The sequence below is a fragment of the Pan troglodytes genome, chromosome 11 (assembly GCF_028858775.2).
Source record: "Pan troglodytes isolate AG18354 chromosome 11, NHGRI_mPanTro3-v2.0_pri, whole genome shotgun sequence".
In the NCBI taxonomy this organism is placed as follows: domain Eukaryota; kingdom Metazoa; phylum Chordata; class Mammalia; order Primates; family Hominidae; genus Pan; species Pan troglodytes.
The window spans coordinates 113,728,148-113,995,644 of NC_072409.2; the positions used below are offsets into that span (position 1 = coordinate 113,728,148).

At 40.4% G+C, this 267,497-nt stretch overlaps 1 protein-coding gene, 1 long non-coding RNA gene and 1 other non-coding gene across 16 annotated transcripts; 1 reads left to right on the forward strand and 2 right to left on the reverse strand.

Annotated features, from left to right (window-relative positions):
* Positions 1-15,179: 15,179 nt before the first annotated feature.
* SMARCA2 (SWI/SNF related, matrix associated, actin dependent regulator of chromatin, subfamily a, member 2) lies at positions 15,180-193,276 on the reverse strand. Of its 13 annotated transcripts, none has more exons than XM_016960529.4 (34): positions 193,145-193,276; positions 179,295-179,555; positions 175,472-175,601; positions 168,684-169,097; positions 161,142-161,397; positions 153,897-154,023; positions 151,778-151,951; positions 150,155-150,328; positions 147,641-147,811; positions 138,156-138,209; positions 135,289-135,419; positions 135,008-135,065; positions 132,303-132,403; positions 130,856-131,003; positions 126,643-126,806; positions 125,229-125,295; positions 124,447-124,557; positions 121,579-121,821; positions 120,036-120,149; positions 111,877-111,984; positions 111,175-111,261; positions 107,050-107,096; positions 104,497-104,663; positions 98,257-98,420; positions 92,606-92,833; positions 89,084-89,161; positions 84,680-84,898; positions 46,854-47,071; positions 38,257-38,310; positions 27,016-27,121; positions 26,433-26,534; positions 22,474-22,606; positions 17,346-17,488; positions 15,180-16,030 (listed from the first exon to the last, which is right to left on the reverse strand). In XM_016960529.4, exons 2-34 carry the CDS (start codon positions 179,517-179,519, stop codon positions 15,995-15,997), a joined length of 4,752 nt encoding a protein of 1,583 aa, XP_016816018.3. In that variant the 5' UTR covers positions 179,520-179,555; positions 193,145-193,276; the 3' UTR covers positions 15,180-15,994. The 13 variants fall into 13 exon arrangements, with proteins under 13 accessions (XP_016816018.3, XP_054513870.1, XP_054513869.1 ...); XM_054657895.2 differs by lacking the exon at positions 193,145-193,276 and adding an exon at positions 192,407-192,597; XM_054657894.2 differs by lacking the exon at positions 193,145-193,276 and adding an exon at positions 191,343-191,469.
* On the forward strand, positions 45,804-45,994 carry LOC112204499 (U2 spliceosomal RNA). Its single transcript, XR_002938138.1, has one exon. It is a non-coding gene; the product is annotated as a U2 spliceosomal RNA (small nuclear RNA).
* A 7,820-nt stretch (positions 193,277-201,096) lies between the features above and the next one.
* On the reverse strand, positions 201,097-227,997 carry LOC104007805 (uncharacterized). 2 transcript variants are annotated; one of them, XR_682117.5, is made up of 4 exons: positions 227,779-227,997; positions 226,918-227,023; positions 223,456-223,622; positions 201,097-213,413 (listed from the first exon to the last, which is right to left on the reverse strand). It is a non-coding gene; the product is annotated as an uncharacterized LOC104007805 (long non-coding RNA). The 2 variants fall into 2 exon arrangements; XR_682116.5 differs by lacking the exon at positions 226,918-227,023.
* Between the last annotated feature and the right edge of the window lie 39,500 nt (positions 227,998-267,497).

Here is a 267,497-nt window from a genome sequence, read left to right on the forward strand (position 1 = left end):
ATCCCTCTGTAAGCTGCTGACGGGAGCCTGCAGGGTAGTGTGTCACAAGCTGGTATCTTTGCCTGGGGTGCTGATGTACTAGTATCCTTATCTGGTCTACAACCTTTATACTGCTTGCTTGCTTGCTTGGAAGTTAACAGAGGTGAAACAACTTTGAACCAAATCCAAGTTGTGATTATCATCCGTTCTGTAACCAAGGCCAGACGCTGTGGTTTACACTTGCTCAGCTTTATAAAGCAGGTAAAAGAGTTTGGTACTCATTGAGTAATGAGACACCACTGCAGGGGTCTTAAGCTAGGTAGTTACCACATCAGATTTTCCTTTTAATAAGAATGTTGAGACCAGGCACGGTGGCTCATGCCTGTAATCCCAGCACTTTGGGAGGTCAAGGCAGGCAGATTGCTTGAGCTTAGGAGTTCAAGACCAACCTGGGCAACATAGTGAGACCCCATTCTCTAAAAAATACAAAAAAATATTAGCCAAGAGTGGTGGCATACACCTGTAGTCCCCCTACATGGGAGGCTGAGATGGGAGGATCACCTTTTTGGCCCAGGGAGGTCAAGATTGCAGTGAGCTGTGATAGCACCACTGCACTCCACTCTGGGTGACAGAGTGAGACCCTGTCTCCAAAAAAAAAAAAAGTTGGCTTTGGCTTTGGAGAGGAGTGTATTGGAATGGGCAGGGAAGGGTTTTTTGTGATTCTGCACAGGAGATGCAGCTACTGAGTTTACTAGCCTTGGTCGTTTCCGCAGTTTTGAGCAAAGGACATGGTATGGGGTACCCTCAATATGTTTTTAAAAAGAAGATCATTAAAGGAGAGAGACAGGCTGAAAGTTGGGAATAGACTTTGAAAGTAGTGGAAACTGGTATTCGACGTTAGGGAAACTGTCCCTATTTTGGTATTGATTAAAAACTTGGATTCCCAGTGATGTTTCCAGTAAGTCTGTAGAAATTCTGCTAGGTTGGTCGGGCGTAGTGGCTCACGCCTGTAATCCCCGCACTTTGAGAAGCCGAGGTGGATGGATCACCTGAGGTCAGGAGTTCAAGACCAGTCTTGGCAACATGGTGAAATCCCATCTCTACTAAAAATATAAGAATTAGCCCATGTGGTGGCGCATGCCTGTAATCCCGTTACTTGGAGGCTGAGGCACGAGAATTGCTTGAACCCAGGAAGCAGAGGTTGCAGTGAGCCGAGATCATGCCATTGCACTCCAGCCTGGGCAACAGAGCAAAACTCTGTTCCAAAAAAAAAAAAAAATTCTGCTAGGTTGGCTGATTCAAATGCCCACTGATGAAAGTGTGTTCAGAATTACACACCTGGAATGCATTGTGGTGTGCAAATATAGTGCAATCCCTTTCTAATACTCTCATAGGACAAAGAAACTGCATTGTGTTTTCTGACAGTCCATTAGTGTGGTCCTTTCCTGAAAGCAGTAGTTATTTATATATGGCGCTCATGCTTGAATCTGTAATATTGAATGCTCTTAAATAGAGCCTACATTTCCAAATCAACCAGCTTAAAAATTTTATAATGTGTATACATTATCTGGACTTTTAAAATATACATTATTACTATCAGGCTGTCCCTCTCCAGAGACACATTCACTAGCAGTCACACTCCAAATATTCTACGTGCCAAACCTACTCAAAATGAGTGAAATAATGATATTTCTATTAAACCTTACCAAACAGCAAACTAGTCTCCTCACCACAGAGAGGTAATTTAAACTGGTATCACCTTTTTGCTCCAGTTTTCCCAAGAGCTACCAGCCTGAGGAAATTTCTCCAGAAGCCTAGGGGTAAAGAAAAAGCTTGTACTTTTTCTTGAGATTCTTCCTGTCAGCTCAGGGAGCTGGCAGAGAACTAGGCTCAAGGCCCTGCTATTTGAAAACTTTGCTTTCCAGAAGCACACTGAGCATTTTACAAAGTTGAATGGTAGGGAAAATATGGGTTGTTTGCTTTCTGAAGAAACCCTTTCTATGTGCAACTAAATTAAGGAGGAGAAGCAGCTGAGAGAAAACTCAGCATCTCCTTCACCAAATAAGAGGCTTAAAGGAAAAGAAGACAAGGAATGTAATTTTGCAGGTCCTCTTTAAAAGAAGAGGAAAATGGACTTTTTAAGAAAATAAGTATCTGGAAGCTTTAACTAAGCATAAACATGATTGAGGAGAAAAAGCAGTCATTGTTAGTTTTTTTTTTTATTTTAATCCACTGTAATTGGAAATACAATGTTTCCAGCAATGATATAAAGGTAAACCGGGGCCAGATGGGGTGGCTTATGGCTGTAATCCCAACACTTTGGGAGGCTGAGGCGGGCGGATCACTTGAGGCCAGGAGTTTGAGACCAGCCTGGCCAACATGGTGAAACCCTGACTCTACTAAAAATATAAAATTTAGCCAGGCATAGTGGTACATGCCTGTAAACCCAGCTACTCGGGAGGCTGTGGCATGAGAATCACTTGTACCCAGGAGGTGGAGGTTGCAGTGAACCAAGATCCTGACACTGAACTCCAGCCTGGGCAACACAGTGAGACTCTGCCTCAAAAAAAAAAAAAAAAAAAAAAAAAGAAAGAAAGAAAATTGGCTTATTGTTTTAAAAACTAGAGACAAAAATTGTAGCAAGAATGGGTTTCACTTATTTGTGAGAATTATTTATAATGGAGGAGAAGAACCCCAACTGGTGTCACCCCAAATCTCTGTTAGAAGAGCAAAGGTTATCTAAACATGACACACTTACACACTGGAATATCATACAGCTATTAAAAACAATGAGTTTCAAAGTGATTATACCCTTTTGCCCAATGTATAAATTCCAGTTGCTCCATTCTTGTTAATGCTCCCTACTGTCAATCTTTTTACCTGTAGCCATTCTAGTAGGTGTGTAGTGGTATTTCATTGTGGCTTTATTTTGCTTTTCTCTGATGAGAGATGTTGAACTTCTTTACTTGTGCTTATTGGCCATTCATACCTCTTCCTTTGTGAAGTATCTGTTCAGATCTTTTGCCCATGGTTTTATTGCGTAGCTTGTTTGTTTGTTGAATTGTAAGAGATCTTTACATATAAAAATTCAAGGGACAAGCTCTTTTTCAGATGTATGCTGTGAATGTTTTTTCCTAGTCTGTGGCTTGCCTTGTCATTTTCTTAACCGTCTGCTTCAAAGAGCAAAGGTTTTTAATTTTGAAGAAGTACATTTTATCAACATTTTCTTTATTGGTTCATGTTTTTGTGTCCTGTTTAAGAAATCTTTATGTAATTCAATACCACAAAAATTTTCTTTTTTTTCCTGGAAATGTAATCTTTTATCTCTTAATTTTATGATCCATTTTTATTCATTTTGAGTTAGCTTTTGTGCATGGTATGAGGTAAGTAAAGGTTGAGGTTCATTTTTATTCTCATACAGATATTCAGTTGCTATCATCGTATAAAGCTAAATCCTTACCATATATAGCAATCTCATTTCTCAGTGTTTGCCTAAGAGGATTGAAAACATGTTCACACAAAGATCTGTGTGTCAACGTTCACAGCAGCCTTATTTTTAATAGCCAAGAGCTGGAAACAACATTTAGAAAAGGTACAAAAATACCGTAACATAAATGAATTTCAAAAACTTTATGTTAATTGAAAGAAATCAGACACAAAAGACTACATAATGTGTGATTCCATTTATATGAGATCCTAGAAAAAGCAATAGTATAGTGACAGAAAGCAGATCAGTAGTTACCTGAGGTTGGGGGTGAGGGAAAGAGACTGACTGCAAAGGGGATGAGTATACCTTTTAGGGTGTTGAAATGCTCTATATCTTATGTTACTGTACACAAGTACCATAACTCTACTTTTACAATAAACAAATTTTATTGTTTGGGAATTATATCTTAACCTGGGGCAAAGGTACATAACCAGGAGAAAATGGAAATGAAATAAATATTAAAGAGTGATTCTTTCTGGAGAATTAATTCTTTTTGCATTATGTAATGCACCTCTTTATCCCTGATAATTTTCTTTGTTCTGAAGTCTGGTTTGTCTGATATTAATACAGCTACTCCAGCTTTCTTTTGATTAATGTTAGCTTGGTAGATCATTCACCATCCTTTTGCTTTTAATCTGTGTATGTCTTTATATTTAAGGTGAGTTTCTTATAGTCAACACAGAGCTGAGTCCTGTTTTTTGGTATACTTTGACAGTTTGTGTCTTTTAAGTTTGTATATTTAAAGTAATGTTTTACGTCAGTGCAGTGGCTCATCCCTGTAATCCTAGCACTTTGGGAGGCTGAGGCCGGTGGATTGCTTGAGCCCAACAATTCGAGACCAGCCTGGGAAACAAAATGAGACTTTGTCTCCACAAAAGGTTTTAAAAATTAGCTCAGTATGGTGGCCTACGCCTGTAGTCCTAGCTACTCAGGAGGCTGAGGTGGGAGGATCACTTGAGTCCAGGAGGTCGAGGCTACAGTGAGCCATGATCGCACCGCTTTACCCCAACCTGGGTGACAGAGTGAGACCCTGTCTCAAAAAATTAAATAAATAAATAAAAATGATGTTTCAGTGATTATTGATACAGTTGGATTAATACCTACCATATTTGTTACTATTTTCCAGTTGTTGCTCTTGTTTTTTTTTTTTTGTCTTCCAATTTTCTGCCTCCTCTGGTTTTGAGTATTTTGTATGATTCTATTTTTTCTCCTCTCTTAGCATGTGCATCATATATTTTTTATTATTACTTTTTTAGTGGTTCGTCTAGAATTTTCAATATACATTTACAACTATTCCAACTTCACTTTCAAATAATACTAGACAACTACACGGGCAGTTTAAGTACCTTATAATAAGGTGCTCCCATCTGCCCCTGTCCATCCCTTATAACATTGTTGTCATTCATTTCATTTACCCATAAGCTGTAATCGTGGAATACATTATTGCTATTATTATGTTGAACAAACTGTTGCCTGTCTCTTAGGAATAAGAGAAATAAACGGTTTTATTTTACTGTATTTCTTCTCTAATACTTCCTTTCTTTACCTAGACCCAAGTTTTTGACCTATAGCATTTTCCTGCTTTCTAAAGGAAACTTTTAACATTTCTTGCAAGGCAGGTTTACTGGTGATAAATTCCCTCAATTTTTGTTTGAGAAAGTTTTTATTTCTCCTTCATTTTGGAAGGATAACTTCTCTGGGTACAGAATTCTTGGTTGGTGATTCTTTCAACACTAAGTGTTTTATTCCACTCTCTTCTTGCTTGCATGGTTTCTGAAGAGAAGTCTAATGTAATTCTTACACTTGCTGCTCTACAGGCAAGGCATTTCCCCCCTTTGGCTTCTTTCAATATTTTTTCTGTTTCTTTGATTTTCTGCAGTTTGATTATGATATGCCTAGATGTAGATTTTTTTTGGCATTTATCTTACTTGGTGTTCTCTGAGCTTTGTGCATCTGTAGTTTGGTACTTATCTTTAGTATGGGAAACTCTCAGACACTAGCGCTTCACATATTCTGTTCCTTTTTCTCTTTCTTTCTCCTGGTATTTCCATTATGCATATGCTGTCCCTTTTATACTTGTGCTACTGTTCTTGGTTGTTCTGTTACGTTTTTTTGGTTTTTGGAGGGTTTTTTTTGTTTTTTTCCTTTTTTGGATTTCAGTTTTGGGAGTTCCTATGGACATTTCTTTTAAGCTCACTAATTCTTTCCTTGACTGTGTCCAGTCTACTAATGAGCTCAGCGGAGACATTCTTTATTTTTGTTACAGTAATTTTGATTTCTAGCATTTCCTTTTGATTCTTAGAGTCTTCATTTACCTGTTTACATTACCCATTTGTTCTTTCATGTTTTCATTAGAACACTTAGCATATTAATTATAAATTTATGTTGTTTTAAATTTATGGCGATAATTTAACATCTCTGCCATATCTGAGTCTGGTTCTGATGCTTGCTCTGTCTCTTCAAAATATGTTTTTTTAAAAAAAAATTTTAGTGTAATTTTTTGTTTCAAGCCACACAGGATGTACAGGGTAGAAAGAACTGAGATAAACAGGCCTTAGTGTGAGGTTTTATGTTTATCTGGCTAGGGGTTAAGCTGTTTTTACTGTTTGCTGTAGCTATAAGTATCTGAAGCTAAACTTTCCTCTGGTGTCCTTGTTTTTGTCTTTCTTGTTGCTTTTGAGTTTCCTTAGAGATTTTAAAAATATCACCTGCTATGTATAGTCCTTTCCATTGTATTGCCCTGTTATTATACAGAAGCCCTATTGATGTGGTGATGAGGTATTAGGAGGAGAAAAAGCAGTCGATCGTCTTATAATTAGGTCTGAGTCTCTTAGTGAGCCTGTGCACCTGGGTTGTGACCTTCATGAGTGCTTCTGTTTTGGTTTTTCATTTTGCCCCCGTAAGAGACACAGGAAGGCTAGAGAATACTCTAGTTGGGATTTCCCTTCTTCCACATGAGTTAGGCTCTGGTACAACAGTTTCTCTTGAAGGCAGGCCTATTAAGAAGAACAGAGTATTCTGGTGTATGTTTAAATGTTTGCTTTTCCCTTCCCACTGCTGGAAATACAAAGTGATACTGTTCTAATCTTCTGTGAGAATCTAATAAGGCTCCCAGGGGTAAAATTCACAAAGGGTGGGCCCCTTAAGACTGGGTCCCCTGGAGTTTTTTACTCTCGAACTGTCCACACTGAACCTCCAGCAATTCATTAGTTATAGATTAAGTTTTCTTCCTCTGGTACTGGTGAGTTTGCTACTCTTGGACTTCCACTCCTGTAGGTCATGATTCTCTGTATCCACCTGATACGGTTTGGGTTTGTGTCCAAATCTCACATCAAATTGTAATCCCCAATGTTGGAGGAGGGGCCTGGTGGGAGGTGGCTTGATCTTGGGGGTGGATTTCCTCCTTGCAGTTCTCATGATAGTGAGTGAGTTCTCACAAGATTAGGATGTTTAAAAGTGTGTAGCACCACCCCACTGGCTCTCTTTCTCCTGCTTCTGCCATGTGAGACATGCCTGCTTCCCCTTCACCATCTGCCATAATTGTTTCCTGAGGCTTCCTCAGCCATGCTTCCTGTGCAGCCTGTGGAATCATGAGCCAATTAAACCCCTTTTCTTTATAAATAACCCAGTCTTAGATAGTTCTCAATAGCAGTGTGAGAACAAACTAATACAGAAAATTGGTACAGAGAGTGGGGTGTTGCTATAAAGATACATGAAAATGTGGAGGTGACCTTGGAACTGGGTAATGGGCAGATGTTGGAACAGCTTGGAGGGCTCAGAAGACAGGAAGATGAAGAAAAGTATGGAACTTCCTAGAGACTTGTTAAATTTTTGTAACAAAAATGCTAATAGTGATATGGACAACAAAGTCCAGGCTGCCGGGCGCCGTGGCTCACGCCTGTAATCCCAGCACTTTGGGAGGCCAAGGCGGGCGGATCACGAGGTCAGGAGATCGAGACCATCCTGGCTAACATGGTGAAACCCCGTCTTTACTAAAAACAAAAAAAAATCAGCCAGGTGTGGTGGCACGCACCTGTAGTCCCAGCTACTCAGGAGGGCGAGACAGGACAATAACTTGAACCCAGCAGGCGGAGGTTGCAGTGAGCCAAGATCGTGCCACTGCACTCCAGCTTGGGTGACAGAGCATGACTCGGTCTCAGAAATAAAAAATAAAAATAAAAATAAAAAAAATAAAGTCCAGGCTGAGGTGGTCTCAAAGGAAGCCTCTGAGGAACATATTGGGAACTGAAGTAAAGGTCACTCTTGCCACACTGTAGCAAAAAGACTAGTGGCTTGGGCCCCTGATCTGGGGATCTGTGGAACTTTGAACTTGAGAGAAATGATTTAGGGTATCTGGCAGAAGACATTTCTAAGCAGCAAGGCATTCAAGAAGTGCCTTGGCTGCTTCTGACAGCATATGTGCATATGTGTGTACAAAGAGATGATCTGAAACTGGAACTTATATTTAAAAGGGAAGCAGAGCATAAAAGTTTAGAAAAGTTGCAGCGGGACCGTGTAGTAGAAAAGAAAAGCCCATTTTCTGGGGAGGAATTCAAACCAGCTGCAGAAATTTGCATAAGTAAAGAGGAGTTAGTTGAATGTTAATAGCCAAGACAATGGAGAAAATATCTTGAAGGCATTTCAGAGACCTTTGTGGCAGCCAAGAGGCCTAGGAGGGAAGAACGATTTCACAGGCCAGGCCCAGGGCCCTGATTCCCTGCCCCACATCAGGATACTGCTGACTACATCCCAGGGGCTCCATCTCCAGCCATGGCTAAAAGGGCACCAGATACGTCTCAGGCTGGTGCTCCAGAGGGTGCAAGCCATAAGCCTTGGTGGCTTTCACGTGGTGTTAAGCCTGCAGGTACACAGAGGGCAAGAGTTGAGGCTTGGGGGCCTCTGCCTAGATTTCAGAGGATATATGAAAATGTCTGGATGTTCAGGCAGAAGTTTGCTGCAGGAGCAGAGCCCTTATGGACAACCTCTACTAGGGCAGTGCAGAGGGGAGATGTGGGATTGGAACCCCCACTTGGAGTCCCCACTGGGGTGCTGCCTAGTGGAGCGGTGAGAAGAGGGCAACTGTTCTACAGACCCCAGGAACCTGGAAAAGCCACAGGTACTCAATGGCAGCTCTTGAGAGCAACCATGGGAGCTGAGCCCTGCAGAGCCACGGGGTAGGGCTGCCCAAGGCCTTAAGAGCCTATCCCTTGCATTGGTGTGGCCTGGATGTAAGACATGAAGTCAAAGGAAATTATTTTGGAGCTTTAAGATTTAATGACTATCCTGCTGGGTTTTGGATTTGCATGGGTCCTGTAACCCCTTTGATTTGGCCAATTTCTCCTATTTGGAATGGGAGTATTAAGTAAGTAACTTGTTTTTTGTTTTGCTTGTCTTAGAGAGACTTTGGACTGTGGACTTTTGAGTTAATGCTGAAATGAGTTAAGACTTTAGGGGACTGTTGAGAAATGAGGATTATATTTTGCAATGTGAGGAGGACATGAGATTTGGGAGGGCTTGGGGGTGGACTTATATGGTTTGGATTTGTTTCCCTGCCCAAATCTCATGTCAAATTTTAATTCCCAATTTTCAAGGAGAACCCTGGTGGGGGGTGATTGAATCATGGGGGCAGATTTCCCCCTTGCTATTCTCATGATAGTGAGTTCTCACAAGATCTGGTTGTTTAAAAGAGTATGGGAAGGTAGCACCTTCCCCTTTGCTCTCTTCCTCCTGTTTCTGCCATGTAAGATGTGCCTGTTTCCCCTTCCCTGTCCACCATGATTATACATTTCCTGAGGCCTCCTCAGAAATGCTTCCTGTACAGCCTGTGAAACTGTGAGTCAATTTCAACCCCTTTTCTTTATAAATTACCCCGTTCCAGGTAGTTCTTCATAGCACTGCAGGAATGGACTAATATACTGCCTGGCTGTCTCTTCTGCTTTGGGGGCAGTGGTTTGCCCTATGAACTCAGTTCTTTGATAAATCTCACAAGAGTTGTTAATTTTCAGTTCGTTCAGCTTTTTTCTGGTTGTACTTGTTGTTTGTGAGAGATAACTTCCAAGTTCCATATAAGCTGTACCAAAAACTGGAAGTCCCCAGTGATTCTCTCTGAGTGGTAATATTATGAGTATTTTTTTCCTTTGTACTTTTCTTACTTTCAATCTCTTCTCTCTGAGTGGTAGTATGAATGATTCTGAGTGGTAATATTATGAGTAAATTTTTTTTCTTTGTACTTTCCTTACTTTCCATCTTTTCTACAATCCATTTTATAATTAAAAAGTTAAAGTGTTCTTTAAAATAGAGAAAAATAAAAACAATGAGTTCAATCTCTGTTGACTTGGAGGAAAATACTCAATGTACTGTTAAGCGAGAAAGGCAAGTTGCAGAGAATAGTATAGCGCCTAAAAAAAAAAGAATAAAACCTTGAAACATCCTTAAAGTAGAGCTGAGAGCTAAAGCCACCTACCCTTCGCAAAGCTTACCGGCTACATTAAAATGGCTTTCCTATTCCATTGTCTTTATTATCATTTTACTATTCCAGGAGACTCTTACTTAGGCAAGTTGTTGTCAAAATTCTCACCTTGCTATTTCCACAATTTTTAAACTGTGTCATGACCTGCCCTAGCCAAATCCTTGTATTGACACACTTTAAATTTCAATAAAATCTGATCTTGACCTCCTTCAAAGAAACTACCAAACTCCATCAAGGTGGTGGCCTCCCTTACCACAGCAACAATAAATTCAACTTAATCTTATTATCAGGTTATATGTTGTTGGTTTTTTTTGTTGAGATGGAGTCTCGCTGTGTCCCCAAGGCTGGAGTACAGTGGTATGATCTTGGCTCACCGCAACCTCTGCATCCTGGGTTCGAGCAATTCTTGTGCCTCAGCCTCTCAAGTAGCTGGGATTACAGGCATGCACCATCATGCCTAGCTAATTTTTGTATTTTTAGTAGAGATGGGGGTTTCACCGTGTTGGCCAGGCTGCTCTTTAACTCTTGACCTCAAGTGATCCACCTGCCTTGGCGTCCCAAAATGCTGGGATTACAGGCATGAGCCACTGCACCAGTCTCAGGTTGTATTGAGATAATTGGGGAAGTGGCATTTGATAGCCTCTATGCTTGTATGTGTTAATGTGTGCAAGAAGAAAGGTGCAGAAGTAACCACATCAGACTATTAAAGGTGATTGCCTGGTGGGGGAGGTGAATGCTAAATTAATTTTCTTTGTATTATTTCGCTGGTTGTGGTGGATACATGTCCATTTTATAATCCTAGAAGAGGAATTTAATTAAAATTTTTACAAGAGAATTAAGAAATACATGTATTTGCTTGAGGGACTATGAGTCTGTTCACTTTGAGGTTTATAATCCCACAGTGAGCCTTGCTTCATAACTGCGTTTGGGTTCACAAAGAGGCCTCGTTCCTGTGTATAGCAAAATCAGTGTTTAGAAACAGAAAACTTGCTTCCCTGTAGTTGCCAGACTTAGTTGCCTTGTATTATTCAACTTAGCCCTTACGGAAAGTGACGCAGAACACAAACACCTTCTTGAATAAAGCGGCTCAGGCATTTGGAACACGTCACTTTCCTTCTATGAAGCTCAATGTCCTAAACAACACCAGGGATGAATACAGTTCACCTGGACCAAGGTTTAGCAATTCTAGCCCTATCAGTCATTATTCCTCACCCTATGCTCTATCATTTTTCATTACTCCTCCCCAAGCAAAACAGATTCACACACTATATGACAGTATATACAAATAAGAACAGAAATTGTACTTTATCTAGTTTGATGCAGGCTCTTACTCAGTAAATTTTAAGAAAAGGATTAGATGTGCCCATTTCTTCAAGAATAAGGTTGACTCCTAAAATTCTTGTGGGAAAAACATTTTTTCATAAAGGGAGAGTACGTCTCTACCTTTCTGCTAAGTAAACCAAAGATATTTCCCCCAAGTATTACACCACATCACTCTCAATGAAGGTTAAGTCAAGCACAAATGAAGATTGCTGCCTTGTAATGTACGAGACAGAAAAGCCGTTTCAGAGAGAGAAAGAAAAATATTCAGCTTTTCCTGTTATTCCCATTGATGGTGACTTTCTTTTTAGAAGAATGACAATTGCGTGCTGGGTGTATATGCCTGTACCGATGATCTAAATCAAGACCAGTATGGCCTCATATTGTTCCTCAGGAATGAAATAATAGAGATTATTAAAAGCCTAATAGAGTAGTGGTTCTCAAACTTGAGTATATATCAGAATCATCTGGAGCGTATGTTCTATTAGGGGGCCCCACCCTCATCCCAGCAGGTCTGGGATGAGGCATCAGAATGTGCATTTCCAATGTTTCCAAGTCATGCTGATGCTGCTAGTTTGGGGACCACACTTTGAGAAACACTGGTTTCAAAACTGTCAATGACTGAAGGGCCCTTAAAAGCCATCTCCAGTCTATTTCTTGACTTTGAGAATCTTTCTGGATGTTTTAATGACATTTAATTTACAAGCAATTTTTTCTAACATACTGCAAACCTTTGACAACACAACAGTATGTCTCAACTACACAGCTTGCAATTACAGGACGACTCACTTATTCTTCACGTTTTATAGAGGAAATCAAAACTCAAATAAGGCTGTGGCAAAATCCAGAATAATCCACACATTTGACTCCCAATTAAGGGCCATGATCCTAATTTCTCATCTGAATAATTATACTTAAAGATAAATAAGCAGCCTTAGAGGGAAAAAGGTCTTTTAAAACCTTTATATTCCTGCTACAGTACATCTGGTTCCAGTATATTCTGGCTATATAATATCTCTAATGGGAAATTTAGAGGTTCATATTTAAAACACCCCATTTTAAGGGTCTGACCTATGAAAATAGTCTGAGAATCATGTTTCTGGTGGCATAACTCAGGCAGATCCAGCTGTGATGTGTGCCAACTCGGGTCCACGTAGCAGACTGACGCTAGAGTAAGAGGCCAGGCTGGGATAGGGGGCAGTCAGGCGTCTGTTCCTTCAGGTGGCACTGGTGGTGGCTCTAGACTCTCCACATGGGAAGTGCTTAGGAATTCCAGTCTGGTGGGATATGGAACTGGAGGACTTGAAGATATAATTGCACGCTAAGCATACTCTGTCCAGCACCTATGGAGATGATGGGGTGTAAAAACCTCTCTCTCAGAAAACACTTGGTCTTATCAATGTGTGGGGCAAACATGAACTTGGTCACTACGTATACATATGGCATTATATCTGATGGGTGGATGATGGCAGTAGTGATATCTAAGTCAGTAGCCTTTAGGAACCATCAGTAGCTGGGACCTAAGGACCCCATTCTGGCCCTTGCAGAGGACTGTGAAGGAAGAGCCAGAGTAGCAGGGCCCAGCCAAGAAAACTGGGTCTCAGTGGAAAGGCTCACGGGAACTAGAAACTTGAGCCAGGACTGCTCTGGAAGCCCAATTGTGTCAGCAGGTGCCAGGTAAATGGGTGCCTGAAGCTTATCATCAACAAGATCAGTTCCAGGCCTCACTCACTGAGGGGAGGTGGGGAAGCTCCAAGGAATATGGGGTCTGGAATCAAACAAATCTAACTTCCAAATCCAACTTTTGGTGCACAGCCCTTTGCTCTTCAATCTCTTCTTTGCATTATCTTTATTTGTAAAATGGGAACAAGAACTATGCCTTCCTCACGTTCTTGTAATTGAATAAAATAACGCAATCAGTACATAGCCTGATACTCTTAGATTCCTTCCTCTGTTCCTAAAACACCTTTGACCTTGGAAAGAACTACACTGATGGGCTCAGCAACTAGAGCTGAACAAGATGGCTGCCACAACGTGGTAAACAGGTCCACATATGCACATGCTCGGGATGGCCCGCCCCATCCTTAGCAGAAGCTCGCGATGGCCTGTCTTCTTGTTAGTGCATGCTCATTCTGCTGCCACCTCAATTATCACCTGGACTGTTTACCACCAGTCCCACCCGAAGGAGAAGAGACTCCTGTCCTCAATGATCATCCCTGGCTCTCATTTCCATTATAGCCAAAGAGAATAACACATTCTCCTTGAAGGATTGGAGAACATTCTTCACACAATAGAAATCCTGAACGATGAGGACAGTGGTTTTGAGGGCGTTAGAAACAGCAATGCTTCTGAAGCCAAGGAGAGATTGCAAAGAGCACAAAAAATATAGAAAATACAGAAATAGAAGCAAGCAAAGATGATTGTTTTCTTTGAACTCATACCAAATCATCTCAGTAAGAGAAACTAATATGGGTATACTGTTTCATGGAGGTCTCCAATCCTATTGCAGTTAGCAAATCCGAGAAAGCAACCGAGAAGGGAAACTTCTGAACGCTCAGACTACTGGAAATTAACACACGAGTTGACATTTAGAGAGACAAAGAAGTTTCTCAGGACCGTACTCTGTGTGGATCAAATTTCCTTCAAGATTCACAGCAGTATGCGGCATCGGCAAATCCTCATATGTAAAAGCAAGGATCCTGGAGTTCTCCTTAGATCATTCTAAAAAAGGAAGCTTTCACCAACCCAGCAGTGTTGAAGGAAAACTCTCCCATTTTGATCCTATCAATCAATCAATCATCATCACATCACCAGTTCCTTAAGAAAGAATCGGCCAGGCACGGTGGCTCACGCCTGTAATCCCAGCACTTTGGGAGGCCGAGACAGGCAGATCACGAGGTCAGGAGATCGAGACCATCCTGGCTAACAGTGAAACCTTGTATCTACTAAAAATACAATAAATTAGCCGGGCATGGTGGCGGGCACCTGTAGTCCCAGCTACTTGGGAGGTTGAGGCAGGAGAGTGGCGTGAAACGGGTGGCGGGGGAGGGGGGTGGGCCGAGCTTGCAGTGAGCTGAGATCGCGCCACTGCACTCCAGCCTGGGCAATAGTGTGAGACTCCGTCTCAAAAAAAAAAATTGCCCATCTTTGTGCTATTTTTTTGAGAACTTTAAAAAAGATATTGAGACACATGTTATAATCAAACACAAAGTGTGAGCCTTGAAAAGATCCTGGCTAAAACTAAACAAATACAAGATGATGTTAGGACAATTGGGAAAATGTGACTATGGCTTGTTTCTTAGATATCAGGGAACTATTGTTAATTCCTTTTGGTATGATATAGGACTGTGGTTGGCTACAAGATACGCTTATTCTTAGATTTGTGCTGAAATACTAGGTGCGAAGTATTGTGATGACTGACTGCAACTTATTTATTTTTTTCCAATGGTTTGGTAAAATAAAACAGGGTAGGGATGAACTATTAATCATTGTTGAATCTCAGGTGGAGGGTATATAGGTGTTCACTGAACCAGTCTTTCGATGGAATATTTTTGAAATCTTTCAAAATCAAAAGGCATAAATAGCAATACAGATTTTCCAACTAAGAAACAGAATTTAAGGCTGAGCAGGGACTTCATATGGCTTGTCCCATGGCAGCATCTCTTCTGCTGTTTGTTTAATAAAGTCATGGGTGCAACAGGCTCCCCTGGTGGACACAGCTGGACCACTTCGAGGAGACTGGCTCTCTCAACCTCTGTCTTTTTTTCCCTATCAAGTGTTCAGTAGCAAGAGCCTGCGCAGCCCTCTGCAGAAAACTGCCACTTCAGGCACAAGGGTTTCAATCCTCTAGAATTAGAATTCAAAGAAAGAGGCTGCATTTGTCAAGCTAAATTATTTCTTTATTAGGAAAGCACCAACACCACATTCTTCGAAATTACTGGAATTTTATTTGCCTCAGGCTTATGACTTGCAACCAAAGACATTGTGCAAAGAAAGCAAAGATTAAGTACACTTTAGGGAGAAGGAGACGATACACATTGGTAACACAGGAGATCAGGGTGACAAAAGAAGCCATCCAATACACTATATAGATTGCAATATTCAATAGCGCTTTCAACAAAACTTTTTTTTAAATCAAGAGCAAAAAAATTAAGCAATGTTTACAGTAGACATAAATCTTATACAATTCAAAAAGCTTTTGTTCAGATCATAGAGCATAAAATGGAAAAATGTATATGCAGGTGAAATCTAACTACTGTACATTTATCACCTATTAAAGTTGCTTATATGTACCACAGTGTAAAAAAACAATACCGAACAAATAAAAACCTCGAAAATTGCCTGATGAAAAATAAAATAACCAGTGACTTTTCAAAAGACAAAAAAAATCTTCTCATCTGAACAGGTGATAAAACCAGGCACAATCAAACCGTTACCAAATTAGACCCACCCATAGAAATATACTATCCACCCACATATTTTCCATCAAAAGCTTTTTGTTTGTTTCAATCTGAATCTTTGAGGCCCATTTGGTCACAATATGTTACAAATATTTGTGTATGTGTGTGTTTTTTACACCATGATATCATATGTTTGTCTGGCACTATCCTAAAGCTAGTTTATAAGACGATGATGATATAGAAACAACCCAGTGCCTATATGACAAATGAACTCACTGGGTAGAAATGAGACAGGGGAGGAAGGAATTCAGTTCTACCAAGGAAAAAGGTCCATACTGATCACTCATCATCCGTCCCACTTCCTTCTGACTGTTCCTAAAAGTAAAAATAATAAGATAAAATGAAGTAACATCACATGCAAGAAAAAGAAGATATAACAACAAACCATCAAGAGGCCAGTAGGAAAAAATGACATTTTGGAAACAACCCGCCAAATCTCTTTCCGTGGCAGGACAGAAACACATTAAAGAGGCATCGACAGTCTCTAAGCTGAGAAGTTTTTCTTACTGAAAACCCCAAAGCAAAAAGCCCACCCTCTAAGCTATTGTTTGTGCCCTTTCACTTTGGCTTGAAAGGTTTATGGCTAATATTTTCTCTTTTTCAGCCCCAGGTTTTAGAAAATTCATGGGAGAAAAAAAATTAACCTGCATTTGACATCTCCTAAAGAAAATACAGTATTTTAAATGTATTTGAAAATGCTTGCATCAAGGGTTAAGGCTGGGGTGAGATCATAATTCTGAAATTTTACCAACATGGTAATGTGTTGAAGGAAAATCAAACTAGGAAAAGGGAAATTTATCTTTATCTTTCCAGAAAGAAAATAATGTGGGTGCCAGGAAACCATCCTCTGGAAAGTGAATGGATGAAATGATGGGTATTTCAAAAGGCAAGGTATTAGGAGCTTCTGCCCACTCTTCTACCTTGCTGCCCAGTCAGACAGAGCACACTAGACTGAGTTATGCTACTCGGGTCCGAATTCCACCTCTGCTACGCGATCTGTAGCAAAACACACATAACCTAACCATTTGCATAACATGTTATTTGAGAGTGACATCTATCTCATGATGCCGACATCAGTATTTAATATGCTACCACACAGGGAGGTACCTATTACAAGGCCTGGCTCAACAGATGCTCATTGAATTTTTCAAATATGAAAAATAACACCCCTAGGTACTTAAAAAGTCCTTTGAGTTTTTACATGGTCCCTTAAGTAGCAACTCGAGCCAATAACTCTGACGTCATAACAGTTTTTCTCATTCTTCCATCTAATCTACTGTTATGTACCAGGCACCATGCTGGGTGTGATGCAGATAAAATATTAACTGGCTACGGGGAAAACCATATTTATAAGAAAGCATGTGGGAAGATTAAAAAGGGGGAAAGGGAAGCTTGATTTGGTAGTTTTTCATTTTTGAAGACTATTAAAAAAGCAATAAACAAAGCCCCCAGTCCTTTGTTCTAAATCATACAGCTCTGTTCACATCCCTCAATAGTGAAATCTCACTAAATCCTGACATTTCCAGTCCTGGGTAATAAAGTGAAAAGGCTGAAGGGGCATGGAAATGCAAGAGGCCGGCAAGCAGGGGAGAGGGCGTCTCCGCCTTCAGTCCCAGTCTGCTACACTTACACGTTCATCCTGCTCCTCATCGCTGTCAAAATCGCTCACTACAGGTTTGGCTTTTCCTCGATTTGGCCTTTTCTTGCCTTTTCCTTTGTCCCGGCCTTTCTCATCTTTTTTATTGAGCTTAATTTTCACCTTGACTGATTTTGCTAAAACCAAAGCAAATGAAATAGACACCAGTGAGTAATCACAAGGAGATCTTTGTATAGGTGGTAAGACTATCACCAACCTACAGACAACACAAACATCCCAGAGTGCCCAGAACATTCCCGGTTTATGCCTGTTCGGTGTGGTTCTGTCTAGTCAGTGACCCCTTTCACTTGCCAACCTGTCTCCTTTTGGAAGATAAATGATATAGTCACGCTAAACAGGCAACAAGAGGGACCGAGGTCTCATGGAGGACAGTGGGGCTGGATCCTTTACCTGTCTCCCAATGGCTGACCAAGGATAATGAGGGGAAGTGTTTCCTACTTGTGGAGGTGTTGGGCAATCATTTAATAGAACTTTTACATTAAAAATATAAATAAATGTAAAGAGTTTAAAGGCCAATAATTTTACTATGTAGATAACTCCATTGACTTAAAAAGAAAATTCAAATAGTTCAATAATATTTTTAACATAAAGGTACAAAATGGAAAGTAAAAAGAAAACACTTTTGAATGCTTCCTTTCCCCCATTCCTAGTCTCTTTCCCTATAACTATCTTTCTGGTAGTTATTTCCAGGAAAAAAAATGTTTATGTCCATACCTGCAAGTACATCCATTTCTCTGTGTGTGTGTGTGTGTGTGTCATTCTACATATTCTATAAAAGTCTCTCTATGGAATATAAAGAATTCAAGTAAGTATATATACACACATACATACTTGAATTCTTTATATAGTTATCCCAAAGGGATCTTTATACATGTCCATATTCTACACTTGGCTGTTTACTCACATATGTGGGATATTTATAGGTCAAGCCTCATACATACCTGCCTAATTCTTTTAAATACCTGAAAATTTTCCATCGTATGGTATACTATAATTTATTTAATCAGTCTCATATGATGAGGGCTGAAGTTTGCTGCTTTTTTTGCTAGTATAAACAAAGCTGCTGTGAACCTATTTCAATGTATCTTGGCAGAACTTGAGGGAGGTATGGTGGACATGTCCATATGGTAAATTTCTAACAGTGCTCTGTCAGATTAGCCTTCAGAAAGACTGCACTCATTTCCACCTTCACAGGACTATTCTGGGGATACCAATGGAAACACTTGGAAGAGTTCAAGGTACAATATCACAAATATAGGTACATGTCCCAAGGAACAAAGACAATCTGCTCCATGGTAGTTATTTGGGATAGGTATCCACAGAATACCATTTTTGGTATTTGATGATGAAGGCACTGAAAATGTGGGTCTCTCATTCAAGCCAGCTTTGCTAGACTACCATGTTTGGTGGGTCTCAAGGCATCTAGAAATAGATGTTGTCATAGAGGGAATCCTAGCTCCAGAAGGAATCTTAGAGATGAGGGTGTTTGTTTCAGACTTCTTTTGCGAAGTAGAGGGACCCACAAAATATTTCCAAAACTAAAATCTCCCACAGAAACATAAGCTAACAGAAGAGATGAGAGCTGTGCTGTTATGAACTCAAGTGTGGTGGTAGCATTTGCCTTTCCTCCATCCCAAATCCTAGTACACAAAATAGTACTCCTAGCCAAGGCTTCTATCTATTATACCCACTGTTTGCTGCTTAACAAGCTATAAGGTGGGGCCCTTTGCTTTGGGTGGAGTAACTTAGGAGAAGAAGAGGAGACTGGAGATGAAAAGGCCTACCTACTAATGAAAATGGGAAGATGTAGGACGTCTAAAGAAATAGATGAAAGAAGCCAGTCATAATGGGCATTTCTAAACAGTGTGGAAAGACAAAGTGAAATATGTCCATTTATACAGGTGTGGGCTCTCCCTGACACAGGAGTATGGGAAATGAATGGGCAGAAGACAGGCAGTAGGGGTAAGAAAATGTATCCTTGAGAGCATAATCTAAATGTGCCTTGGAGTGTGGCGCACTCTAATGCTGTCAGGCATGCGTCAGTGGATATGTCTCTCCAAAAAACCCACCTGACAGACTATGGACAAGCAGGCTAATAAACTGGACCATTAGGTGAGCCCTATAAACAGCTCCCTAAGGTTTTATGATACAACCATATGCACCTATGAAAAGTTCTAGCTACCAAGTGTGGACAGAATATCATCTCCTCACAAGATGTCCATATCCTAATCCAAGAACCTCTGAATGTGTTGTATTACATGGCAAAAGGGATTTTAGACTGTTAATTGTCTGACCTTGAGATGGGGAAATTATAGTGGATTATCCAGGTGGGCCCAATCTAATCATCTGCATCCTTAAAAGTGGAAGAGGAAGAGGCAAAAGAGAGATTCATGGAGACACAACATGAGAAGGACTGTACCTGTCATTGCTGGCTTTAAAGTTGGAACAAGGGGTAGGGGTGGGGAGGCAATGAGCCAAAGAACACTGTTGGGAACAGCCTTCCACTGGCAGCCAGCAAGAAAGTGGGAACTTTGTTTCTACAAACACAAGAAATTGAACTCTGCTAAGAACCAGGATGAACAAGGAAATGGGATTCCCATCTAGAGCATCCAGAAAGGAATGCAGGCTGCTGACACATTGATCTTAGTCCAGGGAGACTCATGCTGAATCTGTGACCCACAAGAGGTAATAAGTTTGTGTTGTATTAACGTCACTAAATTTGTGGTAATTTGTTATAGCAGCAATAGAAAATTAATATACCAAGGCTTGAGAAATTAAACTAAATTGATGGATGGGGTAAGAGAGCAGCTCTTTGAAAACAGATTAGAAATCTGGCTCTAAAATAATGAAATATATAGCTAAAATAGATGATGCAGATGTATTCAAATGCTAGAACAAAGGAATAACTACATGAATTTGGGACAGTTTAAATTCATAACAAATAAAAGGCAGAATCACTAACTAGAATATAGATAATAGAAAATGATGTTGGGAAAGAGTCGCTTATGTATGTTGAGGGCAAGAATGGAAACTCCATTCTCTGTGGCAATGTGTATACATCACATACATTTTACATCTTTTCAATAATCTATGGGTAAAATGCTCAGGACAGCATTATTGGGAAACAAACAGCCTGATTAACAGAGTATAATTAACACGTTACAGTACATTCACATTCATTAATGAATGTTAATATATATTATACATATTAATATATGTTGCTGTAGAAAAACCCTCATTGCCATGGAAAGTGTTCATAATAAGTACAAAAATCATTACATTTTCCAAATCATCTGTATTAACATGTCATTAGAAACCTAATAATTTTATAAAAGCATGTCTATACTTTTAATATATTTTAAAAGGTAAAAAACGTGTAATTCTATATCTCTACATACATGTAATATTTTGAGACGTTACCTTTTTTTCTACACATAAATTTGTTTATAAAAACATAGCACACTGTTTTGTGGCATGATTTTTGTACTTATTATGAATATATTGATCAGGCTTGTCTCAAACTGGTGACTTCAAGTGATCCAGCCACCTCAGCTTCCCAAAGTGCTGGGATTACAGGCATGAGCCACCAGGCTCGGCTTATACTGTAAAACATAGGTTTTAGTACTTTGAGAGGTATAGGGTGAAGACACACATAGGAAAGAAGAAATTTTATGTTTTAAAATATTTATTATATTTAAAAATTTTTTTTTAGATAGAGTTTTGTTCTGTTGCCCAGGCTGGAGGGCAGCGGTATGATCATAGCTCACTGCAGCCTTGAACACCTAGACTAAGCAATCCTCCTGCCTCAGCTTCCTGAGCAGCTGGGACTATAGACACGTGCCACCACACTTGGCTATTTCTTTTTACAAAAATTTTTGTAGAGATGGGGTCTTGCTATGTTATCCAGGCTGGTCTTGAACTCCTAGCCTCAAGCTATCCTTCTGCCTCAGCCTCCCAGAGTGCTCGGATTATAGTTGTGAGCCAACACGCCTCACTAAGAAGAAATTTTCAACTTCTGACGGCACCCTTAACCTTTGGAATATTTGGGTTATCAGTCAGGGCTGGAACTAGGGTAAAACAATGGAGGCACTCACCTTGGGTGTAAAATTTAAGGGGGCATCAACTAATATCCTAAAAGGTAATATTTTAAAAACCCAAATTAATGCCCCCCAAATCCATGATAAACAAAATATCAACATTTTAAATAAAGACAGTACCCTGTCATCACCCCTCTTCCCCTGGCAAAAAAAAAAAAAAAATTCTATGCAAAATGCACAGTTCCAACTCAGTTTGACAATTATTTTCTAAAGCTGTGATTCTCAAGGTGTGGTCCTTGGCCCAACATCATCAGTTCCCCCTGGGAATTTGCCAGAAATATGGATTCTACTGGATCAAACACTGGCATATTCTTCAAGCCCTCCAGGTCTGAGAACCACCATGGTAAAGAATAGAAGACAGGTGGCATTAGCAGCAGTGTTGTAGAAAACGTGTAGTAGGCTAATATTCAAAGGCAACATTCAGAAAGTGTTTGCAGGTCAGGTGTGGCGGCTTGTGCCTATAATCCCAGCACTTTGGGAGGCCGAGGCGGGTGGATCACGTGAGGCCAGGAGTTTGAGACCAGCCTTGCCAACATGGTGACACTCCATCTCTACTAAAAATATAAAAATTAGCCGGGCGTGGTGGCACATGCCTGTAATTCCAGCTACTCGGGAGGCTGAGGCAGGTGAATCACTTGAACCTGGGAGGCGGAGGTTGCAGTGAGCTAAGATCATGCCACTGCACTCCGGCCTGGGTGGCAGAGTGAGACCCTGTCTCAAAAATAAATAAATAAAAGAAATAAAACAGTGTTTGCTAGGAGCCCGGCCTATGCTAAACATTTTACATGCTTGGAGGTCATTTTTATGACCTCAGTTTTATAGATGAGAAAACTGAGCATGAGCAGGGATAAGGACATGGCCACCGGTTGCCCAGCAAGGACGAAGTGGAATAAGGGCTCCAATCCAGATCTGCCCCACTCTAAAGTCTTCTGTGAACATCTGTGGAGACAGCTATGCAGGTGAGGAGGGGCAAAGATGTAGAGGACCCGAATGTCTGGGCTTACCCTCGGACTCTGACTCTTCTTCATCTTCCTCTTCCTCCTCTTCATTGCTTTCATCCTCACTCTCTTCCTCTTTGGCAATTTTCTGCCGGGCACTCTTAAACACTGACTGTAAGACGATGGAGTCTTCATAGATCTAAATGGTCAAAGGAGCATCTGTTAAAACTGCAAGCTGAGGGCCTAAGATTTACCATGGCAGTGAACTCTTCCTTATGCAATACACCAGCTTAATTTATATGAATTTTAGTAGAAATGTCACCGTTAGCTTTTATGCCCACATGAAAACCCAGTAGCAAAACGCCAAGCCCAAATACAGACATATACCTTCATAGAGAAAGTCCAAATGCAGCTGAAATTATTTCAAAGTGCATGGATGCTTGGAGAATAGTAGATAAAATATCCTCATATTGGACAACGAAAATGGTATTTTTTAAAACCACGTTTCTTATTTGAATTGTTCTACCAAATGCTGTAGTAAGACTGTGGTAAAGCAATCTTCTTTAAAATGCAGTGCCCCTAGCAAGCGGGGGCTACTCCTTATTACTGAGTTTATCAGTAGCAGCCGATACTTATCCCATCAACACTCTATTTTTAATGGATACACATGTCTGAGCATGGCCCTGGGTAGGTGCTGAGAAAGAGATAAGTTCAAAAATGGTCCTCTTCCTCAAAAAATTGAAAATAGAACTACTATATGATCCAGCAGCCCCACTTCTGGGTATATAAAGAATCACAAGAGGCGTCTTGAAAAGACATTGGCACACCCATGTTCCTAGCGGCATTATTCACAATAGCCAAGAGGTGGAAGCAACCCAAGGGTCCATCGACAAATGAGTGGATAAGCAAGTATAGTCTATACATTTAATGGAATATTATTCAGTCTTAAAAAGGAAGGAAATCCTGTAACTGGAGGATATTATGCTAAGTCCATAAGTGCATGAGCCAGTCACAAAAAGACAAGTACTCTATGATTCTACTTATACGAAGTATCTAAAATAGGCAAATTCATAGAAACAGAAAGTGCCATGGTGGTTGCCAGGGGCTGGGGGAAGGAGGAGATGAGAGTTATTCACAGGCACACCGTTTCAGAGTTGCAAGATAAAAAAGTTCTAAAGAACTGTTGCCCATCAATGTGAATATACTTAACACTACTGAACTGTATACTGAAAAATTATGATAAATTTTGTTATGTCTATCAATCACAATGTTTTAAAAATTTAAAGGAAAATAAAACAACCCCTGCTCTTTAGGAACATATTCCTTCTATTGTAAAGAAGACCTACCCGTTCAAAAAAGTGACTGGGCAAATTGCAGTTTGCACCAAATGAACAATATAGGCAGTGAGTATGAGCGTGACAGAACAAAGGACCCGCGCGCGAGAGAGAGGATGGGACCATCAGGGCAGAATTTTCCAGAGACATCAGAGTTGAGCTGGATCTTAAAGGTGAGAAGAATTCCTTCAGCGGTGAGCAATGAGGGGCTTTTTAGAAAGGAAAACAAATGAGAAAGATGAGGAGGCAAGAATAAAAGAGATGCATCTGGGATTGTATTGATGTCAATTTTCTGCTTAAGATATTGTCTTGGGCCAGGTGTGGTACTCACGCCTGTAATCCTAGCACTTTAGGAGGCTGAGGTGGGTAGATCACGAGGTCAGGAGTTCGAGACCAGCCTGGCCAACATGGTGAAACCCCCATCTCTACTAAAAAAAATACAAAAATTAGCCGGGCGTGGTGGTGCACGCCTTAATCCCAGCTACTCGGGAGGCTGAGGCAGAAGAATTGCTTGAACCCAGGAGGCAGAGGTTGCAGCGAGCCGAGATGGCACCACTGCACTCCAGCCTGGGCAACAGAGTGAGACTCCATCTCAAAAAAAAAAGATATTATCCTATGTTTTGCAAGATGTTTCCATCTTGAGAAGTAAAAGGTACACAGAATCTCTCTGTACTGTATCTTACAACTGCATGTGAGTCTAGAATGATCTTAAAGAGTAAAAGAAATGTAACTGGGGAAGCAGGTGATCACAGTATCAGTCTGAATGGACTATGGGCTGTTTAGATTGAGGAGTAGCAGATGAAGCTAAAGACTTACGTTAGACCTCAGCAAGCAGTCTACAGAGATGAAATTCATTCTAGACAGTGCAGGGGAACCTCAAAGGTTGGGAAGAGAGGCAGTAAATGAACAGGATAGGAAGGTGGCTAGAGAAAGACAAATTAGTGTCCAGATGGCCTGGGGGAGAAACCAGTCAAGAGGCCACTTAACACCTTATTTCAGTTGTGAGACAGTCAGAGTGAAAACAGACAGGAAGGTTGTAGAAAAAAGGACAGGATGTATATCATAATAATGCCATATTGACATAAAGAATCCAAATATCTATCCAGAGACTAAAACAAACTGTCATTCACAAAACCTTCTTTGTTGATTCTTCTATTTTCTATGTCCTGGCTTCAAGCTTAACTTTTTCCTTGGAGAGTGTCTTGAGTAACAGAAGGCTTGCTTTCAAGACCTCCTGTTTTGGTCAAGATACTACTAATATTAACTTGGAAATGTTTAAGTCTGAAGATTTCTCTATTCTCCTGTTTGATGACTGAAATTGATGTGCAGGCACAAGGGTATGATCAGGAAACAGGCTTAAGGAATTTAAAGGTGGTTTGACACTGCATTGGTTGAGGGGTACATCTTTGTCTTTTTCTTTCTTCTTCATGGGTCTGAAGGCATCAGGCCAGAAATACAGACAGGAAAAAAAATCCTACATAAGGTGACAGTAATTGAGGTGTAATTAAAATGAAAGTGCCCTCCCCTTGGTTATTTTAATAAATTCAGTTCATTTATATACTCTTAGAATTGTTGACTGTGGAGAAGGGGAGTAAAGAGAATTGCAACTGGGCTGATAAAAAGGATTAAAAAGCAATTAGAGGCAGTGTTTCTTTTTTTCCTATAGTTTGTTTTGTCTTAAATTCTAGTAGTTTCAGCTCCTGATTCAAGAGTACAATCAGAAAAATAAAGGTAAACATAATCAAATATACAATCTCCAAAAAAGCAAAAATGGTACTGCCAGCCTTTCAGCATTACCTTCAATGATTTACTTGAATCCCTCCTCTAATTAGAATATAAGCTTTGAGGCCTGGCACAGTGGTGCACACCTGTAATCCCAGCACTTTGGGAGGCCGAGGTGGGCAGATCACCTGAAGTCAGGAGTTCAAGACCAGCCTGGCCAACATGGTGAAACCCCGTCTCTACTAAAAATACAAAAATTTGCCTGGCGTGGTGGCACATGCCTGTAATCCCAGCTACTCAGGAGGCTAAGGCAGGAGAATCCCTTGAACCAGGGAGGTGGAAGTTGCAGTGAGCCGAGATCATGCCACTGCACTCCAGCCTGGGCGAGACTCCATCTCGAAAAAAAAAAATATATGCTTTGAGGCTGGGTGTGGTGGCTCACGCCTGTAATCCCAACACTTTGGGAGGCCGAGGCAGGCGGATCACCTGAGGTCAGGAGTTGAAGACCAGCCTGGCCAACATGGTGAAACTCCATCTGTACTAAAAATACAAAAATCAGCCAGGCATGGTGGTGGGTGCCTGTAATCCCAGGTACTTGGGAGGCTGAGAGCAGAAGAATGGCTTGAACCTGGGAGGCGGAGGTTGCCATGAGCCGAGAAGGCACCACTGCACTCCAGCCTGGGAGACAGTGAAATTCTGCCTCAAAAAAGGAAAAAAAAAAAAAAAAAAAAAAAAAGAATATAAGCTTTGAAAAGAAGTGTGAGTAGGCGCTAGCACAGCTGTGGTACAAAGGTAATTTGAAGATGCCAAAGCCTCTATTTTCTTACACAGGTAGCAAGGAACATAGGCTTTTAGTTATTTTTCTTCTGCCAGTAGCAATGATTCAAAAGGTAGAAAATGAAATATTTTACTTAAAAAGAACAATGGGCACATTTACAGTTAAGAACTTTTAGACAACTTAAGACAGACCTGGGATCCCTCCAGGTTGAACGTCTGAGCGTTGTGACAGAGAAGCATGACATCCTTCTCCAGGTCGCCTAGGCTCCGGTACTTATGATTACGGATCCTTTCCTGATGGAAATTTTGGAGAAAATGGAGAAAAAAAAAATAAGAGGGAGAGGAAAATTCAGCGATCATTACTTAGTTAACAAAGCCTGCTTTTCCCTTTGTCTTCACAGCATAAAGCCCTGCCAGGGATCTGGGACTGCATAACCCCAGGGGGCGCCATTCACCAAGTCCACCCTCCCACTCCCACTGTCATTCCTTTTGCCAAGGAGGAGCATATGATGGGAAACGAGAAGAGCAATAATGTGGGCAGGGGGAGCAGGGAGCAGGGAGCCTGAAAGCTCTTCAATAAAATGCAACATAACATGAGCTCTCAACATGATTAAGTAACACTCACGGAAAAGCACAAGGACATCCCAACCTTTCCTGTGGCGAGCCCTGGGTACGCATCAGTGGCGGTCAGCTCCAACTACAACCATTTCAATGACTTTACACTGCTCCTTTATTTACTTGAAGAATAAAGTTAGTTGGTAAACAAAATATCTACCTTTATTTTTTTGAAATCCACTGGCTTCCTAATTAATTCATAGTATTCTGGTAATTCTTTCCTTGAAGGTAACTGAATGAAGACTTCACTGAGCTGTCGCCCCGAACTGTAGGATGGGTGAAACAAACAAAAACAAGCCACATCAAACATTACTGAGGAAAGGTTTTATTTTTATTTATTTCAGAAAATGTCAACAAAGTAAATTATATTCCACGCATATAGATATGGAGCTTTTTAAGTCAGGAAAAAATCCCACAACTCTACTGGAGATTAATGTCCCTTGTGATAATTTTAAAATCACAGTAAAATACAATTTGGTCCCCACTTCTGTCACACATACGATATGGGAAATACACTGTGGATTTCCCTTTCAGAGCAAATATATCTCTTTATTTTGATAGAAATATTTAAAATATCCTTGTTAGCTAAAAATTTCATTTTTAAATGAATTGGTAAATATATATGTATATATATACACATACATATATATAAAAATATACATATTTAAACATTTTATTGCCCTACTCCTTTGTTTTCAAATTCACATTGTATTTAGAAAGTAACTCAAAATAATATGTTAGAATATACTCTGGAAACTCAAGTGAAAAGCCTTCGTACGTACCTACTGGCTGACTATTTTCTTGGTCTTATTCCTTTAGGGTATTTTCCATACTGTAAACCACACATACCTTTATTATTCCTTGCCAGAGGAACCCCTTCATCTTGCCTAACTGCCATTGTGTGTGTGTAAAGCAATTTGGGTGAAAGAAGAACATGTTTCACAAGTTTAAGTGTGGATGCTTCACATTTCTGGGATTAGTGCTGTACCCTCCCCCAAATTCATGGTAGGTTTATTTGAAAGCAGGTTTAATAGCAACAAATGCTTAGCATTTTTGTAATTTTCAAACACAGGCTACAAAGCATATGAGCTTTTAACATCACTTACTGTTGGAAGCAGACGTGGTTAAAGGCACAAAGAAATTCACAATTTAGGTTCAAGATCCTAATATCTGATTTGGTCTACTCAGATCAGTAACAGCTTGTGGTGTGTGATACAGTCATTTTTCACAAAAGTCTCACTCCCCTTATGATGCCGTCTCTACTTCCTTTGTGAAGCCAGAAGTATCAAAAATTAATCATAAATCGCTGCCATAAAAATTTCAGAAGGTGATTCTAGGAGCTTGTGAGAATACTAGAAGGCAGTGGCAAAGCATGAGTGACAATATGCTGTTTTAATCCACAGTCCCAGTTGTATAATTAAAAAGTAATCATAATGACAGTTATCATAAAAAAGGCATGCGCAGTAACTCAAACAGTTGCTTGGCAACCAGTGGAAAAAATGCTGAAGTGCAAAGAGGCCTGCATAAATTAACCGAAAATCCTCTGTCAAAGAGATGGGCTAGTTTTTCTGCTACACTGGGTCATCGTTTTTGTTTTATTTTTTTAATGCACATACGGGCCTCACGAATACGAAAATCAGGGGTGAACACAAGAGGTTTAAGAAGACTGCATTTTACTCAGGAATTGGATTTTTGGATCACTGTAGCAAGAAGCAAGGTGTTCTCTCACCCTCTCAACCACCCCTACCCCTCACGTCTCTTCGAGAAATGCGTCCGTACTTCCCTAACTTATGCCACATAGTGTATGACAAGAACTATTTTATTTACCATCACCTTCAACACAGGGCCACCATTTCTGGTCTGTTCTTTTCCTACCATTCAGAGATTTATACACCCAGACATTTTATCTGTTTGAAAAGGTGCCTATGAAATGCAATGAGAGTAATTTGTAGAGAGCAACTTGCTTAAACTTAGCATTCTTTATCACCTAGCGGCAACCCAAAAGTCAGACCTCTCTGTAATCGCGGATTTAACACCTGACCCTCCCGCAGTGACACATCTTCATGGTGTCATCTTCTACACTGCCAACAGATGGTGTCATTTTTCTATTGATGGATTACAGGCACATCTCTGTACACCTGTGATGGACATACTCTTAATTTTAACTGTGCTACTGGTGAAATAAGAAATAAGCAGTTTGTGACCAATAGTGCAACAAAGCTCTAAGGGGTAAGGCTAAAACAATCTAGGTATGACCTCTCTGTCTTCAGTAAGACCCTAAAAATTCTAAACCCCATAAGGAGACAAGTCCAGAGTTCTCTATGCTCATAAAGAAGAGAGCTGAATGCTCTGAGACTTGGGGCCAATACTGCAAAATGAGAAACAAACACATTTATTCTGTTTAAAAAAATAAAGGCTCACTGGACTTAATATGCCTACCCCACTTTCTTTTTTCCTCTCCTAAGAATAAAGGACAAAGGCAAAAGCAGGACCTGGAAGTTACCTATGGAAGACTTCTTGGGATATGTTGTTTCCAGCATCACTGAAATATCTCAGAGTCTGGCTTCCAAAGCCCTCCAGGATATGTCCTCATTCTCTAAAAACCCAACTGGTACCACCAACACCCTTCTCTTCTAGTCAGGAGAGTCTCTACTGTGTACCCCCAACCTTCATGGGCAATCCCCTCTTTATGACCCATTCCAGGTCTCCAGGCCTGACCTATCTCTCACTCCATAGCTGGAAAGGTCTCTGTGGTTTTTTCCCCTCTCCAAGTATTTCCTTATCCATCCAGGACCAAGAACCCATTGTCCATAAAAATGGAGGAAATTCTCCTAAATATCAACTACACTTACTCTCAGTCCCCTCATTGCTCAGAACCTAATTCTTCCATGTGTGTTATTGTTTCTCTCCTCCCTACAGGGTGGGGTTCTCTTACAGACATCAAACTCATCCCCCTCCCTCCCAGAGCAAGGGATTGGATGGCCAGCTTCGGCAGACAAAGCCAGGAGGTCCTGGGCAGTACCTAGCTTCCACATTACCTATAGAATACATTGAGGTAGCACGAACACTTGCTGGAGTAATTTATTTTTTTTCCTAAATTACAGGTTAAAAGAAAAGTAGACAAACAAAAAAGGAAGTGAAGCAGCCTGACAGTTTTGAATTCTTGTCATTTCTTTCTCTAATTTGAGCGGAGCGAGGGCTTTTTTTTAATACACCTTTTGAAATGTGGTGGTTTTCTATGCACCACCCTGCCCCCGGCCAGAAAGTTGCTTTTTTCCTTTTTAAGTACAGAACAATAGTCTAATTGTACAATGTTGTTTACAGAAGGTGTTCTGTTTCTGTTGAAATGCTTATCCTATCCCAAGGTGTTTTCCATTATGTCATTTTACACAATTTAAGGCCTAAATATAAATTGCTACTTGGAAAGTACACTACTTCCCAGACAAAAATGAGACCCCCTCCCCAAGACCACTGATGGCCTGTGACATCGGATGGATTTTACATAATGATCTACCTCAGGCTAGAAAGTATGGCTCTGATGAGACATGGGGTAAGTGGGGGGAGGGGTACAACTTGAAATACAAGTTTAAAGGCACTCACTGGTCTTACAGTTCACAGGCGTTGGTGGACAAGAACCTCTCCTCTTCATGGAAGTGAAAAGACACCGCGACGTGGCCATGAGACCATAGAGTACGAGATGGAAAAGAGCCACATACCACTGTGCAAGTGGTAGTTTGAACTCCTGCGTGCATGGCTTATATACACACACTACTGAGATTTAATTTGTTATGCTTCATCTGGGAACCGTTTTTTTTTTTTTTTTCCTCATTACCTCCACAAACCAAAGGGCATTTTTCTCATTACCTCCACAAACCAAAAGTATAATTCCACATCTATACTATGACTCTAAACTGGTGACTGCATACATTATAAACTTTACATAAATGTCAGCTTTAGCTTTGATTATATTTTAGGCTTAGAGACATGCTGAAGGCTGATATGCTAGTTAAGAAATCTACTTCTGGCTGGGCACGGTGGCTCATGCCTGTAATCCCAGCACTTTGGGAGGCAGAGGCGGGTGGATCACCTGAGGTCAGGAGTTCGAGACCAGCCTGACCAACATGGAGAAACCCCCTCTCTACTAAAAACACAAAATTAGCTGTGCGTGGTGGCGCATGCCTGTAATCCCGGCTACTAGGGAGGCTGAGGCAAGAGAATTGCTTGAACCCAGGAGGCGGAGGTTGTGGTGAGCTGAGATCGCGCCACTGCACTCCAGCCTGGGCAACGAGAGCGAAACTCAGTTTCAAAAAAAAAGAAATCTACTTCTAGAATACTGGTTACGTCTTTTAATGATTTTTTTTTTCCAGGACCAGGCGAAAATTGATAATTAGTGAGGGTCTTTTGTTTTATGGTTTTTCTTTTTTACCTGCTCAAGCTGATCTGTTGACCAGAATACCTAATAGATACTGCTGAGAAAGAAATCGTAACCATAGCTGAAATAAATTGTTTATATTAATAAGGGTAAAAATGTGACTATCTTACTTCAATTAGAAAATGACGTCATGATTTAGAATACTCACTTGAGTTGGAAGGATTTTACAGAAAAGCTATCACAATCCTAAAGGAATCAAACATAGCAAAATCGTTTGGGAAGAAAACTTTAAAAATTGGGTCAACACTGCAGGGCAGTAGGTGAAGTGTGCTGCTTCTTTTCAGGTTCAGGTTCCTATGAAGTTTAATATCAATCATTGAAGAACTTACTAGACCACATTAGTGCCCCTCCTTATCAAGAGAGCCTGCAGAAACCTGAGCCAGTCGTGAAGCAGGTGTTACAAGCATCTGCACTCCATATCTGCTACTGAGATCTCTCCTCTCAGCCTTATTGAGTATTGATTGGTGATAATTCCTAACAAGTTTGGAAATATAATCACCTAGACCCTTGAAGCAAGAGCAAAACAGGGTGGGATGGGAGTAGACTTGTTTTGGTCATGGAATTAGTAGCTGTTAAAATCACCCCAATGTTGGGGCACAGTGGCTCACACCTGCAATCCCCGCACTATGGGAGGCTGAAGCAGGCTGATCACTTGAGCTCACGAATTCAAGACCAGCACAGACAACATGGAGAAACCTCATCTCTACAAAAAAAAAAAAAATACAAAACTTAGCCAGGCGTGGTGGCATGTGCCTGTAGGCCCAAGCTACTTGGGAGGCTGAGGTGAGAGGATTGCTTGAGCCCAGGAGGCAGAGGTTGCAGCAAGCTGAGATCATGCCCCTGCAGTCCAGCCTGGTCAACAGAGCTGGCTTTGTCTCAACACCACCAAAAAAATCACCCTAACAGTCATAAAGGACTATAGATAAATAATGTCCCTGAGTTACCAAGACAAACAAAGTTCCCTGTTAGGAGACTGAAAAGGGTTCACTCAGCTCAATAAGAAAGGCACCAAGACTTTGTCTAGAGTCTTAAAAACAATCACACTCTGATGCATGATTTTACTTTTGTTAATCTACTCTGGGCTGAAACAGATAATCATCAAGATGTTCATGACAGGATTACTTAAAATAAATAACTCAAAGCAGCCAAAACGTTTAACAGTTGTGGAAAGAACAAGAAATAGAATGCAAGAGAGTCTAAAATTATGTATTTTAAAGAAAAAAATGCTTGTTACGTCATTATAAAAAAAAAAAAAACAAACAACAGGCCGGGCGCGGTGGCTCACGCCTGTAATCCCAGCACTTTGGGAGGCCGAGGCAGGTGGATCACCTGAGGTCAGGAGTTCAAGACCAGCCTGACCAACATGGAGAAACCTCATCTTTACCAAAAATTTAAAAATTAGCCGAGTATGGTGGCGCATGGCTATAATCCCAGCTACTCAGGAGGCTGAGGCAGGAGAATCACTTGAACCCAGGAGGCGGACGTTGCAGAGAGCCGAGATTGTGCCATTTGCACTCTAGCTTGGGCAACAAGAGCGAAACTTCATCTCAAAAAACAAACAAAAAACCCCCCAAAAACAGAGGATATCAAATTGTAGTGCAGTACAACTTCAACCTCAACAAGGATTTTAAAAAGGCATTGAAAAACGACCAGAAGGAGATATGCCAAAGCATAATGAAAAATAATAATGTATTCTTATTCACCAAAATGAAGATTTATGATTGAATATAATTTAGAACCATTTTATCCATAAATAAAGTAGGTCCCAACAAACACTTTAATTGGGTTACCTTCATTGAAAACATGCCATAAGTCAAATGTCTAATTTTATTTTTCCAAAGAAATGATGTTTAAGGATCATAGGACCAACCTTTATTTTTATCACCATAAACAGCACGTTTTACCAACCGGCACTTTTTAACTATCACATGAAGCCAAACAAATAGAAGAATACAATTATTACACAAAAGTTTTAATATGTTATATGTTGCAACCATCAGAATCTTCTGTTCAGTTTCTATGCATTTCTTCAGGATTCTCCCATTGCATTTATTACTACAAAGCAAAGGTGCTTGAAACAGGACATAAGATCCAGAGAGTGTTTTTGTGTGTGTATTGTCGGGGGTAGGGGGGACAAGCATTTTGAAAAAATGTTTTTGAGATTTGTCAGCTATCACTCAGCTTTTGGAAATACTGTCTTTGGATGGCTACTTTTCTACCCTCTTTCTCACTTGACGTTTCATAATAGTGGGTGCAGGTACAGAACTCCACTGCCCATCTGACTAAATGTGATGACAGACAGACACTGGATGACCTGCAGCTTCCTTAGCCAGCCATTTCTAGTTTTTCCCACCCCACCTTGTAGACGTTACACGCGCTCATGACTCAAGGCGTCCCTGTCTTTCAAAATGTAAGAACCCACGTTCCCTTCTATCATGTCCTATGATCCTTTCCTGCCTCTCCATTTCCTTTGTTTTTTTTTTTTTTTTTTTTTGAGAGAGGGTCTCACTCTGTCCCCCAGGCTGGACTGCAGTAGCACGATCAGGGCTCACTGTAGCCTCGACCTCCCAGGCTCAAGCGATCCTCCCATCTCAGCCTCCTAAGTAGCCGGGACTGCTGGAGTATGCCACCACACCCAGCTAATTTTTGCATTTTTGTGGAGACAGGGTTCCGTCATCTTGCCTAGGGTGGTCTCGGACTCCTGAGCTGAAGCAATCCGCTTGCCTCGGCCTCCCAAAGTGCTGGGAATTACAGGTGTGAGCCACTGTGCCTGGCCTTTGCTTCCCCATTTCTTAACGGTAAAATGCTTTAAAGCTTTTGGCTGAATTGCGACCAAATTAAAAAGCACAAAGCTTCTGCAGACAAAATCAAATGCCTCTCCATCTGTGCCCAAGTCCCACACGTTGCTTTGTTAAATGGGTGGGTCGTGGCAGGCACCGGAGTGCTGCTTTTTCCTACAATGGCTGTTTTAATAAATTCTCAAGGAAGACATATCAGCTGTGATTCTAAAGGAATGAGACAGATTTTTTTCCCCCATTAATATACAAGGACATATATATATATATATATATATATATATATATATATATATCCAAATAACTGTGATCTCTCAAAGCAATCCATTTTTAATCAAAACGTTTATAGAGTGGTTTGGAAAACAGTGTGTCAGCCCTGTAAGAAAATCCATTTTGTTATTTCCAGCTGAGCCTCCTTCCCTTCCTTCAGAGACGGGTCCTTTATGCTGGTGTTGGCCTGGAGCTTGAGAGGCAGAGACCCTGGAAAGAGGGGCTTCAGGGCCAGGCTAATGCTGGAAGATAAGGGGAAGCATTCTGTGTCTCGGAAAACAGACGGACTAAGTTTATTTGTGGGCTGCCCACCTGCTGTACGTGGGCATAACTGGCTGAGCACCATAAATAAGTATCGAGTCACCAAGAGTCAAAGCAGCCTGTTTCAGTAAACATTTAAAGTATCAATATTTGTAATGAGGGCAAAATAAAGCACTGGAGTCCACATCTCCGAGCAGATTCTCTCTGCACTAAATGTAATATTTGGGCTCTAATTCAGCATTTCCCAAAGTGTGCTCCACAGAACACTAGCTTAATGGATTAGTAACAGTGTCCCGTGAAAAGGGGGTTCTTTGGTCAAATAAGTTTGGGAGATGCTGGGTTAAGCAGTTGAACAGCTGACTTTATAGCAAGACTTCCCAGGGCCTCTGGCTGTACTGGAAATCTCCAAGAAGGAGTAGCAAGGCTAGAGTTGGAAGAACTCACTCTGGGAAGCATCATGAAATGCTCATGCACCAGACAATGCATGAGGCGCTGACCTCAGGAGGCTGCTACTCTACACGATAAACTGTCACTTGATTCTGGGCCCAAACTATCAGAAACAGAGAATGAATGAAAAAAAAAGGTGCTTCACCTACACCTAAAATTTCCTAAAAGTGTATCTAATTGGTCACAGTGCTATTTCATGGTAATTTCTCTATAATGAAATTAGAGCCACTAAATGCACAGGTGCTTGGGCTTGAGAGCTATCATTACAGCCTCTCGCTCTTATTTAAAGTAATACAAGATGTCTGGTACTAAAAATAAATTTTGCCTAAAAGAGCCTGTTGGCTGGTGCTGAAAGAGCAGTCAATACTAACAACATAATCACAACATCAAGGGCTGCTAATGGCCAAGTAGAGAGTTCAGCTGTCCTGTGATGGTGTATGCAGGGCCAGGTAACTACATACATGCACATGTGCACACACACATACACACAAGTGCCTTCACACACACCAATTTTCCTGCCACCTTCATTTCTGTAAATGGCACCGCTGTTCACTGATCACTCAGGACAGAGATTCAAGAGCTATGTGAGTTCTCTTCCTCCTCCTCCTCTTCCTCCTCTCCTTACACATCCAGACTGCCCCTAAGTCTTGTCAATCCTACCTCTGAGTATTCCCTTGTCTTCCTACCTACTGCCACTTCCTTATTTGAAGGACTATCTTCCTCCACGACCAGACAACATTCTCCTAATGTATATGCCTCCTTCGCTCCATCCTTCACAGACTATCAGTGACATTTCCCAACACAAATCTCACTGTATCCCCATGATCCTCTCTTGGCTATCTACTTTCCACTGCAGGGCTGATGTCGGCTCCCTGGGTGTCGCCTCCCCTCTCCCACATGACAGACATCACACACTGGTCCCTGCACGCTCACGCCCAGAACTCAGGTGTGCTCTCCGTTGGTCTCCTTGAAACAGTGCTCCTAACAGTGACTGCGATGACTACAGGTTGCCCTCAAGACCCCACTCCTAGAAGGGTACATCAAAATTCCTCCTCAGCTTGGTGTTCAAGGCCCTCCGGGATCTGTTCTCAGGCTTCTCCAGCCTCATCCAGGCTGTCCTAGTCTTCCTTTGTCTCCAATGAGCTGGTCACACTGAGATGGTGTAGTCTTTCCCAGCCTCCATGACTGCATCCCCCATTCCCGCACACACCACCACAAGCTCTGCCCCCCGACCCATCCTCCCTTCACCCGTCTGTTTGAGAAACTCCCACTCTGCTCACAGCCAGTTAGAAGCGCTCTCCACTCCTGCCCCATCCCTTCCCATCCCGCCCTGTGTATATGTGTCATTCATACCAGGTACTTGCATTATTTGTTGACATAGCTCTTTCCAATTGTGCTTTAAATAACTCCATTTAATTCATTTTTCTTTTCCATTTTCAGTACTTACAAAGAGCCTCTTTTGACCACTGAAGCAAAGATTTTTTGAAAACTCTTCTGAAGAAAGGGTTAATTCATCATAATACAATCTCCAAACACCACGTTGTCAGCTGAGGCTTATGGGAAAAGGAAGTGTGTGTGACAGACAGCAAGGGACAAGACAGACTCCAGAGTGCCCTGAGGAAGCAAACACCAAGCCCATTGCTATATCTCTGGAAATTACAGTTTAAATGTGTCTTTAGTGAAAATGAATTTATCTAGTTCCTAACCATATACCGTCATGTCATCTCCCCTCAAAAAGCCTGGGCATGGCACTGGGGACTTGCAATAAATAGCCTTTAAAGTTACTGATCTACTTTTCATGGTCACATGACCATCTTGATGGAAGAGGGGAAAGAGGGAAAGGAGCTCCTGCCTGTCCCTGTTTCCTGGGCGGGGCATTTCGCTTCCATCATGCCATTTAGCCATAAGGCCTCCTTTCTAGGTATTAGGGGTGGAAATATTTACCCAAGTTGGTTGATTATTTAAACTGCCCAAACTTATGAAGTCAACTATTTGTTGTTTCAATCTCCAAGTCAGAATCCAGACTGAGTTCTTTCTCATAATGGCAAATACAGAACAAAATTCCTGACGTTTCTCAATGGACATTATAGTTTACGTGCCTGGTTTCCAGGATGAGTCATTGTTTACTGGACTGCAATAAGAAATATCAAAAATTGACAATCTTGCCCGACAGTTTCATCTCCACACAAAAATGGATAAGTATAAGTATAAATCACCGCTAGTTTTTAATCTCCTTATATAAAGAAGAATACCACAACCAGTGATCTGTGTTCATTCTGAAGTACACGATACATCCTCAATTCTCTCTCTCCAGTCTTACACTGGATCCTATGCTGGTGGAAAAAATGTTGTAAAGGATGTTATTGGGTCAGCTGAAAAAACTGAAATATGGATGGTAAAGCACTGTATCAACTTTTTTTTTAAGTACAGGTTGACTGAAATGGAGAAAGAAATGTTATCTCTCTTATATTAATAAGAGCTCCTAGCCTTGGCGTATCATGCACATCCATCTCTCCAGCTCAACCAATGTCATCTAATATTCACACTATCTCTAGGAGAAAAGCATTTCTGCTTTCTACCCAACAGAAGCAAAGGCACACAGAGGTTGAAAGAGACTGGCTTTAGATGCTTGGGACTACACACAACAGGCAGGCCCAGGAGTCACACCCTGAAACCCAACCCATCACACAAACAAGAGACAACTCAGCAATTGCCCTCTGCATGCCATGATCAACTCTGGAATGCAGACACAGCGTGAACATGCACGCTTCTTCATGTCTCGCAGGAGATCAAGTCACTACAGGTGCTTTGCATTAAGCTTCTAAACCAAGACAGCACAGAGTTAAAGAGGCCCAAGGAACACACAACAGAAGCTGCGCTGGAAGGGAGGGGGAAGCAACAGAAACCCATCTCCAAGATGCTGCAGTTAGGGCGGGCTTTCCAGGAGATCCCAATACCCTTGTAAGGAGTGCATGTATAGAATTGACACAGCCAGATTAAAATACAGCACCAACAACTTCAGAAGCCATGACAGCTGTTTAAGAGTATCTGTGCCTCTATCCCACACTCCAAGTAGGGGTGATCAGGAGGTGACCGAAGAAATTTGCTTCCAAAGGCCGATCCTATGATTCAATCTGTTTCACGTAACGAGGGATACCTGTATTTAGAGATAGGGGAATACAAGACAGATCCTGACCTGTTTCCTTCTATTTCCAACTGAGAATTACTGGGCACCTTCTCCACGTTACACCTGCGGTAGAGTAGAAAGAACACTAGAGTCAGAAGACCTGGGTTGTCATCCCCGCCCGGATCCTTCTTCCTAGGCTGGGTGACCTGGCCTAAGTCATTTTACTCTCCAAGCCTCAGTCTCCTCACCAACCTGCCTTGTTAGGAAGATTACACGGGGTTATGTTTGGAACCTCATTCGGAAAAATAACATAGTTCTCTAAAAATGGTGGGGGAAGTGGATTTCCTAACCTTTCTGGGATTTTCCTACTTCCGTCACACACAGAAATTCCTGTTACCCTGTTCCCTCTATACATGTTCCATTCACTGTTCCAGAAGGTGGAAGACAGGCAGCCACTGGCTAGAGGTGCGTGTGATCTTGGGAAGGTAGTGCTAGTCTATCTGAGTTTAGCCCCTCATTTGTAAAATGGGGGAAATACTTACCTCAGAAAGTTATAAAAATTAAATAGGATAAAGTGCTTTCTTACAGTAGCCTGCACAAAGAAGGTATTCCAAGCATCAGCCAATTTGGGTCTGAACACCATCTAACTAGTCAGCTCTGCTTCCAAGAGCTCTATTCCTTTTCGATAGATCACTGAATTCATGATCTTTAGTGGGAAATGAAAATAAACCACCACCTGGCGTCTTGGGCACTTCTACAAGCCTCTAGAAAAGCCTCTTCAGTTGAGGATTTTTGAAACTGCTAGGTTGGTGTCCCTTTTTGTGGTGGCAGGGAAGCAGCTGCCAGGTTTCACAGATCCTGGGAAGACCCTCCATACCCTCTAGATCTCCCTCCAGGTGTAGACAGCACCCTTTGGCATTCACAGCCTATGCCTGTCCACGTATAAATCCCTTCTCGGAGTTACTGCCCCATTGTGCTTTAGAGTCAGTGGGGGGTCGGGGTGTTGCAGGAAAAGCATAAACCCATAAACAAATCAACAGAGGGGTGGAAGCGCATGTGCTCTCTTCAAAATATACAGAATTCTTTGGAATGTCTGAAATGTAAGGAGAGCTGGGAGGGGTGCATTGGAAAAAAAAGTTGGGAAGATCCGAAGGTTCAGACTGTGGAAGATAACAATTCTCCTACGCTAAGAAGTCTGGTCATCATCGGGTAGGCAGCGGGCCGCTGTGAAGAGCTCTAAAGTTACAACATGAAATGACAAGTTAGATGCCTCAGAAAGAAGCCAGGACAGGAAGAGACTGGAGGCAGGGCACGCAGTCCACCCTGCAGCTTGCCAGGCCAGGCCAGCAGTGCAAGGGCCTCAGGAAGACACAGTGTGAGGAGGCAGATGAACGGGTGTCTTGTAGGGACAATTAGGAGCAGGTTGAGGGGACTCTGAGTGTCAGCAATAAGGCACAGAATTGGGAAAGTGTTTATTATTTCACTTTTAGGACCTTGGGCTAATGATGGTGCTGACCAAGGAGACACAGAAGCTTAAGTAGACCATGTCATCTCCGAATGTGCACGAGTGACGGGAGGAAAACCTGAAAACAACAAGTACTACCTTAGAACGCTTTACAGAGTAGATTGTAACTAACTCAGAGAAGCTAGGTATGGCTCTGTCATCTAAGACTGACGCAGATTACAACTCAGTGGGTTCTGAACAACCAAAGATCCCAGCAGAATAATTTCAAATCATTCTGATAAGGAGTCCATGCAGGTCGGCCATCTGATTGGCTTGGGGAAAAAAAAATACAAATTTTTAAAACCCTAAAACAAAGCAACAAAAAATAATAACTACACAATGACATAGATTTGGTTTAAAATGTTTGTTACGAAAACTTATTTTAGAAAGACAGTATGAATGCCAGTGTAAAGATCCATTGGTTTGATGAAGCCTTGAGATGATAATCAGTGTGGGAAAGCCTTCGACACAGTAAATACCTAACGCACTTCAAATAAAGAACTTCCGAGACAGAGAAAGCCTTGGAACAAGGCAATATTTTTACATAAGAGCCCTGCCCTTCTGGAGAATGGGCTGATTATATGTAGGCCTTCAACAGAGTTTCAGCCGTACTCAAAATGAGAAAAATGCTGCAAATTACTTTTCAGTGTGTATAGGAATTAAGTACAATTAGTCCACAGGTTTGTAGTTTACCAAATTCTTGGAAAGCTGCTATAATGTAATAAAATATCAGATCATTTGCCGGGCATGGTGGCTCACGCCTGTAATCCCAGCACTTTGGGAGGCTGAGAAAGGCAGATCACCTGAGGTCAGGACTTCGAGACCAGCCTGACCCACATGGCAAAACCCTGTCTCTACCAAAAATACAAAATTAGTAAGGCATGGTGGTGCACACCCATAATCCCAGCAACTCTGGAGGCTGACGCAGGAGAATTGCTTGAACGCGGGAGGCAGATGTTGCCACTGCACTCCAGCTGGGCAACAAGAGCAAAACTGTCTCAAAAAAAAAAAAAAAAAGAAAGAAAGAAAAAAGAAAAAAGCTCATTTTCCCAGGTAAATATTATGATAATGTCCTGAATTGATTATAAGTACCAGGTAATGTCATTGTATCCTCAGATAATGGGGCTCATATGACCCCTACTTCCCTGAATTCCCCAGGCCAGCTACCTCTTCAGTAATATCCCATAGGAAAGCTATCTCTTCCACTGCATGATGAGCTAGTGGGGGTAAGTATCTGGAATTTTTTACCCTATAATTATATTCAAGAGTACAGTCCTGGAAATAAGCAAACAATGAAGGAAATATTTCTAAAAAGAATGAATGATTTTCTCCAATGTGAGAACTAAAAATTCAGGACAAGCTGAGTCTTACCACAATTCCCAGAGATACCACAAAGGCTTATTAAATTTAGGGACAAGAAGAACACATTCCCAGCTAGGGGAAGACAGCAGAGACTGAAGAGTGTCAGGGAGGCAGGAGCCATGTGGCTGCCACCCCTCTGTGCACCGGAGCTGTGTTCACCAATTGGACTGACCAGGCACTGACCAGGCAGGTATCTCCTGCCTCCTCCATCACTTTGCTGCATCCATCTTCAAGGCTAGACCTGATGTCCAAACCCTTTTACAGACAGCAGGGCTGGTCTTCCTGTGGACTGCTTCGGAAAGAATTGTCTTCGAGCAATTGATAGAGAGGGAGGAGGTGATGACACCCTACTCACTTTCTGTTTCCAGATTCTTCAGGAATGAGAACAATGCTCAGATTTGAAAAGCAAGGCATAATAAATGGTGAACAAAAACTCCTGATAAGAGAGTTGATAGAAAGAGCATATCAAGCCACTTCAAGTAAGTTCAAGTGTCCAGTTGCAAACTAATTAAATCCTGGAAAAGCATGTAGATTGCTTCTGCTAATAACATTTAGGAAATCACAGAGCATAAAAATGGAATCAGAACACTAGAGATAAGCAAATGTCCCAATTTCAATATGAGAAAGAAAATTTGAGACTGTTACACTTGATGTTGACCCTTGGTAAAAATTTAGAAGAAATTATTCAGATGCCACAGGGCTATTTAGAAAAGATAAATAGCATCATTAAGTGCCAGCAGGAGGTCTCTTAGAAAAAGCCATGGCAAGCTAACCTCATTTCACTTTTTCGGCAGGGTTTCTAGGTTGATAGATTGGAAAGGCTAGCCATGGTGTATCATGGTTTTAGCCTTTCTTGATCATGCTGAGAAAGGATAAATGTGGGTGACATGAGAGCATGGCTATATGAGTTCACTGATGGGTAGCCAACCTTAAGGAATACTGGTTAATATATTCATGTCAACCTGAAGTGATTTTCAGGGGTATGTCACAGAGACCTGTCCTTTGTCTAAGTTTCTAAGCAATAGCTTATATCAAATCTTTGGATGAAAAAACTTAGATACATAAACATAGTAAACATAATTTTTACGTAGATAAAAACTTAGAGGTACAGCATCATGCAAGGATGATGGGGTGAAAAGTAGTAAGGCTGGAACTACACAGGGATAAGAATACAATCAGTAGGTATAGGTTCAAAAAAATTATGCTTAGCTGAAAGCTAACCTTGGCAGTATTCATGTGAAATCAGAGCAGTGTATGTGTGTTTTGGGGTGGGGAGTGGGGGTTATTTCAACAAGTCACATATTCAATGAGTTAACTCTGTGTCAAGGTTGCTGGAAAAAGTAAACACACCCTTGAGTTATGCTAACAGAATTCTGGTGTCCAGAATAAGGAAGCTAACCACCCTGTAATTAATGATCAGAATACCCCATTGGCGTTCTGGGCGCCATGTTTTAAATGGGACACTAGGAGACTGGAATGTGGCCAATGTCTAGGCATCACTCAGAGAGCAAAGTGAAGGGTTCCTACCTGAAGAAGAATGTCCTGAGGTAGATATGCTTGTTGATACATTTTAAAGGATATTTCTCAGAATGAGAGCACATTTATTCTCTGAGGTTCCAAGTGGAACAAACAGCTAGGGGTCAGATGGCTGCATCCCTTTTAATGTAGGAAACGGTGATGTGTTTAGAACTGTCCTTTGGTGTCAAGAACTACTCTGAAGCAGGGAGCTCACTCTGAAGCAGGGAGCTCACACTGCAGTGTCCACATGGAGGCGGATGACCACATGCCAGAGGTGGTACAGGGGACTTACTTGTACTGTGCGAAGTTGGGCCAGGCAGAGCTGAACATCCCTTCCAACGTTAATAATGTCTCTAGGAATCTCTCTCTCTCTCTTCTTGATCCAAGTAACCGAAAGCCATGTCTCTAGAGTTGGAATAGCTCCACAGACTATACTCTTTACCATCTAACTCTACATCTCATCCCAGGGGCAATTTTCAAGGGTACAAATGCAAACAGGATGAATCCCTTCTCAAAGAACAGTCTTAGGTTAAATATTACATAAATTGAGAATATGAGTTTTTAAAAGCTTCTAAATAAGCAGAAAACAAAGCATGCTTAACAAGTCAAAACAAAGCCTTCTAGTACTACTTGATATAAAGTTTTCTATTTGTGCAAATAAAATGATGGGGGCCAGTAGCAACAGACCAGTACTACCTCTGAATAGATAGCAGTTACTGCAGAAGGATTTTACACTTACGAATCACACAATATCTGGCTCTTAAGGGTCAGATTTTTAGAAGCACCCTCCTTTTTAAAAAACAAGTCCTATGACTGACTAAAAAGCAATGAACACACACATAAATGATCTTAGTTCTTTATGAAAATATGAAGATACATCTGCCCCAGAATCATGCATGAACTTTTAAACAACTGTCTCATGAGAGCTAATTAATTCTTCCTATATATCAGTTAAATATAAATGGCTGTTCTTATTTAATATGCTGTTAATCTACATGACTGTCAGAGCCCTAACATTTGACCAAAGTGATGGGAAGGAGGTATTTCTTTCACAGGTGGGTTGAGTTACTATTTAAATAACTGACTTTAATGGTGCAAAAATCTCAACACAGTGAAATGTACATCTCCCAGCAGCATTTTCTAAAACCAACCAAAAATATGATACTGTATCTAATTAAGGCTCTCCTAATTTGAGTGCCTCCTACTTGAGTACCAAGTTAAAGAGAAATACAAAATATAAATAGTTAGTGCTTTTTCTAGAGGATTACCAACATGAAATGTATATGAAACATTCAGTGGTGGGAAATTTAGTACATACTCCCCAGAAAGCATCTCAATGTGGGAGCTAATAGAATGTGTCTTACCAGGACACTTTTTAAGGAAAAGTAAGCAAGCAAATAAAACAAGGAAAAGTTAAAAAGAAAAAGCTACTCAATATCTGCATGCTGAAATATTCAAATACCCTTTACCTACAGTACAACTAAAGACATACTCAATAAACAGTACCACTGAAACTGCATTTTCTGTTTCTAGAAACAAAACCATGGAAATCAGCATCAGCAAGGACACTTTCTTTCTGGTGCTCAGAGGTCCATTCACCTACCTGATTAGCCTCAAAGTCTGAAAGGCTGATTATTAATAATGAAACTGTTCAGAGAACCTGAGTTACATTAAATCCCTGATGACACATAAGGACTCTAGAGGCAGGCGCAGTAATGAATCCCATTTCTGGGATTCTGGGATGGGGAAACTGAGGCTCAGGGAGATTAAGTAAATTACTCCACTGTCCCATAGCTGGTGAATGTCAGAGTCAGGATTCAAATGCAGGTGGTTAAATCAAGACAAGAGTCTGTACTCTAAACCACTGTGCAATGCTTAGCTGAGGTTTAAGGCATATAATCTCCTACCAATCTGTATTTCTGGATGGTTTCTAGGAAAGTGGTCAGCCCACAGCCATGTATACCAGGAAGTCATAAACTCAAAGGCTATGGAGCCAGCAGGTAATAAAAATGAATGAATTGAGTCGGGCGTAAAAAGCGTGACGGTAAATGGCGACCCACTCCATACTGAAGAGATGACAGAGAGTGACGGGGATTGTGACAACCTAGAGCGCGATGCTGCCAATGAAAGGATGGCCACTTCTTCATGCCTACTGATTGCTACCTTAGGGAGAGCTGGGCAAAGTGCTGCCAGAGTTTCTGGTTTTTCAAAAGGGTGGGGGATGGGAGGGAAATTTTTGCAAGAAATCTCTCCAGGTTTATGTATTTGCTGACCCCCACCCCTCAAAAAAAAAACATAAAACCAAATGAATCTGTTGGCAGTATGTCATCCACCTGTTGGTGACTTCTTTTATGTCACTAGAGAAAGACACAGCCATCATCTTAGAATGAAAGGCCTAGCTTCTCAACCTCCAAGGACTTTCCTGGCCCTTCTCAGTGTTATAACAGCCCTTGACTCACTCAGCAAGTAATGAACAAAATGCCTGTCACACATCACAGCCCATCTGGTCAGAGAAACAGATGTTACACTCTCCTGAGACAAAGGCAAAAAAGTTTGATGTATATACAGAGTGATGCTCTCTACTTAGTAATATTTTGTTTTAAGCCAGGGACTGAGAAAATAAGGGATAATAATCCAAGCTGGCTTCTGGAATACTGTCCCTTTCTATGGCAAATATACAAGGGGAGCTAGGGGGTGAATAAAAACGTAAGAGTTACTGATTCATGGTTTACAAGGAAGTTTTCATGTTCACTCTGGACAAAGCATGGACTTGTGGTCAAGATTTCCTTCCTGGATTGCTGTCTTTCCCCTTCATTAATGAACCGTTGGTCCAAACCCAAGAGAATGGGGTTGCCCTTCTGGCCACTTCAGAAGCCTTAAAGGGGATGAACTTAATTTATTTTTTGAAAAAAGGAAAACAGCACAAAATCTGAGAGACCTGGTGGGCAAAATGGAGCAAGAAATTCTGGCCTTTTCACAAACATCTCCACCTACTCCTCTTTCCCCATTTCTGAAAACTCCTTGCAGATAAGAAAGGCTTAACAGCAAAACCCCATGGTGGAAAGTTTCTTGCTTTTTATACCACTTAATTTTTATAATAATTTTTCCTTCCTGCTATGATGTATTCAGCAAAGCCATAATGAAAAACTAAAAACACAACGTAGTTATTCATGTGAAACACTTACAGGTGCACAGAGCAACACTAGTTAATGTCAAACATTTCTGGTAACTAACTGCTTCTCAGCCTTTTCGCTAAGACCAAGTGTAGTATCTGTTGTTACATGCTTAATATCTGATTCCTCCTCTATCCGAGGACAATATGTTAAGGGGATTTTGGAAGCAGGGAGCTAGAACAGGAGCTTGCTTCATCCACTCCACACATCGACCTGGTACTGCAGTACCTCCAGGAATGATGCACCTCCTTAAGAAAAAATTTTTTTCAGTTGGTAATTTAAAACTGATTAATACCACTATGCAACTGAGAGAGTGAAAATGTCTGTTTCCTGTCAATTTTTCAACTGAAACGAGAAGCCATCTTCAAATAAAAACATTACCACGTGATAATAAAGTGGAAACCAAGTCAACCAACCAAAACGTAGCCTAACTAGTTCATCTACTGTATGGATCTGACTGACACCCTACAGTGTCTTTGGTTTTCAAATAATTATTCATTGTTTAAAATGGCCTGGGAGGAGTGTCCCACACAGCTTTCTCAAAGTCTGTATCCAAAAATCCCATAAAAAAGGTAAATTTGCTGAAAGACCATGCTATGTGGTATTAGGAAGAAAGAGATAATTCAAGTGCTCAGCAATTCAAGTGTTGGAAGGAAAGAAGAAACTGTATTTACTATGAAGCATCTATTTTGCTTTAAACAGTCTTAACATGAAATATTTACCTTAAATATATTAGGATTCTTCTTTCTCTAACAATTCAATTAAAAAAAATAATATTACTCCATCATTCCAATCCCTTTCATCTGAAATATCTTCATTTTCAGATGGTATTTCAGAGGTCCTTAAGAATCCTTTTCTAATTGAGATATTTTAAAAATTTTGTAATCTAAACTAAATTTTCAACTATCTTAAATAATACCTGATGAAACATCATACAAAATAGCAACAGTGGCCGTTTTAAACAGGTACAAAGAGAGAAAGCCATAAAACCCAAAGTACAAAGAACCTTAATAAAACCTAAGTGCACAACTTAACAACTCCTGCTCCTCACGGAGCGCCACTCAGCGTCTTGGTGAGAGACGATCAAGGTGAAGGAACCAAACACTCACCTGTCTTTGTAGTTTATCACAGTATCGATGATAGCGTTCATCTGCTTTGTCAGTTTGGGGGGATTTGGTGACAGTTTCTCGGCGGGAGGGCGGCCTCTTCTCTTCTTAGCTTTTTCCACATCTTCTTTTGCAGGATCTTTGTCCACATTTCTTCGTCTTTTTCGCTTCTTGAGCCGCACTTCCTCTTCCATTTCCTCCAAATTGCCGTCTTCAATGGCCTGTTCATTGGAAACAAAGGAGAAAAATTCAAGACAAGAAAATAACCAAGACAAAAAAAGTATGTGTATATTTATATATATAGCTCCAACAATTAGAATAAAATGAAAGAAATTAACCAAAAAAAAGTAAAAGTTAACAGTAATCAGTGGAGGAAGCAGAAAAAAAGGAATGCCACCATATTGGATAAATGCATCTTTAACTCAAGTCTGTTTCATGAGCAAAACACACTGAAGGCCCAAAACACTCACAGTAAAGAAGAATATGACAAATATTAAAAGATCTATCAATTCAAGTGTTTGATGATAACTGAATCCAGATGAAATTTTAGCTCAGTTTAAGAACAAGACCCTAATTTTCTCATTACTGCAAGGGAAGGAAAAGGTAAACAAAACGAGGGGTGGGTTATGAAAAAAAAATCTCTAAGAATACATCCACACGATCATATAAGCTTTGACCTTTTCTTCAGGTTTTGCATCAATTTATTCATGATTAACAATATAAATCAAAATTCCATCTAGATTTTTGTTCTAACGTGGCAATTAGTAAACAAGGAAACGGGAAAGTACAAAGCCACATTCCTTGGTAAACGCACTTAAATCATTCGATAAAGAACACACACACTCACAAACAATAAACACTTTTTTCCAATTACCTGCAAACGCTTGCTTTAAACCAGAGCCAGCAGCACTAATGCAGAGAGATAATAAAATAGCTATAAAAACAACCAGGTATAAAAGAAACCTGTTCATAAAGGGCTAAAAGATCCATGTGACAGACCCAGAAGTTTAAACTTTTTTTTTTTCCTGGTAAATCTCAAAACTCAAAAGAAGAAAAATAAAGGGGAAAAATACTGCAAAGAAAGAAAAAAAAAGAACATAAAATTTGAACATAGAAAAGAAATTTTCTAAAAAAAAGATCTTTAAATTACATTTTGAGATTGCTCTCTCACACAAAATAACTAATGTTGTTATTTGTTCCTCCTGCCTCTCAATATTGCCTCCAGTATGCAAATGATAATCAATCCTTTCTCGTAGCTGAAAGAGCTCTAATCATAAGGCAATTACCTTCATTTCTCCACAGCACCAAACATGGCTAATATTTATGATCATGTGAGTATAACAATCAATATAAAGAGTGATTACAGCTCAGACATAATTTCTTTCACTTATGTACAACGCTTCCTGAAAAAGAAAGGTTTTGTGAAGAAAACCTGGTGCAGAACACAAAACAACCTGGCATGTTAAAAATGCCAGTGGGATTTTAAAAAAAAAATGTTTTCTATGCATCCTCCAATGTGCAAATCCATAGAAGCAACATGCACACAGACAGATTCCTAAGGGACAGTCTGAGCCTAGGCCTTAATAATCAAAAGACAATTTCCATCACGATCCTACAGTGTTCAGATAACCACTATGAAGGAGGCGAGATCTGATGAGTTATGAGGAAAAAGGAAAAGGAAAAAAAAAAAAAAGCTTCACATTATTGCATTAATATTCATTTGCCTAAAAGCAGGACACCCACTATACAGCTAAACACACTGCAGCTAAGCGAAGATTAAGAGAAGGAAATTGTCCCGCATATCTTGGAGGCTGAACATGCTAATAATAAATACAGCATGCAAGGCTGTCAACAGTTAATGGTATTGCTCTCCTCAAGCACCCAGTTGCACACAGAAATACGGAGAACACCGGCTTTTGATGTGTTACACACCTACACATGCCTGGTATGTAGTTCTACTGAATCTTCAAGACGGCAACGAAAAAGGATATTTACCTTACCACTATCAGCAGGCCGGCTATCGGAAATCACAGTTAGTGGGGATAAAATTAACAAGCCAGCAAAGCAGCGAGCTGCTAGTCTCTTCATCAGCTGATCAGGAAAAAAAAGAGAGCTGGGGAAAGGCTATGTTTTCATATACAAGTAATTTTATTTTACTGAAAATTTAATACTGAAAGGATTGTGGATACTCAAATCTGCTGTTTCATTCTACCTACTACAAGGCCCGAAGGCTTCCTCCTTCAGCCTGTTTTAATATTGACAACTACTTATCATATTTTTTTCCCCTTATTATTCCAGGCAGCAGAATTAGAGATTTTAGCTCAGGTGGTTTCTGATTCTTGCTCGCATTTTAACAATTAAGCCAGTGAGAAAACAAATTAATATTCAAATTTATTTTAAAAAATTAAAACAAGGTATGCTTTTTTGGTATTTTATACCTTATTTTTTAAAAAATAGCAGCATGGTTTGGAGCAGTCTAAATGATTTTTGAAATAGAAGACAATTTTTAAAAAAAATTAAATGCATGTAAATAAAAGCAATGTACATGTTCTAAGATTCAAATATTTTAACATAATATGTTATTCTGCTCTTTAAGGAAAATTCAGAACAACTGTAACACTTCACTTTCAGTTTCATGCTGTAAAATTTTTCATTGTTTTTCTTCTCACTGAGATAAATGAAGTTGGGGGGAGTTGTAAAAAGGATATTTCTACTCTCACCCCCCTTAATTTTGAAAAGAGGGAAAAAGCATAAGCTTGTGATATTTGGACTTTTAAATCTCTAAATCTGTGAGTAGCTAAGAAGCGAAAACAAATTAAATTGCAAACAGAACAACTGAAACAATTTTTATTACAATTGCTAATACGTGCAGATTCTTATTAAATTTAGGTTTTGGAATTACAAGGAAACACACAAAGTACTGACCATTATTCCCCTCAAACTAAGGTTTTATGCAGGAATGCAGAGAGCTACAAAACATCTTCCCTCCTCCCCAAAGACCCCAAACACATCCATATGCAGTGCTTTATGTTCTGTGATTTCTAAGGGTCTTTTTCTAATGGAAATCAATTCACTAAACACTTCCCAATGCTTTTCGCACATAAAGAGTAGAGTAAGATTACTCCTGCATGTAAGTAAAATTATTCATGGAGATTTTAAACTGTTCTTTTATTTTAAAAAATTATTTATTAAACTGGCTCAACTGACTCAAACTCAGCGCTGGGGGTTGGGGGGGCACACACAAAAAAAAAACCCCAAAACTTGCTACACAATGCTAAAGTACTACCCCCAGAAAGAATTCCCTTCCAAACCTTTTACCAGCACAATAATGAAATAAATCACAGAAGCAAACCCCCAGTTTCCGACTGGTGACGTGTTGCGCAAGAGTGCGAGCCCTAATTCAACATACAGACGGCTCCCATGCTGAACTGCCTCTAGATTTAATGAAGTGAATAGGAAGGAAGTCGGGGAAAAAAGTGTACAAATAAGAAATTAACACTTTCCTTCCCTACCGAAACGGTGAAACACAACTACAGCGAAGTTTAGTGAGGCACCTCTTTTCTTAAAGGCACACTGCACCCGTTTGGCTCCGGATGTCACGAAAAAAAAAACCCATACGGTGGTAAAAATCCCCAGTCAAGTTAAAACAGTTAAGCATATTTCAGCCTGCGTTTTTCCTGAATGAAGCTGGGAATTACTCCTTCCTCCACTGGATGGCAACCTTTTTTTTTTTTTTTTTTTTTTGGCCCTCTTTCTCTCTTTTCTTTCTTTCAATTTTGCTTAAAAGAAAATGTTTTTCATGACTCAGGGGGTGCAAGAACGAGATGCAAACTAGCTCCCTCTTCAATTAGTTCTTATGAAAGCAGCGTGCACGTTCTGACAGCAAAATGCAGGAGACAGTCATGCAGGATTAGCTGTTCTAGAGGAAACACTTTGCAGCTAGCAAAGCACATGGCAGACCCGGGAAGCGGCCACACGTGGGTCCAGTCGTGGCCCTCTCATCCTGACACACACCAACCACATCTTTACTGCGTGACGGAAGGTCCAGAAAGTCAGCCTCAGGCGCCTTCTTCTCAACCCGGTGGTGTAAAGAATTGCTGTTATGCGTGGTTCACAATATCACAAAGCAGAGGGGATCCATGATTATGAATAGGTAAACAGGGACACGCAAACAAAAAGCCCCACGCCAACTCCTGCGCATTGTTTCCACCTCCGCCTCTCCAAGTCCACCAAGCCATGTGGCACAGTCCTTACAGTGGAACAAACCATCTTAACACTGAAAGGAGCAATTCTAAAGATACCCAGACAAGGCATGGAAATTTCTTCCATGTGAAACGGGAAAGTCAGTACTCAAACACTAACTCTGCTATTTCAGTATCATATTTCTGTCCACTGACACTTTCTCTTTCTCCCTCTGGGGATCCTCCTGCCTTAGGAACTCTCGTTGGATTCCAGAAGAGGACCCTGGGATGCTGCTGGGCATGGGGGTGGGGTTATAGAGCCCAGGGCTAAGCATTAAAGAATGCAGGTTAAGACCACTACATTATACTGGTGCTTTCTGGGGACAGCTCACACATCACCAAACTTGATTCCAAAATTCAGACAGGCTAAACCTCCCTCGTGCCCTGCTGAGATCCTGGAAGCCAATAATACAGTAATGATCCCCCAAACAAGAAAAGCAATGGCAACAAAATAGTGGAATTTTACATTTACATTTTCATATATGAGAGATTTTCTTACAATACAAATATTAAACAACAACAAAGTTGAACATAGAGCTCGTCCTCAAAGATGCTACATTATTTTAATCGGTTTAATGCATACTGCAGCACTTTTGGATGCAGAATTTCAGACTCAGGGCTTTGGACAGTAAGTTTTTGATTATTACTGTCTCCAAAAGCAACCTGTTAGAAAAACTGACATAAAATCAAATTCCCTAAAGTGAAATAATCTAGACGCAAAAAAGCAAATACTGTATGATTTCAGAGATGAGAAAAGAGAACAGTGGTTACCAGGGGCTGAGGGAAGACGGCTGGGGAGTTAGTGCTTAATGAGGTCAGAATTTCAGTTTGAGATAACGGAAAAGTTCTGAAGATGGGATGTTGGTGATGGTTGCACAACAAGGTAAATGTACTTAATGTTACTGAAATGTACACTTGACATGGCTACAATGGGCCAGGTACGGTGGCTCATGCCTGTAATCCCAGCACTTTGGGAGGCCAAGGCAGGTCAATCACCTGAGGTAGGGAGTTTGAGACCAGCCTAACCAACATGGAGAAGCCCCATCTCTACTAAAAATACAAAATTAGCCGGGCATGGTGGCGCATGCCCTGTAATCCCACCTACTCAGGAGGCTGAGGCAGGAGAATTGCTTGAACCCCGGGAGGCTGAGGTTGCAATTAGCCAAGATTGTGCCATTGCACTCCAGCCTGGGTAACAAGAGCAAAACTCTGCCCCCCCCCCCCAAAAAAAAGTCTAAAATGGTAAATTTTATGGTATTTTCCCATAAGAAAAAAAAGTCCCTGAAAAGAAACCAAATTATCTAAATTAAGGAACAACTTAACCCCAATTAAACCCCAACAACTGCAGGTTCATACATGTTCTTACCACCTCGACACACAGCACATAATATTAGCGAAATCTTGCTAGCTTTCCTTCAGAATTCAACCCTTTTAACATTTCAACAGATAACACGTTCAGTCTTGCCCTGGCCAATGGCTAGAACTTTTCGAAAATCCCCATTTATTCTTTCAAAGGTTATTAAGGGAATATCCATGATGTAAGAAAATAACTGTGTATAGGACATAACTATTCACAAACTTTATACTTTTGTTAACAAATGCTTCCCATATTCAAGAGATGAGTTGGTCTGAAGGGTAAGGACTTTTTTGGATATAGTTTTTTTCCTCCGACTGTGGTTCAATAAACTGATGACATTAACTCAACAGACTCCGTTTCGTATTTCATTCGTCGGGCAACTGGGATGCCAACTGCACTCCCAGTTCTCCCTGATTTGGGACTGAAATGTACAAAGCTGACCATAAAGGGGAAGAAAATTGAGCCTCAGCTTAACTGAATTTCTGGTACAGTGGGTTTTCCAGTTTACTGATCAATAACTTCAGATCACTTTTGGAAAAAAAAAAAAAAAAAAAAGGTTTTCTCTTTCCCCATATGCCATAAGCACACGGAGGTGGGTGACGAAGGGAAAAGGGGAGCTACGGCTTACACATCTGAGACAAGGTCAATTAATACACTATTTTAGTTAAAAGCAATTTGGTTGGAAAAAGGAAAATGCCCCTGCGCAGTGGCTCACGCCTGTAATCCCAGCACTTTGGGAGTCCAAGGCGGGTGGATCACAAGGTCAGGAGTTCGAGACCAGCCTGGCCAATATGGTGAAACACCATCTCTACTAAAAATACAAACATTAGCCAGGTGTGGTGGCACGTGCCTGTAGTCCCAGCTACTCGGGAGGCTGAGGCAGGAGAATCGCTTGAACCCGGGAGGCGGAGGCTGCAGTGAGCCGAGATTGCCCCACTGTACTCCAGCCTGGGCAACAGAGCAAGACTCAGTCTCAAAAAAATAAAAAGAAAAATGAGTTTAAAAATTATTTTAGCCATAAGTTCAACTAAGAACCCATGTGACTGATACCTTTTAAGCAGTATTAAACACAATATACTCTATTTGGAGAATGACTTTTAGATGTAGTAGAGGTTGGCCCACAAAACATCTGGCCCTGAAGACCCTACCAAATTATAAATGTGAAGTATTTACACCTTTGTTCTTACAAGTTAGGCACATGCTATGCTCAGCTCCCTGGGGTAGAATCAAAAAACCTGAGAGATTTTGAGACCCTGCAAGAGACTTAGAGAAACAATGGAGAACTGCAAGAAATACAGTTCTGCTTTCCTATTCCGAGATCATCAATCAAGTTACTATCTACTCTTAACACAGTCAGGAACTCCATCTGCTTGTCTGTTGAGCAGGGCTCCTCAGAAGGGCCTGGGCCACTTCTGTACTTCGAGGTTCTCAGTATATTAAAAATGAAATGCCAAAAGAGGGTAACAAACTAATATAGTTTTAATGCTCACAAAGAATAACTTAATGCTTTTAAGACAGATAAAATACAACTATTAAGAGCATAACCTTATTTGGAGATAGTGTCAAATGGCAACTTGGAGGCACGTTCATGAATGTGTGAGGCCTGAGCAAAATAAATGGTTCTTTCCTGGGCTTCCCTGGGATAGGCCGTCCATGAGGAACTGAGCCACAACCCAGGGTTCCACGCTACTGCAACAAGTCAGACTTTCAGAAGGTCATTACACCCATCGTGGTTAAGAACATCAAATTAATAAGATACTGATGAGAATAAGGTAGTTGTTCTGCTTGAGTCCAATGCAAAGAATGTCCATTAATAGCCCAACAATGAGAGAGGAAAACACGTAAATAAAGCAACAGAAGAAATCAAAAGCATAGTAGTTTGAGGCTGTCTAATACAGAAAAAAATAGCCTCAACTTTTAATAAATGTTCAGATACACAGCATCATTAATACTTCTACTACTACTGATGCAGCTACTACTACTACCACCATTGTCCCTGCCAGCAGCAGCAGCAAAATTGGCTAACGCATGTTTGCTGTGTTGACAGCCACTCAGTGCTTTGGGTACATTTAGTCATTTAAACCTCACAATAACCCTAAAAAGGCAGCCACTCTTACTCTCTGCATTTTGCAGATGAGGAAACTGAGGCACAGAGAGATATAGCATCTTGTTCCAGATCATAGAATAGTAAGAAGATGACTCAGTATTTGAACTCAAAGTCTGGCTGCATAAACCACACCCTTAACTACCAGATTATTCTACGTTATAGCAGAAAACAATAACTTATTATTAATGATGACTGCACCATCAGGAAAAGGCTAAGTTATACTTGCCAGGCTTAGGTGAATAATTCAAGTAAAAACATAACATGATACATCTTAGGAAGACTTTCAACAAATATCACACACAGATAAACACACTTCCAGCAAAGATCTCTCTCTCTCACACACACACACACACAGCTTTCCATAGACGTGTGGAACCATAAAAGTAACCATGCAAGTTCAAAGTGCACAGTCATTTTAATAGTCAATGGGATTATTGTTCCACAACTTTAAAAAATTTATGTGTAAACATTAAAAACTCATACATGTAGAGGGGAAGGAAAAAACTAGTAAAATAAGCATTTGCTTAGTACACTAATTTAAAATATTAGAAACATTGAGCATTAAAATGTTTCATTTCTCTATTTAAAAAACTCTATCCAGAGTATTTTGCTTTGCTTTGCTTTGTTCGAGACAGGGCCTCATTCTGTTGCCCAGGCCGGAGTGCAGTGGTGTAATCAATCACAGCTCACTACAGCCTCAACCTTGTGGGCTCAAGCAATCCTCCCACCTCACCCTCCTGAGAGCTGGGACTACAGGCGCACACCACCATGCCTGGCTATTTTCTTTTTTGTAGAGACAGGGTCAGGCTATGTTGCTTACACTTGTCTTGAACTCCTGGGCGCAAGTGATCTTCCTGCTTTGGCCTCCCAAAGTGTTGGGATTACAGGAGCGAGCGATCCCATCTGGCCTATCGAGGGCATTTTGAACAGTGCTTGTTTTCTTCTTGTCAAACAACTTACGATATAGAATACACGTCTTTTCTATGCCTTGGAAAACTGCCATACTCCTAAATTTGGGTTGGCTTCCAACGTTTTATCCTTTGCCATTTCCATGTCGTGAATTAGCTGAGTTCCTTTACTGTGACTTTGTTTTTTTGTTTGTTTGATTGTTTTTGCCATTATCACTTCCTCTGGGTCATCTTCATCGTTTTCTTGATAGCCACATCCCTCATTTATGTGGGTAAGTTCACCTTCACCATGTTCCCTAGCTGAATATCTAGAATCTCTCCTGTATGGCCACTTTGTGATCCTACATCTTTCTTCACATAAATTATTTTTATTTTTTATAAATTCTTTTATTTTTATTTTTTGAGACAGTCTTGCTCACTCTGTTGCCCAGGCTGGAGTGCAGTGGCGTGATCTTGGCTCACTGAAACCTCTGCCTCCCAGGTTCAAGTGATTCTCCTGCCTCAGACTCTCAAGCAGCTGGGACTACAGGTGTGCACCACCACGCCTGGCTAATTTTTATATTTTTAGTAGAGATGGGGTTTTGCCATGTTGGCCAGGCTGGTCTTGAACTTCTGACCTCAGGTGATCCGCCCACCTCAGCCTCCCAAAGTGCTGGGATTACAGGTGTGAGCCAATGCACCCGACCTTATTTTTTAAATTTTTGAGATGGAGTCTCGCTCTGTTGCCCAGGCTGGAGTGCAGCGGTACAATCTCAGCTCACTGCAGCCTCTGCCTCCCAGGTTCAATTCTCCTGCTTCAGCCTTCCAAGTAGCTGGGATTACAGGCATGAGCCACGAGCCACCACACCTGGCTAATCTTGTATTTCCAGTAAAGATGGGCTTTCATCATGTTGGCCAGACTGGTCTCAAACTCTCTTGACCTCAGGTGATCCACCTGCCCCGGCCACCCAAAGTGCTGGGATTACAGGCATGAGCCATGGCACCCAGCCTTTCTTCACTTAAGTTCTTGATAGGGTTGTCTTCCAAAAGATCTATCTCATCAGCATGAAATATTCCAGGATCATCATAAACCTGCCTCCATCTTGGGATTCGGGGTGAAATTTCACGGAAGCATCCTTATTTACACTAGTGGTGTCATCAGACCATTTAACATTCATCAGTTCATGCTGACTTCTGAGACAATGAAACCAGCCTTTACTGGCAGTCAAAAGTCCTCCTATAGTCTCCATGTAATTACCATTTTCTTTTAATACAGAAACTAACTTCTTTGGCCCGAATACTAGTCACACTAGGCAGGATTTTTAAACACTGGCCTGAATACTAGTCAAACTAAGCAGGATTTTTAAAAATCATTATGGTCTTCCAACTAAAGTAAAATACTCAATTTCAATCATAAGTGGTTTTCTGTTCCTAGCGCAATTTAAATTAAAATATATTGAGATGACTTTACTGTGTTTTTTTTTTATATTCATTGGACATTTTCAGTGTGGTTTACATATTTTTTAATTCATTTATTTTTTATTTTTGATACGAAGTCTTGCTCTGTCACCCAGGCTGGAATGCAGTGGTACAATCTTGGCTCACTGCAACCTCCACCTCCTGGGTTCAAGAGATTCTCATGTCTCAGCCTCCCAATAGCTGGGATTACAGGCATGCACCACTGGGCCCAGCCAATTTTTTTGTATTTTTAGTAAAGACGGGGTTTCACTGTGTTGACCAGGCTGGTCTCAAATTCGTGGCCTCAAGTGATCCACCTGCCTCATCCTCCCAAAGTGGTGGGATTACAGGCATGAGCCACTGTGCCCAGCCTCAATCTGGTTCGTACTGTAGCTTCATGCTGGCCTGGGTCTTGTACTGTCTTCATTATCCTGTTGCCATTTTCACATCTCATCACAACAAATTTCACTTCCTTCATTACTACTACCTGTTTCTTTGCAGCACTTTCATCTTTGGTGGCCAATTCCCTCTCCTGATGAACTATTTTTTTAAATGTCATGTTTTCACTGAGAAAGAAGGCAGCAACACAGCTACATACTTTGCTGTCTGTGCATGAACTGAACAGACGCTCACTGACAAATCACCACCAGATTCTGAGAAGTGATATGATTAGTTATTGATCAAAATGTACATGTGTCATGTACATAGTGATTTGTGAAGTTAGCCCCAAAGTCTGTGTTTTATGTGCAGTGACTCACAATTGCTATACTATAGCGTTATGGGCTGAACTGCATCCCTCTAAAATTCATACGTTGAGGTCCTAATCCCCAAGACTTTAGATTGTGACTGTATTTTGAGATAGGGCTTTTAAAGAGTTAAAATGGGCCTAGGCCTATATGACTGCTGTCTTTCTAAGAAAAGGCTGTTAAGACACAGATGCACATAGAGGAACAGCCCCGTATACATACACCAAGGAGGTAGCCATTTACAAGCCAAGGGGAGAAGTCTCAGAAGAAACCAAACCTGCTGACACCTTGATCTCAGACTTCCAGCCTCCACACAGTGAGATAATAAATCTCTGTTGTTTAAGCCACCAATCTGTGGTATTTTATAATGGTAGTCCTAGCAAACTATTACATAGGGTAACTAAAATTTGTCATTGAGGGATTGGTGTTTAACTATATCCAGTGATGGGAATGTGTACATATGGAATGGTGCAAAGCAACGCTGCTCGTAGGCACATATAACACACCCCTCGGAGTAAACGATGGCAGCCTTTATCTTTCCTGCCATCCTATAATCTAAGGGAAACTGCCCCACGCACAGCATCTGCTGCCTGCGCTGCCATCTTCTGTATCAGGCAGCTGCTATCTGTCCTAGTCTCACCTGATGGAGATGGGAATGGTCCCCTGTTCTCAGAGTACCCTGTCTCTAAGCTTGTGTGGGGCCTGGCATGAGGGTCTCTGCACAAGCACAGCCAGAGTGATTGGCTGAGCCAGTCAGTTCACTTCTATTAAGAATTTGAGCTGCAGGTGTGAAAGAACATGTCCAGTTCGTATGGCAGTAGAAGTTGAATATAGGTCATAAGGTAGCATTATGCTAGGGATGTTATGAGTAGAAGCCATGAATAAGCAGAGGCCAACAGGAGATATGCAAAAAGTATACTGTGTGAAGGAGATGACTAGCTCGTCCCAGGGAGATTCTAATTCCTTGCACTCACACACAAGTATTTGGTTAGCAATAGATACATACGCATGTACTCACATACATGTATGTACACATACATAAATACACATAGATGCACATACACATATTATTAGAGTGTCAGTAGAGGAGTGTCTGGTTCTAGTTAAATTTGAGAAGCCAACTTGAAATGTACAGTCATTTCAGATCTAGTCTGTATGCTGTTGCTAAGTATATAAAAGGTTATTTGTCAAGTATGTCTATCCCACTTTATTTAATAAAGCTAAAATGCAAAACAAAATTTTGAGTTTTGGTTAGCTAAGAGCTACATATATGTGGCAAACACAATTTGCTATGCAATAAACTTTAAAATGAATCTCTAACTTTAAAGCGCAAAAAAATAAGAACAAAGGTGAATATGGCCAGTGATACGGTTTGGCTCTGTGTCCCCACCCAAATCTCATCTTGAATTGTACTCCCATAATTCCCACATGTTGTGCGAAGGACCCGGTGGGAGATAATTTGAATCATGGGAGCGGTTTCCCTCACACTGTTCTCATGGTAGTGAATAAATCTTACGAGATTTTATAGTTTTATAAGAGGTTTCCATTTTTTTTGTTGTTGTTTTTTTGAGAAGGAGTCTCACTCTGTCACCCAGGCTGAAGTGCAATGGCATGTTCATGGCTCACTGCAACCTCTGCTTCCCGGGTTCAAGCAATTCTCCTGCCTCAGCCTCCCGAGTAGCTTGGATTACGGGCAGCCGCCATCATGCCTGGCTAATTTTTTTTTTATATTTTTGTAGAGATGGGGTTTCACCATGCTGGCAAGGCTGGTCTTGAACTCCTGACCTCAGGTGATCCACCCGCCTCAGCCTCCCAAAGTGCTTGGATTACAGGTGTGAGCCACCACACCCAGCCAGGGGTTTCCACTTTTGCATCTCTCATTTTTTCTTGCCACCACCATGTAAGAAGTGCCTTTTGCCTCCCGCCATGATTCTGAGGCCTCCCCAGCCATGTGGAACTGTAAGTCCAATTAAACCTCCTTTTCTTCCCAGTCTCAGGTATGTCTTTATCAGCAGTGTGAAAACAGACTAATACAGGCAGGTTTTACTAATAAACACACTTAGCTGTATTCTGGCCTTGCATGGCTTCCATAGCTTTTTGGTATTCCAAGCCAGGACTAGCTGTTTTGCTGGTAATACATGGCTGAAATCAACATGAACAGAGTTGGTGGCAGAGAAGGAGACACCAGGAGACCAGGTTAACTGAAGCACAGTCAAGGATTTGCACAGGAGAGACAAACACAAAGTGCTCTAATGGGCAATGGCAAGATCTATAGAAAACAAGCTGGGCACCGTGGCTCACACGTGTAATCTCAGTGCTTTGGGAGGCTGAGGCAGGAGGATTACTAGAGGCCATGAGTTAGAGACCAGCCTAGGCAACATGGCAAAACTCTGTCTCTACAAAAAATAAAAAAATTAGTTGGGTGTGGTGGCATGTGCGTATGTCTCAGAAAAAAGAAAGAAAACATCTCCTTATACCTAATGCTAAATGACGAGTTAATGGGTGCAGCACACCAACATGGCACATGTATAGATATGTAACAAACCTGCACATTGTGCACATGTACCCTAAAACTTAAAGTATAATAATAATAAAATAATAAAAAATAAAGAAAACATCTCCTAAAATGTGTTCCAGAAATGGAGTATCTAGAGAAAATCTTAGAGGGTATACAACTGATAGTCAATAAATCTGAAGGAAATTAAAAGGCTCACTCAACTGACCTCTACTTATGACTCTGCCTACTGCATAGACCCTCCTTGTCTAGGCCACTCTGCTCTTGCCATTTGGCTCAAATACCAGTGATCAGCTGTGTTCCCAAACATGTTGATGTTAGTTATACTTATTACTGGAGCTACATTAATTCAATTAGATATTACTTACATAAACGAATATAATGTAACTGTGAGAAGAAATTGGGTTCTTAGTTCTATAAAGAGCATGAACAATAGAAGACTCCAAAAAGGTGAGTTTCTTTAAAAACAGCAGCAGCAACAAAAATGCTGTTGAATTTGGTGAGGGCTAGACTGTTACAACTGGGAGGCAAGTGTACACTCAGCATGCTTTGTTAATATTAGGATTCTCATTCATGACTGGGTATAGTGGCTCACACCTGTAATCCCAGCACTTTGGGAGGCTGAGGTGCAAGAATCACTTGAGGCCAGGAGTTTGAGGGAGGCTGCAATGAGCTGTGATCATGCCACTGCACTACAGCCTGGGTGAGGCCCTACTTTTTTTTTTTGAGACGGAGTCTGGCTCTGTCACCCAGGCTGGAGTGCAATGGTGCGAATTCAGCTCACTGCAACCTCTGCCTCCCGGGTTCAAGCAATTTTCCCTGCCTCAGCCTCCCAAGTAGCTGGGATTACAAGTGCCCGCCCACCACGCCCCGCTAATTTTCGTATTTTTAGTAGAGACGGGGTTTTGCCGTGTTGGCCAGGCTGGTCTCGAACTTCTGACCTCAGCTGATACTCCCGCCTTGGCCTCCCAAAGTGCTAGGATTACAGGCGTGAGCCACCACGCCCAGAACACCAAAACTGGAAATCCTAAGTGAAACATTACAGGTGTTATTTCTGTGAGAAAGATTATGTGTGATTTATGTGTTCTAGCCAGTTTACTCAAAGAGGCAATCTCAGCCTTACAATGAAAGATGTGGCAAACAGATATATGCTTTTAATTAAAAATTACATGTACATATAAGTGACATATTATTTTCTCACCCTAATGAATGTTTCCTTGACCAATGCACCACTGGTTCTGATTATTTAAGAAGGCATCTGCTCTTCCATCTTTTTGGAATGGGGGTCATAAAGAAGGTCATAGTACCTTGCTTTTTTTTTTTTTTTTTTGGTCACTCAGTACATTTTTTCCCTGTAATAATACTTAATAGCTCGATTCTGTACTTTTTCTAAATAGTTATGAGCTGTATCCTATTGCTCAGATCTTAAACACTTCTGTCATGAGGCTACTGCACTACTCAGTTTCTTAAATTATCCTCAGTCTATCAATTCCAAGCCTGCCTGTATGGAACTGTCAGAGATGTTTGAAGCAGAGCAACTCCATCTTGAATAGGGGCTATGTAAAATAAAGCTGAAACCTACTGGGCTGCATTCTCAGACAGTTAAGGCATTCTCAGTCACAGGATGAGATGGGAGGTCAGCACAAGATACAGGTCATAAAGACCTTGCTGATAAAACAGCTTGCAGTACAGAAGCCGGCCAAAACCCACCAAAACCAAGATGGTGATGAGAGTGACCTCTGGTGGCCCTCACTGCTACACTCCCACCAGAGCCATGACAGTTTACAAATGCCATGGCAACATCAGGAAGTTACCCTATGTGCTCTAAAAAGGGGAGGCATGAAAAATCCACTCTTTATTTAGCATATCATCAAAAAACCACCACAAAAATGGGCAAGCAGCAGCCCTCGAAGCTGCTCTGCCTATGGAGTAGCCATTCTTTAACCCTTTACTTTCCTAATAAACTTGCTCTCTCTTTACTGTATGGATTTTCCTCAAATTCTTTCTTGTGCGAGATTCAAGAACCCTCTCTTGGGATCTGGATCCGGACCCCTTTTCAGCAACATCTTTCTGGTGACCACAAAGCCACAATACCTAGGAAACCCCCGATCCAAAGGCTAACTTTGAGTAAGTGGTGGGATCCAGTAACAGAATCTGGAGATCTCTATGATCTGATCCTACCCATCCTGATTTCCCATATTTCTTATTGCTGTGGACTAAATGATTGTGTCCTCCCAGAATTCCTGTCTTGAAATCCTAGCCCACAAGGTGATGGTATTAGGAGGTGGGGCCTTTGGGAGGTGATTAGGTCATGATTGGGATTAGTGCCCTTATTAAAAAAGACCCCAGAGAGCTCCCATGTCCCTTCTACCATGTGAGGACACAGCAAAAAGGCACTGTCTATGAACCAGGAAACAGAATCACCAGACATGGAATCTGCTGGTGCCTTCATCTTGGACTTGCCAGCTTCTAGAACTGCTTATAAACCAATCTATGGTATTTTGGTATAGCATCCCAGACTAAGACACCCAGCTAGGCAAACATTCTGCAAATAATAGGAACACAAACCCCATGCCACACCGTAGCATGCCATATTTATTCCCACCTTTGTGATTACTCTTACTTCTCACCTGGGATGTCTTTCCCAATCCCCTGTGCCTATGCACATTGCATACATGTTCAGTGATCAACTCCCATTCCACTACCCCTCCAGGTGTGCCAGATCATCTTGATTTTTTCTTCTTACAAAGATAATGCCTTCGTTTTTCTCAATTCCCCTAGAGTACATAGCACAGTAATGAGGGAGGGAAACTAGATACTGTAAAAACAGTTGAGAACGAATTCAACTATTAGATAGGGTTCCCTGGGAAAACTGCTCTTAGATATATATCCATTTATGGAACACTAAGTCCAAATGTATTTGTTCTAGGTATTTTAATGTCAATCTTCAAGTACTAAAGGATAAACTCTAGCATCAAACTCTCTGCATCTTCCCTACTTCACCCATTCCTCACCTCCCCTTTATTGTCAAGTGTCTAGGGTCACCTTTACGGATGATTCTGCCGCCTGACCACACAATAAAATTCCTTGGCACCCAGAAGGACATTAATAATTTTTTAAAAATTGCCAAAAGCTTTCTAATTCCCACATCTTAGTCTTGTCTAAACTATTTTATTTACTTTCCCCTCCATTGCTCCTTACTTAAAATGTCTCTCCTTTCTATGGTGTTTGGGTTTCTCTCTCTTTTTTTTTTTTTTTTTTTTTGAGACAAGAGTCTTCACTCTGTCACCCAGGCTAAAGTGCAGTGTTGCAGTCTCGGCTCACTGCAACCTCCGCCTCCCGAGTTTGGATGATTCTCTTGCCTCAGCCTCCCAAGTAGCTCAGAGAGACTACAGACATGCACCACCATGCCCGGCTAATTTTTGTATTGTTAGTGGAGATGGGTTTCACCATTTTGGCCAGACTGGTTTCGAACTCCTGACCTCAAGTGATCCGTCCGCCTAGGCCTCCCAAAATGCTGGCATTACAGGCATGAGCCACCATAACCAGCGCATTTCTCTAAGTTTACTAGCCACATTTTTCTCTCCTTAAATGCAGATTCCCCAACTTTTCTTTTGGCTTTTTGTTTTCATTCACAGATTGTGAATATGCAGTCAAATGTGGGCAATTACCCTTTCTGAGTACACACCAGGCACCACTAAGTCTGGATGTCCTCAGCAGCAACAGGTGAGGTGAGTTGTGATCAGCAACAGGTGAGTCTCTTAATGACCTCCGGAGGCCTCGCTGCTAGAGAACTTCACTACTGCCCCCCTGGAGGGGACATAAGGCATAATTCAGGAGGGCTGTTAATTTTACTGTTCCTGGAGACGGAGCTCTTTTGTGGAGTCCTGCTGAGCAGCCTGGATCATAGACTCCAATCCTCCATATGGTGAGTGCTTTCTGAGCAGCCCCTAACTACTGATGAGAGACTCCTGAGAGGAATCTAAGCCCTCCTCCTCCTGGGTGTAAAATCTGCCATCGGGGTCCTACTTGCCTCTATGGCTTCAAATATGACCTTGTCGGGACTCAGAAAGTGATACCCCAAAGACTGGTGCCTTGACATGCTTAGAGGCCTTAGAAGCTGCCTCAGAATCAAGGTCCGTCTAACCTGGTCTTGTCCCACCCCCATCCAGCGCAGGACACAAGAACGGACTTGCTCTGGAATTTCCTCATCTGGCCAAGAAAGTTTAACAGTCACAGTACGCAGGGGTCACCAACAGAAACACAACTGTTTCCCTCTCCTCCCTGAAATTTCATTATCTCAGAAAAGAAGACTGAGGAATGCCACCACATCTGAGAAGACTCCTTCACAAGATAATACCTGCCTCTTGGGCTCATTCAAATTTCAAGAAAAAAATCATTTCCAAGCTGACTTCTGTCCATTCATTTCCTCTAATGATTGACTGCCCCCTCAAAAGAAATGCCTACATCCCCCCCATCTCCCCGCTCCCCTATGAAAAGGGTATGTACGATTCTGTATTGCACTAGGTTATTGGGTAATCATCCTCCTGTGAGTTCCCCGTGCTATGCCTGTTAACATTTTGTATGTCTTTTCTCCTATTAATCTGCCTTTGTCAGTTGATTCTCGACGAACCTTCAGAGGGGAAAGGGGGAAGTTCTCCCTTGGCCCCTACAACCTCAATGCATATGGCTTCAAAAATTCTCTCTCTAGCCTGCGCTTCTTTTTGGAGTCACCAATTGGGAATTCCACTGTCCTACCAAACATCACAAATCAAGTTTATCACTTTTCCTTCAACCAAGCAAATATTTCTCTTTGTGGATCCTGTCCGTCTCATATAAAGGTAGCATCATTTCCCAGTTCTCTCTCCTGGAAATCTTTAAAATGATCAGTTTCCCTTATCACATCCCTGCAGTCCTATTTGTCATCATATAGTTTACCTCTGAAATAGTTCATAAGCAATCTTTTCCCCCTGGTCTCCCTGCTGTCAGACGGGTCTCCTCTCTCACAGGGTCACATTTAAATGACCTCCCTTATGGGTTTTCCCTGCCCTTTCTTTGACCTCTTCAATTAATCTTTTTCAATGCAAATGGTATCTTCTCTCTGCTTAAACAGAGGGACACATCACTCATTCTCTCATTTCAAATACGCTCAGGCTTTGAACTCTTTCTATGAAATAGAATAAAGCCCAGATTCTTTGGTCATGCATAGCCTCCAGGGTCTGGCCCTGGCCTCATTTTTCCTCCCCACGTCTACTGCTGTTAAAAACTCTGTTCCAAACACACAGTCACAGTAAGCAGGGGTCACGTATTTCCAAGCCTTCATATGCTTCCCTTGGCCTGGAACCCTCCTGATCCCTCTTTCCTACCCAAAGCATTCTCATCTTTTAAGAAAAGGCTAAAATACCATTTCTTTTATAACATCCTACGCAGTTCCCTCCTTCCCCTGTACTAGCACAATACATTACAGGTACTTTTCTCCAGGTTGTTTAATTCTGCTTGTATAAGTTTGTTTTGTTTTAAAATATGTCCGAATCTCCTATCATCCCGAAATCTGTTTAAGAACTTAAAAAAAATCATTTTAATCAAAATTGCTTCCAAAGGCACTTAAATTGATGCCTTACTCACCAATGGGACCCAAAAATGTTGGTGAGATACAATTAAGTCTTTATTGTTTACCCCTCTGCTTTCTCAGGATGACAGAGCTTGCTAGGGAAACGCGTTCTAACAACTGGCTTGGATGATTACTGCTCAAGGGAGGACCACACAACTACACAGTGAATAAAAAGAAGCCAGAGAAATGGGGCAAAATGAAGATCTTTGTCCTCAGTTTGCCCTACTCCAGCCTCACCTCTTTAAACTGCCTTTATTTTAACTAGTAACTACACAATCTTCTTCTTTTAGCTTTGAGAGTTAAACGGCTTGAAGACGTTCAACTCTACAGGCTATTAAATAACATTTATAGGAGGCCATTGGTTTGGACTGAGCTCCTGCACTAGACTCAACAGGCCAAACCAAAATGGAATCACCCTTGCTGAAGTTACACACCACTGAAACCAAGCTGTTTAATAACTGACCTTCTGAGAAATCAGGAGAGAGAGAGAATACCAAATCCCCAAACAGGCCAGTTTAAGCAAGCATAAGGAAGTTCCCTCTGCTTTAACCTTTACAAGGAAAATTAACTTTGAAACAACCAATATGCTTTTTGTTCTATTTCTGCTTTCCTCTACCCTTTCTATTAAGCCAACTTCCTTTGCTTGACGTTGTCTGATTCTAGAACAGCAAAAGCCAATTAAAAACTTTAAATTTGATGTCATTTTGTCTTTTGACAAAGTAAAAAAGATTGTCCAGTGTCACCCGAGACGAGGAGCAGTGAAGACCAACACCCATTAGCCCAAAGGTAGAGCATCTGCAACTTGACTGATGGAGGTAAGGGCCCCACCTTCTCGAGAAACAGAGACAACCAAGGAGAGGGAAACTAACCTGTAGGTCCTAACTGCTTGGCAGAAGGAAGTCCACTAAGGGGCCCCTACTGTAGGAGCAGCCAGGTTAACAGCCTTCACGGGCAGGTCTCATCACCTCCCCCCAGGAGGCTGTCTTCAATTCTGCGTAAGTCCTCCCCGGGCCAGCTAGACCACCTGTTGCTGATCTGACGCGCTCCTGCACCTTTTCAAGAAGAGGCCAGAATTCACAAGCCAGGAGATCAGCTCAGTGGGCAAAGGGGCTGTAAACCAAAATGTGATTGCCTTTCACTAAACTCCCATAGTCCCATAGTTTTTTTTTAACATATTGAAGAGGCGCATCTATGCACAGACTTGCATAGATGGCTTGGATGATTACTGCTCAAGGGAGGGCCACACAACTACATAGTGAATAAAAATAGGCCAGAGAAATGGGGCAAAATGAAGATCTTTGTTCTCAGTTTGCCCTACTCCAGCCCCATCTCTTTAAACTGCCTTTATTTTAACTAGTAACTATACAATCTTCTTATTTTAGCTTTGAGAGTTAAAAGGCTTGAAGACGTTCAATGCTACAGGCTATTAAATAAAATTTATAGGATACCATTGGTGCCATTACATTGTGCCATTACATTATGCACAGACTTGCATAGATGTGCATCTTCAGTATATGAAAGAAGGTAAAACTCTACATTCAACATTCACTAAACAAATACACCTGTCATCAACTAAATGCTAAATCCAAAAACCATACTCCCTACCTGTGAGGCTTAGTTCCTCACCTGTAGAATGGGAGAAATAATACCTACTCCAAATCTTTGAAGGAATTAAAAGGTGCTGTCTATTTATAGCTTCCAGTCTAGCACTGGCCAATACAGGGAAAGGAGGAGATAGTAGATATACTGAGAGAAAGAGTCTAATTTGGCTCAGGAAAAGTCCTGAAAATCCTATGGGAATAAATTTGGATTAAGAATTCTCTCCCCTGGGGAGAGGAATGGCATGACACTTGCCAACTTGGTGGCAGTAAGAAAGCATTGACTACATGAGAGGTGACAGGTCACTTAAAAAGAGAAGGGTTCAGCCTGTGAAATACCAAAGGCCTGTTCAGAGAGGAAGCAAAAATCACTGCGTCCGTGTGAGAATGCAGGTCTCCATGTATCCCTTAATGGCCCTTAAAAAAAAAAAGTCCTCTGGCACCAAGTGCCCAGTACAGCAAGGTGTCCTCAACCAAATGGAAAGACATGCACATTACCACTAACAGGCAGGGGCTCGGTGTGCATCATGGGTTAGGATTTACTGAAGCTACTACAAATGAGCTGAGCCTCACAACAGGTTAAAAATAATTCTGAATGTAATGGCACCAAAATAACTCTGTCCATGATTTTTCTTGGCTCCTTCTCCAACCTTGGATACCTGAAGGTCAATGAGATTATAGGTGATTCTAGTTTCTTTCTTCACTCTTCTGTATTTTTCATTAGCTTTTATGACAGGGAGCTGGTTCCAAATAAATTCTACTTTACGGTTTACATAAAAACCCAAAGCTTCAGGCGTTTGGGGGTTGTGATTACAAAAATGCAGAAAGATAGAACAGAACAGTCAATCATCAGATAAAATGGTGGCAAATAAAAATATATACCAGTGAACCCCTATGCTGGGCTTATTAATTCTCTTTGAGAACAAATGTTCATTTTGGTGATCTCCCTGGAATGTTGACACCGTAGTCTGCTGGACTTCACAATATCCTTCCCTGTGCCTTCAAATGATATACCATGACATCAGTGTATTGATATTTTAAAATTAAATGCAAATGAATATGGTCTTGAAAATGTGGAGAAAACTTGATATATTTCAATGAACAAATTGGATCCTGTTAGCATCTGTTATATATTCTTCTAGATAGTATGCAGGGGATTTAAAATGGGACGAGAGTAGGTGACTTCTTGATGAGAGTACTAGAAAACTCTTGGTCTTGGTCTATGCAGAATTGCTGAAGTCCCCAACTAATTTGCAAGGAAAGTAGCAAAACCGCCTTTGCAAATTACGACAGTAAGAGAAATCTGACATAGTTCACTCCATTTTGCTTCTGACTGCCAAGCTGTCCTTAGTCATTCCTGGGAATAGGTCAAGCTAACTTTGGGAGAAATTTAGTTTGTAGTTTAACCTTCATGCAAGGATGATAATAGCCCTTCCCAAAACTAAACCACCTTTGTAAAACTAATGAAAGCCCACAGGTTAGGATTATGAGAGGGGCCTGAATTCTGCTAAGATGTATGTAAGTGAAACAATAACCAGGTATTTTTCCCTGATGTTACAAGATTTGTGACTTCCCCAGTTACTCCTGTAGACAATATTACTATCGTAGAACCTAAGATTGGTGTCTTGAGATGTCTTTTCAGACTTTTGCATTTCTGACGACCAGCTGACTCCACCTGGAGTAGCGATTATATTGGGGGTAGTGATTATAAAAATGGAGAAAAATAGAACAAAACAGTCAATCATCAGATAAAATGGCAGCAAATAAAAATATATACCAGTAACCCCTATGCTGGACTTATTAATTCTCTTGCAGAACAAATGTTCATTTTAGTGATCTTCCTGGAATGCTGACACTCTAGCGTGCTGGACTTCACAATATCACACCAGTGTTGGTGACTCGACCAGTCTTGCGGCTCCCAACCCAGAGGCTAACTTAGCACATGAGAACCATTTTCCACACTTCTATAACTGCATCCCCAACCAATCAGCATTCCCCATTCCCTACCCCCCTGCCCACCAGACAATCCTTGAAAAACCCAAACCTACACGTCTTAGGGGAGACTGATTTGAGTACTAACTCCATCTCCCACATGGTGTGGCTGGCCTCACGTCAATTAAACTCTTTCTTTACCGCAATGCCATGGTCTCAGTGGCCTGGCTTTGTGCAGCCAGAAGGAAGACCTGTTGGGTGATTACAGTAAACCCCTGTGGCAAGCAGGTGCTCCCTTTACTGACTCCACCATGTTGGTGTCCTGTCCATCACATCCTGTCAGCACACAAGACTCATCTCAACTCTTCAGATGCTACAGGTGAGTCCCCAAAAGCTCTACACATATGACCAGTTACTACGCTACAGATATGCTAGGGAACCCTTAGTTGTCAAGCCTGCATTTTTGAAAGAAACTCCGGCTAAGAACAGGGAGAAAAATCTCTCACCCACACCCCTCTGAGTTTCAGTTCCTAAGAGCTGAGTTCTCGGAGATGGAGCCAGGCCAGGGCAAACCCACATCGTTCTTTCTAGGGCTGCCAAAGGCAAAGCTGGAGAATGACAGGGCAGGAGAGATGGTGCTCTCTTCCCCACCTCTTTCCCCATTTCATGACTCCAATGTAGAGACAGGGAAACTGAAGCTCTGAGACGTAAAGTGATTTATCCAAGATGTTGCAGAGCAAATCAGTGACAAATCTGCAAGCAGAACCTGATCATCTGACACCTGAGCCCATCTTTCATAAGTTATCAGAGGCAGCTGTGGAAGAGAAGAACAGACTATGGGAAGCCTTCGTAAAGCTCAACTTTTGAGGATGATATTGAAAATAATCTTTGGGAAAAGGTTCTACAAAGGTCCAAGGGAAAGATATTCTTCCAAATAGCATAATACGTTAGGAACATGCTTTCCTAAGAGCATAGTGACCTTAAATCCTTATTTCAATAGGAGTGACAGAACAAGAATCAAGTTTTGCCTCAAGGAAAGGGTCATGGTGTCATCCACAATTTTCCATGATTCTGACAATTCACTCTTTAACATAAAAGAAGGGAAGCCATCTAAAAAGGCATATAGCATCACATTTTAAATACGGAAAACACACAAAACTAAAAATCCAATTAATACTTTCTTTTTGTCTTAATTTTAAGTTAGATGTATTTATCTGTTTTTTTTTTTTTTTTCTGAAGAAATTAGAAGGCTCAAGCTAGAAGACAGCTGTTATAAAATCAATGAGAATTTCTGAGAAATAGCTGGGTTGAAGCAATGCTTGTACTTTTTAATGCATATTTAAATCTTCATTAATATGTTCTGAAATTAGAATGGAGGCCTCAAATTCTTAAAGCTCAAAAGCACTGTTATATCAAAAATGTGTGCCTTTAGAATTATTTTAAGAAATCTTTACATGAAGTTACAGATCACTGGAATCTAACAGGAGAGAATGACAATTTCTACCTTGACTCATCTTAGTTACAAAAACATGATTCTACTGTCTTTGCCAAAAGGATATGGGGCTGCAACCAAATCTCTCCTAGCCCTCATTTCTGCCTAGTATATTCACTTATCCACACCTATTTAAAGAGGGCTTACCATGCATAAAGTCCTGCTGCAGGTACCAGGACATAGCAGTGAAGAAGACAGGCAACGGCCCTGGCTTTCTCGGAGCTTTATACCAGTGGAGAGGAACAGTAAGATAACTTTTAGATAGTGGCAAATGCCATGAAGAAAGTTAACATAGGTGATATGACTTGTTGCCAGGGGCTATCTATTTCAGCTAGGTTGGCCAGGAAGGGTCTCTCTGGAAGGAGATCACTGGGACAAGGAGGAGACAGCCACATGACGATCTGGGAGAAAGGCTTCTAGAAGTGCCAAGGACTAGAAGGAGAGTTCAGTGGAGCAGCCACCCAGAGATGAAGGCAAGGAGGTGGGAATCCAGCACCAGGCAAAGGCCTGGGGATTGTGGCCTTACAGACCATGTTCAAGTGTTTAGATTTAATTACACTTACAATGGAAGGCCACTGGAGAACCTGATGCAGGAGTGGTCATCAGGGCTGATTTTTGTTAAGTTCCCACTGACGTCTCTGGGTAGCCACCTGAACTGTTGTGAACAAAGAGGAAAGGTATCCTCCAAAATGCCAAAAACCTGCAAATGTTACACACTCCAGATCCTTATTACCTTGGCACCTAAAGCCCTGAATCTTTCTTTTCTCAAAGGTGAATGAATGGGCCGTGCTGTATATTTTTTTCATTTTGGGCCAAGTAGGGTTGGTAGAAACCACACGAGCACTGGCGGTGTTAAGAAGGCTTGAGTCTCCTAGCAGTAGCCAGGAAGATAAACCCAGTTGCCTGCTGTGTCTGGAGGCCAGACTGCTTGGCCAAAGAGGCAGTGGCCCTTTCCTCCTCTGGGAGTTTGAGGATGGTGGAAGGGAAAATTGCAAATAACATCCAGAGGGATGACACTAAAATTCTAGCATTAAGTAAAATATGTGTTGTTTAAACTCTGATTTCCTGAACAGTTTAAAACCCTACAAGTCAGAGCATCTCATGGTTTATTTTAATCTCTATTAATTTCCATCTGTGTCTACTTGGAGACCTGCTCTTGACAAGCTCTTCAAGGTGGCTAACTGTGCAATATTACCTCTATTAATAGTCTCTCTCAAACCTGGCTCCTAATTGCACTAATAAGGTGGGCCTGCCATGACTGTAAGGAATCCAAACAGTACTGCTTTCCCCAGGCCAATCACAGTGTATTGCTCAACCTAATCAATGTTTGACAAATGGATGTTGAATTGAATTTGCTTTTAAATAGTCTCCATAAATGTACTCACAGTACATTTATGTAACATAAGAAAGCAGGGAATAGGCCAGGCACAGTGTTCACGCCTGTAATCCCAGCATTTTGGGAGGCTGAGGTGGGCAGATCACTTGAGGTCAGGAGTTCGAGACCAGATTGGCCAACATGGCAAAACCCCGTCTCTACCAATAATATAAAAATTAGCCAGGGGTGGTGGCACGTGCCTGTAATCCCAGCTACTCAGGAGGCTAAGGCACAAGAACTGTTTGAACCCGAGAAGCGCAGGTTGCAGTGAGCCAAGAACGTGCCACTGCACTCCAGCCGGGGCAACAGATTGAAACCGTATCTTAAAAAAAAAAAAAAAAGAAGAAGCAGGGGATAATTATCATTAAAAACCACAATAAAAAGTAAAAGTTGCCAGGCACGATGGCTCATGCCTGTAATCTCAGCACTTTGGGAGGCTGAGGCAGGCGGATCACGAGATCAGGAGTTCGAGACCAGCCTGGTCAATATGGTGAAACCCCATGTCTACTAAAAACACAAAAATTAGCCAGGCGTGGTGGCACTCGCCTGTAGTCCCAGCTACTCGGGAGACGGAGGCAGAAGAATTACTTGAACCTGGGAGGCGGAGGTAGCAATGAGCCAAGATTGCACCATTGCACTCCAACCTGGGCGACAGAGCAAAACTCTGTCTCAAAAAAAAAGTAAAAGTTGCTGGGTGCTGTGGCTCACACCTGTAATCCCAGCACTATGGGAGGCCAAGGCAGGCAGATCACCTGAGGTCAGGAGTTCAAGACCAGGCTGACCAACATGGCGAAACCCCATCTCTACTAAAAATACAAAAAAGTAGCCAGGCATTGTGGCACACACCTTTAATCCCAGCTACTTGGGAGGCTGAAGTAGGATAATTGCTTGAACCCAGGAGGCAGAGGTTGCAGTAAGCCAAGATTGCACCACTGTACTCCATAATAGCTGCTTCAGGTGACTTTAGAGGTTACTGTTAGATAGGTGGAAGGGATCCTGCAAATTAAAGATAATATAACTCAACGCATGTCTTAGTTCAGGCTGCCATAACAAAATACCATTAACTGGGTGACTGATGTGATGGTTAATTTTGGTGTCAACTTGACTGGGCTAAGGGATGCCCAGATAGTTGGTAAAATATTATTTTGCGATGTGTCTGTAAGGTTGTTTCTGGAAGAGATTAGCATTTTAATTTACATACTGAGCAAAGAAGATTCACCCTCACCCACATAGGTAGGAATCATCCAATCCATTGAGGGCTGGACTTGAACAAAAAGGCAAAGGAAAGGGGAATTCCTTCTCTTCTTGAGCTGTGTCATCCATCTTCTCCTGCCCTCAGACACTGGAGCTCCTAGTTCTCAGGTCTTCGTAATCCGGGATTTATACCAGCAGTGGTCCCTGCTCTGGTTCTCAGTCCTTCAGACTTGGACTCAATTATACCATTGGCTTTCCTGGGTCTCCAACTTGCAGGTGGCATCTCATGGGATTTCTTGCACGAGTCAAGGCCCATAATATATGTCCTCTTATACATGTCTCCACATATCCCATTGGTTCTGTTTCTGTGGATAACCCTAATATAGCTTATAAATAACATACACTTATTTCTCAGTTTCGGAGGCTGGAAGTCTGAGGATAGGGTATAGCATGGTTGGCTTCTGTGAGAGCCCTCTTACAGCTTGCAGATTGCTGACCTCCTGTTGTAGAAAGAGCTAGGGGGCTCTCTAGGGTCCCCTTTATAAGAGTACTAATTCCATTCATGAGGGCTCTCATGATATAATAACATTCCAAAGGGCCCACCTCCTAATATCACATTGGGGGTTAGGATTTCAACATATCCATTTTGCAGGGACATAAACATCAGTCCATAACAACCCAGGAAGGTCAGGAGACCTGTCCAAGATCACATTATTTATCTGGTAGCAGTGTCAGAACTCACATTCCAGGCTCCTGACTGCTAGCCCCATTGTTCTTCCTGCAGGCACGCAGGGTTACAGAGACAACCAGAGTAAAGACAGTTAATAGCCATGTGAGTATAGGTTGGCAGGCGGCTAGGTAGAAAGTCAGGGGAAAGAGAGTTAATAACCAAGTGAGTATAGGTTGGTGTACAGCTAGGGAGAAAACCAGGGTAAAGAGAGTTAATGGCTGAATGAGTACAAGCTGGAGTGCTGGAGATGAATAAACCTGTGGTCCTGTAACACATTCAGCAAGTAAACACATTGTTCTCTCTTAATTCCATTAGTGAGTAAGCGAAAGGAGCTTCTTGATTCCCAATTTTACCTTTCTCTTTGTCACCCCGAGTCTTGTCATCAAGACACAAAAGAGAACGTATTTTCTTCTTTTTCTATTATCCATTAGGTCTTCTTCGAAATAACTGGAAACTTTTTCTTAATAGCTAATATGTATTTCTGAATCCTTCTTATATGCCAGATTCTATGTTACACACCTTTAATCCTCAGAATACCCTATCAAGTAGGTTCTATGATTTTCCCTGAGAGGAAAGCAAAGCTATGAGAGGTGACACAAGGTCCCCAAGGTCACAGAGCTAATTAGGTGGAACTGGAATCCGAACCTCTTGGTTCATCAGGTTTCAAGGCATGTACTCTTAATCACTATCCTAAATTCTCCATATAGAGAGCCATCAAAAGTCACAGTTATTTTTCTGATGCTTACCCGAACCCTGAGGCATAATGATGATGAAGCCACCCTGCCCTGTCTCTGCTTCCTCAACTGTACTCTTCCCCACCTCCACCTCTTGATGAAGAATTACATTTCTTTATTAAGAAAATTAATGAAGATTTTCTTCATGTAGCCTTTTTTTCTTTTTTTAAATCCTGACACTGACTGAAACATGCAGCCTTATTGATTAAAAAAACTAAACAAAACAAAAACTGGCCAGGCGCGGTGGCTCATTCCTGTAACCCCAACACTTTGCAGGGCTGAGGCAGGAGGATCACTTAGGGGCAGGAGTTCAAGACCAGCCTAAGCAATTGAGTGACATCCTGTCTGTACAAAAAAATACAAAAATTAGCTGGGTGTGGCGGTGCGTACCCGTAGCCTCAGCTACTCAAAAGGCTGAGGCAGGAAGATTGCTTGAGCCGAGGAGTTTGAGGCTGCAGTAAGCCTGGGTGACAGAGTGAGACCCTGTCTCTTAAAAAAAAAAAGTAAAAAAGCAGAAAACGTCAAAAACCAAATCTTGATTCAGATAGACATATTCCTAAAATATTATTTCTAAAATATAATACAAATTCCTAAAATATTATTTCTCTGATTTCTCTGTAATAGTTTGCTCCATTAAAAGATAATGTGAAATTATTGGGGCTCCTTAGTATCTGTAGGCCAAATTCAGTTTCCCATGGTTACTTTCGATGAGTGAGTTTGATTTCAGAGCTGAATCCTGATTTCAGAGGACAAAACTCAAGACCAGAAATTCCAAGCATCAAAGTTTTCAAAATCAAAACAATTCCCTCTCACTCCTCAACCTTTATTATTTATTTTAGTATATTTCCGTCGGACCTCTGAGGACTATTCTATTAAATTTATTCTCCCGGATTATATAAAATGGGAAACATTAAGTCCAATGGGCTGTTAAAGCAATCTAGTCACTGGATTTCAGAAAAAAATAAAAATTATACAAAGTTCTTAAAATTATTTTATTACTATCCAGTATTTTTCCAAACAATTCACAACTGTTACCGCTCTTAATTAGTTCAGTACTTCCACCCTAAAGTATTGAAGGACTTGGAATTTGGCAAAACCCAAATCTATTTTCTAGGGCCTTAGCTCTCCCTTGTGTATAAAAACGGAAATGCAGCTTGCTAGAAAATTTTGCCCCAGTAAATCTGATGACCCAATTTTAAAAGTTAAAATGCCATTTGATAAAAGAAAAAAAGGTCCATGTTTACGAAGCTTCTCACATCTTACAGAAAAAGCAAGAAAAGATTTTAAATGACAAAACAAATGCAGCCAAATATTACAAACATGATGCACATTATGCTTTAGAAAAAGGATCCCCCCAACAAAAAAATCTTGCCAGTGTAAAATAAAATATTTTAGGGGAAAAGTACATCTACGAGAATCACTAATGCTGTCAGGTGAAACAGAACTGAGTGATTCCAGCCCCTGTCTGTGATTTCAGGCTGGATCATACTTAATCTAGCCCAGAGGAGGCATTAGCTTGTTTGCAAGATTTCTAGGCAGAGAAAAATCCACAGCCCACCTCTTTATACCTGTGAGGAAATATTTTATTTATCATTGTGTATTTCCATAGAATTTCAAATATCTTGTTCTTTAACCTTTCTTCATATTTTCCCCAGTTTTTTGTGACTAATTCACCATGGATTTGTCTGCCTTTTCCTGTGTAGAGCTTAGCAGTTTGGCTTCCTGTGATGAGAGGCCAACTCAGAGAGCTTATTGCAGCTTGGTATTACATAGCTTTTTAAAGACACTAAATTCTCTTGAGATGTATCACATTTTACCTTACTGATTAGCACCTGGTATTATAAATGTCATTTTTTCTTCTTTTTTTTTTTTTTGAGATGGAGTTTTGCTCTGTCGCCAGGCTGCAGTGCAGTGGTGTGATCTTGGCTCACTGCAGGCTCCACCTCCAGGTTCAAGTGATTCTCCTGCCTCGGGCCTTCTGAGTAGCTGGGATTACAGGCACCCGCCACCACGCCCAGCTAGTTTTTGCATTTTTAGTAGAGACGGGGTTTCGCCATGCCGGCCTCGACCTCCCAAAGTGCTGGGATTACAGGCGTGAGCCACCGCCCCCGGCCTCATTTTGTTTTTTCTACTTTGTTAAACTTTGGGAAGAAGAAAACCCCAAAATTATTTTAGTAGTCAGCAGACATGATGATGGGAACCCCATTTAGGCACGTTCACCATGGGAAGCTCAGGCTGTCACCTGGTGACAGACTGGTCAAGGAAAAGGAGGGCGTTCTGTCTTTCTCCAAAGCTCCTCTTGAAATTCTATGGCTTCTAAAACTTGCTGTTTCTATCGCCCAATTTAGCTAAAGAAATAAGTCTCATCACCGTCATTTCCGTAGCGTTTATTGGGGCCCAGCTGCACAGGACATCACAAAACAAAGCGGTGTCTTCCCTCATCGCCAGGAGCTTATTCAGTATACCAAAAGAAGTGTCTACACATTCAGACATAAGGACCCCATGGTAGATATATGATGCCGCAAGAAAGGTAACAAGAGACAACAGCAAATAGGAGAAACTTTTTAAAATTACAAGACATTGTGAGACAAAGGCATACTACTCTCCAGCTGGCTGGTAATTGCATATTATCCAGAGCACGTAAGCTGGAATGCATTCCAATTATCTTCAAGTGCTGTGGGGCAAAAATCACTCACGTAGCAATTAAATAAATTCAGGGATATCACTAAATGTTTTAAGGAAAGGAAGGATTCTGAAGTTGGCAGAAAGAGCAAAGGAACAGGAAGAATAGTAAAACAGGCATTCCAGAAACCACCCTCCAGCCCGCTTTTTGGCTCTGCAATCACCCCAATTTTGCACAGCCCCTGGCTCAATAATGATGACTGCCTTATGGTGCTAGAAACAGCACAGCCAGTGTACACAGGGCTGACATTAAACCAGAAAACCCTGGCCCACTGGGCTTGTCAGAATTTAGGTAGATGGAATGCCTGCTCTTACACATAAAGAAGCAAATATATGTTTCCAAATTATCAAGATGGGCCATTTCTTGTGCATGCACAATTATACATATATATATGTGTGTGTGTGTATATATATGTATGTATATATATGTATAATTGCGCATGCAAATATACATATATGTAATCTGTAATATAGCACTGTTATCACCTTGGGCACACACCATAGGAAAGTTACAAAATTGTAATGGATGGAATATTTGTTAACCATGTTAATATTCTCTTTCACACTTTCTAAAAGAACCATCCCTTGTTCGGGAGAGTTACTCATTGCCTTGAGCAGAATTAGGATAAAGTTGGTATGCAAAGACAAAAATGACAACATCTTTGACTTCCAAAATAGGGTAGTGAATTCCCTTCACCACCTTTACAATCAAGAGCCAAACCTAGCGGACTGGGATTCTCATCTATCGCCTTAACCACTCGGCCACGACAAGGCCGAGGACCGGGATTCTCAGAATGGCACAAGAAGCCACAGCACATGGTGCTATCACTCGGGAACAGGAAGTTGCCACATGACAGGAAGGCAAGGAGGAGAGCCTTCTTCCATGGAGGAAACAGGAGTCAAGAGGAAGAGAAGTAAGGTCAGGATTGAATATATTACTACCTATTATATAATAAAGAATCTGTCAGGCTGGGCATGGTGGCTCATGCCTGTAATCTCAACACTTTGGGAGACGGAAGCAGGTGGATCACTTGAGCTCAGGAGTTCAAGACCAGCCTGGCAAATGGGGCAAAACCCCGACTCTACAAAACATACAATAATTAGCCGGGCATGGTGGCATGTACCTGTAGTCCTAGGTACTCAGGAGGCTGAGGTAGGAGGATTGCCTGAGTCTGGGAGGTCAAGGCTGCCGTGAGCCAAGATTACACCACTATACTCCAGCCTAGATAACAGAGTGAGATCCTGCCTCAAAAAAAAGAATTTGTCTGGTCTTTGTCCTGGGTTCCTGGCATGGAGTTTCTATGTTTGACATCTCCGTAGTGACAGGAATAACTTTGTTCTGATAATGAAGTGTCATGTGTGATAGGTCCCTAAATGGCTTCAGTGGGCACTGGTCACCAGAAAGACCAACCACATGACTACAGGGTTGGGGATGTGAGCCAGTCTGACCTCCAGGGAGGGCAGAGAGTCTGGGGAATGAGTTCAAGCATGTGGCCGAGAATCTAATCAATCATGCCTATACATTGTGAAACCCCATTGAAAACTCTGGACATCAAGGCCCAGTAGCACTCCCTGGTTAGTGAACACACTGATGAGCTGGAGGACTGATGGACGCTGACTCCACGAGGAGCAGGCAGAGCAGCCCAGGTTTCCTCCCAGGCTGCATGCTGTGCTTCCATTCATTTGGCTAGTCCCCTTTTTTCGAGATGGAGTCTCGCTGTGTCGCCCAGGCAGGAGTGCAATGGCACGATCTCGGCTCACTGTAACCTCTGCCTCCTGGGTTCAAGCGATTCCCCTGCCTCAGCCTCCCGAGCAGCTGGGACTACAGGCGCGTGCCACCACGCCCGGCTGATTTTTTGTATGTTTAGTAGAGATGGGGTTTCACCGTGTTAGCCAGGATGGTCTCGATCTCCTGACCTCATGTTCCACCCGCCTCGCCCTCCCAAACTGCTGGGATTACAGGCATGAGCCACAGTGCCTGGCCTAGTTCTCTTGATTTGTATACTTCATAATGAATCTGAATCCGTTGCTAATGGCACTTTCCTGAGTTCTGTGAGTTGTTCTAGCAAATTATCAAGCCTAAAGGGTTCACGAGCCCCTGAATTTGTAGTCAGTCAAAAGTGTGGGGGGCCTCGGGACCCCCAAAGTGTGGCTGGTGTCTGAAGTCAGGGCAGTGTTGTTGGGGGCTATGCCCTTTAACTTATGGAGTCTGTGCCAAGTCTGGCTAGTTTGTGCCAGCACTGAATTGCAGCTGGGTTGAAATGCAATACTCCCCCTTCAGAATCCAAGCCTGGGGTGTTTGGAGGCAGAGATTGAGTGGAAAGGAAGATAATGAGGCACTACAACTGCTAAAGGTGGATTTATTGGAAAGCTAATGAAGCTTAGGCTTTAGGCCTCTCACTCACAAGCTCCTTCCAAAGCTCTGGGAGGATCCCTCACTATGTGATCCCAAATACAGTTACATACTTTTATACAATTTGCAAACTTAAGACATTTTTGAATTGCTTTCTTTAAAAAGCTCCAGGACCCACCCAACCATCAGATTCTAGAAGCTTCGGGTTTGACAACCCCTGGTGCTGACTTAGCAACTGCTGAGGAAGGGGCCAGTTTCACTGCACCCTGCATGTTCTAGCACAGTGTGGAGAAATCAGTCAAGGAGAGTTTGCAGACTTCCAAACAGAACACAAAAGAGCTAAGAGCACCATGAGGCCAAAGAGGCCAGGGGTCTTATGAGATGTGAGAATGCAGGACAGCTTCTAACTAGTGCCTGTGGCCAGGCTCCAGATTTCAACAGCACATGTCATCAAGGTCTCTAAAAGAATGAGATGAAACCAGCTGCATGTAAAGACCTCCCAGGACAGGAGCAGACCAGCAGCTATATGCTGAGATCAGTGGAGACCCATGGGGAGCAAGAGAACCAGGATGCTCGCCCCCAATGTCATGCTTAAACACCACATCTTTATCCAGATGCCATCTTGGAGAAGAAGATGGGATGGGAGCCCCCGGGGAAGAGAGAAACAGCCCAGAATGCGAATGTTGAACTGACTACCACAAAAAGATGACATTAACTTGAGACCAGCAAACACTAAGGACATTTAAGTTTCCTCAGTGGAAATAGGAATTTCAAAACAATGTAAAATACCTTTAAAAAAAAACTGAACTGTGTTTGAAATTGTGATCCTCCTGATTAAAAACAACATTATGAATGCAGAAAAAAATTCTAAATTCCACCAACTAAACAGATTCTCTAAAGGACACTGTAGGAATTTTTAGCATGCCATGATTACAAAATAAAACCTGTCTTCAATGAAACCAAAACACCATTTGCAAAGAAAGTGACCATAACACTTAAATTTAACCTAAGTGTGCTGAGGCAGGGATGGCTAAATATTCACCAAAATTTTGTTTTCCTGGGCTCACAGCCAGACCACATTTCCATCTCTTTTGCAGCTGGAGTGGCCACATAACCAAGTTCTAGCCAATGGAATTATAACCATTTAGGCAGGGCCCATCAGACTTCCATACCCACTACTCCATGTTGTTTTCCCCACTTCCAGCTCAAGTGGATGGGGATGACCAAGCTGGCAGAGGCTCTGTCAGCCTGGAGCCCTGAATGACCCTATGGAGAACAGCTGTCCCCACCAATCAGGAATACCTACCACGGACTTTCATGGAAGGGAGAAATCAACTTCTGTTTATTTTTCTGGATAGGTCCACGGACAGGGCATGTTGAGGTCCATCTGTGGCAGCAGTGAACATTACCCACATCTATCTATACCCTTATCTGTCAATCCAGTGCTACTTCAATTTGGCAACTGATGGGCACTTAGTATTTGTACACAGAAGTCCTAAATTCTAACAAGATACAGAGCCAGCTTATCAACTAGTCAGGAAAGCAGGCAGGTTGGCAACTACCGAGAATACTAGGAAACTGTGACTGAAGGACAAGCAAAGAAATGTTAAGAGGACAATTAAAAGTGCAATTAATATTTATCTGTGAAGGTGCCACAGAGTGGGTAGCAATTGAATTGGGCCTTGAAGGAGGAGGAAAGTTCAAGAGAAAGAGGAAGGTAGAAAAGTTCAATCCAGACTGAACATGAGTTTGCAAACATTTTATCCATGGGGCTGTGATACTAAAGACAGAAAAAAAGATTGTTCTGTTCACCCCAGGGAAAAGAATCAAGGCCTGTGAGGAGAAGCTACAAGGAAAGAAGATTCTATTCAAAGGGAGGAAGAACTATCAATCAGAGCTGACCACGAACTGGAGGGGCTACACAGACAAAAAGGTAGTTTTTCCTTTTAGGGATGGCCAGCCTCCTGGCACAGAGATTGCAGAGAATGTGATTTAAGCAAGGGAGGGGAAGCTGTTCCATTCAACTGCCTTGCAGCTCTGCGATGCTATGCATCTTGGATGTCTCTGCCAAGCAGGCTTTGTACAACATTGCCAGGAAGAAGAAGGATTATTTTAGCCCTGTTACAGCATTTCTTACACAACGGTCCTTGCCAAACTCCCTTTCAAGGCCATGTTGGCTGGGTTCATGCAACGTGTTAAATCATAAGCCAGGAGAGAACATCTCTTCACATCCAGGCCCATGAGAACCCCTTCAATATCATTTCATCATCAAAAAAGCTTAACAGGCTGATATTAAATAGGATTGCTGCTGGTGAACACCAAAGACAGGAAGCATCTACTTTGAATGCTTAGGCCATGGGGCATGTTGCATCCATTGCATGTCCTGATTAATAGCAAGTTGCCAGTTTCATACCAAATACGGGCATGCAGTTTTCAAAAGATTAGATTACAAAAAGATACGTTACAATAAAGCTGTTTTGAGAACAGTTTCGTCCTTCTTGGATGACTTAGTATGTTGCATGGCATTTTAGGATTACAATTATAAAAACCAATTTTCACAGTGCAGTTTTGTAAAACAAACTAATTTTCCATTTTTAAATGTGCATGTTGTAGATAAAAGGAAGTCTACTACATGCGCTAAAAAGAGAAATGCTCTCCTGACACTGCTGATAAGTTAGTCACTTTCCCTTTCCTCTTAAGGCTGTACTTTCATTTTCACAAACATTCACTGAGTCTCTACGCTAGGCACTGTGCTACTCATCAGGGATAGAAACTGAATGAAAAAGAGAAAACAAAACAGATATCTTAAACTGGAAAACTTCCTGAGATTCACAATGTTGTTTTTCTTAAGGGCAATTCCCAATGATTATTTTTAAGAAGTTAAGTTCAGCTACATTCTTGCCCAATAAACAAGGTTATTTTGCTTTTAATGTCTGGAGAGTAAACATATCAAAGCTTAGCTTTAAAAATTTCGCCCAGCCAGGCACGGTGGCTCACGCCTGTAATCCCAGCACTTTGGGAGGCCAAGGCAGGTGGATCACCTGAGCTCGGGAGTTTGAGACCAGCCTGACCAACATGGTGAAACCCCGTCTCTACTAAAAATATAAAAATTGGCCGGGCATGGTGGTGTGCTCCTGTAATCCCAGCTACTGGGGAGGCTGAAGCAGGAGAATCACTTGAACCCGGTAGGCAGAGGTTGCACTGAGCTGAGACCACACCATTGCACTATAGCCTCAGTGACAGAGAGAGACTCTGTCTCAAAAAAAAAAAAAAAAAAAAGGTTGGCCCAGATTATTATTGTCCCATCTGCTGTAATAATACTCCAGGTACTCAATTTATTGCTTAAATAAAATTTTCCCAAGCTCAGAAATATATATTAACCAAAAAACTCTTCATATTACAGAATGAATCCTAATTACATAACTATCACCTCAATAGTGAAACAAAGAAAATTCATAGAATCATATTCTGAGGTCACTGGAATATTTGACTGGATACGACAAACTAATCACACAGATGTTCTATTTTATACACAACTGTTCAACCACAAATAATGAGCAGTGCTTTTCAGAATCACAGGCTCCCATGTTTTCGAAATTCAGGTCACGTCCCTCTCATCATACAACATCCTGAGTAAATCACATCTCAAGTGGTGACAAGACCTGTTCGTTCGCCTTCGGTATCTAATCTCAAAATTCTGCCCACTGCCTTTCTACCCACCTACCTACTTAAAACCTGGGTCCTAAAATCCACGTTTCACAAAGCTTGGGAACTGTACTCCCTTTGGATAAAACGAACAACTCCCCAAAGCTTTTGTTTTGCTTGGTTTTTACCCAACTACACTTACTATTTCCAGCATGCATTTACTGGCTGTGTCTGGAATGCACGTCCCAGGTTGCTGTGCCTTTCTAGGTACTAAGTCTACTCCCAAAAATGGGAAGTAGAGCTAACCCTTCGAATGGAACAGTCACCCGGGCCTCAGTGTTCACACACGCGACTCCTAAGAGCATTTTGATATTTCTGTGCTGCCCAAGGAACATTCTGAGATTTCAGTCCTCAGTCAAAATGAGAAATCACCATTTTCCAAAGGGAAAACAACATAAACAAACTCCCGAATAACATTTCCAAGCATCGGTGACCCGAGTCCCAGGCTCTAATCTGTGTTTGTGAGGGACAGATCAGATCAAGCCGAAATCGAGCATGCAGACACATAAGCACCCACCGATTCTGTGCTTTCTAACCAGCTGTGTGTCCTGCATAGCCAAGTCACCTCTCTGGGCCTCAGTTTCTTCATCAAACCAAGCAGGTACAAAGGTACCTTCCAGCTCTAAAAGTACTATAGGTCTACAAAATGACAACACAGTTGGAAAACTCTGCTGTCCCTGAAAGATCTGTGCAGACCTTGCAGAAGTAAAACCTCGATTAAAGACCATGAAATGAGGGGGAACAATTACAAAGCTCTCTAAGGTGCCCTTCCACACTTTGATTCTCAGTTGGAGACGGTGAGGCATGACCAGGCAATTGGTCATAAAACATTAGTGGGTCTCATAGCTCTCATAATCCTGTGCTTCCAATGGCCAATTCTGCATATTTTTTTCCAAGCACTGCCTTGAAATGCAGAACGCCTTTATCTTTTCATGCAACAGCACAATGACTTTATGCAACAGCAGAATGACTTTATCTTCTGTGTTCAAGAGCCCCTTCCCTTTGATTGCGAACTCAGCCTCCTCAGAAAATTCCAGCTCTAGGCCCCTGGTTTCTCCAAGCCACCAAAAACACTCCACCGAGTGAGAACAGGTTAGAAAAGCGAGGCTTACCCTCAGCCACTGCTTCTCCGTGAGGGCGTCACTGTAGTCCACGTCACGGCGCTGGCGAGACCCCCTCCCAAATATCTTCTCCTCCTCCTCTTCACAGGTGAGCCTTTCTACTTCAGCGTCATCCTTGATGATCCAGGAGGGCAGCTCATCCTCCTCCATTAAACGGGGCTTCCGTTTCGGGTTCCGGGCATCTTCCCTCCGCCGGTCCATGTCCATCCGCTGGAGACATTAATAAGAGGGTCACCGAAAGTCAGGGCTTCTGTATGGTACAGACTTGACAGTACTACACAACTTCCCCAAGTCACTTCCTATGGCTGCAGGGTCCCTTTCAACCTCTCTCATCCTGGGTGACTTGTTCTAGCTCATCCCTAAATATCTAGGGAGAGATTCCATTAAGTAAAATCCCTTCCCTTTCTCTGTACCCATCTTTTGAAACTTATTCATACCTTTAAAAAGTACTTTTAAAGAATCTCCTCTTCTTAGTCTGTGTGTATACAGAGCTTCCTCTTTAAAGTAATAGTGGAAACATTCAAATTGGGAATGCATTTTAAAAATATGACCTCTTGGCTATACAACTCATTGCTTCCCTGGAAGAAACTTATTCTTTGAGTAAAGAAAAGAAAGATCTTTAAGAAAGTTTCCTTTTATTCAATAGGGCTTGTGCTTTGAATTGAACAATCAGCAATAAAAAAAAAAGGGGGACCCAAGGTATCAGTACAGAATAGCTACCCACAGTTGGACACGTGGAACAGACATAAATGGTTTCACCGGTCCACTGGCCATGAATATACTAAACTTTCAATACCTCATGGCACTGTGGGAGGAATGCTCTTGAATTCCTTACATTTTAAACTTTGTGCTCTTATGAATATATTATACCACAGACAGACAGAGCTCAGAGGTAATCGCATCCCAACTGATCTAGTTGTAAGTGAAATGGATTCCTTTCAGAGCCTTCAAAATGCCTACTTCGCCACCTTCTCTCTTTTTAATAATCCAGTTCACTTGTAAATAAACTAAGAGCCACACACTTGGCTTTAATCTATAACTAAACAATACGATGGATTTTTAAAAAATAAACTGCCACTATATATCCACAGACGTTAGTTATGTATAAATATAAACACTAGCGAGATGTGTCATTTCCACAATGAAATGGACCATCAATCATTGTTATTTACCTTTTCCTTCTTCCTTTGGTTCTACCATACTGAAATTGGGATTCAATATTATGTTTTCTTAAAAGCTAAAACTGATAACATGTAAATGAAATATCTACGCAAACCCAAATACGACCTCTAGAACCTATTTTAAAATTAGTGGTCAAAGCTCTTTCTACTTCTTCCACATTTTTGGAAGTCATTACGTTTCCAGAATCTGGTAGGCTTGGGAGACAGGTGAAGTCCCATTGGTTGATAAATGTGGGCACCTTGCTCTGTCATGTGCTATAATTAGCTCACGATGCTTAATCCTGTCTTCTAACGCTTTGGTATGAGAAATGGATCCACCAAACCTTCACAACTGGCACCCAGAGGTTCCTTCCTTACAGCAGTTCTAAAGAGGGGCTTCGTGAGGCAACCTCCTAATAGTTATTAGAGAGCTAATAAGAAAAAAAAAATTTTGTTAATGTCCTATACTGAGATGACAAAATATTGCCATTTCAATCTTCGGTTTTACTGCTACTATTATCTACAGCAAAAAAAATAGCCTTTGAGGTCTGTTTAATCAATACATTTCTATGGACATTATTATTGCTAATATATTTGTCCACAATTGAGAAAATAAATCTTTTCTGATAGAAAAGTAAATTATGCACTTGTTTCTTTTTTCTTTTAGGAAAGGTAGATTCGATTACATAAGATAAGCTTAAAGTCTTAATAACTGCATCTCTCCCTAGAGATTTCTACCCACAAAATACCAATATAATTAATTCAACATTATGGCAAAAGTCAAACTTACTATTTAGTTACTTTGTGAATAATTGGTCTTGCGATCTGATTATAAACCTTATGCTTACAAGTACAATTAGTTTTAAAAGTGCTTTTTCCCTTTGTAGAGAACATAGCATCTAAAAGCTTAATGTTTGTATGTTAGCAAAATGTCTCAGATACTTATCTTGAGCTGCCAAAGATCTTTTTGGTAAAATTCCTAAGTAATTGGTATAAAAGATACTTTTTCTGAAGTTACATTTTTAGAAAGAGAAAGCAAGACATGCTTTTTTAAAAAGACGTTATTTTAAATAAACTATCTGCTTATCATGTGTAAACCAGTGTCTATGATACAAAATCAAATAATAAGTTTGCATTAATTTTATAGAGAACTCATTCGTTTCTAATAATGGATAAAGAGTTTAAATATTTAAAATCCAAAGATTTATTCTAGCTCACATTCCATTCTTGTTTCTCACCAAACTTTTTAATCTGTAGCTGGCAGAGATTCAAATTTTATTTCCTGCCCCCAAGTGGAGGTGCTAAGGAATAGTGAATTGGCCAAAGGCGGCCGGTGGATTAGAAGAAAGTAAAGCAAACCTAAAATCTGTCTAATCCTCAAAATAGACGCCAGCCTTTAAGAAACAAGCAGAAAATCCACACAAGTGCCTACAAAAAGTGTTCCCTAGCCAGCCTCACCTGTGTTACAAGCCTGTTCTTTGAGTGGTAAAATAGTCCCAAATTAAAAGAAGGCTGTGCCTTCCAAGATATTCAGGTTGTTTCTGAGGCTTTCAATTTCTACAAATAGCCCCAAAGTAAGGCAGGAAAGTACACTTACCCCCTTACTTCAGGGCTGCTGAAAGAATTCTCCATTTCTGGGCCTAATCTAATTTGTACAATGGCAAGCAGCTTGTCCTCTCCAGTGTCTTGAGAGTATCTGAGGCTTTAGCAGGGCTGAATTATTGCCTAACAGTGATGAGCTGAGGGTCTCTTGCTTGGGTGTTCCCCAGTAATCTGCCTTTTAATTAGTTCTTCAAGGACAGAGGGGATGTCTAGTTCTGATGGGTATCTTTAACCTCCCTAAATAGAGAATATTGTAATCTTTGATTATGCTGACCAGTGTGAGTTAAGAAATCTAGAATTTATGAATGCCCTACATTGACCATGCTGTTAAGTCTTTCTTACTACCATTCCTCTCTGAAATAGCTTTACTTGGGAAGGGTGGTTCATTTCGGGGACGGAGGGAGAAAGGGAAATGCATATTCCAGTTTAGTAGTTATTCCCACAGCTACCGGAATTTTCCTGAGAAAGAAAATTTTATTGTGGATCATTATATACAATCAATGTTCCCAGAAAAAAGCCACACACACAAAACCCCAAAATAACATAAGCCTCTCCAAACAGGTAGAGTTCCATTCTGTCTAGGCTAAAAAGGTGGAGATTGCAAACCCTGTGGATCATATTTGGCCCACAGCTGTATTTTGTTTGGCATGCAGTGTTATATAATAACTTAAAAAGTTGGATTTAGTTGCAGTGTTTTAAAATCTAGAGATCACATATAAACACCTAGACTTCAAGCTCCCCTTGAAAATTTGTCATTTCTGGCGACATAGGTCTCACATTTCTACCTTGCAGCTCTTTCCCCCGTAGACAAAGCATCTCCAGTACACCTACCTCTGCCCACTTGCTTCACACATGCAAATTACTCATGTAAGATCTCATGGCACTCAAATTTGGGACCTCTAACTTTAGGGTTCTGCAGCATTCAACCACCAAAGTTGTGGTTTATATTTACTCGCTCTGTAATCAGTCTTTGATGAAGATGAAAATGATTGAAGACACTGGAGGGAAATCCAACTGATTTTGATCCTTAAATGAAGGCTACACCTTTATGCACACCTTGAAGGTTCCCATTCATTTAAGCAGGCTCTCGTCAACAATTTGAAAAGGCACACCTGTGTGTTGTTTAAGCTGTTGTCCACCTATCTCCCTAAGGAGCATGTTGCTTTGATCCTGTAAGGGCACTGTTGTAAGTTCCAATGCCTATAGGAGCCAGGTAGGCTTCCTGAATGACATTGGCCTGGGATTAGAAACGAACTGGGAACAGGAGGGGGTCTATGGTAAGCTGTAGACCGCGAGGCCTGTCCAGAGAGTGCAGCTGCTACTCAGCCCTGGCCAACTGTTTCCACACAAAGATGTGGGCCTGGTACTGCCCGATCTCATTTTTCAAGAGAAGCCAGAAATCAGGATTCTTTTTTATGTTGGCAATGAATGGGAAATTTTAAAAAACGCTGCGTGGGCCAAACAAAATATGTCTGCAGGCTAACTCCAGCCAGTTTGCAGCCTCTGAACTGAAGGAAAGGCATAGGCTTTACGTATGAAGTTCTGCCAGGCACGCAGGCTCCAGACATTCTGCTTAACAGAAAAAGGGGCAGAGGAATAAAGCATTTGTGTTCATGATTTTCTGTAACATTACCATAAAAAGGTCAAATTCTTCTTCTCGTCGAGCAATCATTTGGTTCAGAGTCTCATCATCCGGTACTTCATCTTCTTCCTGGGGTTAAAAACAGAGTGATTTTAACCAGTGGACAGCTGGGGCAAGTGATTTTAATCTTGCCCCAGTGGACAGCTGGGGCAAGGTACAAACAAGTAAGTGATCTGTCCTCCAGACCAGAGGGGTCCCATTTCTCGAGCCAGAAAGAAAAGGGAAGGGGTTGCTGGATTTAGTACTTGACGTTATTATTTTACAAGCTATTAAAACCATCTTCCCAGAGCAAAATCCGTTCAGGGAGCAAACTGTGGTGCACTATAAGAAATATGAGTTCTCCTGGGTGTGTATCTTGATTCTGTTACTTTAAAAACAAGTTACTTAATGTCTCCCCGCTTCAGTGACCTCATTGGTCATATGGATATGACATCTATTTCACATGGGGATGTAAGATTTTAATAAGGAAATCCATATGAAAAAGTACCTAACATTAATTCTTTTAGTTCCATTTACCTTATGCCAAATATAAATGCTTATTTTCAAATCCTTACAAAAAACATAAGTATGTGAAACCTTGTTACTAGGCACTAAGACAATAAAAATCACATATATGTGCCAAATATATAGCCTTTGAAGTGTGCTTAATATATTTCTATGGGTATTATTGTTAATGATTGGAGCTATGGATGGGATAACTAAAAAGGTATCAGTAGCAAAAAAACCTCAAAATTATACTTAATTAAAATAATTTAAATGAAGCAGAGAAAGCAATTACATATGGGCTAAAATTTTCATTTTATATCACGTCAAACAAAGGTACATTATCTCTCTGCTAATTCCTCAGAAACCAACAGTTCTCAGGATTTTTAGCAATGTTACAGGATGACTTCCACACTTAAAAAATGATTCTAAAAGTTCGGCATATGCTTCAGGATTTATCTTCCCAAATTATTTTTATCATACGCTGAGTGGGCTTGTTAAAAATCAAACGGGGAATTTCAGTGTATCAGTCGAGGGAAGAAAGAGGAAAACACAGAACTTCAGACATCCAATTTCACAAACTGTATGTTCAAAAAGAGGCAACTTGTTTTAGAGAAAGAGTATGAGTGTACTAGCGGCTCAAATGAGATGACTGTGTCGGCTCCCAAGATAACGTCTTTCGCACTGCAGGAACTTAATAAGTGTTAGAAATGAATGCAATCCAATAAAGTAAAAAATCTACAATTCAAGATAATAATTATTTCTGAAAAACCTTCTATTCTAGTTTGCCTCCAGATTGATTAAAGTCCATTTGTCTAAATATTACATTTCATCTGACAAGGACACAGACTAGCTGGGAGTGGGTTCAGACTTCACAGTACAAAATATCTGGTAATGTCTCCTCTGGTGAACAGATGTCCCGCTTCGCCTACTTTCTTCCTAGAACCACACATTACCCTCTCATCACCTGGACCATGAGGGGCTCAGACAACCCCATGCCCAAGATGAAAAGATTCTCTTGTAAAGTGCCTGTTTATGACCTTCATGGAAAACCAAATAGCTGGAAGTGCACAATGCATCTTCCTGGGTTCTCTGCCCCAGCACTTCATGGTCGCATCAACCATGGTGATGCCAGCCTATGTTGTCCTGATCTTTCAGAACCAGAGTCTTTGACTGCAGTCTCTCAGTGTTTTCAAACATCTTTACATCAGGACACAAGCCCCCCTGAAAATGGTAACATTTTTCTGACACACTGGCAGCCAAGAAGGGACAGGAGCCTCAGCAAGGCTGCTCACAGCTAGCCTTGATGGCAGGACAACTGGGAGGGGAGTGCACGTCAGGCCCCACCTGGCAGCCCTCGGGCCCAGGGGAGATCAGCATCTCCCTGCGGCTTAGGAAGGCTGGAAAACTCCAGGCTTCCCTGATTCTCAACCAGATCAGGTACTATTTTCACAAGGCCTACACAAAACAAATAAGCAAAAATGTAGTGGAGACGACTGGCTAAGTGTCAGCTCTGCTCATATCTGCTTTGTCACAGTATAGATCATTCGCCATATTGTTTTTTTGGAAATGTCCAAGTGTATAAACAACAAAAAAATCACCTGACAATTTGACTCCATATCTGTATCAAATATTCAATTTCTAGAATCAGAAACTATAAATTATTTGAGATAAAAATTTTTCAAATGTGTGTGGATAGTGAGTGCATGTGCATATGTATTTTTTATCATTTTCATGAAACTCAGTGGATAGCTAATCAAAAATATAAGACCGACAAATTAGGAGGCATAATACAAAAGTGCTCTTCAATTTGCAAATGGGTTCATTTCAGGATACCTTTAAATATCAAGCTTTACTTCACATTTAGATTCATTTTAGAAAAAAAAAATATACAGACAGTCTCTGGCTTAACAACGGCTGGACTTAGGATTTTTCGACTTTATAATGGTGCAGAAGGGATGCACATTCAGTACTCCACTAGACTTAAGATGGGGCCATGTCCTGATATTTTCAATTTATGATGGGTTTGTCGGGAATGTAACACCATTGTAAGTTGAGGAGTATTTGTTTATAAGACTTTTAAAAGACTCAGGTTCATAATTTATAGAAGAATGCAAAAACACATATCCTATTTAAGGCAAAAATCAAATTATATCTAATATATGCAATGAAAACAGTATTCCACATGAATATGTAAGGTAGACTTACTCTTCAATTTGTAAGTATGGGCACACACAAAAAATATGTTCAGCCAGTTTTATGATAAGGACTTCTGCTGATATTCTGTAGTTTGCTACACTATATACATACGTTTAAAAATCTACTTCAAATCCATTTTGGAATGAATATTTATAAAATTACTAACGTTGGCAATCTAAAAATAATACAAACGACAACTCAACATTCCCCTAATAAAAACCTAATCAATGCATTCTTCATACAATCCTGACAAATAAAGGCTGTTTAACCAGAATTTTTCCCAACCTTCAGACAGCTCTTAAAGAAAAATTTAAAGTGGAGGTTAAGGTCATGCTTTCCAAGAGCAAGTATAGCTAAATGGGCGGAAGATGGCTGTGAAGGTTTGTCCTACAAACATGTTGAAGCTCTGTGATCCCTGATCAAAAGGCAAAAGAGAGAGAGGGCTCTGGAGGATGAGAGAAAGAGGCCCCCTTCCATTTATGTCTTGTCTCGTCCGGCTGATTTTGTCCCTAAAGTATCCTCTGCAGTTCTGCATCTGCCCTCCAGAAGGCAGCACTGATGGTACAATAAAGCAGCTGGTTTTGCCACCCTGGGAAAAAGGAGGGAGCACCCACAGGCCAAGCCTTGAGGTTCCTCCAGCAATAGCTCTTAAGACACTCATTCTGGATAACTTTCACAGGCTTTCTATGGTTGGGATCTAAAACAGCAGTTTATTTCTCCATTTTCAATAACGCCAGCCCAGGAAGTTTTTTAAACAAAGGGATTATTCTTCGTCCTTCAGAGACAAAAGGCCACTGTTTGATTTCATAAACTTGGGGTTTTCTCTAATACCTCATTTTCCTCTTCATGCTCCAGGATGGCCTGCAGGAATGCCCTCCGCTCGTGGCTTGAAGACTTTTGGTCAAACATGCCCGCCTGGATCACTTTCTGATCCACGTTCAGCTTGTACTTCGCGGCCGCCAGGATCTTCTCCTCCACGCTGTTCACGGTACAGAGCCTCAGGACCCGGACCTCGTTCTGCTGCCCGATGCGGTGAGCTCGGTCTTGGGCCTGCAGATCCTGTTTGGGGGGTCAATATGCTATGAGGACTGAGATGCCTGGCATCGGCATCCAAAACCGGACCCCACCCCAGAGGGAAACATGGAAGGGTTCTGTATGTCACCTTCACTAAGGTAGGATTTTGCTTACGTTTTAAAAATACACAAGCTACGTTTGGAAAAATTCAATGTCATTCCTAGTTCAAGAAACCTGGGTTTAAATGAACCAAGCCAACTGAAATACATCTCAGGTTTTGAAATCCAGGTATCATATTGTTTTTATCTGTCTCTAGCTTCCCCATCAGATGGAGTCCATATCTAAAACATTAAACAAGACACCAATGTCCAATGTCAGAATTATGACTTACATAACACCTACAACTAACCTTAAGTTGCAAGAAACGCCTTTTCTTTGGTGTGATGTGTTGAAGATTATTTTAAAAATATCACTGAGTTGTACATTCAGGTATTGTACATACATACATCTTACCACACACACACATACACACACACTGACTGCTCAGGTAGTCAACTTCCTAGAACCTAACCTTATCAAAGACTCGGTCTTCAATTTGGGAAATCAAAAGGATTGCTAGTTGGGTAGTCAACTGGTGAACTTTTGGGGACAGAAATTTGTCACTACCTATTAGAAGTGTTAAAACTGTCTATGTCTCTGACTTAGAAATATTACTTCTGGAAATGTATCCTAAACAAATAATCATAGATATGCACAAAGATTTAGAAATAAGGATGTACCTTCTCAGAATAATTTACTCTCTCAATGGCTTTTTTTTTTTAAAAAAAGAAACATTCAACAATACTGAATTAGTTAAATGAATTATAGTATCCTACTATATGTATGTATCAACAAAGTATCATAAAAATTATATTGTAGGAGATTTAATGACATAAGTGAAAACAAGTTAAAAAGAACCATGTGCATTCTGATCTTACATGTGCAAATTTATCTATATAAAGAAAAAGGTAGGAGGACAAACACCAACATGCCAACAACATAAATCTCCAGGTGATAAGATTATAGGTGTTATTTCACTTTCTTCACTTTGCTTACATTTTGCTTTTTTTCTGCTTTAAATGTTACTCATATATTAATAAGAAGAAAAAAGCTTTAATGAAATTTTTAAATAAAAACCTTCATGAGCCCATGAAACAGAATTACCTAATTTTACAGCTACATAATAAAAACTTCTTGGCATGTGGCTTTTATTCATTGTGGTCCAGGTGATGTTATCTGGGCTGATGCTAATTAGTTGTTTACACATGTCTCCCATTAGACTCTATAGATTTTTAGGGCAAAAGTCTGTTTTCTGTATCCCACATCCCTGGCACCATAGTTTGCAGAGAGCTGATGCTCAACAGCTGTAAACCCGTCTTCTTGACCAGACAAGTCTCCTGGTCACCTGTTGTAGCACAAGAAGGCAGCAGACAAAAGGCTGCCCTGGAGATTTGTTTTTGCTGCAGGGACCTTTAAAATTAAGTAGCCAATTAGGCAAAACTTCTTCCTCAGCAGATATTTGAATAAGTTAATATAAATATCATAGTGCTGAGCCATGAAAACAGCTGGGACCCATCTATATTAGATTATTTTCTAAAGAGGAGAATGTAAGGTGGATCATTCAAATCCAAAGGGGACAAAAAGCTCTAGAACACCCTGAAGTTCCTTTTTAACCTTTTAGTTCAACCGTCCCTCTCCACATATCTTCACCAGACCTGCTAACAGCAGTCAAGATGACAAGGTCTGTGTCATGAGGCTTTTCACTATCTCCTGGAACAGAGGCCAACAGTCTCTAAAATGGGCGCAATACTAAACATTCTATGCTGTCTGGTCCAGAAGCAAAAATTGAACAACTGTTCTCACCAGAAGGCTGATACTCTTTTCCCCACCATTTTCTAATTTATACTTTAAAAAGTGAAAACCATTCTTCACCTGTGGGGGTGCAAAAACAAGTGGCAGGTCAGACCGAGCCCGCGAGTAGTAGATTGCTGACCCTTGTCCAAGAAGATGCTGACAAAACCACAAAAATACTAATTGCAGGGGGCAGCAGAATATGAATAGAACAGGTGAGGAAGCAGGGCACATGGACAACATAGGAACAAGGGCAGACATTACAGAATCCTTGGGAATTTGCTGCAGTTAAGTTTTGTTTGGTGGTGGTAGCAGTGATGTGTGTTTGTGTGTTTCAGATCACCCATCTAATTGGAAGGTCACAAAAGCTAATATTTCTAGGCTGGAGAAGTTTAACGAAATGTAAGCTTGAGTCTCTAAGCCAAAATGTGGGGGGCGGAATATTGTGACCAAGAAGTGCTGTAATTATTGGATGGATTCCTCGGTATTTCTGAAGTCTCAGTTAGGTGGTCTGAAACTTCATCACACTGCCTTAGGTCTGATAACACTTGAAGCTAAGAGCCTGGTCTGAGAAGAGGGTCTGCAAGCTAAATGTGGTTGACCATTCTGTAATAGCAACACAGCTGCAGCTCCGTGGGTAAAAAACACAAGTACCAACCCGTGTTTCTAATCAACAGTTTGGAAATGAGAGTCTTGGCAACCTGGTGGGATTTTTTTTGTTCATTCCACAATCATGAGTTCTATCTTTGCTTCTAGGTAGGGTCCTCAATTAGCAACATTAAGGCCTCTATCTGCCAACCTATGTCAAATCCCCTATTTTCACCAATGTGCCTTAATTTTGATTCAACATGATAATGCATACTTATAGAAATTTTTCTTCAATGCATGCTAAAATTAACCTGATACAAAGACCTTCACAATTTTCATTTTGGGGGCTATACAATCTATATGCAAGGGTGCAAGGTAGAAAGAGCTCAAACCCAGTATTCAAACTGAAACCTAAACAGACATGGGTGTGAATGATCCCGGTGGGGTGCTCATGAGCAAGCTAACATTGACTGGTTTCCTTATGTAGAAGATATTTTGAGGATTACTTGAGGTGAGGTATGCAAAGTGCCTAACAGTATTTAGTAGAGTTCTGTACCTTTTAAATGAAAACTCAGATGGATCTTTATCACTATAAAATCACTGATTCCTGAAAAAGAAAAATTTGACCAAACTAATGGTCATGTTCAGTGACAGATGAAAAATCTGGTCAGCTCAGTTTATTCAATCGGGTGGAAGTGAATCTACCTATGGCAGCTAGAAATACTTGCAGAGGCCCAGTGTGAGGAACCTGTTGTAAATTCCACCAGAGAAAATCTGGGATCCTGTGTTTTGCTGCCGAAGCTTTAGTTCACATGTAGTTAAGACGGGACTATTTCATGTTACTGCAATTTACTTTGATTCTAGAGTTCAAAGTTTTTAACAGAGCTAGAGAGAAAGTACGAAAAAAAAATGAGAGGCGGGGTGGGGTGGAACATCATACAGATGTCCCAGAGTTATTTTCCATGTTAAATTAGCATTTCCTGGAAGAGTGGCTTTTAGAATTTATACTGTATACTGTGCCAGTGAAGGTAAACATCTAAGAGTCAGTGGAAATGCTTACCTCCGAAGACAGAACACAAGCAAACTCTCCATTCACCTATAGATCGTCCTCAATACTTAGGTACCAGCAAGGATAATCTAAACATCCAATCACATTGAGCACACCAGGAGGACAGGAGTCACATCACGTCTTCCTTCCTCCCCCTTAGATACCCAGCCTAGCTCAGTGCCTGCTGCATAACAGACACTCACTCAATAAATGTTTGTGGAACAAATACTGAATCCATAATGCTAAAAAGGAAAACTGCAGATTTCTCACATCAATATGAATTCTACCTGAGCCTTGGAATGGAACACTTTTATGTATTTATAAAAATACGTAACCATATTTCCTGAAGACTTAGAACTAATATATTCTGTGCTGGTGGCTCCCAATCCTTTTCAAGATCAGAAAATTTTAATAGTCGCTTTAATTTATTCACCTACAGAGAATGGTAAGTACACGCAGTGGCCCAGTGTTGGTGGTTTGGGCCCACCGTTGAGTCTTTAAATCAGTGCTCCTCATCTGTATGAGAATCTATTTCAGAATCTCCTGGGAGCGCTCAGAGGAAGCACCTAGCTCCACTGAGTAAGAAAACTGGGGTGGGGTGGTAGGGAACAGAAAGCAGGCATGCATATTTTTTAAAAGCTCCCTTAGAATTCTAATGTACTCCTGAATGTGATTTCCTGCCAAAAGTGACGCTATATGGCACTGCCACTCAATCTTCGCAACCCAGTGAGATAGTGTTACTGTTGAGAAAACCAGGGCTCAATGAGGAGCCTAGGAAAAGCTGATGTAGAATTCATACTCCTACGTGAGAGTTGCCATTTTCTTTTTGCTTTTTTTTTTTTTTTTTTTGAGACACGGTCTTGCTTTGTCGCCCGGGCTGGAGAGCAGTGGTACGATCATGGCTCACTACAGCCTCTGCCTCCCAGACTCAAACAATCCTCCCACCTCAGCCTGCTGAGGAACTTGGGACTACAGGTATAAGTGCCACTGTGCCCAGCTAATTTTTGTATTTTTTTGCAGAGACGGGGTTTCACCATGTTGCCCAGGCTGGTCTCAAATTCCTGGGCTCAAAGCAATCCTCCTGCCTCAACCTCCCAAAGTCCTGGGATTACAGGCATGAGCCACCACACCTGGTCTTCATTTTTACTGTTTTGAATTCAACATTTGCTCCAGTATGAATCAAATCTTGACCAATATCACCCTACCCAATATCCTACAGGCAGATGCCTCACCTCCCAGAGTAACTTAGAAAACCAGTGCCATAAGAGACCCGCTCAATTTAAAAAAAAAAAAAAAAAAAAAAAAATCAAAGTACTGCTTTAAAAGGATAGCCCTGAACTTACCTGGCTAAAAGAGCTTTACAACAATAAATGCTCATTAGAATATGTTTTGATGATGACTTTAAACAAAACACAAAATAAAAGGTTAACTACTGTAATACTATTTGGCCTTGGGGAAGTTACTTACCCTGCCTAGGATTCAGTTTCCTTGACTGCAAAGATTCGAATCATATTAACCGTCTGACAGGGTTGTCGTAAAACTGAATGAAAAAATGCCCAAGAGGCTGACACAGATGAAGGGTCCCATAGATGATGGCTGCTATTGTTCTTACTGCTATGATTTTGCAACAGTTTTGATTTCTCCCTCATTAAACATACTTTGTTCAATGGCAATCCCAAGAGATGGGATGAAAACTCAGCAGAAACTAAGTTTTTCTACCTCAAACTTCAGCTCTTCAAAGGCATATGTGGGACCTCGCATCTATGCTCTAAGGGAGATAAGAAAACAGCCAGAAGAATTGGCTCCAAGAAAGCAACAGCCCGCTAGTTTAGATATTTGCTCTGTCCTGTAAATGTGAGTAATGAAACTGATCATCTTTTAGTTGCTCTCCAGAGGGAGGCCTGGGCACCTGATCATGGGACATGCAGTGGGACATGCAGACCTGATGAGGATTCCAGTCGCTGTCAAAGATGACCACTGTATCAGCTGCCTGAAGATTTAAGCCCAGGCCACCAGCTCTTGTGCTCAGCAAGAAAATGAAATACTGGGATCCAGGTTCATTGAATTTCTTCAGCAAAGCAGCACGATCTTCAGACTTGGTGGTGCCTGAGGGGATCAGAAAAATTAATTTGCCAATTAACTCTTGTCTGAAAATGGCACAGAACGAGACAAAAAGGCTTGCTTCCTTCGAGAAATATACCCAGACTCCTCCTAACACTGGTGAGGTAATTTCCAGGGCTTTGTACTTCTGGACAAAAAACTTTGAACATTTTGCAATTACAAAAAAAAAGAAAGAAACAGCTTAAACATTTCTGATGAGGCATCTTCGCAACTTCACAAATTTTACAAAATCCTTACTCTCACCTAAAACAATGAAAACATTTTTTGGATTTATTTCTGTGATTTATAACAACAAATAATTTTAAGAACACACACACTCCCTCTCTCGCCCTGTCTCTCGCTCTCACACACACACACGTGCACTTAAAACTGTAATAATGGCTTAAAGAAACTTTGCCAATAGGCATTAAAGCAAGGACTTTTTTTATGCCAAGAAAATAGAAAAAAAAGGAAAGTTCTTTTCTACTACTTTACCGTTTGGATTACTACTAAGTATGGTCTGGTTGGTAAAAACATAAATTATGAATGTAATTTTTTTTTGCAAATGGAATAATTTTATCCTTGTTAGCAAGACTTAAAGCCACAATAATCCCCACCCCCCCCACAAGAAATCTCTTAGTCTGTTTCTCACGTTATCATCCTGCTCTGTTGAGTTCAAAGCATGCTAAATCAAAACCAACTAAACAGAGCAGCATGTTAAATACTTGGGGGTGGTTTGCCCCACGGGGTCTGAAGAGGATCCAAAATAGTGAATAAGCAGAGAGTACCAAACCTCAGAGTCTGGTGCTCACTTTTGGGGCATTCTTGCATTTCAGATGAGCCACTCGATCACATATTATGTATGTGTAATGTATTTACCCAGCCATTTCATGAAATGCATTGTGGAAGGGGAGAAAAAAAAAACACCAGTATTCCATCTGAACATATTTCACCAGAAAAGCTTAGATGCTGAATTTTGAAAAAAGGCTTTAGGCTGTTGGGAAATACGTATGCATGTTACATGACAGTCTCTGACCAGCTGCTATTCAAATATTATTCCTACATGCTGTTCATTTTTTAAGGATGAAAACATACCAGCAATTTATTTCAGAGGATTAAAACATTTAAGTGACTATAGCTAATGAAATCAAGTTACTATGAGGGCCAAGTTCTCAAACATGGGGACGATCTGTTTTTCACGTTTAATAAAAATAACAAATGCCCTCCTGAAGAGGGAGAAAACAAATCACTTCCCTGCATACAGCAAACAGGGATTAGGAATGAGGGGTCTGGGGGCTCTCATTGAGTCACATGGAGTCACATTCTTTTGACCCAATTTACTGTCTCCATTAGGTTTCGAGTTTAGTGAACTGGTGAGGTCCGACACGATCAACTGTCCGAGTTCAGATTTTGGAGGAGGGGCACTAAACATGCTTTGATGAGTGAGCTTTCAAATGTGGGGCTCTTTTTTCTTTTATTTTCAGAATTGGCTTTCTGAGAGCATGGTGAACTATCTGTTCACGACGCTAATGGAAGATATTTCTGCTGTGAAACCTTCTCTATCATCTTTCCAGCTACAAGGATTTTTTTAAAAATTATATGTATTAATGGTTCACATATTTCTCCTCTGCCTTAAACTGAATGAAAAGCCACAGAAACCAAAAATTTCTTCTAAAATGGGGAAAGAAGAGATCATGGCATCTGTGTTTCTGAAAACTGGGTACAAAACTATACATCTATCCTCTCAGGATAGAAGTTCAACAGTTTTGATTAACTGAAAATGAACCAGCTGATAATCACACGGATTAATGAAACCAAACAGTTAATCTCATCAGGTCTGCCTGCCCTGCATGCTTCTGGTTTCTTGCTTTTTGTTATTTTTGTTTTCTCTTTTTCCATGAAGCTGAAGGCTGCAGTAGCTGAAGGTCTTGCTGCTGAATGCTCAAACTTGACCTTCACTGGCTACTTTACAGATAACATGCATACGTCACCATGGTAATGGTTACTTCAGTTGTTTTTCAGGAACTTTGGCCAGCTCTGTCCAGTTCAAACCCGTTGACACCACTGGCCCTTAAACTGGGCCTGAGCACAAGTGCCCAAGAGATGGCCTTTTGATGTTGGAGAGCCAAAAACTCCACCATCAGATCATGCTGACTCTGCCTTTTTTTTTATGTATGTCCTAGGAAATGCCATGAACCCTGGCTATGCTTGTGTAGAATGAACCTGTGACTTCATTTTTCCCCACTGCCAATCACCTTTCCCTGTGCCTTACACCACCCCACTTCCTTACCCCATAAATATCCTTAAACCTTATCTTCAGGGAGGTAGAGTTGAGGGCTGTTCTTCCATCTTTATGCTTGGGGCCCTTGTGAATAAATCTTTTCTCTTTTGCAAAACCTGTGTCACAGTGATTGATTTACTGCACGTGGGCAGAACAGACGTGGATCTGGCCAGTAACATAAGATATAAATACAACCAATGCCTACTGAGATGAAATAACCTTACATGCAAAATAAAGCACTGAAAAACAAAAGGAATATCCAAATAAAATTATTTGGTCAAAGGAGTTTTCAGACCCTATACCAGATACCTCAAGCAAACAGGCCAACCATATATCTGGTGTGTATTTAAACTGTGTAGGCCAGGCATGGTGGCTCACACCTGTAATCCCAGCACTTTGGGAGGCCAAGGTGGGCGGATCACCTGAGGTCAGGGGTTCGAGATCAGCCTGGCCAACATGGTAAAACCCCATCTCTACTAAAAATATAAAAGTTAGCTGGGCATGGTGGCACACATCTGTAATCCCAGCTACTTGGAAGGGTGGGGCACAAGAATTGCTTGAACCCAGGAGGCGGAGGTTGCAGTGAGCCGAGATGCACTCCAGCCTGGGGGACAGAGCGAGACTCCGTCTCAATAAAATAAAATAAAATAAAATAAACTGTATAAATAGCTGGGAACTTGACAAATTATAAAAAACAAAAAAGATTAAGTCGTTTTTCATACAAAGCTATGGCATTTCTTATCACAAGGTTTGCAATTTGCTAGAAAACCATTTCTGTCACAGATTTCCAAGTCAAGATCTTTGCTGATCATCAGCAATCTTTTTAACAAATTTTTTTTAATTTAACAAATTTTTTTTGTTAAATTTAACAAAATTTTTAATATTGTTCAGGGAGATTCAAACTACCATGTAACAGTCTATCCAAAGGCAGACACTCCTTGCAAGTGGCACAAGATTTAACGTGCTCAATACTAACATCAGTTTCATGGTCTTTCAGACTTTCATACATCACCAATTATAAGCATACAATTAATAGGGCAACTGTGTTGAAAATTACAGAATTTACCAGAAGGAACACACTGTCAGACTTTCATGATGACTAATTTTAACTCAGTTTCACCTGCTTTTGGAAAATGTTGTCTTCTGGGATAAAACCTCACCACTTGCTCTCACTCAAAAATCATTTCCAGTAAAAACAAAAACTATATGGAGTATTAGCTAAATCTATTCATGCAACCATAATCTTTGCAGAAAATTTCTGCTTAGCTCTCATCAAGTGATTTTTTTTCCCCTAAAGTCAAAATCTGAGACATCAAATTCAGCAATGAAAATCTGAAGTCATTTTAATAATTGGGTGGTGGGATGGGGGACAGAAGGGGGTTCAGCTGGAAGTGTGTGTACTAACTTATCTGTGTGTATATTGATTGTTTGTCCATTAGTTCTGTCCACCCTTAAAAGGAACAGCTGCTGTTTCTTACGGAAAGGTGCCTTTTCAATTCCATCTGTAACATGTTAGGCAATTTGCTTGTCTGTCTCCTTCCACCTAATGGTAAGGACTCTGAGAGCAGCAACAGTGAATAGTTCATCCATCCTGTATCTCTAGTGCATGGTGGTTTGCAATTAGTCAACTGAAAATTTTAAATAAGTTCAAAATCATTCTTAAAATGTTGTAGCTAGAGAAGAAGCCTGTATTTTCAGAGATGGGGTATACCTCTCTGGATCTGCTAAAACTGAGCTAATTTGGAATCAAAGAGATCCAAGTTAGAACCTGGTTTCACCATATGCCTTTGTTTTCTCATCCTTAAATGGGCATCATAATGGCACACTGGTTGACAGGGATAACGGTAGCTTATTTATTGAGAAAATCAAATTAATAATGCACATGAAATGCTTGGCCCAGAGTCCCACAGAGCCGTGTTCCATACATGTTAGCTGTTGTGACTATTACTAACAAAAGGACAGCAGCCAATAAACTATTAAAGAGAACCTCTCAGGCTGACAAGAAAACATGAAAGCAATTTGTTTCCAGGAAGTCACTTCTTACCAGTTTGATAGATGCAAATATTCCAAAGAAGCAGTCCTCAGAGACCTGAGATTGGAAATGAAATGCCACAAAGTAGCAAGTGATAGTTACGCAGGACACCTGTGTGGGGCTGTCAGTTCAGGGGAAAATACAGCCCCACAACCCCACAGCCCCTCACTTGAGCAGCAGGTAAAGGACAGTTTGTCTTTTGAAAGAAGAGTGCTGAATTTTCCACTTTCCGGAGGCAGGGATCCAGTCAAAGGAGAAGAGACAATAAAGGAAATTTGCCAACAGAGAAAAACTGTGCCTAATAGGACTGTATTTGTGAACTAAAAATTGACATTTACGTAACCATTCATTCGTTATGTAATTTGGAGGGGAGAGGTAAAGGGGTTTAAATAATCAAGTTTCATGCCTGTAATCCCAGCACTCTGGGAGGCCGAGGCAGGTGGATCACTTGAGGTCAGGAGTTCAAGACCAGCCTGGGCAACATGGTGAAACGCCATCTTTACTAAAAAATACAAAAAAAAAAAAAATTAGCCGGGCGTGGTGGCACATGCCTGTAATCCCAGCTACTCGGGAGGCTGAGGCAGGAGAATCACCTGAACCCGGGTGGCAGAAGTTGCAGTAAGCTGAGATCATGCCACTGCATTCCAGCCTGGGTGACAGAGTGAGACTCTGTCTCAATAAAAACAAAATAAAATAAAAAAAAAATCAAGTTTGTCAAATGGTATAATTAATTTGAAAATTAATTAATAATACCCTAAGAGGCAGACCATAAAGAGAATTCACCTAAAACCTTAAGTCAGAGAACATACGGCACGTCTGAGTTTGGTATCTATCCAATTACGTTCAATTAAGGGAAAAAGTGAAACAAAATGTTGGATTGAAAATAAAGTCTTTTAATGAAACATAAACCTTAAGTTTCCCATTTAACAATGGTAATACTGCATTAGATAAATACTGGTATTAGCAGTATCCTCTTTTCTACCCAGGGATTAAATAGCATCCTGACTGTAAATTAACTTCTATTCCTACTTACCACTCTTTGAATGCCATATTTATGCCCTTCCATTGTGTATAAATGCTGATACTTTCAACCTCTAGTATATTATGGCTGATATCCAAATCGTAAAATAATTTAGGGATTATCCCTAAAATCATATTTGCTTCCATTAATATTTTTTCTTACTAATTTTTAGGACATGGTATTTAAATTTCACTCTTAAAACCAGGCAAATATTTTACATAGCTTGCAAAATCCAGGAAACAATGAAGTCATGTCTCTTAACAATATAACATGTGGATACGTCTTATTTAGGAAGAGGGGGGCTTTAATGATAAATATAATCTTAAATGAATGATTGTATTGTTACAAAGAAAAGTGACATAGCCTTTATCCCCTTAAAATATGCCTTAACTGAAAAAGTTAAAGGTGTGTCAATGCATTCTATATCTTTGGCACATAGGTAACAATTTTAAGAGCAAGGAAGATTTTAAAATTTTAATTTACTTTAATTTTATTTTATTTAGGTACTCATAAGTGACTCTAAACTCATTTGTGTTGGTTTATTTGTGGGCTATGCAGCTGCACAAATGAGGTCAGCTTATTTAAAGCTTAAGGATGCAAAAAATTGCTATCTAGAAAAACTGCTCCCAATGCTTCTAGTCAATTCTTCAATTTTACCCCTTCTTTTTGGCTGAGATTGGATCTAAGTGCCCATTATCCCTTCATTTTCAGTAGTATGGCTTCTGAGCCTAATGCCTTATGCACTTACCATCAAGGCGTAGGTAAAGGAAGTTCCGAAAAGCAAAATAATCCTCCATGATGGTCATGAGAGATGTCATCTGGCAGAAAAGCAGCACTCGGTGATTAGTCGCTCTCAATTTTGGCAGAATACGATCAAGTAGCTCAAACTTTCCTGAGGCCCGATACAGTTCAGCCCTGAACCCAAAAAAATGCAAAAACAAGAAGACAGTATTACTTCTGTCTTCTTGAAAAATCCAGCATTGCTTTGCTTTTCATATAGTCCTTTGTACACTGTAAACATTCAATAAGTAACTGTGAAATGAATGAATGAATGAATATGAACTCCAAAGCAATGAGAATATTTAGCAGAAAAAGAAAATATATTCATATAAAACCCATGAAAAGTGCATTGCATATACTAGGTATGACGACAGGTTCTAGAAAGAAAAGGAACCACTTTCATGTTCTTAATACTTTCAATCTTTCTCTCAACTTATTCTTTCTCCTCGCCCTCTCTCTCTCTCTCTCTCTCTCTCTCTCTCACACACACACACACACACGTACACACACACGTATATGCCATGTTTCTGTAAATTTCTCCTTATTCAGTATATAACTTTTTAAATTTTTAATTCAGGGCACTTAAGATTCATCTAAATACTTATTGATCACCTACTATGTACCAAGCACAGTGCTAGCCATATATATAATAAGAAGCAAAACAGAGTCTCATTTTACTAAATGGATAATTACAAATTGTAATAAATACTATTAAAATAACAAGTTCCAGTGAGAAAACTCACAGCAACATGTGATGCCTTCTTTAGATTGGAGCAGAGTTTGGCAACCTTTGGCCCAGTCTGCTGTCTGTTTTTACAAACAAGGTTTTATCAGAACACAGCCACACTCACTCATCTCTATTGTCTGGCTGCTTTCATGCTACAGAGGCTACGCTGAGCAGGTGTGGCAGACACTTTATGGCCCACAAAGCTGAAAATATTTACAATCTGGATCTTTACAGAAAAAGTTTGCCAACCACTGGTTTAGAGTGTCAGAGGTGACCTCCCTGAAGAGATAACATTTTAGCTAAAACCTGAAATAATGAGTAAAAAGGCATCCAGGTGAAGAATGGGGGCACTGGGGTGGAGAGGAGGAGACTCCAGGGAGAGGAAAGAGCATGCATAAAGGTCCTGAGGGGTAAAGGAGACAGAAGGATTTGAGAAATTAAAAAAAAACAAAACAAAACAGTGAGCATGGCTTCAACAGAAGTGAGGAGAGAATACTGGGAGATGAAGACAGAGAGGTGGAGGATGGGACTAGGAACAGACCGTGCGGGGCTCTATGAGCTACACTCAACGTTTTCATTTTCAGTGCAACGAAAAGTCATCAGTGGGTTTTAGGCAGGGGAGCGATGAGGTCTGGCGTGCCTTTTTATAAGATCACTATGGACGCCATGTAAGAATGGCCTGGGGTAGGACACGAGTCTTGGATTACTATACAAGTACAAGTCAAAAACACGTTGGGCGTATGAGATGCAGAAGACGCTGTGATATGGAGAAAGGCTAAAGCAGGGCCTTTTCCCTCTACTGTTCACCCATTTTTTTCTTTTATCAACAGGGCTGTGTTATACAATTAAAACTGAATTGTAGGTGATACTGTTTGGAAAACTCGCCAGGGCACGTGTAATCTATGGTACTGAAACGTCTCATCTGGTAGTTGATTTTATGACACAGGATACGTTATTTCTAACAGACACATTTTCAAATGTATGTCTTCCGGACATTCATGCTCCACTCCGAGAACTGTTCTCCAAATACCCTACAGCTGTGTTTTCACCATGCAACCCTGGCCAAGCTGATGGGAGCAGGAGTAACCACAGAACCCACAGAAGAGAGAGGCAAGGAGAGGTGGGGAAAGCTTAGCAGCACTGCTTCAGGATAGGCTATAGTTCCCGGTTCTTAGCCCAGTGAAACTGTCTGCCCTTGGGATCCAAAAATGATGACTACATCCTAATAATACATTTTTCAAATTTGCAACACACACACACACACAGACACACACACACTTTCTGTTAATGCAGTGTTCATTTTTGTTGCTGCAAGTCAAGATTCTCTTTAACATCCATTGCTAATGAAAAACATTTCTTACACAGACCACACTCTAACAAATGACTATAAAACTGTAAACATTTACAGCAGATGAGAGATTTCTTCTCATGTACATTAATGTCAAATGTCAATGTGAAATTTAATAAGATAAATTCTCTTCAAGCCCAAGCTATACTTTTGGTTATAAATAACAAACCTTTGAAGCTTCAACAACATTTTTAGAACACTAGGATACTATTAAGTCTATTAAATAAGATCTATGTCCTTTGAATAGCCACTTGCTTAAGGCAAGTAATAATTTATGCCAGTAAAGTAAAAGAGAATGCTGATACCGTTTTGGTTAACTTCTCCACTGAAGAGCACTTAGAGGGCTGGAAGTAAGTATTTGCACAAGAGGAAACACTGTAGAGAGGAGGAGTTTATGTAAGGCCAACAACATTTTTTTTAAAAGAAAAAAAAAATTTGAGATTTACCCATTGATGACCCCATTTGAATAGCCTAGGTGTTCAGCAAAGGATTCCTTTAAAAGAGAGAGATAGAAAGAACGATTTTAAAAAATGTAATTATTAACTTAATGATTACTCTTTTAGTGAGGTTATCCTACCTATTTCTATAGTTAAAATAATTAATGAATAAGCAAAAAACTTACATACATAATGAACCAGAAATTCAGTATATTGCATGCAGACTTTTGTTCCACCAGAAAAGTATCCTGTGAGTTTCTTCTAGTCTCTAGACTCTCAGATAACAGGGTTACTTTACCCATCACACAGTCACTGAGCACCCACTGGCCCATAGTGGAGCCAATAGTTATTTCTGGAGATCCACCCTCTAGGGTGGATCTGAACTCAAGGAATACAGAGTCTAGACTAGAAGAGCACAAAAACAAGCAAATCAGAATTAATATGTATATATAAATATATGTGATAGGGTTTGGCTGTGTCCCTACTCAAATCTCATCTTGAATTGTAGCTCCTATAATTCCCAGGTGTTGTGGGTGGGACCCTGGGGGAGACAACTGAATCATGAGGAAGGTTTCCCGCATGCCGTTCTCATGGTTGTGAATAAGTCTCACGCGATCTCGTGGCTTTGTAAGGGGTTTCCCTTTTCACTTGGCTCACATTCTCTCTTGTATGCCACCATGTAAGACGTTCCTTTCACCTTCTGCCATGATTGTGAGGCCTCCCCAGCCATGTGGAACTGTGAGTCCATTAAACGTCTTTTTCTTTACAAATTACCCAGTCTCAGGTATGTCTTTATCAGCAGCATGAAACTGGACTAATACAATATGTATTGTGGAAAAATTTAGCAATAAAAATAATTGTGATTATATAATATATTATAATTCTTAGTTGGGTGAAATCTTTTCTTTTTTTTTTTTTTGAGACAGAGTCTCACTCTGTTGCCCAGGCTGGAGTGCAGTGGCGCAGTCTCAGCTCATTGCAAACCTCTGCCTCCCAGGTTCAAGCGATTCTCCTGCCTCAGACTCCTGAATAGCTGGGACTACAGCATGTGCCACTATGCCTGGCTAATTTTCTGTATTTTTAGTAGAAACAGGGTTTCGCCACATTGGCCAGGCTGGTCTTGAACTCTTTACCTCAAGTGACCTGCTTGCCTTTTCCTCCCAAAGTGCTAGGCTTACTGGATGAGCCACCACACCTGGCCAGTTAGGTGAAATCCTAATGTCTCTTCTATACTGTGCTTTCCTCTATTACAAATAAGGTCCTAGGTGTACAGCACCCCTCCAGTGTCCAGCTTCTGTTTTCAGAATACAGAATGTAATCACACAACTCCGTCCTTTCTGATTCACAGAAAGAAATACTGTTTTCCACGCATTTCTCCATTCTGACTTTATGAGAAATGACTGTTCTCCATGCATTTCTCCATTCTGACTTTATGGGAATGGCAACCATCTGTGGGAATGGAGAGCAGGTTACACCTTCACATCAGCCACCGGCTGTCTCCCTTTTCTGCTTTCCCTCCTCCCTGGATCCCTGCAGCTTTTCCTCCAAGGGGACCAGATCTTTCCCTCTGGGCTCAACAGTACTCTCAAATATGCTCATGATCTATGGTAGGCTCCAGCCCTGTGGCAAAATTAACAGGATGGACTGTGGCCAATACCTCAACTCCATCCCCTAGAACCAAGCCCATGGTCTCCATTAGGCTCCATCCCTGTCTCCAAGCAGGATTGTCAAAACCAAAGAGAGGGGTCAATGGATGCTGTTGGAGATTAGGTAACAGCATCATGTTAAAAATACTGTTTCCATTTCTTGAGTTTAAGGTCCCCAGGGAGGCAGTGAGACCCATTTTGAGGCTCAGCATCTGGCAGGATTTAGTATGAACAAAGGGTGTGTGGCAAACGAAACACAACAAAGGCAAATTCACACACCATCTCTGTTCCATAGTTGTCAATAGATTTGCCAATAACTGTGGATCTCTTGTTTCTAGGAAAAAAAAATTGCAAATCAGAGTCTGCCTTTCTACCAACTGCTACTTAAAATGTCAATAGGTAGGTACTGAAGGGCATGCACCTTAAACTTCGCTTCCTTCATGATTCCCCCTCCTCCTCTATCCTTTCCCACCCTCCAAACTGAAGCTGGAGGACAGAAGGCATCATCTCCCTTCCTTCCCTACTTAGCCCAGCATGGCTCAAGGGGTCATTTCTTTTATGATAACCAAAACGAAGTAAGATTGATGCTTAATCTTCAAAATTCCTAAGTCCCCAAAGGCCCCCATAGATTACCATACGTGTCTTAAAATTGTTTTCAGAAAAAATGGGACAGTGGGTAACAGGTTAGACTAACAAAATCCCAGACAGTTTCATCATTCGACTTTTTTCCCAGCTCCTCTGAACCCAACATACACCCACCACCAATTCATGGGTACCTTAAATCTGATATAACATGCCATCAGTTTACAAGATGCTTCACATGTTATTGTTTAAAAGCTGGTCCTCCTGCCAGTATTATAATCTATTATTACCCCTGTTTACACATCAAGCACATTACAACATGAAGAATCTGAGGGACTTACCCCAGTTCACAGTTACAAAGTGACCTGGTGGATATGAACTCATTATTGGCCATTGCATTCCCCTTCAACAATACATGTAAATAACTGTGACTTTTTTTTTTTTTTTTTTGAGACTGAGTTTCGCTGTTGTCACTCAGGCTGGAGTACAACGGCGCGATCTCGGCTCACTGCAACCTCCACCTCCCGGGTTCAAGCAATTCTCTTTCCTAAGCCTCCTGAATAGCTAGGATTACAGGTGCCTGCAACGACACCCAGCTAATTTTTGTAGTTTTGTAATTTTGTAGTTTTAGACGGGGTTTCACCATGTTGGCCAGGCTGGTCTCGAACTCCTGCCTCGGCCTCCCAAATTACAGGGGTGAGCCACTGCACCCAGCCATGAGATTTTTAAAGTGTTGTTGCTGTTGTCATTTTACTCCAGTATGTAGGTACTTTCCCCTGTGTCTATGGATATTCTCCTCTACGCCCACACACTCTCTCCTATGTCTATGGCTACACTTCCCAGTGTCTATGGATACTTTCTCCTATGGACTCCTGGAATAGCAGTGTCAGAAATCTTTCCAATTATCCAGCACAGCTAGCAAAGAACTCTGACATGTGGATATGGTGTGCAATGAATACTCTGACCTGACATGTACAACTGCCAAAAATAAGGGACAAAAAAGAATATTCGAAAAGAAGAGTGCTCCAAGTCCATTTTTATACTGCGATTAAGTTTTAACTTTCCAGAAGTTTCTATGTATTTTTTAAAATAAATTGGTGCAGACACTGGAGCCCTGCAGTGATGTTCTCTAGGTCTCCTGCCCATTTTGCAGTAGCAAGTAGGCACTACCCTGGCAAATAATTGCCACCAGGACCATTTGCCTCAGCAGCAGCAATGACAAATGGGGAATACAATTGTGGCTCCTTTTTATTCCTGCTCCAGTCAATTGTGCCGACTGGGGTGAAACACTGTCAATTTAGGAAACTTATTCACATGGAGTGAACATGGCAGAAAATGTCCTCTCCCTGCAAAATAGCTTTCTAGAGACCTAAGCATCAGGATGAAAGCCTGGATTTACATCATCATGACAGAAACAAGAAAGGAAAAATATAAATCAAAGTAACAGACTAAAGCCAGTGTCTTTTACAAAGAAAATATTTAAAGAAAATCTTTCTCTTTAGAAGTCATAAATACATTATTTTAATATTTTTCACAGGATTCTTTTGAAGAAGCTGAATGTATTTATCATTATCTTCAATTTCAGAGCTCCCAGTATAACAAGGTAATTCACAGTACTTACCCAAACCCACACAAGTGAGCCACTGCTTATAGCATTTTCTCTCCACTTTAAACTCTTGGTTATAAAATTCCAGATGCTCAAATGCTTGGTGCCAATGAGAACCCATAACCAGAATACTCATGTTTGTTAATTCTGCTTGTCGAGCTATCAGATCATGTCATCTCAACTTCCACCAACATGTTTTAAATCTATTTTGGTTTTTTTTTTTTTCTGTTTGTTTGTTTTTTTTAACTAGCATTAGTATGATTAGCACAATCAGGCTCAAAACACACAATACAGACTTACCTCAATGTGCTGAAACATATATGGGTGGTTGCAGATTTTTCTCAGCTGCATAATAGTGTTCATAAGTGTCTTAGCACCTCCTTTCCCCTAAGAATCAGTGGAAAGGGAAAAATAGAATTAATTATTAACTGGTCAGACATTTCAGATCCTTCACACTGGGCTTCTTATACAAAGGACAAAGGACCATAGGTTTTTTCAGTCACCTACACACCTTGTGGTTCAAAGCTTCTTTAATTATATAGCAGTTCCTGAGTTAGACATAATGTCTTTCTTGTGATTAACTTATGCTACAAAAAAAGTGAACCTTGAAGGATGATGTCCAGTCGATGGCTTTGCAACATGACTGTCTATTCCGTAGGACTCCGGAACACAGAAGCACAGAACAGATGCCCAGGGAGTGAAACTGGATTTTAAAACCTTCTAAAATGCCACCCCACACTTAGGCAGAATATATTTGCTGCAAAATTGACATAAGCAGAGCTAACTATTTTGGTAATATGAACATATTCCTTCTTTCTTCCTGCCCCAATGCAGCTAAGAGGTGAAGAGATTATCTTTGGCAGCTATAATAGCTCAAAGGAGGTCCAGTGATTTACTTTAACAAATCAGCATTAGCAGGGATGCTTCCTGTGAATATTCAATGTCACAGCCATGAGAAGACATACCACAGCACCTGGAGTTGCATCATCTTTCGCAACGTACCTTCTTATCTTTCTCAGAACCATCTGTGAGAAGGATCCCCTTGGCTTGCATATGGCGATACAGAATCTTCTGCAGAGCTGACATGTCACACTTGATCACATATTCCACCTGCAGAAAAGAGAACAGTAAGTAGGCAAGAGCAGGAAGGAGAAGGCGCCTGTTCTAAGAAGTCTGCTGAGTCAGTGTCACTCCTGGAAGCACAAAGGTGTCTCTCTTTCTCTTTCTTGGATTCACGGGGTGCGGGGTGAGATGGGGGTGTCAGAAGAGATCAGAGTCATCATTGTTAAAGGTGCCATTATGATGGGGGGGCCCTTCTAAAGGTTATATGTAATTGATGCTAGGGTCATGTTTTCTGAAATTTCTTGACTTGGTTCCAAATTTGAGAGAGAGAATGGCTTACAAACTGTTTAAATTCAAAAATGTTCAATATGGGATTTTTTAGCATTTCCTTCACTTCCCAATTATACTTCCTTTCCTATGAGCAGAACGGTTTTAGGAAAAGCAGTGACTGGCAAATATCCTGTGATTTTCTTTGTGAAACATTTTTAAATGGTCACATGTGGTATCTCTAATACTAGTCTTAAAGTGAGATTTATAACATCCCTAGGGTGATTACCGTTACCTTCTACTCTTGAGAAATGGCAGGATACAACATAGTGAGAACAGGTGGAAGAGAGAAATTAATCCACAATTGGACACTACTTTATGGTCATCTAAAGGAGGACAAGGCCCCCTGTGCTTCCAGTTGAAATACCATCAAAATCCAATTTTAAAAAGGTAAGCGGAATTCACATGCTCATGGTTTATCACACACCTGCATACTTTATCATACTCCTAATACATAAAATCTGCCTTATTTCCTACCATTGTTTTTCTTTATTTAAAAAAGAATCCCAATAATACAAATGTGCAATTCTCATAATAAACATCAGATTAATGCCTAGAAATATGCAGAATGTGATTAAAAATAAATCAGCAAGCTGACTAATGTGTAATAAACTGATGTAAAATGATCACATTATTTGCAGCTCTGAGGGCCAGGGAGAAGAGGTCACAGAGAACTTGAATATTCATTCAACTGTTGCTTTAGAAGGAATCTGTCAGACCAAATGGAACCACAATTAATAGTTTCTGGCCACACATTTTGATGCATCAAATGAGATTAGAGAAAAGCCTGCTCTTTTACAGAAAAGGTGAGAAGTGTAAGTAACCCCCCAAAAACATGCTTTAGTTTTTAATGACCTTCTTGGCCAGGTGAAAGAAAAATCTCCAAGATTAATAAATAAGTATGCATTTAATACAGGCTTTGTGTTTTAGATAACTGATCATGTTGTATGTTTAAAGTACTTCTCCTTTTTTTTTTTATGAAAATTTTCTATAATTTGGCCAGGTGTGGTGGCTCATGCCTGCAGTCCCAGCACTTTGGGAGGCTGAGGCGGGCGAATCACGAGGTCAGGAGTTCCAGACTAGCCTGACCAACATAATGAAACCCCAGCTCTACTAAAAATACAAAAATTAGCCAGGCATGGTGGTGTGTGCCTGTAATCCCAGCTACTCAGGAGGCTGAGGCAGGAGAATCGCTGGAACCCGGGAGGCGGAGGTTGCAGTGAGCTGAGATCACGCCACTGCACTCCAGCCTGGGTGACGGAGCAAGACTCTGTCTCAAAAAAAAAAAAAAAAAAAAAATTCTAATTTTTTCAGCTGTATTGAGGTATAATTGTATCAAGGTATAATATTTTATAAAGGTATAATATATACAAGTACATATTGTATATATTTAAGGTATGTCTGTGATATTTTGATATACATCAACATTGTGAAATGATTACCCCAGGCTTCTACTTTTTCAAGAGCTGTTAACTCACAATGACATTTGATATGGGTAAAGAAAAACGCTGAACAACTTTAGACTTTAACAAGTATAATGGTAAAATGACATCAAGGACTAATATTACTGGGCTCTTTCCATAGGAAAGGCCCCGTGCAAAGTGCTTTCTGTGCCTTCTCTCATTTAACACACAAAAGAGCTCTACTGGGATAGCCACATTTAGCCTTCTCATTTTATAGATTAGGAATCTGAGCACCACAGAGGTTTAGCTACAGGCCCAAAGATATAGCTATTGAATGGCACAGTTAGGATTTGAAATAGAATCCACTCTCTTAAGCTCCATGTTAGGACGACTAAGGAGATTTTCAGGCTTCCTAGCTCTGCCTGAGGTTCACCTTCACCTGCACCTCCCTGCTGGCTTGATCAAACCTTCCTGAATGTGGAAGGCATGGCTGATGCTTGTGAATTTGGGGAAGGCAGATCCAGAATTCAGGAAAGAACACTCAAGCACCTTCCTCTCAGTCAGCCACTGCTAAGGGCTGGAGGTGAAGGAGTTTGGAAAGCAGGAGGCAGGCATGGTGATACCATGGAGACAGGGATGCCAAGCATTCTCAACGAGGTCAAGTCAGCAGAGAGGCAAGCAGCTCTCAAGGACCTGATGGCTGCTCTTAGAAGACAGAGTCTCTTTCCTCACACAATTAGGGGATTTAATACACGTGATCAAAAATCACATAAGCTTCACAACTGTATTTTATGTTTGCTCCCAGAGCCTTCTCAAACAACTCCATGCCACTTGGTTTGTTTGTGTACTTTTCTCCAGGCCTGGGATGTCCTTACTTAGTCTTAAGGCTCCTTTCTAACTCTACTCTACCTTGAGGGCCCATTTTAAGATCTTTCCCAATCACACTATCAGCCAAAGCCAATTTCCCTTTCATTTCTCTCAAAGAAGTTTGTCAGTAAGCTTCTTTGATAATGGAGAAGAAAAACAAGAAGACATGCTAAAGCTCATTTTCCCAATATATATCTACATATTTATTTATGAATTACTATATGCATGCACTAATATTAATGTCTCAAGATATGAGTTACTTTCAGGGCACGGGTCAATGTTAAAGGAAGTTGATTTATATCCCTATTTAAAGCTGCCAATTTGATGATATCTAATATTTTTGGTCAACTCCAGCCCATGTACCATGATGTGGCTGTTGAAAACCAATACTAGGAATGGGAAAAGAGACAGGATGGCCTTTTTCCCGTTGTTCATCTATGCTTATGTGATTTCAACCTGCACTCCTTTGCAGAATCCCTTTAAGCCCTTCTGGGGACCAGGGGTGTTAGTTTAGTTAAAATCAGATCATACTAAATCTCCTTATCTGGGCACGGGGAAACCCATAATGCCTCACCATTGGCAGAAAGTAAATGAACCAGGCAGCAAGGATGAAAGGACTATCAGATGCTCCCAGTGGTGGAAACCCACTCTCACGCTTCCCCTGGGATAACCTACACAGTGTACTCCCCCAGCACATGACTCGCTTTCAGACACACATACGTACCTACCACATAAGTACCAGTGTCAATCTGCATGTTAAATATCAGTGAAGATTTTTTAAGAGAAAGATCAATATATATGATTGTTCTAACATCTTTCTCCACCCAATGGATTACTAATAAGCATTTCCCAACACATACACCCATGTGTACATACTGGGTACCCCGTCCTAAACCACCTGAATGCCTGGATCATTCATTCTGATTGGTGGGATGATGCTGCCTTGCATTGCCACACTATTATTCAGTGTGAGTAGCCCTCATGTCCACAGCCAAGTCTGTTGACTTCTCACACCATGCCTCCCATTTCTGGTATATTGTGCCTCCCACCTGGCCTGAGTGCAGTATAACGTACAGAGCAGGCAATCAACAGGTTTGTATCAAGAAAAGGGATGGACTGAACAATTATAAAGCCACCACACTGAATCACAGTGATGAGAGAAGTTTTTATAATAATCGTGCCAACTCCAACTCGGTTGAGTCTGAGTTCATCCCCCAAAAAATGTGATGGCATCTGTTTAGAGCATGCATGTGAAAGCTCCTCAAAATATACTGGTGCTATAGCAAATGAAACTTGTGACTTCTTCACGGGGGTGATTCTCCCAGTAAGTTAGGTTTGTGAGAGCCACTGGAGCTATTTTTGTTTAAATCATATGTAAAACTGAGGTGCTGACCTCATGTATCCGGTAATTATCTCCTAAGCATTCTTATGTTAGTAAATGGCCTTACTGGTCCCTAAAAGTAGGCAAATCAGGTCATTATACTGGCTCAGCATTTCTTCTTATATACCCCTGTAGAAGTATTTGAACTTTGTTCATAGCTTCTGCCTGAATACTATTCTTCATTTATAATTCCCCTTCCTAAAGGATGTTTTACTGGAATAATAAACCTAAACTACATGCGATATATCACCACTTTGTGAACTGAGATTTGTAAACAATATGATTCAATTTATGAAAAGTCTCAGGTTCTAAACGCTATGGCATGAGAGAGGAACAAAGTAATGATTAATTATGCTAAGCATTCCAAAATTTGATATAATGAATACACAAATTGCCAATGTAAGCAAAGCTTTGTTGGTGTTTTTCAAAAATTATATCAGAATCAGGATTGACTTTAGGTAGGTCAACCTCTAGTTAACCTCAGATATTATATACATATTTTAGCATATTTAGACATAAAGAAATACCCAGCCAATTGCAAGTATCGTTGGTTCTTGATGATATGAATTAACAAAAGAGTCAGCACAGACAACCTTAAATGTGAGCTAAATAGAAAAATCAATTTTTATTTAGCTTAAGTTGTTCTTATATAATCCCTTTTCTATTTGGCATTCTTTCCCATGCATAAGAAATGGATTTTATGCCAACAGCTTAGCGGTGTTGGTGGTTGGGCGGTGGGTATATTCCCTTGCTCATTAAGTGTTCCATTAGACTAATATTAAAGCTAATTTTCCTATGCGGTTGACCTGCATTTACAAAACTGTGGCCTTTATATACCTGCTTTAGTTTCACCTGAGAAAGCACATGAAAAGATGCTCAACAGTATTAGACATTAGAGAATGCAAATCAAAGTTACAAGACGCCACTATGCACCTATTGAATGGCTAAAAATCTTGAAAAACTGACAATAGCAAGCACTAATGAGAATGTGGAGGAAGTGGAATGGTCATATATTTCTGGTGGGACTACCCAGTGCTTCAGACAGTCTAAGAAACAATGCAGAAGTTTCTTACAAATCTATGTATACACTGACCATTCGATCAACCAGTCATACACCTAAGGCGTTTACTCAAGTGAAATGAAAACCTATGTTCACACAAAAACCTGTACATGAAAGTTTATAGCAGCTCTATTCATAATTGTCAAAAACTAGAAATTACCCAAATGTCAAACAAACTGCGCTGCATCCATGTAATGGAATATTATTCAACAATAAAAATGAACCAACTATTGATACATGCAACAACATGGATGAATCTGAAACACATTTTGCCAAATTAAAAAAAAACATGCAAAAGGTTATATATTGTCTTATTCTACTCATACGACATTTTGGAAAAGATAAAGCTATAGACAGGGATGGAGAACAGATTAGTGGCTGCATGAGGCTAAGAGCCGAGGGAGGGTTTGACTGAAAAGAAGTAGTACCAGGAAATACCAGGGAATTTTTTTTGGAGCGGTGGATGATTACATTGTTTTGAATTTTTGTTGTGGGCATGGTTAACACAACTCTTCATTTGTCAAAACTCATAAAACTATACACCAAAAGAAGCAAATTTTACTACACATAAATTAAAAAATAAAAGTAAAAGCCTCTTTCCTATATGGCTCTTTTTTCATAAAAACATTTGAGAATTACTGCTGTGAAAGTATTTAGCCTTTTCCTCCATGTGCCATAGTTCCTTTCTGGATTCTTTATTCAGGCTAAGTAAGACATACGCATTGTTTGTGGCTGTAAGCAGTGGTGGTAGAAGAAACTTCTTTACCCCCTAAGATGGCAATGAAATTTCCAACTTTCCCCAGGCTAAAAAAAAAAATCCTAACAAGGCTGAAAAAGTAGAAAATGAACATCAGCCCAGCCATAACAACAACAACCACATACACACACAAAGTGCTTGAAAAGTTTATGGAGAGAGATGTGGGGGGGCTACCGGAAGGATAGCAAAGACAAGAGAACAGTGAGAAAGAGCTTGAAGAATAGGAAAATGGAACTCCCATTAATAACAGAGACAGCAACATGAGTAGAAAATAAGGAATATGGTAGAAGCAGCTGTCATTGGTTGGGTGCCTACCATGTGCCTGGCATGGTATTAGGAGCCCTACATCATTTAATCCTCACAACTCCATAAGACAGAGTCATTTATCTTCCAGTTCACTGATGAGAACACTAAGACCCATTTAGGTTAGATGACTTGCCCAAGTTCACATAGTAAGATATGGAGAATGTGGTGAAACCCATGCCTACTCTGACAGGCAGAGCCCATGATTTCCACTCCACCAAAGGAAAAGATAACATGGCTGCCTTTAAAGGTACAGATACCTCTAAAGGTAGATAATACCACACACTGAGTATTTTACATACCTCAAATATAATACTCTGGGTGTTAATAAATACATGTATACTTTATGCAAGAGACATACTCTTGATCATTTGAGGGTAAATACATTTCTTAAAAATTTTATCATCCTTCAAGTATACTCAGGAACTTCTCTTGTAGAAAGAACCATAAAATAAATATTTTTGCAAAGCAAAGAATTCCTTTGTGATATAATTAATCGCCTCATAATTCTTAGGCTGCAAAAATTTCAATTTTTCTCTAGTGGATTTTCTTACAACATAACATACTTTCAACTTGCAATATATTTTTAAAAATCTATCTGTATTAGCCAGTCTTAGAAGTGAATGAACAAGATTAAGAAGTCTTATGGAATGAATAAATGAAGGGCTTCAGTTAATTGCCTTTTATTTTATACCTCTTCTAAAGAAAAAAAAAGAAATTATGGGATAAATTAAAATGTTTAACATTCCATCTCTATCACTTGCAGAATCACCGTAACTGTATGCTAGGAAGTAATTCAAGGCACCCACATGGCCACTATACCCATTCATCAATTTATCTACTCAGTAACTAAACTCCATGTTGAACAGAAAGGGAGCTACCCAGAGGCCAAGACCACAGGAAGTCCAAGGGAATATCAATAGCATTCTACATCCAAGATGCATTCACCAGCAGAATAAAATACTTAAATACTTAGACTTTCACTGAGATATGCATGGTATAAAAGTCATTTTTAATTTTTTTTTCTGGCAATGCATAAAGGATTAGGGAATAAAATTCTCTCGTAACAAAGTGATCAACTTTGTACACCATCTTGAAAACTCCCACTTAAAAATGAACAGGATGAACCAATCTGTCCAAAAATAGAGTCGTTACCCAGAAAAACCACAATCATGCAAAAATAAGACATTTCAGAATTGGCTCTTCTAAAGAAAAAACTCAAATCAAAATACCTCATGCAACAAATAGTATACAATGCTAAACTATCTTTAAGAGAATGAAACTTAGAATTCAAATATGCATGGTTCCAAAATATGATCAGAAACCTATTAAACTAATACTCACACCAACCCCAAAACATGGAGCTAAGGGCTCAAAAAGTGTTCTAAAGTACTGCAGACTAAGTTTCCAAAAGTTAGTCTGAAAAATACTGGCTTAAAATGTTCACAGGAACTTATTTTTATGGCACAGAACAAAAATAATGTCCCCGAATAATTAGATGATGTGTCTGTAATTTGCAGGAACTCTGTTTTTTCACTTACTGTCAGAATGGTGACATCACAAACATCAAATGTTAAATAAATTTCTAGAAAACCTGTAAATGTTTACCACCCCCTTCAATGATGATACAAGTCCCCAACGCCAAATCTTCCATTCACTTATAAGCAGAACAATTCTACAGTGCCTGCAACAGTGAACTCAATGAGGTCCGTAACTTAAAAAAAAAAAAAAAAAATCTAAAATTAAAATGTAAATGAGACTCAGTGAATTTGATAATTTTATAAAATCTGCTCGAACGCTTTTGGAAAACAGGCTGCAAATGCTATAATTTCCCTGCTCTCTCTAGCCCTATCAAACAAAAAAACAATTTAAGATATTTTCAAGATACTATTAACTACAATATGAGTCTGCTGTTTCAGAAACACAATTTCAGAGGCAGGTACTTCAAATATATTTGCTGGAGGAAAAAAAAAACCCACAACTTCTGGTTGTGCAACATACTTTTTCGGGAAGCTGGGATTCAACTTCTTTCTTCAGTCTCCTTAGTAAAAATGGTCTTAACACCTTATGTAGACGCCTGATGATCAATATAGTTTCTTCTTCATTTAAGTCCACCTGTAAGAGAGGCTTATTATGAATTTGATTTTTTAAAGAAAAGGATGTTTCATACAATAAAGCTTTATGTTACATATATGTGGTTCAATACATGATTGACATTTTACATGCATTAAAGCCAAGTTTAAGCCTGTCATATCTACCTCTGAATTATCTTCCCACCTGCCTACCAAGTGGTAACAAAATGACCTCTAAATAGGTGTCTTTGTCTTAACGCTGAGTTCTATGGAAAAGAGCCCGGAAGCCACCAGTTTTTTATCAGTAGTGTCAACAGCCTCAAATTGTATGGGATATGACTGTCAATGAAGACAGACTGAAGATTGAGATAGAATGGGAGAAGGGGGGCAATAGTTAATATGTTCCCTATTTAAAGTGGCAGCCTTAAGTTAGGCCCTTCGTCTTGGTTGTCTCAGACACAGAAACAAACTAAAGGAACAGGGGCTTGAACATATAAAGAAGAGGAACAAGAGTTGATCCAGTTTGTGCTGGTGAACCTCTAAGTCCCTCTAACTTCCCTCCTTTCCTTTTCTCAGCCCTATCTAGTTCAAGTTTAGTCCATCTTATAAATTTCCCGGCTTTCTCTTTCACCCTTCTGCTATTAACCTCTAGGGGGCAGAGTTGATTGACACTACTTTCTACAAATGGGCAAGCCAGTGAGTTAACTACTGAGGATGGGCCCACGTGCCTCAACATCAAAGGGCCAAATAATTCAAACCGAAATTTTACTAAAGCATTTTTAGTGGCTTTTCATTCCTATGAATGAGGAACCACTATGAAACTGACGTGTGCCCATTTCTTTTCTTGCAATGGCCCATTGTCTACCTTTCATAAATGAGCTCTTAAGAGAAGACAGTGGAAGGAACAATAAGAAATTGGAAAATAAATGGCTACTCCAGGAAGACTATTTATGTACACACAAAACTGAAAATCACATTAAAACCTAAAAAGAAAAAAAAAAGGTCTGCAGAAAATTTGTGAAAACTAGTTCTGTTTTACACACAAAATCTTTATGTGGAAATATTTTAAAGGGAACTCCAAGTTTATAACAAGGAAAGATTTGTTTAAAGCTTGTATTTAGTTGGTTAATTTGGTCTGGTTAAATTACTTCAGCAAAATATCTCCATGTTCATCCTCCCTGTGGCCCACTGCAGTTAAGCATTCCACCGGTTGGGACCCTTTTCTGGTAGCCTGGTAAACATGCTGGCAAAAGACAAAGGGGTTAGATGCCCCATGTACCACTAGATCCATTTTCCTAGGAGGGGAAAATAACCCCACCACAAGACCATGTCCACCCACCGATGGGTTTCATAAAATAAACAACAGTGGAAACCACCCTGCGGGTGTTCTGTGGCTCTAATGTTCTCAGCTTTAGGGCCTTTCATTTCATGTCATTGTCATGCAGTGGAAAAAACAAAAGTCAGACCAGTACCCTTTCACCAGTCATGGCAAATGGAGCATTGAACCATTGTTCAAATGTGCTGCAGCTCTTAAAAATTGTTGGGAGGAGGAAGTTGAGGAGGGCCCAGAGTTCAGGGAGCTTATTCTGCAGCGGGGTCCCAGTCAAGAGGATCCTTCTGGGGGCCACATAGTGAGTGTTCAAGACCTGAGTCAGCTTGCAGTGGTGATTCTTCATTCGGTGGCCTTCGTCCACTATCATGTATTTCCACCGAATCTATAACACAAGAGGAAGGACGGACGTGTAGTAAACAAGGGAAAATACAACTATTTCCAACAAGCAAGTGGTGGTGCGGAAAACCAAAGAACCCATCCTTGGTATATGATATGCTGTGATTACCTTTGAGACAAGGGAATCTCAACAATGTCTCATGCCTGATAGGCCGCATAAGACATCCTATAATAATAGAATGTTAAAGGAACAATGTTCCTTACAGACCACGTAATTCCAAATCAACTTTTTACAAAGAAGGAAATTTGGGTCCAGAATGACATGGTTGTTTCCACGTGTGGATCCTGCCTCTCCCCATCCAATGCCCCTTCTATTAATACGTATCATGACAGCTATCCCAGATTTCATGGTCATGCTATTTCAGCTCATGACAGGCATAGAATATAGGTACCCACCTGAAGCAGAGGTTAATGACTGATTTTTCCAAGATGGCCCTAGCAGGTTCTACAGCTGAGATATTCTTGGCTCCATGCCTTCTTTTCTATTAGCCTGGCTGGTTACTACCTTTAGGGCTTGGCTCGGAAGTGTGTTTTGTTTTGTTTGGACTGGTTGCTAACATTTAAAAGTTGGACTATTTCACATTAAATTTGTACATACGGCTTTTCAAAAATTAGGTCTGACAACGAAGCTCCCTCAATACACGCACATTCCTTACCTGCCAGATCTAGGACCCCTGTTTTATCAAAAATAAAACAATATACTCACTGGCAGAAAGCGCACTGCAAAAATATCATTCCTGTATTTATGCCAAAACTGCAGAATTAAATACAGCATACTTCCCCAAGATGACGATTGCGTAAAACGTCCAGAATGCTTATATGGCCCAGTCCTCCTTCCTGCCTACACAGTACGTTCCCTCTCTCATACCTTACCCTTCAGTCCTCTTAAGAGCACTGTTCAGTTTCTTAAAGTGAGAACAATGAGGAATGTTCCACTAAGCCTATCCATTCTCTACACAACAGTGGCAATGGCCAAGAAAAACATCTGGTGCTCAGATGTCCCCAGATCCTGCTGCAAAGCTCCTAGAGAGAGAAGCGAGATGAGGAAAGTATTCTATACAGTCCTTGCCTTCCTCATTAGAAGCATCAGACGTGCCAGGGGAAAAGGAATAAAATCATCAGTCAGGCTGGGATGTACAGGTAAGAAAAAAACAAAAAAAAAAACTACCTCGATTTTTTTTCCTTCCTCCACCACCACTAAGAAAACTGTTTAAGGATAATTAAAGCTGCACAATCAACTGCCTCAGACTTACCAATAGCATGAAAAGAGGCAAGCAGACAAATATTTAAATAAATATCCTAAATCTACTTTCCTGCCTAATTTAGCTTATGAAATAATAAAGAATCAGAGGCCTTTGATTTTGCTATTGGGTCTACTACTAATGAGGTCTTCCACTTGGACAAAATTACTACCTCTTTCTATAGTTCCATTTCTCCAGTAACAAATAAAAGCAGTGCATCTCATTACCAGGCGTCTCCAATGAATCTTGAAATACATATGCAGAAGACACAAGATGAATTTTTTTAAAAGGATCTCAAATGTACAAACACATTCCCATAGTAATATTGAAAACACATCATTTTTGACACTGCCAAATTCATCTCTGAGTGTGAGGAGGTGGAACACAGCATTGTTGCCAGTGCCATCTCAATTATTAAACCTCCCCTGGGAACACATTTCCTTTTTGTTATTTCCTATGATGCCATGAAGGGAACTCTCAGTTCCCAGAGCAAGAGTTTAATGCAGAGGTAGAATAGACCCCAGAAATAGAGATTCTATTCAATTTTGGACATAACTTAGTTTCAGATTATAGTGCTTTCAAAACTTCATGGGGTAAAAAAAATTACTAAAGAGAAAAAAAAGAGTTTTCATTATTTGTTCCACGAAAGAGAGTACTTCCATCTTTCCACATGAACATATTAGAAGACAAGATGATATAAATGGGAGTAAAAATTTCTACTTTGTGGCTAAGGAACAATTTAGGACATAAAAATTAGGAGACATGTAAGTCACAGAAACACCTCTTTCTCAGTTTCAAATAAATAGTCACAGAAACAACCTTAAGTAATTCCAACAATGATAGTCTATTATTTCACCAGGAAAAACCTGAAACAAGACTACCACAAAAGCCACTGCTTGGATAAATGTTCATATGGTGGAGACCATATGGAGAGGTGTCTGGCTCATCTTTGGAGAAACAAAGGCACAAGAAGAATGAAGGTACACTGACAATATCTCAGGGCAACAAAAACAATTATTTCTTTCCCCAGAATGTTCAAAGCTGTTAGAGAGAAAAGAGTTGCAGAAGCAACCAGGTGAATTTTTTTAAGAGATGTAAACTCATCAACTCTGAGGGGATAGACAAGAGCCGCCCCAGGATCAATCATAAACACACACACACACACACACACACACACACACACACACACACAAACAGCATGCATGAAATCAAATCCATGACCAAAACATATCAAACTCTGAAAAAATTTTTAAAAAATAAAGAAAAGGACAAGCCATCTAAGGATCCAATTACACTACTGACTTGGGCAATACTTCACATTCCAGTGCAATGGTCCTAATTAGAGAGAAAATTATTTTTTAAAAACATACCTTTGCAAGAATGTGCTTGTCTTTTATAATATACTCATAAGTAGTCAAGAGGACATTGAATTTGCCACTCCGTAGCTGGGGGACAAGGGAGCGACGCATGGCAGGAGTACCCTGAATGGAAAGAAAAAAATACATGCATGATCCTATGGACATATATGTGCATTATTTCTCACTTTTCATAGCTTAATGATGCCCAGACATGTGACTGAAGAATGCACAGACACACATTCTCATAGACTGATCTATTATACACGAGGAAGTTTTGGCTAAATTACACGTCTTGACCCTTTTCAGATCTTTTTTTAGAAAGGTTTTCCCACCAAAGACAGTGGGAGGGCAAAGGGAAATGGAAATGACAGTGAATTTGTGGTAGTAGAGAACCCACCGCTCTGCTGAAAGCCTCCAATTCTGTTGAGAAAGTACAGCAGGCAGCCCGGGCATCCGGGTAATTGCCTGACTTTGCAGGAACAGTGGGCACGGTAGCAGCCCACAGCGAGCCAGTCAGCAGCACGCAGAATGTGTGATATTTGTCATTTGTATTACTCTCATCAGAAACCTTGCAATATGATAATTAACAATTTTCTTCTGGATTTCACTATCTGAAAGTAATTATGGTTTATTACAGTAATCTTCTTGGGATGATTAACTCTCACGGTTTAGTACATGATGTACATGACAAAACTTTACAACCAAATACAGTTCACAGATGTGCATATGGAATGAAGAAAATAGGGTCTATTTTTTGCTTTTCCACATTTATATATAAATACAGCATTCCAAACCTTGTAAGAAATCTTCACCACAGAAGGAGCCCATTTGTCAAATTCATATGTCCAGTTAGATAGAGTCCTACGAACAACAACAACAAAAAAAAACAGAAAAAAGACATTTGTATAAAAATCAATGGTTAAAAAGATGTTCTTATTCATTTTCAGGCCTCACCTTGAAAGGGGCTACAGAATATAACATATCTCAACAAGATATTTATTTTAAAGGTGTGGAAATAAGAGTTCAAAACAAACTGTCACAAAACATGACAAGTTTGTGGTTCATAAAAAAATCTTGTAAGAAAAAAACTAAAGAATACATAAATATAGAGAGCAAAAAACTAAACTGTAATATGATATTAAAAAAGAGCAATTGCCAGAATGATTTTAGGAATCTTCATAAACAGCCATATAGGTTCAGAAAAAAGATGAGTCAGGAAAAAGAAATTATAAAACCACATGAAAACATAAAATAAATCTGTCAAGAGGGAACAGGGAAAGAAATATTGAATGACGTTTTTTAAAGCCCTGAAAGTGTCACTGTACATATGATTCAGAACATGCAAAATATAGATCAAATGCAAAAGATGCCTAAATATTATAGATACAGATAATTCATACAAAAAGGGCTGCAAATAGTCTTCATTAGAAAAAATTCAAAGAAAACACAATAATATTAATAGAATCCTTCTTCTTACTGAAGGTCCAAGTTCATATCAGCATTGAGATCTATAACAAGACCTTGGTGAACAAAGCTGCAACCTAACACCCACAGGCAGACACACTGAACTCCCAGGGAGGGTGCTTGTGAATCACTGTGCCCTCACTCAGTAGTGCCCACTTAGGACCTTCTAAGAACCACCTAGCAGGTGAGGCACTGGGAACGTAATGGCGAACAGCAAAGGCCTGTCCTTACTAAGCAGCAAACTCATTGAAACATAACCTCAGGGCACATACTAAGGTTATTTTAATGCAAAACTCCTAGTTATGATTTTGATTTATGTTCTGCTTTTAAAAGGAAGATTTAAGAATATATCATCTTTTGGAAATGGAATAAGGAAAATATCAAGGAAATCACACACACACACACACACACACACACACACACACACACACCCCTTTCCCCTTTGTGAGCCACTTAAGGAATAATGATGAGCAAGACTCACTATGCAGTGTTCAGGCTGTGCAGGCCTGTAATGCTGATGGCTGATAAAATCACTCGGTCCCGTGCTTAAATAGCCAATCAAACAGGCTAGGATGGGGAGGGGTGGGAAATTAAAACCTAAATCCAGATTACATGCTCTTGGTAATCTGGATTTAGGTTAGTACATGCTACAATTCTGTCTTAAGTAAAAAACAAGGACAAGCTACTAATCGGGCACTCTACAACATACAGAACAATGACTGTGGAATAAATGACTTTACTTACGAAAGGGGAACAATGATGAGATAGGGGCCATTGAGTCTTTTGTGCTCCATCAGATAAGTGATGAGTGCAATGGTCTGTATGGTCTTTCCTAGCCCCATTTCATCGGCTAAGATTCCGTTCAAGTTGTTATTATACAGGGAAACCATCCATTCCAGGCCCTGGAGCTGAAATGAAGAGTAATTGCTTCAATTATCCAAGATCTGCACAGGTAATTAATACTAATACAACTCAAGTGAGGCTGTGACTTCTTAACTCCTCAGTGCTATATGTTGGGTTTCCCGCAGTAGGAAAATGGGGGAAGCACCAATGCAAAAAGAATGTAAAATATGAGCCTGAGCATTCTCTCCATGAGTAAGCTTTCTATCTTCTTGCTTCTTGACAGGTGAGTTTTAAAGCAGTTTTGCCGCTCATCCACACTTAGTATTTCACAGTATATGACATTCTAGAATTATTATAAATGAAAAAAGCCCAAACCAAAATCTAATCCAACCACTCCAAGAATAAAAAGCCAATGTGAAGGCAGATTTGGCACACAGATCACAGATTATTAAAAACAGCCTTTTTGGTAATATGGGTGAGGTCCCCTCAGTGAAAAGGCGGAGTGACCAGGGAGCCAGGGATACTCTGCTGGGACCACAGGAGGACATTTCTCTTCCTGGCAGAGAGAAAGTTCCCAGGCAGCACATGGAAACTTTGTAATGTGGGTACTCCCCAGAGGCTGCACACTGGAAGCTGATGACTGGAAACATGCTCAACGTATTTCTGAAGTACAAAAACACTGTACCAGAGATTCCCCACGTTAAGTACAAAAGTAAGGTTGGGTGAAAATACAAAATTGTTAAACCTCCATCCCCCAACCAACAATTCCCTTCCACCATCATACCACAGATGCTGGATTTAAATGATAGGATCAATTATATATATATTTGCGAAAGTCAATTTAGCTTGCTAATGATGTTATGCTTAGGGAAATGTTAATTTTTTATGTAAGAACAAAGCAAGCAATTAGTTTATTTAAAATATTTATTAAATGACTATTCTGCTCAAGGGGCCATGCAAGGAGCTGTAGCAGATAGACACGAAGGTCTGTAAGATGCATGCCTCCCTTCAGAAGCTCAAATAAAAGAGAAAACAATGAATGAGGCACATATACACATATACCAAGAAGTGGTTGACAGTGCCAATGTATATGTATACATATAAAACTGTATTGACAAGAATTTTTCTTAGGGAGACACTACATTGGTTTGAAGCAATACTTCCATAAGCCACTTGAGATACTTTGTACCATGCAAGATTCCAAAGTCATCCTAAAGGTTTCTGCAGAACTAGAGCAACAACAAGAGATAAGTAGAGAAACAGGAAGAACCTCCAAGAGAATGGGCAAAAGATAGAGGGAAAGAGGTGAAATTATTATAAAACAAACAGTGGTAGACAGGAGAAGCTGTCAGCCTGCAACGTGACCCTGAGACCACGAGAGCTTCAGAAAAGTCAACTAAATACAAGAAACATTTTGGATACTCTGTAGGATGAATTTTTGTTTCTGTTTTTTTTAGTGAAAATTGGTAAAGGGGCTGAATTTTGCGTTTGTGCTAATTCAATACAAAACAGAAGCAGAAACTAGCAGCAGAGGAGACTAGAAATTCACAAAAATTGTGGGAAGTAATTTGGATTTTCTCAGGCTGGAAACTGGCAGAATTGGCCAGGGGGAGGATTAGATATTGAACCAAGCTTATGTGGCTCTCTAGGAGTAGCAGGAAGACCTCAGCCATGTCAAGGTTAAGTAAATATTAATGACACAAAAACCTGTCAAGAAGCAAGAAGATAGAAAGCTTACTCATGGAGAGAATGATCAGGGAAGGCTTTGAGCCACAACTTGAACTGGTTTATGAGAAATGATCAGGGAAGGTTTGAGCCACAACTTGAACTGGTTTGTGAGATCTCATCAGGCAGACATGGCTAGTCAAGATTCCAGGAAGAAGGCACTTCATAAGGTATAAACCCAGAGAGACACTGCAAGGCATGTTCAGGGAATCTACAGCAGCTCAGCAACACACAGGCATAAAACTCACATATGGAAGTCGAAGGAGCTAGGTTTGAAAAGAGAGTGATGAAGACTGCTTAGAAGGGTGTTGGATGACAGAAGAAAACCCATGTGGCATTACAAGTTATTTACAAATAATTCAAAAGATGGATCTCCCATATGCAGATATATAAAAGTTTATTAGAGCATGCTATGAGTTAACATCTATGTCAGGTAGGCCAAACAAGATGAAACCTGCTTTGGATCTCAGGACTATGACATGGTCTTTGGAGAAAACATGATCTTACTAAGGCCAGAGCAGTGGTCCTCAGAATGTGCTCCAGGGATTCTCAGGGGCCCCCAAGATCTTGGAAGGAGATCCATGAGGTCAAAATGATTAGCATGACAATACTAAGGCATGACTTGTCATTTTTACTGTGTTGACATCTGCACTGATGATGCAAAAGCAATGGTAGGTAAAAACTGCTAGTGCTTTAGCACAATCAAGGCAGTACTGTACTGGCCGTCGTTGTATTCTGCACTCCTATGCAAGGGCAGCAGACACAGTACCAAGTGTTAAGAGTAGAGAGGACCCGATGCCAACAAGTACACTTCCTAAAGTGTATTCTAGAAGACGCTAGTCTTACAGGATGTTAATTGGTGATATAAAAATAGGGTTTGGTAGTCAAAGAAATTTGGGAAATATGAAGTTAAACAATGTTAAAGAAGTGATTTTACTGCAGGATGCTGATGCGCATTATGGTTACATGTTGATTTCCGCAGAGTCCTAAGTGTGCTGACGGGCATGTGAATTAACAAGAGGGGTCACTGCCAGAGTGACCATATCTGGTTGTTGTCGAGGGACAGTCCAGGGTTATGCCTATTATCAATAATAAGGCGCTCGACTCACGTTCACAAGTATTCAAGTTAGAAATAGTAATTTATATGGTAATCTTAGTTACAGTATTTGGCCACAAACCTCTTTTTTTATTTATCTATTTTTATTTTTATTTTTATTTTTTTTTTGATAGAGTCTCACTCTGTTGCCGAGGCTGGAGTGCAGTGGTGCTATCTCGGCTCACTGCAAGCTCCGCCTCCTGGGTTCACGCCATTCTCCCGCCTCAGCTTCCCGAGTAGCTGGGACTACAGGTGCCCGCCACCACACCCAGCTAATTTTTTTGTGTTTTTAGTACAGACAGGGTTTCACTGTGTTAGCAAGGATGGTCTCAATCTCCTGACCTTGTGATCTGCCCGCATCAGCCTCCCAAAGTGCTGGGATTACAGGCGTGAGCCACCGCACCTGGCCTTCTTTTTTAATTTTTAAGGAACAATTCATAGAACAAATGTCTCATGGAACACAATTTGGGAAACGTCACTAAGTGGTAGAAGGTAGAACACAGGAATTAGCCTCAATCCAGACAGGTCAAATAAAACATTGGCCTAATTTTTAATCAAAGCACAGATGCTCACAATTTTATTGTATCTTTTTTTTTTGTAGATGGAGTTTCACTTTGTCACCCAGGCTGGAGTGCGGTGCTAAGATCTTGGCTCACTGCAACCTCCACCTCCCGAGCTCAAGCGATTCTCCTGCCTCAGCCTCCGGAGTAGCCGGGATTACAGGCATGTGCCACCACACCCAGCTAATTTTTGTATCTTTAGTAGAGAGAGGGTTTCACCATGTTGGCCAGGCTGGTCTCGAGCTCCTGACCTCAAGTGATCCACCCACCTCAGCCTCCCAAAGTGATAGGATTACAAGAGTGAGCCACCATGCCTGGCCTATTGTGTCTTAAGGAAAAGCATAAATGTAGTAGACAGCTACTCCTAGGTGGGTTGAATCCATGGCATAAAACCACAGCCACACCTAAAAATTTTAAAGAAATACTTCAAGATGAGGCGTGGATGTTCTCCAGTTTAATAGAATGTGGCTGGGTTTTCCATTTTGCAGAGATCACTTAAAATACATCCCAAAAGCATAAAAGAGAAAATGGGTATGGCATGCCCTAGTAAAGATGGTAACATGGAGTACTCTAAAAGAAGAATCATAGGCACAATGAAAGGAATCTCAGTATTATAAGTGATGTGGCCTAAAATGTCATCAAAAGCCCTTAGTCAACATGTGCACGACATACTTCAATCAAAATTAGGTAAATGGTTACAACTTGCCAAGGAAACTCAAACCATGCCAATTACCTGGTAATGCTTTAGGGTCCCGTTAATGAGGAGGGCAGACTGTTTCTCCACCCTCTCCGAGATGGCATGAGCCACGGTGTAGTAGGACTGGGAGCCCCTGGCACTGTACTGCATGCTGTATTCATCATCCACGTCTTGCTTAGCTGTCCTGGAAAAGGAAAAAGTGGAGAATCACACACAGACATGTGTGTGCATGTGTTGTTTTACTTCACTCAATAAATGATTTGAGAACCTAAAATAGCTGCAATAAGTGTGTTTTATTTATCAACCACTACTTGCCATGCAGTTAATATACACTATCTGTAATCCTCTCAAAAAGCAAGCACAAAAGGCGTTATGATGATCATCCCCATTTTATGCAGGTGGAGAACCTGAGGCTTAGAGAGGTTACTTCATTTGTTTGGATCACATAAAAGGTAGTGAAACCAGGATTCGAATACAGGTCCCCTTGACCCAAAATACAGATAGGAGCCTGAACCCTACACCTGCAGATGAATACTTTGCCGATGAAGCTGTCCTAGACTGTTAAATACAAAGATAAATCCTATTCACAGAACACTGGCTAAAGCTGGGAGGGCAGGGGGAGAGGGCAACCCAACATTCAAGGGGTAGGAAAGAGGAAAGGTAGGCTTCTATCTTCTGTGCCTTGTTCATGAGCTACTCTGCTATTCTATAGGCAATGAGGAACCACTGAGGGGGATTCTTAACACCTTCAGTGAAGGATCAGGGCAGACTGTTACCAGGAAGGGTCCCTAAAGTGGGGCACACAACCATGGAATAAAAGGGAGAAATATGAGGATGTCTATTTCTGGTTTTTAAAATACCTCATCTTTTATATTGTTTCACAACAGTTTTCTTTTAATAGTACAGCTATACAAGCAAAGAAATGTGCAAACCCTTGATGTAGAGGGCCCACAGGAATGGATGAGACACACAGCCAGGGCACTCGGAGGGTTGGAGAGGGTTCAGGGACTGGGCGAGAGTTGGTGGTCAACTTGGCTAAGGCAGCAGGAGTAAGACAGGAATGGTGTCTCTCACTTGGGTTTCAGGGAGACTGCTGATATCATTAAGGGAGGCAGGAAAGGCAGCGAAGCAGCCAGTTAGGGAGATAAGTTTCATTAGTTCAATCTGGGATTGAGGTGCAGGCGACAGGTGTGAGGCTCAGGAGTGAGCCTGAGCTGGAGGCGGGGATTAAGGAGAGAGAAGGGTAAGGAAGTGAGAAAGAAAGGGAAGAAAGGGAAGGAAGGAAGGGAGGGAGGGATGGAGAATCAACATGAAACCCCGAGACCTGGGAACCCAGAACTCAGTGGTGACCTCTAGCAGCACAGTTTCAAGCAGAGTGTAGGCGTGAAGTTAGTTGCCTTCCTTGAACAAAATTTCCTAAAAGAAAATTCATTAAGCATCATCCTCATGCAATGCATTTCCAAGGGAAAAATTCAGTACATACTCAATGATCTGCTTAGCATCCTTCTCAGAAACTTCTTCACTATTTGGATCCAGGAGTATTTTCTCTTCGGTTTCCTGCCTACTGGACTCTTCTTCCTCATCCTGGAGAAGGAACAAAGATAGGGAGGAAATTATATTTTAACAAGGAAATCTCTATGATTGACATTTTCTGAAAAGTCATAAACTAGTATTGAACTTCACAAATGAAGTAAGATCATAAAATTCCGGGAGGAAGTAAAGGTAACATCTCCTTAAGTAAGGTAACACCCCCATTCAACTGCTGTTGACAGCATGAATGAGACAATGAAGGGAACTCGCTGAGGAGCCCCTAGAACCCTTGCTCCCAAGAATGAGTATGTAAATATCATGCCAGAAACATAAATATTTATCATTATTTGGTTATCAGAGTCCTGTAGAGCATATCTGCTCTCACTCAGTAGCACTCTCTCCAAAGCCAGATTGTAGAGCTCTTAGGATCCTCCTTCTCATAAAAACACTCTCTCTGATGGCTGGGTGCAGTGGCTCATGCCTGTAATCCCAGCTACTCGGGGGGCTGAGGCAGGAGAATCGCTTGAACCCAGGAGGCAGAGGTTCCAGTGAGCCAAGATCACACCACTGCACTCCAGCCTGGGCAACAAGGGCGAAACTCTGTCTCAAAACAAAACACAAAACAAAACAAAAAAAATCCACTCTCTCTGATAATGCCCATGGGACTTGGATGGCCCCATATATGTCCACTGTAGAGGACCTGGATCTTGTAAACACACTGCTTTCTGTGGCTGATTCACATCACACATTGCAGAGTACTGAGATTAAAAACTCTCAATAACTTGGCAAAGGATTCATTACCTCTCCCTTCTCAACTGAGTGCTACATCCAGCTGACCCATTTGAAAGCATCACTAAGTAAGTGTCCATTCTGTCCACTACTAACCTGGTGTAGAAGGCTAAATCTTTCCAGACAATCCAGTAGAATTTCCTTGAAAAGCAGGTTTAAAGAGAACCATGCTTTTCCGTAACTCTTAAATGACAAAGTATGAATTGACAGACTATCAAGGAGAAAAATCAAACCTTATGATAGCAGATCATTTAGAAGCAGGGAGTCAGCTAAGGCCTTGGCACAACTCCTTCATTTTCCAGGCCAGGAAATAAAACACTGAGAGGGGACATGACTCTCCACATGTCACTCAGGCTCACCTGCAGCAGACCCATGTGATGGGCCCAGGGACAAGGGCTGTCTGTGCTTGTCATTCTCAGGATGGCACCTGCTGGCTAGGCGGCCTACTTCATCTTATCTCTGCCCTCTCTGGCTCTCTTATTCAAAGAGAAGCTTCTTCCAGTAGGTCACTTATAAGCCCATTCATCCAAGTAAACAAGACACCTTTAAATATCTTAGAGATAGAGTAGCTGGGGGAAACAAATAGCATCCCCCAAAAAGTATTTGCTTTTAAAAAACAAAACACAACAAAACAGGATCTTGCTCTGTCACCCAGGCTGGAGTGCAGTGGCACGACCTCAGCTCACTGCAGTCTCTGCCCAGGGCTCAAGCCATCCTCCTACCTCAGCCTCCCGAGTAGCTGGAACTGTGGGCATGCGTCACCACGCCCTGCTGATTTTTGTATTTTTTGTAGAAATGGGGTTTCACCATGTTGCCCAGGCTGGTCTCGAACTCCTGGACTCAAGCAATTCTCCTGCGTCAGCTTCCCAAAATGCTGGGATTATAGGCATGAGTCACCATGCCCAACCATGTTTGCTTTTTAATGATTATGCTTTTTTGTAATGTAACTTTTAGTATTCTTTCTCTTTACAAAAGCATTAAGTGCTCATGGAAGACTAATTTGGAAAACACAGGTCCACAAATAGAAGGAAAACAGCCATAGTCTTGAGACCCTGGTAAGCTATTATGGGTAAGGATGTTTTACCTTGTCCTCAGCACCTATACTACGGCACTCTCAAAAATATCAGATCTAATGACTATATATTAACAATGCTCTAATAAAGGAGAGGAAATCTTCTTTTAATCCTTCTATTTGTAATTATTAAATTAAACATTTTGTAGCCGATTTAACAAATATTTTATTATTTCTCAATTTCTATTAAAAATACCCAAGATTCCCATTTTAGGTTCTAGTTATACTAAGTATTCCTTCCAAGAGACTGAGCGCTTCTCTTTGGATAACAAGTATATCTAAGGAATTCAAACAAGAATCACATTTGGAGAGAAATCAAGAGGATCAATAAACTCATTAAACCAAGCCCATGTTGCCCTTTTTGTCAAAGTTTCCAGACTCAGAATTGCAAATAGACTCTAAGGTCTGAAGGACTTCAGAACTTTTTGGCAGTTAATTCTCAATGTGAACCACTTAGAGGTATGGTCTGGCCTTTCCCAAGGTAATCCATCTCCAATTCTCCCCCAAAAGACCACTTCACCATCTCCCAAGTTAATGCCAGCTTCTCTTCTCTTGGTTTCAAGTGAATTTAGAATGTGCCAAGTTTCCCCATTAGCCAGGGCCTTCCAAGAGATCACTGTACCACTAGGCATACACCATCAAAGCATTTGTAAATCCTTAGCCCCAGCTGTCACCCAAAGGCCAATCCTGGAGGAAGAAATGACAGAAGGACACAAGGCCCGGGCTTACATTCAGGAAGAATTTCTTCCTCTGATAACTTTCAAACCAATAAACCCCAAACAGAGATACATACATACCTCTTCCTCATAATCAGAATCACTCTCTTCACTGTCAGATCTAGGGGCAACTTCATAACTAAGGAAAAAGAGTGAGGAAGAGGAGGGGGCTTAGTTTTTTAAATTATAAAACAATAAAGACACACATGACTTAATAGCACATTCTATGTATAAAAGACAAATCCAAGTAACAACTTCAACCATCTCAGCAAAGGCTGTGTAGTTTTAGTTTCGAGATCGTACAAGATTACCAAAATCTAAAAAGCTAAAAGAACACCATGAACGCTGCTTTCATGCCTTACCCAGGATTCATTTCCAGCCAGGCGTCCAGCTGACTTGCTTTGGGTGCTTCTGGTCCGAACAGAACCTTGCCGGTTTCTGTGTGAGTCACTTTGACAGGGAGGTCACTCATCTGGCTGCTCTCATCTATGGGCTACAAAGGAGGGAAAATCATGTCACGGCTTGATGTTAAGACCTTCTCCCAGTTCTGTACTGGACGTTTCTCAGCATTTTTTGCTGCCCAGCATGTGAAACCTTATTCTGTGTTTGGAAATTTCACTACCTAATGAGTTTTGGTGGGAGGTGAGAGGCTACCTCCCACTGAAGAAACTGAAAATGCTGCCTCCCTGGTAGCTAAGATACAGGCACAAACCTCAGCTCCAGCAACCAGATACATCACCAAGGTTGTGAGTTAAGAGCTAGAAGTGCAAGGGTGTGGAAACCAACAGGTGCACTGGTGCAGGGCAGACCACAGTGGCAACAATGCCAGGAAAGCGGTAATGGCTCTGTCAAACTTCTGCCTGCTCCCAACCACAGCCTGTCCTCACTAGACCAGTTGTAGAGCATAATATTGGGGATAGCCCTGAGTCAGGTTCTTCAGAAACCCTGGAGATCTGATGAGTTGCCCAGTATCCTATCAATACATTCCCTTTTTATTTAAATCAGGCAGAGTTGATTTTGGTCATTTGTAACTAACAATCCCCATTCCTCAACTAATACTTCCCAGATAACAACTATTGCAAAGTCATGGTTTCAGAGAGAATGAAAAACAGAAAAGGTATTATAACTTATGTCATCTCATGAGTGGCTGGTTTGGTCTCTGCAGAACCGGTGTCCTTTTTCCAAAACTAACCCCCCAGGTGTCTAACCCAACTATTGGTATCTTCGAGTGTGATAAAGAGAAAAGCTCTGCTCCTCTGAAATCTGGCAAACTGACCAAAAATTAAGCTAAAGTTCATTACTAGACTACTATATCCAAGGAACACAAGAATCACACTTGAATACAATCAGTAACGAATGACTGCTCCTGATTGCAGGGTGATCTGTACTTCTAGGAACAGATCCCTAAGTAAAATGTTTGTTTGGAAATGCTTGATCTGTGAGTGGTTCAAGTTATCTATTTCCTGAAAAGTGATAAAATTGAATTTTTAGACAATTCATGAATTCCAACATTTTTGCTAGATTCCTTTCCATTGGAATTAAGCAGAAATGATAGGATAACCTACAGTATGCTATAGTTTATCTTCTATATCTTATAGGAGATGACCAAAAAACAAAACAAAATGAAAAACACATACCCAATGGTTCTTTCCCCTTACACCCTCAACAAAGCACTGTCAGCATAAGAAACAATGTATTAGCAATTATCCACAAAAATAACCTTAAAAAGAGAAAAGGCTTACTCCAGATTGTCGTTTTTTTCTTTTGTGTGTGCTAAAGCAATGGTTTTGAACATCATTACTTTGCACGCCAACATGACACTTCTTCCTCATTAATGTAAAAGGTCATCTATATACTCAAGAGATAAAGAAGGAAATCTACAATTTGCTATCATTTCCCTTGGAAAAATCATATTCTGTTATCATGAACCATTATAATACAGCTTGTTTTCGTGCTAATGTCATGCCTCTAAGAAAACTGGAAATCACTGTAGTTGGAATTAGAACCTTGGCAAAAGCGCTGAATGAGAACAGAAGAACATTATTTCAAAATAGAGCAAGATGTCCACGTTGCAAGCCTTAGCAAACAGGACACGTGTGTTAAGATTAAAAGAAAAAAAAGATGTATGTCACAAGCCCAAGATCAGCAGCTAATTTTCCCAACAGAGAATAAGATATAAGAACACTATTACGCTAACATGTTAAATCTCTCCCTGTGTGCTTGTTAATTATAGACCAATGGGAGGCATTCTTAGGTAAGGCTGGGCTTTTGCAAATTAGAGTTGTTTCTAAGTGCTCTAATATATAGTATTCTTATCCCGTAACAGCCCACGGAGTTTCTCACACATCAGATATTTACCCTGATCCTTTCTTTCCTTGTGATAGATTATAGTGGTTAAGTAACATTTATTGTTCAAGAGGTTTCTGCATAGAACAGTGGTTCACCCTTTTTTTTCTGCATCTCCACTGTTTTGCGTTCACAATACAACTGTGTGCAGAGTGATACCAGAATGGGAAGTGGCAACCTCCCACCCACTCTGATCCTCCAAGTAGGTTTATCAGAATTTATGAGACAAAATGAAGATAATTTGAAACAAACTCCCTTCCCATCCTGCTCTGGGAGTGTGCCTCCTCACTGTGAATCGCTGGCAGGGAACCTTAAATTCTTCAGAAAAAAATCCAATAAATAAATTGTATCCTCATAACTCAGGAGAATACTGGAACTACTAGGAAATGAATTTTAGGACTAGGCTGATGAACATACACATAGACGCTATATGGCAAACCCATTAAAAATTTCAAAAATAAGTTAACCAAATATGTGACTTCTTTAGTTTATGTATTTTTATAATTTCAAATTAATAATAAACTAGAGAAACTGTCATATTTTATGCTTCTGTATCATACTGGGCAATATAATTATAGAATCATTTAAGATTCTTACACATCCTATATATTTGTAAATATATGATTATATGTGCACAGAAAATTCTGAAATACTATGCAAGACATTTAATATCAGTTGATTGACAGTCTGACATGTAAGTAGATTATTTTTCACTGTATCCCTTTTGTATCATTCTAATTTTCTACTATGCTAATGTATTACTATTTTTACTTAAAATAAATAGCACAGTAAGAATAAAATAGTATGCATGAAGAATGGTGCTGCCAGGTATGGCACAGACTCCATTCAGCAGAACACACTGGAAAGGATGACAATCCCTTACCTCTCCATCCGGTCCCAGGGCAGACTCCCCACCCTCTGCATTCTCTTCAGCCTTCTGCAAAACAACAATGTCGAATGTTATATGTAACCAACATGATGGGGTACAGGACTTCCTGGTAACTCTCCGGTATGTAATAGAATTTCATTGTTACCCCATTATTATCTAACACAGCTTAAGTGTTAATGCCTTTTATGTTCATTTGTCTTTGCTAAGACAAAACATGTATTTTATTAGCAACTTGTAGAGAGTCACTTAAAGCCAGATGTGATCTGAGGACAGCACACTAGAGATTTGTAGATTGTGTCTTCAGGGACCCAAAGAGCTTAAGACAGGGCAGTATCAAGACAGTGGTCAGAATCTGAAATGTTCTTCTCGTGTTTGGGAGTGGGAAGATATATCCTGACATAATTAGCTCAACTTTCCTATCCCCTAAGCAAGTTTTCTTCAGCAATGAAGAACAACATTCTAAAACTGTCCATCAAGAATAAGCTCTGATGGCAACAATAGACACTGGGGACTACTGGGGGGGAAGGAGGGAGTGGGGCAAGAGTTGAAAAACTAATTATTGGGTACGATGATCTCCACCTGGGTGACAGGATCAATTGTAACACAAACCTCAGCATCATGCAATATACCCAGGTAATAAACTTGTACATGTATCCCCTGAATCTAAAATAAAAGTTGAAATAATAAAAATAAAATTGCATCCTCAAAAAAAAGAATAAGCTATGACCCACTCCATGGGCATAAAAACATAATATAAAACTTTATGAGTTCCCTGGATGTTTTTAATTCCACCTAAATTTCTTTCATAACATATAGTATTTCTACCATGTGTAAATGGGAAAATTTTATGCAGATATTGTTATCTGATGAAGAATTCTGTTATCTACCTTTTTTTTTTTTTTTTTTTTTTTTTGAGACAGAGTCTTGCTGTGTCGCCCAGGCTGGAGTGCAGTGGCCCGATCTCGGCTCACTGCAAGCTCCACCTCCTGTGTTCACGCCATTCTCCTGCCTCAGCCGCCCAAGTAGCTGGGACTACAGGCGACCGCCACCACGCCCGGCTAATTTTTTTGTGTTTTTTTAGTGGAGACGGGGTTTCACAGTGTTAGCCAGGATGGTCTCAATCTCCTGACCTCGTGATCCGCCTGCCTCGGCCTCCCAGCCTATCTACCATTTCTTACATATCCCAATATCTTAGTCCATTAACTTCTATGTGCCTCAAAAACAACCTAAATGAAAAGTTAAGATTATGTCATATCGGCCGGGTGCAGTGGCTCAGGCCTGTAATCCCAGCACTTTGAGAGGCCGAGGCGGGCAGATCACAAGGTCAGGAGATCGAGACCATCCTGGCTAACACGGTGAAACACTGTCTCTACTAAAAACACAAAAAATTAGCCGGGTGTGGTGGTGGGTACCTGTAGTCCCAGCTACTCAGGAGGCTGAGGCGGGAGAATGGCATGAACCCAGGAGGCGGAGCTTGCAGTGAGCCGAGATGGTGCCACTGCACTCCAGCCTGGGTGACAGAGAGAGACTGTGTCTCAAAAAAAAAAAAAAGGTTATGTCATATCTTGTACATATCCAAGAAAGTCTCATCTGTAATATACACAAAATAATCTAAAATTTCTTCCACTTACGATAACCTCTCTGACAAGTGAAATGTTTAAAATCACCTCTATAGAATCACTATTTTAAAGTTACTGCTGAAAGCTATACTATTTCTGCATAGTATAATGAGAGAAAAAAAAAAACTTTATTCATTTGTTTTGCCAAGATGCTTGAGAAAATGAGCTTTCCTCCCTTGGGCTCTTTAGTTAATTAAAAATAAAAAATGACGATACAGAATCAATATGAACTCAACTTTGTTTACTTAAGATATTGATTATATAATACGTTTTGCCTTCTATGAAAATAACTCAACTGTCTTTTGACAAAATAGCTTTTACGAAAACACTTAAAGTTTAAAATCAACCTTTTATTCATAGTGAAGAAAGGCAGTTCCATCAACATTTGAAATTTCTGAAGTTCCTTTACAATGCAATTTTTACCAAAAATACATGTATGTATGTATGCCAAAGCACAAGGCATAAAAAAAATGCAGCTTCCACCAAACAGTAGGAAATAAAATGCTCCCTTTGGTTATGATTTTCCAAGGAATTAAATTTCTATGTATGTCACCCCAGAGCAAAAACATTTATAAGCTCAAAAGAAATGATCAGCTTCAAAGAGCATCAGGCTCTACATCTAAGCTAGTGACACAGAGAACAATAACAGAACCCTTGAATTCAAAAAAGAAACCATCCCTGCTACCAGTCACTGAAGGTTCCATTTTTGGAATTCTCAGAATCTATACTCAGGGGACTGTTTTAATTAACGGGGGAAAGTCAATTAAACCCACCATTCTTTCCATACAAATCAGAAAGAAGCTACAAATTTGGCCAACAAAGAAAATCAAATGAGACAATGAATAAGCCAATTTCAAATATCTAGCAAGTGGAATTGGATCACCATTTCAATGAATAGTACATTAAAAAGCTTGAAGCATCATATATTAATATAATCAAAACTATTCTGAAGGATACTTTCCTATGAATCTACTATAGACTAGCTAGATTGTTATCTAAAAACTGCCTCACAGTCAGGCCCTTCCATTACTTAAAATCCCCCAAACTATTTTTTAAAATTCTATTAGGTATCAAATCTGAGAGACAGAGTAATATTAGATTTAAGACAGTTGGTTCTGCAATTAGACAAACTGTGTTTCAATCTTAGCTCTCTGTAATTAAGTGCAAGAGATCTTAGCTGTATGATCTTGAGCAAATCATTTTCTCTTGTGTCTTAGTTCCCTCTTGCATAAAACAGGAATGGTAACAAACGGTGCCTGCTTCCTAGGGCTTCCGCAGGACTGGGTCACTATTTCGACATGTACAATCCAGTGTCACAAGTAATATATATGCTGCCAGCCTCAATCTCCACATTGTACAAGGGTCAACGATAGTCCGAGGACTATTCTTTTATGTCTATAATTAAGACTGGCTGTCGCATTTCCTGAAAACTGCTTCATAGGGCTATGAGGTCAGGGATTTCTGTCTGTTTTGTTCACTGATGCATTCCCACACCTACAAGGGCATCAGGCACTTAAAAGGCGCTAAACAAATATTTGGTGATTGAAGGAATGAATGAAAGCACAAAGAACAATGCTTTCCACTTAGCATATGCTCATTAAATTATTATTATCATAAATAGATGCCAATACATTTGCAAGTCATAAAATAGTTAAAAGCACGCACACATTTAGCCACTGAATTGGTGCTCTATGTGACTTTCCTCGCAAGCATGCCCTGTCCTTGGACCTAATTCTGCCATGTTATTCTAAGAGACAGAGGCCAGGGGGCAGTCTACTCTATGACAAGAGATATCAACTCCTCCCATCATTCTTTGGATTCCTTCAGTTTGATGACATTGCTGGTTGGTGCGCACATGTACTCACATCAACCTCATGCTGTGTCTCAAAACTTAAAAAAACAAAGCAAAACAAACACAACTGTCCCTTTTTTTGGTTCAAAATTAACACCCAAGAGCTTGTGATTGGTCTACTGTTTGAGCTGACTTCGGACAGTCTCTAAGCACCTAATGAAATGTCCTGGTGTGAATGCAGCAGCTGCTACAGCGTCTCCTGCCACCTGAGAAATTTTCATATGTAGTTATCTGCATCGTTTAATTGCAGACACATGCTATCAATATTAAGGGCTGATGCCTGCACTTATTTCCATTGATTGAAAACAAAACAAAACACTGAACAAGAAACTTTGTACTGGCTTCTTCCTACATGCAAAAGAGTTTAGAACTAATTATGCTTATGTAGGAAGGGAGGAGTATAATTAACCTAATCATGTAAGGGGACACGATAGGAATTATTCATAACTAAAGATTACTCATAACTAAAAATTACTCAAACTAAAGACAGTGTGTGTTCCCAATTTCCAAGGCCAACATCAATTCATATCTTCCATTTAGCAATGTTCACAAGCAAAGGTATGTGCATGGCTACCCATCTTCCTTGCAGAAGGTATGAAAAGTAATCAACAACAGGGCTGAGGAGGGAAAGAAATCTCTAAATATGAAAATCCCGTGTAAGCTGAACTCAAAAGAAGACTTCACTAGGCCATTTTATTTAGATTACTTTAACCTAGGCTATAAACAGCCTCATTACATAAAGTTTTAAATCAAATATTTTACAATCTATATTATAAAATGAATGTACTTTATCCCCCAGTGGGTGTTATTATAATATACTGAAACAACATTCAAATGTGCTGGTATCTGAAGGATCCATTCTGTTTTGCTGGAAACCTAAGCTTTCAAAAACCACTTGAGTTATTTTTACTGTCATTTAAGGGGACCTTTGAGCATTAAGATAGGTAATCGGGTAATTTTTAAAAATGCCCAGGGATATGAAATTAACAGGCATTTGCAAATTACTTGGGTTGTTTCTCATAGAGAAAATCAATTCAAACATTTTGACTCAAGTAACTGGTCAATCCAGTTAAACAGGACTTTTCTCCAAACTTCTGGTCTCACCCATTTTGACACTCAACTAATCAAATAAATCTAATCACTGTGGCATTGTGTTCGCCTATCCTTACAATAGTTCCTACACTCAAATGTCCAGAATTACATTAGAACCTTTCTTTCATCTATGAAAATCTTGTAGAGGAAAGCTGTAATAAAGTATATAATCTTTGGGGAAACTGTAAGAGATAAAAAAAAAATGAGAAGAATCAGGGAGTAGCTTGTATTTAAAATAAATGTCTCAATATTACTGCTTTGCTTTTCAAGCTCTTTTTACTGAAAATTGTGCCAACGGCAGGCTATTCTGACATTCTGGTATCTAAACAGGATAAAAACACATTTCCTACCACTATGTTGGCCAATACATTATGCCAGGAAGGTTCAACCTGCAAAATATCACAGTCCTGAGATTTACTTATAATAGTGGTTGGTAAGGAGAAAGAGAGAGAGAGAGAGAGAGAGACAGGATAAAAGAACTTTTAGAAAGAAAATCGAACACTCCAATGAAGACTATATCTGGTCTAGTGTTGCCTCAGAGATTCTGAGTATGTGCCCATTAGTATCATATGTTTCCAAAAAATGTCACAAATAAATAACCCAAGAATAGTTCTGCTGGTATACATCCCACTGAAAGATGTGGAAGGGAGAATTAAATATTTAGTTTTGGCTGATGTCAACGGCTCTGGAAACTGAATCTCTGAAATGGCTAGACTTTTTTTTTTTTTGAGACAGAGTCTCGCTCTGTCACCCAGGCTGGAGTGCAGTGGCACCGTCTCGGCTCACTGCAACCTCTGCCTCCTGGGTTCACACCATTCTCTCACCTCAGCCTCCTGAGTAGCTGGGACTACAGGTGCCTGCCACCACGCCCGGCTAATTTTTTGTATTTTTTAGTAGAGATGGGGTTTCAACATGTTAGCCAGGATGGTCTCGATCTCCTGACTTTGTGATCCGCCCGCCTCGGCCTCCCAAAGTGCTGGGATTACAGGCGTGAGCCACCGCACCCAGCTGATGGCTAAACTTTTAAGCAATAGGCAGGGCTGCTCCTGGTATGGGCTCCTAACCACAGCTTAAGGAAAAATGTACCCTAAAGTACTGTGAGAGATGCCTCATAATCGCCAGGAACCCTAGTAAAGTAGAGGCCATGTAATTAGAAAATTCTCTTTGTAGGAGTTGGGGGAACAGGGTGATAGGCAGAGTTTATCACCTGTGATAAAGCCTCATTTTTCTTCTGCATGCCTCAGTATTTAAAGAATCTGTCACTGTCCTCAAAGATATCCTACACACTAATATTCAACTGATTTCCAACTAGAAAAAAAGTGGTGACCAATTATTATTGATTCAACATCACAAAGAATATGCAGTAAAGGTTTAAAAAAACATTTGTTTTCAGAAAAACATAACCGTATTATAATCATGATTCCACTTTCGTATCATAGAATTGCTTGATGAAATAATGTTTACTGAGCACTTACTATATGTTAGGGTGTATTCTACATGCTTTAGATAAACTCTCCCGTGTAATCCTCACTACAAATCTATGGGGTAGACAACATTCCTATTGCCTTCTTACAGATCATGAGACTGAAGCACTACGGTAATAGATCTTTTAATGAAATAGCCTACAAGAGAATAATAGCAAATTAGTATAAATATTTTCTTATGTAGTTTTGATTTTAAAAGATTACCTGCTAACACGACTCAGACAGTGGTCCAATTTTCTAATTCAGCCATGTTCAATCCTAGTTTTACAGGCCCTGGTGGCTTTATCTAGCCCCATTCTCTTTTGTACCCTGTAGGAAACCTCAAGGTCACGCTAAACGCACATAATAGCACATTCATCTTGTAACATCAAAGAAATTAGTTTCATATAACTAGGTTTTCAATACTTTAAAAATTATTCCTCCTCTGACACTTAAGGAGATACATGTAGTTCACTTCTTCTTCCATTTCAAGGGCTTTAATGGAAGACCAGGCTGAAAATGAGAAGTTTCAAAATGATTTATAAATGTGTACTTCCTAAAAATGTCTGTAATGATGAGAAAATTAAACAAGGTCATAACATGTTAAAGGAAACCTACCTTATTATTCACAAGCAACAAGTCAACACAATAAACTCCCAAAGAAAGACAGAGGCCTCTGTCCTTCTAGGGAATTAAAAAAAAAACTGCACACTAGTTTAATGCTGAAAATAAAAGGTAATCTTTTTCAGATTAAATTAAGTGAAAAAGTCAACCATATTCATCTTTAATAGCAGATTCCTTAGAGTAATCAGTAGCTTAGTTGTCCTTCAAGTGTTGCTACCAGCTCAGTGCTATTAACTACTAGCTCACTGAGTAAAGTAGGTTTTCTCAAAACAAAGGTTTATTGAAGTATTTGTTAATTTTAAAAATATTGATAGGTACAGCATAATACTTAATACTATGGAAAAGTGCTAAAAAGGATAGCAGAGATTTTTATGCTCATAGACACAGAAGTTTTCCTCCACTACAGAGAAGCTAGAAGAAGCAAGTCCCAATCATTCACTGCAATGGAGGGAAGAAGAACTACAGATAATCCAAAGTGTCAAATCAGCTTTTTAAAGCATCCCCTTCCTTTGCACTTGAATAAAAGTGCATCTGGAACTGGATAATTCGCTCTGAACTAAGTCTTAAAGCCCCGCAAAAGAGACAGGTACCAGGAAGGGCTAAGGGCCTCAGTTTCTTTTCTTTTTTTTTTCCCCCTTCTTTGTCCCACTTCTCCCAGTAAGATACCCTGGAAGGAAATAGAGCCCCTCCGGCTTAGTCCTGCTGAGGGCACAAATGCTAGGCACCCAAGAGCATGCAAGGAAGGGTAGATGGCTGACCATAAAGTAAAAATTCTGCACATTGATCATGTGAGATAATCAATGGGAGATACTCAAAGATGTCTGTAAGGTAGACAATAGCTGCTTTGACAACTATTACTCGTTTGCCAAGAAATCAGGCCCCACCTCCAACCGCAAACAGTTTCCCTCCACAACATTCATCCCAGCTCGTCACTGTATATTTGGATGCATGTTGGATTAAAATCTGTCTAGCCTCTCTTTCTCTCTCTGATTAATATCTGTCTAGCCTCTCTTTTTCTCTCTCTGATTAAACTGTGAGAGAAGGCAGGATGCTTTTCCTCACCATCGTACCCCTCCTTCTCCCAGCATTCTAGCACACGACCTAGCTCATAGTAAGTGTTCAGTTAACATATGTTGAGTGAAAGCATAAGACACAAAGAATAAGTGCTATTACCAAATTGAAGGCAAGGGTTTGAAAGGGGCGTGCCAACTTACAGATCATGCAGAATAACACCATGAAAAACAATTGTGACAAGTCCCTGTTCTGTACAGATGAACACAAAAATATAGGCATAATCATCAACACTCAATTGTGTATCTTTCTCTGCCTACGATGATGCAACTATCTAACACCACGGCAGAAATCTATTAATGGTAAGCCACAATCTCAAATCTGGGTCATTAGCTTTTAATCACAAAGAAATGTAAAATACAAATTTTAATACTAAAAACACTAACAGTGACAACCTCTGCAGAACACATGGCTGAATTAGGAAAAACTAAAACTGCCATTTAATGGGGTCCACTTATAGAATATTGCAGAATTCCATCTCTCTCTCTGCTATCAATATGTCAGTAATTCCTTTTTAATTTTTAAAAATTTTTTATGGAAGTCATTAGACATATAAAATGTACCATCTTTACCATTCTTAAGTCTACAGTTCAGTGGTAATAACTACATTTATATGATTTATTTCCCCATCATTCTTCCCTCCCCCTTACCTATATGTTCCTCACTAACTCTGAAAACATCTTTTTAAGGTAGGAATTGGAGCTGGAGTTTTGCACAGTCTATAACGCTACATTGACAAGAAAATGAGGTATTCCTCACCAACAAAATGTCTCAACACAAGCCCTGAGTCATCCCTCGTTCATCTTCACAATGAGGTAAGCTATCTTATACTAAAGAAATCAGTGCAAGAAGGTGCCTTCTTAATCATTTATTCCTCCTCCTTAATTATGAAACAGGTATGAGGATTCAGGAGCCATGAAATTAATTGTTTTTTGAAAAGCATTTTGTTCAGGTATTCAGTGTACAGAATGAATGATTAAATGCTACCAATCCTCAACCTTTACAATTCTGACTTCCTGTTGATGTTTGTACCTGGCCTAAACAGAATTTATCATGAAAACACAGTATCAGCCACTAACTAGACGACTGGATGACTTAAGCTTGAAAGAGGATCATATTCACAGGCCTATCCTCAGCAGGTTACTCTTGAATTGAGATATAATAGCTGCAGAGATTCTAAATCTTACCCTTCATTTCTCATGATAATTAGGAGATATTTCACATAGGACTCTTTTTTTATGTAATTACCTGAAACCCCAATGTGCACACGCACCTCACTGCGACACAGGGACAGCAGAACTGAATGAACAGCTTTGGCACTGCCATCTGTCCAAGTAACTATTGCTTATATCTTCCTCGGGCTTCTTCCAACCTGTACACTGCATTTTCTTCTTAAATTTCATTCTTAACTGAGTAATCCCCTGCCATCCTAGCATTAAACTTAAGCGAACACTTATTTGTGTCTGTTTTTCCTTTCCCAATTGACTGTATGTACTTAATTTAAAATCTTCTATTAAACAATGATTTATGAACAACACTGTTTTAGTTTAGTACACCCTATTATTATGCCCTTACCTCCAATAGTTGTCTAGTATACCTAATCAACACCTCCATGCCACACCCATTCATGCAATTTTCACAATTCAATCATCTAAACCTTCCACCAGTGTAAGAAGTAGTACTTAAAGAGCAATACTCGCCTTAAACTTATCCCTGCCCATACACCCTGGACTCAGCCACCACCACTAGGATACGCACCTTCTTCCTCCTCCTTCTCTTCTTCTTCTCTTTGGCTGCCTGGGCTTGCTTGTGCTCCCAAACCAGATTGGTCAGATTGGCTACATACTCATCGGTCTGCTGCAAAAGGTAAGCTAAACGCCTGTCTTTCTTTTGATCAATCAGTTTTCTATAACCCTCCTCATCTTCAGCCTATTAAGGAAAGAAGAGCAGGATGAGAGCATAACATAAGCATGCAGACAACTCCACTCTCCACTCTGTCCTCCCCTTGACAGTCTGCACTTTGACTGGTAGGAGTGTAGCAAACTGGATGAGTTGGGCTGTTCAAGCCATTGCACAGAGTCTGAAGCGGGACAAACACACGGAAGTGTGACGCCTACATCCCAGGACACTGGAGTTTACAGCAAAGTCCGGGCACAAAGCCACACTGTACGTGTGGTGTGATTAAGCACTGTGAGCCAGCTCTTCGTTGTCTGTGTTGCTTTAACTGTACAAAAAGATTTTAGAATTTGACAATTCATGATCTAAACTTTATCTTTAACTCTATATTTTAGACATTTTCAAATACAATCAAAAGCAGAGAGAATAGTTTAATTTCTCCTATAACCAACCCCAAACAACAAAAATTCACTTGTGATGACTCCTGTTTCATTGCTACTCTTCTTCTAAACCCAAACTGAATTGTCTTGAAGCAAATTCCAGATATAATATCCTTTCATTCATAAATATTTCAAAAAGTACTACTAAAGGCAAGGAATCAAATGGGCTTTTAACAAATAATGTCTTATATTTTAAAAAGTCTTTCTTTTTGGTATTACAAACTTTGTGGTTAACAGGAAAGATCAAATTTGGGGGATTTTTTTTTTTTTTTTTTTTTTTTTTTGGCCACAGATCTGCACTGAGTAATGGGCCCAGGTGACTGGAGACAAGTCATTTAGCACCTGAAGTCTGGTACTGCTGAGCAATAAAACAGATACAGTAATTCCCACCTCCACCTCCCATTAAGCAACATGATGAGGTTAAACAGAATAAAACTCTGATGTACTCTAAGCCATTTTGAGAGAAATCTCTTTGTGTATCCCAATAAAAGGACACTCCAAATTATTTTTATCATGTAATGCCACGAGAAAAGGAGCAAGCTGCAAAATCTTTAAGAGGCAACTCCATTGCAAAAACAAAAACAAAAACTTGGGATCTTTTGTCCAGGGGTGTCACTCTAGCATCTGCCTGAGTGACAGCAGCTTCATCACTCAGTCTAGCTGCCGTCTGCCCTGTGGATGAGCAAGAGCCTCAAATGCTATTATAACTCTAATTGCTTTTGGTTATGGTTGAACTCACTTGAAGAAAGAGTGATAAAAAACTTCAGTTTCTCTATTATCTGTATATTCCATCACTTAATTGCAAAAATTAATGATTTGCAAATGCCTAATCATTAGTGTCAAACCAATCTGTTACTGAAGTTCTAATATAGTTTCACTTCAGGTGAGTCAGACAAATTTGACTGCTTAGTGATCAAATTACTATAAAAACGGTCTAGTCAGAAACCTCTCGGACAGTCCCCTCTCTCCCTGGTATGGAGAGGGAGGCAGGATAGGGTAGTAAGATGTGGTAGTACCTGGACACAGAGGCTTTTAAAACATGGTGTTTACTCTCTGGAATCCAAAAAATGAAAAAAATGCAAACTGTAATACCAGCCAGGAAGACAGTGTCACTTAGAATTTTTCAGCAACATAATTATGGTCTGAGACTAATGACCTTATCTTCATCTATGCAGGCATTACGTCCTAGATAGAATCTGCAGGTCTCCTATAATTATAACATCACACACACACACGCTTTTCTAAAATCCACAGTGTGCTCTGAGGTCCAATTCCAAAAATAAATGGTCAATAAAAACAAATACTCAGGCCAATGATATAAACCTATCTCTTCTGTGCTTATATGCCCATTAAAAAATAACAGTGCAAATGTAACAATCCATGAATAGCCTTTGACCATAACAAGGCTATCACAAAAAAGGCAACATTTCAAAATCAACTTAAAAATCACTTATTACACTGTTAGAGAATAATTTCTGCCATTAAAAAAGAAAGGTAAGCACCAGAGGCTTCAAAACAGACCTCCTTAGATTTGAAGACACGACTTAATGTGTTATTCATTCCAAAAAACGTGGTCATTCATCTCAAAGAGGCCAGATTTTTAAAAGAACTGCATTTGCCATCCTTCCAGATCTGGTTATCAAACTCATGCAAAATATAGTACCTGCTTTTATGAGAGAAGCTGTAATGTGTACCGCAATGCCACGCCAGGACACAGAAATACTATACGCATCAGTCATCCCCCTAGATTTTTGGCATGCATTCTCCAGGAAAGAGAAAAAGTTTTTACTTCATCTCCCTAAGGTTCAAAGAAATTTACTAAAATTTTTGATAAGCAGTTTTCATTTTTTCCTTCTACTACCACCATATTTAATGGTCTCATTGCAGACGGATGTGGGTTGAGTAGTTTCCTGGGCTCCTGCAGGGAGTTCCTTACCATCAGTCGCCGCATTCTCTCCTTTTCAATCCGCTCTGTCTCCTTCTTCTGCTCTCTTTCAGTGTTGGCATGCCAAGTTGCCACTGCTTTGGAGAGCTTCTGGATCTTCCCGGCCACAGACCGATGATATTCCTTAAAATCTTTTGCATGTTGCAAAATACTGTTCAGGTATTCCTAGAAGATCCAAAAAGGGAAGAAAAGGATACTTAAAATCCAATGACCAGTGTCCTCTGAGCTATCAGTGTTGTCCAGGAAAATTCTCAGTGTGTGTTTAACAGCATAGGAAGACTAGAATCTGTTTGGGGATAGGTGCCCTGGTATCTCTGCAGTTGAGGTGTGGGCCACGGGGCTGGTGGGAAAGATGGCCTCTTCGGGCTCCTTTTGTCACAAGCTTTTGCAAGAGAAGCCTCCTCAGCCTTGAGGGTGTGGCCACATGAGAATGGAAAGATCGAAGACTGAAAGAGACCTACAAAATGGCAATGATAAAATGTAAAGCGAACCACTCATTCACTCCAAAATAAACCTGAGGAACATGAGTATTTCCAGCAAAAAGTATGTCGTAAAAGTAATGTTTTTCTGCCCTAACTTAACTACCCTAGAGTATGACACAAAATAAGTTTACACAAAGTTAAAATTGCCATGCAGAATTTGTATCCATTTTTTAAATATATATCTATTTACACTAAAATCCAACATTTTTTCAAAAGGAAACTAAGCAAAGCACTAAATTAAGCACAGGAAAACAAATACAATTTATAGGACTATGACAGGAAATCAAATCCTACATCAAAATATTTCCAAACCCCCAGAAAGGAATGTTTTTAATATTTGCCTCTGTGAAACATTCAACTAGGCCCTTCAAAGAGGCCAGGATACTATTATATTTGTTATGAAAACAACTTTTTGCTTTCTACTTTCCTTTTCCAAGTTCCTGCTCCCAGAATTTTGCTCTAGGAAATCCACCTATGCCCACCCATTCAAAAACTTCCCATGGGATTATGAACATGACACCTGTTATGGACTGAATGTTTGTGTCCTCCCAAAATTTATATATTGAAATGCTAACTCCCAATGTAATGGTATTAGGAGGTGGGGTCTTTGGGAGGTGATAAGGTCATGAGGGTAGAGCCCTTACGAATGGGATTAGTGCCCTTATAAAGGAAGCCCGGAGAGCTTTCTTGGTCTGCTTCCACCACGTAAGAAAACAAGGAGAAGTTAACAGTTTGCAACCCAGAAGAAGACCCTCGCCAGAGCCCAGCCATGCTAGTACCCTGATCTCAGGCTTCCAGCCTCCAGAACGGTGAAAAATAAATTTCTGTTGCTCATCAACCACCCAGTTTGTGCTATTTTTTTATAGCAGCCCAAACGAACTAAGACAACACTAAACCTCATTGTGCTGCTAAGCAATTGTATGACCTTGGGCAGTCATTTATACGTCCTGGCTTAAGCGTCTTTGTCTATAAAATGATGTGGTTGGATTATGTAAATGTCAAGGAACCGTTCTGTTCTGTGACGTCCCCACCACCCACGAGGGTCCATTTTTCAGTCATTCTGACCCCATTTGATGAAGTCATTGGACAGCTCTGCCAAAGTGAGGGTGAGCAAAGCCCAGGGTCTGAGAACCTGGTGTTTCTGACGGCGTTTCCTCTCCTGCTCAATCTTCTGCTGCTTCTCCAGCTTCTCGGTCATGCGAGCTTCTCTCAGAGTCTGGCGCTTGCTCCGTTTGTATGCTTTGGAGTTGAGGGCCGTCTCCAGGGTCGTGTCCCTGCGCATGCAGGCCACCACCTCCTGTCTCAGCTGTCAAGAAGAGAGCAGTTAGACAGCCTTCCCTAACAGAAGCTAGGGTCCTGAACTCTGGCCTTCTCGCGGCTGCATTTAATGGAATAGAGTGGGGCGGGGAATCTCTACAAGCTTCTCAATCACCTTTGGTTTGTATTAAATGAAGGAACTAAAATCATGCCAAACGTATGCAGTATTTTCAAGAATGGTACGAGATTTTTCTCCCCAAATAATTCAAATCAAAAGCAATTATAGTACTGTAACAGTAAAAGAAAGAAAAGATGTTGTCTTGCCTTTTAAATAACTTCATTTTATCTAATTATTCTAATGATACCAATTAGCTAAATAAGCTTTTTAAATTTTTCGCTTTGTTTTAAGTGTCATGTTAACATTCTCTTTGTGTTTAAAGATTAATTTTAATGATGCTCCAAAAAAAGAATAAAAGAATTACTTTCACGTGTGGTAGCAGCAGGTACTCAAACAACGTTAATTCATAGTCTCGTACAAAGGATGGGAAATAGGAGTTTTGGCTTCTTCCCACTCCAATAATGATCTTCTTTCCAAGAGATCTACATTTTATATTATATCATGAACTTATTTCAGATCACAAATGTAATACTTTTATCTGTATTGCATGTTATGTGGTGGTAGGGGGTAGGGACTGGAGAATACACATTAAATAATCATTCCACTGCATCTGAAATATCATTAGTTACAGTTAATTTAATTAGGAAGCTTCATAAATAACAGATTTTTAAAATAATATCAAACAAAAATCAGAAATCAATAAGAGTCCGGCATGGCAACGCTAATTTGAACATAAACATATTCCGGAAAATATACTTGGTTAATATTCATTTAGTAAGATTTTATCCAGCACTTTATTAATTCATCTTATGAGGTCACCAATAAGAAGGAAACAGAACTCAGAGAATTTTCCCTTTTCTTTTTAAAATTTAAGCTGAAATCTACTCTCACAACCCAAGAGCCAAGTAGCACCTACCCACCACTAATGTCCATCTGTGAGATGATAGCCAGTAAGGCAAATATACACCCAAATTCCTACCACAATAGCAAGTGGAGTGGCCTGTGATTTTAGTCACATCCTCCAACAAACCAAGTCAATACTTCCAAACTACTTTGACTCATTAATTATTCATTTCGCATGTTCCAGACTTTAACAAAACAAACCCATCTGACTAACAATGAAACGTTCCTTATCCCCTTTGGGTTAGTGAGGCAATCTGCGGACTAGCAAACTTGAACCTTTTCAGTCCACAAGGCAAAACTCGCCAAAGTGAAAATTAGCTCTAACTCATTCCACTTGTCTCTTACTAATTTAGAAATCAGAAAATAGGTCATTATACTGGCTTTTAATAACTACTGTAAACTACAAGAACAGATAATTTACTGATTAGTCAATACATGAGCCTGATGTGATCAAACACTCCAAACTTAGACATTGGTGAATAAATAAGCTATAAGACATTGCTTTATGTATTTCTATAAATGATGAACCACTAATTCAGTAGCGTGGCTACCATATTTGTTAAAATTATTTTCATAGTCGTGGCAAGCACTTTACATCTGTGCTTACAAAGAAGCTCCAATCTACTACCTTCTGGTTTTTCCTTGGAGTCATAAAAGCAAACATGAGCTACCCCACTTGTTCCCAAGGTTTTTCATCCATGGTAAAAAAAACGCCATAACTCTGACTTTGTAAACCATAGTACAGGAGGAAAAACTCTTTCCCATATACAGAAGAGAAAACCAGAATAATAAGCAGTTCATCTTCATCATTTTTAGTTGTAAGCTGTTGGTCTAAAAGATTCACTATTTTACTATATTTATATCTTTATATCTTTATAACAATATTGAATAGACTAAAGGCAACACAGATAACACTTTAGGAACAATTACATTTATTTCCTACATCTCAGATTCACTGGGGAAAATGTATTACCTGACGCTGGAAATTGAGTAACCGAAGTGCTTTTAGTTCCACGGTTGCTTTGGTTCTTAAATCTGGTGGCAAAGAGCCAGGCAGATTTTCCAGTTCTTGTATCCTATGAGCTATGCGGGCCTGAAGTCTAAAGGAAACAATAAAATGGGGAAAAGGGGGCAGGGGAAAAACACATTACAATTTAATCTTAAAGGATAAACAATGACATTAGGTTTAAGTTCAGCGCAAAACATATTCCAGATACTGATAGTTGATTTCTAACACCCAACTAGAATTTTTGATGTTAAGCAGAGAAAAGCTACCTTTGCATTAACGCAGACAGGTATATGTTACTTAACAATGTGGCTTCCTCCATAACCTCTATCTAACACTAGGGAAAGAAGGTTCACCCTGCATCTAGTGGGGAAGTCAAATGTCCTTGCTCACTCTTAGCAGAGAGAGAAAATAAGAGACAGAAACAATTGACAAGCTTTCTAACTCCCAGCCAGACAGAATGCAGAGCTGAGAGGACAGACTTTTTTCTTCCTAACTTCTAGTTCTGTCCTAAGGCAACCAGACCATTTGTCTTCTTTGCCAAGATGCTGATGACGACAGCCATTAAAGCGCAGTGAGCAAGAACAGTTTTAGGTGCTGATGCCACAGAAATCAGCCAACCCTAAACATTCAGAAAGCGCTCTGCCAGCCACAACCACTTCCTCTGTGAGCAGAGCTTGCTTGAGAAAAGAAAATACAAATGAGGCTGTTTTAAAAAAATCAGGGCCAGCAGTAAATAGTACTCAAAAACCAAGAGTTTCTAGAAAAGGATGTTGAGGATCCTCGTTTTACACACCATCAAAAATATAACTGCATGTACTTCTTCATAATAAAGGCAGAGTAGAAAATAAAAGACCTCTGACTTTAGCCATTCACTTGGGATACTATTACTGTTAGATATATAAACTGCTGGTTTTAGAGTTCACCTGAATCCTATTCTGACAAAATAATTATATGCCATTTAAGACTATTTTTAGAACTGCATCCCCTGAATTTGAGGCAAACTGTACTGAACTAGATTTCAACAAAGAAAGAATAATAATAAGTAATAAGTTAAAGTAGGCTAATATTAACAGCACTAAGTGCCTTTAATGTACAATTTTATTTAATTGTCTCTCTCTCTCTTACACACACAGACACGCCTCTAAAAGGTAAATGTTATAATGGTCCCATTTTGCTGATGAGGAAAACTGAAGACACCTGGAGATACCACAGAGCTAGTAAAGAAGGGGGCCAACACTGGAACCTCAATTTGCCTGATAGCAAAACCACTGCAATAAAATGATAGATAATTAAAATACACTTTCTGAGAACTTTCCTGGACCTCAACTATAAAGGCTGTAAATTAAGAATTCTGTTAAAAATTATGCACAGCCATAAAAAAGAACCAAATCATGTCCTTTGCAGCAACATGGATGCAGCTGGAGGCCATTATCCTAAGCAAATTAATGCCGGAACAGAAAACCAAATACCGCATGTTCTCACTTTTAAGTGGCAGCTAAACATTGGGTATTCATGGACATAAAGATGGCAACAATACACACTGGGGACTACTAAACGGGGGAGGGAGGGAGGGCAGCAAGGGCTGAAAAACTTTTAGGTACTACGCTCATTAGCTGAATGATGGGATCAACTGCACCCCAAACCTCAGCATCATGCAATATACCCATGTTAAGAAACCTATTCATGAATCCCCTGAATCTAAAATAAAAGTTGAAATTGTCTTAAAAAATGAATATTACGGTTTTTTCCAAACATGATGATGTTGCCAGAGTACAGAGCTGAGAGGACAGACTTTTTTCTTTCTAACTTCTGGTTCTGTCCTAAGGCAACCAGACCATTTGTCTTCCTTGCCAAGATGCTGATGACGACAGCCATCATTTTCATTAACATGAAAAAGTGAAACCTCCTGGGCCTAAATGCTGTAGAAGATCTAATACTTCATAGAGCCCAAATATCAAAATGAGTGATTTTTTAAAAAACCTACAGTTGCTTAGTTTGGAAGGGAAATAAAATGTCATCATTTTTAAAAATTTAAAAATGGCAGTAAGGAAAGCTATTTTTCAGGGACTTCACTAAAAATAGCATCTAAGACTGATTCTTGTTTTATTTGCTATACACGTGTTATTCGTTCTAATTTATTAAATGATTTGTCATCATAATGTGTTAATATTATCACTGCTACCGTGCTGTTGATATTGTTTTTTGTTGGTTTGTTTGAGATGGAGTCTCGCTCTGTCGGCCAGGCTGGAGTGCAGTGGCACTATCTCTGCTCACTGCAACCTCCACCTGCCAGGTTCAAGCGATTCTCCTGCCTCTCAGCCTCCCATGTAGCTGGGGCTGTAGGCACGTGCCACCACGCCCAGCTAATTTTTGTATTTTAGTAGAGACGGGGTTTTGCCATGTTGGCCAGACTGGTCTCAAACTCCTGACCTCAGGTGATCCGCAGGCATCGGCCTCCCAAAGTGCTGGGATTACAGGCATGAACCACCATGCCTGGCCCGTGCTATTGTTTTAACTATGCATACCAACACAAACAATAGCATTTCTAAGTGGTTTAATCATTCAAAAGACTGAAAGTTTTGTATTTCATGCAACAATAATAAACTCATCATTTTACTCTTTTGGCAAAATTGTTCAAATTCTCCCAACTTTCTTCCACATTCCTCGTACTAGTGATACTCATGAGATTATTACTGTGGTTTTTAATTTTCACTATATGAAACAGACATCTACTTCATTTACTCATTTTCTACAACATCTATGTAGCCCCAAATCTCTGGATACAGCAACAGATGATGCATCTTAACAATTAAGATGTAAAGAAAAAAATCCACTATTGATTTTTTTTTGAAATATATAATTTAAAGGGAAAAAATAAAACTGAGACAACTTTACTTTTACAGGTTAAGGCCATACCAAAGGAAAATTAAATATTATAGTGGTGTGAGATCATGGGCAATGATTTGGTTATTCCACATCCTTGGTTCTAGATTCCTTGCAGATCTTTCATATCTGAATATCCTAGAACTCAAACTATCCCTTGGTATTCTGATTTACTCTCTTTGACAAAGTGGGTCAGATGCTGAATTTGAGGAATTCCTACTTAATCTTCCCAACAACCATGGAACTAGGACTAAATAAATAATCGTCAGATAACTGGGTTGATAGGGTAGAGATTACATCACATTGAACTGGGAGGTGGGAAGTAGGGAAGTGGAGGGAAAATGAGGAGATGGGGAGTGGGAACCCGGGGGAGATGGGGCACTGTGTGACTAAGGCACTGGAGAGAGAGAGTGGGAGCGAGGGGGGTGCACTTCTCCCTGAAATGACTACTTCTCCAAGGAGCCCAGTTATTTGTCAGTGAATCTGATTCCCTGGCACAAAAGAATCCCTTTTATGGAAGGGAGGTAAGAAGTACAAAGCGCAAACTCTAGGAGAAGAGGAAAGGTAGACTCCATAGTAAAATTATATGCATTTGATTCAGCACATGGTGGGGAAGAAGCAAAGGTACAGGAGGGGCTTCTTCAACACAGAAGATTGTATCTTTGTTGTTGTTGTTGTTGTTGTTGTTAATAGAAATCTTCATTTTAAATAATGTTCCTCTCCAGACAATTTCATCTCCCCATCAACGAGATTCAGCAGGTAGTCCGATAAAGAGATTCAGGATTCTAAACTTCCCCAAACAACAACAAGATGTAATACTCCATAACTGCAGGGGACTCATTTAGTGTCCTCACGAGTACAGAAAATTGATGCAGAATTAGGTCACACAGGTTTTTCATACAGATTGAACAGTAAATCAAGAGGGGTTACTGTTCTGGCAGGAAAAAGAGTTCCATTAAAGGCAACAGATATTTGTTCAGGTCCAGAGGAGAAGTTTATGATTCCTGTAGGAGAGTTATTTGAACAGAAAATGACACTGGTCCATTTTGTTCCTTCAAGGAGCTGAGTGACACTTTAAAGAGAGAGTGTGTGTGACTTTTTGTAACTCTGCTGGTAAAGCAGCTATTGGTAATTTTGGAGAAGGAATTTTCAGGATTGCAATGGCGACAACGGCAGGTCAAAAAAAAAAAAAAATCACAGGTAAGCAGCCTATGTCTGCTTCCTGACACAAAGAGGATACACCGCTCTTTTCATACTAAATTGTGACTTTATTCCGAAGAGGGCTGATATAATTCAGAGACGTTCTTCCCAAATAAACCCCTTCAAGTGTGAAATACATCTTCCAGGCAAACATGTGTGGAATTAGTTTACATGCCAATGTGATGATTCCTGAGGTACTTTTGATCAGACATCTAACTCTAAATAGAAGAAAGCGAAGTTAGGCACAATGAGAAGGCAACAAAAGTGTGCCAAAAAGAAAAAAAAGAAAAAAAAAGCAGTACAGGGAAACATCTCTCTGACACTTACTATGCAAGTAATAAAGTTCCATTATAAGAGAAAGATGGTCAAAAAGAAAGGATCCAATTTAAGTGGGAAAAATGTTTGAACTAGAGAGCTTGTACAGAGCTGCAGCAAAGTGCTCATAGGCAGACGTTTATTTATGCTATGAATGAAGAAGAAGGTCAATTTGTCAACGCTCTGATTTTATGATGAACAAGGAAAAGCAGCCAACTGACTTAAATGTTAAAAAAATTTAAGATTCTGAAAACTTCCTGTCAAATTTCATAGACAAGGTAAATGATATTACAAGACCCAAAGAAATTAACATCTGTTCAAGAATTTCTGACAGATGACTTTTGCTCAAACTAAGTTTATCAAATCGTAAAAGAGGTTTTTTAGACCCTTCTCTAATCTTTGATGGGATGATAAAGATGCACTGGATCCTCACAGTTATCAATGCTAAAGGCTGGTAAGCCATTCTGTCACAAAGGGTCAAAAGAAGAAAAAAAATGGTTCATTTGTTGTCTTTTGCAAGTGCCTAAGGGACTTAATTTAACCCTTTTAAGGGATAAATTTAATCTCTGCAGTTGAACAACTTACCTTAAAATAGGCAGAAGAGAGCTGCTGCTCTGTAACCAAAGAATACAAAACATGCCCCATAATGCTGTCACCACCAAACTGTGCTTCTTCTCCAGGTGGCCATGAGAAAATTCAGACCAAAGGACCCATGACCTTTCTGGATTCAGGGTTGTCCAGATCAGTCGTTTCAAAAGCCACATGGCTTTACAAAAGAGTAGGCATTTATAAAGCAATAATAATACTATGAAAAATAGCCATTCTCCACATTTTGTAATGCATGTAATTTAAAAGATACTGACAGCATTTTTTACTGACATAGGAGTGCAGAACAAAAGCTTTTTACACATTGGAATAGGCCAAATAGTACTACTTAATACTGTGCACTTTGGAAGACCATCCACTAAGGTAATCTCCAAAAAAGTTCCTAAAATAAACTTATTACAAGAAAGTCCTGCAATGAAAATTCCAGAAAAAATGATTAAGAACATTTAGGAGTTAGCAAAATAAAAAGTTAAAACACACTTGTGCACACACACATGCCAGGCTGAATAAGGGAAAGAAGTCTAGACATACATAAAAATTTCTAGCTATAGAAAGCATCTGTCTTCTAAGGGTAGTTCACATAGTTTAACAAAGGTACTGGTAATTCAAATGGGAAAAAAATGTTTTAACTAGGGAGCTCGTACAGAGCTTTTTCCTTTCCTAGGGTAGGAAAAAAAATATCAGCTCTTAGGAAGTCAGAATTTTAGAGCAGCCACATTGTATTTCTCTATTCTATTACTGACTTTTTCCAACACTTTTAGCTTTTTAAAAATTCAACGGTAACATACAGAATGTACTGCACATTAGTCTACTGCACATGAATAGAGGAATATGCTAGTATTTGACTTTATAACACACAGCAATTATTCACCCAGCAGAATCTGCCTATCAGCACTGAAATATCAATTGACAATGAGTATCTAGCTCTCTGGGAATACATGAAATGGTGGAAATAGCAATATAAAATCTCTTAACAGATGATTATTAATAGTGATGAGAATAAAGTTATACTCTTCATCCAAAAAAATAAACACATCTAATGGCAAGTTATTCTGATTTCTTTCAGATTACCTCTCTAGGCTGGTAACTTAGTATTTTAGTCTGATAACAAATGAGTGATGTGCTTTTCAATAAAGATTAAGGTAATATTTTAAAAGGGAGCCCAGACACTGTTTACCAACATTCTCTATAATTTTTAAACTCTAATTTTCCTTAAAATTAAAGTATTTGGGAAATAATAATAGGTATTATTTATTGAATGTTTCAGTATCATTCTATCTTCCCAACACTATGAGAGGTATCTTCTTCTAGCCTAGGAGGAAACTGAGTCGCAGAGAAGAGACATAACTTCACCATGGTAAGAAGTTACTAATGACACAGTACGCTTTCTGGCAGACTCCAGAATCCACAATCTTAGCTTTATTTTATCTTGACTTAATACTTGCTGGACTCCCTTTTGGGTTGACATTAACCACTTACATCAGGGGTCTCGTAAACACAGCCTGCAGGCCAAATTCTGCCTCCAGCCTGTTTTTGTAAAGTTTACCGAAAGGCAGCCAGCCCATTATTGTCTACAGCTGTTTTCACACTGCAAGGGTAGAGGTGACTTGTGACAGAGACGGTATGGCCCCACAGTGCATAAAGTATTGACTATCTGGCTCTTTACAGAAAGAGTTTACCAACCCCTGATTCTGCTAAATGGCTGAATCAGGTAAAAATTAAGTTTCTGGACTAATAATTTAAATATAGACCTCGTATAAAGACACTTGCACAGGGTATACCCATAAGGCTGGATCACACCATAGACACAGGTGAATTAAAACAAAGATTATACCAAGCTACCAAAGTATGCTTTAGTAGAAATGTACAGTTAACATGAAAATCCGGCCAGCACAGCACACCCAACATCCCACCACCTCAGTCATTACTGAACGGCACAAGCACAAACAACGACAATGTATTCCACAGTGGAAGTGAGATGATCACTTTCTTGGGTCCACAGAAGTCCCCGGCGGCCTCTGATCTTCGAAACCCCGGTGCCTACCTCAGCACCGGGAAGGCCACAAGGATGGATGAAAGTTTTCTGACTGAATGGGTGAAAATCGCCGTTTGGCCAACCAAGGAGGCAGGCACCTCACCCCCCCAGGCTCAGGGGGCACGCGCTAGAAGCCAGCAGGTGAGCCCCTTTCCGGCGGGGTGCCTTACCTGTATTCCCGCTCTTGCAGAATCTCCACGGGGTCCAGGCCTTGCGGTTTCTGGATGGGGCTGATGCGGCTCTGCTTCTGCTGCAGCTGAAGGATGGGCGAGGGCTGCCCCGGGGCCGGCGGCGGCACTGAGGGCCCGGGCACGGCGGCCGCGGGCGGCTGCGCGGCTGCGGGGGGCGCGGGCGAGGGCCGGCCGCTGGGCGCGGGCACCGGCAGCTTCTGCGGGGTGCTCGGGCCGCTCAGCTCCGGCCCCGGGCCTGCGGGACAAGAGCGACATGGGCAGCCCGGGCGGGACGGCGCCCCGCGGGCCACACCCGGCCTGCCCGCCGCCCCCCGGGGCCCAGTGCTGGGGACCATTAAGTGTCTTAAACACCTAAGGGAAGAGAAGAAAAAAAAAAAAGGAGGGCAAGAAGGAAGAGGAGGGAGGGAGAGGAGGGCAAGACAGGGAACGGGGGAAAAGGAAAAAGAAAACGGAGAAGGAAAAAGACACAGAAAGAAAAAAGAATCTGGCGTCTGTCCCCATCGGGAAATGGCATTCACTAACGAACACGGGTGCAAATGATCCCAAAACGACTGCGACTTAATACAACGGATTAAGGAAACTACTGCCAGCTTTCAACGTAGCTCTACAATGGGTTTCTTTCTTTCTTCTTTTTTTAATTACAGGTGCATTCAGAGTTCAAAAAAGAAAGGGAGTCACCCAACAGTCAGACGCAATTTGGGTATGGTCCTAAAATCACATCTTGCAAATTGCACCTCAAGCCCTTTTAGGACAGACCTCTATCCCAATGTGGAATAGCCCTGCTGTTAGAACCCATGCTTTACAAACAGAGCAACGAGTTTATCAGTCTTCTGATGTCAACTACAAGGAGCACACACTTTTTCTCTTAAGGCCTATAAAGCATATTTCAGGTTTAATCAGTGAAGTCTGGGAACTTAAATTTTTTCTTACTACCTATTAGAAAACATTTCTTAAAACATTCATTGTTAGCCAAAAAAAATCTGCTCATTCCACCTAATAAAAATTGGCAAGTATTAGGATTCAAGGGAGCATTATCCCATGTTACCAGAATAAAACAATATGTAATCTGCAAGCTTGTCAAAGTGCATTGATTAAGTTAATTTAAAATAATTTTCCACATTGAACTTCAGGAGTTTAAGTTAATTACTAGGTACAGACTTAAATTTTTAAGTGTTCCATTTCTTCTCCTAGATGAATTTTTAGTTGCCTTAAAATTATAATTTTAGTGATGCTACCAGATGAATTAAATTTTTTTAAAAGAATCTCAGTAAGCAGATGTTAAAGTCCAGAGCATTCTTCCAATTTTTTCTAAATCCTTTCTAAGAAAAAATAGCTGTTAAATGGTAACAAAAATAATAGTCTACATACTTCAGAGCGATTTAATAATTAACCATACAATGACGTACATTATGAAAAATTGAACACATTTATTCAATTTCCAACAATCACCAATTAGAAATGGGCTTAAATGACAATACAAAGAAAGCTATAAGCAAACATTTTGACAGGGGGAATGTGAAGAATTAGAACAAACTGCTTAGGAAACTACAGTGTGTGTCTGTGTTTGTGTCGTGTGTGTGTGTGTGTGTCTGTGATGTTATCGTTCTTTTCCCCTCCTTCTAAAATTAGGTAAAACATTTCCTAAAGATACAGAGCAAGGTAAGATTTCTTCTTCAGGTAATTTCCAGCAGTGGTTCTAGGGGTTGATGAAAAAATCTTAGGAGGAAAATGCACTTCATTTTATTTTTAATTTTAGGTATTGTAGATGTACCTCCATAATTAAGAAGTTTTTTCATCTAAATACTTTTTTTCCTGTATAAAAGGTCCTTTATGTAATGCATACCTTTTATAATATGATACATTTAGAGTTCCTTTCATCCATATATGAGAAACCAGTTTCTAAATATTAAGTCTCAGGGTTACTATGCATTGGAGTAAGTTATCAGGGGAAGTTTTAGAATATTTTTCCCTGGAGATCTTTAAAACAGGGTGCATTTTTCATTTGGGTTGCTCTAGGTGTGATCCAGTCAAGTCAGAGGAGATACAGATTTCTAACATTCATTTTAATTCCCTGTGATTCTGTGACTCTCCTTAAGAAGCTCAAGAAGCTGGTAGAATTAAACATATTTGAAGACTTGCCATAAGCATGCTAAATCAGGAATTTCATACATTTAGGTCCTCCAAAAGCAACCACCTTTAGGTCTTACTGATAATATCGGAAGAATTACTTTAAATTTAGTTCTCAAAGTGTTTTTCCTCCCAGTTCAAATAATTCATCAACAAAAGCCGTAACACTGCAATCACGTGATAATTTCACTTGTACTGGCACTGTCTTCTTTAGCATTATTGCCTATAAATACCCATGCAGAAGATTATGAAGACTCCTTGAGGTATAGTCAAGTCACTATTTTAAAAACTACATTTAATCAAAAAGAGGTACCCAAAGCTTATCTGTCATCTCTGGTCCAGAATCTAGTCTGTGACTCCAAACTAGATCTGATATATGCATGGACGGCCTTCTTCAGTCACTAAATAGAAAGATATTCTAATTTTGTTGATTCACCTGTAACACTGAAAGACAGAGAGAGATTCAAACATCTACTTACATATTCCAGTCTCCAATTTAAAAGTACTGCAACTTGCTGTGCACTAAACAGGTACATTTAAACACCCTGTATCTTCCCAGAAAAGATGCTCTTTCACCTCAGCTGTTATCACCTGCTAGTTGTGTGAGCCTGAGCAAGTTACTCAACCCATCTGTGGCTCAGTGTCCCCATCTATAGAATGGGGACAGTCACAATAGCCACCTCACGGGGCAGTGGTGAAGATTCAGTGAGATAACAGTGTCTACATGTTCAACCCTCGGCTTTTGTCGTTTTATTGCCAAGGACAGGGAGATAAAGAAGCCTCATTGACTCAGCTTTATAGAAAAACCACATGGCAAAAGAAAGGTCTTTCAGGAAATTCGGTACCGTATTAGCTGGCAACTTTGGGAGTACTCTTTTTCTACAGCAATTTCTAAGTGTTTCAACAGTTTAATACAACTCCTCAGCACAGATACTCAGATGAGTCCGCCTGCCATGTGCTCCCTGGAGTCCGCTACCAGAGCTACTTAGAGCAAACTCCACTTCCAAGCTAAACACCACAGGTTCATTTACTGTGTGGGTCTATTTTCTCTTCCCTCCGACAGACTGTAGAAAAATGACTACTTAACAGAGGCTGGGGAACTGAACACAGCTTGCTGCAATTAGCCTTGCCCAAAGTCTACCTACCTATTCATTAGGTTTTATGCCTGTCTGTCCCTCAGGCGGCTTACGGGTTCGTTTGCCTGGCTGGCTTTGCTCTCCATCGACAGAAATCATCTCCTCTACACTAGACACTGGTGGTCTGCTACTTGACAAGACTTTTCCCTGGTATCTTCAAATGGAAGACAAATCACATTCTTTAGCTTATCTCCTACACCCTCTCCAACGTAAACAATTTAGGCTTCATTGTCAGAGGTACAAAATGCCATCTGCTTTCCCTTCAGTCCTCACTTTAGGAGTCAAAGTAGAAACAAAGTAGAAACTCTGGCCCTCCAGAAGGGAGTCCCAGTGCAGCTAAGGGGGGAAGGGGACAGTCTTTATTGAATGCATCCCTATGCCTGATTTGATGCAATAGGGTAACAATGTATTAAAATACCCAAGTCTCACAGGCACAGAACTTCAAAGCATTCAGTGCTCCCACTTAGTCTTCCGGCATACAGGACATTCATGCAAATAAAAGATCTATGCATTCAGTAAGGAATTTAAGGGGTTTCCACAGGTTGGAAAAAACAAACGCAATAAAACATTTAAATTGAGCATATAAAATTTCAGATATCCAAAAAAAAACACTTTATTTTCTACCATAAGGTCTCTCCCTCACCCCTCAAAAACCCCAGATTTTTTCAGTTCCCATTTTTCTTGTTGTTTGAATCTCTGAAAGGAAAAGTGAATCAAAATGAAAAGAAAAATGATGGGTTAGATTTGAGCGGTGCCCGCAGCAGGCAAGGGCACATTCCATCATAAGAGTGGCTGACATTTTGTAGGGGAAACCACTGCAGAGTTACTTGTTCCATGGGCAATGCCTCGACTCCAAGCATAATTCTTTGGTGGTGGCTAGGCTGATGTCACTTTTGGTGAATTATAAGTTTGGAGTAGCTTTGAGGCAGAGCACCCCAGCCAAAAAGGTTCTCTTCACACATGAATAACACTAGGAAATGGAACAGAAGCAAAATGGGAACACAACTACCTCTACGTAAGTGAATAATATCCTGAAATATTAGCAGGGGTGTTTAAAAGTAATTTATTTTATAAAAAGGAGATAAACAATAAATAGACTAATATGAACTTTAACAAGAAAATCATGCCTTATTTTTACTTTTCTAAAAGCCAATCTAAAAAAAAATTATTTTTGGCAAGTAAAGTTATCTGTTTCTCTAATGAAACCTGAGATGTGGGGACAAGTTCAGCAATGCTGTCAAATGGCAGTGCCCTCTCAGTGACAGAAATGGGCTCATTCTATTTGAAGGAGATATCTTCTTTCCTCCTTCATTCACGTCCCCTTTCCACTCTTCCATAAAACCCTACCTGCCCAAATATTGTCATTTCTAATGAAGCTCCGACTATTGAAAATTTAAAAAGACATGAGCAGTGAGTAATAAAGTGAATTCCCTTTAATGACAGGCACCTGATGACGGAAGATGTAGGTACTGGAGCCAGGTTAAAAAAAAAAAAAAAAAAAAAATAGAGCCCTCTCCTGAAAATGATCCAGAAAAGGCACTCAGGATTGGGTTTATTAGGACATGAAGCATTTATTGTGTACAGGTATCCAGATAAATGGAACTTCATCCTTTAAATTTTACTACTGTGTTCAGTTACATTATTTTAACCTTGGATTAAAAAGGTTTCTCAAATCATTCTGCTTCCTACATTCTTAACTGATATCTTCGAATCTTTTATTACTGAGTCTAGCTCATTCTTAAAAGTACCAATGCTTGGTGATGTCTGTGACAAGATGATATCCCAGGACCAACTGTGAGGTACAGCAGATCATACCCAGAAGCCATCATCCCAGACTACTTACTACCTTTTGGGAGTTCAAGTTCTCATCCCTCCTCTCCATCAACCTTTCATGTAGCTGGTAGTTACCAGCTGGCCTCTACTTGAAATTCTCCTAGTTAATACTCTTCACATACTGAGACATGGGATATAAAGATTACCAATTTTGTTGATATTGTGTCTCAGAGTAAGAGGGAAAAGGATCTAAGTAAGGTGTGCAGATACCGTCTCTTTACACACAGAAGTACAATGCTTGCATCTTGGTACACAGACTTTGTGATAGGTTTTTTTCCTTGTCATGAGCCTTTTTGCCATGAAGGAGCCAGTATGGGAAAGTGGTTAAGAACATGAGTTCTTAAGTCAAATTCCTGGGGTCTGAATCCCGACTCTCCATCATTAGTTGTGTGACACATGCAAAGGACTTATCACTGACAATGGCACATGAGTAGGCCAGCAGGCACTCAGGGAGGATAAGCCACACACACATATACAGATGTGCTTTTTTCTTCTATCTGGCTGCATTCTCAAGAGCTGGAGTTTTGCAGTTTTAAAACCTCTAAATACTTTTAGGATTCAAACTGCCATTTTCTGCATAGTTTCTTGTATAACCTTTCCTGTTCCCAAATCTCAGTTCTCTATGATCCTCCACCTACCAAATGCCTCCATGGTAGCCACACAGAAATTCTGGAGATGAAATGATACTTTCTTGCCCTTTTGAAACCCACTGCCATGGTCTGAAAGTTTATGGTCCCCTCAAAATTCATATGTTAAAATCCTAATTCCCAGGGAGATGGTATTAGAAGGTGAGGTCTTTGGGAGGTGACTATTTCATGAGGGTAGAGTCCTCATAATTGGGATTCATGCCCTTGTAAAAGAGGCTCCAGAGAGCTGCCTTGTCTCTTCTGCCATGTGAGGACACAGTGAGAAGGAAGCCATCTATGAATCAGGAAGCAGGCCCTCACCAGACACTGAATCTGCTGGTGTTTTGAAGTTGGAATTCCCAGCATTCAGAACTGTAAGAAATAAATTTGCTGTTTATAAGCCACCCAGTCAATGACCTTTCATTACAGCAGCTCAGACTTACTAAGACATCCATTCTTAAGGCTATAACAATTAATAAGATGAGTATATCTCTTAGGTGGGCCTACTCTTGGAGCTGCCTCTACCAGAAAATAAACGTATACAAACTCAATAGGCAGAATATTAATAAAAAAATACTAATCTGAACTCTCTCCCACGGTATAAGGCCCAAAACCCAGGAACAGTACCAATATCCCAAACTAACTCTTTGCAACAACCTGCATGTCAGAACTTGCCTAAATGAATGGAAACCACTCAGAGGAAATGGTATCAATGTCAAGGAAGTACCTCATTCCCTAGAATCCAAAGTTTTCATTAGAGTAGACCCATAAAATCGCTGCTTTTCCAGTTCTTTAACAAAACGCTTCCTAGAGAAAACAACCTTCATGGAAGATCACTTCACAGTCCCCTGCACCTCTGAAGTCTATCAATGGGATCAAGACAGAAGACCAAGAGGCCATGCAAAGGATTATATCATTTCTATCCATTGGATAATGTCATAGCTTCAGATTTCATCCCAAGGTGTATAAGAAATAGGCCATGTTGAATCTGTTAGTCTATTATGAACAAATGCTATTGATGTTTCTGTCATGCAGTGCCTCTTACAATAATGATGATGATAATAATTTAAAAAATAATCTCACCTGGGAAATCAACTCTATACTCTCATGCTAGAAATGACTTTTTCTGAGAAACTGGTAAGGAACTTCCTTCCAAATGGCGAGACTTAGATACAGGACTTTGTCTCCTTTTGGCTCTGATTGTCAAGAAACTCAAGTCATCTTTGAAGCAAATACAGCAACTATGAGAACTTTTGCAGCCCTACTTTCTTGCCTCAATTTCTTACTTTTTTTTTCTATTTTCCCTTGTTTCTGATTTTGCTACTCATAATTATTTTACAACAGGCATGCTTCTTGTAAGCCTCTCCAGATGTTCTTCATAACAAAAAGGAATAGAAATAAACAAATCAACAAATTATAAAATGGCTCTAGTGGGGCTGATTTGAGCAGTGAGTTCTGGGGATGAAATGCACTAAGTCCAGAGGTTCTTAACCTTGTGTGTGTGGATGGGCTTCCAAGAAACCTTGAACCTCTTCAAAGAGAATGCAAAATCACCAGTGCTTTTTCCCTGGGTCTCCAGCTTGCACAACCACCTTTTAAAAGAAACACTGCCCTAGTTCTCAACAGCAGGGGAAGACCAAGAATCTTGGCCAACTAAGTGGAGCAAGGATAGAGAGCCAGTGAGGTATAACAAAAGGCTACGTCAGCCCCGGGCTTGTAACAACCCGGTGTTTTGGTGAGCAGTCTTTCTTATCCGAGTTGGACCATGGCATTATTCATTTGGTTGCGTATTAACCTACCAGATGGTCTGTTGTAGTTCACAAGGGCCGGCTGCTGTTGTTGCTGCGTCTGTGGTTGCGGTGGCTGCTGCTGCGGCTGCTGTTGCTGCTGCTGCTGCTGCTGTTGCTGCTGCTGTTGTTGCTGCATGCCAGGCAACGTCCTTTTCCCCTGGACTGCAAGCTGCAGCGTTTCGGGGAGGGGCTGGCCTCGGGCCAGCATTTTATAAGCTAAAATCTGAGCTCGAAGCTGATGCAGCTGGACAGGACTGAAAGGTGAGGGGCCTCTGTTGGGCTGGCTCATGGCCTGCGGATCACCTGGGATGAGGGCCCCTGGCTGGCTTGGTGGCATCTGAGGTGGAGTTGGGCCTCCTCCAGACATAGGGCTGGAGACGTGCTCTGGGGCTCCTAATGGAGATGGGTGTGGTGACATATAACCTAAAATAAAACACAAAAGGAAATCACAGGCTGCCCCTGACAACGCTGAAAGAGAGATATCCCTGAATACTCTAATAATTGTCTACAGCAACACTGTCTGACAGAAATTTGAATGACATATCATTTATTAATTATATGGAGTTTAAGATCTTTACATATCAATATGTGCTTTATATATATGTAAAATTTAAAAATTTCTGGTAGCCACTTTAAAGTGTTAAAAAAAAAAAGCAGGTAAAGTTAATTTAAATGTATTTTACTTAAACCAACATATCCAAAACATCATTTTAAAATGTAAAAACTGTTGATGAGATATTCTACGTTCTTTTTTTCATACTAAGTCTTTGAAATCCACTAAATATTTTACACCTAAAGGACATCTCAATTCGAACTAACCACACTTCAAGTGATCAATAGCTACATGTGTCCTAGAAGGTAAACTGTTAGTGGTTGTTGTTCACCACTAACCAAGGGACAGTACTGAACGGTAAAAGTAGCTCCAACTGCGAGAACATAACCTGATATATCTCAATGGGGAATAAAGAATTTCTTAGGTGAAGAGGGAACACTTGGTTTATTATTATGCATGTTATGAATAACTTGCAATTATTGAGTGCCTACATGTTGTAGGTACTATGCAAGGAGTTGACTTGCACTCAACTGTCACAGTTGGGTTCTCCCTAGTAGCAGAGTCTTATTTAAGGATTGAGTACTAGTAATTTACTGGGAAGGTAAGGGGACACTAATAGGGGTATGAAAAGGTAATATAAGGAAGGGAAGGCAGCCAATAAAGGGGGGTATTTTCAAGCCAGCTGCTGCAGTGGGTACCTGAAGATTAATTCAGTGCAGAAACTCTAGAATATATAGTAAATAACTTGCCTCCAGATTATTTCAGGAAGGGGGTAAAGAAGCTGGGGTATTTATACTCCTGCAATCAGCAGTCACTGGTTAAGTCACTGGTTATGACTAATGCCCTAAAGATTATTATTCTCCAGGGACTTTGCCATTATGTGGGAAAGGTAGGTGTCAGTAGGTGGAAGTGAACCAAGACAGTGGTTCTGGGCACAGGAAATCAGGCTGGTGGGGGTATAGAAATGGTAAGGGGAATCAAGAAGATATGGGTAGAACATACATTATTTCTTCAATCCTTACAACAACCTGGAAGATATATACTGTTACCACATTTTTTAAAATGAGGAAAATGAGGCTCAAAGAGTAAACCAGTTACCCAAAGTCACACAACTAACTTCTGGGAGCTTTAATATTTAAACAAAGGTCTGTCTGATTCTAATGCATATGCCCTTTCCATGATCTAATATAAATTTGGTTATAAGAAAATAAGTTAGGGACTTGAAAGTTTCAAAAACCTTCTGGAACCACTTGTGATATAACATAAAAATGAGAGTAAACTGTTTGGTTTATAAGAGATCTAAATGGGAAATTTAAGAACACTTTTCTGGGGAAGAAAAATCAAAATGCACAAAAAACCTCAAGGGACTTATTTCAGGAGATGACCTGCATAGCTTGGCCATAGAATTCCTAGGAAAACATATGACTGACCATTGTTGGAGGGAGATCCAAGATGGAGGAAAGAACAAAGTGGCCTAAAGCAATCCAAAAGGTGTCCTTGAGCTGAAACAAAGTGCCAATTAATCAAGTCAAAGGCGTCCCAGAATATGGCATTACATACATAGATGAAAAGTCTCTGCCCTTTAATAAATGTAATCGTGTCACAGTTCTCACAAAGGTCATCCCATAAGTGTTTATTAAATTCCTGCTGCATGCCCGAACCTAAGAAAAATGTGAACTGAAAGAGCTCTGTGCATCTGCAGAATCACAGAGGCCGGAGAATATATGACCGCCACCAACTGGGGATTCACCATCATAATTCACAAGACCACAGAAAATAAAAGATTCAGTTACTTTTATCTCCAATCGTCATTTGGAGAGGGAGGCAAATTTAGCGTGATCCCCTAAACCAAGAATGGGTTTTGCTCCACCAACTGATGAGAAGTAGAACTCTAGTCAGGAAAATCCTGCCCTAAAGGTAAATAGAAGAATTGCTAAATTTCATTCCACAAATCCCTACTCCGTGAGGAAGCACAAACACCATGCAGTGATTACAGTTTTAGTTGGTTATATAAATTAGCCAAGAAAATTCCCTTGAAAGCTTGCAAGACTAGCAGAAATTTAAATCCCGACATGTTGTTATTATAACAATAAACACTTAGAGAATATCAATAACAGACACTTAACTTCAGCACACATTCTTCTTTAAGAAGGCTTACATTAACCCCCTAGTTGTAACGCTAGTACAGAATGGTACTCTGCTCATTATGACGTCTTTCTGGCCCGCACTGAGTCTACCATAAGAGGAAAAATCTTTCCACCAAAGCTACTAACATTTTCACAGTAGAAGAGATACGACCAGGGCTTAAAATTAGTCATATGTTTCCTGATTTCTGGTCTTTCCTATTTCCTAAGGTCATCGATTACAATCTCACTCATGGCAAATCATAAGATGCCTAATACAATGAACCAAAATATTAGGCAACCTAGTCTAAATTCAACTGTGTAACACTATTTCTTAAATCACTCTTTTAAACTATGAACAAGGCAACATTATGAAGGTGAGACAGTTACATTAAACATAAGAATTCAAACTGAAAAAAAGAACCTGGTCACTGGAAAATCAATACAAAAAAATTCCTACCTCAAATTTGATCAAAAAATTGAGAGGGAAATAAAAATCATTTCTGAGTTAGTCAATACAACAAAATTTTACCTCAAATTTGATCAGAAGGAAATGAAAGTGAGAAGAATTCTTTCCCAGAATTTGTAGGGGATGTGAATAGAATCATTCTGTCACCGTATGGTATTAAAAATAGAGATTTTTATTTCTACATGAATAGCATCCCATAAAACTTGAGGAAAAACAGAGTCTAAGTGATACAACATCACATATTTTGGTAATTATCTTTAGTTGAGAAAACAGAGTGAAGAAATTGCCTGAGAGTGAATATACATTTGTCTGTAGGATGACAGTGTTGATGCAGATTCTGCTCTTTTTGGAATCTTCTTTGATTTGCTCGTTCGAAAGTAGTCAAAAAGTGGCAGTTTTCTTTCCCTAGTCTTCAAGGGCTATTATCTCCCCAGTTTCACCTTGCCTCAGAGAGATGCAATAACCTCTCTCCTATTAATAATCTTGAACTTCTAAGTGCCAATTTTATATGAATTTTCTCTACACGCACACACACAAACACACACACACACACACACACACACTATTTAAATATGTACCTGCCTTTGAAGGGTTTCTATCCAATGGACTAAAAATAAACAATGTTATCATTGGGACCATAAGGTACACAATTCAGTATTTATTGAAGGAAATGGCTTTGCTTCTTGACCAAAACCCTAAAATAACCTAATAGGTTGCTAGGTAGTTAAAGCTCGCAGCCTTCCAATCAATACCACATCTCTCTGTTCCTGTGTTTTTATATTAATAAATGGCTTTTCACAATGAGTTTTTTAAAGATACGTGCTATCACCAAGTCTAAATTCTTTTTAGATCATTATATAAAATAGGACTGCATTATACTACTATTGCTTTATTCAAAAATATACCCTTAAATAACTCATTCCTCAGCCTACAATGCACTTCACTATTTTAGAGAATATTACATGTTAATTCTGATTCCCTTTAATGCAGACCTTTGCATTTAAAGTTATTATACTTCATTGAAATTATATAAAAGTTGAGATCATTTTAAACTGTTGACTCTTTAATACACAAACTTCCACACCTAATTGAACAAAATTTACTAATATCTATCTAGCCACGTGGTAGCTAGATATCATGCCAAGTGTTGTGGATTCCAAGATAAATAAGGCATCATTCTTAAGTTGAAGAGGGGAGCCAAGTGATCACAGAAATAAAAGTAAAAATGCTCTCAATTATGATTTGTGCATTTAAAGTGGTTTTAGTTTTCAGGTTTTCCTAGGACTCCACTATTAGAGCTACTGCAACAACAGGAGCAGAAAAAGGAAGCACCTGGCTTCAAGAATCACTAAACGTTACTCATCTATACCTCCCAGGTATTAAAAATAAAGGTTTAAGGCCAGGCATGGTGGCTCATGCCTGTAATCCCAGCACTGTGGGAGGCTGAGGAGGGTGGATCACCTGAGGTCAGGAGTTCAAAGACCAGCCTGGGCAACATGGTGAAACCCTGTCTCTATTAAAAATACAAAAATTAGCTGGGTGTGGTGGCACACGCCTGTAGTCCCAGCTACTCAGGAGGCTGAGGCAGGAGTATCGCTTGAACCCGGGAGGCAGAGGTTGCAGTGAGCTGAGATCATGCCACTGCACTCCAGCCTGGGCAACAGAGGGAGACTGTGCCTCAAAAATATAAATAAATAAATAAATAAATAAATAAATAAATAAAGGCTTATATTAGCTCCATGAACATACTTGGCCCCTTCAAATTTAAATGATAAGCCTGGAAATATTGTCTTACTTCATTCATAACCGTGAATGAGTCAAATTTGTTCTTCTTGTACTGCAAAAAGTCCCAGTGCTTTAGGCTGCTCTTCTGACATGGTCAAGATTCTATGAGTTATCTGCAACAATTATGCCTGCCTGCCACCAAAATTCAGGTAAGAGTCTGGGATGTTCAAAAGCCTGTTCAAATACTAGTGGGGAGGCACTCCTATGCCTCCATGACTTGCCTATTTATATTTCAAAAAGAAAACAACTGTGCATAGACTTCTCTAAATCCTCACAGCCAAAAGTCTTCCCTCGAGTGGATGGATATCTGATCATGGATAGAGGAAACACACACATTAATTACACAGGATTATATATAGCAACACATAAACCATAAACCTTGAATTGGAATATCTGCATATTAATGTTAATTAGTGCTAGATTAACTCATGTCCGTCATATGTTGAAATGACCACATAATGACTCTGAAATCAGGCTACATTGTATTAAAAGGCTTTGAGGTACCTGAATAGTTTTCAACAGTGAAGAAAAGAAAGAGGACTTGTTACGTATGAAGAAGAAAAGAAATATGCCATATACTGATTTAGCCATTGTTGTGAGTGGAATTGTGTTCCCCCTCCTCCAAATATGTTGAAGTCCTAACCCCCAGTACCTGGGAATGTGCCTTACTTTGAAATAGTTATTTTTTTATTTTTTATTTTTTTTGAGACGCAGTCTTGCTCTGTCGCCAGGCTAGAGAGCAATGGTGCGATCTCGGCTCACTGCAACCTCTGCCTCCCGGGTTCAAGCGATTCTCATGCCTCAGCCTCCCAAGTAGCTGAGACTACAGGCGTGTGCCACCACGCCCAGCTGATTTTTGTATGTTTACTAGAGACGGGGTTTCACCATGTTGACCAGGATGGTCTCGATCTCTTGATCTCGTGATCCCCCCGTCTCAGCCTCCCAAAGCGCTGGGATTACAGGCTTCAGCCACCAGGCCCGGCCTGAAACAGTATTTTTGTAGATGTAATCACATTAAGATGAGGCCATACTGCATTAGGGAAGACCCTAATCCAATGAATGGTCCCCATAAAAAGAAGAAAATCTGGACACAGACAGACACACAGGAAAAATATCATGTGGATACTAAGGCAGAGATTGCAGTGATGCATCTGCAAGTCCAGGAATGCCAAGGATTGCTGGCAACCACCAGAAACTAGGAAGAAGCAAGGAAGGATCCTTCTCTAAAGCCTTCAGAGAGAGCACGGCCCTGCTGATGCTTTGATTTCAGACTTTGCCTCCAGAATTATATAAGAGAACACATTTCTGTTGGTGGTAATTTGCTATGGCAGACCCAGCCACCCACCAGAAATGACACGTAATTTCACTGCCAGATAAAGCTGCCTTATAGACAATGGATAAGCATGCAATTCAAGGGACACAGGTGGTTCACCTTACCTTCACATCTACACTGTTGCTGGGAAGCAGGCCTAGATTCTCTTTCTGGACCTGTCACCGATTGGACATGTAAACTTAGCAAAACAAAGTAAATTGTCCAGCTTTATCTTCTCTATCTATAAAACTGGGATAACATAATTTACCCTAAGAGATCACGATAAAGATTCTAGATAAAGTACATAGAGCCCTTTGCAGACTGCTTGGACACATGGTGGCTAGTAAAATTACTAGGACTTCGGAAATAAAATTTCCCATATAAATCATCAGGTTGTATTGGTGAGGATGGAGGTAGATTTCCATAAGGAAAAGAAACCTACTAGGTTCAATCTTCCTTAGACACATTCTTTGGAATTCCTAATTAAAATATCCAACAGGAAGGACTGAAAGACTATGCTGGGGAACCAGTATCAGGTGGGCAGCGGACACAAACCTTGGCTGTGTTGATCCATTGGACTCTGGGGAGGGCCCATGCCTGGGTGAGGTGGTCGCATACCAGTGCCCTTCATGGATCCACAATGGATGTCTTCTACAATCCCCTTGTCATGTATACCATCGATGGGCTGAAACATTTAAAGGACATTAGTTAGACACCTCTATAAGGTAAAATATTTCTATTTGGAGTTTTCAGACCCCTTCCTAAGTTCTTCAAAAGTGTGGCACTATCATTTACTACCCATTCTAGAGTCAAAAAAAGAGACTAGACCAAAAGGATCAGCAAACTATCTGTAAGTCAAATGTTAAGTCTTTAAACAGTGGAGGGTTGTTTTTTTGTTTGTTTCTTTGTTTGTTTTTTGTAATATCAGAACAGGCAATGAAAATGAAGTCCTGGTCACAAGGTAGACAAATATAGGCTATTTTTCCATACCCTGGTAAGTAATCTTGAAACCTGTTATATGTTGAAGTTAGTCTGAAGTCTGAAGGAAGGCTGTTTGACACATCTGTGATGATCCAGTTTTTGGTCATTTTTCTTCATTGGAAGGGAAGGAACAATGGAAAGTTTAAAAGTTGAAACCACAGGGTTCCATGGCAGTTGGAAAGAGAGGAACAGACAGGACAGAGCCGTGAATGGGGGGTGAATACTGAAAAGGAAAGTGTGTGCAATAGATAAAGCTGTACGACAGAGGGAGGAGGAATGGAAAAGGTTAAAGGCACAGTTTGGAAATAAACGAACACAGGGGCTGGACCCAAAACTTGAGGCACAATACGTGACAGACATGCAATAAACAGCCATTGAATCGACATTAATCCAATCCAGAATTGGGCAATGAAGCATGTGCTTGAAAAAGGAAAAGTCTATTCCTCCCCAAACTGTAATAGCAATTTTCAAAACAGCCTGAAAGAAATATTTCCAGGAGTTTATAGAAACCAAATGACTTCAAGCAAGAAAGTATGAGTGTTTGCAGTTTTGGAGAAAAGAAAGTTAATTTCTGCAGAGTCAAAAGTATGCACTTGAAAAGAGGAAAAATGTATCATAAAGAGGATGTTTGGAAGGAAAATGGGAAGAATCTGGTATAAAGAGTGTCACTGAGTCTGTTAAATAGTAATAATAGAGAGGAAATCAAAGCAACACAGCAGATGTATTTAGGCCACTTGTTTATTTATTTCCAGTAATGTTGAAAAGCAAAAAGCTGAAGCCTCAGAGGAAGAAGGAAGAATAAGAGAAGAAGTAAAACTGCCTATAAAAAGAATGGAAAAAAGTGACGGCATCTGGTCAGCAGGTGTGAGCTCTAAACCCTCACCCGTGTCCTCACGCAGGGAACTATCTGAGGGGCTGGGGTAAGGAGAAGCAGGATGGCAAAAAACGCAAAACTCACAGAATGCGAGCAAAGCAAAACAAAAAAAAGGGAGTATTTAAGAGGGTAGAGAGAAATTGAGAAAGTGTAATAAAAATGCTAGGACATAAAATGAAGGGATCAGAAGAGATAACAATTAATAAAAACAATCCAGGAGAAAAACATAACACTGACCCAACACTCACGCATTGAATTTTTAACTGCTAAAGAACAATAAAGTTTAGCTAAGTATTTCCCTCACATTTTATCTTTCATTTTGAAGGTGAGACACCTTCAAATTATTCTGAAATTATGGAAGCCACTTAGAGGAAGGTTTACAAGTCATTGATCGGATCCAGAATATAGCTCCCAAATTCATTTAATCTAAACACAAAACAATTTCAGGACTTGGATGTCAATATGTTCAATAGGTCCCCTGAAAAATATGACATGGAAAACGAGCAGCTTTATTTCTCTAGATCTCTGACAAGCTAACAAATTTATCTGTTAAAAAAAGGAGACAGAAAACTAGAGAATGTTATAGGGATATCCATAATACATTGTTAAATGAAAAAAGAAAGTTACAGAGTAATTAACAGAGACGACATGATTCTATAATAGTAAAAGAAAAGTAACCAAAAAAAACACCAATATATACATATCTGTGCTTACACAGTGTTTGTAATGAACATACAGAAATGCAAGATAGAAAAAGCATGTACAACAAGCTGTTACTTGGGGTGAAGGTAAGATTATCTGTTTATCTCAGTATTGTTTTCCTTTTCAAAATAACCATATATTACTTTCCTGATTTGAAAAATCATCAAATTACAACACTTTTAACAAAAGGATCTTCCCTTTTGGGCTCTGATGCCCTACCCTAAAACTGACCTAAAGTCCTACGTAACTGGAGGAAAGACTTGCTCTTTTCTGTGGTAATCTTTTTGTTTTAAGCCAGGATCTTCCACGGCTTGTCTACTGCAATGGTTCATTTTATGTGTCAACTTGACTGGGCCTCAGGTGCCTAGATATTTGATTAAACATTATTTCTGGGTATGTCTGTCAGGGTATTCCTGGATGAGATTATCATTTGAATTGTTAGACTGAATAAATCAGATTGCCTCCAGCAATGTTGGTGGGCCTCACCCAAAATCCATGGAGGGCCTGAATAGAAAAAAAAAAAAGCTAGAGGAAAGGAGAAGCTTTCTCTCTGCCTGACTGCTTAAGCTGGGTCTTCTCCTGCCCTCAGACTTGAACTTACTCCATTGACTCTTCTGGCTCTTTGGACTCAGACTGGAAGTCACATCATCAGTTCTGCTGGTTCTCCTGGTTCTCACATCACTGGAACTCACATCATCAGTTCTCCTGGAACTCCTGGTTCTCAGGCTCAGGTCTGAGCCTGTAGACTCAGACTGGAACTATACCGCAGGTTCTGCTGGGTCTCCAGATTGGTGACTGCAGATAATAGAACTCTCAGCTTCCATAACTGTGTGAGCCAATTCCTCATAATAAGTCTCTTTTTACCTATATCTCTATCTCCTATTGGTTCCGTTTCTCTGGAGAATCCTAATGAATACACCTACTTAATGTCAAGAAGCCGCCCTGCCACCCTATCCACCTGTGATATCATCCCAAGGAGTGTAAAACCTCTACGTGTCTCATTAGGCAAAACCTTCAGGTAGTATGTAATGTCCTCATAGATTTTTCTTGGCTATTGCTTACTTTCAAAGCAAACTGTCACAGAGGATCTTGTTTACTTTCTCAAAAGGCTGTTCTCTCTTCTTTGCTGGTCTCCTGTGAAGGCATAATGCCAAATTGTACAGATATGATCATCCCCACAGCAACAATCCGAGCCTCATAAATAAAGGATAATTATAACCTTAGTCCAGAAATAAACAGCTGGACGTGAGCTCTGCAAAAATCAGAACCTTCTTCCAAAACCAGAATAAAAGTGCTTCACAGAGAGACAGCAATGTGCATTTTAAGGATTCCCTAGAAACTATTTAATTTCAATAAAGCCCTTTCCAAAAAATCCTTTAGGTAAGAACTTTTTCCTTCTACTCTTTGGGATCTAATTTTTGTTAATAAATGTCAGCCTTTTTAGGAAAGAATAATTTTCAGTATGTTCATTAGTGGATAAGTTACTTAACACAGACAGGAAAAAATAAGACTTATAGACTAATATACTAATTCACCAAGACAAAAATACCTTCAACCCACAAATCACAGGATCTACTTATCAGAACTGCACAGTCTATGTCAGTATTTTAAAAAGCCAACATCTGATCTTCATAACTGATGCAACATCTGTAGCACTAAAAGTACCTCACAATATGCGTTTTTAATAATATATGAGATATACAAGACAAAGATCTTGCATGATTTTCTTGTTAACAACAGTAGAAAGGGGGATGGGGTTATCAGAAATATTAGCCATCCACTTATCAGAAGTTGAGTTTGAATGGGAGAACAGACTCTTACCTTATGCATTTGATGCATGCCTTCCTGTGGGAAGTCTGTGGACCCCATCGTCGGCATAGGATGGGAGACACTCGGAGGTCCAGGACTTGGCCCCATCATGCTGTGGACGGAACCTGGGGATGGCCCTGGTCCCGGACTAGGCCCAAGAATTGGCCCAGGGGAAGGCCCAGGCCCCGGCGAAGGCCCTGGGTGGGGCATCGCGCCAGGGTCTGTGGGCGTGGACATCTACTGCTCCTGTCTCTGCCAGTCAGTAGAGTAATGCTAAGTTGAAAAGCAGAAAAAAGGAAGGCATGTTTTAAATATGATGTTAAGACCAGAATAAAACAGTTGTTAGCATTTGATGGTGCCATTTCCGTAACAAACATCAAACAGAGCTGCCCTGTCTAGTCCAGATGTTTGAGTGTGATATACATCCGTCTGCCCTAGTCTTTATGAAGACCACTTGTTTAAAAAACACACACACACTAAATGATTCCCCAGAAAAATATAAATCATCTAAGATACAAAAGGACTCACTGGAGAAACTCAAATTTAACACATAAGCAGAATTCTAAACAAGTTTTGAAATTTATTACTGAAGTCAACAGATGCTCTCCATTACTTACTGCCTTGGACACCTTACAAGACATTAACCCCCACAAAGCCATTAAAATACAGAACCCTTTAAAAAGTATCCAACCAAGACTCATTTTCATAAGTGAGTGGGCATTCAAAACTTCAAGATAGTTAAACCGGGAAAAATACAATCTTCTAATTTGAGAATGAAAGAGAAGTCCCAATCATGAAAAAAGTAAAGGCTATAAGGAATCAGACAAATATGGGTTCAAATATTCATATATGTAATTACTAGCTACGTTATTTAATGTTTCTTCTTTTGAGATTTCAATGCAATGACATGTGTGAAAAACACAGCTGTAGTCTCAGCACAACAAACGGCCACCCTTATTTAGCATTACTTTCCCCACCAACTCCACCCTACCAGAAGCGATCAGGAGGGACAGTTTAAGATGTGATCCTCTTGCCAGCTAAGTAATTGAAGCAGAGAACCCCTCAGACAGTTCAAACCAGGGATTTGTCCCAGACCTGGCTCTGGTCAAGAATCCTTGAGAGAAGTCATCCATGACTACTGGATCAGAGCTCACCACAGATGAGGTATGGAAATTCTGGTTCTACAATTTCAGCAGAACTATATTCCACCACCCACACTCTAAGGCTTCTTGGCATCCCCATTGGAAATGCCTCATAGAGTGGGTACAACTGCATCTTGGATATGAGCCAGAGTGAGTAAATAAGCTGTTTTCCACATTCTGATAGAGATCAATGATGCCTATCAGCAAGATAGCTGAATTCCACTAGCAACAGTAATTGTTCTATATTATGATGTTACCTTGGAGGCACACACCTGTACATGGAGAAACTTTTTGCTGTCAGCCTCACAAAATACAGAATGACATACCCTAAGTGATTCGCTTACCCATTGTTTAGTGGCAGAGATGGAATGAGACCGTGGTGGCCTAGTCACCATAGCAGGGCTCTTTACCCACAGTGGAACGGCGGGCTGGAGGGGCAGTACACAAAACACATTCTTTCCACTCCTAGCGACCCATCACTTGCACTGAATCTCTAGAGTATGAGGGCCATGAAGGCAGGCCATGCTCGGTTTCCCTTCCACGTTCCCAGCACCTCAACCAGCATACAGTCATAGCTCAAAAATTATCTGATGAATCAACTGCAGAGTAAATTTCAAGGGCCAACTATTAATAAAATCAACTTTTTAATTTTAACTTTATTTTAATTTTTCATATTTTTAGAGACAGGGCCTCTCTCTATTGCCCAGGCTGGAGGACAGTAGAGATCATGGCTCACTGAAGCCTCAAACTCCTAGGCTCAAGTGATCCTCCCCCACCAGCCTCCCAAGTGGCTAGGACTACAGGCGGCGCCACCGTGCCAAGCTAATTTTTTTTATCTTTTGTAAAGACAGAGTCTCACTATATTGCCCAGGCTGGTCTTGAACACCTGGCCTCAAGTGATCGTCCCACCTCAGCCTCCCAAACCGCTGGGATTACAGGTGTGAGCCACTGTAGCCAGCTTCAGTTAATTTTATAAATAAAAACCACAGAGTCATCAGTGTTTGAGTTGTGTTCCCATAAAGAAATCCTTAAAGTGTAGGCAAGAATTTAGGCCATTTTGACAAGTAAATTAGAGCTGAAACAGGAAGCAGTCAAAGGCTACTTCAGAGTGATCATAAGCGGGGGATCAAAACAGGACTAAAGGAACCCAGTACAAGTGGCTTCTAAAAAACAGGGGCGCCTCGACAGTGAATTACAGCCTTGAATTCACTAGAGAGCCCAATGTTATTATTTATTCTTTGTGATGAACAAAGCAGACGGAACTTTTTTTTTCTTTTTGCTTTCCACCACCTCACACAGGTTCAGTCAGCATTTTAAATTTAGGAAGCTGACGTCGATTCAGGGCTACAAGATACAATGCTCTTTCATGTATATCAGCACACTAATACACCCTTTTATTATTTAGTGAATAAAAGGAAATTGCTTACTTCCTGTTATGGTTTACATTGAAATCAGCTTCAATAGGTATTAAAGTAATATACCACGAGTTTGAACAATGAAGATACAAATACTGAAGTTAGGCTGATATTCCTACGTTTAATATAATTCATGTGTATTAAATATGAAATTCTAATATATACTAGCCCATAATGCTACTTTCCGCATGCATTATCATTTCCACCTGGGAATCTCAGAGAATGTTGTAATTACTCATACATAGTCCCGTAAAAATGCTCCTCGTTTTTTTTGCTAAAGGAAACTATTAAAAACGTCTTAGAGGGAAAACATGTTAGAAGGGAAGTGGAAAATTACGGGCATATAATTGGAATGTTAATATAGGAACATGTTATATAGGAAACTATTTAATAAGAAGAGAACCTCAGATGGCTGGACTTCAATGCATGTGTGTGGCTCAGACTAACAGTACAGTTTAACAAATGAAGAAGTGTACCCTGTGCCATATAACTAATGAATGGCAGAGATCTGGACTCTCATAGAACGTGACGTGATATTCACTGATGTCTCACTGGGAGCTGAGAGACCTGGGTTCTGGTCTCAGGGTCACCACCAACTCTAGGGCCCTGGGAAAAGTGCCTTTCGTCTGGGGTCTTGACTTCCTCTAGGCTCAGGATAGGAGTATCTCAAAGGTCCCTTCCAGCTGTCCATCCGTGACTTGCTGCCTGCTGCCTCCAGAGCATCTTGAAGACTTCATCCAAACCTGTGTGTTGGAAAGTCCATTAATGGACTTCCAAGGCAAAATCAGGGCTGCCCTAGGATCTGCTGTGGCTACCATCACCCAAGTAAACCCAAGGGGAGGACTCTCTAAGATGAGGCCTATAATCCTGGCCTCTTATTCTTCCTCTTCATTTCAGGTGGCAATTTTATTTTACAGTTCAAGTATGTAATTAAACTTTCCCACAGTATGAAGAAACCTGGGGAAATAAATTAGAAAGAGGTGCTAGTCTCAAGTAGCACATCATTACTAAGTTAGTATGGTTAAGGTTTAAAGTCCAGTATTGGCCAACTCCGCTTCTCCCTCACCAGCCCTGCCAGTATCCCCTGGACTCTCTACCCCTTTCTTCTCCAAAGCACTCATGAGACAATAGAGATAGGTTGGTGATGACAGCAGTAAGCATAGTAGGGTGGGCTGGAGGAGAGGGCCCAGATGGACTTCACAGGGCAGTGGTAGGTCTGCTCTCATCATAACACACAAAATCTATTTTTATTTTGTGTTAGGAGAAGGAGGGAGTTTCCCGTTGTCACAGAAAAGAACGACCTGTTCCACAATTATGTGTCTGTGGCTAACAACATAATGACAAAAATGTATCTGGGGAGAGGGGGGCACGGCAACCTCCCCATACACATGCATTGCTGGTCCCCACCCTCCCCCAGACCAGGACTCCCCGAGGGCCAAACCACTGTGTTCTTAGGTAAGAAATTCTCAGCAGTATACTCTGTCTTGATTTCGTCCTTACTTCCCACTTTCCTACATTCACAACTAGAGAGTGTGTGTTTTTAAAAAGAAGAGGCCCCAGAGGAGCTTGCCAGAGCTCCAAACACCACAGTCACCCTCCCTCAGCCCAAATCTCCATCCTCTGCCCTTAGCTGAAAGGCTCAGCACAGCCATCTGCATATTAAAAGGAGTTCAACTTCATGGAATTTTAAGGGTCACCACTCCAACCATGACAAAACTTGTGTCTTACAGTCTAATTGTCATCAACAGAAACACCAAAGACCCCCACATGTGGAGTAACATTTGAACACACCTACATGTGTTTCCTAATAATTCTGGTGATTTGAAGAGACATTCTGCCACAACGCCATTGAAAAGATGAGGCCGATAAGGCAGAAAGGGAAAAGATGGCTTGCCCAAAGTAACATCTGCAACAGGAGAGAAACCGCAGGCAGAATCTTTTATCCCTTGACTCCCAGCCCAACACTGAGCTATTACACGGATCTAGCAAGCCATGTTTCCACCAGAGTTTTCACCAGGCCAGAGCAATGTGCAGGGATAGAAAGTAGAAGCCAAAGAAAAAAAAGTCAGAAACAGTGGAAGGGATATCTTGCAAGGACTAGGCTTTGGTTGTGATAATATATTAACTTACCACAGGCTAGAGAAGTAAAGAGAAGCCCTGGAATATGAAAAGAAGACAATGTCATCAACTGAAAAGGTCGATGATGTTTTAGTTACTATACCGAGTATCTACTAGGTACAAGGCATGCAGGCGGTACAAAAATGAATAGAAGGCTTACCCCACAACTCTGGAAGTCTGATACGGAAATCAGACTTGTGTGTAAGTAGCAACAAGATAAAAATATTGAAAGATCCTGCAGGACACGGAGGGGTACAGCCAAACTACCCAACACAGTCATAGAATGGGAGACATGACTTTTAGCTCAGAGGGTAGAGGAGAGAAAGGAATTAGGTAAAGTGTAATGGAGAAGGTAGCATTTCAGCAAGGCCTTCAAGTTTAAAAAAAAAGAAAAAAAGTTCCCTAGAAACTTTTGGTTTCCAGTCGCAGAGTTTGGGGCAGCACACCAACCTTGACAATATCTCTTAAATTGCTCTTCACCAAACTTCATAAGAAAGCACAAGGAAATCTTGGATCTCCAGCCTGTCTTTTTTCACAGCTCACTTTACAGAAAAACTTGGAGGTCCAGGTTAAAGGTGGAATATCAGAAATAAAAGTTAGGCCCAGGCCACATCTCTAAGAATATCCCAGTCTTATTAAAGTGTTCTGGCTGTTACAGGAGAACTGCAAGGTTCAGGAGATAGTGAAGATAAGAGTTCTTTTTATGTCTGTTTGCTGATTCAGAACACCTCCCCTGACCTGAAGGGCTGCCTCTTGTTTTGTATGTGGCTTTCTCTGTAAATGAATTGATAATTCACCCACAAGAAGTAGCAACATCTTCAGAACTGGGCCTCAAGCACTGTTATTCTTAATGGGGAAGCAGTGCGGGGGGATAAGGAGAACAGCAATGCAGATAAACGAAATAAATCTACCCGAAGTTTCCTTTTTAGAGGCCAAGGTTGTCGGGATAAGCGGTGAAACATTACCAAGGCCCACAATGCTTCTTGGTCTGAGCTGTGCAACTTTAAACAATGCATAATGTGATCTGTACCACAGATACAAATCACACCGGGTTCTAAAGTTAACCTTATAAGTTGCTCCATCAAGACCCTAGAAAATCACTGAGAACATTTCTTCAGCATTCTTGGGGTTATTCACAACACTTTCCCATTCGTTTCCAAGTCAAATATGTTTTTTGAAAGTTGTTAGATTAAAACTTTGCTCTGTTCCTTGGGCTTCTGTGAACTCTCCTTCATCTTTCAATCAGGGCAACAAATTAGGATGTGGGTGAGCTGCTGCCCTCACTTTAAATAAACTGCCTTGGGAATGGTCCTTGCCCAGAGTCAGACCTGGCAAAGGCTGTGAGGCAGCTCCGTGCACAACAAAAGATAACAACAAACTCGGCAGCAGCTAATTAGTCCCCCGTGAACCTCAGACACTGCCTTAATAGGATCCTGGCTCTTAACATTACCACCCTTAGAGATACCATGAGTTGCCATCTCAAAAGAGTCTACCTGGCGATGCAATTTCATGGCCTCTTCCATGAGGACTGACAATGATCCCACAAAGGAAAATTTGTTTTAAAAAGGGAATTTACGAGAAAACCTAAGTGTTAGAAACCCTTTACAGCAAAGCATCCTCTACTCTGAGACTCATGTCCATTAGTAGTTATAAAGGTAATCACAGATGACTATCACTTTTAAAATTCAGTGGAACCCAAAGGGCTGGGCAAACTGGTCAAAACAAAAGCTAACACACTGAACAAAAAAAAGTTAGTTTCAAATCATGACACCCTGAAAGGTAATATGTCACTTATATTTACACATATGCCTGTCTCTCCTAGGTTAGGCCCTTTTGCAAAGCAACCTCATTCTGGATGTTGATAAGAATCAACAACAGCCACTTCCTTTTCTGACTGCCAAGATAAGTTTATTTATACTTTAAACATATAAAAAGAAGAGTCTGAAATACATATTTTAAAAACCTGTGGTTAAAATGGCACATTTTTACTGAAGAGTAAAACTCAACCATCATATGCTGAATGAACTAAAGTTGTATCATAGGCACTCATTAATGTCAACTGGCCCTGACTTTCACAGTAGCAACAACAATTCAACAATGAACTCCAAATTCATTGCAGTTAAAATGGATAATAGCCATTAATGATGTTACTACGCCTTTTAAAAAATCAACAAATGAGTTCATTTAACCTCTCTGAGTTTCAAGCTCCTTACCTACAAAATAGGCATAACAGTAGCTGACTACAACTTCAATTTTGATACGAATCAAATAAAATATGAGATATGAAGACACCTTGTGAGCTACTATATGCTCGCATTATTGCCAGGATCCTTCTAACAGCTTCAATTCCCACTCTGGACTTGAATCCACAATTTGCCAGATTAATCTAAAATATTGCCTTGTCCATGTATTCCCTTGCTCAAAACTTCTGAGACAAGCCTCCGATACAGATTGGATAAAATATTCATGCTTTAACCTGCAAGTCAAGTCTTTCCACAATCTCCGACTTTATCTTCTGAAAATTCTCCCCAACTGGAACTTCTTGCTCCAGGCAACCGGTCAAAACAGGTACATTGGTCTTTCCACGTTCCTTCAGGCCGGGTCTCTGTGATCTCGCCGGGTCTCTGTGATCTCGGGGCTTTCTTCTGATCTGGGATGCTCAGATGCCACCACCCCCACCTCTGCCCTCCCCCTACAGCAACCCTATCCCATCTCAAAGACCTTATCTACCCCATCAGCTCAAGAAAGCTCACCCTGATCTCTCTCTCTGTATCACATGGCCCATGCAGTTTACCATTTGTTACTTGTATTCGATATGCTATTATAAATACAATATTAAAAGTTCAGGTACATTCTTTAAAACACATAAATTATCAATTACAGATCATCTATTTTTTACAGAATTTTGGACTTTGCTTAATGGTCTTTTAGTATAGCACAACAGCAAGCCACAAAATAATTGTGACTATTTGCAAAGCCATTTATTACATGTCCAGTTCAACAAAGCACAGGGGGAAGATGGGAGAGGGCTTTCCTTCTGGACATCGAATATCCATGTGTGATAAAGCATCTCCCAGTGGGATGGTAAAAACTGAAATATACCACATCAAGTAGGTAAAGAAATATATAATCATCCTGAACCAGAAAAATACATTTTAAGTGCAAACTGATATAGAATTTCCCTTGGATAACCTGTAAGCCAACATATGACGTTCCTTTCTGGTTAGAGATTTTTATCATTTTTAAGTAATTTTGAATTCCAAATTCTGAGTTTAGTTGTTTTTGTTTTTTTTAACGGAGGGAGTTTCAATTATACTTAATGGTTTTCAAACTTTAAATATTATTTCAACTTCTGTGGGTCCCATTCATCAACTTACAAAAGGGCCAGCCCATATTTAAATTAGGCCAGTTTCTAAAAAGTTTCTAAAATATTAGTGCTTGCATAGATGTAGATGACATACTGGCATAAGATTGATGCTTAAATTGATACTAATCCACCTAAAAATACTATAGAATATTGTGGTTTTAAAAACTGTTGTAAATCTTACAGGTATATAGCCAGATTACAATTGTTCAAATATTCTGGAAGTCGTAGCTATCTAATAAAATATCCTAATTCATACTACGCTTCAATTATATAATAATGTATTACAAACCCAGAAGTCCAGAAGGACATTATGTCGGAGTTTCAGGCCAAAATCTTGTATTCCATATCTAAACCATCACTCCAAATGTGTAAATTAATGAGGTGTTTATATCAAACATTCAAAAGACCAGCTATTTTGTTCCTGAATTTCACTGGCTCTACTGTATGTTTTTCTGAGGTACAATTATTCAAGCATCTTTGACGATATATTTATAACTTTTACTACTTAAAAGCTCTCTTTAACATATCCTACACTTTCAAGGAAAAGTGCTATATTAACATGAGTAATAATAAAGTCATAATAAACAGTAAGAAAGCTGCAGTTTTGCCAGCCCAGGTTGCAAGATCCCATTTAACTTAATGATAAATATCTTACGTAAATAAATATGCTCTCTTTCATAATGACTCTGGCAGAACATAGTTTTAGACTCCTATAGTCCCTAGTAAGTATAAAGTCATAAGTTTCTATATAGAAAAAATAATCACTCCAGGCCTTCCTAAATATGCTATCAAATAAATTACCACCATGTGTATTTTCTATTCACTACTTAAGGGAATGACCCATGACTTTATTAACCGGCTAAAGGTTAGAGTCCCCTAATAAGAACGCTTCCAAAAATGACAGAAAATTCACATCCTCTATTGGCCAAAAACATCTCCAAAACACAATATTTAAGGGGAAAAAAAAACAATTTAGAAGATAATTCTTTTACATTAAAAAGGAGAAATCAGAAATAGCCCCTAAATGTGGCTTTCATACTAGGGAAATTTTCTCATCTGTTCACAAGAAATACAGCAGAAAGGAAATGTAACTCATACAGTTTTCTAAGGTAACTCAAGTTAACCAAAGAATTTCTCCTATCATCCCTTAAATCATCTTGACCAGAAACAGAATCAAATCTGCAAGTGGTTAAATCAGGTCCTACCAACACTCCTTCCACTTGCAAATGCTGGGAAACAGTCCTTAGTATTACATATGTGATAATTCAGTCGTCCTCATGGCAGCATGTCAAGATGTCATAAATAGTGATTTATTATTTCTCTGGGGTGTCAAAAAGCTGCTGACCTAGAAGAGTTTGACAAAGGCCTTGTTTACAAAGGAAGACTTCTAAAGGAGAAAAAAAAAAACAAGAAAACACTGGAGGACAGCACCACTTTTATAATTTATAAAACTCTTCTTTTTATGCTCTTGCTGTAATACATAATAATAAATGTCAAAATATTACAGTAATATAAGGAGCATCACAATTACCTTTTAGAAAAGGATGTGATATGCTTTTATACTGGCCTGTAGAATGATTTATCTTAAACTTAATAAAAGAAAAAAATTTTAAATACTTATCTGCACAAGTGTTACTTTCTAGTTATACCATGTCAGGAATACTTTAAATAGAATTCAAGCATTAACAATATAATACAAGCCGAGGCACTTTTTTTTTTTTTTTTTTTTGTCAATTCTAAGCCTCAGGTGTTGGTCAAAGCACTTTTCAAGAAACTTGACGAGAAATGCTCAAAAACCACTTTACAAACGAACAAAAGAAAAGATCTAAGGCTGCTTTGAACATGCTCTTGTGGTGAATATTTTCTGTGAAACACCACAGTGCACCTAGTCCTGATGCTGGGCTGTTACTGATATAAGTCATAAGAGAAAGGCTGCATTGAAGGAAGCCCTCCCTCCCCTCCCCCTCTTCAAGGGTTCTGATACCCCACATTCCTCATTCATTTTAAAGGTTCTTTACAAAAATGGCATCTCTCTGATGCCCCCAAGGTAGATGGACCTCTGATCTACTGGGTTGTTTTTTTTTCCCCCTCAGTCTACCGCAATAAGTATCTTTTGGACCTAACAGGTGTCTCTAAATCCCCTCTTTACAATAGCAAACATTTGCATTGTAAAGAAGCATTTGAGGAAAAAAAGAAAGAAAGTCCAGGAGAATAAAAGAGCAATTAGATTCCTCAAAGAAAAAGTGTGTCTCATTTTGCATAACAATGCAGCAACTAGGATTCAAATCTGCCACGCCTCTTAACACTTCACCAGTGTGCTAGAGGTAGCCTGGAAGCCTAAAACTCCAATGCTGGCCAACAAGCTTCTGGTTGTGGCCCCCCCTGATAACAGATGGAAAATACTACTGAAAATATTTGGATGTGAATATGTAAGTATACACATACATAACATTGGGTATGGCTTTTTAAATTATTATTAGGGTTCTCAGTGGTTTCTGAGTCTTTGGTGGTTGGATAGAAATTTTCTGCTACTCAACACCCAAGCAGCAATCTCATTATTTATGCAAGCATTCTGTTCAGACAAGCAAGGCACACAACCAGGTGTAAATTTTAAGTCCTTTGAAATGGAAGTTTGAAATTCGATATTGGTAACGCAGAAATGTTAAAAATAACCGCTCAATGCAGTCAACAAACTGGGTATCCTTAATGTCTTCCTTGAGCTCTAACAGTACACATACAAAGTCACACATGCCTACATAATGACCAGAAAGGAGACAATGATGACACCTCTCCAAAAAATTACTAGCCCAGGTCGCTTTGCTTTTTCCAAAGCACCAACCTCCATCAGGTTAGCGAGGAGGAGAAAAAAGAGACAACCTTGCAAAACTCACCCAAAAGTTACATAAACAAAGGAGGGGAGAAGCCCAGTCTAGGCTTTGCACCCATGTGCTACTAAAATTACATAACACCCGGTGCAGACATTGAATAAGGAATGGATTCTGCACAACACCCCCACTCCCTCGATTCCCAAGCCTTCCTCACTCCCTTAAAAAATCCAAACGCCTAGCAAGAGCTGGTGGACGACTTTGAATATTTATTTTATTGCTGGAGTAAAACCTGCGAGAGTTGGAGGCACGTTTAGGCCCGAAGTTTGAATGTGCAACAGCCCCGGGCGCAGCGACTCACACTCTCCGGACCCAGAGGAGAAAGAACTGACAAGCAACAGCGGCCAGCAAGGCCTTCTTCCCCCTCACGGTGCCTCCCGCTGGAAAGTTTTCCACGCAATCGATCGGAGGACGAGGAGCCCATTTCCCCCGCCTGCCTGACTTTGCAGGAAAGGCGAGCCGGGAGACCGGAGGGGGCTGGCAGGGAAAGAACTGGAAAGCTCCGCACACAGCCGGCGGCAGGGCTGCGCAGGCTCCTTACCTGGAGGACGCGGAACAAAAAGGGGCGCGGGGTTCGCGGAGCTTGGGGTGGCGGCGCGGCCGGCGGACGGGAACCGGTCTCCGAGCCGCAGCTCTAGGCCCGCGCCACAGCCCGCGGCCCGGCCCCCGCCGCTGCCGCTTCCTCCCTCGCGCGCGTCATGTCACGGCAATCAAACATGTCTGTGTGCTGTGTGCGCTTCGCTGCTGTGACTTCCTGATTCTCCGCCGCTCGCGCGCGCACACACACACACTCACAACCACACGCACACGCCACCCCCACCAGCCCTCGCCACCAAACCTCGCCTTGTCCTCCCCGGGCTCCAGGGGAGGGTGCGGGCAGGAGCAGCTGCCCGAGCCGCTGCTCCCGACGCACTGGCTCCTGCGCGCACAACACACACTCACACTCACACTCACGCGCAGACACCCTCGCGCCGGCCGGGAGGGCGCGGAGGCTGGAGCCGCGGGAGCTCGCAGCCCCCTCCCACCCCTCCACCCTACTTAGCCGCCCTGCCAAACTTTTTTTTTCCTGCCTGATCCACGTCCAACTTCCCTCCACCCCACCCCCCAAGCAGCCCAGCCAGCCCCGCGCTCACCACCATCCGCAGCAAACGGCAACCCGGATAAAAATAATAATGCAATCCAGGCGGCAGAGGCGGAGGCGGAGGCGAGCGATCAGACACTGGCAGGAGGCGATTTCCCCGCGTGTACCGGAAACCGGCCCAAGTGCCCCGGCCAAGGCGCGGGTGTCCGCTGGAGCCCGCACTGCCGCGCCCCGCCCTCCGCGGTGGAACTGCACCCAGGCTGCGAGGCCTGGTGCGGGGCACCGGGAGCACTGTGCCCCGTGTGCGCCCTGCGGCCGGAGGGCGCCGAGGAGCTGGCGCGCCGGACCGGTTATTTAGGGAAGTGCATCGCGACACCTTTGCAGATGGCATGGCCGTGTTTTGCAACGCAAACGGGAGGAAGGGAAGACGGCCGGGTGGAGGGGGAGAGCAAAGGAAGGGGTAAACCAGGTTGGGATGGGAATAAAGCAAACTCCTGAGCAGGGAGCGAGAAGGAAGGAGTGCGTGTCATCGTTGGGAGGAGGCTCCTACTCGGTCTCCCCGCCTCCCGCCCTCGCCACCCCCCTATTCCCTCCCCACCGCAGCCCTTCCCCTTCCCGGGCGAACGACACCGCCGCTGCCCGGTGGTGCGCGGGTCCTGTTTGTGACAGTCAGGCAGACAGGATTATCCGGATCATGGCCTCCCCGGCCCGCAGCCGCCGCCGTGGCTCTCCTGGGTCCCGGCGCGCCCCTAGCACCCGGACGATCGTAGGCGCCCCACGCCCGCAGCTCCCGCGGCGCAAGCAAGGGGAAGACGCGAAGCAAAAGAACACAGACCCGGGGAGAGGGAGGGCAGGGTAACGGAGGCTGGCGGGCACCTCCGACCTCCTTGGGGGCCTCCTCCCTTCCCTCCAGCAGTGCGGCCCGGGCCGGACATCCCGAACTTTAACACCCGAGCCTGCGCTGCCGCCAGGTACCAGAGGCAGGGACGTCCGCAGCGCCCGGGGCGCAGCCCCCTGGCAGCCCCTTTGCCTAAAGGCCTGCCTACCAATCAGCGTCCCCATCCACGCCGGAGGAAACGCGGAAAGTGGAGGTGACACCCCCGATCAGGCACGCACCGGCCCCGCGGCAGTGGCCGCTACCTCCTTCGCGCGTCAGCTCAGGCTTCTCCCGCTGCGATCCGCTCACGTCTCCGCAGCCGGAGCCCTTTAAACAAGTCCCTGGGAAGCGGGTGGCAACGGCGTTCGTTGGCGCCCCGCCGCCAGCCTGGGCTCCTCGCCCTCCTTTCCCGTTCCCCTTCCAACTCTTCCGGGGAGGGTTGCTCGGGATGAACAGTAGCGTTTCCATCCTCCTCCCCTGTCCCCCAGGCCTTCCCCCTCCCGCTGCCACCCCCCTCCCCGCCGCCTCACTTTTAAGGGGATGGGGGGATTGCAACCTGGCCCAATGTGTGTGTTGCAACCTTGAGTTGGCAGCGCCTCTGACTGCCTACTCAGGATCCAGGCGGTGGTTTGTTGGGATTTTTTTCCTCCTTTGCCCCCTTGAAGTAGTAATTATTACTGTTATTATTAGAACAGCAAGGTTCGGTTGAAACTTTCTCGTTTCTTCCACCGCCGCCTGGGAGCTGTCGTTAGAGCATTCCACCTGAGGCCCGCGGGGAGGAGGCGGGCTTTTTTTGTTGTGGCGGTTGGCCCGCCTGTTTGTTTTGGTCTCCTTGCATGCACAATAAATAATAATTAGGATAATAATGAATAATCCCGGGCGAAGGCGGCGTGGTGCCGGAGGGGTTTGAGCGGCGGCTGCAGCGGGGCGGCCGAAGGGAGGGGAAAGAGGAGAAAAGAGTTGTAAGTTATATTTACCTTGCTCGCGAGGAGTGTGCTGGCTGAATCTCTTCCCTCTCTGAGTCACCCAGAGTACAGAAACAGAGGGAGAGAGGACTAGATTATGAATATGACTTCATTGATGACAGCCGTCCCCTCCTCTTCCTAAACTCGGGCTCCGCCCAGCGTCCCACCCTCGCCTCCTCCGCGGGCGCCGGAAGACGCGCCGCAGTTGGCCCCGCGCGCCGCTCCTCCCTGCCCGTCCGGGCGCGGGTTGGCGGGACGCGCCTGTCACTCGCTCAGCTCAGCGACTCCGGGAGCGCGGGGGGCGGAGGGGGCGGTGTGCAAGAATGTGGATCTAGACAGCTCTACTGTATGCGTGGATCCGTGTGTGACTGCGAGGCGCCGGCTCTCGGGCCGCGTTTGTGCCTGGAGCGGAGAAACTGCGCAGGATGCAGAAAGCCCCAAGCCCTGCTGGAGCTGGGCGCCCGCTATCCCTTCCCTGGCAGTCCTCTTCCTCGGGCGCTGCGGGGCTCCTCCGGGGAGACTGGGGAAGGGGAGGAGGCGAAGCAAAAAGGGAGGGCAGCCGTAGTAATAGCGCGTAGTAGTTTGGGGCTATGTGGAGAAGGTGCTGGAATTTAACTGTGCCTCCGCCTGCCAGTGCGAGCCTGCAGAGAGAAAGGGAGGGGACGGGGGACGGGCTCCGAGTGGCACCGAAGCTGTTTGTGGCACAGTGTCGACTGCGGAAAAAACGGGCATTGTCGTGCCGGCTGAAACTTTTTCTCCCCCTTCCCTAAGGCTGTCATTATAAATCTGCCCCCTATTCCAGGTAAAAAAATAAAAAATAAAAATAAAAAAAGGGAGGCTGGCACAAAGAACATTCCTGCCAAATCTGTCTCTTCCCTGAAGGACTGCAAGCTTCCAAATGCCAACGAGGGAGAAACAGCTGAGAGGCTGAACGCCTTATAAATAAGTAAACCCACCCTAACCTCTCTGTTGACTTCGTGGACTAGATACAGCACTCTAACCTTCCCTCACCTGCCATCTTCGCTAAAAATATATACAAAAATATGGAAAAACAAACCCTGGGGGCGGGGCTGGCGGGTTAGGGGGTGGCTGAAGCATGGAATCTGGTTTTGATTTAAAAAGGGGAATAAATCTCTTATTTTCTACAGACCGTAGTCTCTTCCCTCTCACCCCGCATTTAAGACCAATTAAGGCTGCAAATTGTAATTTGCTGGCAAGTCGCGGTTTTGAGACCTCTTTGCTCCAATTTTCCTTGAAATACAGTACTTTGGCCGGACCAATAGGTCAGTGTTTGGTGAGACAATTTTATTTTTAGTTTTATGAAGTGTGAAAGAATGTTAGGAGATTTTAAATCAGGGGCCTATGATTTTAGACTCAGATTAATGTAGATGCTTGACTCTTAAAATTAAAACTGTTCCTATGCAATAGTGTTATGAAAAGTATGATTTATCCCTTATTTCGTAATGTAATGGCTTAAATTAGTCATTCAAAGTGCACTGTGACTATCTGGTTGAGGATTTTTCCCCCTAGAGTAAAATCCTATTTTAAGACCATTTTACTGTTGCAAAATTGACTCCATTTGAGCAACTGGGTCTGAAATGCAGTTCTAGGATGCTTAAAACTTCAGGCTGGATAAGTTGAAGACAAGAAGTAATGGAAAGAACGCCAAATACTGCCATGTAGTCATTAAGAAGCAAGAATTCTTTATATCACTGGTCCACTGCTGGCTGAAGCAGAGCCCACTAGGGCAGCATTTTCATGATGGCTGGGAGTGTTGGTGATCACCCACCCTATAGCTTTCTAAGGTCTTGCTACTTGCTTGTTAACTTTAGCTTCATCATTTTCTGTCTGTCTTGAAGTGAACCTCAAGACAACGAAAGATAACACAGCTAAGAGAAATAGAATATAGTGTGCCCTGAAGGATCCATTGTAAGAACTTGTTTTTCTGCCTGAGGATATGCCGGTATAACTATTAACTGAGAAATATATAGGGAGAAATTTTAAACAAGATTAGTAGTGTAGTAAAAGTGTAACATAAATACTAACTTCTAACTGCCTTATAAGTCTCAACTAATAATATAGCCAGATAACCTAGCTGTCTCTAATAAAGAGATTTAACCTAATAGCAATGCTTATTACATTGAGAGTATTAGGTTTTAATTTTTTATGGTCTAATTTGTTTCTCTGGCATGCCGACCTCACATGCCAATTTTCAGAAATTGATAACTTCACTTTTATTCCCTTGTGAATAAATGCCCTTTATCCCCTTAAGATTCTACTTCCACTTGCCATGCAAATCCTCAAAAAAAACAAAAACAAAAACAAATCAATTAGTAAGTCCCTGGAGAAAGAAACTGTCCATTCCTTCTGGCATTTTGTCACAGGGAAAGTAAAGAAGAAAACATTCCCTTTGTTATATGTGTATATTCTTCAGCTCATATAAAATTTTGATGTCGTCCTTGGAGGCGTTGGTATCCACGCATTGTATACACACAGCTATGGGAATTAAAATACATCGTTGGGAACAGAGATTAAATATAGATATTGCATCTCCCTCTCCCTTCGCATTGGTCTAAGAAAGCACCACCTTCCCCCATCACCCTTCAAGTTGTTCCTCTAAAAATTCGTCTTGTTTGTAGTTTGTACCCTAGCAGTTACGAATTTTATAAAATAAGGCCTCAACTCAGGAGAAATGAAAAGGCAGCGTCATTCACTTGGTACAAAAAGAAGATTGTAGAACATATAGCATGAGTTTCACCTCTGAGGTAAAACGAAATTTAGCAATTGAAGTTAAGGAGGAAAATGATGGGGTTTTTTGTTTTGTTTTGCAGAAAATCATACAAAAGCAAATGCGGTTGGAGGGTAAAAGGACTCCAGGAGGCTGCACAGGGTGCTACGTTCACACGCAGCTTTTCTTTTTGGACTTTGATGAGTCATAATGTGTTCCCTGAACTTGCTTTTCTCTTTCTAGTTTGGTATCAAAAGATAGAAGTCACTTTTTCATGTCTGTATGGCCACATTCACTTGTTATGTAAGTCTGCTTTGTTACATTCTGTGTAGAGTAGATACTGGGTTTAAAACTTGGTATCTGGATACAACACCCTCATAAAGAAAAATTCCAAGCACAACGTTAGGAAGCTTCTAGTCCCAACAGACAAACTGTTAATGCTGCCTGAAATGTTGCCTAGCTTCAAACACGAGCAGGTAAGACCATTTAGGCAGTGAGTATTTCATCTTCAGTAATGGAAACCAAGATTTGACAAACTGAATCAGCTGATATTTAATTTAAAGAATAGTTTAGAATTAACAAGTAAATTTATTACAGAAATAAACACTCCTCTCTCTCCCTTTTTCTTTTTTTTTCTTTTTGAGTCAGAGTCTCGCTCTATTGCCCAGGCTGGAGTACAGTGGCGGGATCTTGGCTCACTGCAACCTCCGCCTCCCAGGTTCAAGCGATTCTCGAACCTCAGCTTCTCGATTAGCTGGGATTACAGGTGCCCGCCACCATATCCAGCTAATTTTTGTATTTTTTGTAGAGACAGGGTTTCACCATGTTGGCCAGGCTGATCTGGAACTCCTGAACTCAAGTGATCCACCCGCCTCTGCCTCCCAAAGTGCTGGGATTACAGGCGTGAGTGCCTACACCCCGCTCTCTCTTTTTTTTCTAATGGGCATGTTCAATAAATTATGTTTTTCACAATCATTCCCCCAAAATACCAGCCCCAATTCTCTTTATGATTATATCGTTCTTTAGCTTAAAATCCTTTGTCTATTCCCAATCCATTTTACGGTGAGTTTCAAACTTCTTGGCATGTTATCCTAGGCTGTGCGTAGACAGGTCTCTACCAGCGTTGTTGACCCTGCCGCCAAAAATGCCTGGGCTCAGGGAAAACCTGTCTACCGTTTGGTTCCTAAGTGACCACATTGGACATTCTCCCCTCTGACTGAAGTGCAGATCCTCAACCCACATCCTCAAAACTCAACGATGACCCAGAATCCTTCTAGTGGTCTTCCCTGTTCTCCCCAGGCAGAGGAAGCTGCTTGTCCTACTCTGCTCCCATAGCAACCAGTGTGGCCTCCATTATAGCACTTATCACTTTGATGCAATTATTTGTTTGGTGGTGTCTTCTAGATGGTTAGTGCCTGGAGGGTGTTTCAATTCATCTTTGAAACCTCAGCAATTAGCCTGATACCTAGCACATTGTATTTAAAAAAAAGAAAGAAAAAAAAACTTTGTTGAAGGAAAGGATGAGAGATACATAATAAAATTACCTGACATAGAAAATTTAGCAGGTCTTCACTATTAGTAATTATCATGTTAATGAACAACATCAATAAGTGTTCCGAATCTTTACATTATCTGCCAAGGCTTGAAAAGGCTTGGAAATTGTTTTTGGTTTTTGTTTTGTTTTGTTTTGGGGAGGGGGGATGTGGGAAGATGAGGAGAAGATACAGGTCTTGTAGTCATAGAAAGAGCACCGACAAGAGGATTTGTTTGTTTTTAAATTAGGCTAGGAGTAACATGAATGCATACATGGCAATTGTTTAATACAGTACTAATAATTATAATTGCAGCTCCTTTTTATTTCTCTTTTAAATTACATGCCTGAAGTTGTACAGAGACTTGTACATATGTTGTTTAATCCATTTAACCCTATGAGATCTATGACTTCATCTCCATTTTACAGGTGAGGAAACTGAGAATCAGGAAGTAATTTGCCTAAGGCAGGGATCTCCAAAGCGGAGTGACCAAGACAATTTATTGTGATATAGGAAGAACAGAAGAAAATCTGTTCCTTTTTTCTTTAATAATTGAAAAAAGTAATGATGCAAGGACAAAAAAGAGCTTTATGTATATTTATTATACTCATTGACCCTTGACCCTAGAGTGTTTTACACGGTCCCTAAGTGAACTGGTCATGTGTCATGTAGTGTAGCTGAAGAGTACTGAAAAACAAAAAAGCGCCACAGGCAGAGGGGTGATACTGGCACCTTCTGGTTCTTTCATTGTCATTGACATCTTTTTAAGCATTGATATTGCCTTAATTTTACAGCTTCCACGTTAAATAAATTCTTAGGATTATATCATCTAGTTTTTTTTGTTTGTTTGTCTTTGTTTTTGTTTTTGTTTTTTGAGACAGATATCTCTCTGTCGCCCAGGCTGGAGTGCAGTGGCTTGATCTCTGCTCACTGCAAGCTCCGCCTCCTGGGTTCACACCATTCTCCTGCCTCAGCCTCCCGAGTACCTGGGACTACAGGCGCCCGCCACCATGCCCGGCTAATTTTTTGTATTTTTTAGTAGAGACACGGTTTCACCGTGTTAGCCAGGATGGTCTCGATCTCCTGACCTCGTGATCCGCCCACCTCAGCCTCTCAAAGTGTTGGAATTACAGGCGTGAGCCACCGCACCCGGCCTATATCAATCAACTCTCTTATTTGGGGAGCACGTGGCTTAAAAAACAATTTCTGTGAAGAAATAGAAGATTGAGATAATACCAATAATATAAGCACAGGTGAAAATCAGGATCAAATTTGCCAGTTTAACCTCTGAGAACTCTTTTCCAGCCAAATTGAGGAGTAAAACAATGACAGCCTAATTAGATCTAACAAGAAATAGGTCAGGCCGGGCGCTGTGGCTCACGCCTGTAATCCCAGCACTTTGGGAGGCCGAGGCAGGCGGATTACCTGAGGTCAGGAGTTCGAGATCAGCCTGGGCAATACGGTGAAACCCCGTCTCTACTAAAAATACAAAATTAGCCGGGCGTGGTGACACATGTCTGTAATCCCAGCTACTCGGGAGGCTGAGGCAGGAGAATCGCTTGAACCTGAGAGGCAGAGGTTGCGGTGAGCCAAGATCACGCCATTGCACTCCAGCCTGGGCAACAAGAGTAAATCTCCATCTGACCAAAAAAAAAAAGAAGAGAAAAAAAAGAAATAGGTCAAAAACATTCATAATTTTCCAGGACTATTTGAAATTTGGATTTATATTAACTTTCATAAATGATTAATTCTGATCTGAGCATGTATTTTTCCTTGAGATACTACTATTGATTGTATGATAGCATGCTTAGCAAGATAATTGAAAATTTTCTATTCATCTTATTCTTTTACAATTTTTATTTTGTGTATGTTTTATAATGCACATAATATATTAATAATGAATACATGTGTTATGAATAAATATACATAAATCATGCTCTATCTTTTTTTTTTTTTTTTTTTGCTTTTTAACTGTAAGGGGGATGTGATTAAACAACTTGGAGATGACTAAATGATGAAGTCAGAATTTTTAACTAAGTTGGTAGAACTCCAGACTCAGAGTAATCTGTGTTGCTCATGTAAAAACTGCCCCAAAATTTGTCATCAGTACGGGGTTCTTAATCCGTGATGGAGGGTTGATGGGGGTGGAATACAAATGATCTTTGGAACATCTAAGAATCCCCTGAAACTGTGTTCAAAATCCTAGGATCGTGTTAATGTATGCTTTCTGCAGACAGAGTCTGTACATTTCATCAGATTCTCAAGGGGATCTTCCCGGAAAGGGGTAAGAGTCATTGACCCAGAGGTATCAGCAGCCTCAGTAACCTAGGATAATTTTCTGATAAGAAATGAATCCTCTCCATAACTTTAATGAAACTAAGTGTGCACATTTTATATATCCAAACATATCTACCCTTTAAAATCCTAATTCAGTCTTTCTTTAGGTAAACCAAATGCATTCTAACTGCCCAAAGAAGGACTCCATTTATCTCCAGAGATGACGTTTCTGAGGATAAGTTTATTCTAAACCATTTCCTCAATAATACTGCATTATATATTGTTGCCTAGACTAGAAAGAATTTTTTGTGTTGTCATCAATATGTCTTTGAGGTTTTGACACATCTTTGGGCAGTTGTACATGAGGAATCAGAACATGAATTCAGGTTCTCAAATTTTCTGTCGTAAATTGTTCAGATATTTTCACTTTTGTTTGGCCATTGTACCTGCTACCCTTTGTTCTGTGCTGTGCTTCTCTGATTGATAATGTGCTTCGGTAGCAATGTAACACTGTAGCTTACCTCTAAGCCCCTCAGCTAAATCCATGTATTCATCTCCCATGCTGTTATATGATATTTTATTATAGTATTTTACTTTTTGACCACCTTCAGCTGTTATTGGGCTTATCTTTTCAGTTACTATTCATTGCTTTTTGTTGGTGTGTGACCCTTTTCCAGCTTGGCTTATGTTATGTCACCCACCAGATTCTTACTTCAAGTTCAGTACAGAAAAGCACAATTCACTATTGTCTTTTTTCAGTCCTGTTTTCTACACTTGAAGTTCTATGTAAATTCAAGAGATGAGTAGAAAATAAGCCAGGAATATATCAAAGCAGATACAGCTATTGAAATTACATTAGATGACTCTTTAAAAACCCAAAATAAATATTCTGCTTTGGAGAAAAATAAAGTTAGTTTCTCCACAGGTAGGGACAAAATACATTCCACAACGGTATGACTTTATTTTAGTTTTCAATGGTGTTACCAGCCAGAAAGTGATGAATATATAAAACAAATATAAGAAGTTTCAGGAAAGGGTTGCAAGCATCTGGATTCTGCGTGGGGCAAGGTGTAATGCTGGGCAGGAAACTTTTATCTCCCCTCCAGATAAACTCAACTGAACAGTCACTGACTTCAGTGAGTGTTGGGCATAAAGGAAAAGCTCACATTTGATCTGGAACTGTGCATATTCAATTGCTTATCTTAACCAGAGACATTGTGATACCTGTTGGAATTTTATTATTAAGACTATTTGGAACCTTTCAATAGTAGACTTTCCTTAAATATGGGGGAAAACAAGGAATTCTCTGATCAGATTAAAAACGTTACAATATACAACTTTTTGGTGGTTGTTTAATACTTAGGACTTAGGGTTTGAGGGTATATTTGAATCTTAAAGAGGTTGACCTCACCTTTACATATATTTTATTAAAATACTTTAAAAATATATTCACTTATCAGGGGTAGATTTTATGACATTTATCAACTGACATTACCTGTAGCCACAGTTACCTAATATTCTGCAGTTCTCTTGGCCCATATCAATGTCAATTATGTTCCCAAGAACTTAAGACCAGAATGTTGAGCTATTATTTCTAATGCTAACATCATAAATAACTACTTACTAATTGAGGAAAATAATAGTGAAAGCATAATTTAATGTTCTAAATAAATGACTATTCTTTTAAACAGCCTTCAAATGCTATCATCACTGGTCTTTAAGCTATTGCAGACTATGTATCAGTCTTACTTAAAATGGTACCATTGAAAGTTCTTATAATAACCACTGGTTTAAAAAATACATAACAATCTCAGAACCTCTGGTTCCATGCATAAAGTAAACATAATACACTGGAACGCATGTTTGAATGGATTACCCAAGATCACCCACTAAGATTAGAATGGTGGTGTCCACATTCCCAGTCAGTAAACCATTTACTATATAACAGTTTTCCTTAAAAGAAGAAGAAAAATGTCTCCAAGATCATGTTCTGCAACTCACTGATAGCCGTCAGTGACCAACTAAAGAAATGGGCTCAGCACCATCCATTGCATGCTAATGTGCAAACTTTTATTAACTGCTCAAAGTAAGAAATGTATTATGTATCATGACCTGTTATACACATACTTATACAGTGAATTGTATCAGTCAGGGTCCAACCAGGAAAACAGAAGGAATTTAATTCAGGGAATTGGTTACATAGATGATGAAAGAGCTAAGAAATAAAGAATTGAGTAGCAACAGTAAGGTGTCAGTTATCCCCTCTAGGCTTTGAGAAACCAAGAGATAATTAATGAAGCCCAGAGACCAGAGTCTCCTGGTGAAACCTGAAACCATGATGATTCTCAGAGCGATGCAGATCCAACTGTTGGTAGAGATGCAGCTAGAGGCAGAAAGAGAAGAGAACACTCTGCTTGACAAGCTCCAAGACGGTTATCTTCTACCTTAATATGTCCTCAGAGTTCAGGACAAAGGGTGCGCTCAATAAATATTTATTAATGATGATGATGGTGCCCATTGTCAGCACAGCTGTTCTGCTTTCTATGATAATGAGAAAGCATTAGGGAGAAAATTCACTCCAGTCCTCCTCAAATGCTGCCAAAAGTCCCGCAAGATTCACATACATCCTACTCAATACCATAGACATAATCAGTGTTGGAAGGAAGGAAAGGAGGAAGGGAGGAAGGGAGGGAGGAAGGGAGGAAGGGAGGAAGGGAGGAAGGGAGGAAGGAGAAAAGAGGAAAGAAAAGAGGGAAGGAAGGAAAGAAAAGAGGGAGGGTAGGAGTGAGGGAGGGAGGGAAAGAAAAGAGAAGGGAAGGGAAAGAGAAAGAAGAAGAAAGGAAAAGTAAAGAAAGGAATGAAAAGAATCAAGGCTTATTTTGCATTTTCACATAATATATTTTATTTATGATATAGCAGAGATAAATGTGAAGCATTCTATTATGAAATGTCTTGAGACAGACAGCTTTAACAGTGAGTAGCAGACGAGTCCAAATTGGGACCCAGGCTTTGTAAATCTAGCCAATGCATTTTAGTCATATCATAAGCAGTGTAACATGATGACTGAAAGCTTGGGCTCCCAGGTGGTGTTGCCTAGGATAAAATTTCAACTCCACCAACTACTAGTTGCATGATTATGGGCAAATCACTCAATTTTTCTGTGCCCCAGTTTACCCATCTGTGAATGAAGGCAATAGCAGTTTTGTTCTGGAAGATGTTTAACAAACGGCTCTCACCCCAAAGTCTCGGATTTGTAGCATATTTTAATTTCCATCATGTAAGTACTGCCACAATGACTGATTTCAAGCTACCAACAAAGGCTCACAAAATTCCTGAAAGTGTAACAATCGGCTCTTACGGATATCTTCCTTACAGGGTTGCTGTGAATATTACATGAGTTTGTACATACAAAGCACTTAGGACTGGCCTTGGCACATCATATACTTAGTCTGATAAATATTCACTATTTTTCTTATACCATTTTAGCTTGCTTTCTTCTATGGAAATGGAGGATAGAAATAGTATTATTGAAAAAAGCAGTTGCCTTGCTTTTAGTTCATTTCAGCCCCTTCCTAATCACATGCTTTTTGTTCACTACTGCCAAGCAGCCCCATTGACTTATTTGAATTTTCTTTCCTTTTCCTTAATTCATTTTTTTTTTTTTTTTTTGGAGCATTCTAAGAATCAGAGGACTGGCTTAAAGCCACATACCAGGAAAAAAAAAAAAAAGGAGTTATAGAAAGTAAGGATAATCCCAACTGAATAATTTTCCCTGAATAATCATTTTAGGAAAGACTTTAAGTACCACCTCAAATAACTAGATATAAAAATTTGTTTGGATACAATTACTTTTTTCCCCATTTTGAGGAAGACTATGAATTGTACTCCACCTAGCCTCTTTTCAAAATAATTTTATTCCCTGGTGTTCTTCTGACACAAAATAAATAAGAATTTTCATTAAAAAGAATCTCAAAATATATTAATCTGGACAATGTGACTTTCTGCTTTTTGGTTTCTGTGGGCATATCCATGACTTCCATTTACAAAATATCTGCTTATGGATATTATAATTTGCTGGGTGTATCCTCAGAACTAACACTTAGGCAATAAACATTGGATACCTATGGAAAACATGGTGTTTTTCAATAAAATGTTGGCCAGTCAATAGCTCTGTTCATCAGCTAAAAACCCCAGACCCCAGCATGTTTCTGTAGAATATCTTGTTCTTTCTTGCTCAGATGTTTTGTCACTCCTTTGTTTTACAACTTTTGAATTCACCATTTCCTTCTCCCACTTATAAAATGGTTTGTAACTTTGCTTTTGTGAACTTCCTGCTCTTCTCAGCCACTTTCTTTGTTGTTCCTTTCCTCATGTTGCTATTTGTTACTTCTGTTCAACAGCTAGGGAGTCTTTTAATTACCAAGTGCCTCCTTTTATCATTGGAGGAATGGAAGAGGCATTGAAAAGTTGAGTCTACAATCCCATGCAAGCCGCCTGCTTGAATCCTCCCTCTCTAGAGAAAACAGAAGTCTCTTCCAATCTTCTCCCCCCCATGTCTCCCCCTCCCCTACAACAACCCTGGCAATCACCTTTCCACTTTCCATCTCTGTGATTTTGACTACTCTAGGTATGTCATATAAGTGGAATCATAGAGTGTTTGTCTTTCTGTGAGTGGATTATTTCACTGAGCATAATCCCCTCAAGTTTCTTGCATATTGTAGCATATGACAGGATTTTCTTCCTTTTTAAGGCTGAATAACATTCCATTTTATGGATATACAACCTTGTGCTTACCTCTTCATCTGTTAATAAATACTTGGGTTGCCTTCATTTTTTGGCAATTGCACATAATGCTGCTGCTATGAACACAGGTTTACAGATATCTGTTCTGGTTCCTGCTCTCAATTCTTTTGGGTATAAACCTGGAAGTGAAATCTCTGGATCATATCATAATTCTATTTTCAGTGTTTTCAGGAACTGCCATACTGTTTTTCATAATGGCCATACCACTGTATATTCCTACCTCCAGCACACAAGGGTTCCCAATTTCACCACATCCTTTCAGCACTTGTTATTTTCTGGTTTCTGGTTTTTATTTTTTTAATTGATAGTAGCCATTCTAATGGGTATGAGATGGTATCATCTACCATTTTTATATTACTGATCTTTGTTAAAAACTGGAATGTTTTTAAGCAGAAAGCTAAATGTCAAATTTCTATCTTTCACCATGTTGATCCTATGCTCATAATTTTCAAAATCCCTTGAATTTTGGTTGTTACTGCCATTTTCATTTTTATGCTAAGGCACATGACTTGGTTTCCAAGACCAAATCAGAGACTGTAAAATCTACTTGAATTCTGTGATGTGCTTGTTAATAACATCTCTCCACTTTTTCCATGGTAAATGCCATCCTGCAGGACCGTCTAGGCTTGGTAAAACTTCTCCAGCTGGAGGGCAGTAGGCCACTTCTTCCTGTACAATTAAACTGCTTATGGTTGACCTTTCTATTTCCTTTTTGTCAGCTTTATTGAGGTATAATATATACTTAAGTGTAAAATTTGATGAGTTCTGACAAATCCGTGGAGTACTGAAACCACCACCAAGGTCATGATACAGAATGTTTTAAGGGGTTATTATTTGACTTCTCTGCCTTAATTAATTCAACAAAACAGAAACCTGGTATATATACACTATTATTAACAGTAGTATAAACTACTGTTCACAGGTAATAAACAATATCACTCCCATATCTTTATCCTTGTCCTGTTATTGCTAAAAGATTCTTTAGAACACAAAAGGAAGATAGAAAATGTGTGGAGAGGAGCCCGTAGGAGAGGACAGGAGAGAAGGGAAGAGAGAAGAAAATAGTATGTTTATTCTAAGTTAACATATTTAAATAAGAATAACACTAGACTATTATTATGATTTTGTTTCTTCCTCCTCCTGTAGTAAATGGCTATATCCCGGTGGTCTGAATAATTTATCTTTCACAAGACAGTTTTTTGGTTTTTTTTTTTTTTTGCCTAACATCATGCCTATAGACTCATAAGTAGGTTAGTTACTTGCTTGCTTTCTTCCTTCTTTCCTTTTTGTTTCTTTTCAGAGATGCCACTCTATGAAATGTGGTTATTTACTTATTCTTGATTAACAATTTACTTTGAAATGTCATTTCTCAATGGAGGAGCATTTATATCGGTCACATCAAATTCACTTATTTTCTATAAGTTTTACTTTTTATTCAAGAAATACATGATTGAGCATTTACTCTGCACAGGATATTCCATTATTCTTTCAGGAATTTTATTTTACATCCAACAAACTCTTTACTTAGCATTTACTATGTATCAGGCAAGTCTTTCTCTTATCTTGCTTAGAGCTAAATTAGAAACTAAGTTTTTTCCTTTTCCTGCACTATCTAGGATGGCTTTTTCTATATTCAGGCCACAACTTTATGTAGCATTTGTTAACATTTTCCCTCTACACAAATAGCATTGTGTTCTTTAGTTCAAGCAAGGCTTGGAATTTGTCAGACTTTTTTCAGTTTTCTTCAGAGCTTATTATTTGCCTTTATGTATTTTGGAATTTTGCTTTAATTGTTTTAATTAGAGGTCTGTTAAGTTACCTTGGACTCTATATTTAAACACTTCTATCCCAAATCTCTTTGTCTACATATAACTCAATCACATCCTGCACATCCTGGCACTTCTGAAGTTTCCATCTTGGGACCTGATTCTAACACTAAAATGATGCCTTATCCATTCTGATGCTTGAGTCTCCAATATCCAGTTTCCCCTGAAATCCCAATAGTTCTTTGTGTGTAATAGGCGACCAGTATTGACTTATCTTATAGAATTTTAAAAGTCAAAAGAACTTTATGGATCAAAAACATAGGGGTAAATTTTCATGATCTTGAATTTGGCAATGGTTTCTTATGCATGACACAAAAAGCACAAGCAACAAAAGAAAAAAGAAATAAATGGAACTTCATCAAAATTAAACATTTTTGTGCTTCAAAGGACACTATCAAGAAAGTGAAAAGAGAGTGCACAGAATAGGAGACAATACTTGCAAATCATATATCTGATAAGAGCCTAGTATCCAGAATATAAAAGAACACTTACTACTCAACAACAAAAAGATAAAAACAACCCACTTAAAAAATAGGCAAAGAAATTGAATAGACATTTTTCCAAAGAAGGTATATAAGATGATAGTGGTGATGATGGTATCAAGGCTTTTCAAATGAAGCAACTGAGCAAGAGCCTTAGTGGATTGATTGATCCATTGTTTAAAAATATTTTGAGTGCCCCTTTTGTGACTGGCACTGTGCTAGGCTAGGAATTCAGTGATAGACAAAAACAGATGCTGTTCATCTTTCATGAAACGATTTTGGGATGGAGATAGACACTAACCAAGTCATCAACCAACTGCAGACTGAGGTGAATTCTATGAAGTAAAGAAATACTTTCTATGAAAATGCAGAGTAAAGAAACTTAGTCTAGACTAAGGTTCAGAGAAGGCTTGCTTCTCGGAGCAATTTTTGAGCTGAGATCTGTGGAATGGGTAGGAGAGGTGGGCAAGCAATCTGAGAAGAGAGATCAGCATGTGCAAAGCCTATGGCAGAGGAAATATGACATTCAAGGGCATTCAAGGACATGCAATATAAGGTAGTTTTGGTTGGAGCAAGCTGCACAAAGAGGAGATGAGGCTGGAGAGACAAGCAGGGCCTGGTAGGGCCTCCTACATAGGCCCTGATAAGGATATTGCTCTTTATCCTATGGGTGATAGGAGTAGGGATGGATAATGGTTATCTTTAGCCTAGCAGTCAAGAATGGACTGGAAGGGGCAAGAGTGGATGGGGAGTGAAGTAGAAGTTAGGAAGCGTTTGCAGGAATAGATGATGGTGTTTCTGAGAGGTGGTGATAGAGATGGGGAGAACTTGAGCTAGACCTCTAGAACAGGAGTACAGTTAAAAAAGGAAAGGGGAAGTCTGGCCCAGGCAGACCAACACCATGCACAGAGACATGGAGGCATTAAAGCATGAAGCAGAAGTTGAGTTTGGTGAACCCTTAGGTCACTATGGCAGAATCCATGGAAAGGCCATGGGAAGGTGTTGGAGCAGTCTATAGGAATCAGATCACTGTGGAGCTCATTGGCAAGTTCGGACCTTATCTTGGTGGACATGGGAAATTGTAAAGCCATTTAAAAAGGGAAATGTGACTACCAGATTCACATTTTACAAAGATTATTCCAGGGGTGGCAGAGAATAGATTTAAGAAGAGTAAATAGAAGGTAATCTTGAGTATTAAACCAGGAAGCTGGATAGCGGTCAGTTGCAACTGCTCAACCTGAGAACTAATGAGGATCCGGACCACACAGTATCATGAGGATGGGAGAATGAGATGCATGTAATACTACTTCTGAGACAGGACCAATTGGTAGTCACGATAGTCGTGATTTGTTAAGCCCATGGCACATGTATAACCCCAGAACCTTCTCACCTACTGTCTCATGGGTCCTTGCCTGCTTAGTGGCTATGGCACTAAACAAATAAAAAGACGCCATTGGAACAGAGTCTCTGACAAGATTCTGCTTCCAGAAGTTCCCCTCATTTTGTTGTGACACTGTCACCTATCTAAACTACCAGTTCTTTAAGGAGAGGGATGATGTTTTATTTCCAATTTCATATCCCACCTCTGTTGCCATGTTTGCCTCAAAGAAGAGGTTCAATAAATACTTGAATAAAGTATATGACTTTAAAAGGCTTATTTCTCAGTGTACCTGCCACACTGCTAACATCAAGGGGTAAAAATAAACACATGTTAGAGAATTATGAAACTCTGAAGACCTCACTGCCTAACTTGCTGATGCCTTAGCTGTTTTTTTAAGACAAAACATTGCCCTCATTCTGCTCATGCGCATAAAAATCTGTCATTCTTATCACCAAGGTGTGTCGGTTTTAACTGATGTTTCACTGTCAGATCTGTTGTAATGTGCACAGTGGGGTAAACCAATATGTGATTTAAATGAATTGAAAAGCTATCTCAAGCTCAAAACACCTATGAAGAGACTGTCACATCAACATTCAAGAAAAATGGGTCCAAAAGTTTATTTGAACTTGTCTTTCAAGTTGTGTCAACTCCATCTCAAGGGTTCTACAGTAAAATAAAGGATGTCCTTTTTTCTCACAATGTACCTGGCTTATCTGATATAAATTCTATGTATCAGACCTCTTATCTTCAATGATGTAAACAGATCCCATTGGAAAATCTGGTTCTGAGACTGCTTGCTCAGAAGATTTTAGTCTCAGAGAACTTTTAGTCAAGACATAATTCCCAAAAGGCAAGGCTTTGAAGATATTGGGGATAGGGATAAAGCAATTAGGCTAGTAATTCAGAGATTAGAACTTACATTACCAGTGTTTAAAGCTTAATAATGGCTTTAACAAAGAATAGTTAGATAAGTCTCAGAAAGGAATCAGAGCAAAAGAAAAAAGTTTATTTGATGTGTGAACACTAAATAGTCTCTAATATACACTGGTATGCGTATAAAATTTATGCATGCATATCAGCCAGTTTGGTCTGCTAATTATGATACAAAAATATGGAAGAAAGGTCGTAAAATTTCTTTTAGAATTAATTTGTACAATCCAAGAGATACATGCTAACATTGTCACATGGCAAAACCTCCTAGATCTGTAGGATTATTATTTCCCTTCATGATCTAAGGCTACTTTCAAACTAGTTAGCCTTCCTGTTGCTGATTTAGGAGATAGAAATGGGACAGTATGGTAGGGATAAGTGTCCAGAGAGGAGTAGGAAGAGAAAAGACTCAGGTAATGTATTGGACGACATGTAATATTGTGTCCTGGGCTGCGTTAGTAAGGAATCTCGTCTTCTGTCTTCCAATTAGTAGCAGCAAGAACTCAGCCACCAACAGGAGCTCTGCGGGTGGTGGAGACAGTGGGGTCAGGGTATCTGTTCTCCTGGTTGAGCTTCCAGGCAGCATGCCTCCTCCCGAGGCCACAGTTTTTCTGGAGGCAGGGGATGGGGTGTCATTTTGTAACATCACTTGCCCTGGGTTCTGATACCTACTCATTTCTCACTCTCTCATGCCTACAGCTGCTAATGGATCTCCACCATTGATATCCTTGAAATGCTTGCAGTGGTGAACAACTACTCTGTTAATTTCCCTGAACTCTGCCCATACCTTTGTAAATGTCCCTTCATTAACATGCCTCAAACCCTTTTGAATGTACCGGCTGCTTTCTGCTTGGAACTCTGACTGACGCAATTGTCTTCTAACATAAATGGAGCATTAAGCTCTAACAAGGTGATCTTGGAAAATCCCAAGGAGATAAGGTAACAATTTTTACTGACCTCTTTCTTTGGCCTTAGTAATAAAATAAAAATGAATGCTTAAAATATAATCTGTGGTTAATTATTGATGGAATAATGTTATCCTCATTACTGCCTGCTCTTTTCTGGTAAGCCCAGCTCCTCAATTAACTAGAAATACAATTATGAAACAACTTTACGAATTAAGTATTGAACATGTTACATTTGAGATCCCTGATGGACAGTCTAGTGGTAATACTTTGTAAATGTTAAAGATGAAATTGTTTGTCCCTGAGGCGTGAGTTCTACATTGCAGGCAATGTCCAAGCACCAGCTGGAAAAGCAATGAATCACTTGTTGAGCTTGCTGATTTTAAGGTCTTTTCCAATATGTACTTTTATGATTTTAAGTTATAATATTTTATCATCGTAATATTTATTATGAAAATGTTGGCTATTCAGTTGGATATTTTAATAAAATGGAACATGAACAATACACACACAGATGTTTAAGCACAAAAATCTTAAAGAATATTCCTATCTTCAATATGACATGGTGGAAACTGGTCTCTGGAGAGAACTAAAACTCTGACTCAGTGCCAGTTCTCAACAAAAAGCTGTATGTCCTGTGGAAGTTACCTAACATCTCTGAGTCTCGGTTTTCTCACATTTTTCTCATAGAGCAATGGTGAAAATTCAATAAGCTAACATCTAGGACAAATTTAGGTGCTCTATAAAGGTTTCACATTCACCATTAAACTGTTCTTCCTGTTACGTTAATTAATAGTGCAAAGATAAATAAGAGCGTGTTTAAGAATTATTTTCTAAATTGAAAAACCGCAAAGTAATGATCAATGCGTCAACTTTAGCATCTCACAACACGACATGACCTGGCAAATACATTGTTTAAGGAGTCTTTCCCAAGAGAGCTGATATTTTAAAATACTAGAAACAAATTCTCTTTATATAGTGCTGCTATCCATCCTATAGCCATTTTGCACTTAGAGCATCAAAACACTCTAAGCCAGGCATTATTATCTCTATTTATAAAGGAAGGAATTTATAAGGGCAGATAACCTCACTCATTATCCTATAGAAAGTAGTCTTTCCACTAACTCATCTGGACATTTTACTCTGGTTGGGAAAACAAGAAGAAAAATTTAAAAAATTAAAAAAATCAAATTACATATGGCAGCATAGACATGCTACATGAGTGAAGCCAACTCATTTCTAAGTACAATTAAGAATTTGTGGGGCAGGAAAATCTCCCTGCCCCATAAATTCTTGGGTGGAGTATTCTGGCAATAAGATAAACATGTAGTCTGTAGGTTCAGCAGAAACGTAACCAAATCCTGGCTGTTTCATGTCCAAGTCGTGTCACTTTGGACAAACTCTTCAGCTTTCTATGCCTCAACTCCCTCATCTGCCGAACGGAGGTTAAAATAGAAACTACCCATTGGGTTATTATGAGGTTTAAATGAAATAATCTAGTTAAAGTGCTTATTATAGCCCCTACTGCAGAGAAAAAGTTTAATAAATAGAACTGTTATTATTACAAGACAAAGCAACAGAGTCCCACTGGAGAACTAATTTGCTGAGAGCCACAGAGCTGGTTGTTGACAAAGAAGAGACTGGAGCCTAGATCCTGTCCAGTGTCCTTTAGTTATGAATGAACCATCGCTTAATTAGGTTTTGAAACGTAGGTGATAAGAACTTCAGCTAAAAGAAAGAATGAGGGCTAGATAACGCGCTATCTATCTGCAATCTGTGGACGTTGCTTTTCTCAGAAGCAGACACGTCACAAGTACCTATGCAGAAAACATAAATAAATCACATTCCTTCCAAATGTTCTTGCCTTCCTCCTCTGTGGGAGACTGCCTCACAGTTAAACACCTTATAACATGGCTCACTTGTGATTTCAGTGACCAAATTCCCTTCGACAGGTATAAAAAGGCACAGGCTTAGAACACATTTGGCTCTTACCGTGACTAATGCCACAGTGAGGCCTCAGTGTAGACAGTTCTGGCAGGACAGAAATGGATGCGGAGATTAAAGAACCAAAGTAAAGGCTGCCATCATCTTCGAGACTAGGCTGTGCTCAGTTTTATACGCACTCCTTAACTATTTTGAGTCACCAGGGAATTATCACTCTCAGCCTCAATTAAGAAAGCATTTTTCTAGTCAAATGTTGTAACCAGGAGAACAGTAGCTTTACAACCAGTTACCATAACATCCTTGGCTAATAGGACAGGCTCTTTAACAATGCATTAAGGCTGAATGAATTTGGGCAATCAAGAATAAAATAATAGTGAAACTTTAAAGAAGAGTGTGCTTAAGATTATTCTTCAGGCTTTTCTCTGATTAGTTTTCTTCTGTTAGAAGTATTTGTTGTTCATTGCCTTTTAAAAATCAGTTCACATGGATCCTAGTCAATTGCAGTGAGCACAAGTTGACCCAAAATCATTATTAGGCTCTTGCGGCGCCATCTTCCTGACTTTTCTTGGAATAAAAGTAGAGCCTCCCTGGGTTTAGAAACTGCTTTTCTGGTTAATGAGGACTGAACAGTTTTTATTCCTAATTACGGTAGTCCCTTTTATAATGTCATGTTTCTAGAAGCGATTGGAACATTTGCATCTTTAAACACCAAGGCAGCAAAAACAGTTGTAGCATATATTAAACTCTGAGTAATTATAATATTCTATTTAATTCTTTCAGACTGGGAGAGAGACTTCCACATGAACTGTCTGCAGATTCCCAGAGAGTAACAGAGGAGAACTTTCCAGTACAATGTTCATGAGAAAGCTGCAGTTCTGAGGACCTGCATATTAACATAAGTGATGCAAGAGCCTAGGAGATGCCTTTCTCAGCTCTATCAGCTTGAGGAATCTATTCATTCCTCCTCTTTCTTAGAGAATAAGGCGGCCTCCTGCTGCTTCTCTGTTAAACATAAGGAATTTAAAACTCACCAGTTTAGAGGGCCTTGCTTAGATTATATGTCTGGATTTTAGCCAATGTATATGGTGTTGATATGGAATTCTCAAAGTATATTAGCCAGCAACATTCCTCTGCTGATTAATCCTTTTTAGGTGATTCTGCATACTCAGTTTGTATCCTTCTAGTTGGTTCCTCTCTGTTTTTACTTTATTCCAGTTACTTAACTTCACCTTTAAAACCAGGAGGAGTTTGGTAGTCACTTTTCCCCTTTAGCAAATATGATGGGTAGTAGCTGCCATCTCAACAACGGTGACAAAAGACAGAAGGAAACGATATATCCTCCCTTCACCTTGAGTCACTTTCCATGCTAATTCAGGCAAGACTTACTTTTAGGAAGAGGCCAGCATGGTATGACACTTTAGCTTCATGCCCAGCATTGCTACCTGTGTCATCTTTGAGTCTTGACTTCCACATCTGTAAAATGGATAAGTCTCTGTAAAGATCAAGAGATAACACATACCAAGCACCAAGCTTGGTACACAAGGAAATGCGTGTGACACGTTAGTTGCCTTTCCTTTTCATTTTAAGGTGGTCAGATAGATCACTTAAAAGTCTGCTTAGGAAAGAAAATTTGCAATGGTATCCTCAAAAACTGTTAACCAGTGAAATGTTCTTTGGTAAGTAATTACAGAAAATTGGATAACATTCTAAATATGAAACTTGTTTCATGTAATTAACCTGAGGCCTTTTAGGCAACAGGTGGCAAGAATAGCCTATATAAGGAATGTGTGATCCAGCAAGAGATAAGCATCGGCCTACTTACCACCAGGGGACAATATCAGGCTATAATTATTGTGTAAATGCTACTTATGAAATACTGGCCGCAGTGACGTCAGACCCCAAAAGAGGTATGCGGTAGTTTTTTTCTAGTAGCATCCAAAGAGGGGGCATAGGGTGGTGGAAAGAATATTGGCCTTTGACTCCATGTCCTGTTACCTACTTGCTAATTAAACATCTCTGAAACTGAGTTTTTTTTGTGTGTGTGTTTAATCTGTAAAACGTGAAAGGGAAATTTTAATTGCCTTTCAGGTTGACTGGAAGCCGAGATTATCAAACTTCTATGTGTGCACAAAGCACCTGAAGACCTTGTTGTAATGCAATCTGGTTCAGGAGGCTTGCAGCGGAGCCTGAGATTCTGCACTTCCAATAACTCCCAGGAAATGCCAGTGCTGCTGGTTTGAGGACCACATTTGAGAAGCAAAGATTTAGAGGATTATACGAGATATTATACATGTAAAAAGGACTTGTAGACTCTTGGGTACAACAGATAGAAGGGAATGCCATTAATAGCAGTATTCACATACAGTATTCAACTTAGAATGAAAGGATGTGAAAGTCAGTAGAGTTACATATTTTCTCTAATATGTATTTTCTCTAATATGTAACACAACTGACTTTCACATCCTTTCATTCTTCTTTTCTGTGCTTCTAGCAGTACCTGTTCAATAATTAATTTATTTTATTTTATTCCAGTTACTTTAACTTCACCCTTAAAACCAGGAGGAGTTTGGTAATCACTATTCCCCTTTAGCAAATATGATGGGTAGTAGCTGCCATCTCAACAATGGTGACAAAAGACAGAAGGAAATGATATATCCTCCCTTCACCTTGAGTCACTTTCCATGCTCTTCTTTTCAGTGCTTCTAGCAGTACCTGTTCAATAATTAATTTTTTAGTGTAGTTAAGACGGGGCCTATGGAATATACCATGGTTTGCACAACATACATATTGGAAAGAAGAAAAGGAGGGATAAAGGGAAGGAGGAAGGAAGGGTGAAAGGATAAAAATACACAGTGTTTAATGCTACAGATGGATGTCTCCTCTTAGAGAAACGGGAATGTGACAGAAGAAATGAAGACAGCCCATTAACATATTACACTGAATATTTGAGGACAGTCATAAATAAAGACAGATTAAAGATATTTACATTGATGATGGGGGAATTTAGGGATGGTATTGTGAATAGATATGGCTTGATAAATTCCAGAAACTATCTGTGATGTCTCATCTGTCTATATCAGGGGTCCCCAGTCCCCAGGTCACGAACCAGTACTGGTCGGTGGCCTGTTAGGAACCAGGCTGCACATCAGGAGGGGAGCTGCAGGTGAGCAAGCATTACCACCTGAGCACCACCTCCTGTAGGATCAGCAGCAGCATTAGATTCCCATAGGAGTGCAAACCCCATTGTGAACTGCACATGTGAGGGATCTAGGTTGTTTACTCCTTATGAGAATCTAACCAATGCTGGATGATCTGAGGTGGAACAGTTTTATCCCGAAACCATCCCCACCCTGCCATCCTGGTCCATGGAAAAACTGTCTTCCACAAAACTCGTTGGTCCCTGGTGCCAAACGGGCTGGGGACTGCTGGTATGCTATATCTACTCAAAGACCCCTGGAAGAGATACAAAAACATGGAGAAAATATTTTTGTCAAAAACATTACTTTTAGATCTGAATCCGAGACTACGGACCTTATCTATGAGTGAACAGCATTTACCGAGCACTCACTGTGTGCACAACATGATACCAAGTACCCTTCCTTTTTCCATGGAACTCAACTTCATGATTGTGCCACTGCACAGCCAAGTGGTACCAGGATCCAAGAGCAGGGCTACATTGTCTTCTCATCATTTTTGGCAAGCTGGCTTTACCTTCTAAGTTTCAAAAGGACTTCAGAGGTAATCCTCAGTCACTTTCTACTAATATTTACACTAACCGAAAAAAGACAAGCATTTAAAGGTAAATTCCCCTCAGGATCCTTTATTCAAATGATATACCTCACCACATCACCCAGTCTCAAATTGCACCCTCTTTCACCCTGTCCTCACATGAGCCCTCACTCCTGCTCATGTTCTCCCTAGCACTTGTCAAAAACTCTGAAGTTTTCTTACTTATTTTGTAATCATCTGTCTTCCCCAGTCAGACACAAACTCAGAGAGCAGGGAATTTTTTTTGCCCTGTTCACCACCGTATCCCAGCAATGGGAATTGCGTCTGCGCATAGCAGGTGCTTAGTAAATATTTGTTAAAGGAATAAATAAACAGGTAGATAAATGCTTTAGCAACATTTTATTAAAGACCTTTAGAGAAGGGACCGTGTGGTTTCGTTTTTCCAGAGCGCATCCCTGGAATTCTGGAAATCGGTTAACTCCTTTTCTCTCAAATAAATAACTTTCTGTTTTCAGTAAAGATGGGAACCAATATAATATATGGCCCAAGACTTAATTAATGTTTATTTAGCAGTGAACATGAATAGGACACATTTTTTTTTTCTGTGCCTCTTCCAAAAGCAAGGTGCTCATGGAGCCATGCAAGGGGCTCTCTGGAGACTGACTTACCAGAGAGCTTCCTGGAGTATACAAAGCGACTGCTGAGTATCTAAGGGATCTCTTTTTCTCTTGTCTTGGTGACCAGACAACCACAGGAATAAAATTGGGGAAGATGGCTAATCTTTCTGCAGGCATTCAGGGAGAGAGAGCACCTCTGATGGTCCTCATCTCCCACAAACACCCTGGGTAACCTTCAGCATCTCCAAAGGCAGAGAAGTGTGGTAAGAAATGCCAATCCCTAACTCGAGATTTCCCAGGGCTGTGTCAGGTGAATCCCAATCAAGCCTCAGTTGAGACAGTGCTTCCCTCCTTCAGTAGACCACCTATTTTTTGATGTGTTAGAGCTCTGGGCATTCAGTTTCACCCCAGGGTCATTTGGAAGCTACTGAGATGACCACGGTTCCCTGTGTTAACCCTTCAAGGGTAGCACTGATGGTATCTAACAGAGCAGAGTGTCACAGTGACCCGACCTTGGAAAGGGTTTGGTGAGAGCTGAGCTCCAGTTTGTGAATCCTATTTTCAGTCTTCATGCAGTTTTAAGATTTAGCTCAATTTCCAGACCATCCCCTACCCAGGCTTGAAAGTGGCTTTATTTCACACTTTGCGGTAGGAGGTAAGTGGGTTTCTATGTGAAAGTGATGGTGCCAAAGACATTTATGAACATTAAAAAATGTCTGAACATGGCTTAAAGCCACTCAGCCTATTTCTCATCCTGCGCCGTGCCTTGTGGAGCGTATGCAAGTTCAGAGCTCTCTTTGAAATCAGTGGCAGTTATGAGCTTGGAGCAACTCTGTGGGGCACTGAGCAATATAATAAATGAACCCCTTTGAAGACCAACCATTGTAGCTGGGCTCTTTTTTTGCTCTCCAGCACTGATTTCTCTGGGTGTTCTGTGGGGCGGCAGGGAGTGGCCCACCAACACAACATTCTCTGGTTTTCAACCTCGGTCCTGAAAGGTGGGAGGGGTTTAGGAAAGTAAGTGCTTCTATTTCCTTAAAGAATTGGCCTAAACCCTTTTGCTGTTCACACCTGGGATAAGCCATCCCATGCCCACGTACCTTCAGTTAAAACAAAACAAAGGCTTCCTTTCATCTGCGTGTGCTTACTGGTTTATGCAGCAACAAAACCAGCAACGATAACAATAAGAAAAACAAAACAAGTCTGCCAGGAAATAAAGCAGACTTATTTGTATATCAGGGGTTTTTCCAATTATTTATTTAGTTAAAAGCAGAGAATTCAATCTGGGATATTTTTCTTGTTTCTCCTGTGACATTGCAGGCCAAGCTGATAATCTGATACCAAGATGAAATTTCCTGAATATTCTTAAAAGGGAATTAAAGCTTTTTTTAAATTGACTTTTGACTAAATATTCCTAAATGGCTGCTATCCATATTTCAAATAGCTCAATAAGTTAAGTATGTTCAAGTTGCCCTTGAACACAGTTAAGAAGACTGAATCATTTGGCCTTATTTTTATTTCTTTTTCTTTTTTTTTGAGACGGAATCTCTCTCTGTTGCCCAGGCTGGAGTGCAGTGGTGTGATCTCAGCTCACTGCAGCCTCTGCCTCCTGGGTTCAAGTGATTCTCCTGCCTCAGCCTCCCAAGCAGCTGGGACTATAGGCATGCACCACCATGCCCAGCTAATCTTTGTATTTTTAGTACAGATGGGTTTTTACCATGTTGGCCAGGATGGTCTTGATCTCTTGACCTCGTGACCCGCCCGCCTTGGCCTCCCAAAGTGCTGGGATTGCAGGCATCAGGCGTGAGCCACCGCGCCTGGCCATTTGGCCTTATTTTTCAAGTACAAATGTGAATGATTGCTTGAATGCTACTGCCTGCACTGGATGCAGATTCAACTATTTTTGCAGAACCTCTTCTTTATTTCTCACAATCACACTGTGAGATCAATATTGTTAACCCTACTTAGCAGATAAAAGAACTGAGGCCAGAGAGTTCCAATGGCAAAGAGCTGGTGGCAGAGTTGGTGTCTACACCTAGGTTCTTTGACCCTCAAATCCAGCCCTCATTCCCCTGCAAAATTTGGCTATTTCTCAAGCTACAATAATCTGTCCCTCTCTCCAATTAAAGTAACATGTTATTTCTTCACAGTGAGAAGTATTTGAGCAAATACTGAGTCATGGCCGAGTCCCTGTAGGGGCCTGATCAAGAGTGATTGTAAGAAATGTCAATATCAAGTGAAATGGACTTCAAGGAAACTTTCATTTCCATATAAAAATGTGGTATAAGAAAGTTCATTTTACTATCTTTGAAACTATTTCTAGGACAAAAATAGACAGAATAATCTTTATAGTTATTGACTGGTTGAAGATCTTTTGTTTACTTTGTTATATTCAGCCTCATTCCCAAACCATGCCAGGTGAATATCAGATGAAAAATAAGTGAAGTGTAGTTAAAGAACAAATGGAAAATAATATTAAGTGGAAACCAGAGGGAAACTAATACATGCAAAGGCACACCACACTGAAGATGAAGGCAAAACACAAAAATAAAACAAAAAATATCAGTTGTAAGATAATAATAATAACTAATATGTATTAAGGACTTATGATTTTCCACACATAATGCTAAACAGTTTTACACTGATTGTGTCATTTAATTCTCACTGCATCCATATGGAGCAGGTACTGTTATTTTTGCTAATTTATAGATGAAGAAACTGAAGCATAGAGAAGTTAATAGGCTCAAGATCAACCAACTAATAGATGATGGATGCTGAATTTGAAACCATGCATTCTGGCTTCAAGACCATACAAACAAGCAAACACATTGCCATTGCTCATGCAAAACCAATTGTTTCCTGGCATTTGGGTCTAAAAGAAATGGCTCTGGGCCGGGCACGGTGGTTCATGCCTGTAATCCCAGCACTTTGGAGGCCGAGGTGGGTGGATCATGAGATCGAGACCATCCTGGCTAACATGGTGAAACCCCGTCTCTACTAAAAATACAAAACATTAGCCAGGCGTGGTGGCACGCACCTGTAGTTCCAGCTACTCAGGAGGCTGAGGCAGGAGAATCACTTGAACCTGGGAAGCAGAGGTTGCAGTGAGCTGAGATCGCACCACGGCACTCCAGCCTGGGCGACAGAGCAAGACTCCGTCTCAAAAAAAAAAAAAAAAAAAAAAAAAAAAAAAGAAATGGCTCTTTGTGCCCTCATGAACGGAACATAAATGGTACCGAGGCCAGTGCCTGTCCTTTTGAACAGGCTCCATGATGCTAACAAGGCTGAGAGGGCTATGGCTGTTTCTTGTTGGGCCCCTCAATGCGAGCCAAGGCCCCATGCCAAAATGCAATTCAGTAAAAGTGAATAATAGTAAAAGGGGCCAAAACAATATGGCTCAAGTATTTAGTTTGATGGTTTACCTTGATCTTGAGATATAATCTAAACTATCTGGAGAGATGGATGGACTTCATGTCCTTCAGGCAGTCCTCCATGGAGCCTCCTTAGCTGTAAACATTCCTTGAGCACTGCTGTGCTGAAGGAAAAAGAAAAATCATAACCATATAGAATGGAGATCATAAATCTGGAGTGAAACTAATCTCAGTTGTGCCTTCAATGTTACTCAGCAGTCCTATTACATGTGCTTCTCCCATTTCCCTCAGCTGCTGTTCTAAACTTTCTCCACTCTTCAAAACTCTCAGTCTTCTCTTTTTTGGGATGACCTCGCTTCTAATTTAGGGACTCTCAGCTATCAGGAGCAGCTTCTTTCATTTCCCTGTCCATTCACCCATAAGCCCACCTGTGTCTGCATCCAGTTTTTCTTTGTCCTCATTTCTAGCAAAACACAATTTTCCTATCAAAGACCAGCCCATCCACTGGTGCTATGGAAATTATTCTACCTTGTCTCCTTAGGAAATTTGCATTATCAGTGTTCTTTTCTTAACTTCTGTGTCCCATTGGTTATTCTCCATTAGCTAAGAACATGTTCATCCTTTTCATTAAGGAAAAAACCCCTTTAGTAACCCATTTATTTAGCACCCTCATGCCTCTTCCTTTGATAACTAATTTTTTTAGAAAGTGCAACCTAAATTTGCTATCTATGATTCCACATCATCCACTCACTCTGATCCATTCCAACCTGGCTCTACCCATATCACTGCAGAGACAGTCTTGCTTCACCTCCTAACCCAATGGAATAAGTGTTGTTGTTATTCTGACTCTTCTTCCATTCTTGGAGCTCTGGCTTTGCCTATTTTCTCGTTCACCTGGCTTACCTCCTTCCTCACTGGCTGCTCCTCATCCAGTGCCTTGGTTGGTTTCTGTTTCTTTGCCCTCCTTTTAAATGTCAGTGTCTTACTGTCCATCTTTATTCACTTTTGGGGGGATCTTGTCCCTACCACAGTTTAACATCTAAAACTCTACCCTAAAGAGAAGTCAAATTATCTCTGTTTGCAGATAACGTGATCGTATATTTGGAAAAACCTAAACATTCCATTGAAGAAACATTAGAGCTGATAAATTCAGTAAAGTTGCAGTATACAAAATCAGCAGACAAAAATCAGTAACATTTCTATATGCCAACAGCAAACAATCTGAAAAAAAAATCAAGAAAGAAAAAGTAAATCAAGAAAGTATTTGTAGCATTTACAATATCTACAAATAAAATTAAATTCCTAGGAATTAACCAAAGAAGTGAAAGATCTCTACAATGAAAACTATAAGACACCAATGAAGGAAATTAAAAAGGACACATAAAAAATGGAAAGATACTTCATTTTCATGAATTGGAAGAATCAATATTGTCAAAATGTCCATACTGTCCAAAGAATCTACAGATTCAATGCAATTCCTGTCAAAATACTCATGACATTCTTCACAGAAAAAGAAAAAAACAATCTTAAAATTTATATGGAACCACAAAAGACCCAGAATAGCCAAAGCTATCGTCAGCAAAAGGAGCAAGATTGGAGGAATAACATTACCTGACTTCAAATTACTCTACAGGGCTATAGTAACCAAAACAGCATGGTACTGACATAAAAACAGTCACCTAGATCAGTGGAACAGACTGGAGAACTCAGAAACAAATTCATACATCTACAGTGAACTTCTTTTTGACAAAGGCGGCAAGAACATACAGGGGGAAAGGACAGTCTCTTCAATAAATGATGCTGGGAAAACTGGATATCCATATTCAGAAGAATAAAACTAGACCCCTATGTCTTACCATATTAAAAAAATCAAATCAAAATACATTAAAGATTTAAATCTAAGGCCTCAAACTATGAATCTAATGAAAGAAAACATTGGGGAAACTCTCCTGGACATTGGTCTAGGCAAAGATTTATTGAGTAATACCTCATGGGCATAGGCAACCAAAGCAAAAATGGACAAATCAAGTTAAAAAGCTTCTGCACAGCAAAGGACACAATCAACAAAGTGAAGAGACAGCCCACAACAAATCAAAACTACAATGAGCTATCATCTCATTCCAGTTAAAATGACTTTTATCCAAAAGTCAGATAATAACAAATGCTAGTGATGATGTGGAGAAAGGCGAATCCTTGTATATTGTTGATGAGAATGTAAATTAGTACAACCATTATGGAGAATGGTTTGGAGGTTCATCAAAAAACTAAAAATAGAGCTACCATATGATCCAGCAATCCCATTGCTAGGTATATACCCCAAAAGAAAATAAATCAGTATATTGGAGGGATATCTGCATTCCCACATTTATAGCAGCACTATTCACAATAACCAAAATTCAGAAGCAACCTAAGTGTCCATCAACAGGCAAATAGATAAAGAAAATGTGGTACATATACACAATAGAGCACTATTACGCCATAAAAAAGAATGAAATCTTGTCATTTGCAACAGCATAGATGGAACCAGAGATCCTTATGCGAAGTGAAATAAACCAGGCACAGAAAGACAAACATCACACGTTCTTACTTATTTGTGGGAGTTAAAAATTAAAATAATTGAACTCATAGAGATAGAGAGCAGAATGATGGTTTACTAGAGGCTGGGAAGGGTAGTGGCGGACTTGGGGTTGGGGAGTGGGATGGTTAATGGGTATTAAAAAATAGAAGAATAAGTGAGATCTAGTACTTGATAGCACAGTAGGGTGATCATAGTCAATACTAATTTAATTGTACATTTAAAAATAACTAAAAGAGTGGCCAGGCGCGGTGGCTCACGCCTGCACTCCCAGCACTTTGGGAGGCCGAGGTGGGTGGATCATGAGGTCAGGAGATCGAGACCATCCTGGCTAACACGGTGAAACCCCATCTCTAACAAAAATACAAAAAAACATTAGCCGGGCATGGTGGTGGGTGCCTGTAGTCCCAGCTACTCAGGAGGCTGAGGTAGGAGAATGACGTGAACCCGGGAGGCAGAGCTTGCAGTGAGCTGAGATCGTGCCACTGCACTCCAGCCTGGGCGACAGAGCAAGACTCCATCTCAAAAAAAAACAAAAACAAAAACAAAAACAAAAAACTAAAAGAGTGTAATTGGATTGTTTGTAACACAAAGGATAAATGCTTGAGGTGATGGATACTCCATTTACCATGATGTGATTATTATGCATCATATGCCTATATAAAATTATTTTATTTTATGTACCCCAGAAATATACATACCCACTGTATACCCACAAAAATTAAAATTAAAAAGAAAAAAATGGGAAGAAAAAACAGAGTATAGTAAAATAAATAAATAAATCTCTTTCCTAAGCTCTAGTCCCTTCCATACCAACTGTTTTCTGAATAGTTCCATTTCGATATCCTACAGGCTTTGCAAACTCAGTATGTCCAGAATTGAACTCGTTAATCTCCGCTTAGTTGTCTATTCCCAGTTACTCTACAAAACCTATTCTTCTTTCTGTGTTCTTTACATTATATTTATATATTTATTATTTATTTTTTTGAGACAGAGTCTTGCTCTGTTGCCCAGACTGGAGTACAGTGGCATGATCTCAGCTCACTGTAACCTCTGCCTCTCAGGTTCAAGAGATTCTCCTGCCTCAGCCTCCTGAGTAGCTAGGACTACAGGTATGTGCCACCTCTTTACATTATATTTATACTCTTTATATTAGTGAAGGTTTCGACTCTCTACCCAGTTTCCCAAGCCAAACGTTTGGGAGCCTTTGACTCCTTTCTCACCTTCTAAACAATATATCCTATTTATTCTTCTTGCATCTCTCCCATATTTTATGGGCTATGAGGTCACTTGATGAAGTCCGTGAACTTCCTTAACTACTGCAATACAATGCATGACATTTGCCTGGCCTCCAAGAATTTTCTTCTCCAATTCTCCTTTCACTGTGGCCCTGGAACTCAAAGAAAAATTTGATGTTACTCCCTTGATTACAATTGATCTTTAGCATCTTGTAACTCAGCACACAATTTAAAACTTTTTGTCTACCTGGAAAACACCTATTCATGTTCCTTCTTCCTCTGGGGAGATTTCCAGGACGGATTTAGACATGTTATCCTAATCTGCCATTCAACTTTGGGGATCATCCGATTCTCGTATTTTCATGTTTGCAAGTCTGATTCTCCGGTGGTTTAAATGACTTGAGAGCAAGTCCTTGCCTTCTTAACTTTGTATCCATGGCATGTAGTATAGTTTTAGTGAATGAAGAAAATGTATGTGTGTGTGTGTGTGTGTGTGTGTGTGTGTCTTTATGTGCGTGTGTATTTTTATGTACATAATTGCAATGCAATGACTAGTAAAAAAAAATTGCCTGGGGAATCTCAAAGCATGCCCTGCCAAAATTAAAATCAGAATGCCTACTTGATTACGTATATAACTTTTGAGACCCACTTAGGGATGTATCCTGACTACAATTTATGCCACAGTAAGAATGTGTTCCACCACCGAAACATGCGCACACTTTTAAGAGCTCTGTATTATGGTGGTGATTCTGCTTAATGTTTTTGACCAATAGACTCCAACAATCCCCGTGAATTAGCTGCAGTATACGTCGGAAAAGAGATTAGGTGGGGTCCGTGTAATACTCTGCTGAGGCGCTCTTCTTTAAGGGAGACCGGTTTCAGTATTTCTAACAATAGACCCCTCAGCTCCCACAGATTTTTCAGACGTTCATCTGAGTCCATCAAATGCTGAGGCTGAAGAGACACAAGCCCCTTTCCACGATTATAGCTGTCACCACTTGCCTATGTGTAGGGTCGGGGAAGACCGGTGGCATTTTCTTTTTTAGAGAGATGTTTTTTACACTTGTTCTCTGAACTTTCTCTTTAATTTCTCTCACCCCAACAAGAGACCAACATTAATTATTTCCTCATAGTAAGTCTTTCTCCTTCTCAATGGAAATACTAAATACAAATTGGAAGTATTATACATTGAGTAATGAAAAAATGTTAGGATTTACTAGAAAAGCTAAGAGATCATTTGTATTTAATAGTTGCTGTTGTTACCCAGTGCTGTGGAGGGAGATGATTTGGCATGGACTCCCATTTGCAAGCTGGGTAACCTGAGGCAAATCTCTTACCCTCTGTCTCTCATCCTTTGTTTCCTGTTTGACACTGAGGTTTGTTTTTCAGGGGGAAAAGAACCTCTAACTTAATCTGCCTATTTAGGGTCTTTTGTTCCAGTCCCTGTGAAAATTCAACCCCCAAGTAATTTGTCACTTCAGTCAATATACAATTAACACACTATTGGAGGTTTATTAGCTGATAACTTCATCATTGCCACATTTTTTCAAATTGATTTAATAATGGATGAAGCTAGGCCTAGAAGATGCTTTATGCATTTGACTTCTATCCTGGCTTAGGGCCTCATTAAAATTTGAATTTTGATGGTTAGCTTGTATTTTAACCAATAAACTAATTATCCCTCTACTTTTTAATCCTTAAAAGAAAATCAAATTTTTAATTAAAACAGAATCAGAAGAAGTCATAGTTTAGAAGGATGCAAATAACAGGAAAAGAGGGAAAAAAGCAGATTGTCAATGACTCTTAGAGAAATGTGTGCTATGGCAACTGGTATTTATTGGTCAAGACCAAAGTAATTTACAATTTTTTTTAAAAAAGATATTCATATTTTTGCTTATTAGTGCTGTGAAGAATCAGTACTACAAATGGCACGATTAAACAAGGGATGCCTTTTTTTTACCTGCTTCACAAAATTGTTATAAGAATTAAATGTGGTAACATATATGAAAGCAATTTGCCAATTACAAAGTTCTCCATAAATGTGTAGTATTGCCACAGCAGCCATTTCTTAGAGACTATCAACTTTTGGGTCACTAATTTCTATGTGGCTTCATGGGCTTTAATTCAATGAGTTTCAGGAAACAATAGGCCTTGATCAGTGCTGCAGAATGTGCCCCCATAAGAATACCAAATATACCGCCTGCAGAGTATTTTATTTGCTTTAAGGCCAAAGATCTTTTTCTTATTTTAAAAAATACATAAGACTTTCTGTTTATGAAACAATAAGTGGCACTGACATCTCTCAAGACTGAAAGCACTATTGTCTCATTTTAAGAACCACCTTCTTATTAGGAGAGGATGTTGTTGGCAGGAATGAATAATTAGGTAACTGTTTGTGGGCACATTTTCTTCAAGTCCCAAGGGGAACGTACAATTGTAACATCTCCTTGGATTATTTCACAAACATATGGCAAATGAAGCACCTGAGCCAGATGTACAAGCATATTATAGTATGTCTGTTTTAACTTAAAACTGTGAAATACATCAGATGGTGAAGTTATTTTGGTTGTGAACATCCATCATGGAAACAGTATGGAAGCATCTTTTCTTTATTGTCCATTTTACTTGGACTGGAAATAATCAAGAACAAAACAATTTGGAAATCATCATTTGCAGTACAAGATTCCAGGTAAATTCAAGACCTAATGAAGTACATGGTCTGGGTTTAGCTGGGCCTCAGACATCCCCACATAGTTTGTTAATGCCTATCACCAATATTCACTGCTGGCAGGCCTGGAGTCTCAGATTACCCATGATTACTTTCAGTTCTTTTTTTCCCCTTCATCTTGTGTTTTTACTCCTCTGGACATGCATATATGTTATTTAGTAGGTATTTTTTAAATAATGAGAATATATTTTCTACTGATTCAGTAGGGAGTTTTTGCTGTTTTTATTTTTAACCCTATTTTATTATTACAACATTGGTTGTTTATTTTACTAAACAGTCATCATCTGGTATTGGCTTCTTGGAATCATAGTAATCTAAGCAGAAATGCCCATCCCATTTGCTAGTGGGAACACTATATTTTAAAATGAATGGTATACTTTTTAATCTGAGTTACTCATGTTTCAGAATTAGAAGCTATAGATGCCACAGAACCCACAAGTGTACAGTAAGAAAATAAGAATACACAGGCACGGGCAACTATATTTTCCCTTCAATGCATATGCACAAATGCCATTAGCATTAATGAATTCCCTGCACATGTACTTAAGAGAATGTGGACCAAGTCACAATGTAATCTATTTCTTTATCCAGGTTAAAAAACGTGGCAGGGCGGCGGGGCTTGCACTGTACTCCTGAGCTTTTCCTGAGAATTGGAATTATACAGGGCTGAGAGCATGCAAACAGTTTGGTGGCAGTGACACCAGGGAAAAGGCACTTACTTTTTACAGCCAGTATGGCATACAGCAGAGATTTGGGGGTTGAATTACTATGGTTGGCAAATGTTGAAGCTGACAATAGAGGTCCACAGAGTCCTGGATATTCTGGCTTTGTGTTGCATCAAAATAAGGAAACAAAATATTTATGAACTTAATTCTGCCTCTCATTTTCCCTTCCTTGAAATGGCAATTCTCTGCATGATGATATGTATAGATGTGCAGTTCAGATGTGTTCCTAGCCAACACAGCATTTCATAATGTGGTGCACCTGTGTTTTCTTGGTCACCCTGTTGTCACCAGGGTGTGTTAAAGCACTCTCTCCAAAATAATTGAGTAGGAGGCAGGGCAGGGAGTGTCAGGGAAGGGGGCAGGATCTCTCCTCTCCCTTTATTTCTAATGTCTTCTCATTTGGAAAGCCTTGGAAAGTAGATTTAATTTCAAGTGACAATGTCAGGTTTATCCCAGTTCAGAGATGTTGATAAATCCTGGTATGGGACTGTGGTGAGCCTGTGTGCCCTCATACTCTACCTGTCTCACAGGGATGTAGCTATATTTATAAAACACACATCTAATATTGCAGAACTGCTAAGGTCAGGGCATCTGAACCACACAGTATCAGGCATACAACCACACAAAACTTTGCATCGCACAGAGGCCCCCTTTGTAAAGCTGCTAACCCAAGAAGCTCTCTCCCAGATCAGTAAGGCCTCCAGTGTATGAATGACCCTTAACCTTAGCAAGCCCAGCACTCTGATGAGTCTGAGAAATGGACTTGTAGCATTGGGAGAAGCCACAGAAAGCTAAACAAAATGACTAGCAATGAAGGCAGACAACAAAACAAAGATACTGAATTTGTGCCCTTACCTTCACTTTCCCCCTGAAGATTTAAACTTCTGATGGTAAAAGCAATAATATTCTGACCTTAAAGGGCTGAGGTTCTGTGGCTGGTGGTTGTTTAAAGGATCATTCCTCAGCGGCATTGTATCACCAGCCCTAGCAGCGGCGGCGGTGGCGACAACAACCACAAAAACTGGAGTTCAGTCATATTGGCATCAGATTCTGGAAAGGGGAGGGCAGGGAGAGAGGGAGTCTATTGGCCTAAAAAGCTGAAACATCTGCTGGAGTTATTAACAGCTTTTTGGCTGAGTTCAGCAGCAGGGCACCTTGTGGTTGATAGATTCTTCTCTCAGCAATTCAAAACAATGCAGTTAAAGCAAATTCCTCATTTTCAGAGCCCAGCTTAATGAGGCATACAGTATTTTAAAAATAGTCACACTTAAAATGGTCAATAGCAGTGACTGCAATCAGTGGTTACCTTCAATACTCTATTGCGTTGTTAACTTTGCCAGGGTGATTGCATAACACGGATTTTTCAAAAGACCGTGGAGCTCACTGTTAACTCACTTTGTAGGAATTTACATTATTTATGAAGTTTATGCAGATCATTCTAGGGTGTAAATATTGGCAAACTTGATCAAAACCACTTAGAGGCCTCATGGCTATCCTTTCCCAAAAGTGTGCCTTAAGCCACTGTAGGCTCAGAGGTCCAATTCCAGGAAAGGTTCCAAGGGGCCAAATTTTGAAGACAAAATGAAAGGAAACATGTGAACAGCGTGAGCTGGAAAAAGCACAGAGTTGGAAGTCAGGGTCAAAGGTTCTAGCTCTAGTCCTAATGCTAACTGGCTGTGTGAGTCCTTGTGGGAGTCACTCAATCTTTCTGCTTCAATTTCTTTCTGTATAAAATTATGGGGCCAATTAAAGGGAATGTCTCCAAATGTTTCCATCCAGCTCTGCCATCTTGGGAACTATGGAGTTCAAATCCAATTTTAAAGTATTCTCCTTATGATAGCCATGAATTGTAACCACACTGAAGACTGTTCACCAATATCTGACAGTATGTGTGGTATTTGGGTAGGGGCATCAGAAAAACAAACTGCAAATTAAATAGCTCTGTCAGTCACTTCAAGTGAACGCACCATATGCTGCAACAGACGTGGGCAAAGTACAACCAGCCCCAGCTGGATTTGCTAGCCTGTTAGTTTATCTGGCCAGATGACAGTGTCCAGCCCCAAAAAGGGTCATGCGCAGCTTTGCATCCTACTGATCCAGCATGCTAACTTTGGCAGAAGGAAGAGGGTGGCAAGGGAGAGAGAAGGCAGACCAGTGGTGAGTCAACATCTGTGACAGAGCTGAAGTGAGCCTCACTCCTCTTTCATCACTTGCCTAGAACGTGGAAAGAGAGGAGAGAGAGTTTGCCAAGTTATTGTTTCCTCAGGCAAATAAATGATCTGATCCCCAGTTGCAGAGGAAAATCACAGAATGTTGCCCTCCTTTCTGCATTCTGGTCCAAGGATCTCTAAGGACAGAGAAAGAATTCTTCTCTATTAAACATTTTTTTCTGGTTAGTTCTAAGATACAGTTAAATCCTCATAGGGTCTTATGAATGTGATGGTGTTTCTAGTCTCTATCACCAGTTTCTACCATTAAAGCTAAGGGTGCATTTTCCAAGGTCAAATTGATTTGTCTGCTCCTCTACCTCAGTAAGAATCTCAGGTTTCGCTGAAACCTGCTGGGAGCATTGTACAAGTTAAATGAATAAAAACAAATCAAAGCCTTTCCACACTGCCTGAAGGGCTCATATGGTGTGGTCCTTGATTCCCGAATAAACTTAAAGGGAAATCATCACAATGTCAAGAGCCCTTGTCCTGCAGATGAAGAAGGAGATTGTCCTCCACTTCCTTGCTGCAGAAGCCGCTTGGTTGGTACCTGGTTTGACTTTTAGATGAAACCCTGTATCTATAGAAGAAAGCCTCAGACCACTCAGCTGGGAGATGCCTCTGATGGCAGCTTGGGCCTTTGTTGTCACTGAAAACAGAACTGATGTCATGACTTGTCCTCCATGAATGCCAGCCAAGGTGTTGTTCTGAGGTTGCTGTTGCCAGCAGAGACTCATCCATTGCTGAGCAATTAAATCCTGAACCCTGTCTAACCAGATCCAAATAGCTTTCAAGAAGCCTCAGTTTTGGTGGCTATCAATCCCAGGGCTGATCACTGGCCTCTCACAGGGGCATCTTCTGTGGACCTGTGGTTCTGTGGCACAGGTGGTGGTCTATGTGCCTGTGTTATATGGACACTGAAATGTTGTGTAAAGTAAGGGAGCTCCCAGTGTGTCTGCAATGGGAGGAATACTGACCCAGGAAGTCCTGCATGTGCAGAGTGTATCTTCCACAAACTCCCAGGTGAAGCCGTACCTAGACTCTCCTTCAGCACAGATACAGATGAGATGGGAAAGTCCCACTTTCGGCTGAAAAGATAGTGACCTGGGTTTCAGAGGAAATGAACTGCCCAGCTCCCAAATCCATTGCTGCTGAACTTGGGATTGCAGATTGGTCTAAAGGCCCACATATCTCATGCAACCTGTTTAGCAGTCTCTTACTGAAGCCTGAGGGCTCAGGCTGCTGCTGAAGATTGTCTGCAGCTCCCACACCATGGGACACGGAGTGAATAGTCACAGCCACAGCCACAACCACACAATGACCTTAAACTGGCCTTTTATCAGTTCTTTTTTTTTTTTTTGAGATGGAGTTTCACTATTGTTGCCCAGGCTGGAGTGCAATGGTGTGATCTTGGCTCACCGCAACCTCTGCCTCCCGGGTTCAAGCTATTCTCCTGCCTCAGCCTCCTGAGTAGCAGAGATTACACAGGTATATGCCACCACACCCAGCTAATTTTGTATTTTTAGTAGAGATGGGGTTTCTGCATGTTGGTCAGGCTAGTCTCGAACTGCCAACCTCAGGTGATCCGCCCGCCTCGGCCTCTCAAAGTGCTGGGATTACGGGCATGAGCCACCACATATGGCCTTATCAGTCCATAAAGAGAATACTGAAATAGGTTGATTGGAAAAAATATCAATTTAGTGTTTTACACACACACACACACACTTACTCCAACAGATCTGTGTCAAAAGGCAAGTGTAGACATGCCCCTTCATCTGTGTCACCTAGAGCATGGATGTTGATTTTCTAGAAATACATGCATTTTAAACACAACATCACCTGTCAAGTCAGGGCATGCATGAGACCCAACAGCAAATCTTTTTTTTTTGTATTGCTGAATAAAAAGCAATAGTATCTTATTTGAACTTTGCCATATTTGACAATTACCATATTAAAATATAATTCTAATTCTAATGCTTCAAATACATGTGTTTAGTAAAATTAAGAAGTAGAAATTAGGAAACCTGTGGGCTATCTTTATTTCAGCCAAGAGGCTAGTAGTTAATTTTGAGTGAGTTGCTCCACCTCTGTGTAATAATCTGCCTTTTTCCAAAGTAAAGTAAAACTCAGTATTGTTATCACTTACTGTTATAAGACATCATACTTTTTTCAGAGTTAATGTGAAAGTGCTGGGGTTTAACAATAATTGAATTACCACCTAATATCTTATAATCATTAGAATTATTACTTTATAATCTGAAATGAGTCTCATAATAATTCATTACTTAGAGAAAGAATATTTCTTAGGGCTGCTACATAGATGAAAGATAAAGGAGATAATGCAATCTTGGTATTGCACAGCAAAGAAACGGTATCCTTGTAGCATTCCAGGGGGACTTTAGGGGTCACCTGCTGTAAACTCATTGTTAAATAGGGAAGATAGTCCTAGAGAGGCTAAGCCACTTGTCTAAGATGACACAGTCAAGTTGTGCTGCAACATATTCTATTTCTTAGTGTAGTTTTAATGATAAAACTACACTCTCTTATAAGACATGTTATCAAAGATATAGTAAGTGATTAAGATAGGACTCTAATGCAGTGTCTACCTTTTGTCTCTCTTTTACATATTCCCCCCGCCAGTACCGTTAGCAAAGAGAAGAGTGTCTGCTGCTGTCCAAAAAGAGTAGAAAATTTTGCTCTCAAAATCGTCTACATTGATATCCAATGTTAATCTTTATCAATTCACCAATGAATAAGTAAATATTTTGATCTTCTGAAATATACAAGGATAAACAGTAGTTTCAACCATAGGAAGGGGCTCTGGGGAAAAGATACCAATATTGTTGAGTATTCCAGACACTTTGCTAAGAGCTTTTTAAAATATGCAGTTGAGGCCAGGCGCGGTGGATTACACCTGTAATTCCAGCACTTTGGGAGGCCAAGCGGGGGTGCTGATCACCTGAGTTCAGGAGTTCAAGACCAGCCTGGCCAACGTGGTGAAACCCCATCTCTATTAAAAATACGAAAATTAGCCAGGCGCGGTGGTGGCACCTGTAATCCCAGCTACTTGGGAGGCTGAGGCAGGAGAATCTCTTGAACCTGGGAGGCGGAAGTTGCAGTAAACTGAGATCGTGCCACTGCACTCCAGCCTGGGCAACAGAGTGAGACTCCATCTAAAAAAAAAAAATGCAGTTGATTTTAATTATCTAAATCCTATAAGGTAGGTATTTTTTTACATATAAAGAAACTGAGACCCAGAGAGGGGTAGTACACTGCCTAACATTACATTATTACTACATGGTAGAGAGAAACTTTAATCCCAGGTTTGCCTAACTTGGCCTCTTCATTTACCCATATGTGCAATACATATGCAGAAGGATGTACGTTCAAAGAAATATACATAGTAAGTGTTGGGCATTATAGATAATGCCTGTCATGAGAGCTCCAAGGAGCTATCACTTGATATCCCTGGGAATGAGTCAATGGTAACTCATGCCAGATTAGAGTGGTCAAGTATTCTGTTTCGCTGAAAATGTGTGAAGAGCCAAGTCTTGAGGAATGGGTAGGATTTGATAGGAAAATATAATAGGGAGGAATATTTTACTTTGAGAAAATAGATTCTATCAGGGAGTGCAAAGTAAAGAAGCATGAGTACATCATCTTAGTTAAAAACAAAGGTTCCCTTTGGGAAGTCATAAAACAAGACCAGGAAGGAAGCTTGGATTTGGACTCTGAAGAATTGAATGCCAGAGTAAAGAGTTTGGCAATAGCAGACATGTTCCTTGGATATAAATTAGAAGAGAATCAGAGAAAGGAGGCAGAGAGAGTGTCTCAGATTTTACTGTGATAGTCCAGGCATGAAGTGGTCATAGTGATGGTGGTAATACAATAAAAATAAACTTAAAGGAAATTTCAGGGCAAAATAAGCACTGTTACCAGGAGATGTGGGAATTGATTGTAAATTAATGGAAGGATCTGGGATAATAAAAGTTTTCCAAATTGTTATGCTTGGATTCATGTGTTGAACATTCTATTGTTTAACACCTACTATATATGCGGTGCTATTCTGTTCTCCAGAGATAGAGCAAGTGAACCAGACAGCCACTCTGTGCTATTAGAGACCTTACATTCTAGTGGATGATCTGGGGACTGAGGCTTAGGATGATAGAAATGGGGACCTCATGAGGAATGAGTGGTTTTTGTCAAGAAGATAATGAGTTGGAGGTGAGATCAGAGCAGCTCAGGTTAAAATGTAGATTAGGCGGGTGATGGAAAAGAAAAGTATCTTAGTAGAAAGATCGGGGTTGGGAAAATAAATTAGAAAGCCCTGTAGAGGGAGTAAACCAAGTATCAAATCATTCCCAAGTTATAAACTGCTGCCTTCACAATCCCCTGTACATGCCCTCTCCATCTGCCTTTCTCATTAGACTTATCCCATCGCCTGAACCCAGATTTCTTTAGTGCACTTTTTTAAATGTCACTAAATTTTTGCCTATCAAGGAAACATAAAATGTGAATAATCCTATTTGCTTATAACACAGGAAGATATCCAACTATGTCTGATTGCTTTAGGAGACTTACAAAATATTTTCATTCCATGTAATTCTTTAGGGCAGTGCTTCTCAAAATTTAACGTGCATACAAATAATCTGAAGATCATGTTAAAATGCACCTACTGATTCAGTATGTCTGGGATGGGGCCCTCAATTCTGCATGCCTAAGCTTCCAGGTGCTGCTGCTGCTCGTGGTCCTCAGACCTAAATTTGATGCTTTGGCATCATTATGTTATTAAATCTCATAATCTCATACTGTCCTCTGCCACAGATGATATTGAAAACAACTGTTGTTATCTTGTAGGTATAAACATATTCAAGTAAAGATGATGAAACCAAATGAATTTAAACTCTGTGGAAGAAAAGGCATGTAGATTTTTTTTTTTTTTTTTTTTTGAGACGGAGTGTTGCTCAGTCACTCAGACTGGAGTGCAGTGGCGCCATCTCAGCTCACTGCAAGCTCTGCCTCCCGGGTTCACACCATTCTCCTGCCTCAGCCTCCCAAGTAGCTGGGACTACAGGCGTCCACCACCATGCCTGGCTAATTTTTTTGTATTTTTAGTAGAGATGGGGTTTCACTGTATTAGCCAGGATGGTCTTGATCTCCTGACCTTGTGATCCACCCGCCTCGGCCTCCCAAAGTGCTGGGATTACAGGCATGAGCCACCGTGCCCAGCCGATTTTTTTTTATATAGCCAAGAGTATGAAATTAATGGCTAAAAAGAAGAGCAAACATATTATGGGGAGTGACTTCCAGACTGGGGGCTGTGAAGAAGTCTCATGGAAAAGGATAACTTTCAGCAGGTTGGGATTATGGTAGGCAAAGAAGAAGAGAAAAATAATTCACATTTAGAAGATGGCATCAGTGCCATATTATTCTGATAACTATAGATTTGTAGCACACTTTAGCATCTTAATGAAAAGGCCCTCTCATTACTCTGATCTCTCAAACTTTTCTGCTTTTTTCGTTGTCATTTTGTTTTGATTTCATGTGAACCCTAAGTCATCAACAAGTTTCAAAAAATATATTGAGATTGGTTGGATTTAATTAAGTTTAGGGACTATTTGAAGAACCTTTGATATTTCTCTAATATTACATCTTCCTGTTGTTATGTGTATTAGTCTGTTCTCACACTGCTAATAAAGACTTAACCAAGACTGGGTAATTTACAAAGGAAAGAAGTTTAATGGACTTGCAGTTCTACGTGGCTGGGGAGGCCTCAAAATCATGATGGAAGGCAAAGAAGAAGCAAAGGCAGGTCTTACATGGCAGCAGGCAAGACAGCATGTGCAGGGGAACTCCCCTTTGTAAAACCATCAGATCTCATGAGACTTGTTCAATATCATGAGAACAGCATAGTAAAGACCCGCCCCCATGATTTAATTACCTCCCACTAGGTCCCTTTCACATCATGTGGGAATTATGGGAGCTACAGTTCAAGATAAGTTTTGCGTGGGAACACAGCCAAACCATGTCATTCTGCCCCTGGCCCCTCCCAGTTCTCATGTCCTCACATTTCAAAACCAATCATGCCTTCCCAATAGTTCCCCAAAATCTTAACTCATTTCAGCATTAACTTAAAAGTCCACAGTCCAAAGTCTCATCTGAGACAAGGCAAGCCACTTCCACCTATAAGCCTATAAAATCAAAAGCAAGTTAGCTACTTCCTAGATACAATGGGAGTATAGGCATGGGGCAAATATACTCATTCCAAATGAGAGAAATTGGCCAAAATGAAGGAGATGCAGGCCCCATGCAAGTCCAAAATCCAACAAGGCAGTAACTAAACCTTAAAGTTCTGAAATAATCTCCTTTGACTCCATGTCTCACATTCAGGTCACGCTGATGCAAGAGGTAGGTTCCACAGCCTTGGGTAAGTCTTTCCCTACAGCTTTGCAGGTTACAGCCCCCCTCCTGGCTGCTTTCATGGGCTGGTGTTGTCTGTGGCTTTTCCAAGCACATGGTGCAAGCTGTCAGTGGATCTATCATTCTAGGGTCTGGAGGACAGTGGCCCTCCTCTCACAGCTCCATGAGGCAGTGCCTCAGTGGAAACTCTGTGTGGGGACTCTGACTCCACATTTCCCTTTTGCACTGCCCTAACAGAGGTTCTCCATGAAGGCCCCACTTCTGTAGCAAACTTCTGCCTGGACATCCATGCATCCTCTGAAATCTAGGTGGAGGTTCCCAAACCTCAATTCTTGACTTCTATGCACACGCAGACTCAAGACCATGTGGAAGCTGCCAAGGCTTGGGGCTTGCGTGCTCTGAAGCCATGGCCTGAGCTGTACCTTGGCCCCTTTTAGCCATGGCTGGTGCAGCTGGGAGCAGAGCACCAAGTCCCTAAACTGCACACAGCAGGGGGGCCCTTCCCTATGCTCAGCCCACGAAACCATTTTTTCTCCTAGGCCTCTGGGCCTGTGATGGGAGGGGCTGCCTACAAGGTCTCTGGCATGGAGACATTTTCCCCATTGTCTTGGTGATTAACATTGGGGTCCTTGTTACCTATGCAAATTTCTGCAGCAGGCTTGAATTTCTCCCCAGAAAATGGTTTTTTCTTTTCTATTGCATTGTCAGGCTGCATGTTTTCCAAACTTTTATGCTCTGCTTCCTCCTGAATGCTTTGCTGCTTAGAAGTTTCCTCCACCAAATAGCCTAAATCATCTCTCTCAAGTTCAAAGTTTCACAGATCTCTAGGGCAGGGGCAAAATGCTGCCAGTCTGTTTGTATAGCAAGAGTGACCTTTATTCTAGTTCCCAACAAGTTCCTCATCTCCAACTGAGACCACCTCAGCCTGAACCTTATTGTCCATATCACTATCAGCATTTTGGTCAAAGCCATTCAATAAGTCTCTAGGAAGTTCTAAACTTTCCCACGTCTTCTTGTCTTCTGAGTGCTCCAAATCTCTAGGAAGTTCCAAACTTTCCCACATTTTCCTGTCTTCTTCTGAGCCCTCCAAATTGTTCCAACCTCTGCCTGTTACCCAGTTCCAAAGTCACTTCCACCTTTTCCGGTATCTTTACAGCAGTGCCTCACTCTCTGTGGTATCAATTTACTGGACTAGTCCGTTCTCATGCTGCTATAAAGAACTACCCAAGACTTTGTAATTTATAATGGAAAGAGGTTTCATGGACTCACAGTTCCACATGGCTGGGGAGGCCTCACGATTGTGGCGGAAGGCAAAGAAGAAGCAAAGGCATGTTTCCCAGGAAAAAGTTAAAAGCTTTTCTTCTAAGGAGGTAAATGGAAAAAATAACTATGTAGATATTTGATATAGAGGCTAGGAATTTTGTTTGCTTGATTTTTGTGGATGGAACTGAGGAAGCAAATTCCCAAAGTAAGTTGACTTATTCTTAATCTCCAATTTACTTTTAGTCTCTGTTCCTTGACTGAACCATAGGATTTGCCTAAAGTTCTGTGAATTTATCTTGTTCTTCATTTATCTTCTAAATATTTACATTTCCCTCCAAAAAGTTGTTCAATTGTATTTTAACACTTTCCATCTTAATTATCCTACTCCACAGGGAAAACCAGAATTTCACTGAAGTAGACAACTTAGAATTGGAAACCATTTTGCATCATTTTGTCTAATCTACTCTCTCAAAGTGAAAATTCCTTTTCAGCATCTCTGACATATTTCTAGTGGTGCTACATTGCTACTTCAGAAGGAAGGCAATCATTCTGCGGACTACAGCTAACCATACCTATTTGCATGCCTGTATTAGGTCAGCTGGGATGGGATTCACTGTAAGTAATAGAAACCTCCAAATCAAAATTGTTTAAACACAGATAAAAATGTATTATTTCATCTAAGAAGTAATGAAGTAGGCAAGCTACAGAGCTTGCAAGTTCAGTCTTTCAACACAGTGTTTTTTATCTTTCTACTCAGTTATCCTCAGTGTATGAGCTAAGCTCCCCTCGTCACAAGATGGCTGCCATTATTCCAGGCATCACATGTAATCTTTGGACATCCAGCAGAAGGAAACAGGCCATCTCCTGTATAACTCTTTTTTATCAGTGAAGAGACCTTTCCCAGAAACCCTCAGGAGATTTCCCCATCAGTATGGAATACTGGCAATGAACATGGGCTCTGAAACTATGCTGCCTAGGTTTGTATCCTGGCTCAATTTCCTTCCTTGGGTAAGTATTTTTGTCTCTCCGGCTCTTAATTTCCTCAGCTGTATAACTAAGATAGTCATAGAACCTACCTGAAAGGGTTGTTGTTAAGATTAGCATTAATACATGCAAAGCACTTGGAAAAGTGCCTGTCCTATAGTAAGTGCTCAGTAAATGTTTGTTATCATTATGCATTCAATAGTTCTGAGTTACATGTCCACCTCTTAGTTGGTCACTGGCAAAGAGAATGAGGTTAATGATTGGCTTTGATGAATCAATAGTTATCCTTGAAATGGGGAATAAAGATGTGAGTCTAGATACAGATATATGAATAAAATCTGGGTGCTGTTAACAAGGGAGGCAGAAGGGGGTGGATGGCCCTTGGGGAGGTGAGCAACAATGTCCAACACACAATGCACAACTTGCCATTTGCTTTCATTTGGTTCATTGTCAGTTTGCAGAGAGTAAGTAATGTCAGGAGAAGAAACTCGAGGCAAAGATTATGTTTAACATATATTATTGAGATATTGATAACACACATACTCAGTCGATTCATGCTTGAATTCTATTAAGTGAAATCTGAAAACATATTTAAAATACCTAACAATGGATTACAATATCATCTAAAATACCAGTTTAAAAGAACTTCCATATCTTCATCAATTTGCAGAGATTTTTCTGCCTACCTTTCTCACTTACTTCTGATTAGCAACCAGGGGACATGTAAAGAATAGGCATTATCGCCATGTTGCAGATGATGAAATTGAGACCCTTAAAAATCTAGTTAGAAGCTTGAGTATACAGTAAAAAGCAGCAGAGTTCAAGCTCAAATTCAGGCTACCCATTTCCTAGTAAAAAGTCTTTTTTCTCTATCACAGTGCCATTCCTATAAAATAAAGACATTCTGAAATCTTTTCTTCAGCCATCATTAGCAGTGGCTCACTCCAATCCTGCAGCCAAGAATATGATGTGCCAAGTATATGCCAGTATACGTGAGCACACAGCTGACCATAGCACTCTCAGCAGCATTCATTCTCAGAGAAGTGAACACGTGCATTTATGTGTCAATATTCTGTGGAAGGGTTATCTGGTGGCTTTCATTATTATGAACATTCTTTCTTCAAGTGCCCAGTGTTAATTGCTAACTCCTATTGTTTTTTTAACCAAAATTGGCAATGGACTTTTGGGAAACGTGATCACACAGAATATGATGTATGAGAAACCTTTTCACAAAAAGAACTGAGCACTTAAGAAAACAGTTTCATCTTAGAAAGGTAAAAAATTGTTGGATAAATTTCTGTGAAAACTATGTAAAATTGCCAGAAACTTATATTTCTTATTTTAGGAAAACCTTCATAATCCATGGAATAGGGTAGTAAGTGACCCTTTAAAAACTTTAACATTGTGATAGATAGTATTCGGTGTGCTTTATAAGACAGTTACAATCATTGTTATTTACATCACGATACGCTCTATGTTTTTGCCAGAGGTTCCAGCTGGGGCCCCTGCCCTCTGGACATCTGGTTAAATGCTTCTGCACTCCATTTCCACGGCCTGTGACAGCCAGAGGCCCTTCCTTATAATTTTGAGGTGTTTCTAGGGCTTATGCATTTATGATTCTCTTTGTCTCTATACTCCAAGATCCTGGCAAAATACTTAAGGTCTGCTCCAAATGAGTCAGGTATTAGGCCCCAGTCTCTTTGCTGGTTTGTTAAAAAACAAAAAATACACTCACTTTAAACATTTTATGAGTTAAATAACCCTGTGGAGGATTCAGAGGTTCACAGTGTAGAGTCTCATTGAGACTCATATAGACTCCCACTGTCTTTTCGATTCCTATCTGGAATAAATGGAATATTACTCCTTCTTTCTCAAATACAACAGATCTCCTAAGCTCCACTTCCCACATTCTCACTTTCTCTACCTGAGTGCTTGTCAGGGTATTTTCTCTTAACAATATTCTCTTCCTAGAAGGAAGTCTGGTGTCAACTGTTAGCATCAAACATCATTTTCCCATTTCTTGACATTTGTAACTTACCTTGTCCATGTCTGAGCCATTGTTAAGTATAAATAAAAGATATTATTAAGAGATTACTTATCCTGGCTTTTCTTCCATTCTTTTCCCAGATGAAATCATAACTTAGACCAAGGATTGGCAAACAGCCTATGGGCCAAATCTGACCATTCCCAAATGGTCACCGTTTTAAGGACTGCTTCTGCCCTCACCACAGTCGTGGTGTTGAATAGCTGTGGCAGAGTCCATATGGCCAACAACACTATAAATATTTACTGTTTGGCTCTTTACAGAAAAAGTTTGCCGACCCCTAATTTTGGCAGCTGTCTCGAAAATACTTTACCTGTACCTAAGGCTTTATTGATCACAACATTTTTGCACACCTTATTTATCTGAATCACCTAACACCTCTAAAATACCTATTCTCCTCATTTCACAGGTGTGAACATTGAAAGTTGACTAGCCCAAGATCACAGGGGTTGTGAATGACACAGTTGGGATTAGTAAAATGATCTGTATGTACACCCCCAATGGTGCCTTTTGGAGAGGAGATGGGAACTGATCTTCAGCTGATGGAGGAGACACCTATTTATCTTTTAGCTCATTTAGTTGAGGAGGGGTCATTTTTGTCTGGTCCTATTTCATTTACTCCTGAATTCTTGAGATAAATTTGCCAGCTCAGTTCCCTTCCACTAATCTGGCAGGCGGTAGGAGATGCGAAAATGGAAATGAAATAACTGTTGATTCATTCTTCTTATTTTTCCACTCATCTGGAGTTGAATTAGAAGGCACAGAACTGTCCCAGAGTCAAAAGCTAGGCACAGATGCATAGGCACCTCAGAGCCCAGCTGGGGCTCTGGCTTGGTTTTGTCTCTGGTTGAGATCTTCAGCTTGGCGTTCTCACTCAGAATTCAGTGCTCTTTCCACTATATTAAGCAGACTGTTGAATAATGATAGCACAAATGAATGATTATGATTCCAGGAGGAAAACACAAAGGTAGGAAAAGACAAAAGGCGAGTGGGAAATTAGTGTTGGTTTCCAAATCATCGATTCTTTCCCTCGTTGTAAGTGCCTGCTGCTCCTCCCATCAGTAGGTGGGAGAGTGTAATTCCTCGAATCTAGTGGATGTAGGGACAGGTTTGAGATGAAAGTGCTATGTCAACATTTTTGAGACTAGGTTATAAGATGCTGGCAGCTCGCATTTGGGTATTTTTGAAGGCTCACCCTGAGACACTTCCTCTCAGAAACTACCTGCCATGCTGTGAGAAAATAAAGCTGCAGAGAGAGGACACACGCAGGTGCTCATCTCCCAGCCAACAGCCAGCATCTATATCCAGCCATGTGAAAGTGCCATATTGGATGGCCAGTCCAACAGAGCCTCCAATGACTGCATGAGAAAGTGCAAGTGAGAAGCATCCAGGCAGCCCATAAAACTTTGAAAGTTAATACATTGTTATTCCAAGTCACCACATATTGACATAGAGTTTTATGCATCTATAAATAACCAAATAAAAGTTTAGAGATAAAAAGATAATGTTGTTATATATAAGCAACATGAAAATATATTATGAAGTTAGTCCAACCCACCAAGGAACTCGCTGTCTAATTACATACAGAAAAGAGAACTCCTCAAAGTTAATGTGACAAAACAAGCTTCCTTTTGTCTTCTTTACTTTTTTTGGGGAAGGGCTAACAGTTGGAGTAGGGGTGGAGGTGAGATGTGGGCAAGTGGAAGAGGTTCTTTTAGCATAATAATGCCTCAAAGTTATACACATTGTTAGCAAGAGAGTTTCCTCATGTAGATGCTTCAGGCATAAGAATCTTATCTTGCTCCTGGGAAAAACTGAAGATGAACAGAATGAAAATTTCAAAATACATTTCCAGGATAGAACCAGGAATGAGGAGAGCTCCAAAGCTTTGATCGAAAAATGTCCCTGGTTAGGGGAAGGGAAAAGGGATAGAAAAGAGAGAAAGAGTGTTGAGGAGACTCCAGGAACTCATGGATTTCCATCTAAAACTCTATATGGCCTGAAAGGCAGTCCTATGAGAAGAGGGAAAAAATGTTTTGCTCTACCTGCTGTTATTCAGGTGTACTTCCAAGTGGAAAATAAAACAAGACTGTCTAGCATCTCACAGTGAGCTATGTCCACACTTTAAGGCCTTGTTAGTGTCTGGATTTCAATGAGCTAGTGTTCTTCACAGGAAGAAGGAGGAGACCGTCTTATGGAATGAGGGGTGCCTGAATACATCTCCCTTCAACTTTAGAAGGAACAGAGATGTCCCATCATTATGTTGCTTGAGTTTTGAAAGGGGTGTGTTTGTGTGCATATGCATGTGTGTGTGTTCAAGAACAAGGTCAGTTCTCTGGAACACAGGTAGAATAGTCAGTTTCAGTCTCCTCTTCTTCAGCATTTCGCACGCCCACCCCAAGCTTGCTGCTTTACTTTTTTTCTCCCTCTGTCTTGGTGCTGGGTATGCCATTGACCCATCTAGATTTACCCTGCACTCATTTCTACCTGGCTCTGCACAGGGGAAGCTGACTTACAAGAACTTCATCAATGAGTTCCTTTGCTCTACGTCTTTGGTTGCGTTCAGCCAGTGGGGAGCCCTGGAGATAGACTAAAGTGGGGTGGATAACAGTGAGATCAAGGTATTCATTCCCTTGGCTCTCTACCTAGGTGATAACCTTGGGCCAGTTGTGTCCCTTTTCTAAAAGTCTTAGCTCCTCTTATCGCAAATGTCTCTGAGTGATGCTATCATTTTATGTTCCAGTAATGGCTTCTTCCCTTCCCCTCTTGGCCCTAAGATTGGTAACAGCTGTGCTTTTATTAGTTCAGGGTACTGCACTAACCCTATGGCTTCCCCACACCTCTGTAAATTGTCTCTTTATGAAATTCTCCTGGAATAATCCTAATTGGAGCATGCCATCTATTTCCTGCTGGGAACCTGACTGATACACTATTCTACACTAGGGTGTAGAATTGGTCTTCTACATCTTATTAAAAAAAATTTAGTTCCACATTTTTCTCTACCTGGACAATTTGTGATTTTAACTCCAACGACGGCATTAAAAGAATTTTGTCCCCAGGAACTTTATGGATAAACAATCAGATGGAGTTTTTGTTGGTGGGGGAGGAAAAGGCAAGGAAATTAGAAATGCTCCTCATCAATCACATCCGAAGAGAGCGGAACACTTCTAACATTAATTTCATATAATACCCTGCACCTTATTTTCATTAAGGCATGAGTTAAGCCAATTAATGTCTAGGTGATGGTGGAGGGCCAGTTGCCCTCCTCCTGATGAGATTAGGACACAGGATGAATACATGGAGACATTATGACAGGAGGCGGCTAGGAGTGGTGGAGGAGACACACCAGCGACAAGCCTTTCCTACTCCATGATTGTGTTAAGAATAATCATGACTATATACACAGCTTCTTGAAGTGGAAAATACATATTTTCAACATTATTTCTGCCTTCTCTATAGTGAATTTGCTAGCTTTGGAACCACTGGGTTCTAACAAAATTTGGATAACGTTGGCGATGCTGTTAAAGATCTTCTGAATAATGCCGGAGTTTTTAATGGAAGACTTTGGCCATAAATAGGAAAAAGATAAGTCGGATGACTTTGTGTTACTCATCGTCCCTCCAAATCTTTGAGTGCCCCTTTATTGCTTAGGAAGCAATGTCCAGAGCTTAGCCTGGCATTCAACGTTGCACGGCCTGGATTAAGGTTTCCTTTTCAGCCTCAGTTTGATAGCTAGTGACTCTCTCCTCTCCGCTCTCATTATTTCTCTATACAGCTTAGTCTTTGGCTGAATCAATCAACTTCTTGATTTCCAAGCATTCTGTAGGAGTTCCCACCCCGGGGTCTTTGCTCAGCTGTTCTGCTAGTTGAAAGTCTTCTCCTTTACATGGAAAGACCCTCCCACTGGATGGCGAGCTCCTAGAGGAAAAGGCATTTGCTTTCCCCATTTTGTGTACCTCTCCATCATAGCACAGTACCTTGCACATTCTAAGTATCCCCAAAAGAATTTGTGAAGTAAATTAAAGTAGCTGATCCAAATGGCAACTTTTCAGGAACTGTTTCTAATTTTCTTTGCTTGAGAAAAACAGGCTAAGTTAAGGCTCAGAAATAAGGGAGATAGACTGTAAGGATTCCATATTATCCTAATCTTCAACTCTTCCTTTCAAAGCAACACCTTATCTACCAATCTATTCATCTCCATCTCTCTATGAGATCACATTTATGCATGATAAGAACAGGGATTCATTCCAGATTAAAAAGCAATCTTTGGTATTGCCATTTGCTGGTGGTAAGTGCTCAATAAATGCAGACCCTGTTGAGGATGGTTAATGCATAAGCTTTTTAGGGCACTGTAGGAAAGCAGACGGGTACTTTTCATGATTTCTCTGTACTTATCTGGGCAAAGAAGTAGGACAAATGTGTCCAGAAGAAAGCCAGGAATTGAAGAGGTAGAGTTGAAGATTAAACATTTTTTTTTTTTTTTTGGATTAGAAAAATCTACTATTCTGGGGTTAGATATTCCAGAGAGATTCCTTCAGCAAGCAGTTAAGATTAGATGTGGCCCAGTGGCTAGTTCCATGGGAGTCCACAGGAAGGCAATGGATAAGCAGCGTGGAAAATGTTACTTCCAAATTTTATAGTTATTCCCCAAAGAGGGGCTCCAGCTCTAACATTTACCCTGTACCTTATAATAGCATCTGGGGAATCATTAAAAGCTTTTGGTGTCACTGTTTTAATTAAGAGTGAAAGTTCTACATGGGCCAGACATGCTGAGGCTCTGTCCGTAGTGGTCACTGGGGAGAAATGGAATGTCAAATAAATGTGGGCTTTTAGCTACTTATCACGGGGTCCTAGGACCCCTTGTTTAAAGCATGTTTTGAAAGAATACCTTCGCTAGCAAGAAAGTTGGCACAGTAAAATCGTGTTCTATCTACAGCTATATCATCTATATCTATATATCTGTATCTATTACTTTTATGTTCATTGAAATTCCAGGATACATAAAACAATTAAAGTGTATATTTTTTGATAGACATGGTGGTGAAATTGTATATACGATAAGCTAGACTGAAATCTTAAAATACGACTTATGATGGCGCCTGTCACATCTGGATATTTAATTTCTAAGCTTCATCCTTGGCTACTTTGCCTATATGATATAATCGATACTGCAATCAGTGAGGTAGTACAATGTACATATGATTATCCATTCTTTCAAGATTGTACAACCTACTGCTTTATTGACAAACTTTGAAAGTTTGCTTTTTTCAGGTTACTCTTTACTTCTCCCTACCTTTTGTGATAAACAAAACAGCCCTTTTTTCAAAACCCTAATTTATTATAAGACAGATTGCTGAGTGAGCAGATTCTGTAACCTAACTACATTCTTTCAGCTTTGGAGGGGATCCAGGGATATTTACTTTAAGTACAGTGCAATCTTACTATAATAAAATACTGTATGTGAAACATTTCCCAATAACTGCTTACATTAGGATGTTATGTAGTTAGCCATTACTACCCTACCCAGGGTACACTATATCAGGGAAAACACTAAACTTTAACTATTTCCTCCTCTGGGAATCTGAGATCACTTTGCACAGATTAATATGTGAAATATTCTATGCTCTGTAAAAATTATACTTGAATGCCGATTTTTGTATGATGCTCTTTGTAGCTAGCTATGTCCACGGAATCATGGATCCACAAATACAAGCATGTGATGAGTTCACATATATTTAGAGAACACTTCAGCATGCTAAGAACAAAACACAACAAACAAAAAAATACCCCAAACCAAAAAAACACAACAAAGTAATTTATGTACAACTTCACATGGCCTACCAGTACCACATGCAGGAAATACCTCTATAGCTGCGGACACTAGTGTGTTAATGTCTTTGATTACTTTCATATGGTATACTTGGAATTGTTAAAACACAGCTGCCACACATCAGAAGGTACTAGAAACAATCTGTTGGACAATACAGAAAAATGGCAGTAAATGAACTTCAGAAATACCCCATGCTGGTTACTAGGGGAGGATTTACGTAAAAAAGGAAAAACAGCAGAAATTGTAAAAGTGCCAAGAACATCAGGAAATATCCCCAGAAGTCACTGGTCTTTTGTGCTCTTGAATGTCCTTTCAAATTGGAATAGTCACTCTGCTGTATTCCTAATGGAAAAAAAAAAAAAAGAAGCCTCCTATTATCGATTAATATAATTTTGTTCCCTCCCTTGAGATAGTTTTGTTTGTTAAGAGCAAAATTTGACAGTTTGGAAGATTAATTATTATATAAAGACAGAAAAAATATCACCTAGCTGGAGCAAATCTCAAGGGGTGAATTGGTTTATGTCCCAGCTTTTAAGTACAGTGACACCTCATCTAGCACAGGCAGTGCCTGTGCTATTCGTAAAGCTTTTCAATGAAGATGATTCAACAGTGTGTCTTAGAAGCACATTCGGTGTCAAACTAGCCACCTAAAAGGATTTGGAAAACATTAGCCATAATGCCAGTGGGTATGCATAGTTTCTAAAATACTCAAGAGGGACGTGAATTCTAACTTGAAACAGCCCCCTGTTACAAACATTTTTTTAGCAGGCACAATTTTGAGGATCAGAGTTTCCATAAAATATACAGAGTATTTTAGTGTTGCTAAAGTAGTAAAAAAGTTACCATCTATATTGCTGATAGGTCACAGGTTCTCATCAATAGTGTATTGTTTTAACAGCACCAAGTTAGAAAAGGCAAAGTCAGAATGATAGAGACATACGATGTTCTAGCAAAATGAATGTTAAGGTATTGATACGTGAAAAGTGATAGTGTACAGAGATGTTAGAGACGTGAATTTGAAAACGATCTGTCAACACTGTAAACAAATCAAGATTACATACTAAATGTGAGGCAGAAGTTCTGGTTCTCATTTACCTGGGAAATGAATAAGATAAAAAGTGCCGAGATACCATTTTTTATGTTGACCTATAATGAATAATTCTCCCAATTGCAGAGAAATTGACAATGAATGTTTGAAATTAATCAATTCACTAAATTCTTAAGAAGTACTTATTATGTGCCAGGCATTAATATGCTAGGGAATACAACTGAGAACAAAATAAACAAATGTCCTGGGTATTTTGGTACTTACATTTTGTCAGACATAGATAGGCAATAGACGAGTAACTAAAAAAATCCCAAGTAATTTGAGCTAATGATAAGTGTCATTAAAAACATAAAACTATATAATGCGAGAGAGTGACTGCAGTCAGAGAAAACCTCTCTGAAAAAGAGGCATTGAAGCTGAGATCTGAACGTTAAGAAGGAGCCAACCTTATGAAGCTTTGAGGAACATGATTCCACAGACAGAATCATAAGTGCAATGACCTCTAAGTAAGAGCAAGCTTGGCATGTGCAGGGGACAAATAAGGCCAGTGAAGCCTGAGCAGATGGGCAAGGAATCATGTACTTTTATTTAAGCAGTCTGTATATTTTTAGATTTTACAGTTTGCGCTAAAAAATTTGAGCACTTTTAGAATATTGCAAACCATACTTGATTATAAGTTTTAGTTTTTACCTATTGTTCCAATTGTCAGAGAAAACATCTGTTTTATTCAGAAGTAAGACTATATAATCATTCATGTTTTGCCGGCTGTTGTCATGGAGTGCAAATGCTGGATCCCAGTCCTGTACAAAATCACCACCTCTCCACCCCAGACATCTCTGGAAGTCCCAGGGGTAGCTCACATATGCTCACAAATAAATCCATCTCTTGCCATGTGGCTTTATGATTTCCCTTCTCATTCAGGCCAGACTGTTTCTACGTGTACTGCCCCATGTGCTGATTCCACCAAGTCCCCAGGCCTGGGATCACCTCTGCTGAGGGTGTGACTCATTCCACTGTCTCGGAAAAAAGCTCTAGCACCTTCAAAGGGCACCAAAGACCTGCATCTCCACAAGCCCTTGAAGTGTCCAAATCGTAAAGGATTTCTGAACAGTGGGAGAGAGTGCCCCCTTTTGTGACAGTGTTCTGTAGATGGGCTCAAAAGCATGGCTGCTCGTGACGACTATTTCACAGTTTAGTGACAGTCCTTGTGGGTCTTATTGACAATGCCACCCTGAGCCCCTCTATCCAGCCCTTAGGGTGCACACATCAGTGTGTGTGGTGCTCTAGGCAGAAAACAAAATGCGATGGGGTTCACCATCCTGCTTTCAGACTCATTCTTCTCCTTTAACAGGTAGGGTGCTTGGCGTTTAAGACTCTGCTCTCCTATATAGATCTCTGTCTTCGAAGTCATGCAAATATAAATTTGACAAGCCCATTCTTTCCAATTTCTTCATATGTTCAGCCATGGCTGATTTTCCGTAGTGGACATGGCTTTCTCTCAGTGTGCTACCCCATGTGTCCATGTCAGCTCTCTCAAAGTCTCCATCTCCTTCTGGGTTCACCTACCAGGATCATTGTTGTAGATATGTGGAGCCCAGCAATGTGTGAGGCTGCCCCTTGCTCATGTCCTTGGAGCAGCTTATGGCAGCCAAGACACCAGTGGGTTTGCTAGCCACGATGGGATGACCTCCATTAATTCCAGGATCTTTTTCAGGCCGGCAATGATTTTTTTTCCAGGCATGGATATGATACTTCCTGGTTCTAAAAAGTTCTTTTCCAGGCCTTTTGTGTCCTTTACAGCAGCAGCTGTTTGGGGCTGCAAAACAATGCTATGCATATACTGCCGGGCCAGATGGAAGGGCTAATTCCCCAGGCTACTGCTCCAGCCCCACACTCTTTATGCTGCAGCTCAAGCTAAGCCTATGGCTCATACCTCCAAGAACACATTCTTCCTTGTTTACCCCTATTTCTTAACACTGGAGTCATTCAATGAACTCCCACCTTTATAACATGTTACGTCGGGCTGGACTACCCCCATGAAGTTGTGCATTTTGTGCAATGCACAAATGCACTGAGGAATTGAAGATCAGATGTTCCCTGCTTGCCAATCTGTAGTCAGAGTAAGGGGCTGTCAGCCTGAGAAAGGTGTGTTTCCCTGCAATTTGGCCATGCAGAGGGGGTGTCTTTTTTGTCATTTTCACAATGACAGTTGGTTTGTCTTGACAGGTGTTGGGGGAGTGGTTTATTTCTCCATCCTACTTATCCTCTGAGAGCCAGCCTAGGATTTCCATCGTCTCTGTCCTCCCAAAAACCTCATTAATTCATGGGGTGAAGACAGACAACCCCTCTATTTTTTCCCACTCATATCTCCTAATAGAGCTTATCATTCAAACTCCCAGTGTGCCTCATGCTTCTAGTACCCTACGTGTTACCCAAATTCTTCAATGAAAGAGATCTTCACATTGGCATCTCAACTCACTAGAAAGTGGGCATTCTCAGGTCATGATAACTAGCATGGTGAGCGTTTTCACATGTCTCCAGGGACTCCACTGAAGTTGCACAATGGCTTTCCTCTTCTTTGGAGAAGTAACCCAATGACCAGCACAACTCTTGAGCATCAGTCAGTGCTTCTGTGGCATCAACTGACTAGCAGTTTGGCAATTAGGGTGCAAATGTGCTCTTGGCTTTGCTTTAAGTATCTGCATCAGGAATTTTCCAACATGAGAGGAAAAGAATGCAACCCTTTTTTTTTGGAAGCTCTTGTCACTACCTACTAATGCAAAACTCTAGGCCTCTGCAAATTCTCCCCCTTCCCTGAAGTTTCTCAGAATCCTTAAGTAGTACATTCAATGAATACAGAAACAAGTCAGGTTAGTTACTATGCATCATTTTTGCTTTTGTTCTTCGGATTCAGCTCCCTCTGCCCTGTGCTTGGTGTGTGGAACCACAGCTGATGTCTATTTCTAACTCCCACTAGATATGGATGCATCTGCCCAGCCACCTTTCCAAGAAGACTGCAGTGTCTGATGGGCCCAGCTGCTGCTTTGGCGGGCTCCTGTCCCCCCAGCTCCCATGCCACCAATGCCCAGGCACCCATGAGATGCCACAGCTGTTCAGAATCCCATTGTGAAACAGGGGCCATGCTTATCTTCTCCTTAGCCTTCTTTTACTGCAGAGGGTTCTCAAAGCAATACTGCATGTGCTTTAAAATCATAGAATGCATCTCCTGAGTAGCTATATCTATTTTTACTTATAGCACCTCAAATCTACTCAGGACTCAGACATAGGGTGGGGGACTAGGCTAGGAGCTAATCCAAGTGACAGATGCTCTGATGTATTAATAATCACCCCTCCCTGGCTCCATTCCTGACCGAGCTTGTGCTTGGTTCTCTTTTCCATTAGGATGATATCTGCTTGGGAAACTCCTTAGCTCATCATACAAATCCACCTATGGCAGGCCTGTCTTGCCAGGTTACCAGATTCACACAACTCCCTCCTTTCCCATCCTGTACGTAGACTTTCCAAGGGTGACTAGGTCATAATTTATTTCTATTTGCTGTCACTCTGTTCAGTTGTTTTATGAGATAATTTGAAACATTCAACCACTTTGGTAATGTCTTGTGACAAAATACACTAAGGAGAGATTCAATCAGTAATTCTTTTCCACACCCTATTAATGCAGCAATGTTTCAAAAGGTTGTAATTAGGATTAATTTGTTTGGCAGTTCCTGAGGTCATCATGAATCAAATATGTGGAGTAAAGCATACTTCTTCATTTGTATTCAAGAATATATGTAGTGGTTGAGACAGTAAAACATCTGAATTTAAATAGAAGTCGAAATTGTTTCAAAAAAGCTTAACCTCCATCATTAGATGAATGTACTGCTATTCTTGGTTGGGTATTTTGTACAGGTGTGTACATGTGGGTTTACAATTACAAGCTTCAGAGGCCTCCTCTCCCCATCCTGAGAAATGCAATGCGAGATTTTCTCAGAAGGTTAGCAGTAAGACTATTAAATAGAGGAGGTGATACGTAAAGGTTTCAATGCTTATGCTACTGATGAGCAAATTGAATGGATTGATAAGTAGGTAACTCAATATTAGTGCAATGGTTCCCAATTTTTTAAAGTATCTTTTATCCAAACCTAACATTGTTGCAAATTTGAGCAAATTTTAAAGTTTTACTTTCAATTTGCATAGCATATGCCCAAGTGGCATGTTGGTAAATATTTAACAATTGGCTCTCTGCGAAGGCAGGAAGCAGAAGGGGGAAACACCATGATTTGTAGTGTTTGCCTATTTCATTGGTGTAAATACACCTATCATCTGTGATTTCAAGCTGCCAATGTGATGCCACTGTGCAGGGTGTTGGGAAGAAACATGCAGTAGCACATTATTATATAGTATTTAAATCCTACAAATAAAGTAGATAAAGTAACCTCAGAAGCAGAGATAAAAGTAAAGTGTGGTGAACTACAAGGAACTGATGAGTTTTGAGTATTTGTTACTTTTATTGCTAGTATAAGTTGTGGCCTGATATGATTTAATTTTTTTGATTTTTAATTGACACATAATAATGGTAAATATTTGTGGGATACAGTGTAATATTTTGATACATGTATACAATGTGTAATAATCAAATCAGGGTAATTGGCATATCCATTCTCAAACACTGATCGTTTCATTGCAGAAAGAACATTCAAAATCCTCTCTTCCAGTTATTTGAAAATATATAATAAATTATTGTTAACTATATTCACACTACAATGCAATAGAACACCAAAACTTATCTTCCCTGTCTAACCATAAATTAGTACCCACTGACCAACCTCTCTCCATCTCCTCTTGCCCCTACCTTCCCCAGCCTCTGCTAACCACTATTCGACTCTCTACTTCTATGAGTTCAACTTTTTAAATATTCCACGAGTGAGATCTCGCAGTATCTGTCCTTCTGCATCTGGCTTATTTCACTTAATGTAATGTCCTCCAGGTTCATCCATGTTGTCACAAATGATAGGATTTTATTGATTTATCATTGCTGAATAGTATTGCATTGTATATACATATACCACATTTTAAAATCCATTCATCCATTGATGGACATTTAGTTTGGTTCCATATATTGGCTATTGTGAATAGTGCTGCAATAAACATGGACGTGCAGATATCTCTTTGACATACTGATTTCATTTTCTTTAGATATATACCCAGTAGTGGGATTGCTGGATCATATGGTAGTTCTATTTTTAATTTTTTGAAGAACCTCCAAACTGTTGATCATAATGGCTGTACTAATTTACCTTCCCACCAATAGCGAATAAGAGTTCCCCCTCCTCCACATCCTTGCCAGCATTTGTTATATTTTGTCTTTTTGATAATAGCCATTCTAACTGGGGTGGGTTGGTATCTCATTGTGGTTTTGATTTGTATTCCATGATGGTTAGTGATATTGAACAATTTTTCATGAACCTGTCAGCATTTGTATGTCTTCTTTATAGAAGTGTCTATTCAGGTCTTTTGCTCATTTTTCAATCAAATTTTTTTAAATTTATTTTTCAGTTTTTGCTATTGAGTTGTTTGAGTTCCATATATATTCTGGAAATTAACCCTTTGTCAGATCTGTAGTTTGCAAATATCTCCCATTCTATAGGTTGCCTCTTTGCTGTGTTGATTGTTTCCTTTGCTATGCAGAAGCTTTTAAATTTGATATAGTCTCATTTGTGTAATTTTGCTTTTTTTGCAAAAACAAAAGCAAAATTTTGAGGTCCTATCCAAAAAAATCCTTGCCTAGACCAATGCCATGCAGCATTTTCCCTATGTTTTCTTCTAATAGTTTCCTAGTTTTGGGTCTTACATTTAAGTCTTTAATTCATTTTGAGTTTTTTTTTATATGTTGAGAGACAAGGGTCGAGTTTCATTCTTCTGCATGTGGATATCCCGTTTTCCCAACACCGTTTATTGAAGACAGTGTCCTTTCCTCAATGTTTGTTCTTGCTGCCTTTGTCAAAGATCAGTTGGCTATAAGTGTGTGGATTTATTTCTGGCTTCTCTTTTCTGTTCCATTGGTCTGTTTGCCTGTTTTTATTGCAGTATCATGTTGCTTTAGTTACCATAGCTTTGTGATGTATTTTGAAGTCAGGTAGTGGGATGCTTCCAGCTTTGTTCTTTTTGCTAAAGATTGCTTGCTTTCGCTATTTGGGGTCTTTTTGTGGTTCCATACAAATTTGAGAAATTTTTCTATTTCTGTGAAGAATGCCACTGGTATTTGGGTAGGTATTGCATTGATCTATAGATTGCTTTGGGTAGCATAAACACTTTAACAATATTAATTATTCAAATCTATGAAATTTACATCTTTCCATGTGTTTGTATTTTCTTCAATTTATCAATGTTTTATAATTTTCATTGTAGAAATCTCTCACCTCCTTTGTAAAATTTATTCCTAGGTATTTCATTTTTTGTAGCTATTGTAAATGGGATAGTATTCTTGATTATTTTTTTTCAGATAGTTCACTTTTAGTATATAGAAACACCATTGGTTTTCTGTAGGTTGATTTTGTATCCTAGAATTTTACTAAATTCATTTACTAGTTGTAATAGTTTTTTGGTGGAGTCTTTAGGGTTTTTCATGTAAAAGATTATGTCATCTACAAAGAGGGACTGTTTGACTTCCTTCTTTCCAATTTAAACACCATTTATTGCTATCTTTTGCTCAGTTGCTCTGGCTAGGACTTCTAGTACTATGTTGAATAGAAGTGGTGAAAGTGGGCATCTTTTTTCTTGTTTCAGATCTTTGAAGAAAAGCTTTCAACTTTTCCCCATTCAATATAATGTTAGTTGTGGGTTTGTCATATATGGCCTTTATTATGTTGAGGTAGGTTCCTTCTATTGAATTTTAATGATGGTGGTGTTATCAAGCAGTTCACAAAGTTCCTGAAGTTTAATAATCAACTCTCACGAGCTTGTGTAAGCCAACTCCAGGACACCACTGCTCATGCCCAATCTCAGGACAGGTAAGATACCACTTTGGAAACGGAGTTAGACTTCAGATCCTAGAGGGCAACAGAGAACGTCTTCTATGTCTTTCCACTATTAACACTGGCAAACACAGGTACTCCATAATTTAAGGATTGTGTTGGAGGGACCTTTTGGTATGGTAGAATCTTCATTAATTAGGATCCTTAAAAACAACCTCACAGTTAACTAGGCTTTATTTTTTAGAAAGAATAACTTGGCTTGATTTAGTGTTGATTTAGTGTTTACCCAAAAAGATTTCTAAGTCAATATGCTCCTTCATTAAAAAAAAAAATCTGTATTGTAAAAAAGCCTTGGAGGTAAACATTATCCATCTTCTACGTACCATAAAAAGACAAACAAACAAAAATACAAATGAAGGTAAAAGAGCAAGCCTCATTAAAGGAAAATGCCTGGATCTCATGTTCTACAGCAGCAACCCTGCCTTGTCCTGGCTGGGCTGGGAATGGTCCTGTTCTTCAGTGGCCTTTCTTGAGTTTGCCTGAGACATGACGGGGCTGGCACCAGGGGCTCTACACAAACTGATGTGCAAGGGCTCAGCCTTGGCAATCACATCTCTTCCCTCAGGAATTTGAAGTATGGGAAAGAAAGAATCTGTCCGGTTCGTGATGGGAGCTGAAATTGAAACAAGGTCATGAGGCAGCTGGGCCATGGAAGTTATAAGTAGAAAGCAGGAACAAGAAGAGAACAAGAGGAATATGCAGGTGCATCATAAGAGGGGAAAATGAGCAGCTGCTTCCCAGCCAGGCTAAATCCTTGTCGGCTGGCCAGGTCCAGAACCCATATAATCCTTTTAATAAACCAAGGTAAAAATTAAGAACAAATGAAAGAATATGTTACATAGTGTGCATTGCATTATGAGTAGAATAATAATTGTTTATGAAGAGGTACTGAATTTAGTCCTAACATTAAGTTTTTGGTGGGGTTTATTATGTAGATCCTTATAAACACTGAACAGAAGAATGAACAAATGTTTTCAATGAGAACTTTATAAATGAGACAGAACAATGCTTTCCATAGCCATTTTTGGATTAAGCCTTAATTGTAATAGTTTCATATGGTTAAATAATTCAGAGAAGACATTTTATTGAGATTTAGGTATTCATGGCTCAGTTATGTAGTTTTGAAAAAATTTGACCTAAAATAAAAGTTAGAGAATCTTTGAGTATCCTTCAAACATTAGTAATCAAGGGCAGATGTGTGACAAAATTATAATAAGTCAGATTTCTGATTTTCTACATCTTCTACAGCTCCAGCTAGCATTCTGTGCAGTTACTGTTGATTTTCCTAGTGATAACCCAGGCAAGGTACTACCTTCAAAGAAAACTGCAAAATAGTAACATTCTCATACATTTCTGTAATACGCAAGGGCCTTTGTTTACTGTCTCATATGGAACCTCTTAACTCAGAGCTAGACAGGTGTTACAATCCCCATTTTTCAAATGAGAAAACAGGGTCATCGAGAGTGAGTGTCCAGCCTTTTATTACACAACCAGAGAATATGGAAGCTGGGACTTAAACAGAAATAATAAAAATGTTGGTTAAGATTTACTGAGCTCTAACCATCTGCCAGATACTGAAATAAACATGTATTATCCCCATTTTATACATGAGAAAACTGAGAACACTCCTAACCGAAGTTGCTATCAATAATGAGGTAAAGTGAAAAATGCTGAATTTGAAATGTATAGGTGGTTTGGGGAGCTTTGAGCGAGTTTGCAGCTGACAGTGGGGGCAAGGTTGAAGAGTAAGGGAAGCTATCTGTACAGTGCCCACGGGTAGAAGATCAAGAGAAGTCAGTTCAGGTAAGGACGGAAAGTCATAGGAATACATTAGCCAGAGGCAGGGCAATTAGGAGAAACTTGACAATGGGAAGCTGCTATAAGAGGGAATTTCTCTGGACTGAAAAACTAATTCAGAAAGAGGAGAATTGCTAAAATGGTACTGGATAAAAGACAGGGAGGAAAAATTCAGCAAATCGGCTATGATGAGGCTAATACATGGATGATGCCTTTGTTAAAAAATGGAGAAGTAATCCTGATTTTCCAGAAAGGACAGGCTCTCCCCTAGGGCTGTCAAGAAATGAACCAGATTCCAGGCCAAGTAGAGGAGAAGGAGGAAGAATTCATTATGGAATCTGACAGATAGATTGAGGAACAATGAACATTCACCTTGGCTATCAAATTTTCCATTTGTTTACAGCTTACACCCTCAAGACTTCCTTACACTACAGGATTTTAGCCTCAGGCCCTAAATAATTGTAATTGTGGAAAATTCCCTTGCATAGCGGTATTGCAGTGCCTTCTCTTTTGGGACACCTGAACTGTTTTCATACTCCTCTAGATCAAAAACACAATGATAAGATTGCTTTCTAAAGCGCTTGGGCAAGCAAGCATTTATTGTAATTGAAGACGGACGTCCTGGGGCTTCACAAATGGAGAGTTTCGAATCACCTTGTAATGTCTCTGAAACCCACCCATATCCTTCCACCCCCCACTGCTATGATCTTTAAGCCCGCTAGACCCGCACATTCTTTGCTCTGAGTTACTGCGATGGCCATTAGACACGGAGTTCTGCAGGGTTCCTGCCTCCTCCCTCTTCTTGTTGGCTCTGCTGTGTCTCCTTCTTCCTCAGGGCCTCAGTCACATGGAAGGATTCCTACAATCATATTCCCAGCCCAGATCTCCTGCCTGACCTCCAGGTGCACTTCACATCTGTCCACTGACCACATTTGCTTGCATAACCCATTGGCACCTGAAACAGAATCGATATGCCTAAAAGAGGACTATCATCTTCCTATTCCCCTCACCAAACCAGGTACTCAAACGTCTGAGATCTGTGCCACTGCCTTTTCATTAGCATAAGTCAGAGATCTTGAGCGTCTGCTTCCAGTCTTTCCTCTCCCTCGCTGGTACAACCACCTGGTATAACTGGACTTTATATCTCCAGGCCGGTCCTGTTCACACTAATGCACTCTAATGGCAATGAGAATGAGCTTTCTAAAATGCAGATCTGATCACGCCATTCCTCCAGTGTAAACATCTCTTAATGGCTTACTACGCTTTCAGGATAAAAGGATAAAATAACTCCTTCAAGTGATACTAGAGGTCTTTGCCCATTCCGCTCCTACCACTCCCTCTCACAGTTTAACTTCCTTTCACAGTGCCATACCCTCAGTTTCTTCTGTGTGTGTTGCTGTTTTCTGCTCCTACTGTTCCTGTCATGTATCACCTTTGACTTCTTTAACTCATTTTATCTTTCAAGTCCCAGCCTAGATGTTGCCTCCTCCTGAAGCCTTCCTTGACTGTAGAGTCTGGGTTAGACATTCCTCTTATGATGACATCCCCGTGAAGACAGTCTTTTTTCTCTTCTTACACTAGGCTGTAAACTTCTTAAGGGCAGGTACCTGTTTATTCCCAATTGTATCATAGCGCTTAGTACAGTATCTGACACAGGGTTGATATTCGTACTGTTTACACTAGGCACAGTATGTATCCAAAATACCGACCAATAGGTTGAATAATAATGACATCCATATAAATTCAATGAGTAAACGAAGACTTATTTTAGGTTTCCCAAATGAATTCAACTAATATGACGGCAGTTGAGAATTGTTGCATATCTTCTTGTAATCTTTTGTCCCAGAGGCATTTTAATGGAAATTTGAGTCATTCTTTTCAAATTCACTTCCATTTACTTTAAAAATGACTTCAACACCTGTCTCATTCTCTCTTTCCCTACCGTTTTTAGGAGATTTCACATTTATCTTAATAACTTCATTTTCACTCAGCCTCAACCACACCAGCTGGCCATATCAGAGACAACACAGTTACACAAACCTTTGCCTGTTTGAGATCTGAAACTCTGACCTTCCCCCTTGGAAACTCCACATCCCTTTCTTCCATTGTCTCATCACCAGAGTTCCTATGTCAAGTGCCTCTGGCTCCTTGAAGGTGTAGATCTGGGGGATCCAGATCACCTGTTGTGTCCTTTTAGCCACCCCCCCCCGGCCCCCCCAGCATAAACCTCATGGCCAGCCATTTCAATGATGTGTCTGCTCTCGTATCTAAATCCCTCACTCTCTTTGCATTTAACCGTTCATCGGTTATGAACAACTTCCAAGAGCGCTTTCTCTTCTCACATTCTTTCACTGCTGAAAGCTGCTGAAGGAAATAATAAAAATGCGCTGATTAGGTCAGTTAAGGTTTTGTGCAAGCTCATCAGCTGAACCTTAGCAGAACCGAATACAATAAAAAAAGACTTTCTTTTATTCATCCTGTTGTTTACACCCTACGACCCTCCGCACTGTTTCAAACCTTCTCCCCTCCTTAAATCCCTGGCAGAGGACTTTCCTTACTTCATTAGAAAATCTTTCTCACAGTACCATTGGAGTCATTGGGCTAGATTTTCACCTATTCACCTTCTATTTTAAAATCCTGCTATTAGAAGAAGCAATGCCCTGGGAAGGGAGGCTCCAGGCGGCAGGTTTCCACCTGCTTTGTTTGCTGAAGCCAACAAACAGAAAGAGCACTGCTTTCCTGGAAATGAGAAAAAAGGGCAGAGATGGAGAGTGAAAACAAGGAAAATAGGGAGAGAATTCAAAGTGGAAAAACGTGGAATTCAGAGAGTGGCCATCAGATGCGCTCACTTTCTCCAAAGCAGTTTGTTTACTAGAAAGATCCATGGAGTGGGCCATTTCATTTCTTTTGGCCTCCATTTCCTTCTCATCCAAATGAAAGAGTTGAGTGTAATATGTCCTCTAGCACTGATGTCCGAAGATTCAACGAGCCTTTCTGAGTGCCACAAAGGCCCTCAATCATGCTGTGCGGGTAGTGACACAAAAATGTTGGGAAATGTATAGGGGAATTTGTGTTGATACAATGACAGGGAGCTCCCTTAGCATTTAGCGAATGAGAACTGATGTACTAAGCCATTCTTGCATTGCTATAAAGAAATACTGGAGACTCAGTAATTTATAAAGAAAAGAGACTTAATTGGCTCATGGTTCTGCAGTCTGCACAAGCATGGCACCACCATCTGCTTGGCTTCTGGTGAGGGCCTTAGGAAGCTTGCAATCATTGTGGAAGGTGAAGGGGGAGCAGCCTGTCACAGGGTGAAAGCAAGAGTAAGAGAAAGGGAGAGAGTAAATGACCAGATCTCAGGAGAATTCACTGTCACGAAGACAGCACCAAGCCGTGACGGATCCGGCCTTGTGATCCAAACACCTCCTCCCAGGTCCAGCATTGGGGATTACAATTCAACATAAGATTTGGGTGGGAACAGATCTCTAAACTATATCAACTGACATTGTGCAGAATCAAATTCCACAATAAAGCATTGTCCCACCCAGAATGCTGATGGTACTCCCTCCATACCACACTGCTGCAACCACACTGCAGAAGTTCTGAAAACAGGAACCATTTATTTTACTCTTTAAATCCCAAGGCAGTGATTCCCAGGACCAGCTAAGTTTATAGTAGGTGCTCAATATACTTGTGAAATAAATTCTCTGTCCCCACAAAGCTGTATGTAATGTGAATTTTTGTAACTCTATGATGATTTTCCATCGACATACATTTTAATTTCAGAGGCGCTTTATCTTCACTTCTGATTGACTTTTAATTGGCAGTGACTCCTAACACTGAGAGAGCTCAGTTATTAAAATGGAACCCTGCAGGGAATCCATTTGTAAAGCGATAAATCCTTTTATAGTGTGAATAATCACCCATTAATTGATCTGGTTTGTAAATTTGAATTTTCGTATGCTGCAATTTTTTTTTTTTCTTAAATGTGGGCACAGCCATGGTCTCCTCATTATAATCTTATAGTTCAAGAAGGGTCTAACATATATGACAGTTTTGCTATTTTACAATTGAGTCCTTTTTAGTCACTTCTAGGCTTTCCCTTCTATTACTTCCTTTTACAGGACATTTTGAACAATTCTATTCAAATAATGATGTATTGCTTGCAAAACTATTGCTCTCATCACTTAGTTTTAAATCACAGTAGAGGAACTATTTGTCTCTGGGGATCTCTGGGCCACTAACAGATTTTAAAATTATATGCACTCCTGAAGAGTTTTCTTTCTGTAGTCTCCCTTTCAGCATTTATGAAACTGAGCCACAGAGTAGTCAGTGGAACATTGCTAAGTGTCTGTGGCTGAGATGACAGCAGAATTCTGATCACCTCACCTCTCATTAAAGACCTGCCTCTTGACTAAAGAGTATTTTCTTCATTTTATAGAAATGTATTTAGAATGCTTCCTGTGACTGACAAGAAACCATTATGAGAAATGGTCAGTTGAGTGAGTCGCCTGGGAGCGTGTTACAGGTGTCTGTCTGTATGGCTGATGCTGACAAATTTCATCCCTAGCCTATTTTCTGGAAACGAACTCTGTTACATTAGGTCTCCATCGGTAAACCCATGCTTGATAATACTCCGTCCTGCTGCTTTGGGTATTATAACAGTTCATGCAGAAAGTACTGGATTAGCCTCATCACAGATGATGATGGGGGATAGAAATGTGCATGGAATATTATTACCAATAATTATGGAGGGAACATTTAGACTGTTGTTCAACTCACAATGCCCATAGTGTAAGTTATAACAAAAAGAATCGCAAACGGTCTGAAGATACCCGTTTCTGAAGTAATAGTACCATAGGGGTCTTGAGTACTGTTAGTTAATGTTTAGCATAACTACAGGAGGGTGTTTCTATTTAAGGTTGCTATGGTACATTTTTTTTCCACTTCCATTTCAGCTTTTTCCCCGCCCCTTTCAGATTGACAGGGGCATCATTCTCTATAATATATTTTCCTTCTATTATTCTGTCCTTGGACTTATTAATCCATCATTTTCTTTGGCCCTGCTTTTCAAATGTTAGATATGAGCTGTGATATTTGTCTTGGCTAGCAAAATAAACGGGATGTGAAGATTCACTCAGAATGCATCTTTCTTATGTTCTTTTATGTCTCCAAGAGAAACCTTGGAGACATGCTTCCTCCCGACTCCATTCCCCTCTGACTAACCCCCTCCCATTTCATGTTTCCCCTTTATCTATAGATAACATAGCATGATCCTGAAAGCTGGTTAATTATTTCTCTGTCCAGATGGGTGGGGGAAGCCAGGAAGGGAACATAGAGGTTTATCAGAAAAACGTAAGTGGTGCTGCATCAGCACAGAAGCCTCTCTACCTAAAGAGAGTGGGTTACAAGCTAGAAAGAGACAATAACATTAAAAGCAATATTTCTGTCATGAGGCCTTCTCAGAGCTGTGAAACTAACCTGCTTGTATTTTTTTCTACAGCCCATAAAAGGGCTCACAGCCAGAAAATACAAATCCCATAGGCTGCTATTATGCTGATGACAGTGAAGAAAGGAGGAAAATTGTTTCATTGCTGAATTGCAGATATAATTATGACATTTTATATATTTTGCAGTCTGTACCAAAGAGTTGTATTAATATCTACTATGCCCTATAGCAGGAGAGAAGTTAGCACCTTAATGCTGGGGATTCAGACTCTGATTTTGCTAAGATTGAATCCCCCTGGCTATTTACTAATATAAATTTTGTGGTTAAAGGAAAACTCAGAAGCAGGTGATAATGGCTGCATCTTTCGCGGGACCAGCTGATTCATACAAATCATTTGTACCAGTGCAGGGAGTGAAGCTAATTGCACTTGCACAATGTGTCTTTCATTGCCAAGATCTGCAGCAAAAGTCTAACTGCTTACTTCAGCCAAAGACGGATACAATGGGGCGTTGAGAAAAATTTAAATACGTAGCCATAGTTCACAGGAGAAATGTTTGGGAATTGATTTGCGGGGCTTGCAAATCAATGCAATTATGACGAAGAAGCTGAAACTCCTGTTAGTGAAGTAACCTGGCAGTCAAGTATTTGTGGATTGAAGGAATGATTAAAAAGAGAGAGAAAAAAGTCCATCATTACTTTCAAATGTAGCTCAGGCCACAAAGCAAGGGTTGGTGATCCAGTCCACACTTTATATTAAGAATTAAGTATTTCTGGTGAACAGTGAGCCAAGAAGTAAACAAACAACATTTTGGGAGATGCAGAATAGACAGGGAAATAAAATGTATAGTAATGAAATATTCATAACCTTGCATTTTATGGACCTCAAACACTAGTTCCGTGATTTACCCTATTTCTGTATGCAGTAGTATGCGATCTGCCGAACAATAATAAAGATGGCATTAGAATGCTACTGCCTCAGTGTCATGGAGAAGGGAGGATTAATCAATACTGTACGATAGCTGTAAACTTGAGTAAATAGAAGCACGTACAGGTAGTTGCTTTCCTGCACACTTTATGTTTGGCCCATGGAAATGGGGGAGATGAGAAATACAGTAATTATGAAAATGATGAGCATCAGCACCCAGCTTCACATAAATAAACACATCATTCTCTCAGGTCCTGGTTGCTCAGGGGTGCTGGTTCACACCAGCTGCTCCCAAGAGAATGTAGTGGTTATTATTTCACATCAAGAGTCATCTTTGCAGAGCTCTTGGCCCACTTTACCCCTAAATTCAAAATACTGTACTCTGTACCTAGTAGTCTCCTTACATAGGAAATAGTGATCCAGTGTCTGTCTGGCTTTTGGCCTCACCCACTGTCACAGAGGTCTGATCAGAAGGGACATGGAAATGCTGATTAAAACCTGGGAGGAAAAGACAGTCATACCATCTTGCTTCAAAGAATATCTCATGCATTCCTGCTTCATACCTGTCCCTTCATTTTTGAGCCAACCTCAAATTGCTGATATTTACTATTTGTCCCAGATTTCATAGGCATAGTTGGCCTTTAGCCTGACCAGCGCTTCTGCCATGGTGTCTTCCTCCTTAGCAGGTCCGGTTTTGCTCCCATTTTGACTGAGGAGCTGTATAACACACTTGTTTGGTGCTGATAGTGCCCTTTGCTGAGATGAAACTATAGTAACAGGGCAATGCTCCATGAAAACTACTACATTATCTCTGCAATTTTCCTGTGTCTTGCAGACTTGTAAGTACTCTGCCAATCACTGGGTTCCTATTCTCCACACCCCCACTCCTTTTATAAATGAACAAAATTGCTTAACCATTAACATGCCTCTGAAGTATAAGCCTAGTACTCAGAATTGATCACCTAAACTTCCCATGGGGCAAGCTTAAATGATTTTCATTAAAATTCTAGCATTTATCTTTTGATATTTACCTTGTCATGGTAAGTCACCGTCTCTTCCATTTTCCTTAACAAGACAACACAGTAAGCCAAATATTCTTCAGTTATGTATTAATATTTTGAGGACTATGACTTAGCATGCCTTTATTTCTTAACTAGACTTATGAGATACACTTACTGCTTCAGGACTGAAAGCACACTTAAAAACCTTTCAAATGTGCAAATTATCTATTCCAGAGAGAACCAGAAATTATACCCCTATGGGTGACAAATATGCATAATCAATAGATTAACTGTAAGTCTTGGGGAATAAGTTGTTTTATGACCCTTGCTAATTCTCTATTTTCATCACTCAAAACTGGAAGTATAGTGATGAGCATAGAGTAGCAATAATAGGTTCTCAGTAAATGTTGAAGTGGATGAATGAATTCCATGGTCTTGGTGAATTTTTTTTTACCCCAAGACATGATGAGGTTGGATGTCGTGGTTCTTACAGAGAAATCAACCCAAGATGGGATATATTATCAAGAGTGAGTTAAAGGATACTTAAATTAATTAAAACAAAGTATTTAATTGGCTTTTCCGTATGCATACCTTTTCCCAGGATATATTTCCTTTTTCTATTCTTGTGTCTTCCTCTTCAAAGTTCTGGTAGATATTTTTACTTGGAATCTTCAAGTATACTCTTCTCTACCATCTATCATGGAAAATAGGGTTGCAGGCAGAACCGGGGCAGCATTTGCTCAATTCTAATTTCTGAATTTTCCTATATCATATGTGTGTGTGTGTGTGTGTGTGTGTGTGTATATATATATATTATATATAGATACATATATATTACATATATTTTATATATACATGTATATCTGATGTGATACAAAAGAATAAGCAAGGCAGTAAACTGAAGTTCTGTGAAGCAATTGCCTGATTTTATTCTAAGCTTTAAAAGAAGATAAGCTTAGAATATTTTGGTCCAGAGGATTCCAATGAATTGACAGTGTTCAATGATTAAAAATGGTGAAGGGTAAATAAATCATTAAAAGTAATGACAGAAAACATCGCCTACCTTGGGAAACAAATGATGTGAGTCATCTCGTTACTTATGAAAAGCAACCCATTAGTGAACCATGAGTATCATCTAAGACACAGACTCTTCATTTGGGCTGCAGAATTGGTTCTAAACTCATCAAATTAGACGGATGCTCCCAGCCACACAATTCTGTCAACTTGTTCATTCAGGGCTTTTATGCTCCCTGTGAATATTGTCTAAAACAGTCCTTAAAAGGGCCGTACAGGTACTTTATTTCCAGAAAGGTAATAATAGTAGGTCCCTAAATGAAGTTTTAGAGATACTAAGTTGCAAACTCTACCCTTTTCTTTTCTTTCACCTCCCGCTGGCAACCTTATAAATGTTTCACTCCATAACATTTTGGTCTAAGTTGGATAAAACATACCTTCCTAGGGTTCTCTATTTGCTAATAGAAAAGGAGCCGAGTGTTGCCACTGAACTTGCTGGGAAGTGCTTTGACTTCAGGTGAGCTCACAATCAGCTTAGCACCGCAGTGCTGTGATTTGGGTCATAATTAAAAGATTTTACTATAGAAAATGACCGTGCTGTTTGCACATTCCTTTCATGTCCTTCAGGAAGAATGACATCAAGCACTTACTTGCCTTTTATATACTTTTTTTAAGGTAGCATAGTGAAATAGGAAAAGACAAGGTTGTAAAAAATAGACCTAGCTCCAAATCCTGGCGTTGGCAATTAGGAACTTTGTGAACTGGGCAAATTACTTAACATCGTTGAGCTCTGGTTTCTTCAAGTGTGCAATGGACCAATAACACCAGCCTTGCAAGATTCTTATATGGATTAAATTAAATTAAATATTTAAAGCATTTGGTATTTTGTGGGCATTTATTAAATGTTGTTTATCATCGTTATACCTTCTATTATCCCTTTCTAAATTTCTATTTCTCCAATAGTATGCTCCTCTGTGAAATTGTGTGATTATGTCAGGTTCTAAACAATTTGATAAAAGCTTCTAAGAGTTAATGAGCTCAGTGAGCTCATTTTTTTTTTTTTTTTTTTTTTTTTTGAGACAGAGTCTTGCTCCGTCGCCTAGGGTGGAGTGCAGGGGCGCTATCTCTGCTCACTGCAACTTCCATCTCCTGGGTTCAAGCTATCCTCCTGCCTCAGCCTTCCAAGTAGCTGGGAATTACAGGCGCCCACCACCACGGCCGGCTAATTTTTGTATTTTTAATAGAGATGGGGTTTCGCCATATTAGTCAGGCTGGTCTCAAACTTCTGACCTCAGGTGATCCACCCGCCTTGGCCTCCCAAAGTGTTGGGATTACAGGCGTGAGCCACCGCATCCAGCCTCATTTTTCTTTCAATCATGGAATGCTGAAAGGATTCCCCCTCCATGAAGAATTTCCTATTTTTCCTATTCTCCCCATGAACTATTCTAGCACTTTGCTTTCATATCTATTTTATTAATAATTTAAGTATACATTGTGTTATAGTCTGTGGATTACATGACTCTCTCTGATATATCAGAAGTTCCTTGAGGAAGGCCCAAATTTATTTTTGCCATAGACAATAACACCATGTTTGGGGTCCCCAAAATATATATTGACTTGGATAAAGAATGCAATAAGATACTCTCAAGGACTTGGAAAAGGAAAGAAAATTCATTGTAATTCACTCTCCAGTTTTGCTCTGCGATGGCACGTAGCTCATTTGGAGAATTGACCCAAAGATACATTGTTCGTTGTGCATTCAAGAAAGAGAAAATAATTCCTATCCTTCTTTTTACATCAGAAGGCACTTAAAAGAAATTATCTGAATTATGGTACTTGCCCACCTCCCTAAGGATGCCAGAGGGAATGCGCTTTCCAATTCCTCCTTTTCCACCCTAAATGCCACCTTCAGTGTCACCAAGAAAAAAGAAAAGCCAACCAGGGGTTCTACATCTAATTATACTTTTTACTAGATTCATACACGGTCTTTGAAGGGATGGCAAGGAAAAGCAATGGATGTCACAAACTATGATGAAGATATGATATGGTCAGAATTTATTATTCCTGAGGCCTTTTTAAGAGACAATGTGACACTGTAGCAATACTCTTTGTAGGGGAAGAAAATGATTGCAGTTTTTGCTTCTGGTAGAACTGAGAATCAAGGCTCTCTTACTATTAATTTTTCCTTATCTCCCTCCTTATAGGTATAGGATCAGACTATAGGTATAGCAAGCTTCTAACATTGTGGGAGCTTTGGGCAACTTGTTCATTCATTTGACACACCTTTAACCAACAAATAGGGTCCTCATAGCAGAGTTCCTAACAGCACCAGCTCTGGTGCCCTGGCCTCTGGTCTAAGTTTTGCCTCTGCCACTTACTAGCTGGATTACCTGGGGGAAAATTTTCTCACTTGTGCCTAGTTTTCTCATTTGTAGAATGAGTCAGAAAGTTGACAGAACACACTTCACAGGGTTGTTGTGAGGATTGAGTGTGTTATGAGAGGCAAAGGATATTGATAAATGTCCTGGCACATAGCAAACACAACACATTTAGCTAAAGAGCAATACAAAAAACTCATTTGCAGCTACCTCCTATGTACTAGATACGTATAGCTATGTGATGGGCATTACATGAATGGGATGGTTGCTGCTCTTGAAGATGTATTCTAGCAGGAAGAACAATATGTAGCAAACAATTATGATGTAGTATGGCGTGTATTTACAGAGTGTTGAACAATCATTTTTTGGGGGATAAAAGTTTGGGGCAGCGAGGGTGATGAATGTGATGGGTGTCTAAAGAGTGGTCAGTGTTGTCCATGCACTGAATGGGGCAGAGGACAAGCCTGGATGGAGGAAGGGATGAAGCATATTCTGTAATTCCGTCAGAGCAGCTGCTCTAACACGGCTTGAGTGGAGAAGGCATGGCTAGGGCGGCAGTGAAGGATGAGGCTGGAAAGGCTGGGAGGGGGATAGGCAGTGAAGCCCATGTATGTCATGCGAGAGTTTATTCTTCTTCTTCTTCTTTTTTTTTTTTTTGAGACAGAGCCTCGCTCTGTCGCCCAGGCTGGAGTGCGGTGGCGCGATCTCGGCTCCCTGCAAGCTCCGCCTCCCGGGTTCACGCCATTCTCCTGCCTCAGCCTCCAGACTAGCTGGGACTACAGGCGCCTACCACCGCGCCCGGCTAATTTTTTGTATTTTTAGTAGAGACGGGGTTTCACCGTGTTAGCCAGGATGGTCTCGATCTCCTGACCTCGTGATCCGCCCGCCTCGGCCTCCCAAAGTGCTGGGATTACAGGCGTGAGCCACCGAGCCCGGCCTAGAGTTTATTCTTTATTCCAAAAGTGATGGACTTCCCCAAGAGGCTTCAAAGCTGGGGGGTGTTATGATCATATATAATTGAGCACTCAGTGCTTATTACATTCATGTTGCATTTAAGCACTCAGGGAGAAATCATAACTAAATGTTATAACTAACACAAACATGGTGAGTTTGCAATCAAATTCCCTTTGCACTAATGAGAACTACTCTGTTGCCTTGTGCCTGTCTCTTTAAC

Coding starts and splice junctions, on each gene's coding strand:
- SMARCA2 (XM_016960529.4), bottom strand. CDS start 179,519: ATGTCCACGCCCACAGACCCTGGCGCGATGCCCCACCCAGGGCCTTCG. Junction 135,420..138,155: donor CCCTGGGACCGGATGGAGAG/GTAAGGGATTGT, acceptor CCTCCTTTGTAG/CCCATAGATGAGAGCAGCCA. Junction 111,262..111,876: donor GTTCTGAGAAAGATAAGAAG/GTACGTTGCGAA, acceptor ACTGATTCTTAG/GGGAAAGGAGGTGCTAAGAC.